Here is a 288,358-nt window from a genome sequence, read left to right on the forward strand (position 1 = left end):
TCACACAAATGCTAAGTGATATGAGACATTGAATAGTTATGGGTCTCATGAATTTATGACTGGTGTAGAGCATTATGATTAGAGGTGTAAATCAGGTCATGCTAGGCTAGCATGACACAACTCTCATGTAGTCCGTTTAAAGTGTGGGCCAGGCTGTATTGGCCCATGAGCCAAACTGAGTCGTGCTTCCCTCCCCTAGGATACTTCGGGGGGTCGGCCCAGCATGGCCCACGGCCCGAGCTTGTGCGGGCTTGGGCCATGTTGGGCTTATGTTGGGCTGGGTCGTGCCACGGGCTTGGCCCAGGTGGGTTGCAGGCCGTGTAGTGGGCCTAGCCTATGTCAGGCTGGGCTACTGGCCAGACATTGGGCTTAGGCTGAACTAGGCCAAACTTTTCTTTTTTTTTTTGATATTTTGATTGTTTTATTTATTTTTTGCTAAAATACTTCACTTTCCTTAATTCAGTAATAGTAATCCTTTGAGCTTTGGGAACAAGTTGGAAAAATAAAAAACCTAACAAAGAAATGAAAAATACTTAAATACTTAAGAAAATGCAAAATGGACAACAAATTGAAAAAATAGGAATTTTATTTCTTGAATTTGAATAATGGATGAATGAAATAAAGAAAATGGAATAAAATATAAAAAATATAATACAATTATAAATAAAAAATAAAAAACTACATTGTTGAAAAAATAAGAACTAATATAAATAAAATTGAAAAAAATACACTAATTTTAAAAATTTGAAAAAAATACAATAATTGAAATAATGAAGTATCGAGTATACAAAAGAATAAAAAATATTGACTCCATTTTTCTTCAAGTTCCACCTCCACCTGCATCTCCATCTAATTATCTCCTTGATTGTCATCATCTACTTCAGGTGATGTATATCTTCAGACTTTCATCATTCATACAGCTTCTCTTATCGTCCAACACCCTAGTACCTGCACTAAAATAACACTCTGATGGAAGTATAGACATCGAAGGGGTTAGTATATCACATGTCATAGCGGAAAGGACTGAATAGTTTTTTTCATGCCCTTTCTCCCAGGCTAAAACATCAAAATTATCACATCCCTCGTTGTCACGGGAATCAATTAAAGTAGAAACACTTGCTTGTAAATAAAAATTAAGTTTAGTAGATTTATGCCTTTTATATATGTAGTAGATACAGAATTTTGTCTCCACTTTTGAAAATGGAACTAGCACCTATACAAGATTTCTTATGCCCACCCACTTGAGATTCTTATAAATTATACATTTCAAATAATAAATTATTAACTTCTTCTATTTTATTTCTGATGAAGGAAGATTTGGCCCGACTTCACAGTTATGCGACACGTGGCAGAAACAATAGCTTGGCAAAAGGGCCAAGCCTAAGGCGTGAACAAGGGGACACCAGCGGACCGAACTCCCTACGGGGGGCCCGAACTCACCCTTGGCCCAAAACCAGAGTAATCCGAACTAGCCAACCTTGTAACAGCTCGAGATATACCTCGCCGAACCGACTGACCTTGTAACAGCTCGAGATATACCTCGCCGAACTGGCCAACCTTGTAACAGCTCGGGATACACCTCGCTGAACTGACCAACCTTATAGATACCTCCGAACTCAAGACTTCGCCTCACTCACCACTCCGCATCACCTTCTAGGCACCAAAAAACCAAACAAGTCGTACCATGCCTGACACTGAGGAAGTTCATGCCCGAGGGCACCGCACCTGACTGACTTGGGATCTGACGCTTGGCGGCCTCACTCTAAACGGCCACCTGCGACCGCCACTGACACCGCCATCTCCAGTTAGAGAGACAGTTAGGCAGTGGCGGTTCTGTCCCAACAGAAAGGACGACGGCCGAATTGACAAGCGCAAGGGAAATCATACCCGACCTGACAAGGGCCTCAGAGCGAGTGCGCGAAGTGATTATAAGAGCCCCCTGCCCCCAACGAAGAAGGTATGCAAATTTTGCGCTATCTGGTATTATCTTGCTTTTGAAGGATTCTAACTTGAGCTTCGAAGCCGCTACACCGGGTTCCCCCCCGGAGCTTCCTCATCTCCTCCGTTTTAGGTTCCCTGCTACCCCGTTCAGAAGCAAGGTCGTTGACAGCTAAGACCGGCCGGATCACGCTCCATCAATTGGCGCCGTCTGTGGGATCGCTTCAAAAAGCCTCCCTTCAAACTTCCATAACCCCTTTTCTTCAAAAAACCCAACACTCATGGCCTCCTCCAGCAACGCCGGACGTGGCACAGAGACAAACACCACCGGGGAACAACTTCAAGTCCCCATGGTGTGCGTTGGACAGTTCACCATCCCCCTTTCGGTGGATGGGATCCCCAGCTTGAACGCGCCACAAGCAGTGGCGCCCGTAAACCTTCCTACCACAAGCATCCCCTTTCCTCTCCCCATTGAGACAACCTTTATTGAACCGACTACCGTCCCCCTGGCAGCCAGCCAAAACTGGTTGGACGACCTGATGCAGTGCATGCGGGCAATGCAAGCCCAAATGCAACAGTTCCAGCAGCATCAGCTTCACCAGCACCAAGTACTGCACAACATCTCCTAGTATCACTATCAACAGCAGTTCCCCCAACTGCCACTGAACCAACCACTACTTTCATCTCGCCACCCCGCTCCGAGGCCGGTCAAGGCCTCCCCGCAGGATGGGCGCCCCCACCAGGCGAAGGCCTCCCGGCCCCAAAACCTTCCTAACAGCCAGGCCTCGTCCCCAGGCCGAAGAGAGAAAAATATCATCTCTACCTCGCAACTCGCAGGCGGGTCAGGAACCTCGCCCGTGAGGTCGGCACCCCGGCGCTCCAAGCCTGAGTTTCCGCTCATGGAAAACTGATTCGGCGCCCTCGCGACAGACTACCAGCATTCTGGGCCCATCGAGCTCGGTAACACGAAGGCCAGTAGCGCTAGTACAAGGCCCACTTAAGAACGAAGGCGCCGGTGAAGTTGCTGAACCGCCACCCGTGCCTTGTCAGAACTCAGAGGCAAAGAGATGGGCTCGGACGAGGTAGGAGCTTCCCCGATTCTCTCGGTTCCTTCCCCCCCCCCCCTCGCATCAGAATTCCTGGTGGTTCCCTTACCCAGAAATTTCAAGCTCCCACCTCTAGACAAGTACGGCGGGTCTTTCGACCCCAACGACCACGTTGACGCCTTTCAGTCCCAAATGCACCTTGCCAGGGCCAGCGAATCGTGCATGTGCGTGGCCTTTACCACCACCCTCAGGGGGGTAGCCCGCACTTGGTACAGGAACCTGGCCCCCGGGTCGATAAAGTGCTGGGCCTAGTTTGTGTAGGTCTTCACCGCACACTTTGTCACCAGCCAACGGTGCCCCAGAACAGAGGAAAGCATCTTCGGAGTAGCCCAAAGAGAAGGAGAATCCATCCGGGGCTACATCAAGTGATTCAACGAAGCATGCTTGCAAATACCGCGGTTGGACCCCGCAATGCAGCTCGCAACGGCCAAAAGAGGGGTGATGCACAAAGAATTAAAATGGCACATGGTGGCTAACCAGCCCGCAACCGTGGCCGAATTCCTCAAGCTCGCGGATAAGTTCATGAGGACAGAGGAAGAAATCAACCAATGAACCAAAGGCGGGAATGAGAAAAGAAAGCGGGAAGGCGAGCTCTCCAACCCGGTTGACAGAAAAAACCCAGCCCGGGAGCCGAAGCCGAACCAGTCGTTCCGAGATCCCCTAGCAGTTTGGACGGACTACACGCCGTTAAACACAAGGCGGACCGAGATCTTAATGACGATCAAAGATGCCCCGTACGTGAAGTGGCCACCTCGCCTAAAGGGAAATCCGAACGAGAGAAATAAGAATTTGTATTGTAGTTTCCATAGAGACCATGGTCATAGTACCGAGCAGTGTAATAACCTCTGGGATGAGATAGAGGGGTTCATCCATCGCGGATACATGAGAAACTTTGTACAACACAACAATAATAACAATAAGGCAGGTCGGCAAGGGGAGCATGAAAAGGATGCCCCCGAGCCTAGCAGCAGACCTGCCGAACCATTGCAGCGACAGCCTCCGGAAGAGAGGCCAGTTCGGGGAACCATCCATGTAATTGTGGGAGGTTCGGTGGTAGCGGGGTGTACCTCGGCAGCGGCCTGGACTTCAGTTCGCGAAGTGGCCCTTGAAGAACGAAACCCCCCAAAGAGACCAAAGACCGAAGAACCAATCTTCTTCACGAAGGACGACGCGCGAGGAGTCCGCTACCCCCATGATGACGCACTTGTCATTAAACTAAGGATCAGCAACTTCGATGTCAGACACGTACTCGTAGATTCGGGCAGCTCAGCGGACATCCTCTTTAAATCAGCATTTGACCAGCTACAGTTACAGAGGAGCGAGCTGAAGCCCGCGAACACTCCCTTGGTGGGTTTCAGCGGAGAGGAAGTCAGGCCCTCGAAAAAATAACAGTACCTGTGGAAGTCGACACATGGCCTTGTGCGGTCAGACTCAGCCATGATTTCCTGGTGGTCGCGACCCCCTCCCCATACAATGCCATAATAGGGCGGCCGATCACGCATATCCTACGGGCGGTGGTCTCCACCTACTATTTGGCCATGAAGTTCCCTACGGACTTTGGTGTGGGGGTAGCGCGGGGTGACCAGCTCGAGTCCCGCAAGTGTTATGTCGCCGCCCTGAAGGGAAAAACCAAGGTGGCTGACGACCTCGAACTGGAGCGGCCTGCGGAGCAAGGTGAGGAATGAGCTTCGCCCACGGAGGAAATGGTCGCAATCCCCACTTCGGCTACGGACCCAGCTCGCACACTCAGATCAGAGCTTCTGTCGAGGAACCCTTACGAACCGAACTGTCAGACCCGTTAGACAGAAGAAACGCAACTTAGCCCCAAAATGCTGGAGGGCGGTCGACGAGGAGGTCGAGAAGCTCCTCGCAGCAAACTTCATAAGGGAAGTCCATTACCCGAGCTGGGTGGCCAACCCAGTGTTGGTAAAAAAGGTAAACGGCAAGTGGCGCATGTGCGTCGACTACACTGACCTGAACCGAGCTTGCCTGAAAGATTGCTTCCCCCTCCCCAAAATTGACTGCCTAGTGGACGCGACCTCGAGAAATGAGTTGCTAAGCTTCCTGGACGCCTACTCGGGATACAACCAAGTCCGGATGGACCCATCCGATGAGGAAAAAACCAGCTTCATAACCGAGTTCGGCCTATATTGCTACAAGGTCATGCCCTTCGGACTAAAAAATGCCAGGGCGACTTTCCAAAGACTTGTAAATAGGCTGTTTCGGCCCCTGATTGGCACGAAGATAGAGTGCTATGTAGACGACATGGTCGTCAAGACTCAGTTTTAACAAGAATTATTACAAGACTTAGATTCTGTCTTCCAAATCCTACATCGGTTTAGCATGAAATTGAACCCCAACAAATGTGTCTTCGACGTCACCTCGGGCAAATTCCTAGGGTACATTGTCAATCGGTGCGGTATTGAGGCCAACCCGGACAAGATAAAAGCCATTCTAGATATGAGACCACCTCGGAAAGTAAAAGAGGTTCAGAGGCTAAACGGCCGCATAGCCGCTCTAAGCCGCTTCATGTCCAAATCGACAGACCGCTGCCTACCTTTCTTCAAAGGAATCAAAGGCATAGGGTTCGAGTGGACCCAGGACTGCCAGCTCGCGTTCGACGAGCTAAAAGGTTACCTCGCTAGTGTGCCAACCTTAGCCCGGCCCGAGGAGGGCGAGGTCTTAGAACTGTACCTCTCAGCAAGCGACAAGGTGGTCAGTTCAGTACTAATAAAAGAAACAGACCGGGTCCAGCGACCCATCTATTATGTTAGTAAAATTTTGCAGGGAGTAGAGACAAGGTACCCGCAGATAGAAAAGCTAGCATACGCCCTAGTGACAGTAGCTCGAAAACTCCGTCCATACTTCCAGGCTCACGCCATCATTGTCCTGACTAACAAACCTCTGAGACAAGTTTTACTCAAACCCGAGGTTTTCGGTCGACTGACAAAATGGGCCATCGGACTTAGCGAGTACGACCTCCAGTACAAACCAAGAACCGCTATTAAGGCCCAAGCTTTGGCAGATTTTATCGCCGAGTGCACTTTCATCCACGAAGCCCCACAGGTCGAGCCCGAGGTCCCCAGTTCGGGCGAACCCGGAGCTCCCGAGTCAATAGAGTCCGAACCCCGTGAAGTAGCAGCTAGTGTGGCATCTCTCCTGGTCAGGCGAAACGCGAACTGGGATGAGGAGCCCTGGATCCGTCACGTGGATGGTTCCTCGAACCGGCAAGGTAGCGGAGCTGGAATAGTCTTATGCGGCCCGGGCGGCACAAAATTAGAATATGCACTACGCTTTGAGTTTGCGGCATCCAACAATGAGGCAGAGTACAAAGCACTGATAGCTGGGCTGGACCTAGCGCAAAAGGTAAAGACAAAACACTTGGTCATCTGTAGCGATTCCCAGCTCGTGGTCAACCAAGTTACAGGCGAGTATGAAGCACACGAGCTCTCCATGATCGCATATTTGGCCAAAGTAAAAGAAGCCTTGTTCAACTTCCAATCACATTTCATCAGGCAAATCCCGAGGTCAGAGAACACTGAGGCCGACGCCCTGTCCCGGTTAGCCAGCACAAGTCACAACGACATGAGAACTGTTTACATAGAGGACTTACCTCGGCCTAGTATTCTTGGGGGGACAGAGGAGGTCGCTCCCGTCTTGGAAGTAGAGCCGAGCTGGATCGACCCACTCACGAGCTTCTTGATAGACGAAACCCTCCCTGCAGAACGCAATGCGGCCAAGAGGGTGCAGCGCCAGGCAGCCAAATACATCATAATAGACGAACGGTTATACCGACGGTCGTACACGCTACCCTACTTGTGTTGCCTGCGACCTACCGAAGCCGAGTTCGTACTCCGCGACACTCATGAAGGCCTGTGCGGCGGACACTTGGGGGGCAGAGCACTCACCCAAAAAGCACTTCGACAAGGATACTACTGGCCAACGATGAAGGCAGAAGCTGTCGAGCTTGTCAGAAAATGCGACAAGTGTCAGAAGCACGCCAATATCTACCATCAACCTGCCTCCGACCTCAAATACCTTGCCAGCCCGTGGCCCTTTGCACAATGGGGCATCGACCTCCTGGGGCCATTCCCACCAGCAACTGGTGGAAGAAAATTCCTAGTTGTTGCAATAGATTACTTTATGAAGTGGATAGAAGCCGAACCTCTGGCAACTGTTACGACCCAAAACATTCAGAACTTCTTTTGGAAGAACATAGTATGTCGCTTCGGGTTACCTCGGGTACTAATCTCCAACAATGGCAAGCAGTTCGAGGATATCAAGTTCCAAGAGTGGTGCCAGAACATGGGGATTCGACAAAACTTCACATCAGTCGCGCACCCGCAGGCAAACGGTCAGACGGAAGTAATGAATAGAGCCATCCTGCGTGGACTGAAAGCACGTCTGGATCGAGCTAAGGGATTGTGGGCCGAAGAGCTACCAAGTGTCTTATGGGCTCATCGAACTATAGAAAAAACCGCCACGGGAGAAACCCCCTTCAACCTCACCTACGGCACTGAAGCTTCCGAGTCGGCGACCTAGTCCTTCGTAAGATTATGATGCCCGAACCCGGCATAGGCAAACTTGGGCCAAACTGGGAAGGGCCCTAAAGTAAAAAGAGCGCTCGACAGGGTATACGAACTCGAAACCTTGGAAGACAAACAAGTACCTCGAGCGTGGAACATCGTGAACTTAAGGCGATACTACCTATAAACCGCCAAGCAAAGTGGACGAAATCAGGTCCTATGTGCCACGATGCAGAGCCAAGAAGAACCTCGGCGTAAACAAGCAAAGAAGTCGAGCATATTATTAGCTCGACAAAAAATCAGTTCGCTGCAAAAAGCCTTCGCGGCAAAACAGGTCACGGAAGTATAATAACCCGGGCAAGAAAGTGGCATATTCAGTTCGACAAAGAATCAGTTCGGGGAAAAGGAACACTTGGGCAAAAATATTATCTATTCCGTTGCAAGAAACATGAGTACATTGGCCATCAGAAGGCGCTTAAAAAAAAATTGTTGCATGCCCGGAGCTACTTCTTCGCCATTAGAAGGCACTTCAACAACACCTAAAGGCCCTGCCTCTTCTTCAGAGTCCGGCTCGCCATCGGCAGCATTGGCCATCTCCTGTGTTATACGTGAAGTGGCACTAACATCGAGGTCGGGGTACGTATTCCGGATCATCCACCTGCTCAGTTTGAACCCCCTCCTGTAAGAATCCACCATCAGATCGTCAAAACGCGGAGAGGCAATGTAGTCTTCAACGGCCTTCTTCTTGGCATCTTCAATGCCTTGGGAAAAAATCTGTGTTCTCTCCCTGATGTCCTCCTGAAGATATTTGACTTGATGTTGCAAATCCAACTTCAAGTCCGCCATATGCTTGACAACTACCCCCATGGCCTCGGCGTCACGCTAAGACCTTGCCTGTCTGGTCATCACGATGCGAGCAGCCTCTTTGGCAGCATAAGCGGCTGCCTCAGTAGCCTGGAAAGCTTCTTCAGCAGCATGAGCAGCAGCCTCAGCAGCTCGTGCCTGTCGCGAGCTCCTCTCTACTTGGGCCACTAAGGCATGAATTGAAGAATTCACCTACCAAAAGAAACAAGTGAGCAATAACAGCAAAAGTGATAGGAAATGAAAAAGGCAGATGAAATCTAACTTACCACCATAGCATGTGTTACGGCGCGGCAGGCGACCTGATTCAAGGGAAGATCGGTCCACGCCGCGATCTCCTCAGGAAAAGTAGCCTCCCTACTCTTCTGAAGAGCGTAGTTCGGCGTCAACATGCTCCTGAACTCCCCTTGAGCTCCCGAACCCAAGGGCCCAGCCCGCGTATGAGCGGACCCAGAGTGAGCAGGAGCACTTGAGTACGCAGGAGTGCTCGTATGAGTGGTCTCAGCATAAGGCGCCCCGACAGTTTCATGCATCGGTGGAGTCACCTCGGGCTCCCTGGGCAGATCCTCCAGCGTGTGGTCTGGAACTTGGGGCTCCTCATCCAGGGGCAGCTCGGTACGAGTTCGCTTGGCGACCCGCTTCCTCCTCTTCATACCTTGGAACAGACGCCCCCCACAAGTTCTCTCCGCGTCCATCACATTTGCAGAAACGAGTTCGACATCAGAAAAAATGAAAGAACAAAGCAAGCAAGAAACCGCATAGCTAGAAACCTACCCGAACTCAGACCGGCCGCAATAAGCTTGGCCTCCGTTAAGTAGTGATGGCACTTTAAACCTTGCTATGCCCATTTCCGGAGGCCCTTCACCATCTCTTTATCAAGAGTAACACCTGAATCAGGAGCGGCCTCACCCCACCCAGTCTGAAAGGGCCATCCTTGTGCACTTCGCACACCGAAGTAGTCCCGCTTCCACGCTGGGACCTTATTAGGAAGATCGTGCAGGAGCTTAAACCCTGGCGAGGAGAAAGGTAATACGCCCGTCTCCCCCCTGGAAGAGAACCCGCCTGTCTCTTGAGCATCAATATGGAGGAGAATATCTCTATGTCCAAGGGGAAATTCTGCTCGCAAAAAAGGGAAACTGTCCCCACTAGGTTCTGAATAGAGTTCAGATGAAGTTGGCCAATGGTGACACCGAAGTGGTTTATGACTTCGATGAGAGGGGGGTGGAAAGGAAGTCGCAACCCTGTAGTGAGCTGCTCTCAAAAAATCACGATTTCATCAGGACCGTGTTCCCAAGGAAAGCTACCCGAAGGAATAAAATATGTATACCCCCCAGGAAGGTTGTAAGACATAAGTATGGATTGAAGCCCCTCATGTGTCATGGTCGAGGGACCAAACCTGTCTAGCATCCGACCTCAGCGAGAGGTAGACGCCAAACTGCCCGAGGCGGCTCGGCCTACTGGTTCATAGTCCTCGAGTTCCACCTCAGGATCACTGAGGCAGTCGGGGGACTCGGCTCGGTTGGTAGAACCTACGTCGGCCCTACTTGAAGAGTCGTCTGAGCTATCAAAGCTAGACATTGAGGAAAAGGTGGATTCAGGAAGGTACTCATCGGAAGAAAGTTTTGCAGGCTCCGAAAATGGGAACAAGCCAAAGAACCTTGAAGGCTATGTAACCAGCCTTGACGCGAGCTGGAAAGAACTTAGACGCGAGCTGAAAAGTTGGACGCGAGCTCAGTAGACAAATCGTAGAAGTGACAAATCGACTGGGGTCCCCCACTATTTATAGCTACAGTAACCAAGAATCGACCATGCAGATCAAAGACGATCCAACGGCCCACGTTTTCGCTAACCGCACGTCCCATAAGGTCGAGACGTGATTGGCGCACATCTTTCCGAAAAGAGCGAAACGTCAGCGCACGCCTTCTTGAAACCGACGTCGCGCGGACACGCGTCTTTCCGAAACTGACCGCGCCGCACGTCTCCCTGACAGCTGCCCGCGCACGTACAACAGTGGTGCGCCTTTTTAAATGACCCGCTGTCACGTCCCAGCGGCGCGAATTTTTGAAATTTAAAGCGCGCGTTGTCACAAACATCAGCATTTATGAGTAGGCACGTTTCCAGCCTTCACGAAAACCGAAGATCCTGGGCAAAAGCAACTCGCACAGTCAAGATCCGAAGGACGGGGCAAATCCACCTACTACCTCGCGAAACTCCCCGCACCAGGGCAAGACCCTTGGTGCGAGGAGTGGGGGGCAATTGATGATGGAAGAAACAACAGCTCGGCAAAAGGGCCAAGCCTAAGGCGTGAACAAGGGGACACCAGCGGACCGAACTCCCTACGGGGGGCCCGAACTCACCCTTGGCCCAAAACCAGAGTAATCCGAACTGGCCAACCTTGTAACAGCTTGGGATATACCTCACCGAACTGGCCGACCTTGTAACAGCTCAGGATATACCTCGCCGAACTGGCCAACCTTGTAACAACTCGGGATACACCTCGCCGAACTAACCAACCCTATAGATACCTCCGAACTCAAGACTTCGCCTCACTCACCACTCCGCATCACCTTCTGGGCACCAAAAAACCAAACAAGTCGTACCATGCCTGACACTAAGGAAGTCCGTGCCCGAGGGCGCCGCACCTGACTGACTTGGGATCTGATGCTTGGCGGCCTCACTCTAAATGGCCACCTGCCACCGCCACTAACACCACCATCTCCGGTTAGAGAGACAATTAGGCAGTGACGGTACTGTCCCAGCAGAAAGGACGACAGTCGAATTGACAAGCACATGGGTAATCATACCCGACCTGACAAGGGCCTCGGAGCGAGTGCGCGAAGTGATTATAAGAGTCCTCTGCCCCCCAACAAAGAAGGTATGCAAATTTTGCGCTATCTGGTATTATCTTGCTTTAGAAGGATTCTAACTTGAGCTTCGGAACCGCTACACCGGGTTCCGCCCTGGAGCTTCCTCATCTCCTCCGTTTCTGGTTCCCTGCTACCCCGTTCAGAAGCAAGGTCGTTGACAGCTAAGACCGGCCGGATTGCTGTAACTTTCTAACTTCAATATTCATATTTTCACAATATGATTCAAGTAACTTTCTAAACCTTATTTCCTAATCTTAGGATCTAATATTGCAGTTAAGCAATAAAGGGGAGAAATTTTCTCCAAATATTTTTTAAATTTATTTTCCATTATTTCAATAATACTTTAAAATTGTGGATTTTTCCTATATCTTGCAAAACATTTACTAAGTATAAATAATTGATTAACTAAAAGACAATTAGTTAAGTAACAAACACCTGAAAATTCATTAGTTGCATCATAAAAAAATTGTAAAAAATCTTTTATACAAATTGTCATTTCCCAATCTTCCTCAAGTATAGGATCGGTGGCATTTTTGCATAATAAAAATTATTAAGAATTTGTTTGTAAGCAATACAACTTTCTAACATAGAATAGGTCGAATTTCATCTATATTGAACATCTAATACATAATATTTATATTTTAAACCATAACTTTGACATAAATATTTAAATTCTTGTTTTCTTGCTCCAAAACTTTTAATATATGTTATACAATTTCTAATTTTAGAAATATGACGAGAAATAATATTTAAATAATCGTGAATACATAAATTTAAAATGTGGCATACACATCTAATATGAAATAATTTACCATCTAAAAATGGTTTTAATTGAGACTTTAAAATATTTATTGTTGAATCATTATTACTAGATAACATTATCAAAACTAATAGAAAAAAAGTTTATTTTCAATTCCATAAATATGTAAAGTATTTAAGCAATAATTGCACTAGTATGTGGCCATTCAAGCCTAGTAAAACATAAAATTCTTTTATGTAAAAGCTATTTTTCATCAATAAAATGGCCGATAATCCAAATATAACTTGTGTTAAATCTAGATGTCCAAATATCAGAATTAATTGCAATTTTAGAATTAAGATTTGATAACATAGAAATTAATTTTGTTTATATGAAAAAAAAAATTAAGCATATGTTCTAATAGTATTTCTACAAACTTTTTTAAATTGTGGATTTATAGATCTACTTAAAAATTTTCAAGTTTAGTATAAAAATGGATGTTCAACATGCACAATATATTTTGCTAATTCTTGCCTCATTTTTTCTTGGGAATATTTAAAGTACCAAAAATCTCACTTCCTATTTGTGCTTGTGATGTTTCTTTCCCTTGTTCTTTTTCATCAAATGGTGTTTGAAGTGTCTATCTAAGTGGCCAATACCACCATTACTATTATAGCTAAAGTCACTCCTCCATTTTTGACAAATGACTATCTTTCCCTTCCCCTCAACCTCCTCTATTTTAAATATTGTCCAAACCGGGCTAATCAACTTAGTGTTATCTTTTTTCTTTCCCCTACCTCTAGTAGCAGTACTAGGGGTAAGAACATCGGCAATATCAACAACATCCATCTCGGTGTTAACACTATCATATTGTGACTGAACATCGGCATTGCCGACATTGACTACATTAGGGAATTGGTGTTGAGTGCGAGAGGAGGTGCCGACCACTTCTTTTAATTATAAAAAATAAAATTTAATTTAATTGCATTTACCTGGATTGTCGGTTTGGAATTTCAATGGTTGAAGCCTCCAATTCTCCCAAATTGCTAGCTTGAGATACTCGAATAAGCCTTCTTCTCGTTGAAACTTGAATCAAATTGAAAATTGGAAAGCAGAGAGGATATGAGAGTATGATATATGAGAAGAGATTGAGAATTGTCAGGTTGTCTTTATTTCCTCTTTTATTTTGGACTTTATTTGTTTGCCAATTGCCAAACTAAACTCACTTTCTATTAGGTTTTTGTTTGTTTGTTTTATCAGTTTCTTTGTAAAAAGTGTCTTGGTAACCAAACTTTTCGAAGTGATAAAGTGATATTTCATTAGCTAAGAAAGGGTCAAATCAAGGAAAATAATGATGTCTAGTTGTCTATTAATTAGCTGAGCTCAAATTTTGCAGTTTGGAGGTGGCATGAACTCTCCATTGTATATACTACAGCGTTTTCAAGCCGTTGTTTACCTAGACGATTGAAACATTCGACCCAGTAACCATACAAACAAGCAAGAATTACATTTTACCCTTAATTCGTTCTTTAGCTAAAAACTATTAACTTGGTCAGCGGTTAATTTGATCCAAATAAAGGTTTTTGACCATTTTTATTTTAATTATTTGTTTTAAATTGAAACGGGCTATCTGTTCAAATTGGCCGATCGAATCATTGACCCAAAAAATGGTGATTAAAGCGGTTCTGGTTTCAAGTCAGTTTTTAAAACATTAATATATGGATATATCTTATAAAGCAGACACATGTCTTAGTTTCAATGTAAGTTATAAAAGTTACATCCAATCATCCAAATACTATACATTTAATACTTATACTAGTTATACTAGGCCATAACTGAGGTGGAGTGAAAGTTAAACAGCCCATAACACAACCATCAAGTATGCACCTCCCTTTGCTACAACCATTTTTCGCTCCACCAGACATTGACCTGCCCAACAGACTGATTCATCAAAAATAATGTTGGTTTACTACCTCACCACCTGTGTTATTGTTGGTTTTTTTTGGTACCACTGATGTTACCTGAAACATTGTAGGTAAATGATAAATATAAATCGGCATACAACTGTTATTAAGGCTGTTTAATGTAGGACCGAATCTAATAGATACATCAAAATAAACACATTAAATGAACATTTGATAAATATTTTGACATCTGTCATAAGTGGGTATTAATCTTTTTCATGAGATGAGGGTATGGGACTGATCATTGATGCTTACGGTCGAAATGTCGATTTGACATTTATTGCTTCACAGTGTAAAATATTATATGATATGACAATACATCTCTGTCACCAATCTGTATTAATGCACCCAAAGTTCAATTAAAATAAAACAAAATGCGGTGATGTTTATATAAAACTAGCTAGCTTGTACATCCGACTGAGTAGATTTCTTGTATATGAATGAAATCCATTAACTGTGCATCCTTTGCATATTATTCAAAGTATAGGACAGTCCTCTTAGAGAATTGCAAGGGCCCAATTAAAAATTAATGTTAAATTTTTTGCTCATGTAATAATTTTCAGACCACCCTGTAAAAGCAAGAACAAGTCAAAAAAAAAAAAAAGTTTTGTGCATATAATTGGATAAGGGGCTAAATTGCGGGTTGAAGATACTTATCACAAATAAAAGTGCACGAGATCCACATTTCTCTGTTTTGGTTTTTGGATTTTCACACCTCATGAGTTTGTTTCTTTTTGTACGATAGTGGGGAAATCTGGCACAATACAAGAGGAATGGTACTATAGCATATGTGGCATAAAGCAAGCATTTATCTTTCTTTTAGGGAAAGTGCCAATTACCCAAATTTTTATTTTGGGACAATCACCCCCTCCACCTTGGTCATGGTTCCCGATCATTTCACAGACAGCCGAAGCTTCAAGCAGCTTTCTAGTCTTGTGGACATGAATGTACTCCAATTCCTTTAGACCCACTACTAATGCACCTACCAATGCACCTCACAAGCCATGCCAACAATTTGGCCTACCACAAGTTCGTCAGACCCAACTGTTGCACCTAACTCAGCCACTACCCAGACGACAAGATTCGGCGGCACATCGGTGGTCTTAGCTGTGACATGATCAATAGGGTTCACGTTAAATGTCAAATCGACCAAACCAGCCTAACCCTACCCAAGTTGGTCAATTTCAGTTTGTATGAAAAAATAAACCGAAAACTCATATCGGTTTCAGTTTTCATGTATGAAAACCAAAGCCAAATCGAAACGAACGGATCCTATATTTTTAAGTAATTATTAATTATCCCTACCCTATATATTAAATGTTGATATATTTTATTTGTGTTTTGTTTGAACTTTAAAAAAATAGGTTATTTATGATAAAAACTAAAAACATAAAACCAAAACAAAGGCCAGGGAAAGCATTGCATCCCTGGCCAGAACAGCTATGGCTTCCCCAAAAGCCTTATGGTTGTTGGGCTTGCCTCATCTCAGATCACTGTTGTCCATGCAAGGGAGGTCATCGTGTATGAGTGACATGGTATGAATCATCTCAATTGCACACGCCACGGGAAGAGATAGAGATTCATCCCCTCCCACTAACTCACAGGATGTGATGCCAGGATGGGGCAGATGTGCTTCCCACCAATCAGCAATGAATACCTCATGGCCTCATGTATCTTGAGAGGATGTCTCAGAGGAACAACCTCCTCCATAGCCTTGTTAACCCTTTTAGCCTTTGTGGCCATGTAACACCGAGCCTGAGTGGTTCAGTGGCATGCTTGGACCATCAAGATGGCAGCTCCCAAATAGAGGAGAATTGCTGACAAAATTCCAATATATATATATATATATATATATATATATATATATATATATATATATATATATATATATATATTTTAGGTTATGGTGAGTGGAAAATAGCTAAAGTCCAGTTAAGAACCGTTTTTATATCTAGCAGTGTGTTGTGCTAAAAAGCCAAGTCTATAAAAAATGGTTTTCTAATAGAACCATCCAACTACAGAGCTGTTGGTATTGTCCATTATCCTATTCCTATGAGATAAGCCATAAGAGTCTCAAGCTCAACTCTCAAGAGTAAGTGAGTTGTAACAAATATATAGACTCGGGACTCGGCAACGTCAGGGGACTCAGGGCCAGCTAAAAGCGGCCAAGCCCAACTCCGGAAGTCCGAAGTCCAAACCAAAATAAAGCTAGAAAATAGCAATTAGCAAAAGCTCATACCAATACAAATCTTCTTCGAGTCCTACAGTCGTCTAGTATTGCAAGAAGAACGCACTTAGATCAGGTGTTGATTGTTTTTACTTTTTCTTTTTTCTACCTCCATGGCTCCACTCAATTGATCCATTCTACGAATATTTGTTGCTTCTCTTTTCTTGGTTTTAGACTAGGAGTTTGGGATACTGTCGATAGTTAGCGACTCACTCGCTTCTCGTTGTTGCCATCGGTGGTACCGTTGTGAGGGTGACCGGGGAGCTGGTGGTGGTTGTTTATGTCATCGTCGCAGTTGGAAGGAGGGTGGTACTGGTAGTTCATCCGAGCCATCCCTCAACTGCGTACAGAGAGCTTTGGCTCTATTTCATTTTCTTGAGAAAGAAGATGATGAATAATGTCTAAGGGTAAATTTGACATTTTCAAAAGTCTTAAATTGGACACGAGGTCATGTGATATACATAATTGATGGTCCATTAATGGTAGGTACTAGATTGTTGCAAAATGAAAGTTCGGGTACTAGATTGTCACGTTTTAAAATTCGAGTACTAAATTGGCACTTGGCCTAAAGTATAGGGTACCTATTGAGAATTTTCCCTTTCTTTTATAGTACCATTTTGTACTAGGCATGGCTCCCGTACTCAGCATGGGGCCACTAATATGAACTATTTTAAATTTTCAAAATTTTAAATCATTTATATTAAAAGTTTAGGTTATGTTTTTCATTTATTATTTTGATATATTTTTATTTGATTTAAGAGACTTACCATATTTTATCTAGTACTTCACCCTATGATGGGGCAGTCACACATATGTATAATTTTGGTTTCTACTCTTATTTTTTTGTTTTTATAGTAATGCTATTTTATTTGAGTTTTTTTTAGAAGATTTTATTTAAGTTTCACTATTTGTCTAATAATTATATTTACATTTGAAATTCAAATAAAACTAACTATTGAAATTGTAGACTGTAGACTAAAGCCGTTGTAGGCAGAAGTGATTGTAAATAACCATTTCTACATTTTTCTACATTTTTTAGGAATGAATGAGAATGGGAGCTTCCCACTTCCCATGTATTTCTAAAGAACTATTATTGAATGTATGACACCTGTCTTAGAGTGCCACATGTCTGAATTCAAAACTTTAAATATAGTTAAAAGAAATTTATGTATATGAGGAGTGGGTTTTCTTTTTGAAAACGTGAACAACTAATTTTTGAGATGCTTTTTCTAGAAAATTGAGGTTGCCACTTAAGTGATTAGCGGGGGGCTATGGTCCGAAGACCTTTAATATATATATATTAGATGTATCATCTATGAGAGGATATCAACAATTTTCAAAGATCAGACGACTTGATTTCCTTTTTTGGGTATGACATATTACAGATTAAAGGGTTAAGGGTTGGGGATAGGGGTGTTCACGGGTCGGGTTGGGTCAGTTTATTGGGGTTTTTCCAACTGACCCGACCTGGTCGAGTTACCTGAGGTGGAAACTAAAATTGACCCACTGATAGGCCAAACCTACCTAGTCGGTTTGAGTCGGGTTGGATTGGTTTGGGTCGGTTTCGGTTTTGCTTCTGTACAAAAGGATACCTAATTGAATTCTAATTGTAATTGCCTAATGGGTTGCCTATTTGGTGTAAAGGACTATAGAAAGTTTGAAACTAGGATAGATTGCCTATTCTAATTGTAATTGCCTAATGGGCCTTCTAGTTCTAGTAGAAAACTAGTTATAGTTAAGTAGGAAATTACTCAAACTAGGAACTACTAAACTAGTAAAAGACTAGTTCGGTTCGGGTCGGGTTGGTTTTGATTTTCACACAAAAAAACCAAAACCGACTTGATATATCGGTTTATATATTTGCCCAACCCGAAACCAACTGGTACTGATGAAAACCCAGCTGAATCGGATTGGGTCAGTCCGGATTGGTTGGTTTGATCGGGTTGGGCATTCTTATGAACAACCATAATTAGGGACAGATCAGGGTGCAAGTGAAGTGCACTAATCCATGGTTCAAAGTAGTGACACATATTTTACCAAAAAAAGGTAGTGACATATTCGATGCTCATTTTTTAGTGTCAAACATATTTTTAGGATAATACTATTAAAAAACTAAACTTATCCGTATTTCACATTTTGGTGGGTTTAAAATCCATTTGCATAATAGGATATATACATATAACCGATAATAGCGATATTTTGAACTTTGCACTAACCTTATCACAAAGAGTTTAGCGTTATATCTCACACATGAAAACTACCTTTACCAACAATTCAAGAATGTGAAAGTTGACAAACAAACACTTCATGCCAATTATGCCGAGAAAGCATGTGCTGTGACCATGGTGGCAGCATTCTGTTGGGACACAACATGGTTAGGTTAGTGATGGAATTAAATTCCAAACATCACTTGAAATGTTTCGGGTATGGCTTAAACGGTGTCATTCTCATGTAGGCGTTTGTCCTAAATTGCTATTTGATAGGCTTGTATATCTAATAAACATTTGTATTGGTTTATGTGTAAATTAATTGTTGGGAGAAGTTTTATTTTAACATTTTCTTCAATACAAAAGTGTTTATTTACTGTTTTGATTACGTGGTGCCTAATTGTCTACAAATACTAGAAAAAACATTTATCAACCATTTTTTTTCACTTTTGAAAACAAATTAAGTACAAATGTTTATTTAATAAATGGAAGCCATATCAAATACCCCCTTAATATCCATTGGGTTCCCATGTTTTATTATGTATTGGGTTGCAAGGGAATGCTGTTACTACGGTTGCAAGATATGCAAGTCAATTATGCCAATCAAGAAGGAACGTGTACCTGTGGAATAGAGGCATGTGAGTTTTAGGAATGATTCCAAACTTAGTTTGATAACAAACCAAAAAGAATGTGCCTTAAAACAAAAGGTAAATTGCTTAAATCTCCCTTGAAGTTTCTGGTTGTTGTCGAAACCTCCTCTGAAGTTTAGTAATTGTAATTACCTCATTTGAAATTTTTGACATTGTTGTAAGTAGATCCCCTTTGTTAGAATTATCTAAAAATAGGCATGAAAGCGTCCAAAATACCCATGTAGTTACTTTTGGTTAAAATGTTTATTTTTCACATTTTCTATTCATATTAATTGCTAGCCCAAGCCCTTCCATTTTTTTTTCTGAAATTGATTTATTTTTCAAAATTTCCCTTCATAAAAACCACTCAAATGTAAAGATGTAACTTTAAATTATCTATTATTTTGTTGCTTATAAAGTTTGTATTGTTTTTTTCTGTAGAAACCAGCTTCAATAGTAATTATATGGGTATTTTGGACATTTTAGTGCCTCTTATTAGAAAGTTCTGACAGCCTGTTTCATACCTATACTGAAAATGGTCTATAGCACTGGTAATAAACAAAACCAATGCTGTTTTAGAAAACAGCTTATGTGGCAGTACCGCTTCCAAAAAAAAAAAAAAACAAAAAGAGAAAATGATGTTTACAACTCAAACATGCCCAGCACCGATGCGTAACATCTACTACTTTTTTCTGTTTTGTTTTATTTCAAATTTTAAAGAGTAATGAAAGGGCAAAAACATCTTTTGATGAATTCTGTTAAATATAAACATAAATATATATATATATATACTGACCATTAGGTTTGAATGTTAGAATGTTTGGCGTGCAATGAAAAGAGAGTTGCAACTAGTATTAGAGACAACATTTCTCCCACCTAGCCCAATTAATTTGGGCCCCCAATAGAGAATTAGTCCCATACTTCCACTTCCCATTTGATTGGTGTCGTTTGTGGGCCATCACCAATCATAGAGGCCTTTCGGACAAATTACATTGGAAGCCTGGCCCACCCGATTATTTTATAAGTCACAATCTTTGGAAGAAATATCACCTTTCATGCTTAAATTATATAAAATTTGCTTATTATCCTATAATTTTGTCGCTATTTATATGGAGATGTAATTGTAACTTGTAAGCCAAGTTCACGTCCTATAAACCAACAAGTTCCCACCTAGCCCAATTAATTATTTGGGCCCCCAATAGAGAATTAGTCTCATACTTCTTGTTCCTAGTTGGTGGGTTTTTCGGATAAATTATGTTGGATACACGGCCCACCCAATTATTTTATAAGTTACAATCTTTGCAAGAAAATATCATTTTTCTTATTTTAAATTATAAGGAAATTGTCTAAAATTCATCCTGACTTTTCAGCATTTCTCTTAAACTTACTATAACTTTTTAAAACCTCCAAAAGTCTCATATCAATGAATTTTTTCTAAAACTCACCATCTATTAAAGGACGTTAGTGTTCATTGACATAAGTTGTCCACATCAGCATAAATACAATTTTATAATCAAGCTGCCCCTGAATGAGGATTCAGCCTTATTAAAGATATTTTTATGACTAAAATGCCCTTATGTGCCCGATTGCCTTGTACATTTAATGTAAAGCATCAGAAATTGCAGAAAAAACTTGGGAAATAATAAAATAATTAAATAAAAATACAAAAGTAAAACTGTAAAAAACATTAAAAATTGCACACAAGTCACAAATATATTTCAGCCAAAAATAAAAAATGCATAAAATGATTAAAAAATAAAAAAGATGTATTTCAACTAAAAAGGAAAAACATTGTAGAAAATAGGTACAGAAAATAAAAATTCACAAATATATTTCAACCAAAAAAACCAGAAAGTACAGAAAAATACATAAAATTATAAAAAACTAATTAAAAAATTATATGTTTCAACCAAAAACATACAAACAATAATTGTAGAAAATCATACCAATTTCCAAAACTAAAAAATCTAAAAGCAATATTTACAAAAATTACAAAAAATCATACCAATTTCAAAAAAATGGAAATTTCAAAGAACAATAAAAATTCAAAAATTGAAAATTGAAAATTCAAAATTCAAAAATATATATTTCGGTCAGGTTTCAACTAAAAACAAAATTAAAAAAAAAACGAAATTTTGATAAAAATATTTCAAAATTGCAGAGGACATAGAAGTTGCCTCCATTAATTAGTGCTGGCCATTCTTTGTGACCCTATAGACTAGCACAGGACAGTGCTGAAAAACCATAATCTTTGTCGGAAAGGTCTCTTTATCAAACGTCTTCCTTGTCGTCTTGTTGAGTCTCACATGGAGGGTTTTGGTTGTTGAATCTCTGTCATTGCTTTAATGTGGCTTCTCCTTGTCGTCTTCTCTACCATTGGACCAAATCTCAAGGTAAGTTCCTTGACAGAGAGAAAGGAGGCGGGGTTTTGAAGAGAAAGAGGATGACAACGCAGAGAAGAGGAGGTTTCCAAGAGGAAGAGGAATGAAGCAGACAAATAGAGAAGGGTCTCTGACCGCATGGACACTACCCCCTGGAACAATTAAGGGGCTCTAACCGCGGGCAATCATCACAGTGGGACGCGATTGAACTTCTCAAGCGAGGAACCGGGTAGCAGGGAATGGAGCAGACTAGCATAGAGAAAGAGATAGTCAAGGAACCCAATGCTACTAAACAATGACGAAGACGGCGCCATAAAGGCAACATTTCGGTCAGGATGGACTATTCTCAGTTCTTGATGCCACAGTTCCGGCCATGTTCCGGCCATGCCACGTCGCTGTAGTGGATCCGGACCCCTTCACAATTTCAGAATTTCTCTCAGAACGCTTCCATACGGAGAAAGAACAAGGAATTATAAATTTGTGGCAACTTTCTTCAGTGTACGCCGTCAACAGGTAACCAAAATCCAGAACTCTTTTACATGTTTTGTAACTTTTTCATTTATTCACGTCTTCTCGTCTCTTGCCGCTTAGTTGTCTTTGTTCTTTCCTTATCCTTCCTCTTCTGTTATGTTGGTATTTATTTACTTTGCACATGTCTAAAAAGTCATGATGAGTTTTAGAACAGTGTAAATTATAAAGGCCCCCTTATACTATGGGGTCAATGACAAAATCTCCTTATACTTTTCTTTTGTGACAAAGACCCCCTTTGGCCATTAAGTCAGATGACTAAACTTTTTCTATTTTCCTCTTCTTGCCCTTTTTTATCTTAAAACCTATTTAACCTATTTTTTTCCTTATTTTTGAGTTTCACTTCACATACCATGATTCCTCCTGATTGAAGCTGCCTGGACTAAAGACGGATTCCTCTCTCCTCCTCTGTTTTTTTTTTTTTTTTTTTTTTTTTTTATCACAAGAAGAGCACAACAAGAGAAAAACAATTGAAAAATAGGGAAAGAGTCCAAGCAGCTTCAGGTCAAGGCCATAATCATGGTATGTGAAGTGAAACTCAAAAAGAAGGAAAACAATAAGTTAAATAGGTTTTAAGAGAAAAAGAAAATAAAAAAAAAAGTTTAATGAACTATTTTGATAATTTAAAGCTTTTAGACATCTGATTTAACGACTAAGGGGGGTCTTTTTGTCTAATGACTAAAGTTCAAGGTGTCTTTCTCTCAAAAAAAAAAAAGTACGGGGAGACTTTATCTCTGACCCCATACTACAAGGGGTCTGTGTAACTTACGCTTTAGATAATTTCCTTAAATTATATAAAGTCAAAGCCCTTACGTGACAAATAAAAAATGTGTCAGCTATCTTCCCAAGCCTGCCTCTGATTGTCCGATAGACTAGTCCCATACCACCGAGCTCGTAAAAGGTCAAAACTTTGTCCGTAAAAACCATCTCTGGCTGATAGCTTCCTGTGCATGTGCTCCACACGTTATCATGGTGTAGGCTAAAGGAATTAGTGGCGAGCAAGAAAAACCGAAAAACACATCAAAATTGAACTAAGAATCCGGTTAATTTAACTGATGGGTTTGATTTCGATTTAGTTTTTTTAAAAACTTGAAGGTATTGATTTAGTTATGATTATATACATATATTTTATATATATTATATATAATTTATATTTTCTATATATTATAAATTAATAAATATGTATTATATCTAAATATATTTATAATATATAATATATTATTTATGGTGATTTGGGATGCATTTTATAGAGTGAATGATAAATTAGGTGGTGTGGATTCATTCACACTACACTAGCTAACACACCACACCACACTACCTAGGAAGGTGATATTCATTTATTAGGTGGATAAATAACTTTTTCACATAAAGGGAAAGTTGCCAACATTTGAATGGAAAAAAAAAATGTCCTTTTTAATAATGGACTTTTATGGCTAAAATGGTTATTGTCTTATTTACCCAAGAAATAAAAGAACATGGATAAATGCATTTACCTGGATAAGTATTTCCCATAAAAAACTTATCTAGATAATTGCATTTACCTAGGTAAATAACTTACCAAAAAACAAACGGGGCTTAAAGACAATTTTTAACAGTTGTCAAAATATTTATGAAGTGCTCGATGAGTGTGCTTCCTATGTTGTGCCTATTGGATCTCATCTCGGTAATGGAGCCCCAAAAAATGATCATTCGGTAATCATATATAATTTATCATTAGGACACCTCTATTCAGTCTTATTTTCTTTTCCAAACTAGTAGTGCCCCGTACGATCCATGGAATTTTGTCAAATGAAGTGAAGCAAAAGAAGCTATGACACATAATTGGGTCAAGGTGTTCAAAGTCCGATCTAACCATTATTTTTACAGCAGAGGTAAGTAATGATGTTTAGTTTCTCATTAGGACACCTCCATTCAGCCTTATTTTCTTTTCTGAACTAGCAGGGCCCGTATCAAGGTTTTTAAAGGTTGGTCGGATAGGGAACCATTTTAGGTTCGATTTGCAGGTTGAACGATCTGACTGTCTAGTCCGAATGGAAAACCCATTTTGACAAAATTTTAAAAAATAAAAAAAAAAATGGTTGAAAACCATTGTCTGGGTCAATAGTTTGATGGTTCGGTCGTTCGAGTCAATGATTCATTAATAAATTAATGATTTTTGGCTAAAAAGCAATTTTAAGATAAAACAGTCCCATTTTTCCAGTGTAAACCGGTTTTGAAAACACTGCCCCGTATAATATGCATAAATGAAGTTGAAGCAAAAGGAAGTAAGGAACTATACATGTAATTGAGATAATTTAACAATTGATATGGCATTAGATAGAATAAAACGAGATTGATGTAACCGTTGGGATAAGTTTGGATGATGATGAGTAATGTATTGCTTTAGTTGAAGCCGAGAGTTGAGACCAACTTATTACCTTTACAAAATTTATTTATTAGGTTAGATAAAAACAATGAAGTACATTACTCCAGGGATGCCTTGTCACATTCTATTTGTCTGAATTTACCTTCGCTCCTTAAATTTGGCACAGAAGTAGTGTCCATGAGGTCCAATTTCGTCCTCACAGAATTTGTTTTCATACTGGTGTTGAGAAGACGGTATGAGAATAGATTTTGTGAAGACGAAATCCAGATTCTTATAAAGCTTTCAAATAACAAACAAGTTGAGGGAGAAATAAAAAAAAAAAAGAACTTTATTCCTATTTGAATTCCAGTTGGGTGATGTCAAATGAATCATTAATTTAAAATAAAATTACTTTTTTATGTGTATATGTATTTGTGTAAATACATATTTTATCAATAAATAATATATAATTGTGTTTTATGTATGGTATATGTATTATTTTATATTTAATTTATATTTTTAAAAATTATTATTTGAAGCTAATAAAGTTTTTCTTTTTTACGAAAATAATAGGATAAGGTGCCTATGAAACCTTGGGATACAAATCTTAAAAAATTATCCAAAATAAAAAAATATTACCTCAATCAAACATCGAAGTGCAAAATTATAGTCTTCGAAAGTTTGTACATACTTTGAGTTTACAACCCACAACCCGGTGACCAGCTTGAATGGATCGATGGTTAAACCACCCAAATTAAACAGTTTCTGACCAAGTCAACATTTTCTAATTAAATGACAGATTTCAACATTACCAGACCTAAAATTATGACCAATTCAAACGGTTCAACTAACTGCTTCAACAACAGGTCGAAAATGTATTAATACACCTTCTATCATCAATTCACAATTCATTTCAACCAACGGTGTAAGGGCACAAAGTACTAACCTTATATGATAAGACACTCTTGCTTTAACTTTTATGCATGAAAATCTATGCAAGTATGGCATTATATATTGTCCTTTGTATATCTGTATCTATACTGCCTGTATAAAAAGTGCAAATGCTTTCGGACTTTTTTGAGTTTTTGTTTTTTTGGTAACTGAACTTTTTGTTGGATACAAGTTTTTTAAAACCGGGTGGGACAAGGAACTGTTTTGGGACCTGTTCTTGATTGATGGTTCGGTGGTTCAACCACCTAAGTCAGTAGATCATTGACCAAATCAATAGTTTTTAACCAAAAAGCAATTTTAGGGTGAAACAGAACGGATTACCCAATGGACTCCCAATTTTTCAGGTCTAACTGTCTCATCTGGTTCAGTTTTGAAAACCATGGTTGGATATATGAATTCCTTTCCGTCTTGTTAGTACTATTTAGCTCAATTTGAAAAGAGTATAAATACAAATTTGTAGAATACAAAACCTTATATTTTATTAGGGAATACAGCATTTCAAAATGTATTTATTACAACGTTAAAGATAATAAAATCTTGTTAGAATTTATATCAGTTCTCTTCTCTTAAAATTGCCAGAAAAGTGAAGGCATTAATATACAACTGGAATATTTCTTTCCGGAAAATTTATGCCCATTTTAAACATAGCCTCATGCACAACTTTGGGTTGAGTAAGTTGCCTAGCTGAACTGCTTTTAAAAGGTGGGCTTGACCAGGCTTAGCACCTATTATAAAGGGCATAGCTTGGGCTTGGGCCCTCCACCTTGGCCTACAATTTTAAATGTATTTTGTATACTATATATAATATTTTTGTATTATATAAAATATGTAATACTACACCAAGTATCAATTACCTATTTTTGTTGCATGGATTCTCGCAAGATACATAAATTATTATTATTATTATTATTATTATTATTATTGTAAGGATGTATAATTAAGGATAAAGATATAAAAATTAACATTAAGTTATTAAATTTAACTTTTATGACCTAAACTAAAATTGGGCTAAATATCCACTTCATAATAGTATTGAAGATGGATTATTGTCATATCATGTAAATTTAACACTTTTTTTTCTTCATGAGGCTACACAAAGAGGGGTAGCCCATCCCCTGAACAACCCATAATCCACAAACCCTAGTGCAGGCAAGATTCTATCCCAAATCTTTGCTACAACCATTAAGAGGCGTTATCAATCAGCCAGTTGGCACCTTGCCTAAATTCACCACATTCAATGCTTGTACACATTTACTAGTATTGTTGAAAGGCTTGATTGTCTATACATGTGGGTCAGTAGGTGTGTGTTTGTGAAGTTTAGGTTCCAAATGATGGTGAATACATAATCGTAAAGAGGTGTAATCTTCTATTTAGTATAGATTTTTTTTTTTTTGTAATAAAATTATCTATAATTTATAATGTTCTACTACAATGTCACCATTTGAGTATAGTTTTGGATAGGGCTGTAATTGGATCGGACTTGGATAGGATGCAACAAAATCTACATCCGATTTGATTACTGAATCTACATCTACATCTGATCTGAAATTCGATTGGATTTAAAGACTTATATTTGAATTCAAATCCTAACAGACTCGGATCAGATATGGATTTAATCCAATTCTGCTATAAAATTTCTAAAATACCAAAAAAATAAAAAGTACATTTATTTTTCAACTTCTATATATAATAAATTAAGATAAATATAACATACTAAATTTATTATACATATAAATTCATATATAATATAATATATAGAATATATTTTTACAATTTTAAATATAATTATATAAAATTTATATATAAAAATTAATAAATATTATAAGATTTTCAGGTATCATTCACAGGCCTAGTTTTGGACCATGGCCAGATATTTTTAGGGTTTCACCACTCGTTAATACTTGATCTCCTTTTGCTGAATTTGTTTGTAGCATGGATGAAAAACAACGCGCTCTCGATAAAATTGAAACATCTCAGGAAGAAAATCCTCCTATCCTTCTATGTTGAACCAAACAAACCTTAACTAATTAAAAAAAAAGGCAAAGTTTTATGGAAGGGTGTCTAATTGTTGTATAGCCATATAGGAAAGCGTCTGCGCTGTGTTCAGCTGGATTGGCCTATTCATGCCTAATAGGGCTTGGGCGACCAGACGGTCCAGCCCGGCCAAGCTGAAGTATTGCTCCTACATCCTTGTAGGAGCAAGCCCATTCTGATCTTTCTCTAGTGGGCCCTTGGAAAGATGCTGGACCAAGCCCATTGATACATTCTTCACATGGGCCAAAATCTCTCTCTTCCTATATGAATATGATACACACAGGAATCTCGGAACTCGGAAGCTCCCTCCGCGGATCAACGCAAGATGGTTCACCTTCATCATCTCCTCACGCTCGGCAGCGGCCGCAGCACCACCGTGGCTCCCAAAGGGCTCATCCTCTCCTCCCATATTCCGCTAAACCATCGATTCAAATTTCTTGCCTTCTCTCGCCCTCCCTGTTCGGCAAAATTCCCCAGAAATAATGATATGGTTCTTCTTTCCACCGCTCGGTGTCGGCACATTTGCAAGATGAACGGCTCAGGTACTTCCTCTCACTCTCTTCTGTCTTTGATTTGAAGCTTAGTTTGTTCTGGTATATTGGGTTTGATCAGAATGAAGAAGATTTGTTCTGTAGAAGTTGAATTATCATGTGAAAGAATGAACTGGGTATTATTAGGTCTTGCATTGGTTGAGGAACTCGAATCTCCCAAATGAGTTATCTTTAGGGTTAAAAGTTTAAACCACAAAAGAGAATTTAATTGAGCGTCAAAAAAAGCTTCTACGATGATGGGGATTTCTTGTTGGAAGTTGCCAAATTAGTCCATTTGAATGAGTTAGTACTTAGTAGAGTACTACAATAGCCCCAATATGTTCCTGTTTAGCCCATTCTGAGGAATCACTAATGGCTTAATTTTGAGATTCTGCAAGTTTGTCTTTGTTTGTTTGAGGTCAAAAGGTGTAATTTTATCGTCCAAGTTAAAAGAAACGGTGATGCTTTTATTAGATATGATATCGGAGCTGGAATTAGGGAGGCCTGAGGAGAAACGGAAACGGGAAAAGCGTGTTAATGGGATATTCTGGATCCTACTTCTTAACCTTGGGATTTTTGCAGCAGATCACTGGCTTCAGGTAAATATGTTGCGTAATTGTGTTAAGCTCTTTAAGTTTTACATATCAACAAGGCCTTGGTTTGGAAGTAATTGGAGGGATCTTTTCTCTTCTGTTGATTTCTTCTGGTTTTATTCCTTCTATGTGAATTTGGTATCATTAATGTAGTGGGGGAAGAATGAAGTGCAACGCTAGCAATAATGTCTTCATTTGAAGTTTTAATAAGTTTATAGTTGTGTAATGTGGGACCTTGAGTCAGTAATTCTCTCAAATATGAATGTTAGAGCTAGAAGGACTATTATTTCCATAGAGAAGTGTATGATGATCAAATGAACATATAGAAGATGCCAAGTACTAGTTGTAAAAGGAAAACTGATGCAAGTCAAGGTTTTGCAGATTCGGGGGATTAAAGCATTGTACTTCTACCACAATGGACCTGAATGGTACCAGTTTGTGACATCAACGTTTTGCCATGCTAATTGGTGAGATGGAGGATCTTAGTTATATAATTAAAAGTTCATGATCTGTAATCATGTGTGCTATCACAGAATGACTTTATCCTCATAAAATTTTGACTGTAGGATTTATACTCTTGCAAATAAATCTTGACAGGAACCATCTTTCTAGCAACCTATTCTTTTTGTACATTTTTGGTAAGGCTTCCATTTTTTCATTTTGTTTCGTGGAAGTTTATTGACAGGCATTTGATTTTAGTATATAATATTTACAATATTTTCATTGTGTTCTATTCTTTCTCCTACAGGGAAGCTTATTGAGGAGGAGGAAGGAAACTTTGCATTATGGATTTCTTATATTCTAACAGGTGCTGGAGCAAACCTTGTTTCCTGGTTAGTTCTTCCAAGAAATGCAGTTTCAATTGGAGCCTCTGGTGCAGTTTTTGGACTCTTTGCTATTAGTGTCCTTGTCAAGGTTGGTCAATTCTTACTACCGAAAAACATAATCAGGAGAAAGGACTAAAGATTTACTTTTTAACTACCTACAATATTTCTTACAGATATCCTGGGACTGGAGGAAGATCCTTGAAGTGCTTATACTGGGCCAATTTGTTATAGAGAAGGTGAAGAATACAATTCCTATTAGAAATTAATAATTCAATATTGCAAGGGATAAAAACATGCTTTAGGGTGTAATTGCCTTCTGACTTGCACATTACCTACAATGTGAAATGGTGGAAAATTACATGCATCTTTGATATGCAAGAAAAACATTCAAAAAGCCAAACTTCATTTTCCATTCTTTCATTCCTTGGTGTGGATTGAATAGTTAAAAGACTTTCATCAATACTGAATTTGAATTTGACCAATTTAAATTGATATCAGGCCTCAAAACAATATGAAAAATCATTTGCCAAGCAACTAAGTTGAAGTTTTTTTTTTTTTTTTCCTTTCTTTTGTGTGTGCATGCAAAATTTAAATAGAAATTTCAACCATATCTAACAAACTTACTCTTTTGGAAATATGGTTAATGGTTTCAAGGATACGAAAACAATCTTCTTAGTATTAGCCATCCTCAAAATAATTTTGGTCCTCCAGGATTTTGTTTCCGCTGAACTAAAAAAAACTCAAGTATCATTGAGCCATGCTTGACCCATAGGTGACTGACTAAACCTGATTAACTTGCCCTCCACTGTTGCTTTTGGCCTTCAGTTTGGGCCTGGATCAGGATTTACTTTTCATTCTTCTCATGCCAAATTATCAACTTAAATTGAATTGCAAGATTTGAGGATTGAGCATCTGGATTCATGTCATGCAGAACCATACCAGCTACAACCTGTACAGAAAATTGGGTTCGTGTTTATTGAGAAATTTATTTCAGTTCTCTTATATCCTTCGGGTCCTATATCATCATCACCATCAATCTAAGCCTTATCCCAACTATATGGGGCTGGCTACATGAATCCTGTTTTGCCATTACTACTTCAAACCATGCCATTTTTTGTCTGCCCCTGGCCCTTCTAGTCCCTTTGGGTTCTATATGTTGGATTGCAGTATTGTTAACTTAAAATTATTGCTTCTAATCTATGTTGATCAACTTTTTCTATTGTCATCAATGGTAATTAGGTGATGGAAGCAGCACAAGCTTCAACTGGAATGTCAGGCAGTTTTAGCGGGGGTTACATGCAGAATGTCAACCACATTGCTCATCTTTCTGGTGCTCTGGTTGGTGTAGCTTTGGTGTGGCTCCTCAGCAGGGTTCCTTCTCAACCTCCTGATCAAAAAGTACCACATTTGAATGGAAGAACAGACAAAAAAACATGATAAATGGGTCATAGCTTTGCCAACCAAGGGAGCATACTAGATTTTATTGTACAAACTCTCAGTTTGCTATATTTTTTGTTGTTAACGTGTAAGGCTTGAAGAAATTCTGAAGCTGGTGTGTAGAAATTACACCAGGAAGAAATTGAGAAGAAAAACCCTTGTAAATTACAGTCCATATTTAGCATATTTGCACGACATTACTTCTGATTTGAAGGATCAATTGATTATAGTACTTGATGTTAGAATAGCAATTTTTGTTATCTTGGAAATCTGACGATGTGCCATTGTCCCATTAATGAATCGCTATCACTTAGTGTAGCTCTAGTTTCATTCAGTGCCCATAAAGGCAGCACCTTACAGTTGTGAAAGTGAATCAAAAGATCTAGCCATCCCAATTAAGTTTTATGGACAAATTCATCAACCTTCATTTTGAGTCCATCTCTCTCATCCGGCTGTGCATCTAGCATCCATCTATGTTCCACTGAAAAACAAAAATCCCCCAAAATGCTACTTTGACCTTTTAAAAATTAAAATCAATCAGCACCAGGAAGGTCGGGAAAGTTAGGAGGTTCTAAAGATTCTAACATGAAAAATGATAAGATTACTCCCTCGTGGATTTTTGGCCTTGTGGCAGTAAACATTTGGAAGGTCAAATCAAAATTTGGAGAAACTCTGTAAACGTGCAATGTGTAAAATAGCACTTTGTTTAGCTTCAAAATGAAGAACATTTGGAGAACCCAAAGTTCTTACCAAGTTAACAATTGAAGGTGGCCTATAATCTGAATACACATACCTAACCTGGCTTCAGATCATTCTGGACAAAAGGGTTTCAATGTCAACACCTGTCAGGTTGTCCAAAGCCTCAACCCAATATAGGGTTCACTTCAGATTGGGATTCATTCAATTATTTATGTCTAGATCATGGGGCTCAGTTGAGCATGGACCAAGGACCATCTCCCTTGAGATCCTACCTCTAAACATTTATTTAAACCCCAGACGAAGGGCCTATTTGGTGCGTTTTTTTTTGGAAAGATCTTCTGGTAATTCTGACAAGCAAAAAATGCATTGAGCTTTTGCATGAAGATTTGAGCAGTCTGAAATACATTTGACAGATGTTCGTCTTTCCGTGTGAGATTAAAATGTAAAAGATGCAAGAACCTTCATTTGGAATTTTCCGAAATCATCTCAAAATGGGCTTCTTGTGTCTTTTCGACGTTCCGTCTTTTGATGATTAGATTTTCTGCATATCAAACGGAAATAAATCAAAAATCCATCTTCGCAGCTTGTAAACAACCGAAATAACGCACAGAAAGACACACCAAACGGGCCCAAAGATTCAAGCTAATTTTGGCAATCAAAAACAATTTATATGGAGCATCCTAATTGTGCATTCCCCTATTACAAAAAGTGAAACAAATGGGCTCTGTTGGACCAGTTCTGTCCCAACTGTTTTCCCTTTTCTACGAAACAAGGCAGCTTTGGCTACATCAGCTCCAGAATTTGACTCTCTCTAGTTTCTATATTCATGCCTTATCTTTTTGTTTGTCAAACTTCCTGAATTTCAAATTATTGTACGATAATATGGTTAATAGTTAATACGATGAAACCAACTCGCTATATTTTTCTTCTAAAAAAATGACAAGTCCCTATATCTCCACCCACCATACCAACTACACCAAAAGTAGAAAAATCTAGCCCAGCCCACATACTGAAACCCATTACTCCCCACCTTTTTTTCCTGATCTCGTAAGATATTTTCGTCCATAGATGTAAGCAATTCAGTTTGTCGTCAAAAAATCTACGAGCAAAAAAGGGCTGGAATTGGGAACATCTCACAATGAATAGAAACCTAATATCAGCGCCCATAATATCCTACAGAACATCTCCCAATGACAAATATGGGAGATGACGAGACATCATCGAAAAATGTTCTCAATACAAGATCGAGATGTGCTGTGGTGTAAGGACAGATTTTGACAAAACCCGAATTGAGATGCAAACGATAAGGCAGTGGTGTTTAAAGAAGCAATTGAGGGCTCTGATCATGGGCATATTGTGTTGGATTTTTTCCCCAACAAGTGGAAAGATTATAGACCTTTTCGCTTTGAAGCCATTTGGGTCTCTTATCCTGAGTGTAAAGAAGTTGTGCAAGAGGCTTGCGTGATGGTTGACAGTGAGAGATCTCCAACTAGCCTTGGCAGTTCTCTCAGTGATTGTCGGAAAAAGTTGAAATCCTGGAACAAAAATAACTTCAGTAACCTCAGGATTAGAATTTAGAAGTTAAAAGTTTGAAATTAAAGAGATTCAAAAGCTTCCCAATGCTTGGTGACTCAAAAAAGAGAGGCTGATCTATATAGAGAGCTTAATGCAAAGTTAGAGAGAGAGAGAGAGAGAGAGATTGTATGGCGCAAAAGTCCCAAATTACCTGGCTTAAAGAAGGCAGAACACCAAGTTTTTCCACCATTCAGTGATCCTTAAGCGCAAAAAAGATCAGAATTCTACGGTTAAAGGAGGAAAATTCAAATAACGGAGGCTATCCAAAATTATTTTACATGTCTATTCACACCAGAGAACGCTGAGGTGATTGGGAGTTTAGATGTTGCAAACCATTCCCCCATCATAGCTGACTTGGACAGACCTTTATCTCAACTACTCAAGACCCCTAGGCCTAAGGGCTTCCTGCACTGTTTTATCAAAAGTACTGGAGTGTGGTGGGTAACAAAGTGATGGAAACAATTCAACACTGGTTCAATACAGATATCATACCAAGTAGTTCAAATTTCACCAGCATTGTTTTAATTCCAAAATGTAAACAACCTAAATCAATGACCCATTTCAGACCCATAAGCTTAACAAATGCCACATACAGGATTCTAGCCAAGTGTTTGGTTAATCGGTTAAAAGAAGTGTTACCAAACTTGGTGGATTAGTCTTAATGTGCTTTTGTTAAAAGCCGTTTTATCTTTGACAACATGTTTGGTTCATGAGGCTTTTCACTATCTACATTAAGAAAAAAAAAGAGGTGGCCCTTCTTAATGCAAGTTTTGGAGAAATTTGGGTTTAGTTACCACCGGAGAAGCCTTTTGTATAGCTTCCCGTCTTTAGTACAATATACCATCGAATTCGATGTGAATGGAATTCAAAAGGGTCGGGTTAAACCTTCTAAATCTAGGAATACCCTTGCATACCTGGAAATCCATCTTTCCTAATCCAATCAGTTAAGCCTCTAAATTGCACTCTGGAAACTGTTCAAGAGCTCATAATGGATGGCCCAAGAAGTTGGAATGTTCGGCTACTTGGAGAGTTGTTCTCAAATGATGAAGTTCAAAAAGTTTCTGCAATTCCCCTGAGCCTCCTTGATCAAGAGGATAAGTTGATATGGAATTTCACAGATACAGGGGAGTACTTTGTGAAGTCAGCTTATCACTTGGCAAGGAAGATAGAGTTAGTTTCTCAAAGACCCCCCATGGCTACTCATCAAGGAGTTTGGAAAAAAAAAATGGTCTCTGGCTGTTACGATTCAGTCATTTATTTGGAGAGTGAAACCCAAAGCTCTGTGTATCGACAGGCATATCAAAGCTTAAACACACGGAAATATATATATTTTTTAGTTTATTTTTTTTTTCAAAATTTAGTTTTTGAGGAATTAAAAATGTATTTTTTTTATTGAAAAAGAGTGGAGTCCTAAAATACCTGAAAATAAATATATCGGAACCCAAAAGATACGATATGATACACCCAATATAAAGCATACATAAGAGAAACAGATAGATAGATTGGTTATGAAGTATCACACCTTCCAAAGGACTAAGGGTGAAAATGGGTTGGGTCATGATCTGAAATCCAACCCTATCTATCCCCTTGTTAGTTTTCAATATATATGTATATATTTAACCCATGATTGATTACTAATTTTACCTTACCGGTTGATAGGTAGTAAGTTTTCTGGTATAATGCCTTTCTCACATTATAATCGAACCCATCTATAAATGCATACAGTCAGAGTGTCAGACTAAGCTCAGGTTGAGATAGGGCCGGACCAGGCTCGGATCAGGTTTGGCCTACCTAAGGGTTAGACTCGGGTCTAAAAAAACTTGAAGTTTTGAACCAAGCCCAGCCCGGACTCGAGTTAGACCCGCCCAATTTGCACTATACCACTATCCTTGCGCTAATGGGGGGCATCATATGCCCACCAACCCATTTATATCTAGTCATCAAAAAATTAAAAAAATAAACCCATTTGTATCTAGAAACAATTTTATATAATTTTAAATTACTTCTAATTGCTTTTATATATTGTTTCTATATGGAAAGTTGGATTATTATAATTATACACTGGACGTGGGTGACACTTCAGACGTGGGTGAGTGCCGTGTGTGGGCCAGGTGGGTTTGCACTTTGCATGTAATTCCTTCACTGGACGGACCGTGCAGCAAACCCATCTTCCCGACCCTGTTTGCAGACGTCAATGGAGATGATGAGTGCAGCAATGGTCCTCCTCAATCCTCATTGTAACTCTAGTATACTCAATAGGATATACATGATGGGGTTGGGGAGAATAGTCGGTAACCAGACCTCGCGTCAAGCCGAGATCATAAAGAGGGCGCCATGGACACCAACTTTCTCTCTGCATCTTTCATTCAATAAACCCAGGATCATTCTGCCCCATATCTTCATTTTTCTTCTCTCTCTGTATATAAATGTATTAAATGCTCAAATTCATTCGTCTTGCGAGTTGCATATGATGTCGAGGTTATGGAAATGGTACCAGAAATGCTTGGCTGTTCATCCAGTGAAGACCCAGATCGTCAGCTCGGGATTCCTGTGGGGAGTTGGAGACGTTGCCGCCACGACGGTCACTCACTCTGCAAAGGAAAAATATCGTCAGAACTCTGTAAGTACCTCCAATCGGACCTTAGAATTATTCCCGTTTTCATTTAATTTGGGGTTTATCACTTTATTGTATTGGCTGTAGTTCATGGTTTTAGGTAATGGGTTCCTGTCATTATTTCGCTAATCGAGATGCCTTTATATAATACTAATTTTGTTTTCGAGTCCTTAGACGAGAGCTAGTTGTTTTCATTTTCTTCATTAGCCATAAAGAACTGCTCTGTTGGAATGAAATTGATCCTGTCAAGTTGTCAAGGTTTAGTGCCTGATATCTTGTATCTGACCTGCAGCTTAAATATTGAACAATGGAACCAGTGTTTCTTCTAATTGTGGTGATATTCTTTTCTACGAGTAAGATTAGTGACTCTTGACAGTGTGGATATTCAAGGTGCATATTCTTGCATCTAGTTCTTGAATCTATTTCTGACTGGAGTTATGTGTGATTATCTGTCTTAGAACTGACACACAGAGAGAATGCGTCTTTTGCCTCATACATCTGCATGGATAAACTGATCTAGACTACCTAATTACCTATTAGGGGGCATTGGTTTCTAGAGTTGAATAGAAGAGAAAACATACTGTACAATACAATCAATGAAAGGGAATGAACTGGATTCTATCAAGGAAAGGTTCAATAATCTTCCCAAAAAGAAACATTTCCACCTATGATGTATTGTTTGATGGCATGGCCGAGTGGTAAGGCAGGGGATATCAAACCCCCCTTTTCCCAGTTGAAATCCAGGTGTAGCAGTTTTTTTCCCGTAATTTTAGCCATGTTTGTTTCTGCCAACACAAAAATGCCCAAGAACTGCTGGAAAAGCATTAGCATTAAATTTTCTCTGGTTTTAGGTTGTGCATTTGCTTTGGTATACATGCCTCCAACGTTGGTGGCTTGCATCTTGTTATAATATTTGCTTTATAAGCAGGATGCAGACGAAGAATTCAAAATCAACTGGAGAAGAGTAGTAATCACAAGCATGTTTGGGTTTGGATTTGTTGGACCAATTGGCCATTTCTGGTTAGTGTCTACCTTTTGCCCTTTCTTTTTTACCTTTTCCATACATTCATTCAAAATGCAATTCTGAAGCAATGACCCATAGTGTTTGTAACTAGGGAAGCTCCTTTAATATCAAGTTTCTAAATAATGGAGAAGTACTTCTTTGGGCTGTATGTGCCCCTTTTCTATTATATGAATCTTCAACAAATCATCCTATTTTCTCACCCATTTGAAGCATAAAAATAACGACAATCATGGAATATAGACTATCCACGTAACATTGTCACAAGGAAAACATCTAGAATGAAAAATACAGTGCTTGTCTGATAAGTAGATTGCCTCAGAATATAATCGTTTTATAGCTCATTACATATAATAATCAGAAGAAAGAACATCTGCTCAAAAGGCATTCTTTTTCATTGTTTTTGTTTGCATTTCTTTTAGGTATGAGGGTTTGGACAGATTCATCAGGATGAGACTTCATCTACAATCAAAATCAGGGCGGTCTGTTGCCACAAAAGTTGCACTGGATGCAATAATTTTTGGACCCTTGGACTTGTTTGTGTTTTTCACTTATATGGGTTTCTCGACTGGCAAGAGCGTTGCTGAGGTGAAGGAAGATGTGAAGAGGGATTTCCTTCCGGCCTTGGTTTTGGAGGGAGGAGTGTGGCCACTCCTACAGGTTGCTAACTTCCGCTTTGTTCCAGTGAGATACCAACTCCTCTATGTGAACGTATTCTGTTTGTTGGACAGTACTTTTCTGTCATGGATTGAACAACAAGAAGATGCTCCATGGAAACAGTGGTTCACGTCTTTTCTAGCTTTGGAGGAACGAGAAAGCTAGTCTTTGCTCATTTTTTATGAGCCCATCGACCCTTGTGATTTTGAATGCAAAATAAATGTTAAGATATTAATGCAAAGTTAAATGAAGACCCTAAAGAAGACTAAAATGTCAACACAGTAAAATTGGAATTCTGGGAATTGATTCTAACTGCTTTGAAGCTATTATATTCTGGAGTCGGGACCTGCTTTTTTTTTTTTTTTCTTTTTATGTACAGAAAGGCATTTCTGCAACAAACACAGCTTAGCTGCACTCGGAACGTACCTAAATGCCAACAGGGAATTTATTTCTAGGGCAAACAACTACAGCTTCAGCATTTATAAACATGGGTTACTGAAATGCTTTTTTTTTTTTTTTTCTTTTTATGTACAGAAAGGCATTTCTGCAACAAACACAGCTTAGCTGCACTCGGAACGTACCTAAATGCCAACAGGGAATTTATTTCTAGGGCAAACAACTACAGCTTCAGCATTTATAAACATGGGTTACTGAAATGCTTTTTTTTTTTTTTTTCTTTTTATGTACAGAAAGGCATTTCTGCAACAAACACAGCTTAGCTGCACTCGGAACGTACCTAAATGCCAACAGGGAATTTATTTCTAGGGCAAACAACTACAGCTTCAGCATTTATAAACATGGGTTACTGAAATAAATATTTCATGTGGTTCTTATAACTGCAACAATTTAAAAGGGTAAGCATACCAACTCATTGTGGCTCAGTTGGTATGATCTCTGACTCGTTGTAGAAGAGACGGACATGGAATCACAGAGTTGGGTGTTAAGGGGATGAGCCGATGGGTTACCTTCCGTTGTATATCTCCATGAAGCAGAAGAAAAAAAGGGGTAAACTCTGAAAACCCTCATAAACCATGTAGGTATCCTTCACTACCTCAACCAGGTAAATTTTCAATTCCCCCCAAACTTTCACAACTGGCATAGAAAATGACCATATTACCACCAAGTTTGGCACATGTGGCGGTTGGGAGGAGATATCCTTTTTCCTCTTCATTGTGGCCCCATCTCTCTCTTCTTCAGAGAAGAAACACTTACGGATCAACACTGACTCAGGCTCTCGTGTCCTCTTCGAGAAATTCTGTTTTTACCCACACCGGCCACATTACTCATTATTGTGACAGTCAATGATGTCTCCTACACCTTCTCTCCGTCCCAATCTGACTCATTCTTGGTTTGGCTTCTTCCTCTTGGAAGAGGCTCTCATTCAAGTCCTAGAAGTCGAGAAAAATCTTAAGGTGCCGGTCTTAGATAGTCAAAAGATGTAATAAGATTTTAGAATCTTTAAATATCTTGACTGTTTGATAAGTATCCTAATCTACAATGATTTTAAGCTATTAAATGAAATATTTTAAGTTCAGAAAGACAAAACTTCATTTGAAGTTTTCATTTTAGACTTTTCATGAGCTTTTTAGGGCATACGTCTTTCTGACTTTTTGTCTTTCATGAAAGACCAAAATTTAATTCACGGAGCTTCGAAAAACCAAACGACCATGTGAAAAGACTTTGTCAAATGCTCAATTAATTTCTAAATCCTTGATACTCACTACATGATCTCCCTCTTCAGGTTCAAAGATCTCTTGGCACCTTCAACAATTCGAACCAAAGTCAGGTATAACCTTGACAATGGTGTTGAAAACTACTCCCCAGAGGCCAGATCCAATTCCCTCTATTTCTTATTCTCCGTATCCTACTTAGCATTCATAATTGGATTTTGCTACACGAACAAGCTCTCAGTTTACTAAACCCATCTCTTGATTACCAGTTTGCTCCTCATGAATGCCATTTTTTGGTAAAGCCGGGAGGAACTACACAATACGGGGTAGCTCGGCCCCACAAATCTCTCCAACAAATAGCAGCTAAAGACCAGCGAAAATTATCATTACAAAAGGAAAGAGGAGAATCCAGATAAGAAGGAGCTTCTCTCACCGCCCTGTCCACAGCTTGGTTAGCTTCTCGGTGAATGTGATGATACACCATTTTGCGACTCAGCAGCTCACGAACCTTCCAGCATTCTTCCACGTTGGTCCTTACTCCTTAGTCTCCATGGCACATCAGTCTTCAACTTGACGCACGAAATGACAAGAAAAGAATCCCCTTTGATTAAAATTGGATGATCCATTTAATTCAAAACCACTTTATAGGCTTTCCAAGCAACCCAAGCTTCCGCGACGTTGATGGTAGTATTACCAATGAAATATGCTTTCACCTCCAATGTTTTCCCATGGGCATCACACGCTATAGAACATCCTCGTGCATTGAATTTGAGTTATTCCGCTGAGGATAAGCACTAGGTCAAGGCCACTTGTACCCCTTGGTTGGGTTTTTTTTTTTTTCCATCTGTTTTAGTTTCTCAGGGTTGTGCTGCTTTTCATTGTCATCGTCCTGGCATGGGATGGTTGGTCTTGAAGCAATTCTTACTTGAAAGTGAAAAAGAAGGTTTTGATGATTGTGATCCCACTTCAAGTTCAAGTGGATTTGTTGGCGCATCTGCTATTGCCCAAATGCCTAACCCCGTTTACATCTCCATTTCCTGAACAACAGTTTTTCAAAATTTGTGCTCTGGATTGTGGCTACACTTTCTTTTGATGTTGTGTTCTGATTGAAGAACTGTTAGTCTCTAATATTATGATTCAGGCTTTCTTTTTCTTTCTCTGTTGTTTTCTTTTTCTTTGGTTTCTGTCTCTATTTCTTTAGGTGTCAGTTGTTTTGTCTATAGTTTTTTGTTTGTTGATGTTTGTATCATGGGGTTGGTTTACTCTAATGAAGCCAACGGAAAGATGTTTAAAAGGGTAATGTGGGTGTTCACAAATTTCAGAAGGCCACATATACGTGCATATGATACTTTTCGTCAATTTTCTGAATGGAAGGCTAACGTAGAAAGTTATTCGATACACAAGAAAGTTAGGAATTGGGGTCTGCTCTTCACACTGGTCTCACAGGCATATCTCATTGTATATTGAGAACATTTCCGATAAATAATAGCATACATTGAAGCTTTTTGTTAATTCAGGTGGTAAAGTGACATGCTCCCATGGATCAAGCCTCAGGGGGTTGTTTATAGCTTCGGAAGAACTGAAATAAATTCTCATGTGGATCTTATAACTGCTAAAATTTAGAATTAATCTGTTGATAATCCGACAAGTGGGACCAAAACCACATGCCCTTAAATATTAAGTCGAGGGAAACAATATTAATGAGAATCTAAGTTAAATGCGTTGAGTTGGGATTAAGGCTGAGTTCAATACTTCAGTTGAAATGGATAATCTGTTAAATATTAGCCCAAATTGAATCATACCAACCAAAGTTTAGAAAAGCGACATGTATCAGCCTATATCGGCCGATATGTATCGTATTGAGAGTTTTCCGATACACCCCTACAGAGGGTGTATTGAAGTTTTGACCGGTTCAAGGAATGGATGGATCTTAACCGACCCTCTGAACTGGATTTAAAAAAAACTAAAAAAAAAAACAATCAATACTGCCCGATATGCCGGTAGCGACGTATCGGACATATTGACATTTTGAACCTTGATACCTACCCATGCGACTTCATAGGTCACGTATCATTCGAATTTGTTAAATCTTTCAGCACTGCACTGGCGCTCTATCCTTTCATTTGTAAGTTTAGAACCTTCAATTAAGTCGCACAAATGTAATGCCGAAGCCAAATAGGGGCTCCAAGCGACACTCATACAGTCATGAGCACCCTTATCAGTGACATGGTGTAATCAGGTATTTAACCAACCTATAACGTGAGAGCCCCCATAACATACAACATAATCATTAATCAATCATATTACTGTATAAAGGATTCGGCCAGCCCCATGGGCCATGGCAATGCATTACCACGTTTAAACCTTAGGATCCGATTGATTTTGTAGACAACATTATCTAGGGAAGATCCATCACCCACCAATCAATGTTTAGTTGGTAATATACATTTCATAGAAGAATATATTAATATTATATAAGAAGGCTCATCCAATCGGGTAGTGAATGGAGATGTGGAAAAGTGAAAAGTAAAAGGAAACAGAGACCAAAATAAATACATATACTTAGAGAAAAAGCATTTCGACACGAGAATTTTAAATTACCTTTATAAATAAAATTACACAAACCCATGGGTGCGCTTTGAATTAGGAATGACCACTTATCTTTTCAAGCAATACCAGCTTCAGCTTCAGTCAAGAGGGCATCCTTCTCAGCCAACAAGTAGTCACAGAGTTCCAAGAGCTGATCTGCAAGAGGAGGAATACCAGGATTGCGCCCCTCGTTGTACTTATGAGCATTGTAGTTTATTTGCCACACATCATGCCTGAAGTCATCCCTTTTCTTGTACTCCATCCTCCTCACCTTCTCCCTAATGGTGGAGAGATCCATTGGATTCTCGATGATGTCAAGGTAGTCAGGAGCTTCTTTCTTGGATACTGGTTTTAGGAACAGATAGGATACATCAATTTGACCTTTAAGGGCCTCTACAATGCTCTCCAAGATGTTTGCCAACCCAACCTGTGTGCAAGCACAACTTATCAGATGCATATTGCAAGATATCAGTAATAATAGATGGGTTAATGATATAATTTGTTCACATCTTTTGGATGTGAAATCAGGGAAGTTGATGAAAATTGGGGTTCATGACATAAATTGTTGTGCAAAAGGCAGAGAATCATGTTTAAGTTTTAGATTCACCATTTATACAATTTCCTACAACTTAGAATAAGTGATGAAAAGGAAAGTTTACCTCCCCTCCTCTACGATGCTTTGTTTGTGGGGCATATTCGGCGGCATACCTCCCCAACTCAACCACAGGCCACCTCTTGGCAGCACGGTCCCTCTCTGGCATTCTTCGATCACTTCTACTTGATCTATGCTCCTCTAAATATTCATTCCTCATCTCTGTTTTTTCCTTCTTTTTCTTCTTCTTTGCTTTCTGTCTTTCCTGTTCTTCGATCTCCCTTTGCCTGGCTTCTTCATGTCTTCTAATCTCAGCTAACCTTCGTTCTTCCTGCATCTTCTTCTTTTTCTCATAAAGCTTCCTTGTTTTCTCCTCTCTCAACCTGTCTGCATATCTCCTCTTTTCCTCCTCTTCCCACAATCTTCTCTCTTCTGCAGCTTTTCTCCTTGATGCCTCTTCAGCCATTTGCTTTCTCTCCTCTCTATGTTTCTCAAAACTTGACAACTCAATCATCCTTTTTGTCTTTCGACGTTCTTCACCCAGTCCAGAGCTAGCTTCCCGTTTGACCTGGTCCACATTAGCAACTGTCTTTGATTGCTTAATTATGATTTTCTTGCGAAGTTGATCTCTATCTGCCTCTGTTGGTGGATGTATCACAATGGATGGCTTCTGAGGTTCCACCTGGATATCTTCATTTTTCATCTTGTTGGAAATTTTTATCTTACTTATCTTTGTAATAAGTTTAGTCCCAGTTTCAGCATCAGAAGTGAAAGGTTTCTCAGAACTCTGCATAATCCCAGGTAGTGCTTTCTCAGAAGATTTGTCAACAGGACCACATTTGAGCTTCAGTGAGGGGAATTTTGCTTTTAATCTCAATTTATCAGCATTTTCCAAGGTTGCTACAGTAGCAACCCTTGACACGGTCTTTTGTTTTAGTTTCTTCACTGATGCTTTTTGCTGGGTCTGGGAAGAAGGATCAAGAATGGTAGATTTTCCTGATACTTTTTCCAGGCTTGTGTTATCAACCTGTATTTCCAAGTCTTCTCCATACCTAGGGCAGTTCTTGTTGGTCCTCATGTGCCCTGACTGGTACATCAAAAGGTAAACAATCACTATTGTAAGTTAAAAACCATTCTTCATTATTTTATGGCAATGCAAAAGAATGCACCTCAATCACATACCTGACCACATACTCCGCATACAAAACTTTCTCTTACTGGTTTGGCTGTATGTTTCTTTTCCTTAATAACCTGGATATAAAATTAACATGTGAGGAATCTGACCACATCTTACAACCTGGATATAAAATGTGGGAAACTTATAACTTGAATATTTTCTTAACAGCAAGTTCTACAACATTTATAAGGTATATTTTTGCATGTGCTTGTACATCATTCATACATGGGCGCATGCATGTCATGTAGTTCACACAGTATATCCAGACAAACTACTTCAACCTGTGACTTGACACTCATGTAAAAAAAAAAGCTGTTATATTTTCCTTGAGTGATGTTCTGCAGACAAAAAGCATTGGCAATGACTTTGCCAGAGCAGTTAGCTGAAGACAAAGTGTAGATCCTAAGAAACAATCAAAATTTGGATGCCAATAGCATCTGTGCTACTTGATATTTTCTCTGCCTGCAAATTTGATGAAACAATGAAATTACTATTACAAACATTAATTTTTTCATCTTTTCATGAAATGTAACATAATTATCATCTTTAAACCTGATGATATAAAACAGATGGAAGTAGTTTAGTAGTGAACTAAAAATTATGTGCACAGGATTCAGGAGAAAACATAACTGGTGTTTTTGGTGTTGGTTGCATACGTGCAAAAATTCTGTTTTGATACAAAATCTGTGAAAGAGAGAAAGAAAGAAAGGAAAATAAGATTTGTGCAGAGAAGAGATGAGGAGAGAAGTTGAAGAGAATGGGGAGAAGCCAAAAGTTAGATCTGTCTGCTCCTTTCATTAGCTTACATACTCATAAATAAAACTGAATACAAAGACAAGTATGCCCTTAGTAAGTCGGCTACTTGTAAAAACTAAGTAGCACTCTTAAGTTTAAACATAAACTAATGGGCCTTGGGCCCAATAACTCTCTAACTACGCTTTATAAACAAAAACAAATGCTATCAGCCCGAAACTCAACTCTCCCTCAAGTTGGGAATAGATGTCACACATTCCCAACTTGCGTGGATCATGCTCCAGCTTGTTTCTTGCAACATCTTTTGTAAGAACGTCAGCAAGCTGCAAGTCAAATGCAACATAGGGTAAGCACACTTCTTCGGGTGTCACCCTTTCCCTTATAAAGTGTCTATCCATTTCTATATGCTCCATCCTATCATGCTGAACTGGGTTATGGGCAATGTTAATTGCTGCTTGATTGCCACATTATAATATCATGGTTTCTTTGGCCTCAACTCCAATCTCCCCTAACATGTATCGGACCTAGAGGAGCTCTGAAACACCATGTGCCATGGCTCTATATTTAACTTCCATACTTGACCTTGCTACAACTGATTGCTTCTTACTCTTCCATGACACTAGATTACCTCCAACAAGAGTGCAAACTCCTGATATAGATCTCCTATCATCTAAGCACCTTGCCTAATTAGCATCTGTGTAAGCCTTTAACTTCAAATGTCTATGGTCAGCAAACAACATGTCTCTACCTGGGTGTCCCTTCAAATAGGAAAGTGTCCTGTCAATGGGCATGCATGTATTGACTCACCACACTCACTGCATAAGAAATATCTGGCCATGTCATACATAAGTATAGCAACCGGCCCACCAATCTTTGATACCTTCTAACATCCTTCACTAGCTCACCTTCTGAAGCATTTATCCTGTGGTTCTTATCAATAGGTATATTGGCTATTCATGCCCCAAGCTTTCCTAGCTCTTGTAGTAAGTCCAAATCATACTTCCTCCGTGAGATGAAAATCCCATGCTTGGACCTTGCCACCTCAATACCCTAAAAATACTCAATTCCCCAAGATTTTTAATCTCAAACTCTTTGTGTAGGTTCTTCTTCAAGGTATTAATCTCACTCAGATCATTTCTTGTGTCTACAATGTCATCCACATGCACTATTAGTACTGACACCAATCATCCCCTCCTTTTCACAAACAAAGTATGATCAAATTGAGTTTGAGTATAGCCAAATACAACCAAATCACTTCTAAACCTGTCAAACCAAGCTCTGGGTGATGGATTCAAACCATATAAAGATTTCTTTATCAACATACTTTTCCTTTTGCCACATCACTGTAAAAGCCAACCGGTAGATCCATGTACACCTCCTCTTGCAAGTGTCCATTAAGAAAAGCATTCTTCACATTAAGGTGGAAGAGAGGCTAAGAGTATGTAGCTGCTAGTGATGGGAGAATCCGGATTGAACTCATTTGCCACTAGTGCAAAAGTCTCCAAGTAATCTATGCCATAAGTTTGAGTATACCCTTTTACAACCCGCTCTTCCTTGTACCTTTCTATACTTCCATCTACCTTGTACTTCACTGTATAAACCCATGTATATCCAGCTGTCTCTTTGCCATCAGGTAAATCCATAATCTCCCATGTCTGGTTTTTAATCAATGCTTTCATTTCCTCCTACATAGCTGTCTTCCACTCAGGTTTGGAGAGAGCCTCACTAATACTCCTGGGTATAGACACAGAGTCAAGGGAGGAAAGATAGTGTGAGATGCAATGAGCAATACGCTTCTTATTCCCTTTTTGGAGTGCAATAGGGAGATCTAGGTCATATGCAATGGTGTTAGGAGTAGGGGTAATAGTATCAATAGGAACTAAACCATCAAAGGAAACAAGAGTTTATAATCTAGAGAGGTTATATTGGTCATATGTTCTTAGGCTCATGAGTTTATAATCTAGAGAGGTTCCCCCTTACCTGTAGTGGATGCGTAATTTGCAGAGGCATGTGAACTACTTGTATGTGCAAACGAAGTAGAATGACTACCTCCTGATCTATCTGCACCTTGCTGTCCACCAAATAATGAGTTGGAACTGGCTATATCTCTGACCCAAAAACTACCCATATCTCTCCAATTCGGCCCTCAATGTAGTTGCTGCAACAGGCTTTAGAGAAGCTGTGGTAGGTGGTCCTAATAAATCACTAGTCACTTTCATATTCACATTTCCCTTCTTGTTTTTGTGCTAACTCGGTATAAGGTGTGGGTAAATCTTCCAACAAGTATCTCTAGTATGTTTAGGTTTCTTACAGTAGTCACAAATCAGGTCCTTCTTGTCCTTCTTCGGTTCATGTCCACTCTTATCCCTACTCAACTTAGGCTTCACTGTGCTAACCATAGCTAACTACTTAAGGCCTAGGTTTCTCATCATCACATTCCGCTTACTCTCTTCTCCAGATACAAAGGCATACAAGTTACACTATCTTGGGAAAGAATATGTTGTTGTACAATGTCATATTCAGGGTTAAGTCCTGCTAGAAACTTAAATACTCTATTCTTCTTTACCAACTTCTGATAAGTTGCTGCATCTTTGCTACTTTCCCAAACCACAGTCTCCAAATGATCTATCTCCTGCCATAAGGCTTTGAGGGATGAAAAACAAATTACAACAAACTTATCTCCCTGCCTAGTAGCAATCACCTGGTAGGCTCTAGCAATATTCTCACTGTGGATAAGTTTTTGCTACTCCATCTTAAATCTCCTTAGCTATGTTATCTCATAGAAAGTTCTTACTTATATGGCGTAACATGAAATTGCACACCCAGATCATCACCATGTAGTTCTCCTATACTCACCGAGAGTAGTTAGTCTTAGGTTTCTTCCCCTCACTAGTGACAAACCCAAATTTTACATAAGCTCCAATAGCCATCTTTGTAGATTGTGACCATTCTAAGTAGTTTGTACCATCCAACTTGATTGTAGTGATGGTCCCAACCCTAAAGAGGTCACCAACACCTCTACCTAATTCTATTTCACCTACAGATTTATTTTCAACTCCACAACCCTCCATAACTCCTACAACAGATTAGGAGACCAACTTGAGATGAAAAGAAAGTTTTATCTCCTTTAGAAACCTCAAACACCTTACTTGTACCCTAGAAACCCCTCCCACCAAAGATTCCCTTCTCCGTGGGAGCAGGAGAAGGAAGAGAAGAGGCTACCGCTCCCTCCAGAGGCCTCCAAAAAGATTGGGACTTGAACCACCCTCTTTAGAAAACATCTAGAAACCCTAAAAAGCTAGAGTGTCACTTCCTAGGTCAAAATTTAGAGTCCTACTAAATTAAAATTCTTCCCCTTTCTCCAATTCTTCCTAATTTTCGAGATAAACCCTAGACTTGCTACAAGGGATTGAAGATCCACTAAAAAATCCAAAAACCGGGCTTACCTGAAGTTCTCGATTAGCTCTTTACCTCATCATGCAGCCATCCGATCTAGGGCTGCATGATGAAACAACTCAAAAAATACCTAAACTTGCTCTGATACCAAGTAGAAAAGTGCAAAAGTTCTGTTTTGATATAAAATCTGTGAAAGAGAGAAAGAAAGAAAGAAGGAAAGAAAGAAAAATAAGGTTTGTGCAAAGAAGAGAAGAGGAGGGAAGTTGAAGAGAATGGGGAGAAGCCAAAAGTTAGACCTGGCCACCCCTTTCATTAGCTTATATACTCATAAATAAAACTGAATACAAAGACAAGTATACTTTTAGCTACTTGTAAAAACTAAGTAAACACTCTAAATTTAAACATAAACTAATGGGCCTTGAGCCAATAACTCTCTAAATATGCTTTGTAAATAAAAACAAATGTTATCAGCCAAAAACTCAACACCAATTAAATTTGCATACATATTGAATTGGATTAGTGTCCTTATAGTTTGGAATTAACTGACTAAAAAGATAAAAACACCAAGATGGGGCTAGCTATAGAAGGCGATGTCATGAGCTCACCTTAATTCCGTCTCCTGCTACTTTAGCTTTCCTTTTCAGTACACCATTCTTCCCATTTCCTTTCTTTGATTTCATCTTTTCAACCTTCATCCAGAAAAATGAAGAAACATTTTGTTATGTTATTTGATGGTTTATCCACTAAAACCAAGTATGATCTCTATATTGTGAAACAAGGCATGTAACAAGTAGGACGCAAGCAGAATAGAGAAGCAATTGAGGATAAAGTCCATCAAGGAGGCTGAGTGACTCACTATTACCTCCATTGGCCCACGAATGATGTTCTCCTTGGATATAAATGATCCATCAGATTGGACTGTACGAATTATCTGCTTGGCCCCACAACTTTTTTTGGTTTGATTTGCATTTTCAGAAGTAAAAACTAATTGAGAGCCCAAACCTCCTTCTTGCCATGTTGCTTTTGTCTTTTTCTTCTTCCTTCGCTCAGCTTCATCATCTGCAAATGATTTTTCATAATTGTTCATCATGGTGTTCCAAAGACCATTTCTTCTATAATTTATCTTAACGTCAACATTAATCAAGTAGTTATTCCATTGGTAAAAAAACATGTCCATACTGTTCTTAAATACTGACTTGGCATTTATGCTTTACTTTTTTTTTTCAAAAATAATCTCAATTCTATTTGGCATATATTCATAATTACAAGCAATTTGGCATATAAATTTCAATTGACATGTGCAAACTAATAGAAATTTCTAAGATGGTTTGGTTATGTGCATGGAAAACCATCAACAGCACTCGTAAGAATAAGTGACCTGTTACAATTTGAAGGAGCTAGAAGGACAAGGGGTAGACCAAAAAGAACATGGGTAGAATTAGTCCCTTGTCCTTATAGTAGAAATATAGAATAAGTGATTTGTAACTGATTGCTTTTCCTTATGGGTTCTGTAGGTGGTCTTCTATGCACATGACCTAACCATCTATTATTTGTATCCACATCTCCCCAAAATTCCTTATTCTTCTCTCAAAACAACTCATTGGAGCCTTGTTCCACTCCCCACCAAAGAGGAAAAAAATAATAAAAGAAACTAACAAGGCTTCAATTACACAATCTACTAGCTAATTCAATTATTTAAATACCAAAATAATCGTTCTCTAAATAATCATAATTGCTTTATCTCGAGGGGTTGGAGATGGGAAAAGGTTTAAGCAAAAGAGGAAGAACTGTGTGGGATATAGTATCAACATCTGTGTTCTGGGTATTGTGGCAACTGGCGAGAGAGGAATGCTAGGAACTTCCAAAAGAGCAATTCAGTAGATTCAGTGGTTTAAAAGATAGTTGGAAAGCTACATTCATGTCTGGCATCTAATAGACTACTTAAAGGAAGAAACTATAGCTCACATTTTGTCTTGATAATCTTTGTAAACGGGCAGGGAATATCTGTATAGGGATGTCAGTATTAGGGTTTTGTATATATTCCTAATGTACAGCCTCTAGTTGTACATGGTTATTTTGATTAATGAAATTCTATTCTTTACCTTTTCTCAAAAATAATTATTTTACCTTAAAATAAGTTATGTAAAATTAAAAACCAAAGTAATGTATGTATGTAGGAAAAAAGATTTTTTTTTGATAGGTAATTGTAGGAAAAAGATACTGCCAAAGCATGTTTTGTTTAATGCAACAGGAAGTTCACCTGTTTAAGTCTTCTAATATAAAATGTTGTTTTACATGCAAATCACATGGCATTACTAAGGCATTATTTTGGCAGTAGCATTTCCCTGTATCGAATATCAAATAAACACTTGCTTGATATAATAATTCAATATATATACATATAACATGTAATAATAAAAGATTACATATTTTTATTTCAAATTCAATATTCAGTTAAAACAAAAATGCAAAAACATAGTTATAGAAAAGATCCTCTTAAATAGTATTGTGTAATTCATTGTAAATATTTGTTTTCTTGTTATTTTCTGCTTATTTATCAGCTGCATTTTCTTCACAAAATTCAGTGTCACAACCAAAATGTTCTCATGAATTGGCAAACAAATTTCTAAAGTCATCTTTAGAGAGTGATTAGGAACTGAAATCAACCATACCATCCATGAGCATCCTACACAACTCTGCTGCTTCTGCAGCTTCATCTTCAATTTCCTCCTCTGCCTGAGCCTGCGATGGGCGTCTTCTCATTTTAAGTCCTCTAACACCATCTTCTTTATCATGGTTGGGTTCATAATTACTTTCCTCCCCTTCTTCACACTCTTCAGCATCCAGCAAATTTTCAAGGTCACCAGCAAAGGAATCCAGGTCACTATTTGCTTCAGAGTCACTCTCGTTTTCATCACCATCAGCAGCTGAAAGACTCTGAATTTGGCGATCCCAAATTTCCTGGCATTTTTCTCTTGTCTGCTGCTGAAATTGAAGAAATGACATTCGCTGTCCACGTGCATACTTGCTGATGGTTGTTGGATCAACCTTAACCCCTGATGCAGCCTGCTCACTTGAAAGTTTGCGTATCATAGCTATTCGATGCCACCTTGTTTTTTTTGCAATCTGTTCTTCAGGAACATTGAACTTAAGGAGAACCTAGAAATTTAGAACATCAAGGGGTTAGGGTTAGTGAAGAGAGAAAAGGTACATCTTCTTAGAAATGCTAGAGATGCTACTTTGCATATAGATGTATCATTTAAAGAAAATGTAGCTGATCTGGATACATAGATTTAGATGTACTTTGCATATAGATGTATTATTTTCTGTTTAACCCTTTCTAAAGGTGTTTTAGCGATTTGACATGAATTAAGAATATATAAATATAATCCAAACAGAGGATAGCCAACGGTTAGACTTCCTCAACATTTATTCAAGCCTTTTTCTCTTGTTTGCCTAGAATCAGTCTAGATGCACCGATCTAAGAGATCAAAGAGAATTTCCTAAAAATTCAAAAGCAGAAGAGCACAATAAAAAGGAGAAAATAAAGATAAAACACTTGGACCAAATAAATCAACCTAGGAAGCTAGTACACACACATGCATAGGGAGAGAAGTGATTTTACCCCATTTCCTATTCACCTATACCAAATGTGTGCTTCATACAACAGAATTTCCCACATTTACATTGCAGTGTAATATAATCAAGCTTGAATTAAAGGTCAGTTAACCCAAATATAATGACTCTTTAACCTACATATGATGAAAAATAAACTCAATAAGGTTTCTAAATAGGTCTTGAATAACCTAAATATGTCTTAGGGTCCATTTGATAATGGATGAAGTGATTGAACTAAATGACATTGCTGTCTGTCAATAGACAAGATAATTAATAATAAAATATATGTATCATTAAATCCAAGTTCAGTTCCAGTCATTAAGGAGCTCATAACCTTCTTAATAACTTATTCACTAAAAGACAAAGCATCAAAAAACAAAAATAAAAAAGCAAAGCAATAAGCTATTCAGCTGTTACCAAACAACCCCTTAGTCTAGTAAGTATTTAAAAACAGAAAAAAAACTTGAAAGATTACAGGAAACTTATCTAAAAGGTAGTATTTCGATTTCAGAAGAAATATAACCCAATAAAAATCCTGATTTTAGAGAAGAAAATAAAGAATGAAGAAGATGTTCAGGAGAAAGAGAAAGAAAGAGGAAGAAAAGAGAGGAGAGGAGAGCTGAACCATGTCCCTCTCTCTATCCCTCAATCAATTTATATATGCTGAATATTAGAAGATGCAAAATTATAAAAATCAGAAATCTGTTGGTGGAAGGAGATTCTAGGCTGACAGTTACCTGGTTGCAGGAGGAAGATTCTAGTCTGTGGAAGTTCTCAAATTGAAAAAAGAAAATCAACCAGATTACTTGAAACATGCAAGTTCAGGTTTAGTGGAACAAGAGGTATGCCAATTCTCTGGCAGACTCTTTGGCCAAACAATTGGTGGGAAGAGCAAATCTTTTTTGGGCTGTGTTGTAATCTGACCATTAATGTTGGGGAGGGTTAAGTGTTTTTAGCCCTCCCTTCAAATTGTATCTTTCTATAATATTTTTTCTTAATAAAAGTTACTGTAGTATTGATAAAAAAAAAAAGATGCAGAATTATATGGGTGCCCCTAATTAGGTGGCTGACTCAAAGAACATAAGAAACATTAAGTATTGTGGCCCATAAAGAAGGCCCACTACAGTTGAAACAAAAACTACTGAATAGATAAACAAAACTAAGGCTCATTCAGCCCAACCTCTCTACATTCCCCTCAAGCTGAGCATAGATGTCAATCATTCTCAACTTGCTTACATAGTGTTGGAGCTTTGCCTTAGGAACCTCCTCTGAGGCTACTCTCTATCATATGAAGTGTCTATCTACCTCAATGTGCTTAGTTCTGTCATGCTGAACTAGGTTATGAGCAATGTTAATGACAGCCCCACGGGCCATAGCCCTATGCTCTGCCTCATTTGAAGATTGAGCAACCACAAATTGCTTTTGACTACTTCAGGAGAGGTACAATAACCCGATGTGGATTTTCTATCATCTATACTACCATGGGCCATAGCCCTATGCTCAGCCCCATGGGCCATGGTACAATAACCCGATGTGGATTTTCTATCATCTATACTACATGCCCAATCAACATCTGCATAGGCCTCTAACTTCATATGACCATGCTTAGCAAAGAGCAAAGAGTATAATCTTCTCAAGAGTTCCTTTAAGATGAAATAACACCCATTCTACAGAAGCCACATGTATCTTACAAGGCATGCATAAATTGACTAATCACACTCACAGCATAAGAAATGTCTGAAACACTCCCCTATTAGTCAAGAGCTCTCCATCATTAACTGAGAGCCTATGAATCACATCAATAGGAGTGGAGACAGGTTTGGCACCAAGCTTCCCAGTCTCAAAGAGAAGATCCAACACATACTTTTGCTAGGAGATGAAAACCCCTCCATTAGATCTGCCAACCTCAATAACCAAGAAATACCGCAACTCCCCAAATCTTTAATCTCAAACTTAGAGTTACGAAAGCATTTGAGATTATGAATTTCTTGTGTACCACTACATGTAACAACAATGTCATCCACATATACAATGGGGAAGATGACCTGAGAAGCTTTCCTCTTCAGAAACAAAGTATGGTCAAACTAAGTTTGTGCATAACCAAGTTGAATAAGAGTTAGTACGAAATCTATCAAACAAAGCACAAGGGGAAAGTCCATAAAGATATTTCTTCAATTTACATACCTTACCTTGCATCGCCTTACCATACATTCCAATATACACCTCTTCAGTCAAATCACCATTCAAGAAGGAATTCTTGACATCAAATTGACGAAGGGGCCAGTTATAGCTCACTGCTAAAAACAAAACACTCACAGATGTACACTCACAGATGTCATCTTAGCCACCAGAGAGGAAGTCTCTATATAATCAATCCCATACACCTAAGTATAGCCTTTGGAAACAAGGTGGGTTTTATACCTCTCAGTCCAAACATCAGCATGATACTTTATAGTGTAAACTCACTTACAACCAATAGGCTCCTTCCTAGCAAGTAAATCTACAATGTCCCAAGTATTGTTCTTATGAAGTGCTTCCATCTTAGTCCTCATAGCATCCCTCCATTCTAGCTTAGACAAGGCTACTAGTACATTCTTAAGAACATGTTGGGCTGAAATGGAAGCTAGGAAGGAGTAGTAGGAATGGGATAACAAACTGTAAGAGGTGCATTTGGAAATACAGTGAGCCAGTACATTTCCTTTTACCTTTTCTTATTGCAATGGGTAGGTCAAGATTTGGGAATGAAGGCATTGGTGATGGTTGTATAGGACCTATCCTCTCTTCAGTTTCTAGAAGAGTTAGAGACTCACCCGGAGATGGGGGAACAAGCTATGCATGTCTTAGCCTTTGTTGTTGGTACCATCTTTGAAGAATAGGAGGTATAGTGAACAGAGGACTAGGAGGAGGTGGAGGAGCAGGGATGGGGGAGCTAGGAGACTCAACTAAAGGGGCCGAAGGAGTTGATGAAGAGCTAACACAAATTTTAATGGAAGTTGGTAAGGGTAGGGGAGAAACAACAAATCAATATAGGGCCCCCTCAAAAGGATGGCTATAAAAGGGAACAAGCTCTGCAAAAGTGACATCCATGGAAACAAATCAGATGCCACTACTAGGATCAAATGCATTTCCTGGCTTTGGGTTCAAACTTATGTTTTTGGGAACTAGGAACTTGAACATAACAAGTGCATCCAAAAGCATGCAAGGGAATGGAGAAAACATCATGGTCTGGAGAAAGGACACTGAAGGGAGAATTAAACCTTAAAACCCTGGAAGGCATATGATTAATAAGATAAGTAAGTATCATCACTATGCCAGCCCAAAATCTTATAGGCACATGGGAAGCAAAAAAGAATACTTCTAGCAATTCCCACATTGTGTCAATTCTTTCTCTCTACTACTCCATTTTGCTCGAAGTGTAAGCACAAGAGCTTTGGTGAACAACTCCAAACTTTTCGAAGTAAGATGTGAGATCCTTCTCAAAATATTCCTTAGCATTGTCCGATTGGAACATTTTGATTCAGGTGTTAAACTGGATAAGCACAAATTCATGAAATTGTTGAACAAGCTTGGGTACTTCAACATGAAAATGCATAAGGTAAAGCCAAGTATAGCGGGAAAAAACATCAATGAACAAAATAAAATATTTATAGCCTCCCATGCAAGTTAAATGTTAAAGCCCCCATACATTAGAGTGAACAATGTTAAATGGGAAAGTGAATATTTTATTACTTGCAAGATAAAAGTTTCTACAATGCTTTGAAAACTCATAGGACTCAAAATGTAGATTCGATAAACTAACTCCTTTAAACAATGTTGGAAACAAAAGCTTTAATGAAGAAAAAGAAAGATGACCCAAACGATAATGACATAATATGACACGACTAACTCTAACACTATAAATCCAAAAGCTGTACTTAGCTCTGCTCAGGCATGTCTAATAGATATATCCCATTCACCTCATAGTCGCTCCCAATCACCTACTAAGATTTCATGTCCTAAAAAACATAATAAGAGGGGAAAAAGATTACACTACAGTTCAGAGATTTAGTCAAATTACAAAAGGAAAGTAGATTAGTATTAAGTTTTGGCACATGAATACAAAAGTCAAAGTAAGGGAGTCTAAGGTTCTGATGTCTCCCTTTCTTGAGATGGAGGCAAGAGAGCCATAAGCAAGGGATATTTTGTCGCGGCCAAGTAAAAGTTGGTAAGTAGTGAATAAAATGGAAACACTAGTTATATGGTCAAAAGCACCAAAATTTGTTATCCAGGGAATCCTACAATTACCTGAGGTAAAAGCATGGTTCGTAGTAGCACGAAATCTATGTGAGCATGGGTAGAAGTGGAGCCATTACTCGGTGAAGCAGAAGCTAAAGAGGTAGATTCTAAATGACTGATAAAAGGCAATGTTTTAAAAACCAACCCGGAGGCCGACCCACTTTTGCCTCCGGGTCGTGGGTCACCGGTTTGACCATTTGGGTACAACAAGTCAGACTGTTCCATGTAACCACTATAGCGGGTCGTGTGTGTGTGTGCAAATATGTATGATAGTGTATAATTATGTTTTACATATTACATATTTATTATTTTATTTTTAATTTATCTTTTTTAATTTTTTATTTATAAAAATATTAAAATTTGTGATTTTAGGTAAAAAAAGGGGAGTTTTTGTGAAAATAGCAGGGCAAGGTGCCTAGATACATATCTCGAAAAGTTACCCAAAATAAGAAAAAATATCATCCCAATCAAACATCAGAGTGCAAAGTTATGGCCTTAGAATGTTTGCACATACATTAAGTGTGCAACCTACGACCCTGTAACTAGGTTGAATAGGTGAACGGTTGAACCGCCTGGTAGGGGTGCTCACAGTTTGGTTAACCGAACCAAATCGTGAGGTTATTTTTTGAACCGAACCTACCTGATTGGCTTTTTGAATATTCGAACCGAAACCGAACCGATGCAACCGGTTAACCGGTGGATCGATTAACCGCGGTTCAATTTTTTGGTTTTTCGGTTTTTTATGCATTCAAAATAAAAAAAAAAGAGAGAAAGGCTGTCGATCGATCTAGGATTTTTTCCCATTGGGGAAGAAGAAGAGAGATGAGAGAGAACTGAGATATGAGAAATTGAGAACTCGGAGGCTGTCAGTCAGAGCACGGAGGCCGTCGGTCAGAGACTTGGAGGCCATTGGTTAGTCTGGGGAAGAAGAAGAATAGAGAGATGAGAGACTGAGAACTGAGAGTGAGAGAGAAAGGGAAAGGCGTTTAATCTGAGAGAGAGAACTGAGAGATGAGAGATTGAGAAATCGAAGGTCGTCGCTCGTTAGTCGGAGCCCAGAGGTCGTTGATCGGAGACTCGGAGGCCGTCGGTCGGTTTGGGGAAGAAGAAGACTAGAGAGATGAGAGGTTGAGAACTGAGAGTAAGAGAGAAAGGAAAAGTCGTTTAGCCGTTTAAGTTAATTTGATTCAAAGAGAGGAAATCATGAAAAGCTATCGAACTGTCAGATTGCATGGGGATGCACGTCACGAGCGGATACGTGTCGCTCTAGATCTGCAAGTCTGCAACAGGAAATATAATATATAAATCATGAAAATTGAAAAGCTGAATCACCAAAAAGAGAAAACGACAAAAGACTGTACTTAAAAGTTAAAAGAGAAAATATAATATATAATATATTATACGACAGAGGACTGTACTTAAAAATAAAATATATAATATTATAATATATAATATATTATAATATATTAGAAATATATTATGGGGTACATCTTTTGTTCACCCCCATTGAACTGTCTCCAAATCAATTTCCAACCATAAAGACGACTTCAACATTGAGAAATACATTGCTAAGGGCTTTTCCTCATGTCTCAAATTATTCACATCACTCTTTAATTTATAAGCCCTAGCAACAGTCAACTTCTATGAGGTCTCTTTAACACTATCCCATACCTCATTAGTAGTGTCTACCCATAGGTAGTATTGACATATATGATGTTGCATAGAATTCACTAACCAGCTTACAACTGTGTAAGTTTCCTACATCCACTTCTCATTGGTAGGATCGTCTTAGGTTTTGCCTTACTCCCAATGATGTACCCCCATTTTCCTCTATTACAGACATGGCTTTTTATTGATTGAGACCATGCTTAGTTCCATCTAGCTTCACAATAGTCATTGCCCAGAGTCTCCGAAGACCCCCCTGGCTAAATCTGGAGTTTGTAGGATATTTTGTCTCAACTCCAGTTTGCTCTACTGATTAAATGGAAATGAACAAAAATAAAAATAAGATACTACTAATCAAAAAACACTAACCCGAAGCCAAACTTGCTTCTCTGTAGCCAAAAACTATGGTTTCACAATACCCAACAAAATGGGAGAAAGAGAGAACTTATAGCCACTCCTACCAATGACTTTGGAAGCTTCTCCAACCAAAGTCGATCTCCAAATAGGTCTCCTTTAAGCTCCAAGCACCAGCTTCAAGCTATCTCTGGACCCCTTAATCTACTTTCTACAATCATCTAGGGTTTTTGGGAAAAATCTCCAAGGAACCTGTCTTGGGCTTCAATTTGAATCTTAAATCTTCTCTAGGAATATCCCCAAACTGGGCAACACCAATTTTCTATTGATTAGTAACTTAATTCTCCATACACAGTGTATTTAAAAAGAGAAAAGCAGGAAGTAGGAGCCTACTCTAATGCCAAGAAAAAAATATAATCCGGCAATAATACTGATTTTAGATAAGAAAATAAATAAGAAAAAGAAGGAAGAAGATGTTCTGGAGAAAGAGAAAGAAAGAGGAAAAAAAGAGAGGAAAGGAGAGCTGAATTGTGTCTGTCCCTCTATCCCTGAATCAATTTATATATGCTGAATATTAAAAGGTGCAGAATTACATGGGTGCCCCTCGTTAGGTGGCTGACCAAAAGATTGTAAAGAAACATCAAGTATTATGGCCCATAAAGAAGGCCCACTACAGATGAAATAAAAACTACTGAATAGATAAACAAAACTAAGGCTCATTCAGCCCAACCTCTCTATAATTTCCAATCTTAACCAAGGATAGTGCAGTTAACACTTTGCACTAATTTTCATAGTTTCTGAAGTTAAGATTACCAAGTACAGATTATAACAAGCCTCATGTTACATTGCTTAATATTTTACCAGATGAGAACAAGAAAGTTTCTTTATACCGTTTATTCTATGTTATTTTCATTGAAACATAGTGTCTTATAATCATGTCATAGAAATCCAAGTAGATATATGATTAGCAGTTTGGTTCTTTATATAAGTACAAAAACAAAAGGAAAACAAATGCTTCATCTTTGATGGAGCACTCTTTATTTAACAATAATAGAAATGAATAGACAAGGCCATTGGATATCCAAAAGCCCTTTTAGAAATAGTAGCTGGGCAAAAGTTGAATAGCAGAGGACATAGTGGACACAATTCCCTATTGGAGGAAATTTTTGTGAAGATTTTAGTCAACATTCCCTTATTGTAAGTGAAAATTTAAAAATGCCAACTACCAAATTCTTATGCAAAGGAATGATAAATTAGAGAATCAAGTCCAATTAAAATGACTCAAATTGAATGACTGATATAAATATTAAGATTCAAAAATAGAATCTTAAGATATTTCTTTTTCAGCATAAGATTCATACATAAGATTGGAATTGAAACCCATGGGATTCAAGAATTGTGAATTTTAATGTAAACCATAAGATTTTGCCAACTAGGTCCAACATTGGGTGATGGCCAGGTCCAACATTGAGTAATGGCTTTAAGATATTGACAATATCATGTAGAACTTACATTGAAACCATTCCAGAAATCCTTCATATGAATGAGCATACCTCACAAGCTGCCTCCATGCTCAACCTGCGAAGATCAGAATCTGTTCCAGTGGCAGTTGAACCTCCTCTAGCAGCAGTTACCTTTTTCTTTACTATAGCACTTGATACAGGTGCTTTGGGAGTAACTCGAACATAACTAAAACCTAAGCCCCGACCAGATGGATCACCAACACCAGTAATTTCAAGGCGCTCAATATTTTCTCGATCCTGCAAACAAAGTAAATGATACATGAAGACTTGAATACAACTTAAACACTGACCTTGAAGAACCATCAGCAACTGCTTCAATCTATAATCTTCTATATATACCAAGTCATTGATATAACGAACAAGCCACAGGAAAATTTTGAAACAAGCACTGGTTATACCTCACCTCAATAACATGACAAATCAGGAATTGCTTTGTTCATTGCATCAGCTGATTATAATATTCTACGAAGACAACTGCAATGACACTACACCATTACCTGCTCTAATGGTAAATCCTGGGCTGACAAGTGTGAGAATACAGGTTCAAGTCTGAGAGTGACCACTTTATGCAAAAGAATGCAAAAATGCTAGGACTATATCCAGTCCACCCCTCCCAAGACCCCAGATAGCTGGGACCAACATTAGCTAATGACCTTTTTTATCACAACTATATGACAACCACCTTGATATCAAAGGCATTTTCTGTTCTGAAGCAAATTGTATATCTTCATTCTACAGCCCTCTGGAGCATAAAGGATGAATCTTTTTTTTTTTAATTTTTTATAAGAGTATAATTGTATTAAAAGAGGGAGGGCTTCCCTCAAGTGACTCAATTTAGTTGAATGAACCTTAAGCTGATCCCTATTATCTACTAGGTATAATGAAAAATGACTCAAAATATCTTTTGGAAGCAATTTACATTGCAGCAGAAATTCTTTCATATTGATGCTTGCTTATTTATCTGATTCTTTACTTTGTTTACCTGGCTCTATAAAATTAGTTTTATGGTCTCTTGTGAGGGTTTCTTGTATATTGTAGGTATGACAATGGTTTTTTGGAGTATGTTCATAGAATTGTATTGGTTAAGATTGCCTGGGTTGCTGCAAGGTGCCAACCAGCTGGTTGGTAAGGTCTCCTACTGGTTATAGCGGAGACTTGGGATCGAATCCCACCTGCACCTGGGTTGGGGGGGGTTATGGGTTGGGGATTGGCTACCCCCCATTGTGTAGCCCTTCAAAAGAAATAAAAAAAAAAAAAAGATTGCCCAGGTTGCCTTTATCAATTTACCTATCTCTTTGAAATTGACTTTCAGACATTCAGTGTGTTGGACTACTGTGCTAATCAAAGAAACCTAGTAATCAAGATATATCAGAATTCATTCAGGATTGCTCTTTTCTTTATAATAAAGATAAATTTGATTAAACAAAAAAAGAGGGCACAAAAAACATGATAAGAAATCACCCAAAACAAAAACAAACAATAACACCTCTCACTTACAAATCCTCCCCAATTCATCTCTCAGCATCCAAGAAAAGGCCATCTACAATAGGGGCAATACAGAACCTATACCAATAATCCAATGCACAACCAGCCTCAACCCTAATTCCTATTAAACCAACCACAACACATCAGTACAACACCAGCTCCAAAACATCAGACCTCATCCAAGTCATCATCAGTCTAAGAAAGTGAGTGATCGGCATCTCCACGATTTTTTTTTTCAACTCGACCTCCAATTCACTCCACGATTTTTTTTTTCTTTTCTTCTTTTCCTATAACAAAAATAAGGGTTCAGCCCCTATATTTTTTGAATTTTCTTTTCCTTCTTTTTATTCTTATGAATATGTTGATTTTCTATACTTTAACATGATCTCTATACTTTTCTTATGAAAATTATGAATAATTATTAAGGAAATATGATTATGGTACCTAGGGAACTGCCCTAGGATCTATGTTTTCTACATAAAAAAAATCCATCGTCTAGGCGATAAGGCGCCCTCCTATCGCCTAGCCTTGCCTTGGCGCCTTGAAAACTATGGGAGACATCTTATGCTTCACCCTCTCCTTCCACAAATTCTAAATGGTTCTACTACAACTTCACCCTCCTTACCACCACATTAGGTCAGCTACATGAATCCTGTTTTGCCATTTAACTCTTTAAAAGGCTTTGTTAAACTTTAAGTCCTCAAATAGTTTCTTAAATGTCCTTTTCGGTCCAACCCCTAGCTTATCCCAAACCATCCTAGGTTAAATGTGTTGGTTCAATTGGTTTAGTGTTTATGTTAGTCTTATTTATGTTTTAAGTTCTTGAGCTTATTATGGGCCTTAGTTATTGGGCCTAAACTTGTTTTATTCTTTTTATGTCTAGGTGTCCCATCACTAATCAGGGGCATTCTAGTCCTTTCTTGTAACATTACAGTTGAAAAACAGTCCGCTTGATGTATGGAACTGATTGAGATTAGATGCAAACCAGAAAATAAACAAACATGAGAGGAAGAAGAGAGAGAGAGCTGCGGCAATGAGGGTTAGAGAGTGAGAGGTTCGAACTTAACCTCCCTTTAACACTCTAAACATTTTATTAAGAAGTTAATCTTTGAAATATTACAGAGAGGCCCTTGAGTGGGCAAGAAAATAAAAAAAAACAGAACATTACAGAGTATGGGCCCAGAATAAGGCCCATTACAGAGGGAAACATAACATAACATGAAATGACAGTCTATGGGCCATTCGGCCCATCTCCTCTACAATTACATTGTGAATACTTATATAAGATTCTACGGCCAGCTGAAGAGACTAAGCCACCATTCTCAGATCTCCTTTTTTCTTCTTCTTCTTCTTCTTCGGCTACTATTCTCCAGCAAACATGGTATCAGAGCACTAATCGGTCTGACTGGATACAGCCGCCTCTTTTCTCCACTTCTCTATTCCTTCTTTTTTCTCTCTCCTATCTCGGCCACTGTGAAGAAACCCTAGGGCTGACTGTAGAACACAACAAGGTTTGTATCTAGGGTTTCTCTTGGTTGTAGGGCCTAAGGGGAGTTTGTTCCAGAAGCTGATGCCCTACTAGAAATCCTGCAGCAGGTAGTAGCCATTCAGCTGCTAAGAGAGATCTGTGTGGAACAGATCTAGGTGGAAGGACTGAGTTAGACAGTCCTAGTACAGATCGTAAGGGTGGTCACAGTCTAGGTTCGACCACCAGAGGTGCCAAAGAGGTATTGCCCTTGGCTACAGCTACGACAACAGAAGTCAAAGCCCAGCCCAGAAGTGTTCAATACAGTACAAGGGTGGATTGTTCTTGGTTTCAGAACTGTTACAGAGGTGCTTCAGACCTGTTACAGGGGGTTCTCAGACTTGTAACAACTTCGGTAAGTCTGAAATCGTGTTCTTTGTACTGAGATTTCAATTGTGACCACTGTAAGAGGAAGGAGATGTCTTCAATATCAGGAGAAGTGTCTTCTAAGGATAATAGAACTGGTGGGAGGTCTTCTAATTTGGAAAACCCAAATCTGCACAACTTGCAGATCACTAATGTATTGTTGGACGAATATAACTTCAGAGAATGGTCTGTTTCAGCCATGCTCTTCATTACTTCCCGGGAACATACGGGTTATTTAGATGGACAGAAGCAGGAACCTACAGAGGGTGGTGTGGAGTACGCAATATGGCATAAGGAAAATGCTACTGTTATGTCCTGGCTGCTTGCTTCGATGACTCCAAGAGTGGCCAGGAATGTTCAACACTTTCCCACTGCTGCTAAGATTTGGGAAAAAGTGTCTAAAGCTTATGGACAGAGAAAGAACAATGCAAGAATCTATAGGCTAAGCCAAGACATTGCTGCATTGAAACAAGGAGATATGACAGTTACAACTTATTTTGCAACCCTAGAAGGACTATGGGAAGAACTTGATCATCATCTTATTCTTGAATAAGATAGAGCCTTTAAGTTCTTGGCTGGCTTAGACCCAATGTATGAGAGCATAAGGTCTCAAATTTTGGGAAGGGATGAAATGCCAGATTTACACCATGTCTACCATCTAGCAAGGAATGAAGAGGTTAGGAGGAAAGAGATGCAAGTTGACACTCAAATACAGCCTGTTGAACATTCAGCCTTAATTTCTTCAAACCAAAAAGGGAGCAAGCATTTGGACAAGAGGCATCTTAAGTGTACTCATTGTGGAGGTGGAAGACATGTAAAAGATACTTGTTGGGTTCTTTATCCTCATCTGAAACCAGCTGTGTTAAGGAAAGACAAGAAGCCTTAGAGGAATCAAACAGCAAGTGGGAACTTTGTTACTAGTCACAGTGGTGAGAGCCCGAAGAACACATCTATAGTTACACTTCCTCCCATGGGACAGACTGCTAATTCCCACACATCCGGGTCCTTGGATTTCATTGCTAATGAGGTAGAGGTCCTTAGCTGGGCCTTAACCCGTCTAAGGACTAATTCCCTTGCTTCCACCTCTCTTGCCAGATTAGGTATTGTCTCTGCTTCTAGTAATGGAATTCAAGTTCCTTTTGATTTGGTCCATTCTGATGTTTGGGGCCCTTCACCTCTTGTTTCTGGAGATGGATTTCGTTACTTTATCAGCTTTATTGATCACTATTCACGATGCACATGGATCTACTTGTTAAAAGGACGTGATGAAGTGCCACGGATAACCATGGCATTTTGTAAAATGATTGAAAATCAATTCGACAAGAAGATTAAGCAATTCCGTTCAGACAATGCAGCTGAATATTTTGAAAGTTCCTTGAACCTGTTCATGGAGGATGCAAGAGTGCTACACCAATCATCTTGTGCTAGTACCCCTCAATAGAATGAGGTTGCTGAGCGTAAAAATAGACACTTATTGGAGACAACTCGAGCTTTACTATTTCAGCACAAGGTTCCCAAGCACTATTGGTCTCAAGAAGTCCTTATCGCATCATATCTGATAAATCAGATGCTATCTAAGGTGTTGGGTATGAAAACTCCTTTCTTTGTTCTTTGCCCTAATCTTCCAGACTTTCCTCTTCCACCTAGAGTCTTTGGCTATGTATGTTTTATTCATGTAAAGGATTCAAAGAAGACCAAGTTGGATCCTAGAGCTACGAAAGGAATCTTTCTAGGGTACTCTCCTACACAAAAGGGTTACAAGTGTTATGATCCAGTTACCAAGAAGAAATACATCACAAAGGATGTGGTATTTTTTGAATCTCAATCCTATTTTCATTCTTCCTAGAATCCTCTTCAGGGGAGACTAGTGGGATGGAAGAGGATTCTTCTTCTCCCTCTTTTTTGTGCCTCTTTCAACCTCGGGCCTTCCATCTTCTCCTCCTGATCCTCCTAGTTGTAGCACCCCAGGTGAATCTAGTGAGGCTCCCGTTGAACCTGTTATCACTCTTGATGCTGCGGATGTAACTGGGGACACTAATAGGCAACAAAAAGATATGAGAATCACCTACAACAGAAGAAAAAAAGACCCTCCAACTCATGGCAGAAACCAACCAGACTCCGATCAATTTGTCTCAACAACTCCAGGTAATCTTATCACTCATACTTCTGATTTGGATCTCCCTATTGCTCTTCGTAAGCCTACTCGTTCTTGTACTATCCGACACCCTATTGCTGAATATGTTTCTTATTCACGTTTATCTCCTCGTTATTATTCCTTTGTGTCTGCTCTCTCTTCCGTGCATGTCCCTACTAGGTACTCAGAGGTAGTGTCTGACCCAAGATGGAGAGAGGCTATGAATGAAGAAATGAAAGCCTAATGAAAGCCAGGACTTGGGAATTAGTGGATCTACCAGAAGGGAAGAGCATTGTGGGATGCAAGTGGGTGTTCACTGTGAAGCATAAGGAGGACAGGTCGATTGAAAGATACAAGGCCAGACTAGTGGCAAAAGGGTTTACTCAAAAGGAAGGGATTGACTACAAAGAGACTTTTGCTCCAGTTGCAAAGCTTAACACACTTCGGGTTCTATTGTCATTAGCTGCAAACTTCTCATGGGAGCTATATTAGTTGGACGTAAAGAACGCTTTCCTAAATGGCGATCTACATGAAGAGGTATTCATGAATCCTCCACTAGGTTATGGTTTTGATGGGAAAGTGTGTAGACTGAGGAAAGCATTATATGGTCTTAAGCAGTCCCCTCGAGCTTGGTTTGAGAAGCTCTGTGGGGCCATGAAGAAAGTGGAATACACTCAAAGTGGTGCAGATCATACTTTGTTCATAAGGAAACAGGATAGTAGACTTACGACACTCATCGTCTATGTGGATGATATGGTGATTACAAGAAATGATCTAGAAGAGATAAAACGATTGAAGGAGTTCTTGGCATCTGAGTTTGAGATCAAAGACTTGGGCCATTAGAGATACTTCCTTGGAATTGAAGTTGCTAGGTCACATGAGGGCATTTATATATGTCAACGGAAGTACGTCCTTGATCTTCTAGAGGAGACAGGTATGATGGGGAGTAGACCAGTAGATACTCCAATAGAACAGAATCATTGTCTACAGGAATCAGTTGGAGAGGACTACCTTGATAAAGAGAGATACCAAAACTGGTAGGGAAATTGATATATCTGTCTCTCACTCGACCAGATATTGCTTATGCCGTACATGTTGTCAGCCAATTCAAGCACTCTCCAAAGATTCCTCATATGAGAGCAGCGGAAAGGATTCTTAGGTATTTGAAGACTTGCCCAAGAAAAGGAATTTTGTTCATAAAACACAATAAAATTGAAATTGTAGCGTATACTGATGCAGATTGGGCTGGTTCTGTTGGAGACAGGAAGTCTACTTCTTGGTATTGCACGTTCGTTGGAGGGAATTTGGTTACATGGTGAAGTAAAAAGCAGAATGTGGTTGCTAGATCAAGTGCAGAGGCTGAATATCAAGTTATGGCTCATGGTGTTGCTGAACTGTTGTGGCTTAGGACCCTTCTTAGTGAGCTCGGGATAAGGGTCGAGTGTCCTCTCAGGCTGTATTGTGACAAGAAGGCTGCCATCAACATTGCAAATAACCCAATGCAACATGATAGTACGAAGCATATTGAGATTGATCGACACTTCGTTAGAGAAAGGATAGTCTCAGGGGAACTCTGCATTCCTTATACTCCTTCCGAGATGCAGATTGCAGATGTGCTAACAAAAGGACTAGCTTCAATGAAATTCTTAGACTTACTTGGCAAGCTAAACATGACTGACATCCATGCTTAGCTTGAAGGGGAGTGTTGGTTCAATTGGTTTAGTATTTATGTTAGTCTTATTTATGTTTTAAGTTCTCGAGCTTATTATGGGCCTTAGTTATTGGGCCTAAACTTGTTTTATTCTTTTTATGTCTAGGTGTCCCATCACTAATCAGGGACATTCTAGTCCTTTCATGTAACATTACATTGTGAATACTTATATAAGATTCTAGGACTAGCTGAAGTGACTAAGCCTCCATTCTCATATCTCCTTTTTTTTTCTTCTTCTTCTTCTTCTTCTTCTTCGGCTACTGTTCTCCAGCAAACAAAATGCACTTTAAACATTGTAATATTTTCAATAAAGCATATGCATTTAATTCCTGTTTAATTCTGATGTTATTGTTGAGCAAGAACTAGAGAAGAGAGGAGAGGAGAGGGGAGGAGAGGAGAATAGAGGGAGAGAAGAGAGGAGACTCGAGTAGACTGAGAGCCCTCCTTAACTCAGTGGGCGAGAGTTAGTATTTTTATTTATATTGGCCCAGTCGTACAATATAAAGACAAGAGAAAATTACAATAGTACCCTTGCGGTACTAAACCTGAGAACATAAACAACTGTTAACACTCCCCCTCAAGTTGGAGCATAGATATCAATCATGCCCAACTTGTCACACAGATCATGATGTCTGGAATGATTTAGACCCTTTGTAAAGATGTCTGCAAGTTGGTTCTCAGAATTGACATAGGGAGTACACACTTCGCCTGTGATGACTTTCTCTCTGATAAAATGCTTGTCAACTTCAATGTGTTTTGTTTTATCATGTAGCACCGGATTGGCAACAATGTTTATAGCTGCTTTGTTATCACAGAATAAAGACATAGGTTTGTCCACTAAGAAGCCCAACTCACTCAACAAATTCTTTATCCACATGCCTTCAGCTACCCCGTGGGCCATAGCACGATATTTAGCTTCAGCACTGGATCTAGCCACTACATTTTGCTTTTTACTCCTCCATGTAACAAGGTTCCCTCCTATAAATGTTCAGTAGCCACTGGTAGACTTTCTGTCACTTTGGGATCCATCCCAATCTGCATCTGTATAAACCTCAACTTTTAAATGTCCGTGCTTTTGAAATAACAAACTAGCACCCGAATACTTCTTTAGATATCGGAGGATTCTCTTTGCTGCTTCAAGATGAGAGGACCTAGGAGCATGCATGAACTGACTGAGGACACCAACAGCATATGCAATGTCTGGGCGAGTCATAGAAAGGTATAACAACATCCCTACAAGCCTCTGAAACTGTTTTACATCCTTGAGAGGTTCACCTCGACTGTCACCTAATTTATGGTTGGGGTCAATGGGAGAGTCAACTGGCTTCACCCCCATCTTCCCTGTGTCTTGAAGTAAATCTAGGACATATTTCCTTTGAGAGATGAAGATGCCCTTCTTTGATCGGGCAACTTCAATTCCGAGGAAGTATCTGGCAGGTCCTAGATCCTTCATTTCAAACTGAGTGGCAAGAAAGAACTTCAACCTCTGAATTTCATCCCCCCAGTCACTAGTAACAATTATGTCATCTACATATACAATTAAGGCAGCAATTTTACCTTCTCCTCTTTTCACAAACAGTGTGTGATCTAATTGACATTGCTTGTATCCTTTCTACTGAACTGCCACATGGAATTTGTTGAACCAAGCTCTTGGTGATTGTTTCAGCCCGTATAAAGACTTCTTCAACTTGCACACTTTCTGTTCATTGCCTTGAGCCAGAAACTCAGGGGGTTGAATCATGTAAACTTCCTCTTCAAGGTCACTATTCAGGAAAGCATTCTTGATGTCAAGCTGATGTAAATGCCGGTCCAAATTAGCAGTAAGGGAGAAAATGACTCTAATGGAGTTCATCTTGGCAACAGGAGCAAAAGTTTCAGCATAATCAACTCCGTACACTTGAGTAAACCCCTTTGCCACTAAGCAAGCTTTGTACCTCTCCACTGTTCCATCAGCCCTATGTTTGACAATGAACACCCATTTACATCCAACTGGAACCTTTCCCTTAGGAAGATCAACAAGATCCCATGTGCCATTCTTATGAAGGGCATTAATTTCTTCTTTCATGGCATTTGTCCATTTAGGAATTGAAAGAGCTTCTGCCACATTCTTAGAGATAGGAACATTGTCAATGGAAGTAAGAAAAGCACGGAATGAGGGTGAAATGTTCTCATAGGAAACAAAGTTGGAAATGGAATGTTTATTGGTGCACAATCTAACACCCTTCCTGTGAGCAATAGGACGGTCAATGTCATTAGCAGCAGAGGGATCATTTTCAATAGATTCAAAGACATCATTGGGAGCCAAAATACCTGAGTGAGTATGATCCTCCCCCGAGGAGTCTGGTGGCACTGGAGGTACAACTTCCGGATTTTCCACAGCTCTTGAATTTGGTTGGCCTTTGCAACGACGAGAAAAAACGCGAAAAGGCGAAGGATCAGGAAGAGAAGGGGAAGAAGGATTAGGAAGAGAAGACTGAGCCAATGGCGAAGAATTAGGAAGAGGAGGAAGCTGAACCAATTTCTCCTCATGTCTACACTCCCCCTGAGGAGAAACAGGAAAGAAAGGCTCATCTTCAAAGAAAGAAATATCCATGGAGACATAGAATTTCCGAGAAACTGGATCAAAACAACGGTATCCCTTCTCAGTAAAGGAGTAACCAAGAAGTATGCAAGAGATAGCACGGGAATTCAATTTCCCACAGGTGGGAGACAGATTTTGGACAAAACACTGACAACCAAAGACATGAGGAGGAATAGAAAGAAGGGGAGCCTTAGGAAAGAGAATTTGATGTGGGGCTTTGTACTCTAACCAACGAGAGTGCATACGATTTATAAGGTAAGCGGAACAAAGAACAACTTCAAGCCAAAAACGTTTGGGGACATTCATATGAAGTAGTAAACCCTGAGCCACTTCAAGGAGATGTCGGTTCTTCCGTTCGGCCACACCATTTTGTTGTGGCATACAGGCACAAGAGCTACGGTAAAGAGAACCACACGAAGCAAAAAATTCAGTGAGGTCACTATGAAAAAATTCTTTGGCATTATCTAATTGAAAATTTTGAATTTCAGCCTGAAATTGAGTAATGACCATCCACTGGAAATTTTGAATGATTTTTTGTACTTCCTCCCTGGTTCGCATCGGGTATACCCAAGTATATCTAGAATAATCATCAACTAGGGTAATGAAATACTTGTAGCACTCTCAGATGGTAAGGTAACAGGGCCCCATACATCAGAATGAACAATGTGAAAAGAAGATTCAGATTTACTATTTCTTTGAAGAAACTGAGTTCTACAATGTTTACTTAACTGACACGTTTGACAAGAAAAATCAGAAACATGCATTGACTTAAACAGTTATGGGAATACAACTTTCAAAGACTGAAAAGACAAATGACCTAGACGACAATGCCATAAATAGACTCTCTTCTTGCAAGACTGACTCATAGACTCTGTAACATGAAAACCAGCCTTATTCTCCAGCATGTAAAGTCCATCAACCATACGTCCCCTACCAATCGCCCTTCCCGAGGCCAGATCCTAAATCACACAATGAGAAGGGAAAAAGGTCAGTGAGCAATTCAAGGAATTAGTAACACCACTAACAGAGAACACATTAATGGGAAATTTTGGAACATGAAGGACATCAGAAAGGGTAAGACCAAGAGGAAGAGATAGGGTTCCTTGACCAGGTATGGAAGTATATGATCCATTAGCTAGTCTCACCTTGTCTCTTCCAGAATGAAGGTGATAGGTTTGAAAGTAAGAGGACGTACCAGTCATGTGTTTTGACGCTCCAGAATCAATGATCCATGGAGAGTCAAGGGTGTGAGAAGTAACATGGAAAGCTGTGGCAGGGTTACCTGATGTAGATGCAAATGAGGTTGAGGGAGGAGCATCCATCTGACGAAGTGCTCTACCATAGAGCTCTAAATGGTCACGGAAGGAATTTATGATATCCTCCCTCAGGTCACACTCTGGTAATGGTCCAACTCTTTCCAGACAGAGGTCAAGTCAGAGTAATATGCAGATAAAGGCCTCTCCCCCTGTCTACAAGTGGATGTTGTTGCCTGCAGTTGATAAATTTTGGCATAATGTCGCAGTTCTGAATAAGTAGATTTTGATTGTTCCCATATCTCATTTGTAGTTTCAGCCCACATGAAGTTTTTTCTTATTTGTGGTTGCATGGAGATCAAGAGCCACGACATAACCATACTATTCTCCTGAGCCCATCTATCATATTCAACATTCCTAGAGGGTGGTTCTTTGATTCTTCCATTTATATAGCCTATTTTCTCCCTTGCAGTGATGTATAATTTGATCCCTCTTGACCACTCTAGGTAATTTAAACCATCAAGAGGGACAACAACCATAGGAAAGGATAGGTCACCCCCATCCATTCCATTCAGCATTGAGGAAACTCCAGATGTGGCTGAATCTTCACTACTCATGATATCGGGATTAAAAAAAAAGGAACCAGATGAATACTGCCGTTCAAGGCTATTGCTGAAAACAGGTCCTTCTGACCTACGGTTTCACTGGGAATAAAGGCTGAACCCTATTGATGCAACACTGGAACAGGTTTGTACGACCTACAATCCTTTTAGGAAACCAAAAAAAAAAAAAAAAACTGCAGTTGCAGTACATCACCAGGTCTGAATGACCTACAAATGAACCGAAGTCATATGACCTCCCAACAGAATGAAAAAGATGGTGGAGTTCACCACACAATCGGCAGGCCTGATAGCCAAACAGTCACTGAGATTAACAGGGTAGTTTAACAGTCAATCAATAAGATCAATACAACATCAGCTTCAGGGCATCAACAGTCCATCATAGGGTTGAAGGAATAAAAAAAAAACCAGTTGAACACAACAGCTTGTTAAGGAATACAGTCAATCAACTGTTCATCAATCGGCTGAACATTCAATCAATAACCAGTCAATCAGTAGGGCAGCCGAATGGTAGATGACCAGTACCTCTTTTAACTTTAGAAGATAGCTTCTCTGTAAGCTAGAACTCCCTCTACGAACCTCAAGAGATAGCCTCTCTATAGTCAAACAGACGGTGGATGCAACTTCTGGGCTGGAAGATGAAAGGTCTCTATGACTTCTGGGTCAAACTGAGTACACCAGATTAGTAGTTCGATGGAGCCAGCTCTGGAAGATGAAAGGTCTCTACGACTTCTGGGTCGAACTGAGTACTCCAGATTAGTAGTTCGATGGAGCCAGCTCTGGGAGATGTAGAGTCTCTATAACTTCTGGACTAGAAGATGAAGAAGACCATCTGCTCGACGTTGAACAACAGGTTTGCTTGACACCAACCCTTCAGGCCTGGATGACTTGCTCTGATACCATGTTGAGCAAGAACTAGAGAAAAGAGGAGAGGAGAGGAGAGGAGAATAGAGAGGGAGAGAAGAGAGGAGACTCGAGTGGACTGAGAGCCCTCCTTAACTCAGTGGGCGAGAGTTATTATTATTATTTATACTGGCCCATTCGTACAACATAAAGACGAGAAAATTACAACAGTACCCTTGCGGTACTAAACCTGAGAACATAAACAACTATTAACAGTTACCTTTTGCATAAAAAGAACCATTAAATACTCTTCTTATCTTATTATGATTTATGGAGAAGCCCACCCCTGTGAGTTCTTCTGTGAAGTGCTATGCTATTAGGGCTTCAAATGGATCAAAATGAGTCGGATATAGATAGAACCAAATTTGATTACATTATATCTGTATTCAAATCGAATCTTATCCATCGGATTTATGTTGAATTCAAATCAAATTTGGATTGCAATCAGATATTGAATAGTATAAATAAATTAAACTAAAAATGTTCAAAATATTAAATAAAATAAACTGAAAAAGACTTTGATATTAGATTTTGTGAAAAAATTAATTGAAAATTACTTCTATGGAACTTGAACCTATGAAAATTTAGTAAAAAAACAACATTCAAATCAACTTTACTAATGATACAATGTAAATTTCAAGTATATATGAACACATATATTTAAATCGAACCGAATCAGATTACATCGGAGATGGGGGTGGATCCATATTTGATTCATTTATAAACAGACTGAATTCAGATCACCCTTAGTGGGATCAAATTCAGACAATCAGATATCATTCACAGCCTTATATGCTAATGACCTTCCAGTGGCATCAATCCTAGGCACCACCTCAGAAATGGAAAATTGTAATTATTAGAAATTAACTAAGCCTAAAAGGTCCTTGTAGGGATTTACATAAATCAAAAAGTGGTATATGTGATACTGGAGATGGGCAAGATATCCTTCTATCATGCTGGTCTCCATTTCATGTACTTACCTCCAATTTCCTTCTAATTTTATGCGTTATAGTTATTTTCTTTTTTGGTTCCACTTTTCTATGCCATATATAACCATAGATTGGTAAATCATCCAAGGAATATATCAAATTAGCTTAATCTTAGGAAAAACTGTTGCATAGAATAGATTTCGCTTCAGAAGAACAGGCTCTAGAAAGTATTTCAAATAAGTATGGTTCAGTAAATTCAAGTGGATATTTCTTAATCTAAGAGGCATCTATAAGAATCATCTTTTACCAATAAAAAAGATCCCACTTTTGGATAATACTATCATGAAACATGCGCATTTCCCCTGATCAGCACGAAATTGAAAAGCGAACCTACTTGACATACTTAATGGCAATAAGTAAAGAGGATAAGCTTGTTCACCACTGGTCACATATTGCTTGACTTTCACTCCACAGGCATCAGAAATTAAGCATCACTTTCAGGGAAAATATACAAAGTCAATTTTACCTGACTTGTACAGGCAACGAAATTGCTAGTCAGATTCCAAGGAGTTATCTGAAGTTCTCTCTCAATATGTGATGCGGCAGCTAGAGCAATAGCTTCATCTGGGAGCTGGTTCATTGCAGAAGACAGTCCAGTAGGGTGTGTCAACCTACTAATTCCTAAACGTTTGAGCCTGCGAAGACCAGCTAGCATGCTTTCATAGGTGCAAACCTGAGAATAGAAAATGAGTAAGAAGTCACACCACAATAAAAAAAAACTCCAAATCTACATGTAAACTGTTGGAGCTTTATTATCCTGGGCCAATTTTACAACATTAGGAATGTAATAGCCACTATAATTTGCACCAAAAGAATGATAAAGCAAGCTATAAAAATAGTCCAAGAAAAAACTCCCCCAATATTTTCAACCACTATACTCATAGTAAATATGATACCCGGAGAAGATTTAGAAAGAAGAGGAGAGATTTCCACTTGGTATTTATTGATTTAAAAAAAAGCATATGATATGTTCCCTAGAGAAGTCATCTGTTGTGCACTTTGGGAAAGAAGGGGCTTCAAATAGATATGTTAATATCATAAAAAATATACATTAAGGAACAAAAACTAGTGTGCTAACTCAGAAGGTGATATAGGAGAGTTTCCAATCATAATGGACTTATATCATGGGTAAGCACTTAGTTTAGAGGTAGTAACAATGGTAGTTCAGTTGAGATTGATGATCAGGAGGAACCCCAAACTAACCACTTCCAATATCTTGGATCAAATAATGAATGATCCATAATGTGTGAGAAACTAGAGGTTAGAACAAGATGGTTAAAGTAGATAGGTGACGTACCACGTGACTGGAATATACCTTGATACTAGAAATATTGCCTTGTAAATTTCTGGAAACCAATTATCCAATCATTCCCTCTATTATCTTGGGTTATCTTTCAAGTGAATGACCAAGTATTTCACTGGTGAGGACTCAAATGCTAGAAAATTCATATATAATGGATTTTGCTAGTAAGAAGTTAGAGACCATCATCCCAATTATTCCTCCGTTTGGATCATTGGCTAAAGAAAAATCTTGTTTTTCAATAAGACATGCAAAATATGGTAGAGTTCTATGGCAATGCACAAGAGGACAGCAATGATGTGGAGTGTTTGGTGTGAAAGAAACTATAGAATTTTTAGCATGAACATAATGAATCAAAATCATAAAAGGGGTGACTCATTGGATCATGACTAGGGACGAGTTCAAATGAAATCTCAATGGATATAACATTTTTCATAATAAATGAAAATTTTATTAAAAGATAAGACAAGAAAAGGTAGAAAAATGTGGGCTTTGCAGCCAAAGACAATAAAAAAATACAAGTAAAACTAGCCCCCCCCCCCCCCCCCCCCCCCAACGAACAAGAAACCTAAAATAAAGAGTGCTGATCCACCTTAAATCTCCACAACCACTTCCCAAGGAGATCATATTCCTTTCAGCTATATGACCCCATTCCTAACCTCCTTCAGCCTTAGGCTTGCACACTATGCCCCAGTTCACCAAGTGATCTATTTTCTCTCCTCCCCCATCCCATAGAAAGTCCAACTGGAACTTTTAAATTCAGTTTCTCAGCTTGGCTGAAACTTTGAAGACTAAAAGATAGTAGGTAGGGAGATTCAAGAGGGTGGCCTTAATAAGTGTCAGTGTTCCCCTTTAGAAATAATAGTTTTCCTTCCAAGTCTCTGACCTCTTCTTGTAGAGAAAATAAAGGGTAGTATTGTAATTATACTGTATTTTATTATTCTTTCTTGTACTGTAATAGGCATGTACATTAGTGTACAGCTCTTTTATTTTCTCCGTAAGGACAATCTTGTCCATTCACTTAAGTTTAATATAAATACATCTTTTCTGGGTTGGTTCAATCAGATTGATCAATCCTAACAGATCTGAACTTGTGTTTCTCTTCTAGCTCTTTCATCTTCTCATGAACTGACACTTCTCACAAGTCATAACACCTAGGTCCCAGAATCCGGCTACCTTCAGATTTCTTCCTAGTGGAAAACCTAGGTACTTGATTGGCCAGGGTTCAATCCTGCACCCCAAAACCTCTTGAAGTTCAGCCATCACAAAGGGGTTGGAATTGATCCAAATGAAGCTTTTTTTTTTTTTTGTTGATAAATAAATTGATCCAATGATGTTGCTCTTCTCAAGATATGTTCTCAACCCTGGCACTGCCTCAAAGCACTTCAAGATCATCTTAAGATTGCAAAGGTACTACTTATATCCTCTAAGAACAAAATGGTGTCATCAGCATGCTGGAGGTGAGAAATGTAGGTGCCATCTCGGCCAATCCTGAATAAGATCACCTTACGCATAAAGGTATCAAGAATGTTTGCTACCAAGGTAAAGAGTAGGGGTGAAAGGGGACACCCTAGTATCAATCCTCCAGAAGATTTGAAGAAACCTTTAGGGGATCTGTTTATGAAGGATGAAGAACCAAGCCGTTTGAGTGCACCCCTTCATCCACCTAATCCAAGTCTCTCTGAAACCCTTCAACTCTAAGATCCTCCAAAGGCAATTCCAATCCACCCCATCATAAGCCTTCTCCAAGTCAATTTTACATACCACACCTAATTGACCAATAGTCTTTGATATCATGGGATCTTTTTTTTTAATGAACTTAGTGAAGGTAGAAGTTGTGCCTTTATCAATATTTTCTGACCTGTAGAAATCATCAAGCATCTCAAGGAGGCCCCTTTAATGGTCTCCAAACATTCAGGATAAAAGGCAAAGGAGAAACCATCAGGGCCCAGGGCATTGTCTTCATCTATGGAGAATACTACTTCTTTAGTTTCAACTTCACTAAATTCCCTCTCCAGCCAGCATTTATTCTCATTTGAGAGAGTGAATCCATCCCAATTAATTAAGCCAGGTGACCACACCCAATCCTTACAGTAGCATTCTTCAATTTAGTCTATTCCTGATTAATAATTTCTCAATCTCCTATTTAGTCTATTCCTGATTAATAATTTCTCAATTTCCTGTTTTCAGTTTAGAGATGTGGTTTCTCCTTCCCCTCCCGCCACCTAACTTATGAAAGGAAATAAGTATTTTCATCAATCTTCCTAATCTCTGTCTCCAATACATTGCTTCAATATGCACCACACTTTCCCAATCAACCTGCACCTTATTTCTTCTCTCCATTTCTTCCTAATCAAACTGTCCACTTGCCTCCTTGCTATCCATCACAGATAGTTCTTTTTTTTAACTGTAAAGTGAAGTAATTCATTAAAATCAAAAAGTCAAAATATAATAGAGCCCCTGTACAAAGAGGGGATTGTACAGAGGAAGTACCATATGCCCAATCAGTCAAACCCCCTGTAGAGGAGATGGGCCGAATGACCCATAGGCTGTCATTCTATGTTATGTTTATGTTTTCCTCTGCTACAAATAAGGATTTTCACTGATTGTGACCATGCCAAGTAGTTGGTCCCATCAAATTTAACTGTAGTTACAGCCAACATAGAATCGGCTGGGGTTCCCAAAGTCTGTCCATATTCAGCAGCACTCTTGCTTTCAAGGTCTGAGAAGTCCATCATGAAAAGGTTCCAATTAGGGTTTTAATAAGTTTCTCAAAGTGCAGGGATTCTTGATGAACTTGGTTTGAGCTGAATCGGCAACACCACATAGCTCACAAAATCAGTTCAGTCTTGACAACCGTGACAGCCAAACTCGGTGGCAGCTCTTTCTAGAAGAAGAAATACTATTTCAGCCTTCAAGGGGCAACCAGCAGACCTCCAAACACAAAGTATCCCAGGTCCCCAACAACCGTTGTCCCAAAGAGAAGAAATAACAGTCTACAGTCCTTAAGAGGCCTTTTAACAAACACTCTGTGTGCAGTAGTTAACACCCTATGGGGGTTTGTTTCTGGGAGCAAGAAAGCTCCCCCAGAGGATGATCCATCTTATGAGAGATGGATGCAAGAGAACTACACAGTGATTGGGTGCTACACAGTGATTGGGTGGCTTGTGAATTCAATGCAGCCACATATTAGTCAACATTATCTTTGGATGAACTCGGCCTCTACACCCCCAAAACAAAAGAGAAAACTATAAACTTCTAACAAAAAGAAAATCAAGATAAAAAAAAGAACAAGCATGTCTGTTTTTGTATAGTGGGTGATTTTCCAACAAGAGTGTGCCATCCTCAAGATCCTGTTAAGAACCTCTTCTTGTGAAGACTGTGTCCCTTGAAAATTCTACTATTTCTTTCACTCCACACTGCCCAGAAAACTACTGAGGGGAGAGTAGTCGAACAAGACTACAATCTGTTCTAGGTTTTAATGAGAAAACAAATAAAGATTGAAGAGAAGAAGAAGAGGAGAAGAAGAGGAGAGGAGAAGATGAACTCAAAGAGAGAATTCAGAAAAGAGAGAGAGTGACTAGCAATAGCGGCCCCACTCTTATAATTTATATTCATCTTCAAATAACTGTAAAAGGACTGAATTACCCTTATTGCTTACATGGCAAAATAATAAAGAAAAAAACTGATAAAATAAGGCTGAAATAAACTATCAACTAACAAATTGAAATAACTAACAAAACTAACTATCTACTACTGTCATGCAAACACAATGGGGACCACATCAATGGGGTCCACATCAGTGTTCTCTACACTCCCCTTCAAGTTGGGAATAGATATTTGTCATTCCCAACTTGCATAGGTCAGCCTCTAACTTCTTCCTTGAAACAGCCTTGGTGAGAAGATCTGCAAGCTACATGTTGGAAGCGATATACGGAAGACATACTTCTTGAGATGCAACCCTTTCTCGGATAAAATGTCGGTCTACTTCAATATGCTTAGTTCTTCCGTGTTGTACCGGATTATGAGCTATATTAATAGCAGCTTGATTATTATAGTACAACATTAAGGGCTTCTCATAAGCAATACCAAACTCCTCAAATAGTGATCTCAACCATAGAATTTCAGCCACACCATTTGCCATGGACCTATATTCAGCTTCAGCACTGGAACGAGAAACAACATTTTGTTTCTTACTCTTCCAAGAGACAAGACTACCTCCTACAAAAGCACAATATTCAGAGGTAGATCTTCTATCATCAACACACCCTGCCCAATCAGCATCTGTGTAAACTTCTATTTTCATGTGATCATTATTCCTGAATAAAACACCTCTGCCTGGGCACATCTTCAAATATGCCAATATCCTCCCAACTGCAAGTAGGTGAGTAGTTCTAGGAGAGTGTATATACTGACTAACAACACTAACTACATAACCGATGTCCGGTCGTGTGAAACAAAGATAGAGAAGTTTTCCATCTAACCATTGGAACATAGCTTTATCTTCAAGAGGCTCTCCACCCTTTGCACTGATCTTGTGGTTCTGTTCAATAGGTGTGTCAACAGGCTTAACAACCAACTTTCTATTTTCTTCCAACAAGTCAAGAACATACTTTCTTTGAGAAACAAAAATCCCATGCTTGGACCTAGCTACCTCAATACCCAAAAAGTATCGTAGCTCTCCTAGACCTTTTACCACAAACTCTTGATGGAGTTGCTTAAGAGACTTAATCTCACTGTTATCATTCCCTATCACTACAATATCATCCACATATACAGCAAGCAAGGTTAAGGAAGAATCCACTTTCTTAATAAACAAGGTGTGGTCTAATTGGGCCAGCACATAACGGAACTTTTCAAGGGCTTGTCTGAATCTATCAAACCAAGCTCTGGGGGACTGTTTTAGTCCATACAAGGCATTGTTCATCCGGCAAGCCTTCTTTCCTGTTTCTGCACCATAAAATCCAGGAGGCAACTACAGGTAAGTCTCCATTGAGGAAGGAATTTTTAACATCCATCTGAAACAAAGCCCAAGCGTAATTGGCTGTAAGAGATAATAAAACTCTGATAGTGGTCATCTTTGCTACTGGTGCAAAAGTCTCCAAGTAGTCAATACCATATGTTTGAGTAAATCCCTTTGCAACTAATCGGGCCTTATACCTTTCAATGGAACCATCAACATTATGTTTCACAGTAAACACCCATCTACATCCAACCGGTTTCTTCCCTTTGGGCTGATCAACTATCTCCCAGGTATTGTTTCTGATAAGGGTATCCATTTCTACCTTCATTGCATCCTTCCACTCAGGAACTAACAAGGCTTCCTACACTATTCTAGGAATGAGAATATTAGCAATTGATGCAAGAAAGGACTTGTAAGAGGGGGATAGATGATCATAGGACAAGAACTGGGAAATGCAGTAGGTTGTGGATGTGGTGCAATGGTGTTTTCCTTTACGGACTACAATGGGGAGGTTAAGGTCATCCAATGAAGGTGAGGGCTCATAAATGGAAGATATCTCATCTATAATATCTGATAAAGGAACTGTGGTACCTAGATCTGGATCCGCAAAAGGAATTGGGGCTAGCCTGGACTGCTAATGACCAAACTCAACCTGCCTCCATCGTCTGTGATAGACTCTCAAATCCCAACACCTCTGACAACCCTCCCCATTACATCCCTCTTCACTCAATGGGATAGGTAAAGGAACTTCTGATGAATTAATCCCAACCTCACTACTCTCCCCCTGAAGAGAAATCCAAGGATAATAGGGTACATCCTCAAAGAAAGTGACATCCATAGAGACAAATCTTCTCCTAGAAGTGGGTTCATAGTAGCAATATCCCTTTTGAGTTTGTGCATAACCAAGAAAAATACATTTTGTGGCCTTAGGATGAAATTTGGAACAATGAGGGCCAAGAATCCGAAGAAAGCAAGTAACACCAAAGGTTTTGAGGGGAATGGTAAACAACTCTTTATTAGGATATAGAAGGGTAAATGGAGGTTACATGTCAAGAATCCGTGAAAGAATTCGATTGATGAGATATACTGCTGTAAGAATAGCATCTCCCTAGAAATGTATAGGCACATTGGAGTTAAACATAATGCTTCTGGCCACCTCCTGTGTTTATTCTCTCTCAACAACACCATTCTGTTGTGGTGTATGAGAACAAGTACTCTAATGGATAATCCCATGATCAAACAAATAAGAGGCTAATGGTTTTGCAAAATATTCTTTCGCATTGTCGGATCTAAAAATTTTGATTTTGACCCTAAATTGCATTAAAATCATCTTATGAAAGTGAAGGGGATGAGAGATCCATCACATGGACGCCCAAAGATTGCGGAATGAGGGGCGAATTTCAATTTTTTTTTTCTCTCTTCAACTGGGAATCACATTCCCTATTTAGAAAATCATATTTTCAAGGATAAATCTTGAACCTTAAACTGAACCAGATCTAAACCAAAAGGAATGGGAGAGAATAATACCTGATACGGAGAAGTAATATCTCCCAACGAAGGTGTTCACGCCCAAGGAAGGATCCAAAGACTGCTCCCACTGAAGATGGCGCAGTGCAGGATGGAGCAGAATCAACAGTGTTCTTCCCCAAGAACTCTGTCCTTCGCAAGAAACAGTAGAATGGAACGTGAGCACAGCTTCCTTTTCAATCCTTTCTCAAAGAACTGATGTCAAGATCCAATCTTGACTTCTCCCACAGCTGGAGATCGAACTGGCAAACAGGGCGACAAGAGCAGGAAGGCGGCAATAGAGTATTCGCAGGTTGCAGAATTCTCTCTTCTTGATTTCAGCACTAAAGAGGATCTGATGTGTTTCTTGTTCTCTCTCTCAAGGCGGCCGCCCCCTCCTTCTTTTCGTTAACTTAAAAGATCAGCTCCTAATCCCATTAGGAGGTGCTTATCCAAATCATATTTGGATCAGCCTTCTCTTTTAGTGATAAGGATAAACCTTTATCTTATCTGCAGATTAGATTAGCTTTATCCTAATCCCATTAGGAGGTTTCTATATCTGAATCACATTCAGATCTGGACTCTCTGAGTGGATAGGATTAAGACCCTATCCTATCTGCTAATCCATCTCAGAATTCGCCCCTTTAATTAACTAAATAAATAGCCCAGCTCGAAATGGGCTTTAGGCCCATTAAGCTTATGCGCTCACTCAACCTTCCTAACTGCTGCCCAGCTGGGCTTCCTTGTATGGCGTGGGACCCAAGCATTGATCTACACATCAGCCACATGGGTTCAGCCCAGCCTTTGTTACAAGGCCTGGTCGAATACATTGTTAAAGACAGTGCACCCCCTGAAACCCATCAAATGGGCTCTATGGGCCCAACACTTACCCTAAGTGGTCCCTGGGCCAAGCCACCTTGTAACACCCAGGGACTGTGGGCAGATGCAAGATTAGCCCATCAGGTATTATCCTCAATGGTCTTGCACTTAACCTCTCAGCCCTTAATGATCATACACTGCCCGACAAGAGAGGACCTCTCCCTCGGCTACAAGGAACAGTGTTGCACTCTCCACTTATATGGATCCCGGGAATTAAAACCCTTTTGCAAACATTTTAGAAACCATAATGTATATACTTTTATATCTCATATAAAATATACTTTGCTAAACAAATTTCAACGGTTGAAATCAGTTGCTGGCAATCTTGGTTTCCAACAGTGAGAGTGCATCCCCGATCATTACCTTTGTCCGACAAAGGGGCTGATCCTGTCACTATGATCACCCACTCAGATGAATTCTCGGATTGTCCCAACATACCCAGGTTTTGACCCCCGCTAAGGATTTCACTGATTGGTACATCAAAGACAGCCCGATCCGACACCTAGTGCAGTATCATAATCGAGTCTAGGGGTCGGGTGTAACTTTCCAGTTTTGCCCATCAACTCCAAGGTCCAGGGCAATACTAGAAATCTGGTCCAGTTCAAAGATTCAATTAATCCCACACTGTATGTGCATAGGGTCTCACCCCGGTAGCTGAGACAAGCCACCCCAACCGACTTGGTGGCACCACAGTGCCAGCCTTGTCAGGATAGGTCTCCCCAGACCGACCCACTGGCTGTGAACATTCTAAACTAACACGAGTCTCAATAAGTGTCCAGTTTAAGGGTATTACACAGAAACATACCAAGGGAACATGAATCAAATATGCACTTTTATTCATTTACAATAAACTCATAAAGTACATCAATTTTGATTAAAGCTAAGGGCATACAAAACTGTCTAACAGAAAGATCCGGGTCAATGCTGGAACCTGATCTCGAGAACACATAAGGTAAGCCCAAGAAAAACAGGTATAATCATCAACAAACAACAAGAAATATCTGTACCCCCCCATAGCAGTGATATGATAAGGTCCCCAGACATCGGTATGCACAATTTCAAAAGGAATATTACTTCTTTTATTACTCAATGAATAGGTTGTTCTACAATGCTTTGCAAGCTCACAATTTTCACGTCTTAAACTGGATATTTGGACAAACTCAAACAAATTAGGAAACAAACTCTTCAAAGACCAAAAAGATAAATGACCCAACTGATTATGCCAAAGCATAACCTGATCAACAGATTGAGAAATAAAAGACCTCCTAGCTTCACTATCTTCCCCATGAGAGCTCCCTCCAAACAAATAGATTCCATTCGTCTCACGGCTAGTCCCAATCACCTTCATTGTCTCAAAATCCTGAAAAACACATCGATCAAGGAAAAAATCACTAAACAATTCTGGTTTTTAGTAATGCTACTAAATAAAAGCAAATTAGTACTAAGCTTAGGAACATGCAAAACTAAAGACAAGGAAATGACATTAGACAACTTGATGTATCCCTTACCAGAAATGGGAACAATGAAACCATCAACAATGGACACTGTCTCTGCTAGAAGATAAGTGGTAGGTAGTAAACAGTGAGGGCAAACCAGTCATATGATTAGATGCACCTGAGTCTATTACCCAACAATGTTCAGTGTTACTTGGAGCTGAAGCACGATAAGCTTAGGCCTGAGTACCTAAATGAGCAAAAGTTGAGGTGGAAGGAATTGATGGCGTCTAAGGTGATGGAGCTGAATTACCAACTTCACTTTCCAAATGAGTTAGAGCAGTCCGGACAACAGCTAGGTGTCTAGTGGTGTGCCTCTTGTGCCTGATTAGGTTACACAATCAGTATTAACAACCATGTTAGCATAACCCTTTTTGTTCCTGGGTTTTGTTGGAACTAGATGAGGATGCAGATTTCAACAGGTGTCTTTAGTATGTTTAGGTTTCTTGCAATGTTCACATACTAGGTCCCTCTTGTCACATACTGCTGCCAAGGCTGACTCGAAGGGCTGGTGTTGCAACATAACCTTTCTCCTAGTCTCTTCACTACGCATTAAGGAATAGACTTGTGATATGGTCACACTGTTTCTTGTTAGTAGTTGTTGTCTCTCAATATCATATTTAGAATTCAAACCAGCTAAGAACTGAAAAACCCTATTAGTTTCAACCTGCTTTTTGCAAGTTTGTGCATCCTTCTGGCTTTCCCACACAATTGTTTCTAGGTGGTCAATTTCATGCCACAAGGATTTCAAGGTTGAGAAGTAAACCGAGACCTGTTTCTCTCCTTGCTTAAGATTATTAACCTCACATTTCAGCTCATAATCCCTAGCAACATTAAGGGGTTGGGAGTAGGTCTCTTTCATGACATCCCATATTTCCTTAGTTGTTTTTGCCCATAAATAGTTTCGGGTGATATGTGGCTGCATAGAGTTACATAACCATGTCATCACCAAATAGTTCTCCTGAACCCATTTGGCATAAGTTAGGTCCTCCTTAGTTGGTTCTTTCACATCCCCCAACAAATAGTTCAGTTTTCCTCTACCCCCAATGGCCATCATGGCTGATTGGGCCCATTCTAAGTAGTTTGATCTATCAAACTTAACAGTTGTGATCTGAAAGGTGTTCTCAGACATGTTGCCAGAACCACCAGCCCCAAAAACACCTTCCCCTTGGTTCTTAAACTCCATTCTTGGTGAAGAGTTAATTAAAAAACACTTTTTTAATCACTGTAAATAGGAGAAATATACCCAGAAACTGATAACAGCTGACCTAGGAGGATGACTTAGATTCAACAACTATCCAGAAACGATGAACAGCTCTACTGGATCTTCCAGAGAGAAAAAACAAACTCAGCTTGAATGAAGCAAGTCCAACTACTACTCCGGAATCAAAAACAGACCTGGATTTTAGGGTTTTCTCTTAAAACCCTAAAAAACAGGTGAAAAGAGGAGATTTTCCAGTTGTACCTCTGAATAAACAAAGATGATATTTTTTAATATTGATTTGAAGGAAAATGACTTCATGAAAAAATTCTGGCCGCCACCTTCTAACTGATGCAAAACCCTAATCTTGAGGATTCGAACCTTCTTTTGATTCTTCCTGATCACTGGAACTCTCCAAGGCTCTACAATCTCCTTAGTAGCAGGCACACACTACCAGTAACCTCCAAGAATCAGCCGATTCACTTTTTCTGCTGAAAACTTCCAAACCTAGGTTCTCATGTAGTCGGCCTGATTAGACTAGCATAAGAACTCCTAGGTTGGCTCTAATACCAAGTAGTCAAACAAGACTACAATCTGTCCTAGGTTTTAATGAGAAAACAAATAAAGATTGAAGAGAAGAAGAAGAGAAGAGAAGAGGAGGAGAGGAGAAGAAGAACTCAAAGAGAGAATTCAGAAAAGAGAGAGAGAGTGACTAGCAATAGTCACCCCACTCTTATAATTTATATTCGAGTAACTGTAAAAGGGCTGAATTACCCTTATTACTTACATGGAAAAATAATAAATGAAAAAAATTAATAACATAAGGCTGAAATAAACTACCAACTTACAAACTGAAATAACTAACATAACTAACTGTCTACTACTGTCATACAAACACAGTGGGGACCACATCAGTGTTCTCTACAGGGAGGATGATCCACGCTACCTTTGCAACCCTGCTTAAGCCTCCTAAAAACCAAGCCCCTATGAATCCCTTCACATCAGATGGAAACACAATTTAACCTCAAACAAGTCCAGCAGTCTTACCCAAACCCAGTAAGTGAAGTCACAATGTAACAACAAATGGCTAGAAGACTCCACAGCTGAATTACATAATGTGCAAGTCATATCCACCACCTCTAAACCTCTTTTGGCTAAATTTTCCTTAGTTAGGATCTTGTCCAACACTTTAGCCTAGACAAAAAAAAAAGCCAGTTTAGAAGATACAACTCTGGTCCAGATCCTGTCAATTGTCACTTGGAAAGGGAGAGGTATCCTCGCTTGACAAGCAATTAAAGAAGGATTTCACAGAGAAAGAACCCGATTTCTCAAAGAGTCATTTCCTTTTGTCCTTCTATACTCCAGTTTTCTTTGAATCATAAGGAATCTGAAGCAAACTAACCAAAGGAAACACCTCCCAGTCATTTAAATTCCTCCTGAATTGAGGGTTCCAAGTATACTGTCCATTTTGCCTTTGCAAACAATCAGCCACTATCGCATCCTTGTTTACTGCAACCTCAAACAGATGAGGATATAAGGCCACTAGAGGGTCATTCCAACATCAGTACCCTTCCCTATGGCCATTGCCTACTTAATGTTTTATGTCCTTTAAGAACTGAGGATGAATTCTCTAAAGTGCCTTCCAAATTGAACACCCATAGGAAGATCTTACTCCTGCTGTCTCCCACTCCCTGGTACTGGACCAAACTTGGATAGAATTAACCTTCTCCACAAACTATCCGTATGCTCATTAACATCTTTCACTGATCTGATCCCTAGACCCCCATTAGTCCTGGAACTGCATATTTTCTTCCAGTTCTACCGTACCATTGTATAGAAGGAGGGACGGGCTGGTGTGAAGATCAACACTCTCCACACCTCTCTGGAGCAAATAGGGATGGGCCCTTACCTTCATGTTACTGAGTTTCTGATCTTTGTCCTCATAGAAGAGAGAGTTCAAGCCCACAAGGTTGCCGTCAAGTTTAGAAGAATCCGCATTATCTATTCTATACCAATCTGAATGAGTGTGGACCTCCCCCTCCTCCAAGTCAAAAGGGAACAAAAGAGTAGGGGGAAATAGATAACCAATCTTCCTCCCTGAGCCACACATAGAGTGCTCACCAAAATCCCCAGAGGATACAAAAGCATTGGGGGGATCATCAAGATAGTTCTGCTCCAGAAGCTATAAGCCTAGAAAATCCTTGTGCTTCAAGATCATTAGATTCGACAGTCGGAGGACTCAATTGCTACTTTCATGGGCTTCAGACTTGAGTGGCTGGCCTTAGTCCCAATGCGGTCTCGAGCTTTTGGACCAATTGGGAAAGTTGTTGCGGGACTTAACAGTGTGGATCTCGGCCCATTTATGCTATGTCTTACTATTTCTTGTTGGGCTATACTTCTGTTATTAAGTGTTAATGGGCTTGGGCCTTTTATTTTAAGTTACAATACCTCTTACCAATGGGGGGTAAAGTTGTAATCTTATGTTTTTTTAATGTTGCCCTAATATAAATCAGTTTGAAGGGCTGGGTAGAGTGCTGCCGCCCTATTCTAAATCCCTTTGTGAATCAGATTAAAAACATGGTATCAGAGCTTTAAGCCGATCTCATCCTGCTCGCCTATCTTCTTCTTCACCTCACCTTTCTTCTTAAGTTTTCTCTTTTATAGTTGGATTAACAAGTAGGAGTTCTACTGCTGATCGTGGTTAGCTGAAGTTGTTAGGGTTTTGTCCTTGGAAAAACTCCAAGGAGACCCAGAATAGTTGCTAATATGTAGGTAGGGCAAGAAACTATGGAGTAGTCGTAATGGACTACCAGAAAGACCTATTTAGCAGGTCTAGCCGCTGGACTGCCAGTAGTATCAATCCAGGAGATTAGTATACGGTCCAGCCAAGCTTGTTAGCGAAGTTTGAGTAAAGGGAAGTGCTGTTAGACCCATTCTACTTGCTAAATATCAGATTTGAGTAAGTTCATAATGTCTTCCAGCACGAGTGAGGTATCTTCTGGAGGTTCTAGGACAGTTGACAATGTCATTCATCTTGGAAACCCTATGGTACAAATTACTAATGTGAAACTAGATGAATACAACTATAGGGAATGGGCCATTTCAAGATGGTCCATAGTGAGCCATGGACTACAACACTACATTGATGGGAAGATTAAGGAGCCAAAGGAAGATGAACCAAGTTAATAGGACCTGGTGTAGGGAAAATTCAAGTGTGATATCATGGTTGATGATTTCTATGACTCCCAAAATTGTGAGGCTTGTTCAGCATTATACAACCCACAAGATTTGGGAGAAGCTATACAACACTTATGGTCAAAAGAAAAATATAGCAAGGATTTGTAGGCTAAATCAAGACATCCTTAGTTTGACTCAAGGGGACATGACTGTTGCAACCTATTTTGCTACACTAGAAGGCTGATGGGAAGAGCTTGATCGCCATTCAATCCTTGAGTGGGGCGACACCAATGACAAAGAAAGCCATGACAAACAAATTGAAGAAGGAAGAATATTCAAGTTTCTAGCTGGTTTAGACCACTCATATGAAAGCATTAGAGCTCAAACTTTAGGGAGAGATGAACTTCCAGATTTGCATCATGTGTTTTACCTGATCAGAAATGAGGAGATGAGGAACCTAGTGAGCAGTCTGCACTTGTTTCCAGCAGCTCTAAGGGTGGAAAAGGGGCTGATAAAAAGAACATGAGGCTCAAATAAACTACCAACTAACAAACTGAAATAACTAACAAAACTAACTGTCTACAACTTTCATACAAACACAATGGGGACCACATCAATGGGGTCCACATCAGTGTTCTCTACACTCCCCCTCAAGTTGGGAATAGATATCTGTCATTCCCAACTTACATAGGTCTGCCTCTAACATTTTTCTTGAAACTGCCTCGGAGATAAGATCTACAAGCTGCATGTCGGAGGTGATATACGGAAGACATACTTCTCTGATAAAATGTCTATCCACTTCAATATGTTTAGTTCTTCTGTCGTGCTGTACTGGATTATGGGCTATACTAATAATAGCCTGATTATCACAGTACAACATTAAGGGCTTCTCATAAGCAATACCCAACTCCTCAAATAGAGATTTAAACTATAGAATTTCAGCTACACCATTTGCCATGGAACTATATTCAGCTTCAGCACTAGAACAAGAAACAACACTTTGTTTCTTACTCCTCCAAGAGACAAGATTACCTCCTACAAAGGCACAATATCCAGAGGTAGATCTTCTATCATCAACACACCCAACCCAATCAGCATTTGCGTAAGCTTCTATCTTCATGTGATCATTATTCTTGAATAAAACACCTCTACCTGGGCACCTCTTTAGATATGCCAATATCCTCTCAACTGCAAGTAGGTGAGTGGTTCTAGGAGAGTGCATATACTGACTAACAACACTGACTGCATAGCTGATGTCCGGTCATGTGAGACAAAGATAGAGAAGTTTTCCAACTAACTATTGGAATATAACTTTACCTTCAAGAGGCTCTCCACCCTCTGCACTTATCTTGTGATTCTGTTCAGTAGGTGTGTCAGCAGGCTTAATACCCAACTTTCTAGTTTCTTTCAACAAGTCAAGAACATACTTTCTTTGAGAAGCAAAAATCCCATGCTTGGACCTAGTTACCTCAATACCCAAAAAGTATCGTAGATCTCCCAAATCTTTTACCTCAAACTCTTGATGAAGGAGTTGTTTAAGAGACTCAATCTCATAGTTATCACTCCCTGTTACTACAATATCATCCACATATACAACAAGCAAGGTTAAGGAAGAATCAACTTACTTAATGAACAAGGTATGGTCTAACTAGGCCTGCACATAACCAAATTTCTCAAGGGCTTGTCTGAACCTATCAAACCAAGCTCTAGGGGACCGTTTTAGTCCATACAATGCTTTATTCATCCGGCAAACCTTTTTTCCTCTTTGTGTATCGTAAAATCTAGGAGGCAACTGCATGAAAACTTCTTCCTGCAAATCTCCGTTGAGAAAGGCATTTTTAACATCCATCTAGAACAAGGGCCAAGAGTAATTGGCTGCAAGAGATAACAAGACTTTGGTAGTGGTCATCTTTGCAACTAGTGCAAAAGTCTCCAACTAGTCAATACCATATGTTTGAGTAAATCCCTTTGCAACCAATCGGGCCTTATACCTTTCAATGGAACCATCAACGTTATGTTTCACAGTAAACACCCATCTACATCCAATTGGTTTCTTCCCTTTGGGCTGATCAACTATCTCCCAGGTTTGGTTTCTAATAAGGGCATCCATTTTTACCATCATTGCATCCTTCCACTCAAGAACTAACAAGGCTTCCTGCACTGTTTTGGGAATGAGAATATCAACAATGGGTGCAAGAAAGGACTTGTAAGAGGGGGACAAATGATGGTAGGACAAGAACTGGGAAATGTAGTGAGTTGTGAATGTGGTGCAACAGTATTTGCCTTTACGGACTGCAATGGGGAGGTCAAGGTCATCCAATGAAGGTGAGGGCTCAACAATGGAAGGTGAGAGGTCAACAATGGAAGGTATCTCATCCATAATATCTGATAAAGGAACTTTGGTACCTGGATCTAGATCCTTACAAGGAACTGGGGCTGGCCTGGACTGCTGATGACCAAAATCAACCTACCTCCACCGTCTGTGACATTGTTGTCAAGGCGAGGCCTAGGCGACATGGTGCCCTTTGAGGCTTGCCTCACCTAATCGCCTAGCAGTTTTCTACTTCCTATTATAAATACTTTTTTATTCATTCTTTTTTGAGATTATAATTATAAAATAGACATTATTAAACTAAAATAATCATTTTGTATGTTTATATACTAATTTCTTTTTATTATTTTCTTATTTATTAGGGTTTAATCAACACAAACATTGCTAAATGCTGTATTGAACCCTCAAAGACTTAAAAACCTGAACCAATAAGGAAGAACTAACAATTTTATCTAATCAACACATTTCCTCTTTCATATATTCTTCTTCTACTACTTCTTCTTCTTCTACTACTACTACCACTACCAATACTTTTTATTTTCTTCTTTTCCTATAACAAAAATAAGGGTTCAACCCCTATATTTTTTGAATTTTATATTCCTTCTTCCTTTTATTCTCATGAATATGTTGATTTTCTATACTTTAATATGAAATTTATACTTTTCTTATGAAAATCATGAATAATTATTAAAGAAATATGGTTTTGGTACCTAGGGAACTACCCTAGGATCTATGTTTTTAACATAAAAAATCCATCGCCTAGGCGACGCCTAGGCGCCTGCCTAGGTGACTAGGCGACAAGGCGCCCCCCAGTCGCCTAGCCTCACATTGGTGCCTTGAAAACTATGGTCTGTGATAGACTCCCAAATCCCGACACCTCTGACAACCCTCCCCATTACATCCCTCTTCACTCAATGGGATAGGTAATTGACTACTCTCCCCATGAGGAGAAGCCCTAGGATAATAGGGTACATCCTCAAAGAAAGTGACATCCATAGAGACAAATCTCCTCCCAGAAGTGAGTTTATAGCAGCAATATCCCTTTTGAGTTTGTGCATAACCAAGGAAAATACATTTTGAGGCCTTAGGATCAAATTTAGAACGATGAGGGCCAAGAATCTGAAGAAAGCAGGTAACACCAAAAGTTTTGAGGGGAATGGTAAACAACTCTTTATTAGGATATAGAAGGGTAAATGGAGGTTACATGTTAAGAATCCGTGAAAGAATTCGATTGATGAGATATACTGCTGTAAGAATAGCATCTCCCTAGAAACGTATAGGCACATTGGAGTTAAACATAATGCTTCTGGCCACCTCCAATAAGTGTATTCTTTCTCCCAGCAACCCCATTCTGCTGTGGTGTATGAGGACAAGTACTCTGATGGATCATCCCATGGTCAAGCAAATAAGAGGCTGATGGTTTGCAAAATATTCTTTCGCATTAATAAAGATAAAAATTATAGGGAGGTCCCTGAGAATAGGAAAAATTAAAGAAAGACCCCTACACCTAAAAAACATAACAAAAAACACCTTACAACATTCACGAATCAGAATACAAACAATTGTTAAATTATAGGGATTTGTTGGTGAAAGGAGACTCTGGATGGTTGTGCAATGTAATGCTAGAATTGAGAGCTCAATTCAATGGACTCAAAGGGAAGCAAATAGTATGGAAGATTTTCTAACAAAGCACAGAGCGGATAGGGAGAAATTGTATGGGGGAGCTACTTTTGGGGATTTTGGATCCACTGGATTATACATTTAAAATAGAGGTGCAAGAAAACAGTGGGTTTTTGGAACCATTAGAGTTGCATGGCACTTTTTCCAATGTTCTTTAATCATCAAAAAGAAAGGATATTATGTCATTCAACTCAATTTAGCATTAATCCCAACTATTTGGGATTGGTTTCCTATAGCAATGTAATGTAAAAAAAAAAAAAGGGAAAAAAACAAAAAAGGGTTAAGAATCTTAAATATGTCATATGTCACAAATAAACAGTTAGGCTAAATAAATTGCATATATGCTCAAAAAAAAAGAAAAACTTTCTTGAGAAAAGGCGTCTGAAGGTGTGAGACGTGACTTCCAGGAATAAGCCTTTATGCCTTGCCCTGAGGCAAGCCTAAGACACCATTGGAAGAAATATGGAAACTATGGAAGCATTAGCTTTTATTAAGCATTATGAAGATGTTAAAAATGTTTCATACATTTCAACTTCACAACATAATATCAGACCTTCCCACAGTTATAGTTAAATCTCCTACATAAACAAGAAGCAAAAGGACAACAAAATAAAACAGAACTTACACTTTCTGGAGTAACCATCCTTCTGATTTCTTCCTCCAAAGGAATGCGGAAATTGCGTTTCATAACCCAAAACAATTGTCCATTTGATTTCCTCTGTTGTGTTGCATGCCCCCATCATATTTCCAGATCAATGGAGATGAAAAGGTCAATAGATATTAAAACAGAACTCAGAGACAGAAGTGAACAAAAAAATATATGGAATGACTCAAACCTGAGTAGAGCAAATTGCAGAAGATATTGGAAATTTATTATGCCAGCTTTGAATGTAGAAGGGAACCCTGGACCTAAATTCAAACCTAACCTAAAACATGTTTGGGTCTTCAAGAAAATGTGCAAATTATAGAGGTTCTTTTGTTTAAAAAACATATTGGACCAATCTGAAACCAATTTTGAGATTACCAAGTAAAACCTGACCCAAATTTAAACTGAATCAGCATTAACCAAGCAAAACCTGAAAAATGGTTGAGTTCAGTTGGGCAGTGTAGCAAGAAATCACAACAATAATCATAATGCAAGACTACCTGCAAATCAGCACAGTGCTTCAACCTCTTCCGAAGAAAAGGTTCTGACAGGTTAGGAAACTGTGCAGACAATTCATCTGCTCGGATGCAAGGAAGCAAGCCACGATTTTCATTGGCATGGAATTCACGGTAAATACAAACTAACAGCCTGTTCCCAATATATGTCTGAAGGCCTTTTGATCCCGGAGAAATTACTTCCATGTGAGGCTCCTGAGTAGAATGTGAGCAAATTGTGAAGATGTAAACAAATTAAAGGATGAGTTATGCCATCTTAATCATTGTTTATGCATAAAATCAGCATATGTTAAATACCAAGACTTCTTTTCAGAAAATGAAATCTTAGGTGATAAAACTGGATGACTCAACTAGTCAATTTACATAACAGTGAAGGATCAAAGTCATCAAACCATGTTTGTCTAAAATGTACAACCTTAAGATTATTATAATACCAAAATAGTGCAAGGTTTTCTGGAAACTCAAGATTCAAATGAGAATAAGAAAACCAGAAATAACTCATTACAAAATATAAGCAATATCAATTAAAATTTAAAGCAAATCACACAATATTTAATTAAATCTAAATTTAGAAAGAAAATTGTAGAGAACACTGATGTGGGCCCCACTGCAGTGGTCCTCACTGTGTTCGTAGGACAGCAATGTAGTTATTTGTTTCAGTTATAGTAGTGTCAGTTTGAGTCAGTTTGTTAATTCAGTTGTTATTTATTTCAGTTTTTATTTACTTTATTTATTATGTAAGTACCAAGGACAGATGTGTCCTTTCCATTATGTACTAAACATAAACTAAAAATATTAAGAGAGTGGCGGCGGCAGATCTGTTAGAATTTGTCCCTCCTTTCAACAACTTGTGTTCTCTTGCTTCTCTTCTATTCTCTCTCCTTTCTCTCACTTTCTTTTCTGTTTTGCAAACCTAAAACCTTTTAGGATTCAAGACTGATTACAGTCTTGATCTTCTACTTGGTATCAGAGCCTATCTAGGGCTTCTCATGTGTCTAGTCCAGCCGACCACATGAGGACTAGCTAGGGCTGGAAGCTTTGAAGAAGTTTTTCGGTGGCTGAATCTTGGAGATTACCAGGAGAGGTTCGCAACAGTTGAAGACTTGCCGCGGCTTGCAGAGAGTTGGTAATCAGGAAGAGGCAGTGAAGGTTAAGGTTCAGGTAACCCTAGAAGACAGTAAACCGAAGACAGGTAATCAGTAAGTAAGTTTTTTTTACTGAATTTCAGAGACTGCAACCAGCCGAGATAGGTTGGACCTATCTAGAAAGAGGGGCCGAACTGTGTTCAAGTTTGTTCTAGGGTTTGGCTTGCCGAACTGTGGTTAAGTTTGTTTCTAGGGTTTGACTGTTGGGTTGAACTCTCCTCTTCAAAGGTGATTAGTTTTTAGGGTTTTGTTAGCGTAGGGGTATTTCTGTCTTTATACCTTGATTGATGTTGCAGATCTGTAATGTTGTGTTGAAACATGTGCTCTTAACTTAAGTAAGGGCACATAGGTCTTTTCAGTTATGTTTTAATAATAATATAAATACTTACTGGCCGATTGGGAGAAGTTATGTTAACTCTTCCAGTGAAAGAATGGTAGGATCCATCTAATGGACGCCATAAAGGTTGCGGAATGGGTGGGCGAATTTAAAAAAATTTCCTACCTTCTCCCAACTGGGAATCATATTCCCTAAATTTAGAATACAATATTCAAGGATCCTACTTGAACCATAATCAAACCAGATCTGTACCAAAAGATAAATGGGAGGAATATACCTGATCCGGAGAAGCAGTATCTCCCCAAGTTGGTGTTCACGCCCAAAGAATGCTCCAAGATCCGTTCCTGCTGAAGATGACACAGCTATGAATGGAACAGAACCAGCAGGGTGCGTCCTACACACTGGATCCTTCACAAGAATCCTCTGGAAACACTAAACACTGAATCCTTTTAGTCTTTGTTGCAAGACTAATGTCAAGAACAGATTTCTTGACTTTCTTCTTCTGCAAAGATCTAATCTTGCAAAACCAGATGGCGGCGGCAGGAGGAGAAATCTAAAGGCGAAAAGGCTGAACTGCCTTTTTTTCTTTTTCTGGAGTATGAAATGAGATCCTATCTCAATTCGCAGGAGATATCCTATATCTCTTCAAGGTGGTTCGAAATCTGATATTTCTCTTTCTTGGTTAGGGTTTCTCCTCCTTTCTTCTTGATTAAGAAACCTCCTAATTAGGAGTTATCCCAATCCAAATCAGTATTTGGATAGGGGATAATCTTAATCCTATCTGCAGATAAAGTTAGCTTACTCCTGATCTTATCAGGAGGTTACCATATTCAAATCTAATTTAAATTTGGTCTCCAAGAGTGGATAAGGCTAAAGGCCCAATCCTTTTACTAACATTAATCTCAGATTCGCCTCAAAGATGGGTGATCATATCAGCCCACCTCGAATTGGGCTTCTAGCCCATTAAGTGTTCAGTGTCTAATTACTTTCCAATCTGCTGCCCAGTTGGGCTTCTTTGTATGGTGTGGGACCCAAGCATTGATCTACACACCAGCCACATGGGTTCGGCCCAGCCTTTAATACAAGGCCTAGCCGAATTCACTGAAAAACTCAATGAACCCCTTGAGTCCATCATATGGACCCTATGGGCCCAACACTTACATTAAGTGGTCCCTGGGCCAAGCCATCTTATAAAAACCCAGGGACTGTGGGCAGGTGCAAGATTAGCCCATCAGGTATTATCCTCAATGGTCTTACACTTAACCTCTCAGCCCTTAATGATCAAGCACTGCCCGACAAGAGAGGACCTCTCCCTCGACTGCAAGGAACAGTGCCGCACTCTCCTCTCACATGGATCCCGGGAATTAAAACCATTTGCAAACAATTTGAAACCGTACATATATATATAAATATATTAATTTTGCAAAACAAAATTCCAACGATTGAAATCAACTGCCGGCAGTTTGGTTTCCATCAGAGAGAGTGCATTCCCGATCATTACCCTTTCTCCAACAAAGTGGCTGATTCTGTCACTATGATCACCCACTCAGATGAATTCTCAAACTGCCCCAACATACCCAAATTTTGATCCCCGCTAAGGATCTCACTGATTGGCATATCAAAGGCAGTTTGATCCAACACCTAGTGAAGTGTCATAATCGAGTCTAGGGGTCAGGTGTAAATTTCCAGTTTTGCCCATCTATCTCCATGGTCCAGGGAAATACTGGAAATCTGGTCCGGTTCAAGGATTCAAGTAATCCCATACTGCATGTGCCTCGGGTCTTACCCTGATGGCTGAGACAGCCCATCCCAACACTTGGTGGCACACCAGCATCAGCCTTGGCAGGATAAATCTCCCCAGATTTATCCAACGGTTGTGAACATTTAAAACTAACATGAATCTCTATAAATGTCCAGTTTTAGGGTTTTACACAGAATTAAACCAAACAACATGAATCAAACATGCACTTTATTTATTTCCACTAAATAACAAAAGTACATCAAATCAGATTGAAGCTAAGGGCATACAAAAACTGTCTAATAGCTCCCACTTGCACTTAGGTCCAATCTGGTACAAGCCGGAGTCCCATACTTTCCACGTGTTTCTCAAACACCTTCTGTGTTAGTGGCTTAGTCAATGGGTCTGCCACATTATCCGTTGATGCTACCTTTTGAATCAGGACGTCCCCTCTACCAACGATCTCCCGCAGTACATGGTACTTTCTCTCGATGTGCTTTGACTTCGAGTGAGCCCGAGGCTCTTTAGCCTGGGCGATCGCTCCATTGTTGTCACACAACGGGATGGGAGATGTGCTGGATGGAATCGCTCCCAATTCGTGTATGAACTTCTTCATCCACACGGCTTCCTTGGCAGCTTCACTTGCGACAATGTACTCGGCCTCGGTTGTGGAGTCTGCAATGGACCCCTGTTTGCTGCTTTTCCAGCAAACAGCACACGATCCTATCGTGAAAACAAGACCCAGATGTAGACTTTCTATCATCTGGATCCGACTGGAAATCGGCATCGGTATACCCTAGAACTTGCAGTGAACTACCATCGAATACCAGACAAAACTCTTTTGTCCTTCGAAGGTATTTGAGTATGTTCTTCACAGCAGTCCAATGCTCCTGCCCTGGGTTTGCCTGGAATCTGCTTACCACACTCACCGCCTGAGCAATGTCAGGGCGAGTACACAGCATGGCATACATGATGCTCCCTACGGCTGAGACATAGGGAACGTCTCTCATGCTCTCAATCTCCTCAGAAGTCTTGGGAGACATCTTCTTGGAGAGAGTGACTCCGTGCCTGAAAGGAACGTTTCCTTTCTTGGAGTTCTCCATGCTGTACCTCTTGACAATTTTGTCAATATAAGCAGCCTGGGATAATCCAATTATCCGCTTCGATCTATCTCTATAGAGTCGAAGACCCGGTATGTATGAAGCTTCTCTAAGATCTTTCATGGAGAACTGCTGTGATAGCCATACCTTGACCGAAGTCAACATTCCTACATCATTCCCAATGAGTAGGATATCGTCCACGTACAACACCAAAAAGGTGATCTTATCCCCACTGGACTTCCTGTAAACACAGGGCTCATCCGGATTCTGCTCAAAGTCAAACGTTTTGACTGCAGAATCAAAACGGATGTTCCAACTCCTAGAAGCCTGCTTAAGTCCATATATGGATCTATTAAGTTTACATACCATGTGTTCCTGACCAGCAGCAATGAAGCCTTGCGGCTGCTGCATGTAGATATCTTCACTAAGATCTCCATTCAGGAACGCGGTTTTGACATCCATTTGCCAAATCTCGTAGTCATGGTACGCTGCTACAGCTAGCAGGATCCTAATGGATTTAAGCATGGCCACGGGCGAAAAGGTTTCCTCATAGTCGATGCCTTCTTTCTGAGTATACCCTTTCGCCACCAAACGAGCTTTAAAGGTCTCAATCCTGCCATCGGGGCCCTTCTTCCTCTTGTAGATCCATTTGCAACCAATTGCTTTTACCCCGAAGGGCGGATCCACTAGAGTCCAGACTCCATTGGTCTCCATTGAGTCCATTTCAGCTCTCATGGCCTCCACCCACTTCTGGGAGTCTATGTCTAACATAGCTTCCGCGTAAGTCACGGGATCCTCTTCACTAGTCAAGGTTTCCACCAGGTAACTTTCCTGGTCATAACCATATCGGACTGGTGGTCTGGATACCCGGGTGGTTCTTCTAGGTTGGTCATTACCTGGAAGTTGTGGGACATCTCCCACTGCTCCTGAGCTCTCCTCATCAAGAACTATTTCCTGACGATGGGTGTCCAGGATGTAATCGGATTCTAAGAATTGGGCGTTTCGACTGCAGAACACTTTCTGCTCACTCGGGTCATAGAATAGATAACCCACCGAATCCTTTGAGTACCCTATAAACAGGCAACGACTGGATTTAGATTCCAACTTGTCCGCACTTGTTATTTTAACGTGTGCAGGACAACCCCAAATCTTCAAGTGTCTTACACTTGGCTTCCTTCTGGTCCAAAGTTCATATGGAGTTTTCGGAACTGATTTGGTTGGAACCCGATTCAGCACGTAGATAGCAGTCTCTAATGCGTATCCCCAAAAGGATGTGGGTAATTGTAAGCGTACGAGAAGTGACCGGACCATGTCCAACAAGGTCCTATTCCTCCTCTCTAAAACACCGTTGAGTTGAGGTGTAGCAGGAGGAGTTAATTGTGACACTATCCCATTAGCCTTTAAGTAGTCCCTGAATTCGTCAGAGAGATACTCGCCACCTCGATCTGATCGAAGGGCCTTAATTTCTCTCCCTAACTGTTTCTCGACTTCCTGTCTGAACTCTTTGAACTTTTCAAATGATTCAGACTTATGTCTCATTAGGTACACGTAACCATATCGTGAAAAATCATCTGTAAAGGTGATGAAGTACACGTGTTGATTCCGTGTCCTAACACTCAGGGGACCACATACATCAGTATGTATCAGGTCAAGTGTGCCTTCAGATCTTTCAGGCTTACCATCAAATGGCCGCTTAGACATCTTACCTTGAAGGCAAGGTTCACAAGTGGGAAGATTTTCTACGGTTAGAAAATCCAAAGGACCATCCTTTACCAGCCTTGTGATTCGGTCAATACCGATATGGCCAAGTCGGTAATGCCAGAGGCACGTGGGACTTACTGTATCACGATTCCTTTTCTTGGGATTTTCGACCGACGTAGTTTCGGTTAAGTTAGTTTCCAGAGAAGGATGTAGAACATAGAGACCGTTCTCTAGTTCCCCGCATGCGATGAATTTATTATTCCGTTTAACAGTAATCATATTACTAAAATAAACAGTATATCCATCAGCACACAGTTTTGAAACAGAAATTAAATTTCTTCTCAAGTTCTGTACATAAAGACAATCTTTAAGTACAAGTATTCCTTCTTTAAAAACTAATTCTACGGTTCCTATTACCGTCGCTGCAACACTTGCAGTTGTTCCCAAGAATAGTGTCACTTCACCTTCACTCAACCTTCTGCTAACTTTGAACCCCTGCAGTGAGTTACACGCATGAGTTGAAGCCCCGGAGTCAACACACCAGGACACAGAAGTAACTAACATGTTAGTTTCTATGACACAAGTTTCGATGTTACCTTTCTTAGATTCCAGGTAGGCAGGACAATTCCTCTTCCAGTGGCCGGTCTACTTGCAGAAGTGACGGACATCAGATGCCTTGTTCTTCTTCTGCTTCTTAGGTTTGGCAGCCTTCTTCTGAGGCTTCTTTGCCTTTCTCTTTTTCTTGCCCGATTTGTTAGCTTCAGCAAGCATAACCACAGACTCATCCTTCATGAGTAGATCCTCGGCTCTCTGCAACATATTGCTAAGTTCCTGGACGCTGACATTCAGCTTATTCATATTGTAGTTCATTGTGAACGCATTGAAGGAAGAGGGCAAAGAATTGAGGATGGCATCCACTTGCGTGCCAAGATCTAGCCCGGATCCAAGAGCTTCAAGTTCGTTAATGTATCCCATCATCCGAAGACAATGGTCATGAACTTTCTGCCCTTTGGTCATCTGCGCGGTCATGAACAATTTCAGGACCTTCTGTCGAGTAGAACGGTTCTGCTCTTCATACATTGTTCTTAGAATGTCCAATATGTCCTTGGCTAGTTCGATCTGATCGAACTGCCTCTGTATTGAGTTGTCTAATGAGGCAATGACAAAGCAGTGGGCTAGGGAGTTCTTATCCTCCCACTCTTGGTAGTCCCTCCCACGGGCCTCAGAAGCCCTATCACCCGGACGTTCCGGGGTAGGATTTTTCACCACCTTGTCTAACTTTTCGAAAGTTAGGACCAGCATAAGATTTTTGTACCAGTCGGCATAGTTTGGGCCCTTAAGCTTGTTATCGTCTAGAAGCTTTGCAAATTGACCGTTTGCCATTTTCTGATAAAATAGCAAAATCATTAGTCCACAACCTTAGTTTGATTCATGTTACCTACATAGATATGGCTTTTAATCTATGTTCCATTCCCATTTGTTCATCTCTGAGATTTCCCTCCTTTCTCAGTGACGGAGACGACGAAATGTCTCTGGAAATGTGGGAAATCACATGGGGTGCGTGAAGCCAACTGTTTCAGCTGCATAACCTCACCACCTTTCTGTGACGAATCATATCCACTCATCAAATGAGTTTCCCTTTGGACTCTGTCAGACAAGGTTCAGAGCCGTTTTCAGGTAAACCTTTCTGTCCAGTGAGTGCACACCCATCATATTCAGGTTCCGCCAAGGTACCGTGAGAGAGTTCCCATTTTCTGGTGAAACCCCTCCCACATCGGTCTATGATGCCCCTATCATCTTATGAAACACTCTAATAGATCCAACAGCAAATGGATAGCCCATTTTTATGGTGCGTTTCCTCATTACTGAAGGACCCATCATTGTGCTAATGACGGAAGGCCTTTTGAGAGTCCATCATATGGGTCTCCCTATCACATGCATTCATATTTGCTGGAGGGAACAAAATTACGCCCTAGTTTTAATTTAGGTCAAACCAGAGTGGCTCCCACTGACTTTCATAAAGTCAGATTTCTGGTGGGCCTTAATCGGCTAGGGGTTCCGTACGCATCCCTTTTCAGGGTTATGGGGCCCACCAAGCAAAGAGGGGTCATCCAATGACCTTGAAGGACACCATGGCAATGATGTGCATTCAGCCATGGTGTGCGCAAGAGCCACTAACGAGTCTTCATGGGTCAAGTACTTATGGCCCATGGTCGCAGCACATCAAACATCCAAACATCACATGTAAAGGAGGAATTGATCCAATCAATTAACTGTTGTAAAGCCCATTGAATAGCCCTTTTAAAATCTAAGTCATTAACATTTAATGACTACTAGGTGTATGGGCTGAATCGCAGATAGCAGTTCAGCCCACACAGCTTATCTCACAGTAATGGGCCTTTTGCAGTTTTAACCCTTTAAAACTGGGCTTTACAGGTGGGCCAAATTAATCCCTGTAATTGAACATCAGATTTGGAACAGCAAGTGTGAGAAATACAGACTGAAAAACAGTCCCTATCGAACCCCAGATTCGGTCCAAACAGTTTTGGTCCAATCTAGTCCGAGAGGATCCAAAACTGATTTTCAATTCAAGAATTAATTCATGAAAGATCTGAAATTAATAATTTTGATTTCAAACAATCACAAATCAAACCATGGACGGTTCGCACCACCTGCAAAACAGAGGTTAATCACAACGGGTGCAGTTTCACAAACTGCAAATCGCAGAAAGCGATTTCTCCAACTGCAAATCTCCAGCGCCTTCTTCTTCTTCCTTCTTCTTTAATTGCATTCTTGATCAAATCCTATACATTCAGTCTAAAAATAAAAAAAAATTTACAAACCGAATTAAATAAATAGAAAGAAAAAGGGTGCACAGACTATCTGCGCCAAATCTGCACTGCGATCTCCAGGTTCGAACAGTCCATTAAATCAAAATAAATAAAGAACAATTCTAAATAAATTTTGGATTTAATAAAAATTAATTTCAGATCAATCGCCCTTAACAAGAAACAGTTTCTTAAAATAAAGAAAACAATCTGCGCAAATCTTGAAAGAACACCTTCTATCCATCTGCGCAGGGTCAAATCTGATTTTCTTTTGGTTCAAGATTCGAACCTGTGGCTCTGATACCACTGAAAGAATGGTAGGATCCATCTAATGGACGCCATAAAGGTTGCGGAATGGGTGGGCGAATTTCAAAAAATTTCCTACCTTCTCCCAACTGGGAATCATATTCCCTAAATTTAGAATACAATATTCAAGGATCCTACTTGAACCATAATCAAACCAGATCTGTACCAAAAGATAAATGGGAGGAATATACCTGATCCGGAGAAGCAGTATCTCCCAAAGTTGGTGTTCACGCCCAAAGAATGCTCCAAGATCCGTTCCTACTGAAGATGACACAGCTGTGGATGGAACAGAACCAGCAGGGTGCGTCCTACACACTGGATCCTTCACAAGAATCCTCTAGAAACACTAAACACTGAATCCTTTTAGTCTTTGTTGCAAGACTAATGTCAAGAACAGATTTCTTGACTTTCTTCTTCTGCAAAGATCTAATCTTGCAAAACCAGATGGCGGCGGCAGGAGGAGAAATCTAAAGGCGAAAAGGCTGAACTGCCTTTTTTTCTTTTTCTGGAGTATGAAATGAGATCCTATCTCAATTCGCAAGAGATATCCTATATCTCTTCAAGGTGGTTCGAAATCTGATATTTCTCTTTCTTGGTTAGGGTTTCTCCTCCTTTCTTCTTGATTAAGAAACCTCCTAATTAGGAGTTATCCCAATCCAAATCAGTATTTGGATAGGGGATAATCTTAATCCTATCTACAGATAAAGTTAGCTTACTCCTGATCTTATCAGGAGGTTACCAGATTCAAATCTAATTTGAATTTGGTCTCCAATAGTGGATAAGGCTAAAGGCCCAATCCTTTTAATAACATTAATCTCAGATTCGCCCCAAGGATGGGTGATCATATCAGCCCACCTCAAAATGGGCTTCTGGCCCATTAAGTGTTCAGTGTCTAATTACTTTCCAATCTGCTGCCCAGTTGGGCTTCTTTGTATGGCGTGGGACCCAAGCATTGATCTACACACCAACTACATGGGTTCGGCCCAGCCGAATTCACTGAAAAACTCAATGAACCCCTTGAGTCCATCATATGGACCCTATGGGCCCAACACTTACATTAAGTGGTCCCTGGGCCAAGCCATCTTATAAAAACCCAGGGACTGTGGGCAGGTGCAAGATTAGCCCATCAGGTATTATCCTCAATGGTCTTACACTTAACCTCTCAGCCCTTAATGATCAAGCACTGCCCAACAAGAGAGGACCTCTCCCTCGGCTGCAAGGAACAGTGCCGCACTCTCCTCTCACATGGATCCCGGGAATTAAAACCATTTGCAAACAATTTGAAACCGTACATATATATATAAATATATTAATTTTGGAAAACAAAATTCCAACGATTGAAATCAACTGCCGGCAGTTTGGTTTCCATCAGAGAGAGTGCATTCCCGATCATTACCCTTTGTCCGACAAAGTGGTTGATTCTGTCACTATGATCACCCACTCAGATGAATTCTCAAACTACCCCATCATACCCAGGTTTTGATCCCCGCTAAGGATCTCACTGATTGGCATATCAAAGGCAGTTTGATCCAACACCTAGTGAAGTGTCATAATCGAGTCTAGGGGTCAGGTGTAAATTTCCAGTTTTGCCCATCTATCTCCATGGTCCAGGGAAATACTGGAAATCTGGTCCGGTTCAAGGATTCAAGTAATCCCATACTGCATGTGCCTCGGGTTTTACCCTGATGGCTGAGACAGCCCATCCCAACACTTGGTGGCACACCAGCATCAGCCTTGGCAGGATAAATCTCCCCAGATTTATCCAATGGCTGTGAACATTTAAAACTAACATGAATCTCTATAAATGTCCAATTTTAGGGTTTTACACAGAATTAAACCAAACAACATGAATCAAACATGCACTTTATTTATTTCCACTAAATAACAAAAGTACATCAAATCAGATTGAAGCTAAGGGCATACAAAAACTATCTAACATCCAGTTCGAACCAGAATTCTCTCTTCTCTCACTCTCTTTCTCTCTTTCTCTATCACTCTTTCTTCTTCTACATAACTGAACTCAGTCAGGCCGAACTCTAAGGCAGACCTGAATTCTAACATGGTATGAGAGCAGGTTAAATCTGCCTAGATTTCTGCTTGCCTAGAGTTCATTCTCTGCGCACCCTATCTAGGGTTTTCTTCATTTTTTCTGTGTTCGATTGGAGATAAGGGAAAGGGCTGAAAAGTAGTGATCGCCCTCTTCCCTTGGGGGTCTCTATGCCTCCAATCAGGTCGTATGTGGCCGGTTGCTGTGATTTCTGAGATCGCCCTCTCCTAGTAGAGGAAGAATAGAGGGACGAACTGTGTGTGGCTGTTGTGTGTGAAGCGGCTGTTGTGTGTGGACTGCTCTCCTGCCTGCATGGATGTTACTTCAGCGATAAGGTAAGAGATTTCAGTTCTTGATATCAGTTATGGATTAAATAGGAGGCGTGTATCAGATCATTTGCTAGTGTTTCGGCCAGTAAGTGCTAGGGTTTATGCTGGTTTCTTTGTGCATGTTGAAGGAAGAGATATGATCATATAGTGGTGAGATTTCAGGTAGTTGTAGGAGCAGGGTTTGTGGTGTAAAGAGCACACATTCCAGCAACAATTAGTGCTGCAATCAGTGTGACAGGTGTGACCTAGTGGTGTGTAGTGTGCAGATCTCAGTGATAATAGAATTCAGCAAGTGTGCAAAATTGGTGATAACATAATGGGAGACAGTAATGATTATAAACCTAGTGTGATGGTGCCTACAGACTACCTGAATGTTCAGATGACCTCCATTAAGTTAAATGGAGAGAATTATGTGCCTTGGGCTAAATCCGTTGAAGTTTTTCTAAAGGCAAAGAAGAAGGCAAAACATATCAGAGAGGAGAAACCCTCCTCTGACTCTCACGAGTATGAAGATTGGGAGCAAGAGGACGCTCAGATCATCACATGGTTGTGGAACAGTATGGAACCCAGGATTAGTGTGAACTTCATGTTCCTTGATACTGCCAAAGACGTGTGAGACCATGCGAAAAAATTGTATTCGGGGCAGGACAATACAACCAAAGTTTATCAGCTTTATCAAGAGTACTTTAATCTGCAACAGGGCAATCAGAGTCTTGAGGAGTACTATGCCAACATGAGGAACATACGTAATGAGTTGAATGTCTATCATCCTCTCACTTTTGATGTTAAGATTCAACAACAGCAGAGAGAGCAGCTTGATGTGACTAGATTTTTGGCGGGACTAAAGTCTGAATATGAATTAGTACAGGCTCAGATATTAGGGGGATCAGCTCTTCCGTCCCTAGAAGAGGTATTTGCTCGACTTCGGAGGATTTCTATCGGATCTACTGAGAACTCTAATATCTCAAATAGATCTACCTTTGCTGCATCGAGAGGCCGTGGTGGAGCTCGGGGAGCTCAGTCTGGCCGTGGTGTTGGTAGTGGTTCTGCATATGGCCGAAGTGGCAATGGTGGGTCTACTTATAATCGTGGTGGTGGTCGTACTGGGAGCAGAGATTCAGGGGGAGCCCATGGTAGAGGACGTAGCTCAGGCACGAGGAAGTGCACTCATCGTGGTATGGGTGGACATACCATCAACTATTGTTATGATTTACATGGTCCTCCCTCAACCTAGGCCAATCATGCCGCGACCGATGACTCAAGTTCCAGCTTTAAATAGGAGAATCATTCATCTGACTATTTGCCTCCTACATCCACAGATGGTCCCATGAAGGAGATGGTGAGTGTTCCCCGTGATGAATATGAGAGGTTTATCCAATCATAGCAGAACACGGCAACCTTTGCTCACTCAGGTATGGCTTGTCTGGCATCTACACCCATTCCCTGGATCATTGACTCTGGAGCCTCCGATCACATGACTGGAACTTCAGGTGTGTTTTCCTCCTCATCTCATTGCTCAACATCACAATCTGTCACCCTTGCTAATGGTTCCACATCCTCAATTTGTGGTGTTGGTAATGTTGACCTAGATCCTGTATCCCTCTCATCAGTTCTGTATGTTCCTAAATTGCCTTTTAACCTTATGTCTGTTAGTAAGCTGACCAAATCACTTAACTGCTCGAGTGGGGGAAAACTTGAAATAGAAGGGTACTCTGATGCTGATTGGGCCGGTTCTATGTCTGATAGGCAATCCACTACAGCCTATTGCACGTTTCTGGGAGGTAACTTGCTGACATGGAAAAGTAAGAAGCAAACGGTTGTGGCAAGAAGCAATGCAGAGGCAGAATATAGGGCTATGGCGCATACTGCTTGTGAATTAGTGTGGCTAAGGAACCTTCTATCGGAAGTAGGGTACAACATTAACACTCCAATGAAGCTCTATTGTGATAATCAGGCTGCAGTTCATATCTCCTCTAATCCGGTGTTTCATGAGAGAACCAAGCACATTGAGGTTGACTGTCACTTTGTGAGGGAGAAGGTGCTGAATGGAGAGCTAGACACTACACATGTTAATACAGGAAATCAGTGGGCTGACTTATTTACAAAAGGCTTGAGTCGGGGAAGAGTGGACTACATATGTAACAAGCTGGGAGTATACGATATATACTCACCAACTTGAGGGGGAGTGTTAGCGTAGGGGTATTTCTGTCTTTATACCTTGATTGATGTTGCTGATCTGTAATGTTGTGTTGAAACATGTGCTCTTAAGTAATGGCACATTGGTCTTTTCAGTTATGTTTTTATAATAATATAAATACTTACTGGCCGACTGGGAGAAGTTATGTTAACTCTTCCAGTTCAAACCAGAATTCTCTCTTATCTCTTTCTCTCTTTCTCTATCACTCTTTCTTCTTCTACATAACTGAACTCAGTCAGGCCGAACTCTAAGGCAGACCTGAATTCTAACAGGTTTCATATTGCCCTACGACAAGTCCCACTTGTGCGGACTGCTTGGAGAGTGCAGCTGAGCACTTACTTCAAACCTACAGTTGAAACCCTATTTTTTCTCTCGCAACAGTGGGCCCCACAATAGTGATTTCAGAAAATAGCATCTCAGATTGATAGGCTGCCTGGTAATGTGCATGCCAATTGATTTCAGATCAGATTTGAGTTGATTTCTTGCATATACTGTGATAGGCGATTGATTTCAGATCAGATTTGGGGTGGTTTCAGATCGGATCAGATCAGATTTCAGATCAGATCAGATTTGTGTTGGTTTCGGATCAGGTTTCAGACTTGCTTGACTCTGCTTTCTGGTATAATTGCTCTAACAATTTGTAGCCACTGAATCTTGATAAAAAATGGAGTTTAAGGGTCAGGGAGAAAGTAGTTTTGGAAACCACAGTTATGGTAATGTATCTGAAACCGGGTTGCAGATTACAACTATGAGATTTGATGGGTCAAATTATTTGGAGTGGGCGCAATCAGCCATGATGGCTATTGGAGGAAGGGGAAAACTGGGTTACCTCTTGGGAGATGTGAAAGAACCGTCCAAGGAGGACCCGACATACACCAAGTGGGTTCAAGAGAACTATTTAGTTATGGCATGGATGTGTAATTCTATGAAGCCACATATCAGCCGAAATTACTTGTGGGCAAAGACAGCCAAAGAGATATGGGATGTTATGAAAGAAACCTATTCCCAACCCCTTAATGTTGCCAGAGCCTATGAACTGAAGTGTGAGGTGAACAACCTTAAACAAGGAGAGAAGCCAGTTTCTGTCTACTTCTCTACCTTGAAATCCATGTGGCATGAGATTGACCATCTAGAGACCCTTGAGTGGGAGAGTCCCAAAGATGCATAGACTCACAAAAAGCAAGTCGAGACGAATAGGGTATTTGAGTTTCTGGCTGGTTTGAATTCAGAATATGACATTGTGCGACAACAGATACTGACAAGAGATAGTGTGACCCTTTCTCAAGCATACTCCCTGGTGCATAGTGAAGAGACCAGGAGGAAAGTTATGATGCAGCCTCAACCCTCTTTCCCAGCCTTGACAGCTATTAAACCCAAGCCAGGGGGTGACTCAGAAAGGGGCCGGAAGAAGGAAGATAAACGGGATCTGATATGTAAACACTAAAAGAAACCCAAGCACACAAAAGATACTTGTTGGAAGCTACATCCTCACTTGGTCCTAGCAAAACTAAGAAATAAGAAGGGTAATGCTCATATGGCAGTGAACACTGATTCAACATACTCATCAGGCACATCCCTGGAGACTTTAGCTGCTGTTCGGGCTGCCCTCATACAGTTGGAAAAGGAAGTTGGGAGTTCAGCTCAGCCATCTCAGTCACCATCAGCTCCTGCCACATCTGCATTTGCACATTCAGGTACTCGAGCCTCAGTTTACCATGCTTCAGCTCCAGGTAATACTGATCACTGCTGGGTAACAGATTCAGGTGCATCTGACCATATGACTACCTTGCCATCTTTGTTCACTTCTTATCACTTGTCCTCTGGCCGAGATAGAGTATCCATTGCTGATGGCTCTCTTGTTCCCATTTCGGGCAAGGGGGACATCAAGCTATCGGATACTATCTCTTTATCTTCTATCTTGCATGTTCCTAAGCTTGATACTAACCTACTTTCAGTTAGTAGTATTACCAAACACATGAACTATTCAGTAACATTTTTCCCTGACCGATGTGTTTTTCAGGATTTGGAGACGAGGAAGGTGATTGGGACTGGCCGTGAGACGAACGGGATCTATCTGCTTGGAGAGAGTTCTCGTCGGGAGTAGTCAGTGAATAAGAAGTCTTTTGTTTCCCAGTCTGAGAGTTCGGTTGCTTTGGCATAACCGATTAGGTCATTTGTCTTTTAAGTCTTTGAAGAGTCTGTTTCCTTCTTTATTTGAGTTTGTTGAGTTATCAAAGTTGAGGTCTGAGAGTTGTGAGTTTGCCAAACATTGTAGAACCTCTTATTCTTTAAGTAATAAAAGGAGTAATTCCTCTTTTGATATTGTGCATACCGATGTTTGGGGGCCATATCATATCTCTTCTATGGGTGGGTACAAATATTTTCTACTGTTTGTTGATGACCATATCCGCTTTTCTTGGGTCTATCTTATGCGTTCTCGGGATGAGGTTCCTGCTCTGACCCAAAACTTCCATCAGATGGTTCTCACTCAGTTTGGGACCAAAATGAAAGTCCTTAGATCTGATAATGCAAAGGAATACATTGCTCAGCCATTGACCTCCTACCTTCTTAGCCATGGAGTTATTCACCAGAGCACTTGCCCTTATACACCACAGCAGAACGGCGTTGCCGAAAGGAAGAGTAGGCATATCTTGGAGGTGGCTAGAAGCACTATGTTTACCTCCAATGTACCTATTCGCTTCTAGGGTCATGCTATCTTCACGGTAGTTTATCTCATTAATCGAGTTCCTTCTCGGGTCCTTGATATGAGAACCCCCTTTTCCCTTCTATACCCAGACGAGGAGTTGTTCATTGTTCCCCTTAAAACCTTTGGTTGTACCTGTTTCGTTCAGCTTCTCGGGCCTCATCATTCCAAATTTGAACCTAAGGCCTCCAAATGCATTTTCCTTGGTTATGCACAAACTCAAAAGGGTTATTGCTGCTATGATCCGGTTTCAGGGAAACGGTTTGTCTCCATGGATGTCACCTTCTTTTGAGGAGACACCCTATTATCCTAGGGTTTCTCCTTAGGGGGAGAGTAGTGAGAGTGGGGCTGAGTGGGGCTGTTTTGAGTTTCTTTCCTCAGGGGGAGAGCAGTGAGAGTGGAAGTGGGGCTGGTAGAGATGGGGCTGTTCCTTTACCTATTCCACTAGGTAATGAAGGTTGTAGTGGTGAGGGTGGTCAGAGGGAGCCGGAGTTGAGAGTCTGTCACAGGCGATGCAGGTAGGTTGATCCTAGACTTCGGTAGTCACGGCCAGCTCCAGTTCCTTCTACGCCTTCAGATCCAGAGCCTACTGAGATACCTCGCACTGTTGCCACTTCCCCTCCTATGGATGACCTTGATCTCCCTATTGCCATTCGCAAAGGGAAACGACATTGCACCACTTCTACAACTCACAGCATCTCACAGTTCTTATCCTATGATCGTCTATCACCATGTTACCAGTCCTATCTCAATTCCATTGCCGATGTCCCTATTCCAAGAACAGTGCAAGAAGCCTTATCAGTTCCAGAATGGAAAGATGCAATGCAAGTCGAAATGGATGCCCTGTTGAAGAATAATACTTGGGCACTGGTTGACCCACCAAAAGGAAAGAAACCGGTGGGATGCAGATGGGTGTTCACTGTGAAGCATAATGCTGATGGCTCTATTGAAAGGTACAAAGCCCGACTGGTTGCAAAGGGGTTCACTCAGACTTATGGTATAGACTACTTGGAGACCTTTGCCCCAGTAGCCAAGATGACCACCATTCGAGTTTTGTTATCCCTTGCAGCAAATCATTCTTGGCCCCTGTTTCAGATGGATGTTAAAAATGCCTTTTTGAATGGAGACTTACAAGAAGAGGTTTACATGCAGTTGCCTCCTGGATTCTATGATACAGAGACAGGGAAGAAGTTTTTCCGACTAAACAAGGCATTGTATGGTTTCAAGCAGTCACCTAGAGCCTGGTTTGATAGGTTCAGATTAGCCCTTGGAAGGTTTGGTTATGTACAGGCCCAATCAGATCATACACTATTCATCAAGAGGGTGGAGTCCTCTCTGACACTACTAGCAGTATATGTTGATGATATTGTGGTGACAGGAAATGACAGTCATGAGATTGAGTCCCTCAAACAGCTCCTTCATCAAGAGTTTGAAGTGAAAGATCTTGGTGCACTACGGTACTTTTTGGGTATTGAGGTTGCTAGATCCAAGCAGGGGATTTTTATCTCTCAGAGAATATATGTTCTAGATCTGTTGGCGGAAATTGGAAAGTTGGGTGTTAAGCCAGCCGATACACCCATCGAACAAAATCACAAGATTTGTGCAGAGGGTGGGGAGCCTCTTGAAGACAAAGTTATATTCCAACAGTTGGTTGGAAAGCTTCTATATCTCTGCCTCACTCGGCCGGATATCAGCTATGTAGTTAGTGTTGTTAGCCAGTACATGCACTCCCCTAGAACTTCTCATCTTCTTGCGGCAGAGAGAATATTAGCATACTTGAAGAGATGCCCGAGTAGAGGTATATTGCTCAAGAACAATAATAACATGAGGGTGGAAGTCTATACAGATGCCAATTGGGCTGGAAGTGTTGATGACAGAAAGTCTACCTCTGGATATTGTGCCCCAGTGGGAGGTAACCCTGTCTCTTGGAGGAGGAGTAAGAAGCAAAGTGTTGTTTCCCGCTCCAGTGCTGAAGCGGAATACAGGTCAATGGCTAATGGAGTGGCTGAAATCTTATGGCTGAGGTCACTACTTGAAGAGTTGGGTATTTACTATGAAAAGCCCTTAATGCTATATTGTGATAATCAGGCAGCTATTAATATAGCCCACAACCCAGTGCAGCATGACAGAACTAAACATATCGAAGTTGATTGACATTTTGTGCGAGAAAGGGTCACATCACAAGAAGTGTCTTCCGTACATCACATCTAATATGCAGCTCGTAGATATCCTCACCAAGGCTGTACCAAGGAAGAAGTTAGAGACAGACCTATCCAAGTTGGGCATGATAGATATTTACTCCCAACTTGAGGGGGAGTGTAGAGAACACTGATGTGGGCCCCACTGCAGTGGTCCCCACTGTGTTCGTAGGACAGCAGTGTGGTTATTTGTTTCAGTTATAGTAGTGTCAGTTTGAGTCAGTTTGTTAATTCAGTTGTTATTTATTTCAGTTTTTATTTACTTTATTTATTATGAAGTACCAAGGACAGATGTGTCCTTTCCATTATGTACTAAACATAACCTATAAATATTAAGAGAGTGGCGGCAGCAGATCTATTAGAATCTGTCCCTCCTTTCAACAACTTGTGTTCTCTTGCTTCTCTTCCATTCTCTCTCCTTTCTCTCACTTTCTTTTCTGTTTTGCAAACCTAAAACCTTTTAGGATTCAAGACTGATTACAGTCTTGATCTTCTACTAAAATCATAATATCAAAGTGTACCTAGTAAACAAGCATGGACACAAGGACTTGATGTACTAGTTTCTTTTATTTTTCTCAAATAAACAAGATTATGATAGAAATAATCAAGGAAACAAAAATAATAGTATATTCATGTGATAAAAATGTCTATTTATAAATAACCTAACCAAATTAACCAACCTGTTGTCCAACAACATCTATTCTGTCAATACGTCTAAGGGAAAGTTTTCCCTTTGCAGAACGAACTAATAAATAGTCAGTTGATGCCAATTTGTGGGGAAAGAAGGGTGCTCTATACAAGTTCGTTTCAAGAGAAGACTGGCTACAACCAGGTGTGATATCTCCAAGGAAAGGTGATCTATTAGTAGGATCAAGAGTAAGGACATTTCCCAGGCTGTTGTCTCCACTGTGCAATGAGGAGGCAGTTTGGCCACCGGACACTGATTTTTGATAATAAGTGCACAGTCTTGCACCCATCCCAACATTACCTAGAAGTGAAGGTCTTTCTTCACAATACCTGCAAATATCAGAAAACAATACTGAGAATAAACAATTAATAACTTTAGGAGCAACAGAAGTAGATGAATTCACTAAAGTTTCTCATCACTAACTAAAAATAGTAAATAATAATAAAAGAGAAAGGTTAAGTTGTTATTTTCCAAGTTTAAGGATTTAAGAGTGTAAACTAAGAAGCTGAACTCTAAGTAGTAAAGAAGAGGATGAACTTCTTAGAAGCAGAGAATGTCAAATTGAGTTAGCAGTCGACCAGGTCTTTATTTAAATATAAGTGAAGTACAAAGTACAATAAAATTACTGGTATACCCCTGATTAGTAATGGGATAACCAGAATACTTAAAACATAAACAGGATTAGGCCCATTGCCAGACATTGTCAGACATTGCCTATGCAGTGCTGGAAAATTAAAGCCCGAGCTGTTTCCATTAGGTGCCTGTTCTTGCGCTCAGCAACTCCATTTTGCTGAGGGGTGTAAACACATGATGACTGATGTAACATGCCTTCGTCTTCCATGAATGAGTTCAAGGATCTTTCAAAGTATTCAGCTGCATTGTCTGAACGGAATTGTTTAATCTTCTTCCCGAATTGTGTTTCAATCATCTTGCAAAACATCATAGTTATCCGTGGAACTTCTTCACGTCCTTTTGACAGATAAATCCAAGTGCACCGAGAATAATGGTCAATAAAACTGATAAAATAACGGAAGCCATCAATGGAAACAATGGGTGAAGGACCCCAAACATCAGAATGGACCAAATCAAAAGAGGCTTGTATTTCATTACTAGAAATCGGATACATTGATCTGCACTGTTTTGACATTTGACACACATCACAAACTAAATTTTGACTCGGAATTCCCTTAAATAAATCGGGAAACAACATAGCTAAAGAAGAAAAGGACAAGTGACCTAGCCTAGCATGCCACAAGTGCAGCCTAGCTCTTGACTCCACACTTTCTGGACTAGTAGTAGCAAAAGCTTGCAGTGCTGAGCTGACATCCACATCAAAATAGTAGAGGCCATCATACTCACGACCACTCCCAATCGTTCTCCTCATCAATCTGTCCTGGAAGACACATTGAGAGGGAAAAAAAGTTATACTGCAGTTCAAGTTTCTTGTAAGCTTTGAAACAGACAACAGATTTGATTTAAGACTAGGAACATGTAAGACTGATTTAAGAGAGAGATCCTTGCTTAGGTCAACCACTCCCTTTCCCGAGATGGTGGAGAGTGACCCATCAGCTACTCTCATCTTATCCTGGCCAGACAACAAATGATATGAGGAGAATAATGAGGACATGTGTGTCATATGGTCAGTGGCCCCTGAGTCAATCACCCAAGAGCTAGAATTAATGGAACTAGTTGCACTAATGCAGAGGCTGTACCTGATTTTACAAGAGAGGTGGAAGCTAAAGGATTGTTCTTCAGACAGGCTAATGCCCGGCTGAGAATCTCTACCTCACTAGCTGTAAAGCCCACGGTACTTGGTCCAACAGAATTAGCAACCTGCTTTGTGGTGGAGAAAGACACTAGCTGAGTACTCTGTGAGATGTCACTACTGCTGTTGGTGGCAAGATTCCCACTTGCCGTATGGCCCTTATGTTGCCTTTTGTCCTTTCTCAGAGCAGCTGGCTTCAGATGAGGGTACAATACCCAACATTTCTCCTTTGTGTGTTTCTCACCACCACAATGGGTACACTTGAGGGTCTTCTTGTCTGAAAATCTGTTTCCCTTAGTGGAGACTAAAGCTGAATGTTCTCCAGATAGTTCTGTTGCTTGTGCCTGGGAATCAACTTGCATCTCCTTTCTCTGCTCAGATGAGGGTACAATACCCAACATTTCTCCTTTGTGTGTTTCTCACCACCACAATGGGTACACTTGAGGGTCTTCTTGTCTGAAAATCTGTTTCCCTTAGTGGAGACTAAAGCTGAATGTTCTCCAGATAGTTCTGTTGCTTGTGCCTGGTAATCAACTTGCATCTCCTTTCTCCTTACTTCTTCATTCCTCACCAGATAGTAAATATGATGAATTTCAGGTAATTCGTCTCTCCCTAGAATCTGTGACCTTACACCTTCATATATAGGGTCTAAGCCTGCCAGGAACTTAAAGGCTCTGCCCTCCTCAATCTGCTTGTCATGCCTCTCCTTATCCTTTGTATTTTCCCAATCTAATATCAAGTGATGGTCAAGCTCTTCCAAGAGGCCTTCAAGTGTTGCAAAGTATGTTGCCACAGACATGTCTCCTTGCCTTAGGGCTGCAACGTCTTGGTTCAGCCTGTAGATTCTGGCATTGTTCTTCTTTTGGCCATATGTCTTAGATACTTTCTCCCAGATTTTTGCGGCTGTAGGGAAGTGATGAACAGTTTTGGCCACCCGAGGAATCATGGAGGCCAGCAACCAAGACATGACTGTGGCATTTTCCTTGCGCCACACACTGTATTCAGGGCTGCTGATTTCTGGTTCCTTTTTGTCTCCATCCAAATAGCCTGTGAGGTCACGAGAGGTAATGAACAGTCTTGCTGAGACTGACCATTCTCTAAAGTTATACTCATCCAATAGCACACTTGTAATCTGCAAGCTATGCAGATTAGGGTTCTCCTCCAGGTTTGAGGACCTTGTAACAGATCTGTTATCTCTAGAAGAAACTTCATCAGAAAGTGATGACATCCTAACTTCGGTCGAAGAGTTTGTTCACAGTGCTGTAGGTAGTTCTGGTTAGGGTTGGCCGAAGTGGTCACAGGGTTCACAGTGCTGGTAGCACACCGAATAGGTTTCACTTAAGACTAAACCAGTTCGGGTACAGTAGCAAATGAAGGTCTGTAACTGAACCAGTTCACTGAGCTGAAGTAGTGCTGATACCAGAAGAAGGGCTGATAACCGACCTGGAAATGATCTGTAACTGAAGTCGCCACAGTTCTGTAAAGGTCTTGCTGATGCACCGAAGCTGCAACTGTAGAGGAGGCTATGCCTTTACCACTGTTCTGCACAAATCTGGCTGAAGCACCAAAGTTGTAACTGTAGAGGAAGCCCTCCCCCTTTTGGCTAGTGCTAGGACTGCTGGAATCAGTCTCAACTAGGTCTGTCTTGTACAGACCTCTCTTAGTAGCCAAATAGCTACTACTTGCTAAAAAAAAAAACTAGTAGGACATCTACTTCTGGGTCTTACTTCCCTTGGGTCCTACAACCAAGAGAAACCCTAGGTTCGAACTTGCTGAGTTCCCTTACACTCCTAGGTCTTCACTGCAGCAACCCAGAAAGAAAGGAGAAGATGAAAGAAGGCAGCAAGAGAAGATAGTGCACCGGTTGAAACCAGGAAGGAGCTAATGCTCTGATACCATGTAAACTAAGAAGCTGAACTCGAAGTAGTAAAGAAGAGGATGAACTTCTTAGAAGCAGAGAATGTCGAACTGAGTTAGCAGTCGACCAGGCCTTTATTTAAATATAAGTGAAGTACAAAGTACAATAAAATTACTGGTATACCCCTGATTAGTAATGGGACAACCAGAATACTTAAAACATAAACAGGATTAGGCCCATTAGCAAAGGCCCAGTTACAAAATAAAATTAACATAAGAATGGACTAATAGGAGACCCTATCAGCCGAACACACTCTAGCATTCTAACAAAGAGATAGAAAACCACTCAAAGCTTTTGGTGAGCAGATTAGTGTGCTGGAAGATGAAAGTTGTATTGGGGGCAGCAGAAGATTTTGCAGAAAAGAAAGGAATCCCCTAAAATACCTAGCACCCACTGTTCAACCCTGAAATGATTAATTCCCACAGAAAGACCAAGCACCCTGGGCAGCAATAGAGAAAATAAAACAAAGAACCATGCCCGCAACACTAGACAAATGAAACACCAAGGCTTCCATCCAGCCCCCTCCCAAAGACTTGTCAAATGATGCATCTAGAGGATGTGGTGAGAGAACAAATAGTAAGATGGTTATTGGTCATTATTTTGTCAAAGGCACTTATCTTTTCAGTTTTTTGGTATGGAAGGGGGCTTGATATCTGGGACCAAGATTGGTAATGGTCTTTCTTAAGAGGACCTTGATAGAGCAGAATAACAGGGACAGGATTCATGTAGATGATCCCATATAGTTGGGGTTAAGGATGAGTTGAATTGTGAGGAAGGGGGGATCCAGACCACTGGGGAAGATCTTTTCTGAATCTTTCCATTGTTTCTATCTCCTTTTATCTCTCTTCTTTCTTTGGGTTCCTTTCTGTTCGTTATATAGTTTTCCACATACAGTTATTCATCTTAATAATCACATTCCCGCTATGAAAAAAGAAAGAAAAATCTAAACGTTTTTGCTACAGAACTGATCTGTATTGGTTTCATCCCTAGAATAGCAGAGAATAATAGCAGGAGAGAGAGAGAAGAAGAAGAAGAAGAAGAAGAAGGAGGAGGAGGAGGAGAGAAAACTGGTTCAAACCAGAGAAGGATCCTCTCTCTAGTCGGCTAGGTATTATCTATATGTTTCTGATTAAAAAACACAAAGACACTTATGCCCCTAATTAAGTATGGGGCTTAGTACTTAGAACATAAAAGGCATTACACCACATTCTTAATATAAAATGAAATGACCAAACTACCCCTGTATAGCCGACTCTAACACTCCCCCTCAAGCTGGTGAATATATATCATATAGTCCCAGCTTGATACAAATGAAATCCACTCTTCCCCAACTGAACCCCTTGGTGACAATCAACCCCTTCTTTGCCCATTGACTTCTCTTGTGTTTACATTTGCAATACTTATTACTCCAGTAAGCACCTTTCCTCTCACAAAGTGACAATCAACTTCTATATGCTTTGTTCTCATGGAAAACTGGATTAGATGAAATGTAGACTGCAGCTTGGTCGTCACAATCCATGGGGTTATCAATTGTATACCCCCATCTCTTGTAAGAGATTTCTTCAACCAAACTAGCTCACATGTAGTGTGTGTCATGGCTCAATATTGAGCCTCCGCACTGCTTCTTGCTACCACGGTCTATTCCTTGCTCTTCCATGTCACCAAATTGCCTCAAAGAAAGATATAGTACCCTGTATGGACCTCCAATCGGTTAGAACCAGCCCAATCAGCATCTGTGCAGCCCTCTATCTCAAGACTTCCTCTACTCTTATATAACAAGCCACAACCTGGAGCTCCCTTCAAGTACCAGACAATCTTCAAAATTGCATCTCAATGTGGAACCCAAGGATTCTGCATAAACTGACTTACTACACTAACTGCCTGTAATACCTTCTAGGGTCCTCAAACTCCTCACCTGCATCACTACTCAACTTAACATTCAGTTCCCTGGGTATTTCAGCTGGTTTGGCATCCAACAAACATGTCTTCTCCAACAAATCAAGGACATACTTCCTTTGGCATAGATTAATACCATGCTTAGGCCAGGCTATCTCTATCCCCAAGAAATATTTTAACTTACCAAGGTCCTTTGCTTGGAAGTGATCATGCAGAAATGTCTTCAACCTATCAATTCCCAACCTATCACTGCCAGTAATAATGATGTCATCTACATATACCACCAACAAAATCTTCCTGGCACACAAACCATAGCTAAATACTGAATGATTAACCTGAAATTGTCTCATGCCAAATTCATTCACCACTTCATTTAATCTAACAAACCATGGATTATTTAAGTCCATAAATAGTCTTCTTGAGTCTGCACACCTTACCATCCTCCCCCAAAACAACAAACTCTGGTAGATGCTCCATATAAACCTCCTCAAAAAGATCATCACGTAAAAAGGCATTCTAGATGTCGAGCTGGAATAGAGGCCAATCGTGTACATAGTAGGTAGGGAAATCAAAACACGGGCTGAGCCAATCTTTGCAATAGGAGAGAAGCTCTCTATGTGGTCAATGCCATATAATTGTGAATACCCTCTTTTAACCAAATGAGCCTTCAACCACTCTACACTACCATCTAGTAAATACTTGACAGTGTATACCTACTTACAACCTACAACATGCTTGCCAGGAGAGAGAGTAGTGAGATCGCACGTTTGATTATTGAGCTAGAGCAAAGTATTCTTCTTCCATTGTTTGGCGCCACCCTAGAGAGGTAAGATCTTCCTGGACATTCTTAGGAACAGAAACAAAAGATAGTAGAGAAATATATTATCAAGGGACGCAAAAAGGTGCGATATAGAAACATAATTGGAAATGGAATGAAGAGTGCAATTGTGTTTACCTCTTCACAAGGCAATTGGAAAGTCAAGGTCGGAGAGAAGGGGTGAGCCTAGTGTTGAAACAACTGTCAGATTTATCAACGGTGAAGAAACTAGAGGAACCAGTACATGTCGACACGTATACACTTGCTAGATAAGTGGTCGTTCAACAAGAGGCTGCACTGGAGGCGGTGACTAGGACACAACTAGAACAAGAGGAATGGGGTCCTCAACAAGAACTGAAAGTGGAGGTGGAGAAGGAGAGACATCAGACCCAAAGAAGAATGGAACAAACTCTAAGAACTTAACATCGGGACAAACAAAAGAACATCAAGGACTAGGATTATAACACTTATACCCTTTATTGGTTCTAGAATAGTCAAGAAAAACACACTTAGTAGCTCGTGCATCTAATTTGTCCATTCCAGGACCAAGATTATGAACAAAACACACATCCAAAAACCCTAGGAGTGAGAGGGAAAGGAGACAAAGTGGGAAGCAAAACGGAGAAGGGAGAATGAACTTCAAGGATAGACATGGGCATACGATTAATGAGGAAGCAAGATGTATGAACAACATCACTCATAAAAGTTTGGGTAAATTCATATGGTGCAAAAGGGACTGAGCAGTTTCTAAGAGACGGCGGTTCTTTCTTTTAGCCACCCCATTTTTCTAAGGGGTGTAAGTACATGAAGTTTAATGGATAATGTCATGTTCCAAATATTGCTGAAAGGGTGTATAAAAATATTTTTTGCCATTATTAAAACGAAAAATCTTAATGTGCATACCAAATTAAGTGCGAATTTCAGCATGAAACTTTTGGAAAATAGAAAACAATTCACCCCTTTCTTTCATAAGATAAAGCCATATCATCTTTGAATAATCATCAACAAAATTTACAAAATATTTGTAACCATTGTACGACACTTTTATTTGGACCCCAAATGTCTGAATGGACCAAAGAACTAAAAGGAATTAAAATGAACATGATGGTGTTTCCCATACTGACATGACTCACATTCCAAAGTAGAAAGACAACTCAACGACAGAACAAGTAACTTAAGTGTCGTAAGGGACGGACAACCAAGCTTGTAATGCCACTAGAGAGGAAAAAGAGACAACTAAAGAGTTGTTGATGAATCACCACCATCAAAGTAATACAATCCACCAAGCTTCATGCCCTTCACCAATCTTCATCTCCATCTTGAGATCTTTTTTTTTTTTTATCAACAAAAATGAGAATTTTATTCAAATAAGAGAAATAAAACAATTACAACAGATAAGACAAAGACATTTCATTAGAGAATTTTTACAATAAAGCCCAAAAAAGTTGTTGCCTTTGAACTCCTATTTAGCTAGAGAATCAACCATTCCATTTGCGGTTCTCCTAACCCATGTACACGACATATTAATTTCCATTGCTATGGTTACTATCTCCCTTAACTGATGTCCATAGTACTAAGGAACATCTTCTATCTATGGTATTGGGAATGTTTGGATGCCAAACAAGCCATACCTAAGTGGGCAAGGGTAGTTGTATTCTATTGAGATGTAGCCTAAAGGAACCGCTCATGCTCATCACGTGAAACATTCATCATCTCTTTCCAAGAGACATCTATAGATGTAGAAGGTGTCTGGTCAGCTTGATGAATTTCGTCTCTCGTACCACCACCACTAACGATTGCATGATTGGCCCAGGTAGAGGGCGCCCATGTAGATCATAACAAAAATTAGTAGTATATCCCTCCATTCCATAGTGTGTACATTTCCTCACACCATTACCATGTTCTCCCCCTGGATCTCGACCTACAATACACCCACCAGCACGATTGAACATGGGACCACTACTACCACCACAACCTAACTAAATTCCCCGAGCTCCTCCTCTACCACCACGACCTCCACCTCTAGTTACTGCAAAAGTAGACCTATCAAACACGATAGAGTGCTTTGGAAGTCCAACAGAAATCCTCCAAAGACGATCAAACACTTCCTCTAAAGAGGGAAGGGCAAATCCACCTAGTAGTTGTGCTCTCACTAGTTCATATTAAGCCTTCAACCCTACTAAAATCTGGTTACATGAAGTTTCTCTCTCTGTTGTTGCTGAATTTTGACATTAGATGTGAGGGGATGATAAACATTCAACTCATTCCGAAGATTCTTCATGCTAGCATAATACTCCTCAAGACTCTAATTACCTTGTTGCAGATTAAAGTACTCTTGGTAAAGCTGATATACTCTAGTAGTGTTATCTTGTCTGGAGTAAAGCTTCTTTGCATGGTCCCAAATCTCCTTTGTTGTATATAAGAACATAAAATTCACACTAATCTTAGGTTCCATGCTATTCCACAACCATGTCATAATTTGTGCATCCTCTAGTTCCCACTCACTGTAACCCTATGAATCATCTGAGGTTTTTTCCTTTCTCACATGCTTCACCTTCTTCTTCGCCCTAAGAAAGACATCTACAGATTTAGACCAAGGCACATAATTCTCACTATTCAGTTTAGAGGTCATCCGCACACCAAGGTAATCAAGGGGAATCATAACACTAGATTTGTGTTCATTGCCGTCTCCCATAGCTGCAAAAAAAACAAACTTACTAGTACTTCACACCACCTCACTTGCTAGCCACCACACTACACACTAATGGTTGGTTATTACTGAAAACATATGTTGTCACAATTTTAAGCCCTAATTGTCACTACAGTCCTACTCTTTCAGCACCACAAAAACACCTGAATGCATCAAAAACACATAACACTAGGTCTGTAACTGATCATTAATTGTTTCACACTGTATTACCCATATAACCCACTTCACCACAAATCAGTCCTCTTCAATCCATCGATTAAAGGGTTTCTACAAACCACATGAAGCGAACACTACACAACCAACTGGAGGCATGAAAACCTCCAAAAAGGAAAAAAAAAACAACTCATTTTCAACCTTTCTGTGAATCTCCAAGTAACCAATGAGATTCCTGCAGAGATCTAGGGCAAAGGGCAATCCAGAAAATTCTGGGTTGACCTGAACTGATTACAGTGGCTCTGATACCATGTTACAGAACTGATGTGTACTGGTTTCAACCCTAGAGCAGAGAATAATAGCAGAAGAGAGAGAGAGAGAGAAAGAGAGAAGGAGAGAACTGGTTTGAACTAGAGAAGGATCCTTTCTCTAGTCGGCCAGGTATTATTTACATGTTTCTGATTAAAGGACAGAAAGACACTTATGCCCCTAATTAAGTATGGGGCATAGTACTTAAACCAGAACATAAAAGACATTACACCACACACTTAATATAAAATGAAATGATCAAACTACCCCTGTATAGCCAACCCAAACAGTTTTCACTGATACCACAAGACTTTTACGAAAGGAAATAGAGAAAGAAGATTTATCTCCTCTATATATCATGGATTTACAATACTAGCAAATTCTTTATGTACAAATGAAGGGACATATATACAAGAATATTTAAAGATTACTTACTCCATCAGGGAGACATGCCCATCTTTCACAGACAGATCCGACTTCTTAAATGCCCCCGGAGGACGCAAAGACTTATTTTCACCAGGGATCTTTTGTGCCCTTGGCCACAAATGTATTTTTGTACGCACAAGATGCAGCACTGAATTTGGTCTAACATTTTCCATGGCAAGAGATTTAGCATCTTCAAGCTCCTTTCCAGAATAAAATATTTTAACTTTTTCTGATGGTTTAAAATCTGTGCAGGAAGAATTACAAAGTTGCTATTAATATAGAAAAAATCTCAAATAACAAAAGAAGAAATGTAAAAAGGAAATTTGGAGACCAATTGGGATTCCAAACAAGTAGCAATCAGAAAAAAACAATCAACAAATAACAAGTATGTGAGAAAATACTAGCCTAGCTTTTTTGAGGCTTTTGCTTTAACAGAAGAGACGGTCTCCTCTGCATCCACATGGAGTTTACACCCCTTCCCTCCCAAGCTTTTCAATATAATTTTCATAGGCCCTTTTGTAGCTAGTGGTCCTTGTTCCTTTGCTGCAACTTCATTGTCATGGGGATACCATAATGCCTTAGGTCTATGAAAATTTGCAATATCTTTACTGCAAAACAGAACAAATCAGACACTCTCAGCCCACAAAGAACATAACAGAAGTAGACAAATATTCAAGGGGCTAGATAAATGTGACTATGAAGAATATAGTCCAAAAGTGCACAATCTCCTATGATTAGAGCATGATGAATATGCATAAGCAATAAAGAAATTTAAAGGGTTATCTTTTTTTTCCTATTTCCAATAAAATTTTCTTTGTTATTCATGAGAGAGAGAATAACACAATAAGAAATGAAAAGAGGGAATTGAAAATGACCATGATAATCTGGACATAGAAAACAAGATAATTAGTAAGCATAATGCTGTAACAAAGAAGCTAGTTAATATATGATTTTGATACCTAGATATAGCAAGGGCATGGCTAAACAAGGTGGAGAATACAAAATTTACATTACAATTTAAGTACTTGATACATCATGGCTTCCATGTATAAGCATCCAGGTACCAAAGATGTTACGAAAAACCCAAGAAAATAGATTTGAATGGCACCCAACCTGAAAGTAAAGGTAGAGATAAAGAGAAACAAGTGCAGAGAACACACACAGATTTACGTGGTTCGGCTAATAGCCTACGTCCACGGGTGAAGGAGGAACAAAAGTCCACTATGAAGTTGGCAACGGAGAAGAAATACAGAGTTGTGCCCTCACAGAAAAACCCTAAGCCCCAAATACACACAATGTCTCACATGTCTCTCACAAGACTAAGACTCTGCATACAAGAGAGAAAACCCCCCGAAAATACATAACTCTCCGTATTCGGTTCAGACCTATAAGATGAATATGGATCAGGTCCATACCGCCATTTGTGGTGGGCTGCGGGCTTACACATCCACCACAAACCACTATCAAAATTTGCCTTCGGGTTTTTCTAAAATTAATTCGGAGTGGATTCATCAAGCGGGTCGCCACAGAGAATTCAAGGCACAAACATAACAAAAGATTTTAAGTATTTCAGTTGAAACTCACTAGAAACTATAAGAGAAAGAAGCAATATGATAATCATCTAGAAAAATAGACAGTAAACAAAATTTACATTGACAAAATCGGACACTGCAGCAACTTCATGGCTTGATAAACGTGAACCATTCTAGAATCCTGAAAAGAAGCCTAGGGATGGCTTATTGAAGAAGAATCAAGTTGCAGACATGATCCTCAACTAGTCTTGATTTTATATTAAGTCCCACTGTCATAATAAGTAGGGAAATGAGAATAGGTTATATTCTAGGAAGATGATTGGTGTCACTTAAGTATGTTGTATGAAGTAATGGCCAATTGGCCAAAATTGCATAGATTGTACACAACAAGGGTAATTGTGAGCTGTGGTGTGTGATCATAAAGGGCTTTTCTGAAATTGAAGTTTACCAATATATTATATGTCACTCTTTCCTCTCCCAATGAAGATAGCTAAGAAGATTGAAAAGATCCAAAGGGATTTCTTTTGTCAGGGTTGTCAAGACTCAGGAGAGAACAAATTTCACACAATTAACTGGGATCAAGCCTGCCTTCCCCCAGAAGGGGTGGTCTTGACAATAAAAGAATAAAAGATGTCAATGTGGCCTTATGCAAGAAGTGGATTTGGAGAGTATCAAGTGGTGAATCACTAAATTGCTACTAAATATAGAGTATTGTTGAACAAAAGAAGAAGAAGAAGAAGAAGAAAGGAAGGAAGAAGAAGAAGGAGAAGAGAAGAGGCTGCAGACTTAAGGCCTCAAAAGCACTGCTTCATGCGAGTGAAGCATTTGTATTTATACTATACTGGCCATACAACACAAGAGGTCTACAAAATTACAAAAATACCCCTACGGGCACTAAACCTGTGTACAGTACATACAATACATCTGTCAACACTCCCCCTCAAGTTGGGGCATAGATATCAATCATGCCCAACTTGTCATAGAGATCTTGGTGTCTGGAATGGTTTAGCCCTTTTGTAAAGATGTTTGCTAGTTGGTCTTCAGAGCTGATGTATGGAGTGCATACTCCGCCTGTGATGATTTTCTCTCTGATAAAGTGCTTGCCAACTTCAATATGCTTTGTTCTATCATGTACTACCGGGTTAGCAGCGATACTTATAGCTGCCTTGTTGTCACAGAGCAGAGCCATGGGTTTGTCCACTGGAAAACCCAACTCTCCCAATAGATTCTTTATCCACATACCTTCGGCTACTCCATGTGCCATTGCACGGTACTCAGCTTCAGCACTGGATCTAGCTACCACGATTTGCTTCTTACTCCTCCAAGTAACAAGGTTCCCTCCTACAAAGGTGCAGTAACCACTAGTAGACCTTCTATCACTTTGAGATCCAGCCTAATCCACATCTGTGTAAATTTCAACTCTCAAATGTCCATGTTTCTGGAATAATAAGCCAGTACCCAGGGACTTCTTAAGATACCACAGTATTCTCTCCGCTGCTTCAAGATGAGTGGACCTAGGTGCATGCATGAACTGGCTAAGGACACCAACAGCATATGCCATGTCTGGACGAGTCATAGAGAGGTACAACAATCTCCCTACAAGCCTCTAAAATTGCTTCACATCCTTAAGAGGTTCACCTTGGCTGTCACTTAACTTATGGTTGGGGTAAATGGGAGAGTCAGCTAGCTTAACCCCAATCTTTCCAGTGTCCTTAAGCAAGTCTAGGGCATATTTCCTTTGGGAGATGAAGATACCCTTTTTTGATCGGGCAACCTCAATTCCAAGGAAGTATTTGGCAGGTCCTAGATCTTCCACTTCGAACTGAGTGGCAAGGAAACCCTTCAAACTTTGAATTTCATCCTTCCAGTCACCAGTAACAATTATGTCATCCACATATTACTATTAGGGCAGCCATTTTACCTTCTCCCCTTTTTACAAACAGTGTGTGATCTGGCTGACATTGCTTGTATCCCCTCTGCTGAACTGTAGTATGAAATCTGTTGAACCAAGCTCTTGGTGATTGCTTCAGCCCATATAAAGACTTCTTTAACTTACACACTTTCTATTCATTTCCTTGAGCCAAAAAACTAGGGGGTTGAACCATATAAACTTCCTCTTCAAAGTCACCATTCAAGAAGGCATTCTTGATGTCGAGCTGATGTAGATCCCAATTCAGATTGGCAGCAAGAGAGAAAAGTACACTAATATAGTTCATTTTGGCAACAGGGGCAAAGGTTTATGCATAATCAACTCCATATACTTGAGTAAAACCCTTTGCCACTAAACGAGCTTTATACCTCTCCACGGTTCCATCAGCCCCATGCTTAATAGTGAACACCCATTTACATCCAACTGGATCCTTTCCCTTAGGGAGATCAACAAGTTCCCGCGTGCCATTCTTGTGAAGAGTGTAGGTTTTCAAGACTACTATTCAGTCTTGACCACTAAGAGATTTCAGGTTCGATGAGAAGAGAAAGTAAAGAAGAAGTAGTAAAAAGAGTGGTGAAAGAGCAGTAGAACACAGATTTTGAGGAGAACAAAATGTCAACATTCTGCCGCCGCCACTTTAAGTTAATATATATAGGTTATGCTAGTTACATGAAAGGGCATATCTGCCCTTGGTGTCTACATCATAACTGCTAACAAATAACAAACAATATAAAACTGAAACTAGAAATAACAGAATAGCAAAATAACCACAGCTGTGACTAGATACATTCTACCCTACGAACAGAGTGGGACCACAGCTGTGGGGCCCACATCAATGTTCTCTACACTCCCCCTCAAGTTGGGAGTATATGCTCATCATTCCCAACTTGGATAGATCCGCCTCTAGCTTCCTTCTTGATACGGCTTTAGTGAGGATGTCTGCTAGTTGCATACTGGATGTGATGTAAGGGAGGCATACTTCTTGAGATGAGACCCTCTCTCGCACAAAATGGCGGTAAACTTCAATGTGTTTGGTTTTGTCATGCTGTACAGGATTATGTGCTATATTAATGGCGACTTTATCACAGTACAACATTAGGGGCTTCTCATACTCAATACCCAACTCCTCAAGTAGAGATCTTAGCCATAGGATTTCAGCCACTCCATTGGCCATGGGCCTGTATTCTACTTCAGCACTTAACCGGGAGACAACACTTTGTTTTTTACTTCTCCAGGAGACAAGGTTTCCTCCCACAAGGGCACAATATCCTGAGGTAGACCTTCTGTCATCAACACTCCCAGCCCAATTTGCATCAGTATAGACCTCCACCTTCATGTGATTGTTGTTCTTGAAAAGTATACCCCTACCTGGGCATCTCTTCAAGTAGGCTAAAATTCTTTCTGCCGCAAGAAGATGTGTGGTTCTAGGAGAATGCATGTACTAACTGACAACACTAACAGCATAAGTAATATCTGGTCGAGTGAGGCAAAGATATAGGAGATTTCCTACTAGTTGTTGGAACATAAGTTTGTCTTCAAGAAGCTCCCCACTCTCGGCACTATTCCTGTGATTCTATTCAATTGGTGTATCTGCAGGCTTGACACTAATTTTACAGTTTCTACCAATAGGTCTAGGACATATTTCCTCTTAGATATAAAGATCCCCTGTTTGGATCTAGCAACCTCAATACCCAAAAAATACCGGAGTACACCAAGGTCCTTCACCTCAAATTCTTGGTGAAGAAGCTGTTTAAGAGACTCAAATCTCATGGCTATCATTCCCTGTGACCACAATATCATCAACATATACGGCCAGTAGTGTCAAAGAGGACTCCACCCTCTTGATGAATAGGGTATGATCTGACTAGGCCTGTACATATCCAAACTTCACAAGTGCTAGTCTGAATCTATCGAACCAAGCCCTAGGTGACTGTTTCAAACCATACAAAGCCTTGTTGAGCCGGCAGACCTTCTTACCTATTTCTACATCATAGAATCCAGGAGGCAATCGAATGTAAACTTCTTCCTGTAGATCTCCATTCAGAAAGACATTTTTCACGTCCATTTGGTATAAAGGCCAAGTGTGACTTGCTGCAAGGGACAATAAAACTCGAATAGTAGTCATCTTGGCTACCGGTGCAAATGTCTCCAAGTAATCTATGCCATAAGTCTATGTAAACCCTCTTGCAACTAACCGAGCTTTATACCTCTCAATAGATCCATCTGCATTATGCTTCACCGTAAATACCCATCTGCATCCAACTGGTTTCTTTCCTTTTGGCAAATCAACTACCTCCCAGGTGTTGTTTTTCAATAGGGCATCCATCTCAACTTGCATTGCATCTTTCCATTCAGGGACGGATAGGGCTTCTTGCACTGTTCTTGGAATAGGGACATTGGAAATGGAGCTAAGGTAGGACCTATAGGTAGGAGATAGGCGATCATAGGATAAAAAATGGGAAATACAGTGGGTTGTGGATGTGGTACAATGTTGTTTCCCTTTACAGACTGCAATTGGAAGGTCAAGATCATCTGTAGGGGAAGTCTCTGTGGGCTCTGGGACTGAAGTATCTGGACCTGGAGCTGCAGATGAGATTGGAGCTGGTCTGGACTGTTGATGATCAGGATCAACCTGCTTACACCGCCTATGATAAACCCTCAACAACTCTTGATCCCTCTTACCACCCTCACCATTGCAGCTTTCCCTCAATTCCTGATCCCTCTGACCACCCTCACCATTGCGGCTCTCATCACCCAATGGAATAGGTAAAGGAACGGCCCCACTCTCACTGCTCTCCCCCTGAAGACAAGAACTCAAACCCCCACTCTCACCACTCTCCCCCTGAGGGGCAACCCGAGGATAATAGGGTGTCCCCTCAAAGAAAGTGACATCCATGGAGACAAACTTCCTCTTGGAGAGAGGATCATAACAGCAATAACCCTTTTGAGTTTGTGCATAACCAAGGAAGATGCATTTGGAGGCTTTGGGTTCGAACTTGGAGGGATGGGGTCCAAGAAGCTGAACAAAGCAAGTGCAACCGAATGTCTTAAGGGGAATAGAAAACAAGTCCTCACGTGGGTGTAGAAGCGAAAAAGGAGATCGCATATCAAGGACCCTGGAAGGGACCCAATTAATAATGTATACTGTCGTGAGGATAGCATCCCCCCAGAAGCGAATAGAGACATTGGAAGTAAACATGAGGCTTCTAGCCACTTCCAAAATGTGCCTATTCTTCCTCTCGGCAACTCCATTCTACTGAGGTGTATGAGGGCAAGAGCTCTGGTGGATAACCCCATGATGAAGAAGATAAGATGTCAATGATTTAACAAAGTATTCCGTTGTGCTATCAGATCTGAGAACTTTGATCTTGGCATCAAACTGAGTTAGGATCATTTGGTGAAAATTTTGGGTCAGGGAAGGTACCTCATCTCGTGAACGCATGAGATAAACCCAAGAAAAACGGGTATGGTCATCAACAAATAACAAAAAGTATCTGTACCCACCCATGGAAGGGATATGATAAGTCCCCCAAACGTCAGTATGCACAATATCAAAAGAATTATCACTCCTTTTATTACTCAATAAATAAGGCTTTCTACAATGCCTAGCAAACTCACAACTTTCACACTGTAGCTGAGACAACTCAATAGACTCAAATAAAGTAGGAAACAAACTCTGTAAAGATCAAAAAGACAAATGACCTAATCGGTTATGCCAAAGCATAACCGGACTCACACTCTGAGAAACAAAAGACAACTTCTCTACTGACTCTCCCTGATGGAACCGCTCCCCGAGCAAATAGATCCCATTCGTCTCATGGCCAGTCCCAATCACCTTCTGTGTCTCCAAGTCCTAAAAACACACCGGTCAGGGAAGAAGGTTACTGAGCAATTCATATGCTCTGATACCATGTAGAGAACATTGATGTGGGATCCACAGCTGTGGTCTCACTCTGTCCGTAGATCTCTAACTCCCTTAGAACTCTGAGAACAACTTTTAAAAAACCGATATGCTAGGGAAAGGGTTTTAAAGTCCTGAAAGGAAGCAATTCAGTCGCACAGTCCAAACTATATAGATGAGCTTGTAGTAGGGTTTTAATCAGTCCTGAAAGGAAGCAATTCAGTCGCACAATCCAAACTGTATAGATGAGCTTGCAGTAGGGTTAATAAGAAACCCTAGAATCTGATCGGACCTACCAATAAACTTAAGAGTAGCTCTAGGTAGATCACAGGGTTCAGTCAAACACTAGGGCTTGCCGCAGATAACTTTCAAACCCTAGAGTAGAGAGAAACAGTTCGGCTAGGGTTTGCTGTAAAACCCTAGTGAATCGAAGAGAGAAAGAACTAGAATGGTTCGGCCTTCCCCTCCAGATAGGTCCAACCTATCTTCTCTGATAGAACTCTTAAAAAGTAAACTTACAAGGAAAAATAGTTCGTTGCCTTCTGGGGTTACCTGAACCCTAGTCTTCTCTGATTCTTCCTGACCACCAACACTCTGCAACCCTAGCAAGTTTCCAACAATTGCTAGCACCTCTGGCGATCTCCAAGAATCAGTCTGCGAACTCCTCCTTTTCAGCTTTCAGTCCTAGGGAATTCTCATGTGGTCGGCTGGTATTAGACTCACATGAAAAACCCTAACTTGGCTCTGATACCATGTAGGTTTTCAAGACAGCTATTCAGTCTTGACCACTAAGAGATTTCAGGTTCAATGAGAAGAGAAAGTGAAGAAGAAGTAGAAGAAAGAGTGGGGAAAGAGCAGTAGAACACAAATTTTGAGAAGAACAGAATGTTAATATTCTGCCGCCACCACTTTAAGTTAATATATATATATATATGTTATGCTAGTTACATGAAAGGACATATCTGCCCTTGGTGTTTACATCATAACTGCTAACAAATAAAAAACAATATAAAACTAAAACTAGAAATAACAGAATAGCAAAATAACCACAGCTGTGACTAGATACATTCTACCCTACAGACAGAGTGGGACCACAGCTGTGGGGCCCACATCAATGTTCTCTACAAAGAGCATCAATTTCTTCCTTCATGGCATTTGTCCATTCTGGTACTGAGAGAGCTTCTGCCACATTCTTGAGAATAGGGATACTGTCAATGGAGGTAAGGAAGGCACGAAATGAAGGTGAGATATTCTCATAGGAAACAAAGTTGGAAATGGGGTGTTTAGTGGTGCACAACCTAACAACTTTCATGTGGGCAATAGGAAGGTCAAGATCATTAGCAATAGGGAAGTCAGGACCATCATTGGGAGTCAAGTTACCTGAGTGAGTATGATCTTCCCCCGAGGAATTTGATGGCACTTGAGGTATAGCTTTTGGATTCTCCACAGCTCTTGAACCTGGTTGGCCTTTACGATGACGAGAAAAAACACGGAAAGGTGGAGGATCAGAAGGAGAAGGGGATGGAGGAGAAGGATTAGGATTAGAAAAAGGAGGAAGTTAAACCAGTTTCTCCTCATGTCTACACTCCCCCTGAGGAGAAACAAGAAAGAAGGGCTCATCTTCAAAGAAGGTAACATCCATGGAGACACAGAATCTCTGAGAAACAGGATCAAAGCAACGATACCCTTTCTGAGAGAATGAGTAGCCAAGAAATATGCACGGGATAGCACGAGAGTCCAATTTCCCTCGGGTGGGAGAAAGGTTTTGGACAAAGCACCGACAACCAAAAACACAAGGAGGGATAGAAAGAAGAGGGGCCTTAGGAAAGAGAAGCTGATGTGGGGCTTTGTACTCTAACCAACAAGACAGCATTCGGTTAATGAGGCATGTAGAACAAAGGACAGCCTCAAGCCAAAATCGTTTGGGAACATTCATGTGGAGTAGTAGACCACGTGCCACTTCAAGGAGGTGTCGGTTCTTCCGTACAGCCACACCATTTTGTTGTGGCGTGCGGGCACAAGAGCTCCGATGAAGTGAGCCATGTGAAGCAAAGAACTCCGTGAGGTCACTATGAAAAAACTCTTTTGCTCGGTCTGAAATTGGGTGAAGACCATCCGCTGAAAATCTTGGATAATTTTTGGTACTTCCTCACGGGTTCGCATTGGATATACCCAAGTGTATCTGGAATAATTGTCAATGAAGGTAATGAAGTACTTGTAGCCACTCTCAGAAGGTAAAGTAACAGGGTCCCACACATCAGAATGCACAATGTGAAAAGGAAACTCAGATTTATTCTTTGAGGAAATTGAGTTCTACAATGCTTGCTTAACTGACACGTTTGACAGGAAAAATTAGAAACAGACACTGACTTACACAGTTCTGGGAAAACAACTTTCAAGGACTCAAAGGACAAATGACCCAGACGACAATGCCACAAATATATTTTACTCTTTCTGAACTGACTCAGACTTTGTAACATGAAGGCCAACCGTATTCTCCAGCATGTAGAGTCCATCAACCATACGTTCCCTACCAATCGTCCTCCCCGAGGCCAGATCCTGAATCACACAATAGGAAGGGAAAAAAGTCACAAAACAGTTTAAGGAATTTGTAACACTACTAACTGAGAACAAATTCATAGGGAATTTTGGAACATGAAGAACATCAGAAAGAGTAAGGCCGAGGGGAAGAGAGAGAGTTCCTTGACCAGCTATGGAAGTGTATGATCCATCAGCTAGTCTCACTTTATCTCTTCCAGAAAGAGGGTGATAAGTTTGAAAGTAAGAGGACATACCAGTCATGTGTTTTGACGCTCCAGAATCAATGATCCATGGAGAGTCAAGGTTATGAGAAGCAACATGGAAAGCTGTGGCAGGATTACCTGATGTGGATGCAAAAGAGGTGGTGGGAGGAGCATCCACATGGCGAATTGCTCTACCATAAAGCTCCAAATGGTCACGAAAGGAGTTTACAATATCCTCCCTTGGGTCAGATCCAGAGTAGCAATGTTGGCCATGTGGTGTTTAAGTCACAATAGAAGTGGAGGGCTGATTCTCTCAAGTAACCATGTTGGCCATGTGATGTTTCTTGGTACCTTGTTGCCCAAGCCTTCTAGTTACATCTGAGCCTTGCTTCTTAGGTAGATCCTGAGCCCACTTTGGCCATGTGATGATCCATCAGCTAGTCTCACTTTATCTCTTCCAGAAAGAGGGTGATAAGTTTGAAAGTAAGAGGACATACCAGTCATGTGTTTCGACGCCCCAGAATCAATGATCCATGGAGAGTCAAGGTTGTGAGAAGCAACATGGAAAGCTGTGGTAGGATTACCTGATGTGGATGCAAAAGAGGTGGTGGGAGGAGTATCCACATGGCGAATTGCTCTACCATAAAGCTCCAAATGATCACGGAAGGAGTTTACAATATCCTCCCTTGGGTCAGATCCAGAGTAGCTATGTTGGCCATGTGGTGTTTGAGTCACAGTAGAAGTGGAGGGCTGATTCTCTCGAGTAACCATGTTGGCCATGTGATGTTTCTTGGTACCTTGTTGCCCAGGCCTTCTAATTACATCTGAGCCTTGCTTCTTAGGTAGATCCTGAGCCCACTTTGGTTTCCCATGGAGATCCCAACAAGTATCTTTGGTGGGTCAGGGCTTCTGACAATTAGTGCACCACAATTTTTCCTTATCTTCTGCTTTCTTCTGGAGATCCCCTCTCTTGGAAGAAGGTCCACCACTAGTAAAGGTACCCCCCTTTGCCACCAACACAATTGCATCCCCACCGGTGTTGTTCATCAAGTTTCTCCTACACTCTTCAAACTGGACAAGAGCATAGACCTCCTAAATTGAAGGAAGATCCTTAGAACTTAGAATTTGTACTCTGATGGATTCATGGATAGGATTGAGACCATGTAAAAAAGCAAACACTCTTTGCTGTGAGACAAGTTTCTTATACAATTTTGCATCTTCATCACACTTCCAATCAATATTCTGGTAATGGTCCAACTCCTTCCAAACAGTGGTCAAGTCAGAGTAATAAACTAATAAACTTCTCTCCCCCTGTTGACAAGTAGATGAGGCTGCTTGCAGTTGATAAATCTTGGCATAGTGTCAAAGTTAAGAATATGTGGATTTTGCCTGTTCCCAGATCTCATTTGCAGTTTCAACCCACATGAAGTTCTTCCTTATTTGCGGTTGCATGGAGATCAAAAGCCATGGCATAACCATACTATTCTCCTGATCCCATCTATCATGTTCTGCAGTTCCAGAAGGTGGTTCTTTGATTCTTCCATTTATGTAGCCTATTTTTCCCCTTGCAGTTATGTATAACTTGATCCCTCTTGACCACTCTAGGTAATTTAACCCATCAAGAGGAACAACAGCCATTAGGAAGGATAGGTCATTGCTCCCACTCATTCCATTCAACACTGTGGAGATTCCGAATGTAGCTAAATCTTCACTATTCATGATTCTAGGTTTAGAAGTACACAAAACCAAAGGCACACTGCCTTACAGAGCTGCTACAGTCCACAACTAGGCACTTGCAGATTTTCGGTTTCACAGAGAACCAAGCACAAACACCGCAGCTGCAATACTAGTTTGTATGACCTACACTTTGTAGGAGTCCACAGAACAATATACGAACACTGCACTTGCAGTGTAACCAGGTCTGAATGACCTAAAGTTTTACAAATTTCATGAAGCTCTCTCCGTAGGAACAGCAATACAAGTGGTGGTTCACCACACCTAATCGGCTGATATCCACTTTCCAGGGCAGCCGAACAGTCACTTAGGGTTTAGGGTTCATCAACAGTCACTTAGAGAGCTAAATAGAGCAACACACAATCGAAGGAGGAAAAAAAAAACAGTCGAATAGTCCCTACTCAGATTTTAGGACATTAACAGTCCATTGAAATAGTGCAAGAAGAGAACCATAAACAGAGAAACTTCAGTTCAGTACCTAGGTCACCCGAACTGTGAATAGGTAGTACACTCATGGACTCAATCTTCTCTGCAGGCCAGAACCCTTCTTCATACATCTGGGATGGTTTTCTACAGTCTTCATAGCCGAGCAACTCCAGTCACCAGCACCTGGGCTGGAGGATAAAGAAGAAAAAACTTGTAGCAGAACCCTTTTCTGCGCTGGGAAGTTGAACAGTCAACTTTCTTGTAGTAGAACCCTACTCGGCAGTGGAGACTAACCGCAGCACTAGAGAATGCTTCCTCTTCCTTGTCTTCGAGCATCAGGACTGTAGCTTCTACGCAGCAGTGGAGAGAGACCTCAGCTGGTTGTTTTCTAGGCCTGGTCGGTTCTGCTCTGATACCATGTTGAGCAGAAGAAGAAGAAGAAGAAGAAGAAGAAGAAGAAGAAAGGAAGGAAGAAGGAGAAGAGAAGAGGCTGCAGACTTAAGGCCTCAAAAGCACTGCTTCATGCGAGTGAAGCATTTGTATTTATACTATACTGGCCGTACAACACAAGTGGTTTACAAAATTACAAAAATACCCCTGCGGGCACTAAACCTGTGTACAATACATACAATACATCTGTCAACAATGTTGTATGAAGTAATGGCCAATTGGCCAAAATTGCATAGATTGTACACAACAAGGGTAATTGTGAGCTGTGGTGTGTGATCATAAAGGGCTTTTCTGAAATTGAAGTTTACCAATATATTATATGTCACTCTTTCCTCTCCCAATGAAGATAACTAAGATTGAAAAGATCCAAAGGGATTTCTTTTGTCAGGGTCGTCTGGACTCAGGGGAGAACAAAGTTCACACAGTTAACTGGGATCAAGCCTGCCTTCCCCCAGAAGGTGGGGTCTTGACAATAAAAGAATAAAAGATTTCAATGTGGCCTTACGCAAGAAGTGGATTTGGAGAGTATCAAGTGGTGAATCACTAAATTGCTACTAAATATAGAGTATCAAGTGGTGATTGGATTTCAAGAGATCCATTTACTTCCTATGGCAGCTCAGTGTCAAAATAGATCATGAAAGCCTATAATGTGTTTTCAAAAGGAATCTCCTTTAAGTTGGGCAGTGGTGGTAGATTGAAGTTCTGGCATGACAAATAGTGTACTGACAAACCGTTAGAGGAAGCCTTTCTTCAGTTATATATGCTAGTGATTGATAAAAATGCTTCTGTGGCTAAATCCTAGTTGATAGGTGGGAGTGTGACTTGGTCAACAAGTATCTTCAAGAACCCCTACAATTTAGAGAGGGATAGATTGCTGGAGTTGTTTTAGATTCTGAGAGGGGAAAGCCATGGGACTTTTAACATCATGTGGCCAAGAAGATCAGAGATTTAGGGTGTGCTGGTGGCCTCTAAAGTTGGTTTTTTGTTGTAGTCTGCAACTTTAGAGAGATGCTTAACAAAAGAAAACCAGAAGGGCCTCCAGCTAGGGGATCACTCTTGTATGAAGTAGTCGATCAAGACTACAATCTGTCTTGAACTTAAAAGAAAAAAGATGAAGAAATTGAAGAGAAGAAGAACAGAGGAGAGAAGAGAAGAGAAAAGCACACGAAGAGAACTTGGAAAAGAGAGAGGGTTGATCTTAACATCAGCTGACCTACTCTTAATATTTAAATATGTTGACTAATTGTAAAAGGGCTGAATTGCCCTCATTGCTTACATGGTAAATAAACTAATAATAAAGCTAAAATAACAAACTGAAATAACTACCAACTAACACTGTCATAACTAACAGAAATAATGTTGCCATACGAACACAGTGGAGACCACATCAGTGGGGTCCACATCAGTGTTCTCTACACTCCCCCTAAAGTTGGGAATAGATATTTGTCATTCCCAACTTGCATAGTCTGCCTCTAACTTCTTCCTTGGAACAGCCTTGGTGGGAAGATCTGCGAGCTACATGTTGGAGGTGATATACAGAAGACACTTCTTGAGATGAAACCCTTTCTCTAACAAAATGTCTGTCTACTTCAATATGCTTAGTTCTGTCATGTTGTACCAGATTATGAGCTATATTAATAGCAGCCTGATTATCTACATTGAGGGCTTCTCATAAGCAATACCCAACTCCTCAAATAATGACTTCAGCCACACTATTAGCCATGGATCTATATTCAACTTCAGCACTAGAACAAGAAACAACACTTTGTTTTTTACTCCTCCAAGAGGCAAGGTTACCTCCTACAAAAACACAATATCCAGAGATAGACCTTCTATCATCAACACTCCCAACCCAATCAGCATCTATATAAACCTCTACCTGTGCACCTCTTCAAATATGCTAATATCCTCTCAACTGCAAGGAGGTGAGTGGTTCTAGGAGAGTGCATATACTAACAAACAACGCTGACTGCATAACTAATGTCTGGTCGTGTGAGACAAAGATAGAGGAGTTTTCCAACTAATCGTTGGAACATATCTTTATCTTCAAGTGGCTCTCCACTCTCTGCACTGATCTTGTGATTCTGTTCAATAGGTGTATCTGCAGGCTTAACGCTCAACTTTCCAATTTCTTTCAATAGATCTAGAACATACTTACTTTGAGAAACAAAAATCCCATGTTTAGATCTAGCTACCTCAATACCCAAGAAGTATCGTAGCTCTCTCAGATCTTTCACCTCAAAATCTTGATGAAGGAGTTGTTTAAGAGACCCAATCTCACTATTATCTTTCCCTGTCACTACAATATCATCAACATATACAGCAAGCAAAGTCAAGGAAGAATCCACTCTCTTAATGAACAATGTATGGTCTGACTGAGCTTGTACATAGCCGAAATTTTCAAGGGCTTGTCTAAATCTATCAAACCAAGCTCTAGGGGACTGCTTTAGTCCATACAAGGCTTTATTCAACCGGCAAACCTTCTTTCCTATTTCTGCATCATAAAACCCAAAAGGTAACTGCATGTAGACTTCTTCCTGTAAGTCTCCATTGAGGAAGGCATTTTTAGCATCCATCTGGAACAAGGGCCAAGAGTAACAGGCAACAAGGGATAATAAAACTCTAATAGTGGTCATCTTTGCTACTGGAGCAAAGTCTCCAAATAATCTATACCATAAGTCTGAGTAAATCCTTTGCAACTAACTGGGCCTTATACATTTCAATGGAACCATCAGCATTATGTTTCACAGTAAATACCCATCTACATCCAACTGGTTTCTTCCCTTTATGTTGGTCAACTAGCTCCGAACTAATATTCCTCAAAAGAGCATCCATTTCAACCTTCATTGCATCTTTCCACTCAGGAACTGACAAGGCTTCCTGCACTGTTCTAGGGATAGGAATATCAGCAATGGATGTGAGAAAGGACCTATAAGAGGGGGACAGATGATCATAGGACAAGAATTGGGAAATGTAGTGAGATGTGGATGTGGTGCAACGTCGTTTGCCTTTACGGACTGCAATGGGGAGGTCAAGGTCATCCAAAGGAGGTAAGGGTGCAACAGCGGAAGGTATCACAATGGGACCTAGATTTGATAAAGGGACTGTGGAACCAGGATTTGGATCCGCAAAAGGAACTGGGGTTGGCCTTGATTGTTGATGACCGAAATCAACCTGCCTCCACCGCCTATGAAAGACTCTCAAATCCTAACACCTCTAACAACCCTCCCCATTACATCCCTCATCACTCAATGGAACAGGTAAAGGAACTTATGAGTTAACCCCAATCTCTCTACTCTTCCCTGAGGAGAAACCCTAGGATAATAGGGTACATCCTCAAAGAAAGTAACATCAGTAGAAGATCAAGACTGTAATCAGTATTGAATCCTAAAAGGTTTTAGGTTTGTAAAACAGAAAAGAAGATGAGAGAAAAGGGAGAGAATAGAAGAAAAACAAGAGAACACAAGTTGTTGAAAGGAGGGATAGATTCTGACAGATCTGTCGCCGCCACTCTCTTAATATTTATAGGTATATGTTTAGTACATGATGAAAGGACACATCTGCCCTTGGTACTTACATAATAAAGAAAGTAAATAAAACTGAAATAAATAACAGCTGAATTAGCAAACTGACTCAAACTGAAACAAATATTGTTGTCCTACGAACACAGTGGGGACCACTGCAGTGGGGCCCACATCAGTGTTCTCTACACTCCCCCTCAAGTTGGGAGTAGATATCTATCATGCCCAACTTGGATAGGTCTGTCTCTAACTTCTTCCTTGGTACAGCCTTGGTGAGGATGTCCGCGAGCTGCATATTGCATTTGATGTACGGAAGACACACTTCTTGTGATATAACTCTTTCTCGCACAAAATGTCGATCAACTTCGATATGTTTAGTTCTGTCATGCTGCACTGGGTTGTGGGCTATATTAATACCTACCTGATTATCACAATACAACATTAAGGGCTTTTCATAGTCAATACCCAACTCTTCAAGTAGTGACCTCAGCCATAAGATTTCAACCACTCCATTAGCCATTGACCTGTATTCCGCTTCAGCACTGGAGCGGGAAACAACACTCTGCTTCTTACTCCTCCAAGAGACAAGGTTATCTCCCACAAGGGCACAATATCCAGAGGTAGATCTTCTGTCATCAACACTTCTAGCCCAATCGGCATCTATATAGACTTCCACCCTCACGTGATTATTGTTCTTGAGTAATATACCTCTACCCGGGCATCTCTTCAAGTATGCTAATATTCGTTCTGCCGCAAGAAGATGAGAAGTTCTAGGGGAGTGCATGTACTGGCTGACAACACTAACTGCATAGCTGATATCCGACCGAGTGAGACAGAGATATAGAAGCTTTCCAACCAACCGTTGGAACATGACTTTGACCTCAAGAGGGTCCCCACCCTCTGCACTAATCTTGTGATTTTGTTCGATGGGTGTATCGGCCGGCTTAACACCCAGCTTTCCAGTTTCCGCCAACAGATCTACAACATATTTTCTCTGAGATAAAAATCCCTTGCTTGGGTCTAGCAACCTCAATACCCAAAAAATACCGTAGTGCACCAAGATCTTTTACCTCAAACTCTTGATGAAGGAGCTGCTTGAGAGACTCAATCTCATGACTGTCATTTCCTGTCACCACAATATCATCACATATACTGCTAGTAGTGTCAGAGAGGACTCCATCCTTTTGATGAATAGTGTATGATCTGGCTGGGCCTGTACATAACCAAACCTTCCAAGGGCTAATCTGAACCATACAATGCCTTGTTCAGTCTGCAAACCTTCTTACCTGTCTCTGTATCATAGAATCCAGGAGGCAACTGCATGTAAACCTCTTCTTGTAAGTCTCCATTCAGAAAGGCATTTTTAAGATCCATCTGAAACAGGGGCCAAGAATGATTTGCTGCAAGGGATAACAAAACTCGAATGGTGGTCATCTTGTTTACTAGGGCAAAGGTCTCCAAGTAGTCTATACCATAAGTCTGAGTGAATCCCTTCGCAACCAGTCGGGCTTTGTACCTTTCAATAGAGCCATCAGCATTATGCTTCACAGTGAATACCCATCTACATCCCACCAGTTTCTTTCCTTTTGGTGGTTCAACCAGTGTCCAGGTATTATTCTTCAACAGGGCATCCATTTCAACTTGCGTTGCATCTTTCCATTCTGGAACCGATAAGGCTTCTTGCACTGTTCTTGGAATAGGGACATCAGCAATGGAAGTGAGATAGGACGGTAAGATGGTGATAGACGATCATAAGATAGGAAATGTGAGATGCTGTGAGCTGTAGAAGTGGTGCAATGTCGTTTCCCTTTGCGAATGGCAATAGGGAGATCAAGGTCATCCACAGGAGGGGAAGTGGCAACAGCGAGAGATATCTCAGTAGTCTCTGGATCTGGAGCCACAGAAGGAACTGGATCTAGCCGGGACTGCCGAAGACTAGGATCAACCTGCCTGCATCGCCTGTGATACTCTCAACTCCGACTCCCTCTGACCACCCTCACCACTACAACCTTCATTACCCAGTGGAATAGGTAAAGGAATAGCCCCACTTCCACTCTCACTGTTCAAAACAGCCCCACTTCCACTCTCACTACTCTCCCCCTGAGGAAAGAAACTCAAAACAGCCCCACTTTTACTGCTCTCCCCCTAAGGAGAAACCCTAGGATAATAGGGTGTCTCCTCAAAGAAGGTGACATCCATAGAGACAAACCATTTCCCTGAAACCGGATCATAGCAGCAATAACCCTTTTAAGTTGGTGCATAACCAAGGAAAATGCATTTGGAGGCCTTAGGGTCAAACTTGGAATGATGAGGCCCGAGAAGCTGGACGAAACAGGTACAACCAAAGCATAACCGAACTCACAAACTGAGAAACAAAAGATTTCTTATCCACTAGCTCTTCCCGTCGGGTACTCTCTACAAGCAGATAGATCTCGTTCGTCTCACGGCCAGTTCCAATCACCTTCCTCGTCTCCAAGTCCCGAAAAACACATCAGTCAGGGAAAAAGGTTATTGAACAGTTCATGTGTTTGGTAATACTACTAACTGAAAGGACGTTGGTATCAAGCTTAGGAACATGCAAAACAGAAGATTAAGAGATAGTGTCCGATAACTTGATGTCCCCCTTGCCCGAAATGGGAACAAGAGAGCCATCAGCAATGGATACTCTATCTCTGTCAGAGGACAAGTGATAAGAAATAAACAAAGATGGCAAACTAGTCATATGGTCAGATGCACTTGAATCTATTACCCAACAGTGACCAGTATTACCTGGAGATGAAGCATGGTAAGCTGAGGCTCGAGTACCTGAATGTGCAAATGCAGATGTAGCAGGAGCTGATGGGGACTGGGATGGCTGAGCTGAACTTCCAACTTCCTTTTCCAACTGTATGAGGGCAGCCCGAACAGCAGCTAAAGTCTCCAGGGACGTACCTGATGAGGATGTTTAATCAGTGTTCACTGCCATATGAGCATTACCCTTCTTATTTCTCAGTTTTGCTGGGACCAAGTGAGGATGTAGCTTCCAACAAGTATCTTTTGTGTGCTTGGGTTTCTTGCAATGTTCACATACCAGATCCCGTTTATCTTCCTTCTTCTGGTCCCTTTCTGAGTCACCCCCTGGCGTGGGTTTAATAGCTGTCAAGGCTGGGAAAGAAGGCTGAGGCTGCATCATAACTTTCCTCCTGGTCTCTTCACTATGCACCAAGGAGTATGCTTGAGAAAGGGTCACACTATCTCTTGTCAATATCTGTTGTCGCACAATGTCATAATCTGAATTCAAACCAGCCAGAAATTCAAATACCCTATTCGTCTCAACTTGTTTTCTGTGAGTCTGTGCATCTTTGGGACTCTCCCACTCAAGGGTCTCCAGATGGTCAATCTCATGCCACAAGGATTTCAAGGTAGAGACGTAGACAGAAACTGGCTTCTCTCCTTGTTTAAGGTTGTTCACCTCACACTTCAGTTCATAGGCTCTGGCAACATTAAGGGGCTGGGAATAGGTTTCTTTCACAACATCCCATATTTCTTTGGCTGTCTTTGCCCAAAGTAATTTCGGCTGATATGTGGCTGCATGGAATTACACAGCCATGCCATAACTAAATAGTTCTCTTGAACCCACTTGGTGTATATTGGGTCCACCTTGGAAGGTTCTTTCACATCTCCCAAGAGGTAACCCAGTTTTCCCCTTCCTCCAATAGCCACCATGGCTGAGTGTGACCACTCCAAATAATTTGACCCATCAAATCTCATAGTTGTAATCTGAAACCCGGTTTCAGATACATTACCATAACTGTGGTTTCCAAAACTACTATCTCCCTGACCCTTGAACTCCATCTTTGATAAAGATTCAGTGGCTACAAACTGTTAGGGCAATTATACCAGAAAACAGAGTCAAGGAAGTAAGTCTGAAAGCTGATCCAAAACTGATCTGATCTGAAATTGATCTGATCCGATTAGAAATACCAACACAAAACCGATGTGATCTGAAACAGGTCTGATCCGATCAGGAATACCAACACAAAACTGATCTGAAATCAATCGCCTATCAATCTGTGATGCTGTTCTCTGAAACCACTACTGTGGGGCCCACTACTGTGAGAGCAAAAATAGGGTTTCAATTGTAGGTTTGAAGAAAATTAGTGATCTGAAATCACTAAAGTGCTCAGCTGCACTCTCCAAGCAATCCACACCAGTGGGACTTGTCGTAGGGTACTGTGAAACCCTAAAAACTAATCCCCTTTGAAGAGGAGGGTTCGGCCCAACAAACAAACCCTAGACACAAACTTAATCACAGTTCGGCAAGCCAAACCCTAGAGCAAACTTGAACACAGTTCGGCCCCTCTTTCTAGATAGGTCCAAACTATCTCGGCTGATTGCAATCTCTAAAAATCAGTAAAGAAACAAACTTACTTACTAATTACCTGCCTTCGGTGTACTGTCTTCTAGGGTTACCTGAACCCTAACCTTCGCTGCCTCTTCCTGATTACCAACTCTCTGCAGGCTGCGGCAAGTCTTCAACTGCTGCGAACCTCTCCTGGTAATCTCCAAGATTCAGCCGCCGAAAAACTTCTTCAAGGCTTCCAGCCCTAGCTAGTTCTCATGTGATCGGCTGGACTAGATACACATGAGAAGCCCTAGATAGGCTCTGATACCAAGTAGAAGATCAAGACTGTAATCAGTCTTGAATTCTAAAAGGTTTTAGGTTTGTAAAACAGAAAAGAAGATGAGAGAAAAGGGAGAGAATAGAAGAGAAGCAAGAGAACACAAGTTGCTGAAAGGAGGGACATATTCTGACAGATCTGCCGCCGCCACTCTCTTAATATTTATAGGTTTGTGTTTAGTACATGATGAAAGGACACATCTGCCCTTGGTACTTACATAATAAAGAAAGTAAATAAAACTAAAATAAATAACAGCTGAATTAGCAAACTGACTCAAACTGACACTACTATAACTGAAACAAATATTGTTGTCCTACGAACACAATGGGGACCACTGCAGTGGGGCCCACATCAATGTTCTCTACAACATCCATAGAGACAAATCTCCTCCTAGAAGTAGGTTCATAGCAGCAATAACCCTTTTGAGTTTGTGCATAACCAAGAAAAATACATTTGGAGACCTTAGGATCAAATTTGGAATAATGAGGTCCAAGAATCTAAACAAAGCAAGTACAACCAAAGGTTTTAAGGGGAACAATAAACAATTCTTTATCGGGGTACAGAAGGGTAAATGGAGGTTTCATGTCAAGAACCTGTGAAGCAACTCGATTAATGAGATACACTGTTGTAAGAATAGCATCTCCCCATAAACGAATAGGCACATTGGAGATAAACACAATGCTTCTAGCCACCTCCAATATGTGCCTATTCTTCCTCTCAGCAACCCCATTCTGCTATGGTGTATAAAGACAAGTACTCTAGTGGATAATCCCATGATCAAGCAAATAAGAGGCTAATGGGTTGGCAAAGTATTCTTTTGCATTATCGGATCTAAAGATTTTGATTTTGACCCCAATTTGGGTTAAAATCATCTGATGAAAGATCTGGGTCAAAGCAGGAACCTCATCTCGAGAATGCATAAGGTAAACCCAAGAAAAACGGGTAGTCATCAACAAACAACAAGAAATATCTGTATCCCCCCATAGCAGTGATGTTATACGGGCCCCAAACATCAATATGCACAATATCAAAAGAATTACTACTTCTTTTATTACTCAATGAATAAGATGTTCTACAATGCTTTGCAAGCTCACAACTCTCACATCTCAAACTAGACATCTGAATAGACTCAAACAAATTAGGAAACAAACTCTTCAAAGACCGAAAGGATAAATGACCCAACCGATTATGCCAAAACATAACTTGACTAACAGACTGAGAAACAAAAGACTTCCTATCTTCACTATCTTCCCAATGATAACTCTCTCCAAACAAATAGATCCCATTCATCTCACGGCCAGTCCCAATCACCTTCCTTGCTCCAAGTCCTGAAAAACACATCGGTCAGGGAAATAAGTTAAATGAACAATTCTCATATTTTGAAATGCTAGCAACTGAAAGCAAGTTAGTATTAAGCTTAGGAATATGCATAACTGAAGATAAGGAAATGGTATTAGACAACTTGATGTTGCCCTTGCCAGAAATAGGAACGAAGGAACCATCAGCAATGGACACTTTATCTCTGCGAGAAGATAAGTGATAGGTAGTGAACAGTAATGGCAATCCAGTCATATGGTCAGATGCACCTGAGTCTATTACCCAACAATGTTCAGTGTTACCTGGAGCTGAAGCATGATAAGCTAAGGCCCGAGTACCTGAATAAGCAAAAGCTAATGTGGAAGGAGCTTATGGCAGTTGAGATGATTGAGCTGAATTGCCAACTTCCTTTTACAACTAAGTCAGGGCAGCCTGGACAACAGCTAGGGTGTCTAGAGGTGTGCCTTTTGTGCTGGATGAGGGTGCACAATCAGTATTAACAGCCATACTAGCATTGCACCTTTTGTTCCTGAGTTTTGCTAGAAATAGATGAGCATGCAACTTCCAAAAGGTGTATTTAGTATGCTTAGGTTTCTTGCAATGTTCACACACTAGGCTTGAGATAGGGTCACATTGTCCCTTGTTAGCAGTTGTTGTCTCACAATATCATAATCAGGATTCAGACCAGCTAGGAACTCAAAAACCCTATTAGTTTCAACTCGCTTTCTACGAATTTGTGCATCCTTCTGACTTTTCCACTCAAGTGTTTCTAGGTGGTCAATTTCATGCCACAAGGATTTCAAGGTAGAGAAGTAAACTGAGACTGGTTTCTCTCCTTGCTTAAGGTTGCTAACCTCACACTTCAATTCATAAGCCCTAGCAACATTAAGCGGTTGGGAGTAGGTCTCTTTCATGACATTCCAGATTTCATTAGCTGTTTTTGCCCACAAATAGTTCTGGATAATATGTGGCTGCATAGAATTGTATAGCCATGTCATAACCAAATAGTTCTCCTGAACCCATTTGGTATAAGTTTGGTCCTCCTTAGTTGGTTATTTCACATAGATGAAAAACAGCCCTAGAAGTATGGGACTGTACAAGGAAACCAAAAAGAACAAACAAGAGAAGATTAGAGAAGCTAAGAGAGAGAGAGAGAGTTGCGGCAAGAAGGGTTAGAGGATGAGAGGTTCGAACTGAACCTCCCTCTAACACTCTAATACACTTTTATTAAGTAAATCTTTGAGTAATTACAAGAGAGGCTCTTGGTTGGACAAGAAATTACAAAAAAAAAACAAAGCATAGAAGAGTATGGGCCCAGAATAAGGCCCATTACAGAGAAGAACATAAATATAACATAGATTAATAGCCTATGGGCCCATCTTCACTACACTCCCCCTCAAGCTGAGCATAGATGTTAATCATGCCTAGCTTGCCAGTGTCATGCTAAAGCCTTGCCTTGGGAATAACCTTGGTGAGAAAATCTACCAATTGTCCTTTAGAAGTAATGAATGGAAGACACTTCACCCGAAGAGACTCTTTCTCGAATAAAGTGTCTATCAACCTCAATATGTTTAATTCTATCATGTTGTACGGGGTTATAGGCAATGTTGATGGCAGCCTGATTATCACAATACAGCATCATTGGCTTGTCATAATCAATCCCAAGTTCTTCCATCAATGACCTTAGCCACAACAATTCAGAGACTCCATGTGCCATGGCCCTATATTCTACTTCTGTTGAGGATCGGGCCACAACTGATTGTTACTTGCTCCTCCAAGAGACAACATTACCAGCCACCAGACTGCAATACCCTGAAGTAGATCTTCTGTCATCAATATTTCCAGCCCAGTCAGCATCAGTATAGGCTTCAAGTTTCAGATGTCCATGCTTGGTAAACCGAATCCCTTTTCCTGGAGAGCCTTTCAAATAACACAAAAATTATTCTACAACTGCCATATGAGTATCTTGAGGAGCATGCATGAACTGGCTAATACAACTGACAGCATATGCAATATCGAGTCATGCATAGGTACAGGAGCTTCACAAGAAGTCTCTAAAAGACCCCTTTATCTTCCAACAATGTTCCATCTGAAGCAGAAAGTTTGTGACTCATATCAATAGGAGTTGCAGCTGGTCTAACACCCATCTTCCCAATTTCAAAGAGCAAGTCAAGGACATACTTCCTTTGGGAAATAAGAATCCCATCCTTGGATCTAGTAACTTCTATGCCAAGGAAGTATCTCAAGTCCCCCAAATCCTTAATATCAAATTTTGTACGAAGGAAAGACTAAAGAGCACGAATTCCCGAGGCATCATCACTAGTCACAACAATGTCATCAACATAAACAATGAGATATACTGCTAGACATCCACTTCTCTTCACAAAAAGAGTATGATCTGACTGTGTCTGAGTATAGCCGAATTTAACAAGTGTTATTCTAAATTTCTCAAACCATGCTCTAGGAGACTGTTTGAGGCCATAAAGAGATTTCTTCAATTTGCATACCTTTCCTTGCATATCACTTCCATACATTCCTGGAGGGAGAGACATATAGACCTCCTCATGTAAGTCACCATTCAGAAACGCATTCTTTACATCCAACTGATAAAGGGGCCAATCAAAGTGAGCTGCCAAAGATAAGAGAACCCTCACAGATGTCATCTTAGCAACAGGAGCAAAGGTCTCCAGGTAATCAATCCCATACGTTTGTGTGTAGCCTTTGGCAACCAGTCTGGCCTTGTACCTCTCAATAATCCCATCAACCCGGTATTTAATGGTAAAGACCCACTTGCAACCAATCGGATCCTTCCCTACAGGCAAATCCACCACTTCCCAAGTATCATTTTTGTGTAGGGCAACCATTTCAGATTCAATGGCATCTCTCAATTTTGGAATCTCAAGAGCTTTTAACACAGACCTAGGAATAGGATTAGAAGCAACTGAAGAGAGATAGGCAAAGTATGAAGGACAAAGTAGATCATAAAAAAGGTGTTTGGAAATGCAGTGTGCAGTACACTTCTGTTTTCCTTTCCCAACAGCAATGGAAACATAAAGATCCGGAAAAGATGGTTCCAAAGAGGTTGAAACAGCACCTGTTGTCTCATTTGTGATTGGAAGTGTATGAGGCTCATCTGTTGTAAGGGAAACAACCTGCTCATTCCTGGACCTTTGCCTTTGATACACCTTGGGGTTGTGGGTAGGACGGGGAGGTAAAGAGATAGGAGCACTAGGACAAGGAGAATGAAGTGACTGATCCTCCCTTGATTGATTTGGTGAGGACACAAGCTCATCAAGAGACTCAATTGGGACAGGGATATGAAGGGAAAACACTTGTGACAAACTCTCCCCCTGTTGACAATGTCCTTCCTGAGATGACCCATAAAAAGGAGAAATTTCATCAAAGGTAACATCCATTGAGACATACCGAATGCCAGTCTTTGGATCAAAACAACAGTAACCCTTTTGTGTGAGGGAATAACCAAGGAATATGCATTTGTGGGCTTCTGGTTCAAACTTATGTCTCTGGGCACTTGGAATGTGAACATAACAGATGCAGCCAAACACACGAAGAGGAATAAGGAAGAGATCCTTATCTGGATGAAGAAGACTGAAGGGGGATTTAAACCCTAAAACCCTAGATGGCATAAGGTTTATGAGATAGGTAGTAGTGAGAACAACATCACCCCAAAATCTTGTGGGAACATGTGAGGCAAACAAAAGGCTCCTTGCAACTTCAACAATATGCCTATTATTTCTTTCAGCAACTCCATTTTGTTCAGGGGTTCTAACACAAGAACTTTGATGAATAACTCCCATGTCAGAGAGATACAAGGATAAACTCTTCTCAAAATACTATTCTGCATAGTCATATCTGAAAATCTTAATTCTGGTATCAAACTGAGTTAAAACAAATTCATGAAATTGCCTCACAAGTCTTGAAACTTCATCACGAGATTTCATTAGGTATATCCAAGTTAATCTAGAAAAATCATCAATAAACAGGATGAAATATCTGTAGCCCCTCATAGAAGATAAGTGGTAAGGCCCCCACACATCAGAGTGCACAACATTAAAAGGAAAAGAGGATATTTTATTGCTCAATGGGTAATTGTTTCTACAATGCTTTGATAACTAACACGACTCACAATTAAGACTAGACACACTGATTCCCTTAAGCAGTTCAGGAAATAGATGACTTAAAGCAGAAAAAGGCAAATGACCCAAACGACAATGACTCAACATGATTCGACTGACAGACTCTGATGAGGTAGAACCAAAGGCAGCATTCTTAGGATGATCAAGGCATTGTCTAGGAGTGTCAAGCAAGTATATTCCATTCGCTTCATGGCCACTCCCAATCACCTTCCGAGACTTCAGATCCTGAAAAACACAATGAGAAAGAAAAAATGTTACACAACAATTCAATGACTTGGTTAAGCTATTTATAGATAACAAATTGGTATTTAATCTAGGTACATGAAGGGTGGAAGATAGGAGTAAGGAGTCCGTAGCCTTAACAGTTCCCTTGCTAGAAATAGAGGCAAGAGAGCCATCAACTAAGGTGATTTTGTCATGACCAGTAAGTAAATCATATGAAACAAACAAAATGGAAAGGTTGGTCATGTGATCATAAGCACCTGAGTCTATGATCCAAGGGGTCTTAGGATTACCTGAGGTGGTTGCATGGTTAGTAGAAGCTCTTATACCTGAGTGAGCAAATGTAGTGGTTGTTGAACTTCCTGAAGGGTTGGATGATGAAGTCACTCCTTCAAGATGACTGATCATCTTTCCAAACTTTTCATACTCAACTTTCATGGTTGCCAACTGTGCACAGGCAGACTCAACTTCAGCATATGTACCCGTGGCTGCATTTGCACTCACTGTCTTCCTACTATCATTTTTCTTCTGGAATCGAACAGGAACAAGCCCGGGATGTAATTTCCAGCGCTTGTCCTTGGTGTTCTTCGGCTTCTTGCAATATTCACAGACAACCTCCTTCTTTCCAGTGCCACTGGGAGTCCCTATAACTCCTTTGGGTTTAAACCCCATATTTGCTGCAAATGCATCAGTGCCAACTCCTTGAACCTGTACCTGTTTTCTGCTTTCTTCACTACTAACTAAAACATATGCTTGTGATAATGAGACTTTCCTTGGACAGAATATTTTGTTTTGTGATGTCATATTCAGGGTTTAGCCCAGTTAGGAACTCAAAAACCTTGTTCCTTTCAATTAATTCCCCATAGGTTTCTGCATCATTGAGAGTATCCCATGTCACAGCCTCTATCAGATCAATTTCTTGCCACAGAGATTTCAAGGTTGAGAAATATGCCGCAAGGGATTTCTCCCCCTGTCTTAGATTCTTCACATCACTCCTTAGTTTATTGGCTCTGGCTACATTCAGTTTCTGGGAGTAGGTTTTTGCAACACTATCCCAGATTTCCTTAGCTGAGTTCATCCAGAGATAATGTTGACTAATCTGTGACTACATTGAATTCACGAGCCACCCAATCACGGTGTAATTCCCTTGCACCCATTTCTCATAAGAGGGATCATCCTCTGGGGGAGCTTTCTTGCTTCCAAAGATAAACCCCCACTTTCCTTTACTACAAATATAAATTTTCACAAATTGTGACCATGCCAAATAGTTGGTTCCATCCAGTTTAACTGTGGTTACAGCCAACAAAGAATCAGTTTGGGTTCCCAAAGTATGTCCATATTCAGCAGTACTCTTGCTCTCAATATCTGAGAAGTCCATCATATAAAAGCTTCAATTAGGGTTTCGATAAGCCTCCACTAGTGTACTGATTGTTGATGAACTCAGATTGAGTTGAATCGGCAACAAACACAGCAACTCACAAACTCAGTTCAGACCTGACAGCCGTGAGAACCAAGTTCGGTGGTAGCTCTTTCAAGAAGAAGAAGGCATGATTCAGCCTTCAAGAGACAACCAGCAGACGTCCAAACACTATGTATCCGGTTGGAGTTCCTTTCTAGTTAGGGATTCTAGGTTCCCAACAATAATTGCCCCAAAGAGAGCAAAATACAATCCACAATACTTAAGAGGCCTTTTTACAAACACTACGTATGCAGCAGTCAACACCCCACTGTTAACTAGTAGGAATCACTTCAATAGCACTCCGTATAGGTCCAAGAAGTAACTGAACTGAAGTAGAGACCCGTACCACTGAGTCTAAACAAGATTCGACCACTTGGCAGTCCAACAAGATAAGAAATTAACCCAGAAATCTCTGAGTTAAATTAGGCCAGCAACAGCCAAACAACAAAGCAGATATAGAGGGGTTTCAAGTACTTTAACAGCTCCCCAAATCATAAAAAATAACCCAGTAATAACTGAAGCAACTTACAGTTGAATGAATCTCTGATTTGAGCTTAAAATCAGGCCGAACAATCCTTCTCTCTGATTCTTCCTAGTCACCAAACTATTCTCCAAGCGAATAAAGTCTTGGGCACCCTCCAATGACCTCCAAGAATCAGGCAAATGAGTCTAAACTTCCAGTCCTAGAACACCCTCATGCAGTCGGCTGGACTATAACCACATGAGAGCCACACCAAGCTCAGGCCTGCTCTAATACCAAGATGAAAAACAGCCCTAGAGGTATGGGACTGTGCAAGGAAACCAGAAAGAACAAACAAGAGAAGATTAGAGAAACTAAGAGAGTGAGAAAGCTGTGGCAAGGAAGGTTAGAGGATGAGAGGTTCGAACTGAACCTCCCTCTAACACTCTAATACACTTTTATTAAGTTAATATTTGAGTAATTACAAGAGAGGCCCTTGGTTCGACAAGAAATTACAAAAAAACAGATAATAGAAGAGTATGGGCCCAGAATAAGGCCCATTACAGAGAAGAACATAAATATAACATAGAATAACAGCCTATGGGTCTCTACACACATCTCCCAACAAATAGCTCAGTTTTCCTCTACTCCCAATAGCCATCATGGCCGATTGAGCCCATTCTAAGTAGTTTGATCCATCAAACTTCACAGTTGTAATCTGAAAGGCATTCTCAAACATGTTACCAGAATTGCTAGTCCCAAAAACACCTTCCCCCTGATTCTTGAACTCCATTCTTGATCAAGAATTAATAAAAAAACCTTTTTTTAACTATTGTAATAGGAAAAACAGCACCCAAACAACTGATAACAGCCGGCCTAGGTCTTCCAAAGAACATAGAAAACAAAATTCCGAATGAAACCAGTTCAAAATCTGATCTGAAACCAACAACAGTTCTGAATTTTAGGGTTTTCTCTCAAAACCCTAAAGAAAAAACATAGAAAAACACAGATTTTCCAGCCGCACCTCTCAGAATAAACCAAGATGGTTTTTTTCAAAGCTATTCTCAAGGAAAAAGCTTACTTTATGAAAAAATCTCTGGTCGCCACCTTCTGTCTGATGCAAAACCCAAATCTTGAGGATCCGAAGCCCTTTCTGATTCTTCCTAACTACTGGAACTCTCCCAGCCTTCTACAATCTTCTTAGTAGCAGCCGCACACTACCAGTAACCTCTAAGAATCAGTCGATCCTCCTTCTTTGTTGAAAAACTTCTAAACCTAGGAGATTCTCATGTAGTCAATCTAATTAGACTAACATAAGAGCTCCTAGGTCAGCTCTAATACCAAGTAGTCGATCAAGACTACAATCTGTCTTGAATTTAAAAGAAAAAAGATGAAGAAATTGAAGAGAAGAAGAATAGAGGAGAGAAGAGAAGAGAAGAAGCACACAAAGAGATCTTGGAAAAGAGAGAAGGTTGATGTTAACATCAGCCGACCCACTCTTAATATTTATATATGTTGACTAATTGTAAAAGGGATGAATTGCCCTTATTGCTTACATGGCAAATAAACTAATAATAAAGCTGAAATAACTACCAACTAACACTGTCATAACTAACAAAAATAATGCTGCCATATGAACACAGTGGGGACCACATCAGTGTTCTCTACATGTGAAGTGTAGGCAGTAAACGGAGAGTGATGCTCATCTGTTTATCCATTGCAATATTTTTTTTGAAGGATAAAAAAGAAAATTTCATTAAACTGAAAAAAGGCAGTACATACTCACAAATAATGGTTGTCAAGTTAACAAACCAACTACATATCAGAAATCAAACTGAAAATGAATCACTATTACAAGGATGCAAATCAAGAGTGCTCCATAAATTCTCTAAAAGATTAGTCTTATGATTGCAATATGACCAAGAGGCTAAGATTGCATTTTATCAGAGCTGTTAATCTAAGCTGGGTTCACCTAAATCTTTGAAAGAGCTGCTGCTGACCTGATCACTTCAGGGGCTGAGCAGAAGAGGACAGCTAGTTTGGCACTGGTACCAGCAGCTGTCTCATGGACTCTATGGTCTGAAAGAAATAGGAGAATCAACAACACAGCAGGTCTAAAAAGGAGCTAATCAGTTTATCAAATGGTATATTGAGGTCCTGGGCTTCTGTTAGTAGCAGCTGTCTCATGGACTCTATGGTCTGAAAGAAATAGGAGAATCAACAACACAGCAGGTCTAAAAAGGAGCTAATCAGTTTATCAATTGGTATATTGAGGTCCTAGGCTTCTGTTTCTAAGGAGTTCTCCCATTAGCCAACTATGCAGCTTCTCAAGTTTGTCGATTGTGGGGTCTTTGATTGTAATTTGACATGGATGTAAAACTTTCATGGGTTAAACAAAGTGCCAACTCTTTTGCTGATGGTTTAGCTAAACAAGGGGTGAAAAGGGATTCTCATTTTTGGGCTCGTTTGTAATTGTTACATGTTTTTTTGGTAGTTTTCTCTTTGTGTGAGATAAGAGAGCTTATCTCCCCTTTTCTGACTCTCTCTTTAATCATAGTTTAATGAAATTGTTATTTGTTATTGATAAAAAAAAAAAAAAAACTGGTTGTGTATCTTTGGGGTTTCCACCTGGCTGTAGGGTGGGTCGCTGAAGATCTGTCATACTGTTTGCCTTTTTGCTTCTAAATAACTTTTACTTTACCTACTTCCAAAATAAATGTACACAAGGGTAATGCACCAAATGAATGTTTTGAAAATATACACGAGTCCCTGAAGACCTGCCGTACTGTTTGCCTTTTTGCTTCTGAATAACTTTTACTTTACCTACTTCCAAAATGTAGAGAGACTGGGCCGAATGGGCCCCAGTACTTGTTGTTTATTAAGTAATGTCTTGTTTATGTTTTATTTGTTAATGGGCCTTTTTTCATGATGGGCCTGTTAACTTCTTTTTTGTTTCTTTTAAGTGATTGATGAGCTGACCACCCACTTAAGGGCAGATATGTAACTGAACTCAGTTAAGCTAGATTAAATAAAAGATTAGTGAGAGAGGAGAGAAAATCATCTAACTCTCTCCTCCTTTCTCTTCTTTTTCTGCTGTAATCACCTTTTTTTTCTTTCTTTTACTGCTGTAATTAGAATTTAATCATCAGATTTGAAGGACAGATTTACATCTCAAAAAATGTACACACAAGGGTAATGCACCAAATGAATATTTTGAAAACCAAAAAGGAACAATTATTTTTTAATGAAAACATCATTCCAATAGAAAACTTATATTTGATAGATTTATGATAATTGGAAGTACATCCAGAGTTTGAGGATGCTGACAAAGGAATGTCTAGTTCAGATTTTTTATCAACTTTGGAAAATCTGTTGATGTTCTAGACAAAGGAATGTCTAGTTCAGATAATTGGAAGTACATCCAGAGTTTCCCATCTTTGAATATGTTGCCTCTTCACCTTAACCTTATAATCCTTGTCATTATTACTAGTACTAGTATTCTCCCACTTAGCTCATTATAACAGTAGGGCTACAAAATGTCTTCAACTGGTAAGATTTGGTGAAATCCAATTATAACTACAGTTAAGGCGCTTACAAAATGTTAATCCAGAGACTCCTTAAGTGATGTCTTGGTAAAGGTCCAATCCTAGGGTTGCTAGAAGGAGCAACATACCCCTTCCTTTGTATTTCTGTTGGCTGTTATGGTTTCATTTGTATTTGTATTGGTGCCATTGCCACCTCATGCCTTGGTGCTGGCCCAAAGTTCATTTTTCTTCTGGATAAATTTACTTGCATATTCACCTTTTATCGGGCTTACAGCCCAAATTAGGAGCAGAATAGATCAAAAAGAATGTGCAAACACCATTACACGTTATGTATGTTTGTATCTGAACATGTTTGTGTGTGGGTGTGAGTTTAGATTTATCATACACATATAATAAATAACTAAATATATTCTAGGGTGTATATGACATTATAAATATGTAATATACATAGAGATGTACATTATCATAAATACACAGTGTACACATACATGAAGTCATCCATAGGAACCTAGGAGTAGCCCAAATAGGTGATAAAATGAGAGAAAGTTGACTAAGACGGTTTGATCACATGCATAGAAGGCCATCAACAGTAGGAGTGGTCATTCTTGGCCCAGTCCGCAAATTTCTGGGGTGGGCCTAGGTTTCATATATGTAAAATATTATACATAATATTTAATATTATAATATATTATATGAAAATATATTTTGTTTTATATTAAATGTTTATCATTATTTTATATAAAACATAGAACTTTTAACATGTAAATAAATGTTCATAAGTAGACACATGTCTACACATGTGCCAACACACGAGTCAACTCAAGTATGAGAATTGTCCTAGGCAAAGCCTTCATTCTCAATCATAAGCAATGTGGGACTTGGGAAAACACTCAATGGTAACCCTCACTATTGAGCATTGTTCCAAGCCCCACATTGTTCAAGAATGGGAATGAAGGCCCTTGCCTTTATCTATAAAAGGATAGGCAAGCCAAGCCAAACTAAGTCTAGGAATTAAATGAGGCTGATTCCTTATTTTTTGTGCAATAGGCAACCAAAGCTTAGCTAAGCCCAACTTTGCTTGGACTTGTGCAATATTTTCTTTCATGTATTAATATACTATTTAATTTAAAATTTTCTAAACAATTAAATTTTTTCATTAGACCCAAAAAGCTCATAAGCCTGGCCCTAGGCTGAAGCCCTTATAAATGGTGCTAAACCCAGCACATGATCACCCCTAAGCAACAGCACTAGTTAGAAGAAGTAATTTGTTACAAGCAAGGTTCAAAGTATTGATACGGTTCGGGCGTATCGTATCGTAACTTTTGGTCTCAATACACCTATTTACAGGTGTTTCGAGACCACATTTATTAAAAATCACTTAAAAAACATCTCCTGAAATCAAATTTTGAAAAAAAAAAACTCAAAAAAAATAATTAAGCGGTGAGTTTTTAGTACCAATACACTCCTGCCAATACACGGGTGTATCGATACTTTGAACCTTGGTTACAAGTTGAAGGGGCTAAAAGGGCTATGGGTAGACCAAAAAGGACAGGTAGAAGTAGTAAGAAATTATTTAAGCACTAATAATTTGACAATGGATATAACATTAAATAGAACAGATTGGCAAAACAGGATTCATGTAGCCAAGCCATATAGTCAGGATATGATGATGATGATGATGATGACACATATACATGAGTGTGTAAATTATATAATATCAGGCAGGTTGGGCTTGGGCTACCCCAAGGACTAAACCAAGCCCAACACAAGTTCAGGTCAGGCCCAAGCACAAGCCCAAAACCTGAAAACTCATACCTAACTAGTGCAAAAGCTTGGGTTGGGGTGGGCTCACCCAAGTTAGGGCCCCATTTACAATTTACAACTTGGAAAACCTGTTGGATATTGTCAATTATTTGTTTCCAGCAATGACATCTAAAACATGAAAGCCAGTTTAGATGCATTTATACTCATATAAGAAAGTTTTCATCCTACTTCATTTTGAAATACATAAAACTGAACAAGTTTTTTTTGTTGAAAGGTAAACAGTGAAAAAAGAAGTTATCTTTCCACAACATTCACCAAAATAAAGGTAGGTTATTACTTGTTTCAATATTGTGCAAGTGTCGCTTAGTTAAAAAATGCAAAAACATAAACATATAAACAAAAAAAAAAAACCCATGGAAAGGTAAGGAATAGAGTTGAATCTTACTTGCTCAACTTTGGTTTCATTGTCTGCAACTTCAGGGCAAGTATTGAATGCATGACCTTGATCCCATGAGCTGCACGTTTTTTAGAATGTGATTTTAATTGCTGAGGGGTTTTCCTGTTTGAATAATACTTGTCATTAGAAATATTGAACTGGCCAGCAGATGGCCCCCCTTGACCAGGTAGATCAAATGAATCCCCACCACTTGACTTCACAGACCAAGTAACTATCATAGCCCCAGCATGAAAGCAAAGATGTCCACCTTCCTTGTTATCTAAAATTTCAAAAAGCATCTGCTCATCTTGAAGATCAAGAATTAGTTTTGGTTTTGATATGGACTCCTTTGGTTCCCAGATAATATTGTCTAACCAAGAACCCTCCAACATCTCCCTATTCTGCAAGGTAAGTCTTCCCAAGCGTTTAATTATGTCAAGTTGGCGAAATTCTCCATTATTGCTCTCTTTTCTTACTCCCGAGTAATTTGAGCTGTCCACTTTCACACGAGATTCTAACCTCAATAACTGAGGATGATTTTTTTTATCTGTGAATGGATGGTTTGTCTGCTCTGAAAATTCTGTTGAACCAAAGGGCTCCACTGACACAGGAAAGTTATGCAAGAAAAGATTATGTTCCTTCTCATCAGGCTCTATCTGTTGCTGCAATACCACGTTTTGTGGCCTAGCCTCCAATTCTATTTCAGCAGTGTAAAATGTCTCAGAGCCTAGTCCAGACATTATACAACTCTCTGAGGAGTCATAACTCTTGGTGGGTGAATTGTCCCAAATAATTCCATCTTCCCAATCTTGTTGATCAAGAGGGTAAAATTTAGGATAGGATGGCGATTTCTGTCCAGCATAAAGATCTAAAGATCTGTCCTCTTTCATTGGCTCAGCACTAAGACACAAGTCTTTCCTTTGTACATCAACCTGTGTAGCTCTAATATCAACCCCTTGCCAGCTACCAAAAATTGCTGATTCTGTATCACCATCCATTGCCAGTGCATTATCATCTTGAGTAAGACTTCCATGTTTCATGGCAACTAAGACAGGGGAAGAACCCTTTAAGAAAGCTTCTTCATCCTCTTCAACAATATCAGAAGTATCCATGGCTTTATACCTCTCTGAGATCATATGAACAGTTAAAGAAATTACATAAACCCAAAAAAGGAATCAGGATAATACAAATCAAATGATATAGCCAACAAAGTGACAGTGTAACTCTTAAAGCATAAAGTGAACTCTCTCATCAAAACCATCAATACCAAGCAGAAATGAGTAGGAATTCTACTCTAAAGCTTGATAGACTAAACTCAGATAAGAATAGATGTAGCTAGAAGGTTACTTGGTCTTGAAATATAAAGCCCCCACCATGTCATTTCTTTATTTCTCAAAATATTTTCACATTAAATCATGGAAACATAGTTATCAAGGTGCTGCCTAGGTTTTGTGAGGTTTACCTACTGTAACCTATAGCAATATACCTACCTGCAGCAAGGAAATGGACTAAGCTAGTATATAATCAAGTAAATAGGGGTGTGTTAGCTACAATATATCATAACTATTTTAAGACCTGAATGGAAATAAGGTGGTTTGACATTTTTTGACGCAAGACTTTAAGGTTTTAGGCATCAACTGCCTAATAGCAGGAACTGCAACTGAATGCCAATTTAGGTTCCAAACTTCTGGAGAAGCAGAGCCTTCAGGATGTATGTATTTATTTTTCTTAGCAAATGGCATATGCAACTATCTCAATGGTATATATATATATTGATGAATGAATGATGATTTTATTAGGAAGAGTAAGAAAGTATACAATCACCCTAAGAGGAGGAACGAGATGTTACCTACTCCTAGGAATGAGATCAAACCAAACTCTTAGCAGAATACAGTTATAAGGTAGCCCAATACAAAGAAACCCAAGAAGCCCCTTGTTTAGCCAAAGAATCTGCCAATGGATCTGATCTGGTAACCCACTGAAATCTGACTAACATATTCTTGTAAGCCATTTAACTTTTTAAGAAGATCCCTGTAGCCCCATATAACTGTTTCCGGATCTGACAACCAACCCATTACCACGTTAGAGTCTCCCTCAACTATCAAATTTCCCACTCCAATTTGGTTTGCAATCTGTACTCCTTGTACAGCAGCGGGTATCTCACCCTTGTAGAGTCATCAATTCCCATTGAATCTGAAAATAAGGACAGAATGTTGCTATCCTTATCCCTCAAGATCCCTCCTACACTTGAAGGTCCTGGATTGCCTTGACTACTCAGTTGCAGAACACACTTGTAATAATTCAGAAAATTCAGAAAAGAAAAGAAAAGAAAGAAAGAAAGAGAAGTTTCAACAGAAGTTTGTGGAAGAAGATGAGAGAAGAGAAGGGAAGAGAGAAGAGAAGAGTTTGATACCTCTCTCCAGCCCCCAAAAGATATCTTTTATTTCTTTAATTCTAATCTGAGTACAGTTCCATGAATGCCCTTAATAGGGCGGCCAAAAATAATAAAAAACAAAAAACAGGCCCATAACTAAGGCCCACTGCTTAAAAGAACATAAGCATAAACATAACTTAAATAAAGAAAGGAACTAAGGCTCATTCGGCCCATTCTCACTACACTCCCCCTTAAGTTGAGCATAGATGTCAATCATACCAAGCTTGCTTACATAATATTGCAGCTTTACTTTTAAAACTCCCTTAGTCGAAAAAAAAAAAAAAAAAAAACTGCTAGTTGCTCTTCTGATGTAATGAAAAGAAGGTACACCTCCCCTAAGACCACTCTTGCCCATATGAAGTGTTTGTCTACTTCAATGCGCTTAGTTCTATCGTGCTGAAAATCGGGTTGTGGGCATTAATAGCAATCTGGTTATCACAATATAACATCAGAGGCTTATCACACAAGATACCCATCTCATCAAGGAGATATCTAAGCAAAAACAACTCAGAAACTCCATGGGCCATAGCCCTAATCTCTGCTTCAGCTGAAGATCTAGTAACCACTAACTACTTTTTACTTCTCTAGGTGTAGAGAACACTGATGTGGGCCCCACAGCAGTGGTCCCCACTGTGTTCGCAGGACAGCATGTGTAATTATTTGTTTCAGTCGTAGTAGTGTCAGTTGGGGTCAGTTTGTTATTTCAATTGTTATTTATTTCAGTTTTTTATTTACTTTATTTGTCATGTAAGTACTAAGGGCATATCTGTCCTTTTCTCTATGTATTGAACATAACCTATAAATACTAAGAGAGTGGCGGCAGCAGATGCGTTAGAATCTGTCCCTCCTTTCAAACCCTTGTGTTCTCTTGTTTCTCTTCTCTTCCTCCTCCTTCCTCTCACTTTTCTTCTACTTTTCTTAACCTAAAATCTATTAGGGTTCAAGACTGATTGCAGTCTTGATCTTCTACTTGGTATCAAAGCCTATCTAGGGCTTCTCATGTGTGTCTAGTCCAGCCGACCACATGAGAACCAGCTAGGGCTGGAAGCTTATGAAGAAGTATTCGTCGGCTGATTCTTGGAGATTACCAGGAGAGTTTCGTAGCTGTTGAGGACTTGCCGCGGCTTGCAGAGAGTTGGTAATCAGGAAGAAGAAGCGAAGGCTAGGGTTCAGGTAACCCTGGAAGGCAGTGAACAGCATTCTTTGAGTAAGTTTTTATTTAGTTTCCAGAGACTACTATCAGTCGAGATAGGTTGGACCTATCTAGAAGGAGAGGCCGAACTGCTTTAAGGTTTCTCTCTAATCTAGGGTTTGACTGTTGGGCCAAACCCTCTTTATCTTCTTGGAAAGTGATTTTTTAGGGTTTTCTCTCAGAGGTGATCAGTTTTAGGGTTTCACATTGACCCTACGACAGGTCCTAACTGTATGGACTGCTTGGAAAGTGCAGTTGAGCACTTATTTCAGACCTACGATTAAAACCCTAATTCTGCTCCAGCATCTCAGATTGCTCTCTAAGCTGGTTTCAGACCTATTTTTGGCTTCGAGCTCTCTAGAAAAAAAAAACATGACAGATTGCTTGGTACTGTGATTGCCGATTGATTTCAGATCAGATTTGTATTGGTTTCATGCATATACTGTGATTGCTGATTTGTTTCAGATCAGACCTGCACTAGTTCAAGCATATACCGTGATTACAGATTGGTTTCAGATCAGACCTGCATTGATTCCATACAGTTTTCTGAATGTGATTGACTGTCCAAGTGCTGTTTTCTGGTGTAGTGGCTCCAACAGTTTGTAGCTACGGATTCTTGACCAAAGATGGAGTTTAAAAATCATGGAGAAATTAGTTTTGGGAACAACAGTTATGGTAGTGTATCTGAAACTGGGTTTCAGATTACAACTGTGAGATTTGATGGGTCAAATTACTTGAAATGGGCTCAATCAGCCATGATGGTTATTGGAGGAAGGGGAAAACTGGGTTACCTCTTGGGATATGTGAAAGAACCTTCCAAGGAGGACCCAATGTACACCAAGTGGGTTCAAGAAAACTATTTAGTTATGGCATGGCTGTGTAATTCCATGTAGCCACATATCAGCCGAAATTACTTGTGGACAAAGACAGCCAAGGAGATATGGGATGTTGAAAAAGAAACATATTCCCAACCCCTTAATGTTGCCAGAGCTTATGAACTAAAGTGTGAGGTGAACAGTCTTAAACAAGGAAGGAAGCCAATTTCTGTCTACTTCTCTACCTTGAAATCCTTGTGTCATGAGATTGACCATCTAGAGACCCTTGAGTGGGAGAGTCCCAAAGATGCACAGACTCACAGAAAGCAAGTCGAGACAAATAGAGTGTTTGAGTTCCTGGCTGGCTTGAATTCAGAATATGACATTGTGCGGCAACAGATACTGACCAGAGATAGTGTGACCCTCTCTCAAGCGTACTCCTTGGTGCATAGTGAAGAGACCAGGAGGAAAGTCATGATGCAACCTCAGCCCCCTTCCCCAGCCCTGACAATTGTTAAACCTAAGTCAGGGGGTGATCCAGAAAGGGACCGGAAGAAGGAAGATAAACGGGACCTGATATGTGAACATTGCAAGAAACCCAAGCACACAAAAGATACTTGTTGGAAGCTACATCCTCTTTTGGTCCCAGCAAAACTAAGAAATAAGAAGGGTAATGCTCATGTGGCTGTGAACACTGATTCAGCATCCTCATCAGGCACAAAAGGCACATCCCTAGAGACCTTAGCCGCGGTTCGGGCTGCCCCCATACAATTGGAAAAGGAAGTTGGGAGTTCAGCTCAGCCATCTCAGTCACCATCAGCTCCTACCACATCTGCATTTGCACATTCAGGTACTCGAGCCTCAGCTTACCATGCTTAAGCTCCAGGTAATACTGACCACTGTTGGGTAATAGATTCAGGTGCATCCGACCATATGACTAGCTTGCCATCTTTGTTCAATACTTATCACTTGTCCTCTAGCCGAGATAAGAGTATCCATTGTTGATGGCTCTCTTGTTCCCATTTCGGGCAAGGGTGACATCAAGTTATCGGATACTATCTCCTTATCTTCTGTCTTGCATGTTCCTAAGCTTGATACTAACCTGTGCTTTTCAGTAGTATTACCAAACATATGAACTATTCAGTAACTTTTTCCCTAACCGATGTGTTTTTCAGGACTTGGAGACGAGGAAAGTGATTGGAACTAGCAGTGAGACGAATGGGATCTATTTGCTTGGAGAGAGTTCTCGTCGGGAGGAACCAGTGGATAAGAAGTCCTTTGTTTCTCAGTCTGAGAGTCCGGTTATGCTTTGGCATAATCGATTAGGTCATTTGTCTTTCATGTCCTTGAAAAGTCTGTTTCCTACTTTATTTGAGTCTGTTGAGTTATCAAAGTTGAGGTGTAAGAGTTGTGAGTTTGCCAAACATTGTAGAACTTCTTATTCTTTGAGTAATAAAAGGAGTAATTCTTCTTTTGATATTGTACATAATGATGTTTGGGGGCCATATCACATCTCTTCTATGGGTGGGTATAGATATTTTCTATTGTTTGTTGATGACCATACCCGATTTTCTTGGGTCTATCTTATGCGTTCTCGGGATGAGGTTCCTACTATGACCCAAAACTTCCATCAGATGATTCTCACTCAGTTTGGGGCCAAAATCAAAGTCCTTAGATCTGATAATGCAAAGGAATACTTTGCTAAGCCATTGACCTCTTACCTCCTCGGCCAAGGAGTTATTCACTAGAGCACTTGCCCTCATACACCACAGAAGAACGGAGTTGCCGAAAGGAAGAATAGGCACATCTTGGAGGTGGCTAGAAGCATTATGTTTACCTCCAATGTACCTATTCACTTCTAGGGTGATGCTATCCTCACGGCAGTATATCTCATTAATCGGGTTCCTTCCCGGGTTCTTGATATGAAAATCCCTTTTTCCCTTCTATACCCAGACGAGTTGTTCATTGTTCCCCTTAAAACCTTTGGTTGTCCCTGTTTCGTTCAGCTTCTCGGGTCTCATCATTCCAAGTTTGAACCTAAGGCCTCCAAATGCATTTTCTTTGCTTATGCACAAACTCAAAAGGGTTATTGTTGCTATGATCATGTTTCAAGGAAAAGGTTTGTCTCCATGGATGTCACCTTCTTTGAGGAGACACCCTATTATCCTAGGGTTTCTCCTCAGGGGGAGAGCAGTGAGAGTGGGATTTTGAGTCTCTTTCCTCAAGGGGAGCACAGTGGGAGTGGGGTTGTTCCTTTACCTATTCCACTGGGTGATGAAGGTTGTAGTGGTGAGGGTGGTCAGAGGGATCAGGAGTTGAGAGTCTATCACAAGCGATGCAGGCAGGTTGATCCTAGTCATCGGCAGTCCAGGCCAGCTCCAGTTCCTTCTACGACTCCAAATCCAGGTATTACAGTCCCAGAGCCCACTAAGACACCTTCCACTATTGCCACTTCCCCTCCTGTGGATGACCTTGATCTCCCTATTGCTGTCCGCAAAGGGAAACGGCATTGCACCACATCTACAGTTCACTGCATCTCACAATTCTTATCCTATGATCGCCTATCTCCCTCTTACCGGTCCTATCTCACTTCCATTGCCAATGTCCCTATTCTAAGAACAGTGCAAGAAGCCTTATCAGTTCCAAAATGGAAAGATGCAATGCAAGTCGAAATGGATGCCCTGTTGAAGAATAATACTTGGGCACTGGTTGACCTACCCAAAGGAAAGAAACCGGGATGTAGATGGGTATTCACTGTGAAGCATAATGTTGATGGCTCTATTGAAAGGTACAAAGCCTGGCTGGCCGCAAAAGGGTTCACCCAAACTTATGGTATAGACTACTTGGCGACCTTTGCCCCAGTAGCCAAGATGACCACCATTCGAGTTCTGTTATCCCTTGCAGCAAATCATTCTTGACCCCTATTCCAAATGGAAGTTAAAAATGCTTTTCTGAATGGAGACTTACAGGAAGAGGTCTACATGCAGTTGCCTCCTGGATTCTATGATACAGAGACAGGTAAGAAGGTTTGCCGACTGAACAAGGCATTGTATGGTTTGAAACAGTCACCTAGAGCCTGGTTTGATAGGTTCAGACTAGCCCTTGGAAAGTTCGGTTGTGTACAGGCCCAGTCAAATCATACAATGTTCATCAAGAGGGTGGTGTCCTCTCTGACACTACTTGCAGTATATGTTGATGATATTGTGGTCACAGGAAATGATAACCATGAGATTGAGTCCCTCAAACAGCTCCTTCATCAAGAGTTTGAGATGAAAGGTCTTGGTGCACTACGGTATTTTTTGGGTATTGAGGTTACTAGATCTAAACAAGAGATTTTTATCTCTCAGAGAAAATATGTTCTAGATCTGTTGGCGGAAACTGGAAAGTTAGGTGTTAAGCCTGTTGATGCACCCATTGAACAGAATCACAAGATTAGTGTAGAGGGCGGAGAGCCTCTTGAAGACAAAGTTATGTTCCAACGGTTGGTTGGAAAGCTCCTATATCTTTGACTCACTCGGCCAGATATCAGTTATGCAGTTAGTGTTGTCAGATAGTACATGCATTCCCCTAGAACTTCTCATCTCCTTGCGACAGAGAGAATATTAGCAAACTTGAAGAGATGCTCGGGTAGAGGTATACTGCTCAAGAACAATAATCACATGAAGGTGGAGGTCTATACAGATGCCGATTGGGCTGGGAGTGCTGATGACAGGAGGTCTACCTCTGGATATTGTGCCCTTGTGGGAGGTAACCATGTCTCTTGGAGGAGTAAGAAGCAGAGCATTGTTTCCCGCTCTAGTGCTGAAGCGGAATACAGGTCAATGGCTAACGGAGCGGCTGAAATCTTATGGTTGAGATCACTACTTGGAGAGTTGGGTATTGACTATGAAAGCCCTTGATGTTGTATTGTGATAATCAGGCAACTATTAATATAGCCCGCAACCCAGTGCAGCATGACAGAACTAAGCATATCGAAGTTAATCGACATTTTGTGCGAGAGAGGGTCGGATCACAAGAAGTGTCTCCCGTATATCACATATAATATGCAGCTCGTGGATATCCTCACCAAGGTTGTACCAAGGAAGAAGTTAGAGGCAGACCTATCCAAGTTTGGAATGATAAATATCTACTCCCAACTTGAGGGGGAGTGTAGAGAACACTGATGTGGGCCCCACAGCAGTGGTCCCCACTGTGTTCGCAGGACAGCATGTGTAATTATTTGTTTCAATCATAGTAGTGTCAGTTGGGGTTAGTTTGTTATTTCAATTGTTATTTATTTCAGTTTTTTATTTACTTTATTTGTCATGTAAGTACTAAGGGAAGATCTGTCATTTTCTCTATGTACTGAACATAACCTATAAATACTAAGAGAGTGGCGGCGGCAGATGTGTTAGAATCTATCCCTCCTTTCAAACCCTTGTGTTCTCCTGTTTCTCTTCTCTTCCTCCTCCTTCCTCTCACTTTTCTTCTACTTTTCTTAACCTAAAATCTATTAGGGTTTAAGACTGATTGCAGTCTTGATCTTCTACTCTAGGAAACAATATTACTAGCTACCATAGCACAACAGCCTGATGTGAACCTCATGTCATCTATATTACCTGCCCAATCAACATCTGTATATGCTTCTACCTTCATATGACCATGTTTAGCAAATAGTATGCCCTTCACGGGAAACCATATATGTGTCTCTAGGGCATGCATGAACTGGCTAATTACACTCATAGCATATGAAATGTTTGGACGAGTCATACATAGGTAAAGAAATTTCCCCAATAATCCCTAAAGCACTCCCCTATCAGCTAAAAGTTCTCCATCGTCAACTAAGAGTTTATGATTCACATCAGTAGGGGTGGAGAAAGGTTTAGCACCAAGTTTCTCAATATCAATGAGAAGATCCAACACATACTTCCGCTGAGTAATGAAAATACCTTCTTTGGATCTAGCAACTTCAATGCCTAGAAAATACCTCAACTCCCCCAAGTCTTTGATCTCAAATTCAGAACTAATGAAAATACCTTCTTGAGATCATTAACTTCTTGTGTACCACTGCCAGTAACAACAATACCATCCAATATAAACAATAAGAAATGTAACTAGATTATTTCTCCTCTTAACAAAGAGGGTATGATTTGATTGAGTTTGAGTGTATCCAAACTGAATAAGAACAGCCCTAAACCTATCATACCAAGCACGTGGAGATTGTTTCAAGCCATAAAATGACTTCTTCAATTTGCACACAAATGTAAATCAGTTATTTAATATTAAGATTAAACTTAGTGATTAGCAGAATAAAACAGGTCTGAATAACTATACAAGAGAAGAAGATGACGAAGAGAAGAGGTAAGAGAAGAAGGAGTCGAATCATTCTACATTCTCCTCTACCCTATTTTATTAAGATCTAAAAATTTGATGATGACAAGAATGCCCTTAAGTGGGTGGCTAGCTTGGCAATTACATAAAGAAAATAAAACAATAATAAATAACAGGCCCATTAAGTGTGGCCCATCAACAAAAAATAAAAGATATTACAAGAGATGTTGTTAGGGCCCATTCGGCCCAGTCTCTTTACACTCCCCCTCAAGCTGAGCATAGATGTCAATCATGCTCAGCTTGCTTATATAGTGTGTCAATTTCCCCCTTGGAACTCCCTTGGTCAAGATATCAGCCAGTTGGTCTTCTGATGTGATGAATGGTAAACAAACTTCTCCTGAAGAAACTCTTTCCCTTATGAAATGCCTGTCAACCTCAATGTGCTTAATTCTGTCATGTTGAACAGGATTATGTGCAATGTTGATAGCAGCTTGGCTGTCACAATAGAGCATCATTGGTTTCTCGTAGTCCACCCCCAATTCCTCTAGAAGGGATAGTAGCCATAGTAATTCTGACACACCATGAGCCATTGCCCTGTATTCTACTTCAGCTAAGGATCTAGCAACTACCAATTGTTTCTTACTCCTCCAAGACACAATATTCCCAGCAACCAAAGCAAAATAACCAGAGGTGGACCTTCTGTCATCAATACATCCTGCCCAATCTGCATCAGTAAAGGCTTCCAGCTTCATGTGACCATGCTTAGCAAATAGAATACCTTTCCCCGGAGTACCTTTCAAGTAGCACAGAACCCTTTCCATAGCAGCTAGATGAGTATCTCTGGGAGAATGCATAAACTAACTAATAACACTGACTGCATAGGAAATATCTAGCCGAGCCATGCAAAGGTATAACAGCTTCCCAAGCAGTCTCTGAAACACTCCCTTAACAAACAAAAGTTCACCATCTGTGGCAGAAAGCTTATGATTAGGATCAATGGGAGTGGAGATGGGTTTAGCTCCAAGTTTACCAGTTTCAACAAGAAGATCAAGGAAATATTTGCGCTGAGATATGAATATACCATCCTTAGATCGAGCAACTTCAATGCCCAGGAAATACCGAAGATCTCCCAAATCTTTGATTTCAAATTCAGAGTTGAGAAATGCTTTTAGTTTACTGGCCTCTTCAATGTCATTACCCGTGACCACAATATCATCAACATAAACAATCGAGAAGGTCACCAGAGAGTCATTTCTCTTCAAGAACAGTGTATGATCAGATTGTGTTTGAATGTAGCCAAAAGAGACAAGAGCAGCCCGAAATCTCTCAAACCAAGCCCGAGGAGATTGTTTGAGACCATAAATAGATTTTTGTAGTTTACACACCTTGCCTTTCATTTCTTTCCCATACACTCCTGGAGGTAGAGACATATAGACCTCTTCATGTAGTTCTCCATTCAAGAAGGCATTTTTAACATCGAACCGGTGTAGGGGCCAGTCAAAAGTAGCTGCTAGAGAAAGTAAAACCCTGACTGAAGTCATCTTAGCTACAGGAGCAAATGTCTCAAGATAGTCAATGCCATACATTTGGGTGTAAACCTTAGCAACCAACCGAGCCTTAAACCTCTCAACAGAGCCATCAGAATGATATTCAATAGTAAACACCCATTTACAACCCACTGGTTCCTTCCCTTCCGACAAGTCCACAATATCCCAGGTATGATTCTTATGCAATGCATCAAGTTCGGTCATCATAGCTTCCCTCCATTCATCTTGAGATAAAGCTTCCGGTACAAACCTAGGTATCACATGGGAAGAAACAGAGGCAAGAAAAGAGAAGTAGGAAGGGGAGAGAAGGTTGTAAGATAAGTGTTTGGAGATACAATGGGTTGTACACTTCCGCTTGCCCTTGCAAAGAGCAATAGGAAGGTCAAGGTCTAGAACAGTCTAAGATGGGTCAGTAGAGGGCTGACCTGTTTCCTCAGGAATGATGGGAGTGGCAAGATGCTCTTCTGAAGGAGTGGAAACAACTTGCACATGTCTGAATCTCTGCCTTTGGTACCACCTCTGGAGAGCAGGAATAGAAGCAAGAGGAGGAGTAGGGACATCAGGGGTAGGTCCAGTGGAAGAGGTGGACACCCCATGATCAAACTCACAAGGGATGGGAAGAGGAACAGCTGGAGACATAGCAAAGTACTCATCAGATTTCTCCCCCTCAGGAGGAATACTAAAGAAGGGAGTCAACTCTGCAAAGGTGACATCCCAAGATACAAAGCGGGTGCCACGAACTGGATCAAAATAGCAATAACCCTTCTGTGTGGAAGCATATCCCAGAAACACGCACTTATAAGCCTTAGTTTCAAACTTGTGTCTTTGGTGACTATGAATATGCACATAGTAAGTACACCCAAACACACAGAGAGGAAGAGAAAAGAGATCCTCATCCGGGAGGAGATGACTAAAAGGGGTTTTAAAGCCAAGGACCCGGGAGGGCATACGGTTGATTAGAAAGGTAGCAGTAAGAACAACATCTCCCCAAAACTTTATAGGAACATGGGATGCAAATAAGAGGGATCTGGCAACCTCAACCACATGCCTGTTCTTTCTTTCCGCCACCCCGTTTTGTTGTGGAGTGTAGGAACAAGAACTTTGATGAATAACCCCAAAAGTTTCAAGATAGGTAGAGAGGGTTCTCTCAAAATACTCCTTATCATTGTCAGAGCGGAATATTTTGATACGGGTATTAAACTGGGTGAGGATGAGTTCATGAAAATTTTTCACAATAGTTGGTACTTCATCCCTGGATTTCATGAGATAAATCCAAATGTAACGTGAATAATCATCAATAAAAAGGATAAAGTAACTGTAACCCCCCATGGTTGGCAAGTGATATGGCCCCCACACATCAGAGTGAACAATATGGAAAGGAGAAAATGATCTTTTATTGCTAATTGAATAGGAATGTCTAAAATGCTTTTCCAACTAACATGATTCACAATGAAGACTCGATAAAGACACTCCTTTAAACATATCTTGGAACAGATGACTCAAAGCAGAAAAGGACAAGTGACCAAACCGAAAATGACAATAAAATTTTGTTAACAAACTCTGACACGACTGACTCTAAAGCAACTCCATGAGGTGGTCCCAAAGCTTGATCTGGTGTGTCCAACAAGTATATTCTGTTCGCCTCATGGCCACTCCCAATCATCCTCCGAGACTGCAGGTCCTAAAAAACACAATGAGTGGGAAAGAAAGTTATGTTGCAATTCATTGACTTTGTTAAGCTACTAACAGATAAGAGGTTTGTGTTAAGCCTAGGGACATGAAGAACAGAAGATAAGAACAGGGTGTCAGAGGTCTTTATATCACCTTTACCAGAGATGGGGGCAACAGACCCATCGGCAAGGGATATTTTCTCTTTCCCAGAGAGGAAGTGATATGAGCAAAACAGGTTAGATAGGCTGGTCATATGGTTTGATGCACTGGAATCAATAATCCAAGGGATTTTATGATTACCTGAAGCTGAAGCATGATTCGCAGAAGCACAAGTACCTAAGTGAGCAAAAGCCGATGAGGATGATGTACTGTTGGAAGGGTGAGTTGAAGAAACTGTAGCTTCCAGGTAATTTAGGAGCCTCCCATACTTCTCAACATCCAGCTTCATTGCAGCCAACTACTCAATAGTTGATTTTTCTTCGCTTTCCTTACTTCCCCCTTCAGGCACTGTAGCAGCATTAGCAGTCTTGGATTTTCCCACCTGACTGCCCTTCTTAGGGTTATTATTGTTCTTAAACCCATCAGGAAGAAGTTCAGGATGAAGCTTCCAGCAGGTGTCCTTTGTATGTCGTGGTTTCTTGCAATATTCACACATCTGCTCTCTTTTCTCAGAAGGGCCCTTCGGTTTCATTCCCGCAAGTGCAAAATGTTCTGTAGATGGACTCTGCAACTGCACCTGCCACCTACTCTCCTCACTACTTATCATAGCATATGCTTGTGAAAGAGTAACGTCATCCCTGGCCAAAATGTTCTATCTGATAATATCAAACTCAGGGTTGAGTCCAGTGAGAAACTCAAACACCCTATTTCTCTCCACTAGATTTCTATACATTTCAGCATCCTTTTTACTCTCCCACACCACTGTCTCCATAACATCAATTTCCTGCCATAGGGATTTTAGTATAGAGTAGTAGATTGCCACACTCTTCTCCCCTTGTCTCAGGTTCTTCACATCACTTTCCAATTGAATAGGTCTCAGTTACACTGTCCCATATCTCCTTAGCCAAAGACATCCAGAGATAGTGCTGGCTTATATGGGGTTGCATAGAGTTGACTAACCATCCTATAACAGTATAGTTCTCTTGCATCCATCTTTCAAATTCAGGGTCTGTCTCTTCGGGTTTCACCTTGCTGCCTGTGAGATACCCGAGTTTTCCTCTACTACAAACATAGATTTTTATAAACTGTGCCCAAGCAAGATAGTTCGTCCCATCTAGCTTAATTGTGGTAACACCAGTCAAAACGGAATCTACTGAAGTAGGTCCAGAAACTGGCACCTGCTTGAACTCACTTCCGTATGCCTCCATTAATCAAACAGAAATCAAAGAACAGAAAATTTTGACTATGTAAACTTACTTGAAGTCAAACCGGAACTTGGGTGCTTGAAAAACTAGGGTTTTGCACCGTCCAGCAGATGGGAGGAAGAGAGAAGACACTGTCGCACCCACCGCCCTCCTTTAGCAGTCACAAGACACCTTCCAAGCACAGAGCGCCATACTGAGGCTTCACCTTTCCTGGTAACCTCGAAAATCTCTAGTCGGCTAGGGTTTTGGGCATCAGCAAAGCAGCATCACTTCTTGGCAAAATCTGGCCAGCACTAAACTCTCCAAACCCTTCTACCAACTAGGCAAGTAATTCTCTATACTATAGAGAGCCTATCTCTCCATACACTCTCTTGATTTTAGAGTGTACAGGAACAAAGAAAAAACAAGAGGAACTGAACCTGCTCTGATACCAAGATGTAAATCAGTCCTCTAATATCAAGATTAAATTTAGTGATTAGCAAAATAGAATACATCTGAATAACTGTATAAGAGAGGAAGATGGCAAAGAGAAGAGGTAAGAGAAGAAGTCGAATTAATCACCCTTCTCCTCTAACCCTATTTTATTAATCTCTAAAAAATTGATGCTGACAAGTATACCCTTAAGTGGGCGGCCAGCTTGGCAGTTACATAAAGAAAATAAAATAAGAATAAATAACAGGCCCATTAAGTGAGGCCCATCAACATAAAATAAAAGATAAAATAAGGGATATCACACAAAAGGTTGTTAGGGCCCATTCGGCCCAGTCTCTTTACATCCTAGAGCCTGGTTTAGAGTAGTTGATCAAGACTACAATCAGTCTTGAATCCAAAAGTAAAAAGGTTTTCAGATGAAGAAAAGAAGAAGAAGAAAGAAGGAGAAAAGAAGCAGAAGTACACAAGGGTTTTAGAAAGGAGAGAGAGGGACAGAATAATGAATCTACCGCCCTACTCTTAATATTTATATGTTTACTAATTGTAGAAAAAGGCAGAATTGCCCTTAATGCTTACATGGCAAATAAACTGATAATAAGCTGAAATAGCAAGATGTCTGAAATAACTACAAACTAACACTGACATAACTAACAAAGAGTACATGCTGTGTTGTCAGATGAACACAGTGGGGACCACAGTCATGGGGCCCACATCAATGTTCTCTACACTCCCCCTCAAGTTCGGAATAGATATTTGTCATTCCCAACTTGCATAGGTCTGCCTCTAACTTCTTCCTTGGAACAGCCTTGGTGAAACCCTTTCTTTGACAAAATGTCGATCAACTTGGATATGCTTAGTTCTGTCATGTTGTACCAGATTGTGAGCTATATTAATAGCAGCCTGATTATCGCAATATAGCATCTAGGGCTTCTCATAATCAATACCCAACTCTTCAAGTAATGACTTCAGCCATAGGATTTCAGCCACTCTATTAGCCATCAATCTATATCCAGCTTCAGCACTAGAGCGAGAAACAACACTTTGTTTCTTACTCCTCCAAGAGACAAGGTTACCTCCTACAAAGGCACAATATCCAGAGGTAGACCTCCTGTCATCAGCACTCCCAGCCCAATCAACATCTGTATAGACCTTTATCTTCATGTTATCATTACTCTTGAATAATATACCTCTACCTGGACATCTCCTCAAGTATATACTAATATTCTCTCAACTACAAGGAGGTCAGTAGTTCTAGGAGAATGCATAACTAATGCCTGGTTGGGTGAGACAAAGATATAGGAGTTCTCCAACCAACCGTTGGAACATAGCTTTGTCTACAAGAGGCTCTCCACCCTCTGCACTGATCTTGTGATTCTGTTCAATGGGTGTATCTACAGGCTTGAAACCCAACTTTCCAATTTCTGCTAACAGATCTAGAACATACTTCCTTTGAGAAATAAAGATCCCATGTTTAGATCTAGCAACCTCAATACCCAAGAAGTATCATAGTGCACCCAGATCTTTCACCTCAAACTCTTGATGAAGGAGTTGTTTGAGGGACTTAAATCTCACTATTATCATTCCCTGTCACCACAATATCATCCACATATACAGCAAGCAAGGTTAAAGAAGAGTCCACTCTTTTAATGAACAATGTTTGGTCTAACTGGGCCTGTACATAGCCGAATTTTCCAAGGGCTTGTCTGAATCTATCAAACCAAGCTCTGGGGGACTGCTTTAGTCCATACAAGGCTTTATTCAGCCGGCAAACCTTCTTACCTGTCTCTGCATCATAAAATCCAGGGGGTAATTGCATGTAGACTTCTTCCTGTAAGTCTCCATTTAGAAAGGCATTTTTAGCATCCATCTGGAACAAGGCCAAGAATAACTCGCTGCAAGGGCTAACAGAACTCAAAAAGTGGTCAACTTTGCCACTGGGGCAAAAGTCTCCAAATAGTCTATACCATAAGTCTGAGTAAATCCTTTTGCAACTAGTCGGGCTTTATACCTTTCAATGGAACCATCAGCATTATGTTTCACGATAAATACCCATCTACATTAAACTGGTTTCTTTCCTTTGGGTTGATCAACTAACTCCCAAGTATTATTCCTCAGATGGGCATCCATTTCAACCTTCATTGCATATTTCCACTCAGGAACTAACAAGGCTTCCTCCACTGTTCTGGGGATAGGAATATCAGCAATGGAAGTGAGAAAGGACCAGTAAGAGGGAGACAGGTGATCATAGGACAAAAACTGGGAAATGTAATGAGTTGTGGATGTGGTGCAACGTCGTTTCCCTTTATGGACTGCAATGTCAAGGTCATCCGAAGAAAGTGAAGTAGCAATAGTGGAAGGTATCTCAATGGGACCTGGATCTGATAAGGGAACTGTAGTACCTGGATCTGGATCCACAGAAGAAACTGGGCTGGCCTGGACTACTGATGACCGAAATCAACCTGCCTCCACCGCCTGTGATAGACTTTCAACTCCTGACACCTCTGACAACCCTCCCCATTACAGCCCTCATCACTCAATGGAATGGGTAAAGGAACTTCAGATGAGTTAACCCCACTCTCACTACTCTCCCCCTGAGGAAAAAAACTCTCATTCTCACTACTCTCCCCCTGAGGAGAAACCCTAGGGTAATAGCATACCTCCTCAAAGAAAGTAACATCCATCGAGACAAATCTCCTCTCGGAAGTCAGTTCATAGCAGCAATAACCCTTTTGAGTTTGTGCATAATTGAGAAAAATGCATTTGGAGGCCTTAGGGTCAAATTTGGAGTAATAAGGTCCAAGAATCTAAACAAAGCAGGTGCAACCAAAGGTTTTAAGGGGAACAGTAAATAACTCTTCATCTGGGTATAGAAGGGTAAACGGAGGCTTCATGTCAAGAACTCGTGAAGGAATCCGATTAATGAGATACACTGCTGTGAGAATAGCATCGCCCCAGAAATGGATAGGCACATTGGAGGTAAACATAATGCTTCTAGCCACCTCCAAAATGTGCCTATTCTTCCTCTCGGTAACCCCATTCTGCTGTGGTGTATAAGGACAAGTGCTCTGGTGAATAATCCCATGATCAAGTAGATAAGAGGCCAACGGCTTGGCAAAGTATTCTTTCGCATTATCAGATCTAAGGATTTTGATTTTGACCCTGAATTGGGTTAAAATCATCTGATGAAAGGTTTGGGTCAGAGCAGGAACCTCATCTCGAGAACGTACAAGGTAAACCCAAGAAAAACGGGTATAGTCATCAACAAACAACAGGAAATATTTGTACCCCCCCCCCCATAGAAGGGATGTGATACGGGCCCCAAACATCGGTGTGCACAACATCAAAAGAATTACTACTTCTTTTATTACTCAAGGAATAAGATATCTACAATGCTTTGCAAGCTCACAACTCTCACATCTCAAATTTGACATCTGAACTGACTCAAACAAATTAGGAAACAGACTCTTCAAAGACCGAAATGATAAATGACCTAACCGATTGTGCCAAAGCATAACCGGACTGACAGACTGAGAAACAAAAGACTTCTTATCTTCATGATCTTTCCAATGAGAACTCTCTCAAAGTAGATAGATCCCATTCATCTCACGACCAGTCCCAATCACCTTCCTTGTCTCCAAGTACTGAAAAACACATCAGTCAGGGAAGAAGGTTACTGAATAGTTCTAATGTTTTGAAATACTACTGACTGAAAACAAATTAGTATCAAGCTTAGGAACATGCAGAACTGAAAATAAGGAAATGGTATTAGACAACTTGATGTCTCCCTTGCTAGAAATGGGAACAAAGGAACCATCAGCAATGGACACTTTATCTCTACCAGAAGATAAGTGATAGATAGTGAACAGTGATGGCAAGCTAGTCATATGGTCAGATGCACCTGAGTCTATTACCCAACAATGTTCAGTGTTACCTAGAGCTGAAGCATGGTAAGCTGAGGCACGAGTACCTGAATGAGCAAAGGTTGATGTGGCAGGAGCTGATGATGACTGAGATGACTGAGCTGAATTCCCAACCTCCTTTTCCAACTGTATTAGAGCAGCCCAAACAGCAACTAAGGTGTCTAGGGGCGTGCCTTTTGTGCCCGATGAGGATGCAGAATATTAACAACCATATGAGCATTACCCCTTTTGTTCCTCAATTTTGCTGGGACTAGATGAGGGTGCAGCTTCCAACATGTGTCTTTAGTATGCTTGGGTTTCTTGCAATGTTCACACACTAGATCCCGCTTATCTTCCTTCTTCATATCCCTTTCTGTATCACCCCCAGACTTAGGTTTAACTGCTGCCAAGGCTGGTGGGAAGGGTTGAAGCTACATCATAACCTTTCTCCTAGTCTCTTCACTATGCACCAAGGAGCAGGCTTGAGATAAGGTCACACTGTCCCTTGTTAGTATCTGTTGTCTCACAATATCATAATCAGAATTCAGACCAGCTAGGAATTCAAACACCCTATTAGTCTCAACATGCTTTCTATGAGTCTGTGCATCTTTCTGACTTTCCCACTCAAGTGTTTCCAAACGGTCAATTTCACGCCACAGAGATTTAAGAGTAGAGAAGTAAACAGAGACTGGTTTCTCTCCTTGCTTGAGGTTATTAACCTCACACTTCAATTCATAGGCTCTAGCAACATTAAGGGGTTGGGAATAAGTCTCTTTCATGACATCCCAGATCTCCTTGGCTGTTTTTGCCCACAAATAGTTCCGGCTGATATATGGCTGCATAGGGTTGCACAGCCATGTCATAACCAAGTAGTTCTCCTGAACCCACTTGGTATACATTAGGTCCTCCTTGGATGGTTCTTTCACATCTCCCAATAGGTAGCTAAGTTTTCCTCTTCCTCCAATAGCCATCATGGCCGATTGGGCCCATTCTAAATAGTTGGATCCATCAAACCTCACAGTTGTAATCTGAAATGCAATCTCAGACATATTACCATAATTGCTAGTCCCAAAAACACCTTCCCCTTGATTCTTGAACTCCATTCTTGGTTAAGAATCAGAAATCAACAACCGTTAGAGCTATTGTAATAGAAAACAACACTTAAACAACTGATCACAGTCAGCCTAAGTCTTCCACAAACAAGGGAAACAGAATTCTGTATTAACTCAGTTCAGATCTGATCTGAAACCAATCAACAGTTCATAATGTAAGCAGTCCAATTCTTCATAAAGGTTCTCACCCCCCAGAATAGGCTTTGAAGCCGAAACAAGTCTAGAACTCACTTAGAAAACAAACAATCTGGAATGCTGAAACAGATTTAGGGTTTGATCATAGGGTTAAGGAAATCCTTGTGAGAACAGAAACAGTGCTCAGCTGCACCTTCCAAATAGGTTCACAGTCAAATCTGGCCGTAGGGTTAAGGACAAACCCTAAAAAATCAGAGAACGCTGATCGCTTCTGAGAAAATAAAGGAGAGCTCAGCCGCTCCTCCTAGATAAGTCCAACCTATCTTTGACTGATGACGATCTCAAGGAAAGATAAAAACTTACCTAGAAAACTCTGATCGCCACCTTCAATCTTGGCCTGAACCCAAATATCGATCTTTTTAACCTTCTCAAATTCTTCCTAATTACCAAAACACTCTCCAAGCCTCTTCAAACCTTCAGACAGCTGCTAAACCCTTCTGGTAACCTCCAAGAATCAGCCACGAATAGTTATTTCTAAGCTTCCAGCCCTAGGCAATTCTCATGTGGTCGGCTGGACTAGACACACATGAGAAACCCTATATTGGCTCTGATACCAAGTAGTCGATCAAGACTACAATCAGTCTTGAATCCAAAAGTAAAAAGGTTTTCAAATGAAGAAAAGAAGAAGAAGAAGAAAGAAGGAGAAAAGAAGCAGAAGTACACAAGGGTTTTAGAAAGGAGAGAGAGGGACAGAATAATGAATCTGCCGCCCTACTCTTAATATTTATATGTTTACTAATTGTAGAAAAAGGCAGAATTGCCCTTAATGCTTACATGGCAAATAAACTAATAATAAGCTGAAATAGTAAGCTGTCTGAAATAACTACCAACAAACACTGACATAACTAACAAAGAGTACATGCTGTGCTGTCATACGAACACAGTGGGGACCACATCCATGGGGCCCACATCAGTGTTCTCTACATTTAGCAGGTTCCAACAGGCGGTTCAGCAGGTGTATTTCAAACAATGTCAGTCTTTGTTAAGAGGAATCATGGACAGGTTGCAGTACTAATAGTATATGTAGAACTGTAGATGACATTATCATCACATGCAACTAGGAACTAAGATGCAAAAGCTAATAGTTTTTAGCAACCCAAATTGAAGTGAAAGATCTAGGACTCCTACAGTATTTCCTTGGAATTGAAGTTGCCTGCTCACAAAAGGGTATCTTTGTTTCTCAAAGAAAATATATCCTAGATCTCTTGAAGGACACCGGTAAACTAGGGGCAAAGCCAATTGATACCCCTATTGATGCTAATCACAAAGTAGGCGATTGCAATGGAGAACCTTTGAAGGATGTGAAATAGTTTCAAAGGCTAGCAAGAAGACTGTTGTATCTCTCTATGACATGCCCTAAAATTGTTTATGCTTTGGGGGTTCTAAGCCATCTTATGCATTTCCCTAAAGTACCACACTTGGAGGCTGTTGAGAGGGTCCTCAAAAACTTGAAGTATCCTAGAACTAGTTTGTTGTTCAAGAAGCACAACAGCATGAAGGTGGAGGTTTATACAAATGCAGACTGGGCAAGTTTTGTGGATGATAGAAAATCCAGCAGTGGGTACTGTACCTTGGGTGGGAACCTGGTGACATGGAGGAGAAAAAACAGAATGTAGTTGCATGGTCAAGTGCTGAGGCAGTGTATAGAGCTATGGCACATGGGGTGGCTGAAGTACTGTGGACAAGAACTTGTCAAGAGAGAGGGGGTTTAACGCTCACAGCCCTAGAAGGGAGAAGCCTGAGAAGGGGGAAGTCTACACTTATTAGTTCAAAATAACAACTTGCTGATGTTCTCACAAAAAGACTTCCATTGTCTGCGACACAATTAACTTTGAGACAAGTTGTCATGATTGACATACGCAGCCCAACTTGAGGAGTGCTGTTAGTTTTGTTGTCACAGTGCTGTTAGTGAGCTGTTAGAAAGTCGTCCCGTGTTAATTTTATGTTATTTTTCATTAGACTGCCAGTTGGGGGTATAGATGTGATTTCATCATTTTTATTTTGTCTCTATTATAAATAAAGAAGAGGGTGCTGCCAACCTATCTTTTGGCTTTCGATCCTTTCCCTTCCCCTCTCCCCTCCCTCTTCTCTTTTCTCTTTCTTCTCTATTCTCCACTGATTCTCCTAGTGAAAACAGTAACTATCTCAATGGTATAATATTAATGAACTTAAGTGATTTGTGTTACGGAAGTAAAAAGAGTCGGCAATGTGTGACATGGTACAGAAGTATTGGTTACATTACTGCATAAAAGATACAACTCTTCTTTGAAGTCCAAACCATCAGGTACCTTTTTAATTTTTACTATGAACCATGGTTTGGAAAAATAAATTAAAAAAAAAAAAAAAGAACCTTGAGTAACAGCTTAAATTGAAGATTAAACAGGTATTTCCCACTATCAGGTCATGGGCACTTACAACAAGGTAAGAGGTGCAAGGACCAAAATCAGTGATTTAAAAGGCGTGCCTAGGCACAAAGGTGAGGCACAGTTTAGGGTATGCACCTCACCTATGTCTTAGGAGGAACACTTTCAAAAGGCGTGCGCCTTCCGAAAACTCCATATTTTCTAATATTGCTCATTCATTCATCCTAATAAAAGATATTTTTAAAAGACAATTCAAGTTCTAAAACCTTTTTTAAAGGGATTAAGGATTTAAGACCCTGATATGGACTTCTTTGGGCATGCCTCGAGGTCTTGGTACAAAGGTAGCTCATAGAATCAAGAATGCATAATGTTTGACATCACATTAGCTATTTGAAGTAATGCAATTGGGAAAAAATAAGGAGATTAAGAGTTGACATGCTTGAATATTTTTATATGTTATGCCTGATTTTATTTTAAATTTAAATTATAAATATGTTTTACATGTTATGTTTATGTATTTTAACTTGAGATAATAGGTTGTTTAAGCATTTATTTTAAAATTTAAGTTTATATTTTTAATTAATAATATGTTTAACATTTTTAATATTTTGCTTTTTGAATTTTTTTGATATTTTGCCTTGCTTCAAAAGGGGCACCCCTGCCTTGCACCTCCGGCACAAAATAGCCCTTGAGCTTTTTTGCACCTTATGCTTTTAAAACACTGACCAAAATCAATAATGCTGCCAACCCCCTCCCCCCCCCCTCCCTTGAAACTCTCTCATTTCGATTGACAAACAGAGGGGGTCCTCTTCCCATTCTCTAGAGAATACAGGATAAATAGGGCTTCTGTCACCTTCATTTGCCTGTTGCTATTTTAGGCATTAGAACAGAGGCTTTGCCCCAATAATTGATTGCATGCCAAAATCTTGTGCATGTAGAAAAATTGATGTTCAGTGCTTTTTTTCAAGTTTTTTGAATTATTGCATGCTTAAGTATGTTAAATATTGTTTATTTTACTAGTTAGGATTTATAGGAAACTATTATTGCTTATAATAAGTGGAAGCATAAATCTTGCCAACATATAACATACACTGTATGTAATAGATCTTATTTCTACTTGAAAACCACCAACTAGTTGACAAGGCCCTACCCTGTTGCCTAGTCTTGCCTAGCTCCCTTTATATCCATGCATGACATTTTGAAACCATTAATTTCTGAATAGCAACTGCTAGAATATTACCACTTACCTTTAGGAACCCAATATCTATGGTCCCTCCTCTCCTCTTTCTTTAAAGGTTCATGAAAGCCAAAAATTTCAGAGAACCTTAATACCACCATTCCATCTTCAATACATAAAATAGGAAGTGACGTCACAGTTTTGGCGTTTAATGAGTTCTGCATGTTGTCAGGTCCATCCTAGAAGATCACATGCAACAAAACAAGTACAGAAAGAAATAAATAGAACAAGAAAATGAGAAAATTAAACTCAAAGAAAAAATGGTATCACAATTAACTACAGTATTCATTGCTAAACTAATGCAAGCAAATGACAATCAAATGTAGTTTCTAGTCTAATTAAAGACTTTTCTGATCCACTCCCCAGTCCCTCTAGCACCATCCAAATGTTCCTTGCTTATGACCACCAATATATGGATTTTTATTCATATATTTTTTGAGAAGATAAATTTTCATGGCTTTTTAGACTCACTGAAACCGTAAGAAGATTCAACTTCCTATGTTAGAATGACAGAAAAAAGTATTTCTAATTTGATTTTCTTAACTCCCAAATTAATGATCATCCTCCTGGAAATCATGATTTGGACCATTTATGCAGTTATCCTCTATATTAATTCCAAAAGGGGCCATTACCCAGTGTAATAGTAAAATCTCAGGCTGGCCAGCATGAGAACCAGGTTCGAGTCTGAGGATATGATTTTGTGCAAAATGTGCCAAAAGTTAAGACCATAACCAGTCTACCCCTCCCAAGACCACAGATAGCTAGGACCATGGTTCAAAGTATTGATACACCTCTCTGTATCAGCACTTTGAACCATGTGCATTTTATTTTTTTTAGTTTTTTCATATTTCAGTTTTAAGACTATTTTATATATATTATTTAATAAAAAAGGTTTCTGAAAACACCTGTAAACAGGTGTATCAGGCACCTAAAGATACAACACGATACGCCCAATATGGGGTGTATCATATAAATACCTTGAACCTTAGCTGGGACCAACATTGGGTAATGGCTTTTTTATTCTCTGCAAACAGAGGAGCTGTTCTTTGATTAGAAAACAAACCATATAGGTGGAAGTAAGAGTGGAGGTTGGAGGTTCATTATGTCATTCTAATGTATCAGGGGAGAAATAGGTCCATGAGATATTTCTTACTTCTGTCAGTGGAGGAAAACCAAACCATGACAGACTGTGCAAATCATTTACACTACAAACGAGCCCAATGCAAGTGATCCTATTCACCCTTTGTGTGTGTAGTTAGTCACTATATTTGTGTCTTCTTTACTCTTTTTTTATCAGCTTCTTGATTCTTTCATCTTGATAAAGGGTTGTTTACCGAGCATGAATGAAGAGTTCCCTTAGTGTTCAAAAGCGGTTTTCCGAGTGAATTATATGGTTCTTTTGGTGTTTCTTTTTCTGAGATTTTTTGTTCTAGGTATTGGAAGATGAAGTTTATGAAGTTGCGATCAAAGCAGGATGCATTTCAGGCGGATGGAAATTGTATCAGAGTGTGAACTTTCCAGAATCGTCACCAGACCTCCATGAAAACCTCAACCACAACTTGTAAACCACATCACCTTAACACATAGCCCTGCTTCAAACCTTACCCACTCTGTGAAAGCCACAATACTTTAACCAGTAGCTCTGTTTTAAACCTTACCCACATCTTGTCCCTTCAAATTGAATCCAAATGTTTTTCCTTTCACCATGTAACCTTAGCCAGTGAGGAACTGCTCAAGATAACTGAGCTGGGCAGGGGTTGCACTTACCTCACAAGATACAGCCTAGATTGGTTTGTCCATTTTCTGGATCTGGCATCTGAGGATGATGGTGACCATAAATGGAGCAAATACAGGGATAATGAGAGATTGTATTTCACAGAGATTAGAGAAAAATATGAAAGGAGCACATGCGATCTTGTTGGAATTTTTTGGTAAAGGCCAAAGCAAATCCATCATTATTCCCAACAGAAATCAAGGAGAAGGATGGAAAGCTTCCAGTTCCCAAGTTGAAATGGAGCTGACTTCTGGAACAGGTATTGTGGAGAGTCGTAAGATGGAACCTGTAAAGCCCCAGACAAAGGAGGGCAGGGAAGTGATTAACACATACAAGGACAAATTAATTGTCACACCAGAAGTGTTAGTGGTAAAAAACATTCAATCAAAGATGTCGATGAGGGTAGAAAGCTTGGAGGATGGTTAAAGTATCTGGAAGGAAGCCTTGGTGTGTGAGGTTAAAGGAAGACCGAGATGGACTCAACTTGTGATATTCAAACCGTCTCAGATGCTCTATGTTTTACCTTTCAACAATCATGAAGCAGTCCTATTTTTTTATTGGCAAATGAAATTTATTTTATTAGAAGAGATAAAATTAACACATTCAGATGAAAAGACTGCCAACCCAAGAACACAAGCAAGTTTACAATGAAGCCTAAAAAAGTTGCTGTGTTGCTGTCTTATGATCCCTTGCTTAGCAGGAGAATCAGCCATCCTATTTGCAGTCCTTCTCATAGCGGTGCAAATGGATCAGATCATGATCCTATTCAAATTCAAATCCAATCCAATTTTTCTGGGTTAGTAGAAAAGCTGATAGTTGCTTTTTAATATAAACTTGGTGAAGAAAAGAAGAAGATGATGAAAGGTTTCAGCTAGAAAGAAAGAAAGAGAAGAAGAAGAGAATGAGAGGTAGCCAAAAAGAATTACTTCTGGCCGCCCCTTTCCTTTGATTTATATACTTTATAAAAAGAATATACAAATACAAGAATACCCTTAGTAGGTCGGCTACTAGTAAGTAGCTGAAAAGGCATAAACTAACATAAACTGATGGGCCTAAGGCCCAATAACTTCCTAACTAAATAAAGTTAATAAAATAAAACAAAGCCGGGCCTAATAACTTAACATTGGCCCAATCACTCAACAGGGTTCAGATATCCCCCTATCAGATTTTGGATCAGACCGAATAATAGGATGTGATTAAAAAATCTGATCGAATTCGGATCACCTACTATACATACACGCACACACATATAAGTTAGTTATTTATAATATTTATAAATATGTTTATATTGCATTTTTGTATTTTTTATATTATTTTTTATAAAAAAGACATATACATTTGATAAAAATAGCTGAAAAAAATGCTTGTATTTTTTGTTTTTATTTATATAGACTGTTATGTTTTTTTCTTTTAATAATTTGTTAAGTTTTACAGAAATTCAATCGGATCAGATCAAATTTAGATATCTGTAGAGGAGATGGGCCGAATGGCCCATAGACTGTTATTTCATGTTATGTTTATGTTTCCCTCTGTAATGGGCCCTATTCTGGGCCCATACTCTGTAATGTTCTGTTTCTGTAATTTCTTGCCCACTCAAGGGCCTCTCTGTAATATTTCAAAGATTAACTTAATAAAATGTTTACAGTGTTGGAGGGAGGTTTAGTTCGAACCTCTCACTCTCTAACTCTCATTGCCGCCAGCTCTCTCTCTCTCTCTCAACTTCTTAATCTTCTCTTGTTCATTTTTCTGGTTTTGCATCTAATCTCAAGCAGTCCTATACTTCAAGAGGATTGTTTTCAACTTGGTCTCAGAGCGGGCCAGAGCTTGGCGTGACCCTCATGTGGTTCTAGTCCAGCCAACTGCATGAGGATGTTCTAAGGCTAGAAGTTTAAAGTCATTCACCTGGTTCTTGGAGGTCATTGGAGGGTGCCCAAATCTCTACACACTTGGAGAATAGTTCGGTGACCAGGAAGAATCAGAGAGCAAGGTGTTCGGCCTGATTTGAAATCAGAGAGAAAGGTATTCGGCCTGGTTTGAAGTTCAAATCAGAGATTCACTTACTGTAAGTTATCTTAGTTATTGCTAGGTTATTTTCGTTGCTTGGGAGGGCTGTTAAAGTATTTGAAACCCTCCTCCATTCTGCCCTACTGTTCGGCTGTTGCTGGACTGATTCAACTTAGAGATTTCTGGGTGTTTTGAAGTGTAATTCGGATGTTGTTGGACTGTCAAGTTGCTGAAACTGATTTGGACTCGGTGGTACTAGTCCAAAAATTCTGTCCAGCCTTTGTTTTGGACCTATACAAAACATTATTGAAGTGGTTCCTACTAGTTAACAGTAGGGTGTTAACTACTGCACACAAAGTGTTTGTCAAAAGGCCTCTTAAGGACTGTGGACTGTTATTTCTTCTCTTTGGGCCAACGGTTGTTGGGGACCTGAAATACTTTGTGTTTGGAGGTCTGCTGGTTGTCCCTTGAAGGCTGAAATAGTAATTATTACTATAGAAAGTGTCGTCACCAATCTGGACTGTCACGGTTATCAAGACTGAACTGTTTTTTGTGAGCTGGTCGTTGTTGCCAATTCAGCTCAAACTAAGTTCATCAAGATTCCCTGTACCTTGGAAAACTTATTAAAACCCTAACTGAAGTCTTTGCATGATGGATTCCTCGGACCTTGAAAGCAAGAATGCTGCTGAATATGGACAGACTTTGGGAACCCCAGCCGATTCTATGTTGGCTGTAACTACAGTTAAACTTGATGGGACAACTACTTGGCATGGTCACAATCAGTGAAAATCCATATTTGTAGCAGAGGAAAATGGGGGTTTATTTCTAGGAGCAAGAAAGCCCCCCCAGAGAAAGATGGATGCAAGAGAACTACATAGTGATTGGGTGGCTTGTGAATTCAATGCAGCCACAGATTAGTCAACACTATCTTTGGATGAACTCGACTAAGGAAATCTGGGATAGTGTCTACTCCCAAAAACTGAATGTTGCCAGAGCCTGTAAACTGAGGAGTGATGTGAAGAATCTAAGGCAGGGGGAGAAATCACTTGCAGCATACTTCTCAACCCTGAAATATCTATGGCAAGAGATTGATCTGATAGAGGTTGTGACATGAAAAACCCCCAATGATGCTGAAACATACAGGAAATTAGTTGAAAGGAACAGGGTCTTTGATTTCCTAACAGGGCTGAATCCTGAACATGACATCACAAAGCAGAACATTTTGTCCAAGAAAAGTGTTTCATTGTCACAAGCATATGCTTTGGTCAGCAGTGAAGAGAGTAGAAGGAAAGTACAGGTTCAAGGAGTCAACACCAATGATCATTTTGCAAATATGGGGGTTAAACCCAAAGGGATTATAGGAGCTCCCAGTGGCACAGGAAAGAAGGAGGTGGTCTGTGAATATTGCAAGAAGCCGAAACACACTAAGGACAAGTGCTGGAAATTGCATCCGAGTCTTGTCCCTATCCGATTCCAGAAGAAAAATGATAGTAGAAAGACAGGAAGTGCACATGCAACCACAGGTACAGATACAGAGGTTGACTGTCTGTGCACAGCTGACAGCCATGAAAGCTGAGTTTGAGAAGTTTGGAAAGATGATCAGCTAGCTTGAAGGTGTAACTTCATCATCCAACCCTTCTGGAAGTTCAGCCACCACCGCATTTGCTCACTCAGGTATAAGAGCTTCTGCTAACCATGCATCCACCTCAGGTAATCCCAAGACCCCTTAGATCATAGATTCAGGTGCTTCTGATCACATGACCAAACTTTCCACTCTGTTTCTTTCGTATGATTTGCTTCCTGGTCGTGACAAAATCACCGTAGCTAATGGTTCTCTTGCCTCTATTTCTGGCAAGTGAACTGTCAAGCCTACAGACTCCTTACTCCTATCTTCCACTCTTCATATACCTAAATTGAATACCAATTTATTATCTATTAGTAACTTGACCAAGTCATTGAATTGTCTTGTAACATTTTTTCCTTCTCAGTGTGTGTTTCAGGAGGTGGAATCTCAGAAGGTGATTGGGAGTGGCCATGAAGCGAATGGAATATATTTGCTCGACACTCCTGGCCAATGCCTTGATCATCCCAAGAATGTTGCCTTTGGTCCTACTTCTTCAGAGTCTGATAGTCAAATTATGTTGAGTCATTGTCGTTTTGGTCATTTACCTTTTTCTGCTTTGAGTCATTTACTTCTCGAATTGTTTAAGAAAGTCAGTGTGTCCAGTCTCAAATGTGAGTCATGTCAGTTGTCGAAGCATTGTAGAAACAATTACCCTGTAAGAAATAAAAGAGCTTCTTTTCCTATTCATATTGTGCACTCTGATGTGTGGGGGCCTTACCACTTATCTTCTATGGGGAGCTATAGATATTTCATTTTGTTTATTGATGACTTTTCTAGATTCATTTGGATATACTTAATGAAATCCCGTGATGAAGTCCCAAGACTGGTGAGGCAATTTCATGAGCTTGTTTTAACCCAATTTGATACCAGAATCAAAGTTTTCAGATCTGACAATGCAAAAGAGTACTTTGAGAAGAGCTTATCCTTGTATCTCTCTGACATGGGGGTTATTCATCAAAGCTCTTGTGTTAGAACCCCTGAACAAAATGGAGTTGCTGAAAGGAAAAATAGACATATTGTTGAAGTTGCAAAAAGCCTTTTGTTTGCCTCACATGTTCCTACAAGATTTTGGGGTGATGTTCTTACTGCTACCTATCTTATAAACTGTATGCCATCCAGGGTTTTAGGGTTTAAATCCCCTTTCAGTCTTCTTCATCCAGACAAGGATCTTTTTCTTATTCCTCTTCATGTGTTTGGTTGTACTTATTATGTTCACATTCCAAGTGCCCAGAGGCATAAGTTTGAACCAAAAGCCCACAAGTGCAACTTCCTTGGTTATTCCCCCACACAAAAGGGTTATTGTTGTTTTGATCCAAAGACTAGCACTCGACATGTCTCTATGGATGTTACCTTTGACGAGCTTTCTCCTTTTTATGGTTCCTCTCAGGAAGGACATTATCCACAGGGGGAGAGTTTGTCACAAGTATTTGCTCTTCCTCTTCCTGTCCCAGTTGAGTCACTTGACAAGCCTATATCCTCACAAAATGAATCAAAGGAGGATCAGCCACTTCATTCATCTTGCCCTAGTGCTCCTATTTCTTTACCTCCTCGTCCTACCCATAATCCTAAGGTGTATCAAAGGCAAAGATCCAGGAATGAGCAAGTTGTTTCCCTTACAACAGATGAGGCTCATACACTCCCAATCACAGATGAGATAACAGGTACTGCTTCAGCCCCTTTGGAACCATCATTCCCGGATCTTGATGTCCCCATTGCTGTTAGGAAAGGAAAGCAGAAGTGCACTGCACACTGCATTTCCAAACACCTTTCCTATGATCTACATTCTCCTTCATACTTTGCTTACCTCTCTTCAGTTGCTTCTAACCCCATTCCTAGGTCTGTGTCAGAAGCTATTGGGATTCCAGAATGGAGAGATGCCATGAAGTCTGAAATGGATGCTCTACACAAGAATGATACTTGGGAGGTGGTGGATTTGCCTGAAGGGAAGGATCCAGTTGGGTGCAAGTGGGTCTTTACCATTAAATACAGGGTTGATGGGACTATTGAGAGGTACAAGGCCAAACTTGTTGCAAAAGGCTACACACAGACATATGGGATTGACCACCTGGAGAACTTTTCCCCTGTTGCCAAAATGACATCTGTGAGGGTTCTTTTATCTTTGACAGCTCACTTTGATTGGCCTTTTTATCAGTTAGATGTAAAGAATGCATTTCTGAATGATGACTTACATGAGGAGGTCTATATGTGTCTCCCTCCAGGAATGTATGGGAAAGATATGCAAGAAAAGGCATGCAAATTGAAGAAATCACTTTATGGCTTTAAAGAATCTCCTAGAGCCTAGTTTGAGAGATTTAGAGTTGCACTTGTTAAATTCGGCTATGTTCAGACACAGTCAGATCATACTCTCTTTGTGAAGAAAAGTGGATCTCCAGCAATGTATCTCATTGTGTATGTTGATGACATTATAGTGACTGGTGATGATGCCTCAGGCACTTGGGCCCTTAAGTCTTTCCTCCGTACAGAATTTGAGATTAAGGATCTAGGGGAGTTGAGATACTTCCTTGGCATAGAAGTTGCTAGATCCAATGATGGGATTCTTATTTCAGAAAGGAAATATGTCCTTGATTTGTTGTCTGAAACGGGAAAAATGGGTGCTAGACCAGCTGCAACTCCCATTGATATGAGTCACAAACTTTCAGCTTCGAATGGAACATTGTTGGAAGACAAAGGGGTCTTTCAGAGACCTCTTGGGAAGCATCTGTACCTGTGCATGACTAGGCCAGATATTACATATGCTGTCAATTGTATTAGTCAGTTCATGCATGCTCCTAGAAATACTCATATGGCAGCAGCAGAACGGATTTTGTGCTATCTGAAAGGTTCTCTAGGAAAAGAAATTCTATTCACCAAGCATGGTCATCTGAAACTTGAAGCCTATACTAATGCTGATTGGGCTGGAAATATTGATGATAGAAGATCTACTTCAAGGTATTGCAGTTTGGTGGCTGGTAATGTTGTCTCTTGGAGGAGTAAGAAACAGTCAGTTGTGGCCCGATCCTCCGCAGAAGCAGAGTATAGAACCATGGCACATGGAGTTTCGGAATTGTTGTGGCTAAGGTCCTGAATGGAAGAAATTGGGATTGATCATGACAAACCCATGATGTTGTACTGTGATAATCAAGCTGCCATCAACATTGCTCACAACCCAGTACAACATGATAGAACAAAACATATTGAGGCTAATAGATACTTTATTCGAGAAAGAGTCTCTCTTCTGGTGAAATGTGTCTTCCATTCATTACTTCGGAAGGACAACTGGAAGATTTCCTCACCAAGGGTATTTCCAAGACAAGGCTTCAAAATGACACTGGCAAGCTGGGCATGATTAACATCTATGCTCAGCTTGAGGGGGAGTATAGAGGAGATGGGCCGAATGGCCCATAGACTGTTATTTCATGTTATGTTTATGTTACCCCCTGTAATGGGCCCTATTTTGGGCCCATACTCTGTAATGTTCTTTTTCTGTAATTTCTTGCCCACTCAAGGGCCTCTCTGTAATATTTCAAAGATTAACTTAATAAAATGTTTAGAGTATTAGAGGGAGGTTTAGCTCGAACCTCTCACTCTCTAACTCTCATTGCCGCCAGCTCTCTCTCTCTCTCAACTTCTTAATCTTCTCTTATTCATTTTTCTGGTTTTGCATCTAATCTCAAGCAGTCCTATACTTCAAGAGGACTGTTCTATATCCAACATCCTTAACAGATTTGAATTCAAATTGACCTTTGTGAGATCCGATCAGATCATTGGATTGGATTCAAATATACCCTATTCGAATCCAATCCGATATGTTTGCATCCCTAACTTCTCACCCACTTGAATTCAGCATCCAAGCAGCCCTAATTATGTGGAGCTTCAAGAGAAGGGAGATATGGTTTAAAAAAAAATGGAACTCGATAACTGGAGTAGTAAGGAAAATAGGACTCGATAACTGGAGTAGCAAGGAAGTAGGGATCAGTTATTTGGGTTACTGGTTACCTTTTCATTTGTGGAACTCGATAACATTGGAAATTAGTTGGAACCCATGTGGTTGTTTCGTTGGTGTTGCAAGGGAAACTGGAACCCTTAATAATCTTCAAGCAGCAGCAATTCTTGTTCAAGCTAAAGATAGGTAGAAGATCCCTCACATGGTTTAACTGATTCGGGGAGTACAACATTCAAATCAGGGTTGAAATACTAGATGTAAAGGAATGAAGCTCACACCTTAGGTCACCGGTGCTGATGATGATGACAGAAAATGTACAAGGCCAAAAGCAGGAGTGGTCAACATTGATACCTGCACTAAGCAAACAGGTGATCAGCACAGCTGAGTTGCAAAAGAAGTTTCTGAGAGAATGCAACAAGAAATACCAAAGATGGGAAGATTTCTAATGGGGAAGAGGAGAACAATAAAATTACCAGATCAGTATGAGATAGGTTAATGTTTCCCATTCAGGGGGAACTGAGGAATCTGACAAAGCTCAAGGTAGGAGTGATAACCAAATGAAGAAATTTTCAGCCAAGGAGAAAGATATGTGGAGAACGAAAGAAGATTGAAGATTGCCACTTAAGTTATTAGTTGTGGAGTGAAATTCCTATATTGGCCCTAATGCAGACCAGGTTGGAGAAAAGTCTCAAATGAATGGACCGCTTGAACGATAGCCAACCCATGTGAAGGGAATCCTTGAGCTTGTGGAGAAGGTATCTAGGTTGAAGGTCAATTGTTCTGTTTCTACTGTAGCTACAGTAGTCCGAACCAGTAAGGAGAAGAAGAAAGAGAAGGAGAAGAAGAAGAAGATGAAAGAATTGTCGAACCTGATAGCTAAACCCTATCAGTCGACCTCTTAATAGTGATTAGGCTTCTAATTAAATGTACAAGGACTAAACTGCCCCTACTTAAGTATGGGACAGAGAACCTCTAATAAGACTGCCACATAAGCTCATAACTTAACCAAGGTGAGTTAACTAATCTACCCTTATTTGGCTAACTCTAACAGTCCCCCTCAAGCTGGAGAATATGTCATATAATCCCAGCTTGTTACATATATAGTTCACTCTCCCTGAGCTTAAGGCTTTTGTAAACAAATCAGCCCACTGATCACCTAAGCTTACATGTTCTGTGCTTATCTCTCCAATAAGAACCTTCTCCCTCACAAAGTGGCAATCAATCTCTATGTGCTTTGTTCTCTCATGAAAAACAGGGTTGGATGAGATATGGAGCACAGCTTGATTGTCACAGTACAACTTCATAGGTTTATCCATGTGGAACACGATTTCTTGTAGGAGATTCCTCAACCACACTAATTCACATGTAGTGTGTGCCATGGCTCTGTACTCGGCTTCAGCACTGCTTCTAGCCACAACCGTCTGCTTTTTACTCTTCCACGTCACAAGATTTCCTCCAAGAAATGTGCAGTAACCTATAATAGATCTTCTATCAAACACAGAGCCCGCCCAATCTGCATCCGTGTACCCAACTACTTCAAGTTTTCCTTCTAGTTTATACAATAGCCCACGGCCCGGAGCTCCCTTCAAATATCTTACAATTCTAAGAACTGCATCCCAGAGAGATATACGAGGGTTCTGCATAAATTGGCTCACCACACTAACTGCAAAGGAGATGTCTGGTCTCGAGATAGTCAAATAGTTCAGCTTCCCCACTAGTCGTCTATACCTTCCAGGATCATCAAATATTTCCTCTGTATCACTGCTCAACTTAACATTTGGTTCCATAGGAGTCTCAGCCGGTTTTGCACCTAACAGTCTTTTTTTGTCCAATAGATCGAGAACATATTTTCTTTGGCACGAATTTACACCTTGTCTTGATCTAACAACTTCTATACCCAAGAAATACTTCAATGTCTCAAGGTCTTTTGTTTGAAAATGATTTTGCAGAAAGACCTTGAGTTTGTTGATCCCCAATTTGTCACTGCCAGTTATGACAATATCATCCACATAGACCACTAATAAAATATTTCCAGCTTCTGAGTCACAGTTGAACATTGAGTGATCAACCTGGCATTGTTTCATTCCAAAATTCTTCACCAATTCACTAAACTTCCTGAACCAAGCACGAGGCGATTGTTTCAACCCATAAATTGCCTTTTTCAGTCTACACGCCTTACCAGCCTCCCCCTGAGCAACAAACCCAAGTGGTTGCTCCATATATACCTCCTCTATAAGGTCACCATGAAGGAAGGCATTTTTTATGTCAAGTTGAAATAAGGGCCAATCATACATAACTGTCAGGAAAATTAACACACGGACAGAGCTAATCCTAGCCATTGGAGAGAAAGTCTCCATATAGTCCACTCCATACAACTGTGAATACCCTTTAGCAACAAGTCTGGCTTTCAGACGCTCCACACTACCATCTGGCAAGTATTTAACAGTATACACCCATTTACAACCCACAACATGCTTACCAGGAGGAAGAGTAGTGAGCTCCCACGTGTGAGTATGCTGAAGAGCAGAGAGTTCCTCCTCCATTGCCTGCCTCCACCCAGGTGAACTAAGAGCCTCTTGGACATTGTTAGGTATGGAAATAGATGACAATAGTGAAACAAACTGGCGATGTGAGACGGAAAGGTGAGATATTGAAACAAAATTGGAAATGGGATGGAGAGTAGAACTACGTTTACCTTTCCGTAAGGCAATGGGTAGGTCAAGTCCTGAAGGTTCAACAACAGGAGCAACGACAGGATCCGCGAACAAGGTAGAAGCTGGAGGAGGGGCCGGTGTCATTCGACGTGTATACACTTGCCGAATTGGTGGTCGTTCAGTAGGGGTCTGCACTGGATGAGGTGACGAGTCAACTCCAACAGGAACACCCGAAACGGGATCACTGACCAGAAGAGGAAGAGGAAGTAAAGGTGGAGACGAAGATGATTCAATTCCTGAGAATAAGGGAACAGAGACATAGCACTTCCAAGTAATGGGATTGTAACACTTGTACCCTTTTTAAGTCCGAGAGTAGCCAAGAAAGACACACTTAATGGAGCGTGCATCCAACTTGTCTATTCCAGGACTCAGATTGTGAACAAAGCACACACAGCCAAAGATACAAGGTGTTAATGGAAAGGGAGACAAGGTGGGGAACAAAATAAAGAAGGGAGACTGACCATGAAGAATAAAGGAGGGCATCCGATTAATGAGGAAACACGCAGTAAGTACAGCATCACTCCAAAACCGTTTAGGAACACTCATATGATGAAGAATAGACCGAGCTGTTTCAAGGAGATGACGGTTCTTCCGTTCAGCCACCCCATTTTGTTGAGGAGTGGATGCACATGAGGTTTGATGAATGATGCCATGCCATTCTTTGATTGGAACACCAAATTGTGTACGTATTTCAGCATGGAATTTTTGAAAAATGGAAAATAATTCATTCATTTCTTTCATTAAATAAATCCATGTCATTCTTGAACAATCATCAATAAAAGTGACAAAATACTTGTAACCATTATAAGACTCTATTTTGATCGGGCCCCAAACATCTGAATGAACCAAAGCAAAAGGACTCAACATACGACTTTCAACTATGACGATGTTTCCCAAACTGACACGACTCACACTGTAACACTGACAAATGACTCAAAGACAAAACTAGTATCTTGAGTGCCTTGAGAGAAGGATGTCCCAGTCGACAATGCCATTGTAGAGGAGTGAGTGAAGTCTGAAGTGCAACTGACGATCCACCACCGTCAAGGTAATACAATCCACCAGCTTCATGCCCCCCACCAATCTTCTTCCCCGTCCTGAGATCCTGAAAAACACAAGAGGAAGGGAAAAAAGTAACAGAGCAGTTAAGAGTCTTGGTTAATTTACTAACAGACATAAGATTGAATGGAAACTTAGGGACATATAGAACAGACGATAAAGAAAGAGAAGCCATGTCAACATTGCCAACACCACAGATGGGAGAGGAGGAACCATTGGCAAGGGTAACAGTTTGAGATGTGGAAGTTTCAGAGAGAGAAGAGAACACACCCGAAGTCTCGGTCATGTGATCAAAGGCTCCAGAGTCAATAATCCAAGGAGAGGTTTTAAATGACAAGCAAGCTATACCTGAGTGGGCAAGAGTAGCAGTAGTGTGCTGTGAAGTGGACTGAAGGAACCGCTCATACTCATCACGCGATACACTCACCATCTCCCTTCCGGAAACAGATGTAGATGTGGAAGGAGTTAGGTCTGCCTATTGATTATCACTGACATCAACCCCACCAGCAACAACATGATTGGCCCATTTAGAGGGAGGGCGGCCATGAAGATCATAATAGAAAATTACGAAATGTCCTTCCCTGCCACAGTGGGTACACTTCCTTGTAGAGCTGCCTTTTTCTTTGCCACGGCCTCCCCCTGAGTCACGACCACCACCACGGCCAAATATGGAACCACCACTACCTCCTCGAGAGGCATGTCCTCCCCCTTTCGTACCACGTCCACCTCCTCTGGCTGTCACAAAAGTTGATCTATCAGACTATGTGGGATTCTCTGTCTGTCCCAAAGAAATCTTGCGAAGCCGAGCAAACATTTCCTCAAGTGTAGGAAGGGTAGAGCCCCCCAATATTTGGGCCCTAACTGGTTCATACTCTAATTTCAACCCCACTAAGAACCTTGTGACATCTAGTTGTTCCCTCTGTTGTTGCTGAACCTTAACATCTGGAGTGAGAGGATGATAGACATTGAGTTCATTTCTGAGGTTCTTCATACTGGCATAGTACTCTTCTAGGGTTTTATTTCCTTGTTGCAGACCAAAGTACTCCTGATAGAGCTGATATACCCATGTAGTATTATCTTGCCCAGAATACAGCTTCTTGGCATGTTCCCATATGTCCTTAGTTGTATCTAAGAACAAGAAATTGGCACTTATTTTGGGTTCCATACTGTTCCATAGCCATGTCATGATTTGAGCATCCTCCTGTTTCCAATCATCAAACCCTGGAGAGTCAGTCGGTGGTTTATCTTCTTTCACATGCTTCACTTTTCTCTTTGCCTTGAGAAAAACTTCCACCGACTTGGCCCATGGAACATAGTTCTCACCATTCAGTTTAATTGAGGTCATCTGTACACCTAGATAGTCAGAGGAAACCACCACACTAGGTTTCTGATCACTACAGCCATCTCCGATTGCTGCCATGATACTCTTTCAATGCTGCCTCTAATCTGAATTCCCAATCACCAACTAAGTGCTACTATCAAGAGTTTGATGTTCCAGAACCTACAGCAGTCCCTAAACACAATGATAGATACACATGCCTTTGTTCTTATCCACACCACTACTGATTTCACAAAAAAAACACAAACTACACCGACATTAATTCAGCACTTACTAACCACATGCAAGCTCTCTTACAACTACTCAACAGAGTTTGTGCATCACAAGCACCCCCACACAGCCATAGTTGTCACACACAATAAAGACCTGCTTTAACGCTTTTAAAAGGGCACCACAAGACCAACAAAAACTCAACTAGTACCATTGCGCTACACCTTGCACCATTCGGCCCCCTACAGTAGCAGCCCTTACACCATTTGGTCACTGTAAACACAGCCTGTTCTTGGAATTTTTCCAAGAACCAAGGCAACAACCAACCTAGTTCTCTAGGTTCTGATCAGTCCTCTCAAGTTCTTGAAGATTTTCAACCCAGAAATACCAACAGCACACAGAGGAGAGATAACCAACCTTCGTTTGAGAGCTTCAGCCAACCATTCACTGCTGAAGTTGTTTTCTTAGGAAAGGAGGTTCTGTGCACCAGAAAAAAGAAGAGCTGTGATGTTTCAGGCCTGGGACGAACCACTTATCTCCATTGACAGCCCAGAGAAGAAAAGGAGAGAACTGAAGCACGAACTGAAGTTGTCACGAACTGAAACAGGTCACGAACTGAAGTTGTCACGCTCTGATACCATGTTTCTACTGTAGCTGCAGTAGTCCGAACCAGTAAGGAGAAGAAGAAAGAGAAGGAGAAGAAGAAGAAGATGAAAGAACTGTCGAACCTGATAACTAAACCCTATCAGTCGACCTCTTAATAGTGATTAGGCTTCTAATTAAATGTACAAGGACTAAACTGCCCCTACTTAGTATGGGACAGAGAACCTCTAATAAGACTGCCACATAAGCTCATAACTTAACCAAGGTGAGTTGACTAATCTACCCTTATTCGGCTAACTCTAATAGTTCTAAAAGGGACTTAGTGTGGATTCATTTAGAGCAGAGGGAGCTAAGGAAGAGTCCAGCCATTTTAGGGTGTAATAATAAAGAGTTGGCTCATCAAATATCATGGGTTACCTGTAGGAGGCTCTCCACAAGATCTAGGCTTTCGGGAAGATGTCATAGAAAGGTTTACAAAAAAATTGGTGGCTTGGAAGAAATTATATTTCTATGGGAGGCAGGTTGCCTCTTATAAAATCTACTTTCTATAACCTCCTGGTTTGGGAAGTGACTTTTGAGATTTCCCATTGTGATCAATTCTTTGTGGCATTTGGTAATCAAAATCATTCATGGGATATGCTCCAATGGGTGGGAGTGAAATTTTGGGAAGACATATGGTGGGGTGAGTGAGTGGCACTACCCTCTCTTGTGCTTACCCTCGCTTGTATAGCCTATTCTTGCATAAAAATAAAACTGTTTCTGATATGGCCACCCTTGAAAATGACAACATCTCTTGGAATTTGAGATTTAGGAGATGTTCAAATATTGGGAGCCAAATGACCTGTTAGATTTCTTGCAAAATCTGAATCCTGTTTTCATTTGTTTTTCTGGACAGGATGAGAGAATTTGGATTCCATGCCCTTCTAGTTCTTTCTTCATTTCTTCCTGTGAATAAACCCTAGTTGTTTCTAGGTCAAAGTAGAGAAGAAGAAAGAAGAAAGAAAAGTGAAAGAAGGAGAGGAGAAAACTATTCGGCCAGACTAGAAGAGAGGATGTACAAACGTACCTCTCCTAGCCGACCCACTTGACTTTTATTCATGAAAAACTTGAGTTACAAGAAAGACAATTTGTCCCTCATAGAAGATGGGACACATAACTTAAACGCAGATACAATAGACATTTCACATTCAATAAGATACACTAGAATGACCAAAATACCCCTGACTCGAGCATTCTAACACTCCCCCTCAAGCTAGAGAGTATATATCATATAGTCCCAACTTGTTACAAATGTAATCTATTCTTCCCCGAGACAATCCTTTTGTGAAGATATCTACCCACTGATTTCCTGAGCTCACATGAGATGTAGTTATTACCCCACTTATCACTTTATCTCTCACAAAGTGACAATCCACCTCAATATGTTTAGTTCTTTCATGGAAGACAGGATTGGATGAGATGTGAACAGCAGCTTGGTTATCACATTATAGTTTCATGGGTTTGACAATTGAGAAACCCATCTCCTGTAGTAGGTTCTTCAGCCATACTATTTCACATGTGGTATGGGCCATAGCCCTGTACTCTGCTTCCGCACTACTTCTTGCCACCACAGTTTGCTTCTTGCTCTTCCAAGTTACAAGATTGCCACCCAAGAAGGTACAATACCCTGTGGTTGACCTCCTGTCTGATATAGAGCCAGCCCAATCAGCATCTGTGTACCCTACTATCTCAAGAGGTCCTCCTTTTTGGTATAACAAACCACAACTTGGAGCACCCTTTAGGTACCTAACAATTCTCAGAACAGCTTCCCAGTGAGGAACCCGAGGATGTTGCATAAACTGACTCACAACACTCACAGCAAATGATATATCTGGTCGGGTAATGGTCAGGTAGTTCAACTTTCCCACCAACCTTCTATATCTTCCAAGATCATCAAACTCTTCACCTACATTCACACTTAACTTGGCATTGAGTTCCAAAGGAGTCCCTACTGGTTTAGCACCTAACAACCCTGTTTCTTCAAGTAGATCAAGAACATATTTCCTCTGACATAGGTTGATCCCCTGTTTTGACCTCGCAACTTCTATTCCTAAGAAATACTTTAGCTTCCGCAGATCTTTCGTATTGAAGTGGTCCTGTAAGAATTTTTTCAGCCTGTCAATTCCATTGTTGTCACTTCCAGTTATGACAATATCATTCACATACACGACTAGCAAGATTTTTCCATCTTTCGAGTTATAGCTAAACACAGAATGATCAACCTGACACTGTTTCATCCCAAAGGCCTTCACCGCTTCACTGAACCTGCCGAACCATGCATGAGGAGATTGTTTCAGTCCATAGATTGCCTTTTTGAGCCTGCACACCTTACCATCCTCCCCCTTAGCAACAAACCCTGGTGGTTGCTCCATATACACCTCCTCAACAAGATCACCATGTAGGAAGGCATTTTTTATGTCAAGTTGTAGGAGAGGCCAATCATACATAGTAGCCAATGAGATCAACACCCGAACTGAACCAATTTTAGCCACAGGAGAGAATGTCTCCATATAGTCCACACCATATAACTGAGAATAGCCCTTGGCCACTAACCATGCCTTCAATCGTTCCACACTACCATCAGGAAGATGCTTCATTGTATAGACCCATCTACACCCAACAGTGTGCTTACCAGGAGGAAGGGTGATGAGTACCCACGTATGATTATGTTGTAGAGCAGAGAGTTCTTCTTCCATGGCTTGTCGCCACCGTGGAGAGGCAAGGGCTTCCTGTACAGTCTTGGGAATGGGAACCGATGAGAGTAATGATAGAAACTTGCAATAGTAAGCAGAAAGGTGAGTAGTGGAAACATAGTCTGAAATGGGATGAGAAGTACAAGTACGTTTACCTTTCCACAAAGCAATAGGGAGATGAAGATCTGAAGGAAAAGGAGCAGTAGCAGGATCTGTCGACGGGTGCTGAAGTGGAGGAGGAGCCGGAGCACTTTTGCGAGTATACACTTGAGTAATTGGCGGCCTCTCTGTAGTAACCGGCATATGATGTGCATCTGCAGTAGGAGTGGGAGCTACGGGAAGGGGCTCCACAACCGGAATAGGAAGAGGAACCATAGAGGGAGAAGAAGAGACCCCGGCATTGGAGAAAAAAAGAACTGATTCAAAGAAGGTGACATCCGGGCACACAAACGATTTATGAAACTTAGGGTTATAACACTTGTACCCTTTCTGAGTCCTTGAGTAGCAAAGAAAAATACACTTCGTAGCCCGAGCATCTACCTTGTCTACTCCAGGCCCCAAGTGCTGAACAAAACAAACACAACCAAAGACTCTTGGGGTGAGAGAAAAGGGAGACAAAGTGGGGAACAACGCGGAGAAAGGGGATTGACTTCCAAGGATTGACATGGGCATCCAATTTATCAAAAAACAGGATGTAAAAACAGCATCACGCCAAAAGTGCTTTGGGACATGCATATTGATCATCAAGGACCGAGCAGTTTCAAGAAGTTGTCTATTTTTCCGTTCAACTACACCGTTTTGTTGTGGGGTGTAGGCACAAGAAGTTTGATGAATTATTCCATGATGTTCTAGGTATTGCTGAAATGATGAGGAGTTGTATTCTTTGGCATTATCAGAGCGAAATATTTTCATATTAACACCAAACTAAGTGCGTATTTCAGCATGAAATTTCTGAAAAATAAAGAACAATTCACTACGGTCTTTCATAAGATAGATCCATTTCATCCTTGAAAAGTCATCAACAAAGATTGCAAAATACTTAAACCCATTATATGACACCACTTTAACTGGACCCCATACATCAGAATGAACTAAAGCAAAAGGACTTGAGACACGACTATCAATTCTTGGACTAAATGAGACTCGATGATGTTTTCCCAACTGACATGACTCACAATCTAATGATGAAAGATGACTTAAGGAAGGAACTAGGAGCTTCAAAGCCTTGAGAGAGGGATGACCAAGTCTGCAGTGCCATTGGAGAGGAGTAAGAGACGACTGAAAAGCCACTAGAAGGCCACCACCATCAAGGTAATACAAACCACCGGCTTCATGCCCTCCACCAATCTTCGTCCCCGTCTTTAGATCCTAAAACACACAAGAAGAAGGATAGAAGGTTACAGAACAATTAAGGGACTTGGTTAATCTACTAACAGACATAAGGTTAAAAGGGAACTTATGAACATATAAAACAGATGCTAAAGACAATGAAGAGAGATTAACATCACCAACACCACAAATAGAGGATGTAGAACCATTAGCAAGTGTAACTGTCTGAGATGTGGAGGTGTGAGAAAGGGAAGAAAATACATCAGGAGTCCCAGACATATGATCCGAGGCGCCAGAATCAATGATCTAGGGTGAGGCTTTGGAAGCTAAACAAGTCATACCTGAATGGGCAAGTGTAGTTGTGTTCTACTGAGATGTTTGAAGGAACTGCTCATATATTCCCGTGGTACACTCACCATTTCCTGCCCGGAAGCACAAGTGGGTGTGGAGGGGGTTGGTGCAATTTGCTGGCTTTCAGTAATTGTGCTACTACTCTTAAATGTAACATGGTTAGCCCAAGTGTTAAGTGGACCACGCAAATCATAGCAGAAATTAATTGTGTGCCCCTCTAAGCCACAATGTGTACATTTTCTCTGAGCATTACCCCTTCCTTTTCCACGGCCTCCCCCTGACTCACGACCTCCAGTCCAGCCACTGGCCCGGTTAAACATGTGTCCACCACGGCTACTTGGAGGGCCACTGCTGCCACCACCACTTCTACTTCCACGACTACTCCCTTTAGTCACTACCAAACCAGATCTATCAGAGAAGGAAGAATGTTCCACTGGTTCAATGGATGTCCTCTTAAGACGGGCAAAAACTTCTTCAAGTGAGGGGAGAGTTGATCCCCCCAATATCTGTGCTCTGACAGGCTCATACTCAGCCTTCAAGCCCACAAGAAACCTAGTCACATCAAGTTGTTCACGTTGCTATTGTTGGATCTGGACATCTGATGTGAGAGGGTGATACACATTTAGCTCATTGCGGATATTTCTCAAACTTGCATAATACTCTTCTAAGCTTTGACTTCCTTGCTTCAAATTGAAGTACTCTTGGTATAACTGATATACCCTAGTTGTGTTGTCTTGTCCAGAGTACAACTTTTTAGCATGATTCCAGATCTCTTTGGCTGTATCTAGGAACATGAAGTTCACACTAATCATTGGTTCCATGTTGTTCCAAAGCCATGTCATTATCTGTGCATCATCTTGTTCCCAATCACTGAACCCAGGAGAATCAGAGGAAGGTTTCTCTTCCCTCACATGTTTTACTTTCCTCTTGGCCTTCAAGAAAACCTCCACAGATTTTGCCCATGGTATATAGTTCTCACCACTCAACTTGATGAATGTCATTTGAACACTTAGATAATCTGAAGAGAGCATGATGCCTGTTTTGTTGTCATTCCCAACTACAGTTGAAGCCATCTCAATTATGTCTCCTCTGAATATACACCACAATCTCACACTTGTCACAAGACTTATCTCACTTACAATACCACCAATCCACTTTCTTCAACTGCACATTACACACTACACTCTAAAGCTGAAATCATTCAGTCAACACATCAAACACTTGGACTGCACACTACAGGATCATTTACCACCAACACACCACTACTGAAATTACTCAGTCATTTCATCGAACACTTGTTCTGCAAACTGCAGAACTGATTACACACAAGGTCTAGGGGTTCACTTTTAAGCATTTAAAAACATAGATATGCCAGCCACCACAACACAATCAACACCACACCACTGCTGTCGTGGACATCAGCAGTCTACCACTCTTCTTTCAGCACACATGTGAGCAAGAAAACACAAAAAAAAACATGACTGATATGTGTATCAGTTTCACCTAGCACCACAACAACTAACTTTCGATGCACACAAAAAAAAATCAGCATTCACAGTCCATTTCTGAACACACGACAGCAGTGTCCATACCTGTATACGACCAGCCCTCTCTAGTATACCACTTCAACGACTACCACAGCACCGGCCAGAGGCATTCTCACCTCTAGGCCCTCAAAACGACAACTCCTTTTCAGCCCTTTATCGAGTCTTCAATCAGATCAACTATAGGATGAAGAAACCTACTGTGAAGATGGCGGTGAACCCAGGAAGAAGACAGCAGCAAGAAAAAAAATGAACACCAGACCTTAATGCTCTGATACCATGTGAATAAACCCTAGTTGTTTCTAGGTCAAAGTAGAGAAGAAGAAGGAAGAAAGAAAAGAGAAAGAAGAAGAAGGAGAGGAGAAAAGTATTCAGCCAGACTAGAAGAGAGGATGTACAAACTTACCTCTCCTAGCCAACCCACTTGACTTTTATTCATGAAAAACTTGAGTTACAAGAAAGACAATTTTGTCCCTCATAGAAGATGGGACACAACTAAAACTCAGATACAATAGACATTTCACTTTCAATAAGATACATTAGAATGACCAAAATACCCCTGACTCGAGCATTCTAACACTTCGTTTTTTCAGATTGCTTGATACTGCCCAATCCCAGCCTCTCACTTCCTCTTTTCCTTCAAAGACCAATTTGATAAGTCCCTCCCCTCCGTAGGTTTCTGTTGGGAAGCTGCTCTCCAAATCCTTAACACTTGTGATAGACTCCAAAGGAAGAGCAAATCATGGTGTTTATCTCCACATGTGAGTGTTCTAAGTCTCCAAAATGTGAAATCTCAAGCCATATCTTTCTACCTTGTCATTATACTAGCCAGATTTGGAATTATTTTTTTTAATTTGTTTAGGAAGTCTTGGGCTTCTCCCCAAAATGCCATAGAGTTATTCTCACAAGATCTGTTCAGCTGTTACACTAGAAGAATGAAACTGTTGAACCATTGTATTAGGGCAGCAATTCTGTGGTGCATCTGGGGGAAAAGAAATGCATCAGTGTTTGATAATAAGGAGGTAGGGGTGGGAGTCTTGACTGATCTGATCAAGGTAAAGGTGGCCCATTGATTGATAGCATGAGGAATTAAGAGACAATAAAATGGATGATTTGTTAAGGATGGCAATTCAATGTTGGTATCCTAATGGGCAGACCAAGGAGATTAATCGCTTGGCAGCCACCACTAGCAAGCAGTCTCAAGCTCCATCTTGAAGGCTGCTGCTTGGGTAACCTGGGTGATTCAGGGGTTGGTCGTCTGGTAAGGGATGAAACTGGCTTGATGAAGATAAGCTTCTGTGGTGAAATTGGTGCTGGTATCTTTTCAAGGGCCAAATCATTAGCAGTAAAACAAGGACTTAAACTGCTGGCACGATAGAATTGGAAGGGGGTGATCATTGAAGGTGACTGTAAAGTTGTTATCCCATGTCTTAACTCTGATGCAGAACCAGCTTGGATGTTCGGAGTACTGGTTAGGGAGGCCAAAACCTGGGAGAAACCTGAACTGCTTGTTCAGGTGGATCCCTAGATCAGCTAACTCCTGAGCAGATAGTTTAGCTCGAGCTTGGGTCAACTCTCAAGGGGTTCTATGGAGATTGCCTGGGCCAGGGATCCATTTATATCCTGAATAGAATCTTGTATAGTTTTATGTAATCAGCTATTTTGCTACCTTTGTACTGTCCCTGCTGTCTATTCTGCATAGATGGGGGTTTTCTTCTCTGCTGCGAATACAATGCTGTTATTTATCGAAAATAAAATAAAATAAAGGTTGTTAACCCTTGACCTTATGAATTCTTCTAAATAGAAAAACAAATATATAAAAAAAATCCACAAGGAAGAACAAGACACCATTTTCCATGAAAGAAACAATCTATAATATAGGGATCAGTTCCTTAAATAAAAAGAAATATTTACAGATCTATCAAACCAACCTCCTGGAAATCCTCAAAATCAACGGCCAGAGTCCCAACTTCAAAATGTTCAATAGAAGCCATATTATTCTCAGGTGATTTCTCTTCATCGCAAATTAATTCAATATGCTCATTTTGCTCATCTAAAACAACAATAAAAGTCATCAGATTTGTGATGAAACTCCAAGAATTTTAAGCAATAGCAATTTCATTGAGTGAAACACAAATATAGATGAAGCTCCAAGAAATACATCTGGATAAAAAAAAATCACTATTATCAAAGAAATTCAGCAATAAATGCACAATATAAGAAAGAATAAATTTACCACCAACATAATTTTTTTTTTGCACATAAGAGGATATTTCATTAACCAAAGTAGAAGTTTCAAACAATGGGGAAAAAAAGAAAGTGGCCCAAATATTTCAGGTAGCCTCTTCATTTTGAATATCCAGCCCTCTTATAGATGATAAATGGATAAAAAGAGGACTAGCTTCCATTATTTTTTTCATAAGTATCAGAAAACTTTATTAAAAAAAGAAAATACTGAATACAAGGTGTTAAGATAACACCCTCCAAACCCAACAACAACAACTCCTACTAACTGCCTAGAACAGAAAACAGGGAGAGAAAACAGGATACGAAACCACTCTTGGCATCAACTGCATCACCAACAAAGCAATTACTAGGCTCAGGTAAATATTCCACCTCACCAAACTCTTCTAGGCCTCCTTCCTCATCCCAAATTTCTCCTCCTAATGCTTCAGAAGCCTTTCTCAAGTTTTCTTCCTTCCTCTTCCTCTCTATTAACTTAGAAAAAAAAAAAAAACTTTAAAATTTGATGAAAGAAAAAGAAAGAAAATCACAGTAGAAATGTTCAGTTGATAGAGAAAATATATAAGAAAAGAAGAAGAGAAAAGATGAAAAAAAGGTTTTCAAGAGAGAGAGTATCGAACTTAACTCTCTCACTATCGACCCAAGTATTAGCTTCTAAAAGATGACAGAAATTACAATAATTCCCTTAAGAAGATATTTGAACAAATAGACTAACAACAAAGGTATATAAGGACAAAACTGCCCCTATCAACTAGACTTTAACACTACCCCTCAAGCTGGAGCATAAATATCATAAAGCTCCAGCTTGTTACAAATGTAATCCATTCAAGTGTGGCTTAAGCTTTGGGTGAGCAGATCAGCTAGTTGATCCTCTGATCTCACATATGGTGTAACCACGGTACCATGTGTCACCTTTTCCCTCACAAAATGACAATCAACTTCAATATGCCTACTTCTTTCATGGAAGACTGGGTTTGAAGCAATCTGAGTGGCAGCTTGGTTATCACAAAATAACTCGATTGGCTTGTCAATAGGAATGTCTATCTCTTGGAGGAGATGTTTCAACCAAACTAATTCACAAGTGGTGTGTGCAATTGCTCTATACTCTGCTTCAGCACTACTACTGGAAACAACACTTTGCTTCTTGCTTCTCCAAGTAATAAGATTCCCACAAAAGAATGTACAATATCCTGAAGTAGACTTCCTGTCCATTAAGGAATACCCTTCAAAAGACAATTCTCCCCCTTTCTTATACAGTAGACCACATCCCAAAGCACCACAGATACCTCAACACTCTCTCTACACCTTACCAATGGGAAGTACTGGACTTGTGTGTGTGTTTTTCTTTTTTTTTCTTTTTTCTTTTTTGAGGAAAGATTAACCAAATTTCATTAAAAGAAGCAAAGAGTGCATGGGCAGATGTACTACACAGGGAAAAACCCTAAGAAGCGTACAAGGGGGGAAGCCTATTGCTATACAGATTTTCTAATCCTGCTCCTAATCCATCTGCAATGTGATTCAGCTCCCTCGGGATCCAAAGCAAGTTTGCATTTAAATATTCCAAGGAATCTCTTGCCTCTGCCAGATAATGACTCAACCTCCAAGGACCCCCCACCTTGTCCTTCAACCATTTAATGGCATTTTCTGAATCTCCTACAATAGATAAATTCTGAATACCCAAGCTTTTTACTATTCTGATTCCAGTGAGAGCAGCCATCACTTCAACCTTAGTTGAGTCAGCATAGCCCATTGGGCCACTGAAGACCCAGCATATACTACCCAATTCATCCCTCAAGATACCCCCAATTCCAGCTAAGCCAGGATTGCCTGTAGCACTTCCATCGAAGTTTAAAGTCATCCCTCCTTCATTAAATAGTACAGGCTGTCTCTGGGTGGTTTGAGGGAAGTTTGGAAGGAGCAGAATTGTTTGAATTTCTTTTAAGGTCATCGATTGAGAGGCCTTGGAACAGCTCTGAATTAGCAGCCCAGAGATTACAGAGAAAAGAAATATCTGATATTAACTCTTCAAGGGATCTGATCTTGTTATCAAATAAGCACTTGTTTCTTTCCTTTTCTTTCCTCCCAAACTCCCCACATAACTGCATGTAACGCCGTTTGACAGTAGACTTTGCCTCTTTTGCTCAGGCCTGTATGGATAAACTAACACAACGCACACACTGAAGGAACTAACAGGACATACTTCCATTGATAGGGAAATTCCCCACTTTGAGTATGCAACTTCAATACCCAAAAAAAAATATTTTAAGAAGCCTAGATCCTTTAATTTGAAAATGTTGCTGCAAGAATTGCTTTAATTCAATAATTCATTGTGCATCACTACCTGTGAGGATCATCAACTTACACAGCCAAAACTATCCTCCCAGATGAAGTGCTTCTGCTAAACACCGAGTGATCAATGCTACACTACTTCAAGCCAAACTCATGTACCACACTACTAAATTGGCCAAACCAAGCCCTTGGTGATTGTTTCAATCCATAGATAGCTTCCGCAATTTACACACTTTTCCAACCTCCCCCTGAGCAACATAACCAAGAGGTTGCTCCATATATACTTCCTCATGGAGGTCACCATTTAGGAGTGCATTATTCACATCAAATTGAAAGATGAGCCAGTCATAATTAACAGCTAATGAAATAACCACCCATTTTGGCAATAGGGGAAAAGGTTTCTGAGTAACCAACACCATATGTCTCAGTATATCCCTGCCACTAGTCATGCCTCAAACTTCTCAACACTACCATCATGTCAATGCCTGACCATATACACCCATCAATAACCGACTACTTGATTTCTAGGAGGCAAGGAGATAAGATCTCATGTATGGTTGGACTAAAGAGCATGAAGTTCTTCATCCATCGTTGTCTTACAATCCGGTGAGGCAAGAGCTTCCTGGACAGAGTTGGGAATGGAAACAGAAGACAAGAGAGACACAAACTTTTGATGTGCAGGAAATAAGTGATTAAAGGAGAACCCTGATTGTGTTGAGCTTTGCTACCGGGGCAAAGGTTTCCTTGTAGTCGATTCCTTCCTTTTGTGTATATCCCTTTGCCACAAGTTTGACATTGTATCTTTCAATTGACCCATCTTCCCTGTGCTTTACTATGAATACCCACTTGCACCCAACAGTGCCTTTCCCTTCTGGCAGGTCCACCAATTACCATGTTCTTGCTTTCATTAGGACTTTCATCTCTTCATTCATGGCTTCTTTCCATCTTGGATCAGATACCACCTCTGAATATCTGGAAGGGACACATACCGAGGAAAGAGCAGACACAAAGGAATGATAGGTAGGTGATAAATGTGAGTAAGAGACATAATCAACTATGGAATGCCGAGTGGTGCAAGAACGAACAGGCTTACGGAGAGCAATGGGAAGATCCAAATCTGAATTGAGAGAGTCAGAATTACCTTGGATTGCAGAGACAGATTGATCTGAGTCCAACTAGTTGCAATCATGAGGTTGAGGGCCCTTCTTCCTTCTACTGTATGTAAGTATCTCTTTCTCTTGCCTGTTGGGATCATCAGGAGCATCAGTTGAAGCTGGAGATGTAACTGGCACAGTGGGAGTCTCACTAGGTCGACCCAAAATGTTACAGCTAGGAGTAGTGGAAGGTGATGAAAGAGGAAGAAAAAAAAAGGGAGAATGAGAATCCTCTTCCATCCAAATCTGAAAAAAGAAGGGAGAATCAGAGATCTTTCAAAGTATTCAGCTGCATTGTCTGAACGGAATTGTTTAATCTTCTTCCCGAATTGTGTTTCAATCATCTTGCAAAACATCATAGTTATCCGTGGAACTTCTTCACATCCTTTTAACAGATAAATCCAAGTGCACCGAGAATAATGGTCAATAAAACGGATAAAATAACGGAAGCCATCAATGGAGACAATGGGTGAAGGACCCCAAACATCAGAATGGACCAAATCAAAAGAGGCTTGTATTTCATTACTAGAAATTGGATACATTGATCTGCACTGTTTTGACATTTGACACACATCACAAACTAAACTTTGACTCGGAATGCCCTTACATAAATCAGGAAGCAACATTGCTAAAGAAGAAAAAGACAAATGACCTAGCTTAGCATGCCACAAGTGCAGCCTAGCTCTTGACTCCACACTTTCTGGACTAGTAGTAGCAGAAGCTTGTAGTGCTGAACTGACATCTGCATCAAAATAGTAGAGGCCCTCATACTCATGACCACTCTCAATCGTTCTCCTCGTCAATCTGTCCTGGAAAACACAATGAGAGGGAAAAAAAGTTATACTGCAGTTCAAATTTCTTGTAAGCTTTGAAACAGACAACAAATTTGATGTAAGACTAGGAACATGTAAGACTGATTTAAGAGAGAGATCCTTGCTTAGGTCAACCACTCCCTTTCCCGAGATGGTGGAGAGGGACCCATCAGCTACTCTCATCTTATCCTGGCCATACAATAAATGATATGAGGAGAATAATGAGGACATATGTGTCATATGGTCAGTGGCTCCTGAGTCAATCACCCAAGAGCTAGAACTAATGGAACTAGTTGCATTAAATGTAGAGGTTGTACCTGATTTGGCAAGAGAGGTGGAAGCTAAAGGATTGTTCTTCAGACGGGCAAATGCCCAGATGAGAACCTCTACCTCACTAGTTGTAAAGCCCAAGGTACTTGGTCCAAAGGAATCAACAACCTGCTTTGTGGTGGAAGAGGACACTGGCTGACTACTCGAAGAGATGTCACTACTGTTGTTGGTGGCAAGATTCCCACTTGTTGTGTGGCCCTTATGTTGCCTTTTTTCCTTTCTCAGAGCAGTTGGCTTCAGATGAGGGTACAAGACCCAACATTTCTCCTTTGTGTGTTTCTCACCACCACAATGGGTACACTTGTCTGAAAATCTGCTTCCCTTAGTGGATACTAAGGCTGAATGTTCTCCGAATAGTTCTGTTGCTTGTGTCTGGGAGTCAACCTGCATCTTCTTTCTCCATACTTCTTCATTCCTAACCAGGTAGTAAACATGATGAAGCTTAGGTAATTCATCTCTCCCTAGAATTTTGTGACCTTACACCTTCATATATAGGGTTTAAGCCTGCTAGGAACTTGAAGGCTCTGCCCTCCTCAATCTGCTTGTCATGCCTCTCCTTATCCCTGGCATTTTCCCAATCCAAAATCATGTGATGGTCAAGCTCTTCCGAGAGACCTTCTAGTGTTGCAAAGTATGTTGCCACAGACATGTCTCCTTGCCTTAGGGCTGCAATGTCTTGGTTCAGCCTGTAGATTCTAGCATTTTTCTTCTTTTGGCCATATGTCTTAGATACTTTCTCCCAGATTTTGGTGGCTGTAGGAAAAAGATGAACAGTTCTGGCCACCCAAGGAGTCATGGAGGCCAGCAACCAAGACATAACTGTGGCATTTTCCTTGTGCCACACAGTGCATTCAAGGCTGCTGATTTCTGGTTCCTTTTTATCTCCATCCAAATAGCCTGTGAGTTCACGAGAGGTAATGAACAATCTTGCTGAGACAGACCACTCTCTAAAGTTATACTCATCCAATAGCACACTTGTGATCTGCAAGCTATGCAGATTAGGGTTCTCCAGGTTTGAGGACCTTATAACAGGTCTGTTATCTTTAGAAGAAACTTCACCGGATAGTGATGACATCCTAACTTCGGTCAAGGAATTGTTCACAACACTGTTGGGTGGTTCTGGTTAGGGTTGGCCGAAGTAGTCACAGAGTTCAAAGTGCTGATAGCACACCAGATAGGCTTCACTTGGACTAAACCAGTTCGGGTACAGCAGCAAGGAAAAAAAAAACTGTAACTGAACCAGTTCACAAAGATGGAGTAGGGCTAGTAACCGACCTGAAAATGATCTGTAACTGAAGTCGCCACAGTTCTGTAAAGGTCTTTCTGAACTAGTTCTGATGCAGGTTCTGATTAGCCGAAGTAACCTCAACAGGTCCTGACAGCTCGCAACACATTTTCAGACTTGCCGAGACTGTCACAGTTCTGATGTAGTTCTGTTACAGCAGCAAAAGGTGTTATGGGCAGGTAACCAACCTGTGCTATGCAGACTGCACTTGAACTTCGAGTACTGCAACTGTAAAGGGAGTTCCCCTCCTTACAGACAACACTAGGACTGCTGAAATCAGTCCTCAACTAGGTCTGTCCTATACAGACCTCTTCTTAGCAGCCAAATAGCTGCTAACTACTAGAAACTAGTAGGACTCCAGCTTCAGGGTCTTACCTCCCTTGCGCCCTACAACCAAGGGAAACCCTAGGTCGAACCTTGTGTTGTTCTCCTTCAACCCTAGGGTTTCACAGCAGCAACCCAGATAAAAAAAAAAAAAAAGTGAAATACAGCAAGAAAGAGGAGATGGCGTTGGCAGTAACCAGGAAGGTGCTCAATGCTCTGATACCATGAAAGCTGAACCACTGTAGTCGAAGTAGCAGAAAAGAGGAGAAGAAGAAGAGATGCTGAAACTGTCGAACTGTACTTGCAATCGACCATGCCTTTATTTATATATAAGTGAAGTACAAAGTACAAGAATTTACTGGGATACCCCTGATTAGTGATGGGACACCCAGAAGACTTAAGACATAAACAAGATTAGACCCATTAGCAAGGCCCAGTTACAAGATAAGTTTAACATAAGAATGGGCTAATAGGAATTCTTATCAGCTGAACACACTCAAGCCTTGTAACATATCATTCTAACAAGAGGCAACGGTGAAAGAGTACCATGGCAGCAATGGGAGATGGGTGTAATGATCAGAAACCTAGTGTGGTGGTTCCCTCTAACTACCTAGGTGTACAGATGACCTCGATTAAACTGAATGGGGAGAACTATGTTCGATGGGCCAAATCAGTGGAAGTTTTTCTCAAGGCAAAGAGGAAAGTGAAGCATGTAAAAGATGATAAACCACCGGCTGACTCTCCAGGGTTTGATGATTGGGAACAAGAGGATGCTCAAATCATGGCTTGGCCATGGAATAGTATGGAACCCAAAATTAGTGCCAACTTCATGCTCCTAAATACGGCTAAGGATATATGGGAACATGCTAAGAAGCTATATTCTGGACAAGATAATACAACAAGGAATGAACTCAAGATAATACAACTAGAAGAGTATTATGCCTGCATGAAGAATATAAGGAATGAGCTCTACCCTTCCTACACTTAAGGAAGTATTCTCACGGCTTCGTAGGATTTCTTTGGGACAGACAGAGAATCCCACACAGTCTGATAGATCAGCACTTGTGATAGCTAGAGGAAGTGGACGTGGTACAAGAGGGGGAGGACATGCCTCCCGAGGAGGCCGTGACAGTTCCATGTTTGGCCGGGGTGGTGGTCGTGACTCAGGGGGAAGTCGTGGTAGAGGGAAGAGTAACTCTACAAGGAAGTGTACTCATTGTGGCAAGGAAGGACACACGGTGAATTTCTGCTATGATCTACATGGCCCTCCCTCTAAATGAGCTGATCATGTTGTAGCTGGTGAGGTTGATATCAGTGATAGTAAACAAGCAGACCTAACTCCTCCCACATCTACATCTACTTCTGAGAGGGAGATGGTGAGTGTACCGCGCGATGAGTATGAACGGTTCCTTCAAACCACTTCACAGCATACCACTGCTACTCTTGCCCACTCAGGTATTGCTTGCATGTCATCTAAAACCTCTCCCTGGATTATTGACTCTGGAGCCTCTGATCACATGACCGAGACTCCAGGTGTGTTCTCCTCTCTTTCTAAAACTTCCACATCACAAACTGTTACACTTGCCAATGGGTCTTCATCTCCCATCTATGGTGTTGGTAATGTTGACATGGCTTCTCTGTCTTTATCATCTGTTTTATATGTACCTAAGTTTCCATTCAATCTTATGTCTGTTAGTAAAATAACCAAGGCTCTTAACTATTCTGTTACCTTTTTTCCTTCCACTTGTGTTTTTCAGGATCTCACGACAGGGAAGAAGATTGGTGGGGGGCATGAAGCTGGTGGATTGTACTATCTTGACGGCGGTGGATCTTCAATTGCTCTTCAGACTTCACTTACTCCCCTACAGTGGCATTGCCGAGTGGGACATCCTTCTCTCAAGGCTCTCAAGATATTAGTTCTGTCTTTGAGTCATTTGTCAGTTTTGCAATGTGAGTCATGTCAGTTTGGGAAACATCATCGTGTTTCCTTCAGTCCTAAAGTTGAGAGTCGTATGTTGAGTCCTTTTTCTTTGGTTCATTCAGATGTTTGGGGCCCAATCAAAATAGAGTCTTATAATGGGTACAAGTATTTTGTCTCTTTTATCGATGATTGTTCAAGAATGACATGGATTTACTTAATGAAAGAAATGAGTGAATTATTTTCCATTTATCAAAAATTCCATGCCGAAATACGTACACAATTTGGTGTTCCAATCAAAGTTCTCCATTCAGATAATGGTCGTGAATACTTTCCTACTTCATTTCAACAGTATTTAGAATAGCATGGCATTATCCATCATACCTCATGTGCATTCACTCTTCAACAAAATGGGGTGGCTGAACGAAAGAATTGTCAGCTCCTTGAAACTGCTCGGTCTTTTCTTCATCATATGAATGTTCCTAATCGGTTTTGGAGTGATGTTGTACTCACTGCATGTTTCCTCATTAATCGGATGCCCTCTTTCATTCTTCATGGTCAGTCCCCCTTCTCTATCTTGTTCCCCACTTTATCTTCATTTCCATTAACTCCTCATGTCTTTGGTTGTGTGTGCTTTGTCCACAATCTAAGTCCTAGAATAGACAAGCTAGATGCACGCTCCATTAAATGTGTCTTTCTTGGCTACTCTCAGACTCAAAAAGGATACAAGTGTTATAATCCCATTACTCGAAAGTGCTATGTCTGCCCTGATGTCACCTTTTTTGAGTTTGTCCCCTTCTTCTCAAGACCTAAAGCACCTCCGTCTCCACCCTTACTTCCTCTTCCTCTTCCTGTCAGTGATCCAATTCCAAATGCTACTGTTGGAGTAGACTCATCACCTCATCAAGTGCAGATCACCACTGAATGACCACCGATCGGGCAAGTGTATACACGTCGAACGACACCGGCCCCTCCTCCAGCTTCTACCTCATTTGCGGATCCTATCATGGCTCCTATTGCTAAACCCTCAGACCTTGACCTACCCATTGCCTTACGAAAAGGTAAACGCAGCTCTACCCTCCATCCCATTTCCAATTTTGTTTCATTATCTCGTCTTTCCACCTCACATCGTCAGTTTGTTTCACTTTTTTCATCTATTTCCATACCTAACAATGTCCAAGAAGCTCTTAGTTCACCTGGGTGGTGGCAGGCAATGGAGGAGGAACCTTCAGCTCTTCAACATACTCAAACGTCGGAACTCTCTACTCTCCCACCTAGTAAGCACGTTGTGGGCTGTAAATGGGTGTCTACTGTGAAATACTTGCCAAATGGTAGTGTGGAGCGTCTGAAGGCCAGACTTGTTGCTAAAGGTTACTCACAGTTGTATGGAGTGGACTACATGGAGATATTCTCTCCGGTGGCTAAGATTGGCTCTGTTCGAGTGCTAATTTCCCTGGCAGTTATGTATGATTGGCCTTTGTTTCAGCTGACATAAAAAACGCCTTCCTTCGTGGTGACCTTGTAGAGAGGTATATATGGAGCAACCACCTGGGTTTGTTGCTCAGGGGGAGGATGGTAATGTGCAGATTGAATAAGGCAATTTATGGGTTGAAACAATCGCCGCATGCTTGGTTCGGGAAGTTTAGTGAGGTGGTGAAGAGTTTTGGAATGAAGCAATGCCAGGTTGATCACTCTGTGTCCAGCTATGACTCAGAAGCTGGGAATATTTTATTAGTGGTCTATATGGATGATAGTCATTACTGGCAGTGACAAATTGGGGATTGGCAAACTAAAGGTATTTCTACAAAATCATTTTCAAACAAAAGACTTTGGAACATTGAAGTATTTCTTGGGAATAGAAGTTACCAAGTCGAAACAAGGTGTAAATCTGTGCCAAAGAAAATATGTTCCTGATCTACTGGAAGAAACATGACTATTAGGTGCAAAACCGGCTGAGACCCCTATGGAACCAAATGTTAAGTTGAACAGTGATACAGGAGAAGTATTTGAAGATCCTGGAAGGTATTGACGACTAGTGGGGAAGCTGAACTATCTGACTATCACGAGACCCGACATCTCCTTTGCAGTCAATGTGGTGAGCCAATTCATGTAGAACCCTTGTATACCTCACTGGGATGCAGTTCTTAGAATTGTAAGATATCTGAAGGGAGGTCCAGGCTGTGGACTATTGTATAAACCAGGAGGAAAACTTGAAGTAGTTGGGTATACAGATGCAAACTGGGCAAGCTCAATGAATGATAGAATATCTACTACAGGCTATTGCACATTTCTTGGAGGAAATCCCGTGACGTGGAAGAGTAAAAAGCAGACAGTTGTGGCCAGAAGCAGTGTTGAAGCCGAGTATAGGGCCATGGCACACACTAGCTGTGAATTAGTGTGGTTGAGGAATCTCCTACAAGAAATTGGGTTCCACATGGATAAACCTATGAGATTGTACTGTGACAATCAAGCTGCACTCCATATCTCATCCAACCATGTTTGTCATGAGAGAACAAAGCACATAGAGGTTGATTGCCACTTTGTGAGGGAGAAGGTTCTTGCTGGAGAGATAAGCACAAAACATGTGGGCACGAATGATCAGTGGGCAGATTTGTTTACAAAAGCTCTAAGCTTAGAGAAAGTGAACTATCTATGTAACAAGCTAGGATTATATGACATATATTCTCCAGCTTGAGGGGGAGTGTTAAAGTGAGCTGAATAAGGGTAGTTTAGTCATCTTATCTTTGTTAAGTTGTTTGCTTATGTGGCAGTCTTATTAGAGACACTCTGTCCCAACTTAAGTATGGGCAGTTTAGTCTTTGTAAATGTGATTAGAGACTAATAACTATTAAGAGGTCGACTGATAGGGTTTACCTATCAGATTCGACAGTCCATTCTTTTCTTTCTTCTTCTTCTCTTCTTCTCCCTCTTCTTCTTCGTCCTCTTGTTCGTTCGGGTTACTGTAGCAGCAGTCCAAACAAGTCCCCTTCCACCTCCACATTGTGGAAACCGAATTGCTAAGCAAATTTTAGCCCATGGAGTAATCCACACATCTTTGCTTTCAATGCATTACCATCTATTAATGGCCCTAAATACAATGCTAAGATCTTTCCTTCCGAGTCCTTGAAAACCCCTCCCAAAACCAAATGCTAGACCCACTCCCCACCCTCCAAGAATAATGAGGAACCACTCCAAAGAATTTGATTCATAGCTCCAATCCTTCTAAACTCATTTGGATTATTGTGTTACTTTTTCCAACAAATCAATCAAGAAGTCAACTTTCCAATTGGTTCCATGACGAACCAGACCACTTGATCAAGTTCACCCACAACATCAATCCTTGTTTACCACTTTGTCATCCTGTCCCAAGTTAAACAGGGCGGAATCATCAAGCCTAACCTCCTTCAATTCAGCCAACTTGTTTCCACAAATCAGAGTCTTTGCATATCCATCATTCAAATAAAGAATACAACTTTCTTCCTCCCACTTAGCTCAACTAAAAGTAAACTGGGAAAACAATGTCGCATTGACTGTATAGAGCAAAGATGTCACTTAATCATGATGGTAAACACAGTCATCCTATATGTCATTCTAATTTTCAACATTTTTATGAGCCTAAAAAAAGACAAATGTAGAAAAGATCAGCACTATAGAAACTGATCACTCAAGTGAGGATTGAAGGAAACTTGACTGTGACATTATGATAAATTTTATAGCTATCAGCTCAGTACAATATCCAGTGAGTAAACCATCATTTTTTTCCTTCTTTTGTTTATTGGGGGATTCAAAAAAAAACCGAGGAAAGCTCATTCTGCACTCGATTTTCAATTCTGTTAATAATTCACCAAAGACATCTGGACAAATAACAACTATAGTGGGACAAATATGAACCATTAACTAGTACCAGATCAAATTATTAATTTCAGCAAAGATTGGTAATAATAAAAAGCAAATAAAAACAATTAAATTACATGGATACAACAAATATAATAAGAATGATAATCAGGTAAAACCTTGTGAAACAATTTGGGCTTCGGAGTTTTCATCCACCACCACCTCTTCCTTTTCAATATCTTCATATTCATCATAATTTTCATCATCAAAAACAGTAGCTTTATGCTCCAAAGTAGCAATTGAAACTTCAGCCGAGAAATAGTCCTTTTTAGGCAGCAAATGATCTTCCTCAGTTGTGGCTTGAATCTCAGGCCCCTCATATTCCTCCTCAATGTCTTCATAATCAACAGCATCTTCAGCTTTTTCATCATAATCTATTGGCAGAAAAAATGAATTAACACTGGATCAGTATAGACATATTTAGAAGCATCACAAATAAAATATCACTTACCAAAAAAAAGCATCACAAATAAAATATTACTTATCAAAAAAAAAGCATCACACATAAAATATTACTTATTAAAAAAAGAATCACAAATATTACCATAAGTTCAAAACTACTGTAAAACAAGAGAGTGAGAATTGTATAAAATTACCATAATTTAGATCTTAAAGAGAACAAATTTTCTAGATGCATTTGCATTAACAGTCTAAGGTCTATATGATCTTTTATATTGTCTAACCCTTGTATAAAGAATAAAAGAAAAGAAAATAAAGATGAATAGAGAAACAAGAGATGTGTAAATGTAGAGAAATGGCAGAGAAAGAAAGCTGTTTTACAGAGAAAACTCAGGTAGGCATGCAGCCCACTTCTTCTCATGTCTCAATAATACATAAAATGGCTGTTATACCCCAGATCATAACAAGAAAAAGACACAAATAAATAAATAATAATAAGAGAAGGCATACATTTCAACAGTTTACTACTTGAAAACCAATTCAATTGTATCCTTCTCCAATGCTATTGTACATGTACAAGTAAACCTATGTGTGTTGAAGTGACTGGAACATCAAGACAAACCCAATTTTAAAGTTTCATCTTACTTTCAACTCTGACAGCATATAGTTGAAATGACCCAAAAGCTATCAAACAAATTATACATATAAAATCACTCAAAGGAATGCATGGCAATTAGAAAGACAAAAAAAAGGCAGACCAATGCACAAGGTTCCCACCAATGTGGGGTCTGAAGAGGGACAGATGTACGCAACCTTACCCCTACACATACAGAGAAGTTGTTTCCAAGATTTGAACCCTGTCACCCAGGTCGCAATGGAGCAACCCAACCATTGCGTCAAGGCCCACCCTTGATCAAGGTTCAAAGTATCGGAAACGGAAGGTGTATCGGAAAGACAATTTTAAGAGGCATACCGGAATATGCATAGATACAGACGAAAAATTAAGATAGGCATAAATATGCTAGGACAAATAAATCATAAAAACTATATTACTAACAAAAGCTACAAGTTTTATATGATTGCAAATAAGTCATTTAAATGTAAAAATCCATAATTTAATGGTTTATGACCCTGTTTGATTTTACTTCTAAAAAGTACTTCTTTTAGCAAGTACTTATTTTAAGAGTTGGGACCACACATTAAGTGGTTATTAAGCGCTTTTATGTGTTTCGTAAAAAAGTGGGAAAGTACTTTTTGTTAAAAGAAGCACTTCTTAAAAATGTGACCTGAAGCTGGATTTTTTTCAGCACTTCTTCGAGAAGTACTTCTTCCAATAGAATGGGGCAAACTAGTCCCTAGTATTTTTTTAATACCCAAAATACCCCCGCACGAGGGTTTTACCTCCCTCTCCTATCATTTGAACATAGCAAACCAGGTAGCAATGCACCTAGTTACAGGTCCATCGGCGATGATCAACGGTGAGGAAAAATAGTCGGCGGACCTGTCGTTTTGCCATTTTCTTACATTTTGTGAAGTTTTCCATCATATTAAGCCATTTTCTTGGGTTTTTTTAAACTTGAAACTCCCTTGTTTGACGTGTTCGCAGATCTGCAATTTGGAAGAGTTTAACGGCGATAATCTCACCATCCATCCACCGGTGAAAAGGAGGTTAGTTCGCCCAACTCCTCCCCTCCATGTTTGGTTTTTATTTGGTTTTTTTGTATGATTATTTGTCGGATTCGAAAATATTTTGGTTTCATATGAGAAATCCGAATTTTTTTGTTAAAAATCATGCAAAACAATTGCTGAAGTTTGATGAATATTTGGTTGCATTTTGATGTTTAAATATTTGTGATGTTTTATTTTTTTAACTTCTAATTAATTTTTCGTTAAATCCGAAATATTTGCTTGGGTTTTTTTTTTTGCATTGTCTATGTGATAGATTTCTATGCATGAATAGATTTTTATTTATCAATATTGTTCATTATTTGTTATTATTAGTTATTATTATTATTTATGATATAATTAATATTATTTATTGTAATCAATATTGTTGTTGTTGTATTATTATTATTATTATTATTATTATTATTATTATTATTATTATTATTATTAATTGGGTCCACATGGCGCTTCACGTGGGGGTCCACGTGGGCTCTCAGTTGCCATGATGTTGCATTTTTTCATTGAAATGTATAGTATAATATGTGAAAAGCATTGTATATATGTACGAGTGAAGTGAGGGCTAAAATTGTCATTTGTTAATATAAGCCCTTATGGGGAAAGTAGCTTACCAAACATCCTCACCCCAATAAGTGCTTAAAAACATAATAAGTGATTTGGCAAGTGAATCACCAAACAGCCTTCAATTGATGCAACAAGTACTTCTTTTAACAACCACTTAATCATCAAACAGGGCCTGTGTATGAGATATCAGTATACAATTAGTAACCATTGAAATATGATGGAATATCTAAAATGTGAAAAAAATTAGAAAAACTAAAATGTCAATGTGTACACATCAATTTTTCAAATAACCAATATAAATGTGAATGTGTATACATCAATTTATCTCAATATTTATTAGTATATAAATTTTTATAACAAATTTGTAGAGGGACTAGGTCGAATGGGCCCTAATATTTCTTTTATGTTTAAGTAATGTCATATCTGTTTTATGTGTTAATCCCCATTAACACATAAAACAGATATCACATTACTTAAACATAAAAGAAATATTAGGGCCCATTCGGCCTAGTCTCTCTACATAATTCTAGATGTATTAATAAACATCCACTAAGAAAAGAGAAATTTTACTTAAAAACAAAAATGCATACAACCATAACAAACAAATGGGTGTGGCTTGGTGGTGAACTTATGGTCATTAAAATCTAGTGACCAAGGTTCAAATCTTGTTATTGCTAAACTTTGTAGTTTTTACTAATAAAACGAAATTAATGAGAGAGATGATCATTAAATAATGGAATTAATGAGAGAATTCGAATTAGGCGCTAAAATCCAAACTTAAGTTTAAAAGTGAGGAGTAATTTGTTTTTTTATCAATAACAAAGGATTTCATTAATTAATAAAGTGTACAAAGGAAGGAGACAACTTCTCTTATCTCCCCCAAACAAGATAAAACAGAAAATATATATATATATATATATATATATATACATTTGAGCCCAAAACAAGTTCTCCCTATTCACCCCTTGTTTTGCTAGCCCATTAGAAAGGGAGTTAGCACATCTCTTAACCCAAACCACTTTAACTTCCATGTCTTTTGTCAGCCATTGGAATTTGTTCTTTTCAATGTTGTACATCCACAAACCATTTTTATCTAATTTCAGCCATTCTACCACCAGCTTGGAGTCTCCTCCGATGATCAACTTCCTCAACTTCAAGTCCTTGGCTCTTTGAACACCTTCTATAGCCGCCAAAATCTCAGCTCTAAGAGAATTATCCTCTTCAATTGGGCCTGAGAACAAGGCAACTATAATCCTATTCTTATCCCCTAAAACACCCCCAATACCCAAAGGCCCTGGGTTGCCAATATTATTCCCATCAAAATTCATTTTGTAAACTAGGTTTTTCATGTAAGCCTGATCTGGTCGGCTACATGAGAAGCCATTAGATCAAGACCTCTGCAGAATAGGATTATCAATCTTGGATTGAATGAAAGAGAAATTAGACTTAAATATAGGAGTAATTAACGAAAATAGTGAGAGGGGATTCGGAATTAAATATAGATTAGCGAAATTAATGAAAGAAGGGCACCCAAAACAAATCAAGTGTATCGAGCTGTATCGGATTGTTTCGGGCCCAAATCAGCCAATATAGAGCCGAAACAGCCCAATACAGGTTCATATTGGTGCGATACATACGAAAAGAAACATAACGACTGATTTCTACATGTTCTGTGTACCGGGCTCTTGTCAAAACGATAAGTATCAGCCAATACAGCCCGATACATTGCGAAATTTTAAACATTACCCTCAATTAGAAAGATAAAAATTAAAAAAAAAAGGATGATTAAAGACCTCAATTTAGAAATATTGAAAGCCCATGGTATGTAAGCAAAAGGATTCAAGGGGAAAAAGAGAATGCTTAGATTAAGATCAAAGTCTAAGAACAGATTTTTCACCCTACTGAAATGATAATTACTTGAATTAAACAGAGTCATATTCAGAATATTGATATCTAATTCTACTCAGCTTCCTTCTTATCTCTTCAATATGATGCAAGTCATAAAATGTAATAAGCATAAAAGTTTAACCAATATCAATATGTTGTAAATGGGATCAATGGATAAACATTCACTTGATACCAAATCATCAGTTTCAGAGTCAATTAAACCATAAAACTTGAGATCATTCTTTCTGGCAATATAATGTCACCTTGCTCAGAACCATCAGCTGGTGTTTGCAGTAATTTTATTGACAACTACATGTTAAACAAATTCATTAGTGTCAATGCATAAAAGATTGCAATGGAAAGAACACAAAAAAACAAAATTGATTGGCCCCTCTGACATAGACTGATCTCTTAAAAAATCCAGGAGATATAACAACAAGATTGGAATCACCATACATCAATATCCATTAGTGATGGACCCAATTTGTCGGCCAGTGTAGAAAGATGTTCCTTTGCATCCTGAAAAACATTGTATGTCAAGCATCAATTAAAGGGTTTAACAATTGGCTTTGTGAAGAAAGATTACGGGATGTAGTGATCAAACATGAAAAAGAAAAATTAGAGAAGGTATCAAGGGAAATTATATAAATACATAAATAAACACAAAATAGAACAAGAAATGTGACCATGAACACAGCTACAGTGTCAAGAAAGAAGAAAAGAAACCTTCTATAGTTATCAAAAAAGATAAAACATCACAGCAGCTAAGCTATGGTATATGCAAGATGATGAAGAGAAAACTTCTCATCTGACCAACCAGTAGTCTTTTATAGTTCCTCTTAGCTGCAATCCTGAAAACCTCGTTGAAAATAAAGAAAGAATGTAATGAGATAATACAGTAGACAAAGATCTGCTTGCATCTATACAGGACATGGAGTTGGCATCTATATTAGCACTTTCAGTATATGCATGCATAAGGATGTCAATAACTAATATCTCTAATCCAGTCAACAATAACTTGGTAAATATGTTATTTGAATCACTCTCCATTGTTCACAGAGCTCAACCAAATATGCCAATAACTAATATCTCTAATCCAATCAACATTGACTTGCTAATAACTTGGTAAATATGTTACTTGAATCACTCTCCATTGTTCATGGAGCGCAACCAAGTATTGCAAAATTTATTAGCCTTTCTAACTACAACCTCTCCACATATTTAAAGGTTTAATCTCCAATTCCCCATATGCCAAGACAAACAAAAATTTCCCATCTCCTAAAACTGCAAGCAGCATGGAAAAGATCACGCCTAAAGGCATGAATGAAAAATCAAAGACAATCTTAAGATTTCCACATTCTGAAATTTCACTTATCCAAAGTTTGGTTCATAAGAATTGTAACATTTTTGCAAATAATGTGAATGATTTGACATCTTACAGGAGAAGATAATACAAGATCCAACTTGAATAGGGGAGAATCCAGCATTTTTACAGAAAATATCACTAGAACATTAATTTCAAGATATCATTGATACTCCAGCACAACCAGACATAGAAGTTCCCATGTATCAATGAAGCACAGAGAAAGTTGTCCTGTCATTTTAGTAGCTTTAGTGAAAAATAGACCTCAGATGCAAAAAAAACACCCAAAAACTTTGCTTCTTTTTTCTAAAAGTGTAAAACCATTTCACATTCTACTTTTTGAATCTAAATCTCCTTTATAACTCCCATCAATCTCGTCTTCCATCAGCTTAATCGCTAATTTTGGGAGGAACTGGAAAAGAAAAATACCTAAGCATGCCCCTTGGAAATAAATGCATCTCTAGCACTGTCTGAGAGCCCATCCTTGAGTGTTTCCAGAATAGGCTCTCCCCCTGGAAAGACAAGTATCTAAAAAAGGGGACAAACTCACACTCCTATTAAAAGCACATTATCTAGCTTGCCCACATTATCTAGGTGACAAGGTGCTCTTGAAGGCTCGCCTCGCCTAATCGTCAAGCAGCTTTAGACAATGTATTATAAAATACTTTTATATTCTTGATTTTTTTTGAGATTATAATTATAAAATAGACATTATTAAACTAAAATATCCATTTTGTGTGTTTATATACTAATTACATTTTAATATTTTCTTATTTGTTAGGGTTTAATCAACACAGACACTGCTAAATGCTGTATCAGACCCTGACTGACTAAGGGTCCACACTCTAGAATCTGAACCACCCTCCCCCAAAAATACTGAACTCAACAGAAGAAGCAAAGCTGAGACATTGGAAATTATTCACTTAGATTTCTAATGAAGCCAAGATTCCAACTCAAGTTTGAAAGGGATGAGGAACAACTGATAAAATCACAAATAGATTTACCTTTGAAACTAGAGAGCTCAAAGAGAAAGGAAAAACCTCCGAAAAAGGGGTTTACCCTACCCAAATATCCTCCCAAAATCTAATTTTCTGACCCAAAGCTAAATCATACCTTATGTGATTGAGGAACACAGGAAGATTGCCATGGATAGCCTTCCAAGGAGCAGCCAGAGTAGCTCTATGTAAGCAGCCCGCATCCCAACCGTTGTTTGACAGCCCATGGATACTTGAAATAACTCTAGTCCACAACCTCTCATTTTCTTTAACAAATCTCCAAAGCCATTTACTCAACAAGGGTGACAGATTGTGATGTTGAGCAATGAGATAAGGAGGAAAACACACCTGGAGTTCCAGTCATGTGATCGGAGGCTCCAGAGTCGATGATCCGGGGATCGGGTCTAGATGCCAGACAAGCCATACCTGAGTGAGCAAAAGTCGTCATGTTCTGCTGTGATTGGATAAACCTCTCATATTCATCATGGGAAACACTCACCATCTCCTTCATGGGACCATCTGTGGATGTAGGAGGCAACTGGCCAGATGAATGATTCTCCTGTCTAAAGCTGGAACTTGAGTCACCGGTCGCGGCATGATTGGCCCAGGTTGAGGGAGGACCATGTAGATCATAACAATAGTTGATAGTATGTCCATCCATACCACGATGAGTGCACTTCCTCGGGCCTGAGCTACGTCCTCTACCACGGGCTCCCCCTGAATCTCTGCTCCCACTACGACCACCACCACGATTACGAGTAGACCCACCATTGCCACTTTGGCCATATGCAGAACCACTACCACCACCACGGCCAGACTGAGCTCCCCGAGCTCCACCTCTACCACCACGGCCTCTCAATACAGCAAAGGCAGATCTATCTGAGATATTAGAGTTCTCAGTAGATCCGATAGAAATCCTCCGAAGTCAAGCAAAAACCTCTTCTAGAGACGGAAGAGCTGATCCCCCTAATATCTGAGCCCGTACTGGTTCATATTCAGACTTTAGTCCCATCAAAAATCTAGTCACATCAAGCTGCTCTCTCTGTTGTTGCTGAATCTTGACATCATAAGTGAGAGGATGATAGACATTCAACTCATTACGTATGTTCCTCATGTTGGCATAGTACTCCTCAAGACTCTGATTGCCCTGTTGCAGGTTAAAGTACTCTTGATAAAGCTGATAAACTCTGGTTGTATTGTCCTGCCCCGAATACAATTTCTTCGCATGGTCCCACACATCTTTGGCAGTATCAAGGAACATGAAGTTCACGCTAATCCTGGGTTCCATACTGTTCCACAACCATGTGATGATCTAAGCGTCCTCTTGCTCCCAGTCTTCATACTCGTGAGAGTCAGAGGAGGGTTTCTCCTCTCTGATGTGTTTTACCTTCTTCTTTGCCTTCAGAAAGACTTCAACGGATTTAGCCCAAGGCACATAATTCTCTCCATTTAACTTAATGGAGGTCATCTGAACGTTCAGGTAGTCTATAGGCACCATCACACTAGGTTTATAATCATTATTGTCTCCCATTATGTTATCACCAATTCTGCACACTTGCTGAATTCTATTATCACTGAGATCTACACACTACACACCACTAGGTCACACCTGTCACACTGATTGCAGCACTAATTGTTGCTGGAATGTGTACTCTTTACACCACAAACCCTAGATCACACATTTCACACTGATTTCAGCACTTGTTGCTGAAAAGTGTGCTCACACCACAAACCCTACTCCTACAACTACCTGAAATCTCACCACTATATGATCATATCTCTTCCTTCAAAATGCACAAAGAAACCAGCATAAACCCTAGCTCTTACTGGCCGAAACCCTAGCAAACACACCTCCTATTTAATCCATAACAGATATCATGCACTGAAATCTCTTACCTTATCGCTGAAGTAACACCCATGCGAGCAGGAGAGCAGTCCACACACAACAGCCACACACAACAGCCACTGCCCACACAGTTCGGGCGATCACTAGGAGAGGGCGATCTCAGAAATCACAACAACCGACCACATACGACCTGACTGGAGGCATAGAGACCCCCAAGGAAAGAGGGCGATCACTCCTTTTCAGCCCTTTCCCTTATCTCCAATCGAAAAAAAAAAAAAAAAAGAGGAAAACCCTAGATAGGGTGCACAGAGAATGAACCCTAGGCAAGCAGAAATCTAGGCAGATTTAACCTGGCTCTGATACCATGTTACAATTCAGGTCTGCCTTAGAGTTCGGCCTGACTGAGTTCAGTTATGATGAAGAAGAAAAAGTGATAAGGAAAGAGAGAAAGAGAGAAAGAGAGAAGATAGAATTCTGGTTCGAACTGAAAGAATCAACCTAACTTCTCCCAGTCGGCCAGTAAGTATTTATATTATTATTAAAACATGACTGAAAAGACCTATGTGCCCTTACTTAAGTTAAGAGCACATGTTTCAACACAACATTACAGATCAGCAACATCAATCAAGGTATAAAGACAGAAATACCCCTACACTAACATTTTCAACGATGATGATGATGATTAGACTCCTATTGGAGTTGTTGCTTGAAAAATCACAGTTTCTAAAAAAACAAAATAAGAAATTGACAATGGAAATATGAGATACGCTAATTTTGTCATCTTTTCCCTGTTCTTTATCAATAACAAAGAAAAAATAAAGGAACCAATATAAACAAACTGCTAAATTAGCTTCTAATACTTTGTACATGACTAGACCTATCTCAAGGGTCTATTAGCTTCTCATACAAAAGATCGAAGTCAAAAAATGTATGAGTTTTTGTGAACAGAAAGACACAAACAAATCATCTCAATGACAAGTCTGAGCACCTCTTCAACTGGCTATTGCCTCTTCTTGAATATTCTGCTATTCATTTCCCCACAAGTGGCCCAAAATCTGGCTAATGGGGCAACTCTCCGTATAGCATAATCTTGGCTGTTAAGGTTCCACAGTTTCCAGCAACTCAAGAGTTCCCTAACCAAAGATGGAAATCACCAAGACTCTGGATAGGGTTGATCATTTCTGCCCAGGCCCTAAAATCCTAGAGCTAGACAGCCCAACCTAGGCCAGAAGAGATAATATATATATACATATATATTATAGGTATGTATGTATGTACACTTTGAATAGAGTTTATGTATATATATACCAAGACACTCTGAATAGAGAAAGCAACTGTTTTGAAGGGTCTCACAATGTTGGTGTAAAATTTTTGAGCATAATATGCTGATGGGGTCTACTTCTTGTACATCTTAGGAGCTCGTTTTGCTTGGACCACAAAGCCTTCAGAGTATTTTTATAATTTTTTATCAGAAAATTATAGAATTTATATTATAAGAACCATCTACAGCATTTACTGTACCAAAACAAAAGCTTTTCTATGTTTTATCAGATTTCCAGATGCCAAAAAACTGAAAAAAAAAATGGCAACCCATACCGATTACATATACACCATTCCTTCTTCAAAGCAATCAATGCAAATAGCAAGTTGCCCAAGCCATATGTTTATTAAGCACCAATTTCCAGATAGTTCTTACTTATTAATGGTAAATAAAATCATTTTCAGTAACACGTATGAGATTGCTTCAATGAAATGTTGGATTTAGATTACCTGATACTAAAATTAGTTCTACAATCTACAATTGCAAATTACACACTACAATTATTGGATGCACAGAAAGTAAAAACTTCCTTAAGGGAGGCTCACCTCATCAAGATAATCTGCATCAAGATCACCTGAATCATCAACATTTCCAAACATAAATCCCAAGAGTCGGCTCCCTCCACCAGACTCCTCATAATCATCCTCATCATCTGCCAAGTCAGAACTTTAGAACCAAACAAACAAAAGTAATGCCATGCTATAACCCGTAAATGATATATAAGCAGAAGTTTCAAGTCCAAAACTTAAAAGGAGCAACTTATTTTCAAGGTACCTGCATTCAGGGGAACGTTTACATATCAATAAATAAGTGATTTATGCATCATGCATGTCTATAAATGTCTGTTAAATATAAATGCAAGTCTAAGAACTTAACACAAGAAATCCAATTTCCAAGTATGACATGAGGCAAGGTGACTTTAATCAAAAGCATATTTCTTATCCATTTTCTCAGTTCCTTCTGGTGTGGCTGACAAAAATGAGGAGAAAATGAGGAATTTCCTTTGGGCTGGATGGAAGGACTCAAACAAGCATCACTTAGTTAACTGGGAGCAGGTGTGCAAACCTTTAAACCAGGGAGGACTAGGAATTAGGAAGGTTAAGGCTTTCAACACTGCATTGCTGGGCAGATGGTTCTGGAGGTTTTCTATTGAGCCAAATAGCCTATGGAGAAAAGCTACTGAGGAGAAATATGGCTTGAGAAGCAATGGGTAGGATGCAATAGATCCCAATCTTTCTTATGGGTGTGCAGTGTGGAAAGGCATTTGCAGAGCTTTTGGTAAGTTTACTGAAAGTTTAAAACTTAAAGTGGGAGATGGGAGGAGGTTGCGCTTTTGGATGGACCCTTGGTGTGGGGACAGTGCTCTAAAAGATGTCTCCCCAGCCCTCTTTTCTGCAGCTGTAGACAAGTCAGCTGTAGTTTTGTGGTGGAAAATAATATGATTATTTAGGCACCTTCCCTTAGGAGAGGTTTCAATGATTGGGACTTGGATCAGATGGCCCAACTTTTCGAAATACTTCAAAATCAGCAGCTGAATTTGCAAGGACAAGATACAAGGTGCTAGAAATGGACAAGTTCTGGAGAGTTCTCTGTCAAGTCCTTCTATTTGGGCCTTGTAGGAGAGGCAAGAGAGTCCTTCCCAAGCAAATTAATATGGAAAGCAGCAGGCCCTTCTAATGTAAAATTCTTCTTGTGCGTGGTTGTTTTGGATGAATGCTTGACTAAGGCCATGTTGATGAAGAAGGGGTTTAATAATTTGCTATGTGTTATCTGCAATCGAGAAGTGGAGACATCGAGCCACCTATTTCTGCACTGCAGCTTCAATGCTTCAACATGGAACTACATTATTAATGCTATAAACTTGAAATGGTGTGCTCCAGGGTCAGTGAAAGACCTGTTAAAAGGATGGCCAATCCAGGGTATGTCTAAAAAGGGGAAGGTATGCCGGTCCTCAATTCTGGCAGCTGTCTTTCGGGCCATCTGGCTGGAAAGAAACTGCACAATTTTTGAGCAGAAGTTGGTTTCAAAAGCAGTGGTAATCAATGCAGCAGTAGGTTTCTTAAAGGTCTGGTTGTCTATCCATAATATATTCAGAAATGAAAACTTTTCTTCTTCTTTTTTGAGGATGGACTTTTTTGGAGGTTCCAGTGGTTTGTTATGTACAGTTACTCATTGTACAAAGGACCTTGTTTTGATATTTATACAGCTTACTATACTTAACCTTTCTCCCCAAAAAAAGGCAGAACTCTCCCAAGATCAACTTCTTTCATCATCAGCTTGAGGATTAGACTTTCTACATTGAAATTCCTTCTAAAAGTTCGGCCCCAAATTACTCTACTATTCACCAAATCAAAGTAGCCTTCAACCACAGCTTCCTTATCTTGGGAAATATCAAAAAGAGAAGAAAGCCTTTCACACAAAGAAAAATCCCCGCGTCATTTATCAAGCCAGAATTTGATATGATTGCCTTTCACATCCAAAAAAGAATTTTAAGCTGCCTCAAAGTAGTCATTGTTTTATGCTGTTGTCCCACATATCTGCAATACAGTTGCCAATTCATCATATTGTAATACCATCTCATGTACTCGGTACTCCACATAGTGCCGATAATCTTCACTAGGGAATACGTCAGTTCCAGTAATATTTCATGTTAGTACCCATGGAAATGGAAATATGCAGTAGAAATATTAGGAGGAAATAATGTCAACACCCAAAGAACACATCTCCAACTTAAAATTGCATGATAACTTTGTACAATTACTCAACCTCTCCAGTGGCAAAAACATTAGCCTCTTTACTTCACTTGAGATGTCTTCTTTATCCTCTTGTTGGAACTGACCCCAAATAAGCCGCGCTTTTTTTATCAGAAACGGTAACTTTCATCAGACAGATTAAGAGAATACACTGTCACCACCCAGTTAAGGGTGTTTACCCCAAGAAAAGTACTTTCTGATTACAGAACAGCCCAAAACAAGTTTTCCCTGAAAGTTCCTTGCTTTGCAAGGGTGTCGGCTAGTCCATTCGCTGACCTCCTTGTCCACTTGAACAGTGCCCCAACCTCCCTTGCTAAGCAGTTTATTTCCCTCATGAATTGTGGATGTACCCAAGCCCCCAAGTTATGTGACTGCAACCACCCATTAATAGTTTAGAGTCCCCTTCTACTTCAAACTGGTGTAAGCCCCATTGTTTAGCCAGCCTTAGACCTTGTAGCAAGACCATAATCTCTGCTCTCAAAGAGTGTCCATCACCTATCAGACCTGAATACAGTGCAACCAGTCTGCCCTCCCTGTCTCTGAAGGCTCCTCCCACCCAGAGGGACCCGGGTTTCCTAAGGATCTCCCATCGAAGTTCAGCTTCACCCATTGATGTGCAGGAGGGATCCATTGCTCCTTTAACACAGACCTCAATGAAGAAGAGTTTGCCACAGTGTACCATCCTCTAAACAAATCATCAGCTGAATAATCTTTAAATAAAGGGGATGCTTTAAGCCAATGAATGACCTTGGTAGATATGCAGCCAATGATTTGCTCCTTAGATCTCTCAGAACCCTGGAAGATCCTATTGTTTCTTTCTTCCCAGATTGACCACAAAACAGCTGCTCTTGTTGCTCTCCACATTGCTCCCTGAAGAAATAAGTCACAAGTGTGGGTTTCCATACCCACACTCAAGCTCTAGTGTGTGTGGTTCCATACCCACACCTAGTTTCCTAATTGTTTTTATTTTTTCTTTTAAGATTGGGCCGGCTGGCCTTTTCATGTTTATCTATATTATATTTTGTCTTACTAGGATTAGGACTTAAGTATTTCTGTCCTATTATTGTAAGGAATTAAAGGTTATAAATAAGAAAGAATTTGGGGCAGCAGATATCAATCACCGAACCCCTTTCTTCTCTCTTCTCCTCTCTTCTTCTCTTCTTCTTCTCCTCTACTCTTCTTTTCTCTTCTTCTCTTTTCTGAATTACAGTAGAACAGAAATCTACTTGCTTTATTCAAGTTGGTATCAGAGCCTTGGAGGCGAAAGAAACTAGGTTTTTCATGTAAGCCTGATCTGGTCGGCTACATGAGAAGCCATTAGATCAAGACCTCTGCAGAAGTTTCCTGGTCTTGGAGGCTACTGGAGTGCTGAAGACTGTCCAAGAAAGATTCTTGGAGAATTACCCGGTGACCAGGAAGAATCAGAGATCAGGCTCGATCAAGGTTAGGGTTTCAAACCTAAGAAGACAATCAGAATTCTTTTTGTGAGAAAGAATTCAGATTCAATAAGAGTTCTTTTTCTGAAGTGGACAATCAGAGTTCCTTTTCTGAAGTGGACAATCAGGGTTTCAAACCAAGGAGTTCTTTTTCCTGAGAAAGGTACAACCTTTAAGCTAATTCGACCTTAGATAGAAGTTATCAAGAATTCTTTTTACAGCAGCATAATAAATCTGAGAATATCTTGTTGTTTTGAGAATAACTTGCTGTCGACTCCTTGGCATTAAACCCTTCGATCCCTTTTTTGAGGAATCAGGATTTGTTCTTTACTGATATTAATCCAGGGCTCTGATTTTACTAAAGTTACAGTTTTGAGAGAAAAATGTCAACTGAAATTAAGTGAACCAGCCAAGGAGGATATTTTTTGTGATCATTGCAAGAAGCCCAAACACACTAGGGAGACATGTTGGAAGTTGCATCCGCACCTAATGCCAACTAGACTCAGAAACAAGAAGAGAAGTGCTAGTACAACAACTAATACTGATAATACATCCTCTTCCAGCACAAGGACCACATCCTTTGATGCCTTGGCAGCTGTTCGAGCTGCACTGACACAGTTAGAAAAGGAAGCTGGTATTTTTGGATCTTCAGCTACTACACCAGCTCAGTCTACTTCAGCCCTTGCTCATACAGTTACAAGAGCTACTGCATGTCTTGCTTCTGTCCCAGGTAATACTAGACCTTCTTGGATAATAGATTCAGGCGCTTCAAACCATATGACCAGCATATCTACTTCATTCAGCACCTATTGTTTATCCTCTGGGAGAGACAAAGTTTCCATTGTTGATGGCTCTCTTGTAGACATCAGATTGTCAGATACCATCACCCTATCCTCAGTTTTGCATGTTCCCAAGTTTAGTGCTAACTTACTTTCAGTTAGTAGTATTACTAAAAGTCAAAACTGTTCGGTAACATTTTTCCCTGATCGATGTATTTTTCAGGATCTGGAAACGAAAAAGGTGATTGGGACTGGCGGTGAGATGAATGGAGTCTACCTACTTTATCATTCACAGGGGGAGCAGAGAGAAATAGGGAAATTGTTTGTTTCACAGTCTTATAGTAAGATTATACTTTGGCACAATCTCTTAGGTCATTTATCTTTTGGGCCTTTGAAGATTCTTTTTCCAAACTTGTTTGAGTCAGTAGAAGTGTCTGAGTTAAAATGTGAAAGTTGTGAGCTTGCAAAACACAGTAGATCATCTTATCCTTTAAGTAATAAAAGAAGCAACTTCCTTTTGAAATTATGCATACCGATGTTTGGGGGCCATATCATACTCCCACCATGGGAGGGTACATATATTTCTTATTATTTGTTGATGATTATACCCGCTTTTCATGGGTCTACCTTATTCCCATACACTTCTGGGGGGATGCAATACGTACAGCTATATACCTCATTAACAGGGTTCCTTCACGGGTCCAAAACATGCAAACCCCGTTCAGTCTTATATATCCAGATAAGAACCTATTCACTATTCCACTCAAAACTTTTGGGTGTACTTGTTTTGTTCAAATCCTTGGACCTCATCGCTCCAAGTTTGATCCCAAAACCACCAAGTGTATTTTCCTTGGGTATGCACAAAATCAAAAGGGATATTATTGTTATGAGCCTGTTTCAGGGAAGCGCTTTGTGTCCATGGATGTCACCTTCTTCGAGGATATGCCTTACTATCATAAGGCTTCTCCTCAGGGGGAGAATAGTGAGGAAGGGATATCAATTTCAGCCCCAAAAGTTCCTTTACCTGTCCCAATTACTGAGGGGGGAGTTGTGAAGAAGGTTGTCAAAAATGCAGAGAATTAAGAGTGTATCATAGAAAGTGGTGCAGGTAGGTTGACTCTCGTACTCAACAGCAATCCAGGCAAGTTCCAACATCTTCTACAGCCCCAGATCCAAACATTACTACTCCCACTGTTGATCCCACTATTACAGATGCTCAGCCTCCATCGACAGATGACCTTGATCTTCCAATTGCTATTAAAGGAAAGTGTCATTGCACCTCATCCACTGCCTATTGCATCTCCAAGTTCCTTTCCTATAACTGTCTCTCAGAATCCTACAGATCATACTTGGCATCTATTTTTACTATACTTATAACCAGAAAAGTGCAAGAAGCCCTTTTGATACCTGAATGGAATAAAGCAATGCATGTAGAGATGGATGCTCTTGTCAAGAACAACACATGGGAACTAGTTAACCAACCTGAAGGGAAGAAACTTGTTGGATGCAGATGGGTGTTTACTGTGAAATATAATGTTGATGATACTATAGAGAAGTATAAAGCCAGAACGGTTGCAAAGGGATTCACACAAATTTATGGCATAGACTATACAGAAACCTTTGCACTTATTGCAAAAATGAACACTATCAGAATTCTTCTATCCATTGCTGCAAACTACTCCTGGCCACTATTTCAGCTAAATGTTATGCCTTTCTCAACAGAGACTTGCAAGAGGAAGTTTACATGGAGTTACCCCCTGGATTTTATAGTACAGAAGAAGGAAAGAAAGTTTACCTTTTGAAGAAGGCCTTGTACGGGCTGAAACAATCTCCAAGAGCTTGGTTTGATAGGTTCAAACTGGCTTTGGACAAATTCGAATAAATACAGGCTCAGTCAAATCACACTCTCTTCTTTAAGAAGGCAGGTCATTCCCTGACTCTACTTGCAGTCTATGTAGATGACATTGTGATAACAAGAAGTGACACTAGTGAAATTGAAACCCTTAAACAGCACCTTCACAAGGAATTTAAAGTAAAAGACCTAGGGAAATTACACTATTTCCTAGGAATTGAGGTAGCTCAATCTAAGCATGGCATTTTCATCTCTCAAAGGAAGTATGTTCTAGACTTATTGGAAGAAACTGGAAAGTTAGGAGTCAAGACTCATTGATGACAAGGCTATGTATCAAAGGCTGGTTGGGAAACTTCTTTATCTCTACCTAACTCGGCCAGAAATTTCTTATGCTGTTAGTATTGTCAGTCAATACATGCATTTTCCCAGGACCACCCACCTCCTTGCAGTAGAAAGGATTCTTGCCTACTTAAAGAGATGTCTAGGGAGAGGTATACTCTTCAAGAATAATGGTCATATGAAACTATAAGTGTATACAGATGTGGATTGGGCTGCTAGATGTGTTGATGGCAGGAGATCTACCTCTGGATATTGTGCATTTGTGGGGGAAAACCTTGTTTCCTGGAGAAGCAAGAAACGGAATGTTGTTGCTTGCTCTAGTGCAGAAGCAGAATACAGATCCATGACCAATGGTGTCGCAGAAGTGTTACGGCTGAAATCCTTGCTTAATGAGTTGAAGACTGATTATGAGAAGCCTCTAATGCTATATTGTGATAATCAAGCTGCAATTAATATTGCCCACAACCCAATACAGCATGACAGGACTAAGCATATCGAGGTTGACAGACATTTTAGCCGAGTGCGAGTTGCATCTCAAGAAATATGCCTTCCTTATATTGCCTCAGACATGTAGTTAGTTGATCTCTTCACCAAAGCAGTCACAAAAATCAAATTGGAGACAGATTTACGCAAGTTGAGCATGACAAATATCTACTCCCAACTTGAGGGGGAGCGAAGAAATAAGTCACGAGTGTGGGGTACCATACCCGCACCTAGTTTCCTAATTGTTTTTATTTTTTCTTTTAAGATTGGGCCGGCTGGCCTTTTCATGTTTATCTTATTATATTGTCTTACTAGGATTAGGACTTAAGTATTTCTGTCCTATTATTGTAAGGAATTAAAGGTTATAAATAAGAAAGAATTTGGGGCGGCAGATATCAATCACCGAACCCCTTTTTTCTCTCTTCTCCTCTCTTCTCTTCTTCTTCTCCTCTACTCTTCTTTTCTCTTCTTCTCTTTTCTGAATTACCGTAGAACAGAAATCTACTTGCTTTATTCAAGTCTCCCCAAATAAGTCGCGCTTCAATCTGGTGAAAAATTGAAACTAAAACAGTCCAATTATTTTTCCGGCTTCTGAATCTTCTTAATGCATTAGTAATATTCTCAAGAGCCATCAAATCCTTTATTATTGATCCTTTCTAACTCTAAGACAACGTTCTTCTCAAAGATTTTTTATGTTCCCACCTCACTACCCTTGTTAAAATCATCCCCTTCAACTTCAGATGGCCTCCCACTGTCTTGCACATTACTATTTCTTGCAATAACACCAATCTCAACAGGAATCAATTTGTCTTTCTGCCTAACCTTCAAAGGTGACAATAAGTCACATGAGAGAAAAAAGAAAACTTGTTCGTCCAACAACCCCCCCACCCAACTACCAAAAGAAAACATTCCTCCAAAGTCTCTTCATTTTCACCTCTAAAAACCATATCAGCCCCTTTTGACTCCCACCAATTATCTTCCGCTGAAGACCTTGCATGTGTGGGTCTCAGAAGGAACAAATAGATTTTTTATCTGTAACTCTTGGGATTTATCCATAAAGAAAAGAGAGTAAGTACAGAAGTCTGAATGCATAACAAATTCAGTTTCTACATCAAGAATGGAGCTAGCTTATTGCTGCTCCCCTTCTCCCCGATCAATGGTTACTCAAACAAATTCAGTTTTGAAATCGAGTAGAATTTTTTATTGATAAACAAAAATAGGTGGATTGAAATGAAATGATGACATTGTGGTTTCTCTTTACATTAAAATTACAAAATTTGCCATCTAAAATTAGAAATCTCCAAATCACTAATTGTAAGTACATGTTGTTCACCATGATTGTGATGGCAATGAAGGCACCAAATTAGAACCATAGAAACACCCATGGCGACACACAAGCCAACAAGGATCCGCGACGAGTTCATAACTTGTCACGAACCTGCTATGAGCTCAAAGCCACCACAAACCTGCGATGAGCACGAAGCCACCACAAACAGGCGATGGACGAAAATACCATAAACCAAAGTTGCTTATAACAGTACATCCAATAAGATTAAGTCGAACACATCAGACTAGTCCTGACGCCACCCATGCCACGCCAATTTAGGAGACCCACAAAAGGAAGTAGCACAAGTGTATCATGAGAATCCTCGAACAAAAGGAAACTTCGTCCTAGAAAGATCTCATGAGACATGTGGCGTACCCCTAGCAGTGTCCCCCTAACAACCAACACCGTATTGAAGATCCCCTTTCCAAATAGGAGTCAAATCCTTTTGGCTCCTTCCCTTTAGGACCTCAGGATCTCCCCTTATAAAAGGGGTGTGTGAATCATAACAAACACAACTCTGTCAATAAAAGTTTGTAGCCTACTCTTTGCTCCTAGCCTTCCTTTGTCCTTCAAGGAGACCGCCACACTTAGCCTTAGAATCAACCTTTTCCTTGTCCCAAAAGAACAACCCAACGACCACAAGAATGCCAACCCAGAAGTCGGGGATCAGATTGGTCAAGAATCCACTGAACAGGTTGATATTGAAATCCTGGCCAATAAGGTGTACGACTTTGAAACTCATTTCAATCGATTGGAGCAGATGCAGACCTAAATGAGAAACACCCTGCAACTACTTTTACAAAAGATGACAGCAGTTGAATATTCTCCATTCACACCCGCTGGCCCTTCTGTGTCCGCCCCTGCCAACCGCCCAGGAAACTTGAACCTCGGAATGACTAAGCATCCCCCATGGCCAACCATGCGCCTGCAGCAGACACAACACAAAGAACACACTTCTCCGTCGTTGAATGGTCCCACGAGATAATACAACGACGAAGATGCCCATCAATCTAATCGAGATAAAGGAATATGTCCAGGGCTTGATGGAAGAGAACCACAACAAAACCCAATCCATGCTCGTGCTCCAAAAGCCACCCTCCAACAGACCTCCCCAAAAACCAAAACACACACAAAGTCACAAACCACTGGGAACCAAATATACCTCACCAATACACAGGGGGGATAAAACCACCACCCCCAATTACACAAGTGTTCACAATGTTTCCCGACTGAAAGCACTTCTGCCAAAAGACAAGGGGGTTGAGAACCAAACTATAGCCAAAAATGTCTTCTAACAAAATGCTTCCTATCGAGAAACAGGGGGCTGAATACACAAAAATCAATTTCAACAAACATGAACTCCAAATAACAGACCCCAAGAGTCAAAATAACCGGGAGCATGCACTCAATGCCAAAACCCAAAGAGATAACCAACAACCATCCGAAAATGAGCTCAAAGCAACTTTTCCCCCACACATCGACCACGATAGTCCAAACAATACTAGGATGCATCAACCATAGAAATACTTATTGGTAAGAATATTCTTACCAATAAACAAGGGGGCTAATCCACCAAATCAAAACATATCACCACAATGTACCATTTCCAAAAACAGGGACGCTCACACAGCCCAACCAAGTGAGTACATGTTCCTTGCCAGGAAGCCTCATGTCGAAAGTCGTGGGGGCTACAAAACCAGAAACAACGACACCCATGACTTTTCACAGAAGCCTTCCGGCCAAGAAACAAGAGGCCCAATGATGCAAGAGATAAGCCAGACCTCAAAGTGAAAGCAGACCAATCGCATGAATACTAGAAGACCCCAAACTCACAATTGCATCCTCCCAAAACCCCCTAATTCGAAACAAATTCCTCACCCCACTATAGCCTTTCAAAATGCACCAACGAAACAAATGCTTATTGATAATCTTACTCTTACCAATAAACAGGGGGGCTACTTGTAAATGCATGTTGTTCACCATGACTGTGATGGCAATGAAGGCACCAAACTAGAACCACAGAAAAACCCATTGCGACAAACAAACCAACGAGGACCCGCGACGAGTTCATAACTCATCACGAGCCTGCGATGAGATCAAAGCCACCACGAACATGCTATGAGCTCAAAGCCACCACAGACCGGTGATGGACGAAAATATCATCAACCAAAGTTGCTCATAACAAGGCATCCAGTAAGATTAAGCAAGGCACGTCAGACTAGTCCTAACACCACCCACGTCACGCCAATAATAGGAGATCTGCGAAAGGAAGTAGCACATGTGTATTATAAGAATCCTTAGATGAAAGGAAGCTTCATCCTGAAAAGATCTCATGAGAGATATGGCGAACCCCTAGCAATGTCCCCCCTAACAACCGACACCATATCGAAAATTCCCTTCCCAAATAGGAGTCATATCCTTTTGGCTCCTTCCTTTCGGACCTCGGTATCTCCCCTTGTAAAAGAGGTGTGTAAATCATAACAAACACGACTTTGTCAGTAGAAGCTTGTAGCCTACCCTTTGCTCCTAGCCTTCCTTCGTCCATCAAGGAGACCACCACACTTAGCCTTACCACACCACTAACACTAATAAAATATTGTAATTGAGTAACTTCAAGTTTATTCGAGAGTGAACTTGTTTACAACTTCATAACAACCTGAAGTGAAATAGTTTGGATTCAAATGCTATGTATGGCTACACGACCTCCTAACACTAACAATAAATTAGTTTCCTTATTTATTTATAAGTCCCTTGGAACAGTAACTTTCTGCACCAACAAACAAAAACTAGAGAGGGCTATGATGCACATTTTTTTGTCAATTGTGGTGCACGATATGAACATATTATTATTTTACAATTCAAACAGTTAACTAACCTTCGTCACGGGTATCATGTGATGTGTTGCCCGACATTTCCCTCATGTTGTACTTACAGCTTCACACTAAGCAAAAGGAGGAAAAAGAGAAACATTTCTGTCATTTAGCACCAATTGATGATCAATGAAAAAAAAAATAGAAAAGCAACTGACAATTCTTTCAAGTACCAAAAAACAAAGTTAGAATTATACCGGAGCAAAATGAATTAATATCAACACTCTGACATTTTTTCTTACAATGAACTTAAAATGTCATAATACTAGACCCCACATAAATTGAGACCTAGAATCCCCCCTCCCTCCAACACATGTTACAATAAATCAAATCAAACAAATTCCAAATGTTGGAGCATATATACATATATTTTCAAGATGAAGAAACCCTTGATAAGAACGAACTAACCGTAAACCTCAAAACTAAATAATTTAATAAGTTGAAAAAAAAACCATACCCAATCCCTATTGTACAGTACTAATATGTTCCAAGATCGTAAAAACATGGGTGAAAAAAAAAGCAAGAACACGCAACGAAGAAGCTGTCCACCAAACCTCATTAAAAAAAAAAAAAAGGAAGAATGGTGAGCTTGTTGTTCCAATTGCCCCTTGATACGAGTCCGGATCTCCTACAAATCCTTCCTGAAAAGCTTCCTGTACATCAAATCAGAGAGTGCCATGTCAGCACTCTCTCATGCTTAAATTTCACATGTGCGAGTGGGAGTAACAGATGTTTCAAACGTCCTCCCTGTTTTTAATATATTAAAATTTTAAAACAAATAAAAAATATGGGTTAGGGTTTCTTTTTCCTATTTCGTTCAAATAAAAAAACAAGAATTTACAGAGCTTTCTTTTTCATCTTCCTAGTCATTTAGAAAACTGCCCAAGCTTCCCCTCTCCAGGTACTCGTACACTACAAACACAAACCCCGTGTTTAAGCAGAATCCATGCATCTTTATAATGTTTCGATATCGAATTTCTGTTAGAGCTCGTATCTCAGACTCAAAATTCTTCTTCCAGTCATCACCTTGAGATGTATTTTCATCAGACGTGGATGAATGAAGACGCTTTACAGAAACAACATCTCCACCGGGAAGCTTTGCTTTATATACACTCCCTTGTCCTCCCTTCCCTATACAGTATGTTTCATTGAAATTTTCAGTGGCCATTACTATATCTTTGAAAGCTAATTTCCCGTCGTAGTTCCATACTGAAATTGAATTTTTGCCCACTAAACCATGGACTTCTTCTTCATCATCAGCATAATGGCGGATGAAAATTCCAAACATAATCAACAGAATTATGATAACGACAGCGACAGGTATGGTTATCGACAATTAAAATCGAGGTCAATTAAATACCTTACCTCGATTGTTGATTCCGGTTGGTAATCAGTCAGAGAGTCGTCTCAGCTCTGTAAATTCTTGTTTTCTATTTGAACGAAATAGGAAAAAGAAACACTAATCCATTTTTTTATTTGTTTTAATTTTTAATATATTAAAAACAGGGAGGACGTTAGAAACGTACAGGAAGCTCTTCAGGAAGGATTGTGCAGGTGATCACACCGTCGTTTCTGTCCGTGAAAAACTAATAGACGACATACATCGAAAGGAGACGGGATCCGGATCCTCTGGTATCACTCTAGGAAATCAATCCCTAGTATCACCCCTCAAAGTTTGCCACGTCGCCTTTAAGCGTGGCAGACTCCTTGTATGTGTGAGACACTAACCGGCGTTACTTTTCAGTGACCGGCATCGCTAAAAATCGCAGCTTCCCCTTCTCTGGTGACTTCTGTTTCCCTCGTACTCCTCTTCTTTGCCTAGCCACCGTCGGCACTCTGCAGTGCTATCATCTCAACTAACTTCTTCGGTGACGTCCCCTCCGCCTCGACCAGCAAGTGGAGCTGTGGAGGTTGAATCGATGACCTGTAGCTATTGAACGTGGGCAGCATTAGCCATTAACCATCTCCTATAAATAGGACGTGTACAAAGAGCTACGGTCCGAATCATCGGCGTTTGAAGTCGAATGATTTTTCTCTTCGATTCCAACCCAAACTCGACACGTAAAAGTGATTACTCTTTTTTTATTTTTGGGTAATAGTAAAAGTGATTACTCGTGTACCGTAGGGATGCAATTTGAACGGGTTGTCCGACTCCGATCTGATCCAACCTGAGTTTTGCACGGGTTGGGCCTGAGTCAGAAATGGACTTGGGTTGAGGCCTCAGATAGCCGGAGCCCAGCCCAACTCAACCTAGCCCTATCCAACCCGATACACCCAAGAAATACATAAATTGTTAAATACATGCATTTTGTCTATATAAAAATTTTATCTAACTATGTAAACATGCATCTATAAAATATGTATAAGAACTTTTAAAATTTGTATATTTTTCAATCAATTCTACTCTTAAGCTATGTTTGGTTTGAAGGAAAAAAGGTGGGGAAACCTATATAAGATTTATAAAAATTTCCTTACCGCTTTTTCTTCTTTTCCTTATTTTTTCCTTCAAACCAAACACAGCCTTAAGCCATAAAGCCGAGATAGTTATATAAAAATATGTTCATAAATTATTTCAAATCAAACCAATCCACCCAAACAAGACTAAGTTTGGCCTAACCCAACCCAAGTTATGTTAGGTTGAACCTAGATCGATAAACTCAGTTTGACCTTGGGTTGGACCAAGCTCGATCTAAATGTTTGCACTTTTAGGGTTGGGCTTAGGTTAACCCTCAACTTAGACCAACCCACCCAAGTTGCACCCCTAGTTTATCGGCTAATCAGTTAAAATATAAAAAATTGAAATCTTGTCTCTCCTTCTCTCAAGATAATGAAATCCTTATTTTCAACAACACTATTGCCTCCATACGCACCAACATTCCACCATAGCTGAAAAACTTGAATGTTGGCTTGGATGGTAGTGGCCCAAAGCATGGCTATCATAAAGAGAGAGCTGCATGGGGTAGTGTTGCCCCATTTCTTTGATTAGTAACGAAGGGGAGAATAGGAGAAATAGAGGACGAAGAAAAAAGAAAAGGAATGGCCAATGGCAATAGAATAAGAAAATGATGAAGAACGTAGTAGGGAAGGATAAAAACAAGAGAATAAACGAAAGAAAGAACATGGAGAGGAATAAAACTATGAACAAAACAAGGAAATAACGAAACACAAAGACTGATGGCAACTAACTGGCCAAAGGTAGAGAAGAGAAATGGTGTGTGGAAGAGGAAAAGAGGAGGAATAAAAGAAATGAAAGAACATAAGAAATGAGTGAGGATATGAAGGGGAACATAAGAGGAAGAATACTCTACTTACCCTAAAAGCCTTGCCTATCAAGTTTCATCTTAATGCTCCTCCATTTAACCCTTGATCAAAGCAAGATTCCTTTTCAGCTATTTTCATTGTTTAGGAATCATGATCTCGTAAATCCGCTAGATGCAAACCTCTTTAGACCCATTTGACCCCTTGAAAATCCCACTCTACCAAATTTCATCTAAAACCTCCATTCATAGCTTCAAAACCAAATAAGATTCTATTTTACAAGTTATCGTTGGCATACACAATTTCCTTGCTGTATAGTGGTAACACAATAACCTGTTCAGAAGTAATCTTGGCCACTCAAATCTGCCAACCCTTAGATGAGAATATTCCATTCTTACGACTTTTACAAGAATATCCTTGAAAACCTCAAAATATCCAAAATACCCCCTTACCCTCCCTTCTTCTTAAAATACCCCCAAATTCACTTCATTTGGACCATTTTGACCCTGAAAACCCACAAAAAGACCTAAAAGATGCCCCCAGATACCCCCAAATTCACCTCACTTTGGCCACCTTTCCTCTTACTTGGACTATTAATGGCTCTCAACCGTTATAATAAGTGATTTTTTTTCAGATCATTAATACACTACCTTAGAACAATTTTTAGATTACAAAACATTATTGAATATTCAGATTCTGTTTGTGGCTAAGTTGTTAACCTTAGGAGTGAATTAAAAGAATAAGAAATATTTTTTTGTGTGTGTATGGTATAGGAACCGTTAATGCCTTTCAACTGTTGTATGGAATGGGCTCAATTTCCACTCTCACGTAAAAATTGACTAGTACCTTTTTCTTCTTTATTTTTGGTAGTTAATCTCAACATGTTTCTGGCCCATACTCTTGTATATAATGTTTCATCATAATTTGTTTTTTTTATTGATGTTAAAATATGAACTCCACTAATCTGCCATTTACCCTCTTCATCATCATCATCATCAGAGTGGCATCCACATTGAAAAGAGATAAGGGTGCCTAACCCCTTCTCTCTCTTCCCAACTTAACTTGATAGTCATTTCCTCGGCATTGGAGTCATTACAAGTAAAAAAAAAATCCTGTACTACAATCAAAAGCTTTGTGTACATTCTAAAAGCATGGGCATCCAACCACACATTAATGCATTATGAACATCTCCCACATGAATTTAACACCTGACCTCACATTGGGAGCGTATGTGCCTACAAATTTAGGCAGAGTTAATTTGTGAGTGCTTATTAGCGCTTATGAACATTTGACGAAAATGCACTTATTTTAAAATAGGAGTAGCATAGGTATTTTCAAAACGACATGGCAGGCCAAGACAGGCAAAAAAAAGGAAATAAATGCTTGAAAATAAGCCCAAATTTGAAGGCCTTTTAAATAAGTGCTTATTATTATCAATAACAATAAATTATTCAAGCTTATTTTTCAAACACAAATAAGTGCTTATTGGTGTTATCCCAACCCAAAATAAGTGTTTATTTAAATAAGCATTTATTCATTTATTTTTAAGCACACCCAAACTCTGCTTTAGAGCCCCTGTGCTTTTGTTGAAGGACTCCGGTCTTCACACAAGGCCAATGTCTATAGATTCAGGACCCTTGTGATTTTATGAAAGGCTTGGCATACAAAATTGTCAGCCTTATTTTCTTCAGAAATTTTGACAACAAGCATTAATCTCTCTCTCTCTTGTGCCCCCAAGCATTGAAAAAGCAAATAAAGGACAACTTAGTGTCAGATATGCCTGAACTATAACCCATAGTCCTACAACCAAGTTTGCTTCCCTGAACACATGCATGCAAGTAAGTCTGTAAATGGATCCAATTCAAATCAAATCATGTTAGATTTGAATTCAAAATCAATTATAAAAAACAATAGGAGGAAGAATAGGTCTAACATCATTGCAGCTCCTTGTCCCTACTCCTCTCTCTTCTTGGCTGCCACGTGCTTCCACACTGGGCATCCAAGAGGAGCAACCTCTCTCTAGTTGCACCTTCCCACTTGAAACCCCATTTAATCACTTAGGTTCTTTGCCACTCACTACACACAACTAGTGGCAAAGAGGGGCAAAATGTAAGTTGCGAACCCCCTTTTTTTATTTCTTTTATCTTTGACTCCAGTGGGCCCCACTTTCATCTTCCCCCGTTTTGTCTCACCCTCTTCGCCTTTCTTCTCTCTCTTTCTCTCCGTCACTCCCTCTCCTCCCCCTTAGTATTCATCCCTTTCATTCTCCCTCTATTTATCACCGTATCTCCTCTGTTTTTTTTCTTTCCTATTTTAATTCCCGTCTTACTTACCATTCTTGCTCCCAAAATCTCTCTCATCTTCCCCTTTCCTTTTCTTGCTTTCCTCTCCCCAACGTCTCTTGACAACCCTCTTAAAATCCCTGAAATCAGCCCTGGAAAAAAAAAAAGGCATCTGCTTCTTCAAGGTCCTCACCAGCATTCAGCGTCCAAGTTCGGATTAATCAAGTTTCATCAACCTCTCTACTGTTCTCTCACTCCATTGGGGCAACCAACACCTCAACCGATCAATCAGCTTCACAACCCACCATCTTCCCCAAGTCAACCAAGACGCTCAAACATGAGACGTATCTAGACGTGACGCCAATGCACCTTGGCAACGCTTCCAGTCACACCATTTTATGAAGGAATTAAAAAGAAAAAACAAGAGACTATTCATTTGGCTGTGTCGAACTGCAATCAAGGGAAGTCCTGAAACCTCTTGTCTATCTAGCTTTTCTTTTCTTTTTGCTATATATATATATGGCTTTATATGTTCATACTAGAGTAGCGTAGCAGAATTGGTTGATTCATATTTGCAATATTCGTCAAAAAATAGGACTAGGTCATTTCTATATTAGGAGAATCTGATTCAAATCATTAAAATACTTAGGTCTGGATTAGGAGTTAATATTGTTGAAATTTTGCTATTCTTTCTCCACGTATCATTGACCATACATTTGTTGGTTGGAATTCAGATTTATACAAGAATTTATTGTATAAATATGAATTCCTGTATAAATTATTTGTTCGTCACTTTTGTTTACCTTATTCCATCATCCCCTCGTAATTACGGTAGCGGCATACAATTGTCATATTAACTCTTTACCTCATTGTTTGGTTTATTTAGCCTCATTTGATTCTTTCCCAAGCATCTTTTTTTTTTATTAGTATTGCATCCTTTTACTCCCTGTCTTAAAGTTTCACTGCTGAACCATCAGGTTGCTTCAGCTATTACTTGTAAGCTAGCTCCATCATATTTTAAGTTCACAGTCCCCCCCCCCCTAGTTTTGCTATTGCTTGTAAATATCTCTCTACTGTAATTTTGCTTTGTATACTTTTAATCTCTAGTTCATGCTATTACTATTTATTTGTTCGTTTGTTTATTTGTAGTTCTTTCTGTTTTGTGTGATTTCAAAAACATAAGGATTATGCCAATTATGGGCCTTGTTTTATACTCAGAATTCATTTCTAATTTTATCTAGCAGTAGGTGATGAGGAGGAGACTGGAAGGTTTTATCATTTCTTTATTTTTTTCTAAATATTCTAGGTAGTTATGCTCATGAGCTCTAGGCCTCGCCAAGGACTATTGTTCCGTCTTAACTTAACTACTCGGTCCCACCAATCCATGAGAGATTCATGAATTATAGGGGTTGGGATTTCATTGTCTAAGGTAGATCATATTTGCTTTACTTCCACAGGGTAAAGGAAAAGATGGTAATGTCATCCTCCTCGTCACAGAAAGGACAACTTGAATGAGCTCCCACTCCCCAAATTTTTTCAATCTAGCCTTTGTAAGAATCCTTCCTCTCAAAGCCGAGTACATAAAGTATTGGATTTTTTTGGGGCAGCTCGATTTCCAGTCCCACATAAACTTTAGCCTTGCCACTGAATCATCTTGAATCGAGGAGGCCTCCGCTTGCCGGCTGATTTAATTGTACAAGTCCCTTTATTATTTGGTTTCCATATCACGATGTAGGGGTGGAATCAAACCGAGCCAAGCCGAATAGTATGAGGCTTGAGCTCGGCTATATATATTCGAGCCGTCTTACGAGCCTCATGAGCCGATTTCTAATAGGCTCAAGATCGAGCTCGGTTGAAACGAGCCAAACTGAGTTTTTCACGAACTGAGCTCAAGTAGCTCGTGAAAAACTCGGCTCGTTGCCACTCCTATCACGATGTCATCCTCATCATTACTTGGGATAGGAATCACCCTTATTTTTCCCATAGACCCGGATAGAATTTTTCCAAAAATTTGTCCTTATCCAACGATTTTGTATTACTAATAAACTAGCGGAGAGCCCCTACTATAGAAAATAAATAGTTTTATTCAAGGGTTGTAACTTGTAAGATTGAAAGTCATTACAAAAAGAAAAATAATATATTCTTTTAAATAAAAGAAAAATAAATAATTTTCATTAAAATAAAAATTTAAATTTCTTAAAAAATAAAACATATACAACCTTTCTTTGCTAAGACCAGGCCCTATCACTCTATCAGGTCCCACATAACCCCTCTATTTGACACAAGGCCCTACATAACCCTCCCTCCCTCCCTCTTCCCCCCCCCCCCTCCCCTTTCATTTTGTTCCACATGTTGTCCAACCAAAATGAAGATAGTCTTAGTTGAATACATTAGCTATTTAGTAGGCTATATAACTAATAATAACACTCCATTATAGCAATAAAATACATGAGACCCACAACCTAAAATTAAATAAATAAAGTAATTAAATAGTCAGTTTAATACATTAGCTATTTAGTAGGCTATGTAACTAATAATATCGCTCCATTATAGCAATAAAATACATGAGACCCACAGCCTAAAATTAAATAAATAAAGTAATTAATTTTATGTGATTGAATTATGTTAAATTGATTTAGATAATTGAATTATGTCAAATAAATTAAATTCATTTAATGTATTTTTTTAAATATTTTGTTAATTAATTTTAGATATAATAATTGTTTTTTAAACTCATTAAATACATTAATTTAATCTAAGTAATTAAGTTAATTATATTAAAAAACTTAATTATATCAAGTGGTTGTTAGGAGACGGGACATATCTTTCAACTATTTGAAATTAAAGCTCATTGGTTCAATAGTTTCAACAAAAACGGTTCTTGTTAGGTTTGTATAGTCTACCTTTGACAAAGATAGAGATGGGTTGAGAAAACTATCCTTTTAGGTAAGGTAATGATTCACATAGGACCCATCTCATATGTTAATATTCTATGTGTTTTTTTTTTTTTTTTTAAATATTGGGTAGGTTCGGCTGATAATTGTATCTTTCTAGTTTTTATTTGTCATTTTAAATCTCTCTCTCTCTTTCTCTTCCCATTATGACATTTTGTACCGCATAAGTGCATAACCCCTTTCTTTCTCTCTCTAATGACATTGGGCTCCACCGGGTCCCACACAATCCTCTCTCTCTCTAACACTAGGCCCCATCAAGTTCCACACAATCCCTCTCTTTAACACCTGGCCCCATCAGGTCCACACGACCCCTATCTCTTTAACATCAGGCCTCATAAGTCCCACACAACTCCCTTTTCTCTCTCCCCTAACACCAAGCCCCACCAAGTCCCACACACCCCTTTCTTTCTCTCTTGGCACTAGGCTCCAACGATTCATTGTGTCCCACATACCCCCCATGGCTCGCTTCCTCTTTATCTCTTTCTACCCCCTCCCCATTTTGATCCATGTGTAATATAAATTAATTAATTGATCCAAGTAAACTTGATTAAATTAAATATACTTTAACAAAAATAAAATATAGAAAATAATAAAAAGATATCAAAGTCAAGCTACTAGTAATATTAGAAAGAATATTAAAAAATATAATTTAATTAATTGATTTAAGTCCACTTTGATTAAATTAAAAATATTTAACAATGACAAAAATAGAAAAACAAAAAAAATCACATCTTCTATTGTTCACATTAAACAATAATAAAAACCATAAAAGATATTTTAAGGATGTTAGTATAATGTTAAAAATAAAGGAAATAATAAAAAAGTATAAGAACAAAATAATATAGTTGTAAAATTAATATAATCACATCTTCCTCTTTGCTGAAATGACTTGTGTTGAGGATTTTTTTTTGGCTATGACCTGTGCCGAAGTTTTTTTAACCACCACTTATGATGAAGTTAAGTGAAATTAATTAATATAATTAACTTGCTGTAATTTAAGGTTTAAATTATATTGACATAATTGATAAAAGAGAAAAAAGACTTAAATCATAACACAAAAATTAAAGCAGTCATAGTAAAAAATAAAAAACAAATTCCACGCATATAAATGAAATAAAATTATAAAATATGTACACAAAAATTAGAGCAAAAACCCAATGGTTGATGGGTTTTTACACCTCACATGGTTAAAGACCTATTTAAATTAAAAAGCAAAAAACCATTGGTCGACGGGATTAGTTGATGGGTTTTTACGCAAAAACCATTGGTTGATGGGATTAGTTAATAGGTTTTTACACCTCACATGGTTAAAGACCTGTCTAAATTAAAGCAAAAAACCATTAGTCAATGGGATTAGTTGATGGGTTTTTACCCCTCATATGGTTAAAGACATGTCGCCCAATGGTTAAGTACATCAATATAAACGCATAACAATCGGCCCTAATAGTCTACGACCTCTTACTTTTAGGTTATATGTATAGATTCATTGACCATTTGGTTATACACTTCATGGTCAGTATTTAAGTCATTGGTAAAGGGGAATTGCCAACCCATATTCATTCCTAGAAATATAATCAATTTGTCTTTTTCTAGGGGTGTTCACAATTCAGTTAATCGAACCATGGGGTATATTTTATAACCAAATTGGTAGTACCGGTTTTTGGAAAACCAGTAACTGAAACCTATTGATTAATCATCGGTTTGGTTGATTGATTTTTCAGTTTTGAAAAAATAAATACAAAATATACATAATATACATAAATATATATAAAAATATATGTATATCGGTCGGTTTGGTCAACCACTGATTTTCTATATTGGTTAACCAAAACCGAACAGATATCTTGAGTTTTTTAAAAACACTAAATTGAAAACCGAACCAACCGCTTCAGTTAACCTATTTTTCGATTCAGTTTGAATCAATTTTTTTGGTCAATTCGATTTTTCAGTTTTTTTTCTCACCCCTACCATTTTCTAATATCCATCATATTCCTTTTTTTAGGACATCCCTATTCTTTACTTTACGTAATAATAGCGCTTTTACAGGACCTGAGTACTCGCACAACAAATGTTCTTTCCTTCTGTAATCCCTTTATATCCATACTATATTCCTATCGTAACAAACCCAATAGCTCTCTCCACCATTCGATAAACTTCCTTTCTTATTTGTGTGCATAATGCAAACACAAAAATACAGATTGGGGTTGGGTTTTTATGTACAAATGTGCCAATCTCGTTTTGGTAGGCAGACTGGCAGAGTGCAGTGGCTGAAAACATCTCCAAGTCGGCTTTAGTTATAATCTATCATTGTTGTATTATGTTTTAGATCTGATTCTTTTTTTTTTTTTTCAAATACGATTTTCGTATCTGCTCATAAATCAAAATAGATCCATTAGCAAATTAGAGCATGGCAGATCCGTTCACACATGAGATGTTGAATTGGTGAATGCTATGGAGTGCAAATTTATTGCTAGAAAACGTAAAAGTGCATTAGTCAAAAAGTAGACACAAATGGAAGGGTCAGGGTGTCAATGGACCGGATTTGGGTTGGACTTCATCCAAATCAAAATCCATTTGGATTGATTGGATGGACCAATATGACATATTGGACTGGACCTGATCCATCCATAATGAATTTATATTGGATTGAGCCAATATATAGTCCATTGATAGAAGATAAGAATATGGGTGTCAATGGACCAGATTTGAGTTGAAACCATTCTAAATTAACATGAATTTGAACAAATTGAACAATCTCTAGACCGGTCCGAAATGATCCAAAATATTCATTGGACTGGATTGGACCAGGTCCATTTGTAATGGACTCACACTGGACTAAACCGGATTTGACCAAATCCAGTCCAATTGACACCCCTACAGAAGGGTGTGGGAAGGAAACCAATTAATGGTGGAAGAGAGTAGTGTAGCCACCAGGCCCACCAAAACTTTGTTATGAAGCAAATCCCTTGAACTTGAACTTTTCGATTCCATCAATCAACTTCAGAAATATCCCTTTAGGCTGAGTTTGGAAGGAGTATAAATGCAAATATGTAGAGTGCAATACCTTATATTTTGTATTATTTTGTATGTATTTACATTTACCCATTTTTCGGTTCATGAATGCAAATACGGTTCACATTTTAAACCGTTTTTACATTCATCTTGTTTGTTTGAAATCGGTGCAAAATGTGGGCCCAACATTAAATACTCTAACTATCTTATGCTATAATGCCTTAACTTTGGTCAAGAAGTTAATTATCAAAATAACACAAAATTTTATCCAAAAAACATATACAGTAATGTTATCTTCTCAGAGTACAAAATTAAGTGTCATAAAATACATTTTTGGTCTAATAATCATTACCTTTTTACGTATCAAACAAACACAAACCGGGTACATTCTAAAACCCAAAACTACCATTATATTATTTTATGAGGTGATTTTACTGATTCTTTTTAATCATAATTCTCACATGTTTATCTCACCATTCTTTCTAACAAAACTCATCCTAGGAATGCCTTGAGAAAGATTCATGCTTTAGAATGTTTATTTTCATCATCCTCATACTTGGGTATTGTTTGTTCATAAAATCTTGAATGTGCAGTTTAGTAATGTTACTTTTACTATAGTACCCGTCAATTGTATCAAGGGACAAAGTGATGAAATCTAAAACAATTGATTAAATGTTTGTCAAATCCAGATTTAATCATCACTATACCTGTTCATGGGCCAAACCAGGCCGGGTTTAATTCTTCACTAACAAAAAATGTTCAGGCCTGAGTCTGAACCCCGTCCAACTATCAGGCTTAGATCTTAAGCCCAAGCCCGAGCCTTATATAAAGCCCAAAGCCTAGTATGCACATAAAATGTCCTATTTATGGTGTAATTTAATAAATTAACATTGTATTAAATTGGTAATAATTTAATGCATTAGCATATGCTTTTATTATATATGATAGTATTGGATTGAACTAGGGCTTAATTGAACTTATTTGAGAAAGCCCAAGCCTGACCTAAAAAATAATTGAACCTGGTATTTAAAATGCAAGCCTAAACAGATAGACCTGAAATTTTGTCTAAATCCAAAAAATAACGGGTCAGGCTGGACTAGCGCATGAACAGTTATATTCGTCGTAGAGCTTAACCTTACTTACAGCAGGAACATTTCAATACTTGTGAAGATGTTTTCAATGCACGTTTGCAAGTGGTGTGAATTTACAAATAAAACTAAGTTCAACTGTTCAAGGGGGCAAAGTGCTACTATCCGCTAAATACGGGTTGCCTGTATGTAATTTGTCTTTTATTGACGGGTGGTAAAATAAACAGCAGGATTCCAACCGGAAGACCCGATCCCGATGGATTCTCCCCTGGATCGTGTCATCTAAAATCTGAAACCAACAATCAAGAGCCATTCTTGATCTTCGACGGTCCGCATTATTCCTATGTCAACAGAGCGGTGCACGTAATCGTGATCATCACCCATGTTTTAAAAATCAGACGATTGTTATTTCTGTAGTGTTGGAGTTCGGATCAGCTGTTAATACACGCTCCCAACAAAACTCCAATCAACCATTGCAGCCGTACATTTAGAATATATCCCGATTAATGATACCTAATGTGCGGATGTATTAGTGTATTGGGACGTTTGTTGATAGTAGATCCGAACTCAATCCGTACCTATAGGCCTTTTAAGAGTCCGGATCTCTTGACCACTGCATCCGGTGTAACTTGTAAGCTTACAAATAGACCTCTTTCTCGCGGGTGTCGTCAATCTAGAACCTCTAGAGACTACTCTCCCACCGGAAACCTAGACAGAGGAAGAAGAGGCAGCGAGCGTGCGAAACCCGAACATCAAAACCGGCAAAATTCTCTGCCTCCAATGTTGGAGCTTTCCCGCCAAATTCATCGAAACTCAGAACAGACCGTACCGAAGTCATGACCGCTCCTCGGGCATCCTCCTCCTCCTCCTCCTCCTTCTCGTCGTCACTGAATCGTTCCCTTGTAATTGCCATATTTTCGATCATCCTCATCTACTTTCGACATTCGCTTCAACCTTACATTGATCGAACCGTGAGCTCCCAGACAACAGAGGAAACCCTAACCCTCATCCAAGCGAAAGCAAGATCCGGCGAGAGCGTCAGAATCAAAGAAGAAGCTGCAAGATCCGACGAGAACGTTCGAGTCGAAGAAGAAACTCCTAGGAGGAATTACATTGTGGGGTTTCTTGAATACAAAAGAGCTGAAGAGCATAGGAATTACCTCGAAGAGAATATCCAATTGAGAGGGTGGAGATGGATCGAGAGAAGGAATCCGGCTGCCGCGTTCCCGACCGATTTCGGCCTCGTGTCTATCGAGGACTCTGTTCGAGAAGCTGTGGTCAAGGAATTTGGGAAATTAAGTCTCGTGAAGGATGTTTCGGTTGATTTTAGCTATACTCGGAGCTTGTCTGCGAAGAAGTTGGACGGAACTGGAGCTTTTGTGGATGGGAAGAAGCGTCCGGGAAAGATATTTACTTGTATGTCATTCGGCGAGGGAGAAAATTATACGGCTCTCAGTAATTCTGCAATAAGCTGGAAGCGCAGTCTCATGATGCAGGTTATGTTCTTAGATGGGTGAATATTACCAGTATCAATATGATTTTTCTCTATCATTATCTCCGCCTCTTTATTCTGGCGATCTTTTGGAAAATTAAATTGGAATGGAGGTTTTATGTTGCATTCTTACATGGTTCTTGACTTTGTCGCAGAGATCCCAGGTTACATCATTGTTTGGAGCAGAGACACTCTGGACAAAAGGTTATACGGGTGCTAAAGTCAAAATGGCGATATTTGATACTGGGATTCGAGCAAACCACCCACACTTTCGTAACATAAAGGTGTGCCTATTCTTTTGACATTTTACCACTGTGACTTATTGTGCTGTCTGTTATCCTGGTTATTCCTGTTATACTTTTTAAACATTCTTTTGCTGGACTTATGAAACCATTTCTTGTTGGGCTATCATATTTCCAATCATTTCCTTGCTTTGGCATTGTAACTTAGTTCTATTATACTTTCGAAATGAACCTGCAGTTAAAATTCATTGTAATTGGGACTTTGGGAGCATGTTTACAGGAAAGAACCAACTGGACAAATGAAGATACTCTTAACGACAACCTTGGACATGGGACATTTGTTGCGGGAGTTATTGCTGGTGAAGATGCAGAATGCCTAGGATTTGCACCTGACACAGAGATTTATGCTTTCCGTGTGTTTACTGATGCCCAGGTAACGCACATTGTTCTTTCAGAAATAATTTGAATAATCTTAATGAGTTGGTGCTTTCTCCTTTATTATTCATGGAGGGATATCTATTTGAATCTCATCAAACTTTCATCCTAGGTTAGAGTCTTACTAGCAACAACTCACATGGATTTTGCACCATGAGGAGTATGGCTACTTAAGCTGCTTATCAAAATATAAAGACGTGTTGCCATTGGCATTGGAGAGTTATTCTTGAACTCAATCTCTTATTAAATTGTGAAGAGCCTTTATGGCTCTTTTTTAAAGTAACATTAACTCAAGAAAGAACTTAATGGAGAAAAAAAAAGAAGGAAAATCCCAACTTCCTGAGCACTATAACTGGGACCATTATGAACACCAGGTGCTGGTAAACTAAGGAGCTGCTGCTGGGCTGAGTTGGGTAATGCCGAAATCAGTTAAGGAGTTGCTGTGCTGCTGGAATGTTCAAGGTCTGACCGTCTCAAGAAGAAAGGAAAGATTGTGTGGAAAGCTATTCCTGCTGCTGTCCTTTGGTCCATCTGGGCTGAAAGAAACAATAGGATTTTCTGTAGCAAAGCGGAGAACTCAGATGGTGTTATTCACTTTGCTGTTAGCAAACTAATTTCTTGGGTCTCTGTGAATGCTGGGTTCAAGAATCTGAATGTATCTAAGTTGTTAAGAACACACTCCATTTGGAGTCTGTAATCTGTAATCTGATCAGCTTTCCCGGCCAAGCCTAGTGTGGCTTGGGAGCTGATGTAATATCTGTGCGATGTTTTTAATAAAGCTTTACCTTTCAATATATATATATATATATATATTAACAGTGCTGATCTACTAAACTGCAGTAACTTAGTGATTTAGCTATATCACACAAGTAGGCGCAGTGGTCAGCTTTTAATGCCTGACTGTGGCCTTCATTTAGCAAAGCAGGCCACAACCATTCTATTTCCCTTTACTGGGGATTCTTGAGAAACTATTATTTCCGAAGCTAATGCTGATATTTTGTCATTAGTTCCATTGAACCAGAGTTAGGCAGATAATTGGTTGGGTAGTAGGACATATGAGATTTGCTGCATTTCTTACCTAAACAACTGTAGATGATTTGCTTACAGTGACTGCGTTGTATTCATTTTTGTATAGATACTGTTTGTATACCAGATCTTCTTTTATTATTTTGAGTTTTAGATATTATAGTCTTTTGTCAAGATTATGAGAAGTTTTTGTTCAGTTTATTGCAGGTATCTTACACGTCATGGTTCCTTGATGCGTTCAACTATGCTATTGCAACCAATATGGATGTACTGAATTTGAGTATAGGTGGGCCTGATTATTTGGATCTTCCATTTGTTGAAAAGGTAATTCCCTCCAGCTGATGTTGTATCTTAAATGTCAATGGATGTATGTGTGAATAAGTTAGCATTCATTATTACTAGATATAACACGTATACACTAAAAGAATTGGTACTATGCTCCGCCCTTTTGAGAAAAAAAGAAAACATTATTAAAAAACATGAAAGAAAAAATCTCAAATGTTAATGCTAATGTTAAATGTGGCTTGGAAAATAGTCATTATTTACCCTGAAATCTAAACTGATGACATTAAACACTTGCATGTATTTTAAGTTGTTTTCCAGGTCTGGGAACTGACAGCAAATAATATTATTATGGTTTCGGCTATTGGCAACGATGGACCACTGTATGGGACCCTAAACAACCCAGCAGATCAAAGTGATGTTATTGGTGTTGGTGGCATTGATTATAATGATCACATAGCTTCATTTTCCTCACGTGGCATGAGTACTTGGGAGATTCCTCATGGGTAAGGAATCTTCTTTTTCTTTTACGTGTTGCCTTTTCCCTTCTCTCACAATTATCTTAGTTAGATTTATTACTACTTCTCAATGGTTTCGGTTGGTAAATGTTTAGATTCTTGGACTATGAGCATATTCCTTTTTATTTAAACTGCATTCAATCAATAATTTCTGGTATGTCTTGTTCTCTCTGTAACAGCATTTCTTGTTCTCTTGAATCATAAGATAAATATTCATTGAAGATCAAAATCATCCATATTTTTCTCTGTATTTCAATTGAGGTCTATATTTTTCAGCCATTGCATCTTCTCATTGTCCATGTCTACCAATCCAAGAACCCATACACATCCTTTATCCTGCAAGAATATTGGCCTCTTTTTTGGAAAAACTTGCTGAAGCAATAGTATATGAAACATGTAAAATGAAGGTAAAGGTATAATTACCAAAAAAAAGGCAATAAAGGTGTAAGTTTGTATGTAATGTTTCCATGTTTTAGAGACCATTGGCCTCTTTTCTGGAAAAACTTGCTGAAGCAATAGTATATGAAACATGTACAATGAAGGTAAAGGTATAATTACCAAAAAAAAGGCAATAAAGGTGTAAGTTTGTATGTAATGTTTCCATGTTTTAGAGACCATTGGAGTCTTCCCTTCTTCAACATCCATTATTTAAGTTAATCTTTCCAAATTTCTTTTGGATGATTAACTCCTAATCTGAATCTGATTTTTGTTTTGGCTCAAGTAATTTAATGCCGTTACACCATACATGATTTATTGGTGTTGTTACTCATCTGTCTATTTCTTTTCTTGGTGTTCCCTGCATCAATGATTCCCTTTTTTTCTGGCTCTGACAGACGGTTTTAACCATGTTTAACTTTTGGTAACAGCTATGGTCGCGTGAAGCCAGACATTGTTGCATATGGCCGGGATATCATGGGATCCAAGATAAGCACAGGTTGTAAAAGCCTTTCAGGCACCAGTGTGGCAAGTCCAGTGGTTGCTGGTGTGGTCTGCCTGCTTGTTAGTGTCATCCCCGAGAGCAGCCGAAAAGACATTCTAAATCCAGCAAGCATGAAACAAGCACTGGTGGAGGGAGCAGCAAAGCTTTCTGGTCCAAATATGTATGAGCAAGGTGCAGGTAGAGTTGACCTGTGAGTTTTCTAACTTATGAAGACATCTCCTTTCATTGTTCATTTTCTTTCTTGAAAATGAAGTCCTTGACTGATTCTCTTAATATTTGTCAGCTTGGAGTCGTATGAAATCCTGATAAACTATCAACCTCGGGCAAGCATCTTCCCTAGTGTTCTTGACTATACAGACTGTCCTTACTCCTGGCCCTTTTGCCGCCAGCCACTCTATGCAGGTGCCATGCCTGTAATCTTCAATGCCACCATTTTGAATGGGATGGGTGTAATTGGCTATGTAGAAGCCCCGCCCTCATGGCATCCTTCAGATGAAGTGGGCAATCTGCTAAATATTCACTTTACCTACTCAGAAGTCATCTGGCCTTGGACCGGTTATCTGGCACTCCACATGCAAATCAGGGAAGAAGGTGCTCAGTTTTCAGGAATAATTGAAGGCAATGTTACTGTTACTGTATACAGTCCACCACCTCACGGAGAAAAAAACCCAAGGCGAACTACTTGTGTGCTTCAGTTGAAGCTAAAAGTGGTCCCAACTCCTCCAAGATCAAATAGGATTCTGTGGGATCAGTTTCACAGCATCAAATACCCACCTGGTTATATCCCAAGAGATTCTTTGGATGTTCGTAATGACATTCTTGACTGGCATGGAGACCACCTGCACACAAACTTCCACATTATGTTCAACATGCTGAGAGATGCTGGGTATTACGTGGAGACACTTGGCTCGCCCCTCACATGCTTTGATGCCCAGCAGTATGGGACACTTATGATGGTGGACCTTGAGGATGAATACTTTGAAGAAGAAGTGGAGAAGCTGAGGGATGATGTTATCAATAATGGTTTAGGACTGGCTGTGTTTGCTGAGTGGTACAATGTTGACACGATGGTGAAAATGAGATTTTTTGATGATAACACACGAAGCTGGTGGACTCCAGTTACTGGGGGTGCAAATATCCCAGCATTGAATGATCTTTTGGAACCATTTGGCATTGCTTTTGGAGATAAGATTCTGAATGGTGACTTTTCTCTCAATGGTGAGCAGAGCCGCTATGCATCTGGAACAGATATAGTGAAATTTCCTGCAGGTGGTTACGTTCACAGTTTCCCCTTCTTGGATAGTTCAGAGAGTGGTGCCACTCAGAACATATTACAGGCTTCTGGCATGACAAAGGTGAATAGATATATTTTGTTCGGTTAATCTTCTTATTAATTTTAAATTCTAAAAGATTATTCTTTCTCTGATGAAAGAAATGGCCCTTTAAGAGCAAAAACTGAATATCACCACTTAAGTAAAGCAGTTGGAAGATTTTGATGATGCACTAAAATTTCGCTCTGAAACATTTGCCATCAAGTTAATGGTTCTATCTGCCCAACAGCATATGGTAAATTTGTTTGTTTTCCCTAGTTGGGTTTCAAGCCCTGTTTGTTTTTTGGAAAGCTATTTACCTGGGTAAGTGTTATCTGGGAAATACTTACCCAGGTAAGTGAACTTACCTGTGTTCGTTTGCTTCTCAGGTAAAGTTTTCCCGACATGTTTTGTCAACCTTTCCCCCAGGTGGGAAAGTTATTTACCCACCTGGGAGATGGGTATACCTATTTTTCCATGTTCCCTACATGAATGTGAAAAACAAACATGGAAAAAGCGGTCAATGGGAACCACAACCCCATTGCCCGATTTTCCTCCCCTTCAGAATCCAAAAAACGAAGGCCTCAATCCTATGACATCTCTACTATGTATCTACTGATGTATACATGTTATTAGGACCAATGGTGGCTTGAATTCTAAATTTCCAATTTGTAAATTGAGAACCCCTGTAATGCATCTGGAGTTGTTTCTGCATCTCTATCAAGCAAAAAAAAGTGGCATCTGCATTTCTTTTCCAATATTTTTCTTGGGTTATACAAGACAAATCTCTAATATCTATCAGTAAATGCAGGAAGATTCCTCCATTTTGGGACTTGTGGACATGGGCAGGGGTCGTATTGCAGTTTATGGTGATTCTAACTGTCTGGACAGTAGTCACATGGTGACCAACTGCTATTGGCTCCTGAGAAAAATATTGGATTTCACTAGCATGAATATCAAAGATCCTGTGCTTTTCTCAGATTCAGCCAGAAAGGATGTTCCACTGTACGAGGATGATAAGCAATTACCATCTCGCAGAACTGATGTCAACTTCTCTACTTATTCTGCTGTTAAAGGCAAAGAATTAATCTGCAGGAGCGACTCCAGATTTGAAGTATGGGGAACAAAGGGCTATGGTTTACAGGTAAGTGGGAGGAACAGAAGATTGCCTGGATATCCTACCATGAATTTAGGGGGAGGTTTGAATTCAACCATGAGCTTCACTTCAGACCAGACCAAATTGCATGGGAAGAAGGATGAACACTCTTCTGCCAGCACTGTTGGAAACCTATATGGCAAAGGGATAGATTTCTTGGGTTTGCTCAGCAGAGAGGAGGTATGGAGTTCGAAATGTGGTCACAAGCATATTTTTTTTACTTTTGTCAACAATTTCTATAGGTTATTTAGCCTGCCTTGGGTTCATGCAATGCTACATGTGGCTGAAATTTTATCCTTTTGTCTGGTATGTGTTTTAGCCTGACACTCCACTGATAGCTGCAAGTCAATGGATGGTACCAGCTATTGTCGCTATTTCTGGTGAGTAGACTACTAAAACGCCTACAAATTTCTGGAATCTTATGCTTGATGTACTAATTTCAGGCCAACTGTTTTTTAGGTCTCCTGTTGCTTCTGAGCTTTTGGCGAATTCGCCAAAAGCGAAGGCGAAGGAGGAAAGGATCGAGCTCCGTCTCTGGACGTTCCATGAATGTTTAATTCCAATCTTTTTGTGGGATAGAATGGCTAGATGGTATTGGCTAGTTCTTTCACCATTCAACCTAGAGGTTTCTGCGGCAGCTCTGCCCAAGAAATTGATTTTGTACTGCTATAGCCCTGTAGCTCATCTTTTTGAGTTGTGATGCAATGGCATAGATTTTTCTCGAAGTAATGAAGTCATCAATCCTGATCCCACCTGCAACAGAAAAGTGAACTGCCAATCAGAAGCTAACAAAAAAGAACTTTTCACCAAATTCCTGGAGGACGCCAACGTCATTATTTCTGCTGCCCTGCAATTCTAAAAGCATGCAGGTTTCAACATGTATCGCCAGAAGCTCCAACAGAACAGGAAAACATTCACCGCTCCTGATTAAAAAGGGAAGCAGAAAAGAGCCACCCAACAGGGATTTACATGTATACCATCCTTGCTAATTGAGCTATTATCAGCTTAATTCTTCATTGCATTATAAATACGAGAATTTTTTTCCTTTTATAATAGCACAGCTTTTGTTCTCTCTCTCTCTCTCCCCCTCTCCAATCCCAGGTTTTTGCCACAGTCATTCACGGGCTGGGCTTTGGGCCTGAAGTTACACTTTGTCGGGCACAGGTTTCGGGCTGGGCCATTCAAATATTGGCAAGGGCCAAGCCCGAGCCTGGCCCATGAACAGGTCTGCTAGACCACCAGCAGGCTGCGGCGCTAAGCTGATACTTTTGTTCCCTTTTATCAACGGGCCTTGGTCTTTGAGGTTACGGATATATGGCATATTATTAAATTCTCTTTAATATCATTACACAGTTTTCTGGTATAAAAATCACAAGATTTTAACCTGGATATGTATGTTGAAAGACAACAAATTCACCGCTACTGACTACACTACACTCTAATCGTTGAAACAACAAATTTACCAATTGTGTCATGGTTCACACTTCATGTAAATCATTAAACTATGTATTATATGACTTATTTTCATTGAAAACTTATACCTAGTGTTATTGATATAATCTTTAGAAATTATTTGAGTTTTTCTATGCTGCACCGGTGGCTGAAGTGCTTGTGGTCTCAGAAAATTATCTATGATCAGTTGTTAATATGTTAGTTCATTTTGATCGCTTGTGACGTATGTAAATGGGCAATGTAAAGGGAGTAGGGATATATATATTTTGATGGTCCTCAAGGTCAGGGTAATATGTGTGTTCAGAATCTATCTTATTTTCCAAAAAAAAAAAGGAAGAAACTGTCTTAATAAAATTAGCTTTTCTCTTAAAAAAATGCACTCAATGTGTGCTATGATTAGAGGTGTATGGCATGGCCCGTGGGTGGCCTGCACAAAGTGTGGGCTGTGTTGTGCCGGCCCGCAGGTCGTTATGGGCTGTGCTGCCTTCCCCGGTGAAAATTTTGGGGGTCGTGCCGTGTTGGCCTATGGGCTAAGCCTTAGGTTAAGTTGGGCCGTGCATCGGGCCAAAGTTATTTATTTAAAAAAAATTGACAAAAACTTAAAATTTTAATTTTATATGAATTTTATGTATACAATTACTTATATATACAATAATTAAATAAATTAGTATAATAAAATAAAAAATTATTTATTTTATTAATATATTATATATTATAATATAATTATAATATTATATAAATATATATAATATATATAAATAATATGTGGGTTGTGCCGCGAGCCATGCTGGGCCGGATTACGGATTGGACCGTGCCGTGCCAGCTTGTAAACCTAAAACCTCAGGCCGATACAACCCACATGATCATGTCAGGCTGGCATGGCCGACGAACCAACGTGCCAAGCCAGTCAAGTCCGTGCCGGGCCGCGGGAAGCACGGCCCGAGTTACACCTTTAGCTACGATGCGTAAAGTCATCATTTCAACCACCACCTTTGCATTTTTTTGATACTTGTGATGATCGGCAATCATTCGATTGTTCCCCACGATATGTAAGCTCAACAGCCTAAATGACTCGTTGACTAGTTCAAACCTGTTGCCGATTGTATAAGCCCATGCACGTTTTTTCTCTTTCTTTTCTAGGTAAATGGTTGAACAACGCTATGAGAGTGAACAGGGGGCAGCCCCAAGGTTCAAAATATCGATAGCGAACTAAGTCACACCCAAGGTTTAAAGTATTGGAAACCCAAGGTGTATCAGAAAGATAATTTTAATAGATATATTAGGATACACTTTGGATATGTATGGATACGAATGAAAAATCAAGAGATGCATAAATATGGTAAAAAATTCAAATAAATCTTAAAAAATATATTACTAACTATATTTACAAATTTTATATGATTGTAAATAAGTCATTTAAATGTAACAAATCACAATTTAATGGTTTATATAAAGTGTGACATATCGAGACACAATTAGTAACCATTGAAAAAATGATGGAATAACTAAAACGTAAAAAAAAAAAAAACTAAAACATGAATGTCAATTTACAAAAACCAATATAATTAATCTTAATATTTATTAGTATATAAATTTTAATAATTAATTCTAACATTTATTAATAAAAACTTGTCACTCATTAAGAAAAGTGAATTTACTTAAAATAAAAAATACATATAATCATAGCAAGCAAATATGTGTGGCTCATAGGCGAACTTGTGGTTGTTAAAACTTAAAATCAAGTGCCCAAGGTTTGAATCTTGTTATAGCTAAAATTTGAGTTTTTTACACTAACAAAATGAAATTAAAGGAATGAGAGAATTTGAATTAGGCGCTAAACTTCAAATTTAAATTTAAATTTGCCTTGGAGTAATTGGCTAATTAATGAAAGAGAAATTAAACTTAAATAAACGACATTAATGAGAGCTTCGATATTAAATATGGATTGATGAATAACGATACAGATCCGAACTAGATCAGACTGTTTCGGGCCCATATCGGCCAATACAGATCCAAAACAGTTCGATATGTACGAAAAGAAACGAAACGAATGATTTATACACGTTCCACATATCGAGTTCTTGTCGGAACAATACATATTAGTTGATACAGACCGATACGTTGTGACATTTTGAACCTTGGTCACACCCCGATATGACTCCTATGGGGCATATCGTATTGAAGTTTTGAACCTTGGGCAACCCTTCCCAAAACCCTAACCCCAACCCCTCCAAGGCTCCCGCCTTGGTGAAGTCTTGACAAGTTTTTATTTTTTTAATAAAAATAGTAATAGAAACAATACAGCAAGCTAATTGGCACTTATTAGTTTGAAAAGAATTCATTTTAGAAAAAAAACGTTTTGGTTCATTTTAGAAAAAAAAAAACGTTTTCGTTCATAGCAATATTTTCTCATTCTACTTTTTTTTACTCATTCTGTTTATTTTAGAATTTCATATTGAATAAGAATAAGAAATAATGAAACATCCAACAGGGTTATTCTCACAGGAACACCGGTTAAGCATTTACATTGCATGGGGCACGTGGTGAAAATAGAGATAAAAGTGCAAAATATAAAATTATTCATTTAAGTTTTATGACCTGCACAAGTATCCGCTTTCTGCTAAATTTTGGTAGCTGGATGTGGACTTGGTTGGTAGTATAGTAAGTCTGATAAACCAAGGTGCTCGTAGGCTCCTAGCGTCATTGCACTGCCAATCTGCCTACATTAAATCCTTCATCAGAGCCTCTGATGATTAACCAGCCAACAGAAGGAGATCCTGGTCGTGAGACCTGTCGACGTGAAGATAGCTTATACTCTCTTCTTTTCTTTTTCTTTTTTCTTTTTTGTTTTCCTTTAATTTAAAAATAACGGAAGAGATTGAAGTCGGGAGTCGGGACATGTACCTTCACATAAAAGGGCAAAAAATAAAATGCACAACACATTACGGACTAGTTTAGGCGCCAAATAGAAGTCTTAAATCTTATTACAACAAATTGGATTTCCAGTGAAAGGCATAAACGTTCATGTGCGCGAGTTTAAAGAGAAAGGGACATGAAATGGATACACACCAGATAACACTTGCTTTCCTCTCTTTTCAGTTTTCTAACACTTTGTATTATACAATATCTAGAAGTATAGAACCTTTTGACACCTTCCCTGAATTATTACTGCCTAATGAATGGGGAAGGAAGAAGCAGTAGCTCTTCCATCCCGAAACAAACCCTCCTTACCCTATCGCTATTTGCCTAGCATTCGCAGCCAGATGATCTTTGCTGGTTTCCACCCGCCACATCAATTGTGTCAGGAAGATATCTTCATCAATCAACAAACAAATGTCAGTAATATCTCCTAGAACAGCTAGAGACAGACCAAAAAGAAAATGGGTTAAGTAATAAGAAATGATTTAAGCGCTACTAAATTTAACAATAATATGATACAGGATAGAACGAAATGGCCAAACAGGATTCATGCAGCAGACCCCATATAGTTGGTACTAAAGCTTAAGATGATGATGATATTTGGGAGGAGGGGGAGGGTTCAAGTGAACTTCAGCAAGAAGGAAATAACTTCAAAATTCATAAACCAAGAATATTTCAGTAATACTCACATTTCTTCTTCAGGTTCATTCTTCAGAGCATTCTTTGCTATACATTGAAAGGCAGCTTCGACATTAATACCTTCTTTTGCAGAAGTCTCAAAGTAGGGAATGTTCCCTTTGGAGGCACACCATGCCTTTGCCTTCTTCTCAGATACCTGAAATTGTAGAATAAATTAGTACATAACTCACGACTAAAAAGAGAAAAGTAGCATGAATAACTGCAGAAAAAATAATCAGGAATTTATGATGAATTAACTCGGATATATTTTGGGTTCAAGGACAAGCAAGCTTACCACTCGACTGTTTCCACCATCAACATCTATCTTGTTCCCCAACACAACAAATGGAAAGTTCTCAGGGTCTGACGGGCTGGCCTGCATTATCATGAGGAATATCTATTCAGTCCTGAGTTCCCTGAAACCCATAGTCCTCTATTTGTAAATGAGTTCCAACAGTAATTACCTGGATCAGAAATTCTTCCCGCCAATTGTTAAGGTTGTCAAATGACTTCATCACATTCACGTCATACACAAGAACACAGCAGTCTGCACCACGATAGAAAGCCACACCCAGGCTTTGGAACCTCTCCTGCCCTGCTGTGTCCCATATCTATATGAACAATCCCAACAGGCATCAAAACTAAAGAAGGAAAGTGGGCTCAACAGAAAAATATCATGATAGATTTTCCCCCACTTAATTCCCCTTCCAAACCCCATCCAAAACACCAACAGCAATAGTCCTAAGGTTGTGTTTGGTCTGAAAGAAAATAAGAGGGAAACAGAGACTTAAGGGATTTTTTTGACAAGTGATAAGTGGAATTTCATTATATTAAGAAGAAACTATCAATGGATACAACATGGAATTCCAAGAGGCACGAGCTGCAGCCTCCAAAAGAAAACAAAATTACAATTGAGCCCAAAATAAGTTGTCCCTAAACACCCCTTGCCTAGCTAGATAATCTGCCAGCCCATTAGCTGATCTCCTCTCCCACTTAACTCACTGTTATGTTTGAGGTTAACCACTTAAATCTTCTTTATCAACCCCTAAAGGGACCAAGCTACAGTCTCCGGCTCCTTCAGCCACCCAGTTACCAGTTTAGAATCACCTTCTATCAGCAGGTTCCCAAAGTTCAGTTCTCTAGCAAGCTGTGCTCCTTGTAAAACTGCTTGAACCTCTGTATTAACCGCAACCCCAAATTTGGGCTGTGTTTGAAAGCGGTGTAAATGTACTTTTACACTGGTTGGTTTAAAAGTTTTAAATGCGAACTGGTATTATTGAAGTAAACTTTTACATCATTTTTATCGAAGTTACATTTTCGGTGTTTAATTACACTCCATCCAAACTGCTACAAAACTGTTACACCACAAACAAATGCAGCCTTAAGGTAAAGTTCTTAAGAATGAAAAGGTTTCCTCAAGAACATTTCCTCAACTTTCTAATTCCCTCTTACTTGGTGTTTTCATTGTCATTTCAAAGTTGTCAAACAATTGGACCAAAATTTATAATTCTGGAACCTGCTTTCCACAATATCATGATTCATGACTACATGTGGCAAATTCCTTCATGGCAGCAATATAACAAAGTGTAACCACTGATATCTAATGGTTAGTCTAGAAAAGGGTTAAGATACACCATAGATATTTTCAAGTTTTAAACAAACAAAAAAAAAAAATATTGAGGCTTGATGTTTACAAGTTAAATAAGAAAGTCATTTCTTTTTTTCTCAAAAAGTCCTTGTTGGAAGATTTCAGTAATTATGTATTATATTATGTGCTATTTTAGGTAATTGAGAGATTTGTGAGCTGTACAAATATTTTTAGAAATCAGTTGTATTTTTTCCTTTATTTAGGGAGATTTGTTACCTAGTTTGTATCCTAGAGAGAGCTATAAATTTTGATGTACAGAAGCATAAAAAATCATCCCATTCTTATTATCTTTCTGTCTCTTCTTTAGTCCTCTTGAGGCTTACTGTTTACAAGTTATCTCCCTTTGTTCCATGTCCTTTTCCCTAAACATCCCAAGTTCCCAACAATATAGCACCACTTCAGCACTTATCACCTCACACTTGTTTTCTTTGTAGGGCAAGTTGTGAAACTATAGCCAACTTATTAATCTCCTGCCCTTTTGTATCCAGCATTTAGTGGTTTTTCTATTCTCTGTTTGGCTGCAGGTGGACTCTTGCAGGGGCAGTGGCCAATCTTTTCACCTCAACTTTCTTTTCCCCATCAAGGAAGAGAGGGGAAATCCAGACCTTGGGAAGAAAGGAATTCCAGCATATTAAAGGAAAAAAAAGTAAAGAAGCCTTAAGAGATTAACTTGGATGAAAACTATACACTTCATTGGCAAGAATTTGGCAACCTCCAAGCTACAACAACATCAAGCTAAATTTTTTATGGGTATAGTATGGGAAACTGCAGAAACTCAGGAGCTTAGGGAGGGGGATTAGAGATTAGGAAGCAGCCATCTTGACTTTGTATTCAGGAGCTGTAGGCTATGGTGATTCAATTTAAGCTGAATTAATGCCAGTGCTACAAGGCTTGAGATTAGCTAAACCTCTTTGGTATAGAGGTATAATGGTAGAAGGAGACTCTTACACATCTGTGGGTTCTGGGTTGGTTAAGAAAGAATAGAATAGGGTCACAGAAATACAGGTACATTGTGAGGGAAATAGAGAAGCTTGCAGCGGAGCTGAGAACAGTTTTCGGTTTATAATTTAGTTCCAAAATCTGCCAATGGATTGGCAGAAGATATCAATTGGAAAGCCAAGAGCATTGGGCTTATTGGACCCAGCCAACCCTGGATTACCAAGAGAGAAGATATCAAATTTCAATTCCATTTCATTTTTATTTGGATGGCATTGTTCCATGTAAGAAAATTTTTAGGTCTCTTAAACTCCACTAAATGGCCTCCCTCCTTCCCAACCTTTCAGTGTATGTTGGGGAAAAACAACCAGGGATACATGTTGCGGTAACAAAGCTTTAAGGAACTCTCCTAATTCAACCCAAGTCCCTTTCATATGACAAAATCAAGGAAAAACTAGCAAAGAAAGGGGTGAATAGAGATTTTGGCAGCTTTGCAAGGTGCACAAAGAGCTAAAGAGTTGAACATTAGTAAACTGATAAAGGAAGGAGACTCCAAACTGGTGGTGGGTTGGTTGAAGGAGGACGAGAATAGACTCTGGGCATACAGTAATGAAAAGAAAAAATTCAAGTGGATGACACAGGACATTGAAGTGGATGTGTTTCGGGTCAAAAGAAGTGACAATTCCTTTGCTAATGGGTTAGCTAAACAAGGAGTGGATACGGTGTCTTTGTAGTTTGTTCTGGGCTCAATTGTAAAATCTTTTCTGGTTTATTTTCTGTGTTTGTTGGGAGAGTTAAGAGAGCTTACCTCTCCCCTTTGTACCTTTCTTCCTTATTAATGAAATTTACCCCTTATTGATTAAAAAAGGGGTGAATAGGGATCAGCTATTTTGGGGACATTTTCATAAAGACATATGAAAATAACTAGGGACCAGACAGAAACTTTGTAGGATGCTCGGCATGCTTGCAAATACTCGTTTTTCTTTATATTTAACAAAATTCTAACAGTTACCAATCAAATAAGACAAAATCAAGGAAAAAGATGGTGTGGTTATAGGGTGTGGCTGGGAATCATTAAAAACTTGATGTGACTCAAGATTTGGAGGACAGGAAGCAAGGAGTGACATAAGCAAGACAAAAAATTTAAACCATTTCTTCCCCTTAGGGTTTTTCTATCCTTAAAGGGAGTGATGGACCAAAAAATATTGCAAAGTTGTTGCTAAAAAAACTATATGGAGTCCTCACTTTAGCCAAATTAAGGAAAATCACCTTGTTTTAGATTTTCTTTGCAACCAGACATAGTATTAGGTTATCAAATAGATAAGCCTTTTTCTAAGAACTTTCGTGCTTCAGCAGCAAAAAAAAAAAAAAAGCTTTGACATTTGGTAACACGTGTTTTTTAGAGCAAAATACAGAAAGCAAAAGACACTTGTGCAACAAAAAAGCACAAAGTAATCCAGCATCATTTTGTGCTTTTGCTTCACACTTTGTCCAAATATGCTTTTCACAAAATGCATAAGGTGCAAATATAGATACGCCCCATGGCAAGATATATGATTATATGCCAAATTTGATGTCCAAAAATACATGAGATGTGGCAAAATATATGCCATGTGGAAAATTTTGTCATACATGACAAAATATATGATGTGTTGCAAACTTTGTGACACATGGCTAAATTTATGCCATGTGGAAAATTGTGACATATAAAAGTGTCATGTAGCAAAAATAACATGGAAAAACATATGCCACATGGAAAATTTGTGGCACATGGCAAAATATATGCCATGTGGAAAATTTGTGACACATGCCAAAATATATGCCCCAATTTTGATGTCCTTAAATGTGGAAAAATATGTCGCATGGCACAACTAGGGGTCATGTGACATTTTTATATTATAAAGTTCAACAAATAACAAGTTGGAACAAGGAATTTATCATGTCACATGTGGTAAAGCAACATGGTGAAACCAAATACTTATTTATGCTTTTTATTTCAAAAGCTTGTTTTGAAAACAATGTTTACCAAACTGCAAAAGCACACAGTAAAAGCACGAAATATTTTGTGCTCCAAAAAACACAAAAGCAAAAAAGCTTATCCAAGCATAGCCTTAGTTTCATCAAGCAAGTCTACAGATCGGTGAAGGCAAACATAATTTGTCAAGCAAGTCTTTCATAGCATTCCTAAGGAAATTTTATATTTTGGTATCCTTCTAAATTCTATGTATATTCTTGTCTTACCAACATCTACAAGGAATAATTTCTATTGCTTGTCGACAGAAAGAGAACCTTTTCTTTTCTAAATAGAAGAAGATGGAAAATATTTTAAGGGTTATAGCACTTTCTTGTCCATGCTATTTCAAGTTGAGCTTTGATAGCCATCCACTCTACTGGGAATGTTTAATAACGTAACTAAGTCATTAGGGAGAGACTGATGACACAGTCCAAACTACAGGTCTATAAATGTAATTGAATAAATAAACCACTACTCCATTACTTTTGGAGATCCCTTTCTATTCTATCCCACCGTAGGCATTCTGTATAAAGTTACATGTTTCTTGTTAATTACATAATTGTTACCATTTTTTGTTCACGGGAATATTTGATGATGAATTGTTTAGTTATAAGAAAACATTTCAAATTATGGTGCATTTGAACTTTCGAAACTGGTATATTCCAAAATAGCCCATAAAGAGGATAAAATCCCTTATGAGGCAACAACTTCTCAATTTCTTACCCATTAATCAGTCAATAACAGAAGGAAGCAATGAGCTGCTAGAAAGACATATAGCATTGCACTGAAACACAGTCTATTGGGGAAAAACAAATGAATGTATTATTTGTGAGATCAAGAGGTTAGCATCTAAGTCATATCCATGTTCTCATCCTATAGTTAAAGCTTCGGACTAGGGGGGCATTTCATAATACCTGAATAGACTAAACTGAATGGCTTATTCCTTTGTCATTTAGTTAACAAGTCATTAAATAGGAGAGAATACTTAATTGCTGCATGGCATGCTTGGGTGATTCAGAGATAGCTCTAAGGTTGGAGAGAATTATGAGAGACTTCCTTTGGGTGGGCTGGAAGGACTCTAAAAAGATCCACTTGGTCAACTGGGACCAGATTTGCAAGCCTATTAAAGACAGTGGTATGGGAATCAGAAAACTGAAACCCTTCAATCTGGTCCTTCTTGGTAAATGGTTCTGGAGATTCTTAAAGGAGCCCAACGAGCTTTGGAAGTAAGTTATAACACAGAAATATGGTATTCACGCAAACGGGTGGGATGCAGCTGAATCTACCCTCTCATATGGGTGTAGAGTGTGGAAGGGGATCTATAAGGCTTATCATCTTTTTATGAAGGGAATTAAGTGTATGGTTGCGAATGGTGCAAGGCTGAATTTTTGGCATGACAACTGGTGCTCAGAGTATCCTTTGTAAGATTGTACCCAGATTTATTTCTCTTGGCAAATGATAAAGATGTCAAGGTAGCTGAGTGTTGTAGTGTCAGGTGACTCTCTTGTCTGGACCCCCTCCTTCCGGAGGGGCTTTAACAATTGGGAGATCCCGCAGGTGGAAGAGCTGCTGGAAAAGCTGCAAGGTATAAGGTTAAACCCCCTTGCCTCAGATCAGCGACGTTAGCGTTGGTCCAAATCTGAATTGTTCTCAGTGAAGTCCCTTTTCTCTAGTATGGAACCGGCTAATCCAGACTATTTTCCCAGTTTTCTAGTTTGGGGTGGCTTGGCCCCCTCTAAAGCATGGTTTCAAATGTCGCTAATGTCGGTCCAAATAACCAAAAAAAATGCAGTTTTTCCTATTATGTCAACAGGATGTCAACTAATTTCGACAAGATGTCGACTAATGTACATTAATAATATTTCCATTAATAATTTCTATTTAATATTTCAAACAAAATATTTATAAAAAAGAATTAACATAATTTTATACTAAATCATAATTTATTATATATTTAGTACTAAAAATCATAATAAATTCATTAAGTTTTATAAGAAATCAGAATTTATCATAATCTCAATACTACAAAAAAGGAGAATCAGTTTATTAAATTTATAATAAAACATAATGTATTATAACTTTAATATTTAAAAAATCAGAATAAATGTATTTCTATTTACTAGTGTGAAATAAATGTATTAGAATTTATAATAAATCAGAATTAAAAATAAGAAAAGAAAATATCAGATAACCTTGTAAAAACATCAAAATGCATAATAAATTAGTAAATTGTCATTTACTAATTTGTTATTGATCTTAGTTTCTTAGCTTTATATAATGGTTGGGAATAAGATAATAGTCTATAAATATGTATTCATGCTTCTTTTATCATTTTATAAAATATCTTTGCATATTTCCACATATTTCATAATATTTCCACAATGTCTCTAATTTTTACAATATTTCCCCTCGACATTTTCGACATATGTCCTATATTTTGGTAAGCGACATTTCCATCGACATTGACATTTTAAACCTTGCTCTAAAGTGGAGTTTTTTATTTGGGTGACGGTTGGAGATAAGTGCTTGACAAAGACTATGTTGATTCAAAAAGGGGTGGTGCTTCCAGACGCCTCGTGTGTTCTATGTGGTAAGGGAGAAGAGACTTCCAGTCACCTGTTTCTTCACTGCGACTTCTCTTCAAGAATCTGGAGTCACTTTGTTAAGGCCATTCACCTTTCTTTTTATATGCCTAATTCTATCAAGTCTCTTCTTGAGAGTTGGAAAGTTGAAGGTCTAAGCAAAAAAGGTAGGATAGTGTGGAATGTAATTCCTTTGGCAGTCTTGTGTAAGGGTGTCAATGGACCAGTTTTGGATTGGACCCTGTCCAATCCAAAATCAATTTGGACGGACCAATAAGACATTGGATTGGACCAATCCGGTCCAAAATATTTATTAGATTGGATTGGACCTGGTCCGTCCATAACAAATTTATATTGGATTGGGTTGTATTAAGCCAATATCTGGTCCATTGATATAAGATAAGAATATACGTGTCAATGGGCCGGGTTTGGGTCGAAACCAATCTAAATCAAAATGAATTTGAACAGATTGGACGGTCCAGACATTGAATTGGACCAGTCCAAATTGGTCCAAAACATTCACTGGATTGGATTGGACCTGGTCCATTTATAATGGACTCACATTGGACTGGATCGGATTGGATCAAATCCAGTCCAATTGACACCCCTAGTCCTGTGGTCCATTTGGAGGGAGAGAAATAGGAGGATCTTTGATAAAAAGCATATCTGAGTAGAAAAGGTGATTAATTCAGTTGTAGATGAGTTGAGAGGGTGGCTGAGCTCAAATACGCTGTTCAAAAGAGATGTTTCTAGTGCTGATGTAGTGCTTAATTTTTTGAGGTTTCCTAAGGTGTTTCTCTTGCACAGCCTTTGTGCACTGAACCCTTCCTATATCTTTCGTTGTGTTTTCCTTAATAAAATCTTACTTTACCTCTTCAAAAAAATAATGTTTGGGTGATTCAGAAATAAAGGAGCTTACTCCCTACTTAATGACTCGTTCACAAAAAGACAGAGCTATAAGCCATTTACTTTAGCTAATTCAACTATTATCAAACAGAGCTACATATATCGGCATCTTACACATGGAGACGGACCAAATAATGAATCTGGAAATATCTTAACCTATTGTTTACATTAGTAGTTCATGTTTTCTCTTAAAATCCCTCTTAAATCTATTAACAAAAAAAAAGACCAGAAATTCACCTTAGCATTCAGGAGGTAATTAATACCAATAAGCAAGAAACAAGTTGAAGCCCATAAAACATTTATTACGGATTTCCAGTAGTAATCAAGGTCAAACTAAACAAATAAATGCCAATTCAAATTATATATAGAAAAATAAAAACATGGTTTAAGATCGTTACTCACCTGTAATGTGAACAATCTATCTTCAAATTGGACTTCTTTAGTCAGAAAATCAGCTCCAATTGTTGCCTTGTACTGGTTACTGAACTTACGGTTCACATATCTAAACAGAATTTAAGGATGCACAACCACCATCCATACTGAGGTATAAATGCAATCATTAAGAGAAAACAGCTATTATTTGCAGAGATGGAAAGATAGGGACAGGGGGGTGGGGGGGGGGGGTGAGAGAGCAAGATCAAAGCTTTCAAGGATACTGATTCATTAGAGATGTCTTCCCGACCCTATCAAGATTAAGCAGACGCAATGAATAAAAGAAAAAAAAAAAAAAAAAACGGAATAGGAAGATCTACTGTCCACATAGTCGAATTATATAAATGAAACCAATAAGATAACAAAAGATAGTCAAGGTTCATCAATTAGAAAGTTTCAGAAACCAAGAATTCGAACGGTTTCCGATGAAACGAATCCTTTTAGGAATTATAAGAAAGCTCACCCGCTGTCACCGAGGATTATGACCTTGAGAAGCATCCGCCTTCTAGACGCCATGGCTTCAAAGCTCCGAATTCTCTGTAAAAGATCAAATTTTGCAGGGCTTTGTCCTCTGAAAGAAAATCAAACCCTAGTAGTTTTCGAAGTCGCCCGAGAGATCTCTCAGAAGTCTAAATTTTAGCGGAGAAAAATAGTTCTTCATCCAACCAAGAATTACACGATAATCATTTTAGAGACAGCGAGGAACTGCGATGACATTGATATACCAAAATTGCCACTGGAGTTCGCTTTAAATTACTATTGACACCAAAGGCGAACATCTTAGAGCCCGGCTTCAGTCAGTGCAAGATCTTAAGAAGATTTGAGCTCTTCTTTCTTAAGATCTATCTATCACCCGACGTACGTTATAAGGGCTATAGTCCTGTACTAAAGTGTCGTTTTTATGCTGTTGATGTCACCAGTCCATCCTTCTATGATGGATCCCAAGTTGATTATCATATTTGCTAGCACCAGAGATTAGATCGAAACATCTGAAAGTAGTGGGGCCCAGCTATGGGTGATTTAGATTGTCCTTGCATGTGCACCACGCGTTTATGTATAACAATTAGTCTAATGGCACGTGCATTTGCATGTACAAAGACAAATGAATTGTGAGTTGTAGTGCAGTATACATTTTTTTATACTTTTTTTTCTGCTTTTAATTTTAGAGTCCTATTCAGGAGGTGATGGTTTTAAGTTAGGGATGATAATTTCTATTCTCGTTATGGGAGGTTTAAAAAAAATAATTTTAATTTTTTTTTGTAAAGGATAATTGATAGTTTATGGGTTTTTTGTTTTTTAATGAAATAATTGAAATTTTTATGTTTTGTTTATGCTATTTTATTTGTTTATTATAAATATATAATAGGAAATAATGAAAAATTAAATGTGAGGATAGGGTCAGGGAGAATTATGTGTGGGGAGGGGTTGGATTCTGAAAACCCAACCTATTACGAGTTTTGGGGAGGGTACAAGGAGGCTGATAGGATCAATAATTTAGAGAACCCTCCCTAAACCCACCCCATTATTGCCATCCTATTTTAAGTAATGCAAACAAATTGAATCGAATTAGGATATAAAAAGTAAGTTTGAGATATCCGAATTCAATTCAAATCTGACTAATATGGAAACTCTAGTATTCGAATTCGATTGATTAAATAGTCGGATATTCAATTAGAATTTGATTTGATTCTATCGCATACATCCTTCCACTTTTTATAATAATAAGTAAAACATAAACGTAAAAAAAAATAAAAAATAAAAGCTTATTTTCATATTCTGACCTACTGTAGGCTATAGAGACTGGAAAATCTTGTTGCTCTGTGTTCAATGACTATAGCCTATAGGACAGGATAGCAATCACAAAGTTTGTCGAAGAAGAGAATGATAGTTTTATTGTTGAATGAATCATTTATATGATAACAATCACAAAGTTCTAATCAAGACCCATGGGACACATAGGCTTTATTTATTAGAAAAATTGAAGATCGAACTCTATGACATTTCCAATCAAATGGTGTCTATCTAAGTTCAATTCAAGTATTATTTTTTGGGGTTATGTTTGATCACAATCTAAGTTGTGCTTTAGTGAGAGTGGTTAATTTCTTATTCTCTAGATAAAATTGTATTATGTTTTTTTTTTTGTATCTTAATGCTAATTTTTATTGCTCTATTATTAATTTTGTATTATTTTTAGGTAAAACTATAAAAATCCTCTTATAACAATTCTATAAACCACCTTTGTGTTTTGACCCTAACAAAGGTGTCCCCTATAATTTTGAGAAAAAAAGTGCAACTACCTCCTTTCTCTTGACTCTTCAGTAACAAAGACATTAAAGTTACCAAAATACCCCTATCATTGTTAATGCATTATCATACATAAGGTTTCAACTTTAATCTATTTTGCTAAACAACTTTCAAAGAATAATTCTCGTTACTCTCCTTGGACAAATGTAAAAAGGTTTTAAGTAAAGTAAAATTAATGTGTACATCAACATTTTTTATTTGGAATGTTGACTAAAGGAAGATATTTACACCTTTTTCTTTTAAATAATAAGAGAGGTTTTTGTTAAGGTCAAAAAACTGGGGAGTTTCATAGGATTGTCAGAAAACCCAATGAGCTTTTTATAATTTTCCTTATTTTTAAATGAAATTTAAATTAATTTTGAAATAATTAAACAATGTCTAAAACTAATATTTTTTATTATTTTTTGAAATTAGTAAAAATTGAATTTATTTAAGTATATTAAGTTTTTATTAAATTTAAATTCCTTATAAAATTTAATTAACTATATAAATTTTCATTATTTTAGTGGAACTTAAGTTGGTTTTAAATTAATAGTTTAATTATAAAACTAATAATTGTTAGATAATTTTGTATTAGTTTTATATTAATTTTAAATTGATATTCGTTATGGAATATAAATGGATTATAATTTAGTACAATAATATATATATATATATATATATATTGAATTTTATGCAATTAAATAGAGTAATGGAAACGATAGAGAATTAATGGCATGAGTTATTGAAGGAGAGAGCTAATGACATTATTAATAAGGAGAGATTATTAAAAGAGTTAGAGAGAGAGAGAAAGAGAGAGAGAGAGAGAATAATGTTTTAATGAGGAGTATTAAAATTCTTAAAGATGATTGATCACTTGAGTTATTTTGTTAAACTTTAAAATTTAAAAATTCAAAAATAACACAAAAAAGATAGGTAGCTTCAGAATAAACAATAGAATGGGAAATTGCCTACTTAACATATTGCATTTTAATATATAGATATAGATATTTGGCAATCATTTATTGATAAATTGGTCATTTATAGAGGTATAACATGGTTAAAACTAATCATACATGATGATTAAAATGATTGATCATGATTGCATGGGACTGTGTACAACTGTCATAACTCATAACCGTTAGCGGTTCCTTTCCATATAACGACTTAGGTTGCCCTCATGGCCATGCCATCGGTCAGGATGGCTGCTGTGTCTTTGGTGTTGGCTCCAGGAAATTTAGCACATAAAATCCCTCTCCCTCTCCTATCCTTATCTTCAAGGCTAACGTTTGGGAACTGCTTGCAGAGCTCTCCCCAGTGTCCCAATAAGTTATATTAATTGGTGTTTTCTTCCAGTGAACAGTGTTTTTAAACCGGTTACCGGTTGCCTAAAATCGTTTTTTGGCCAAAAGCTATTGATTTGGTCAATAAACCACTGACCCGAATGATCGGATAATTGAAAGGATACAAACCCAACTCCGAACGCAAGGTGTTGTTTGTTTCAATTTGACATATTAAGGTTCCTCCAGCCCCAAGTGTTATTATTTCGGATTTGGTTGATGTATTTTTGTAATTGGATCGAATTCAGATGTTACAATCTATATTCCATTAATAATATAAATTTTATATTATTATAGTTAAAATTATAAAATATATTCTCTATATTATATTATATTATATATGAATTTATATATAATAAATTTAACATGTTATATTTATATAATTTATTATATATAAAAGTAAAAAATAAATATTTTTTTTTTATTTTTTTGGTATTTTAGAAAATTTATATTAGAATCGGATTAAATCAAAATCCAATCCGAATCCATTAAAATTCGAATGTAAGTTCTCAGTAATCAGATCGAATGCGAATTTTGCTGCATTCTATCCAAATTCAATCCAATTACAGCCCTAACTCTACCTTGTTTATTGGTTTTTGCAAGTTTTAGAGTCATCACCTTTGAAGTTGGTACCACATAAACCCTATTGTCGTTGGGACCATTCGAATAAGCTTCGTGACTTCTTTCATAACATGACTCAGAAGACCATCACCCTGACTTTCAAGCAAACTGGATTAGACCAAATTGTTGGACCGATTGACCCAAGAACCAATCAGAGATTCGGGTCTGATTTTGAACCCCAAAACCGTCTAACCCAAACTTGGACCATTTGACCCAAGAAGCGGTGGCCAAAGTGGTTTCGTTTTCAGTCCGATTTTCAAAACCCTGCTTTCAAGCGATAAATTTGTAATAGAAGTTAATGCATTATTCAATGTAAGTGACGTGACTTTATAACGCTGGGCTTGTTACTGAAAAGAGCCAAGATGTGTAATGAGCAATCCAGCCTAATGGAAATGGCACAAAGGTGTCATTGATTCAAACGGTTGGACCGTTCAGCCTGGGAATCGTACAAGTAATTAGTTTCGTTTTATTCTAAATACGGTCTCTGACAAAAAACGTTGAATTGGTCAACAACCCATTGATTCAAGTGATCAAACTGTTGATCCATTTGACCATTCAACGATTTTAACCGATTTTAAATTTTAATTATTTTTTATTTTTTAATTTATTTTGTCAGAGCTGATTATCTATTTGGACCGGACGATTGAACCATCAACCTAGAAACCAGTGGCTAAAACGGTTTTGATTCTGAATCATTTTTTAAAACATTGGTCGAAACAATTTCGTAGCCCTATATTGGCAACGGATAGGATTCGATGTGGACATGATCTATATGAGAATTGATAAAAACCTCGTTGCATCCGCTCATTCACTATAAATTCGGGGTCCCAAATGGTTCCTTGTATCCTCTTCCATATTGACAAGCTTGATCTCCGCATGGTATGAATGTATGATAAGAGATCTTGGAAAGTTGATCTGTTGGTTGTTCATTGGTTAGGTCTACGTTGATGATGAACCATTGCTGTAAATAGCTAAGATCAGAGTCTAGATCTGCTACTTATAGAGCGCTCCTCACAGAAACCTCACAATGCCTTTCAACCACATGCGTGGAACATCTTTTATACTTTGTTGTTTATTCATAGGGTGATGTTCCCAATGCATGATGGAATAGAGCTAGGTCGGTGTGAGGTGAGACGGGATCTGCTCCTCACACTTGGGCGCCTCACATGCACATCCACTGTGCATTGGGAACATCTCCCATGAATAATAACTTAAAAGTATGGGAGATGTTCCCAATGCATGGTAGGATGTGCATGTGAGGTGCGTGTGAGGCGTCCTTTGTGAGGAGCAGATTCAGTCTCGTGTGAGGTGTGCTATGTGAGTAGCAAATTCCTATTTCTAAAATCATTCGTTGACTGTCATGCTCCCTCTACCTTCGACATCAAATTTGTGGGTGAGAGCCAAGAAGTGGCTCCTAGTTCACCAAAAAGCACTCCTAAAGCGGATATTTTGATTCAGTTGATGAAGCGTTTGTTTGGCATCGATGTTGTTGCTCCAGAAAATGGTGACACATCAGTGCCATGTCGGAAAAAATGGTGTTTCAGGAAACGTCTGTTTGTTTGGAATCATTTTTCCATAAAAAATTATGCTCCAAGCCACACCTTGGACATCGAGAAGGCATGGATTGGAGCAATGCCGAATTTGACGTTTTTTCATATTAGAGATCGTTGCTATCAACAAAGACGTGATGTGACAATGACATGGACTTTCTATAATGGGTACTAGTAATGAAAACAGATATAAAGCACTGGTATCAAATAGAAAGTGTTATTGTTGCTTTAAAAAAGGTCCTAGATTCATATCATTTGTACCACTAATGATTTTAATTTCAACTTGCCTAGGAAGTTTTGGGCTTGGGCTTTGGTTAATTTTAGATCAAACACAGCCTGGATAGGTCCAATTTCTAAGTTGGGCCTAGACCAGCCAATGATCAAAATATTGATACGCTCAATACCAACATATGGGTATTGTGTATATTGATATGATCAATACTCTACTACTTTTATTTGTTTTATTTTATTGCATTTGAGGGATGTATTCATGTGTATATTGATGTATCCCTACTTCTCCTTGGTCACTGATATGGGATGTATGTATTGATATTTTGATCTTTGGGTCCAATCCAGTTTTATATATTATTTTATAATATAACACCTATAATATATATTATTATGTATAGGCTAGAAAGGTAGCGATGGTCGGTCTCTAAGTTTGAAAATTGGCTTGGGTTGATAGTTAGAGAAATTGGTTTTGGTGGAAGAAGAGAAGTTTGGAAACGGTTGTGGTCCTTGTGGAAATCTCCACTTTGGGAAATCAGTCTTATATACTTTATTTCTCTTATATAAACAAAGAATTTTCTGTAATATTTCATTTGTTAATTGTCAGCCATTGGTCTGTAGCCAATGCTGTATTTGTGACTTGTCACCCTTCTCTTATTTGGCCCCGATCATTGCCCGGTTCAGTTTCGACCCAGGTTGCACTGGGTTATTCCTACAATCCTAGAATATGACATATAATATGAAATATTATACATTTAACATTTTATGAATTCAGGCCGGGCCCTATCAGATGTGCAAAGCTCAGCATGGGCCGAGCCCTGCCAGCCCATCATCAACCCTTAGTCCGACTATGGTTTTATGATACCTGAAAAAATGATGTCCGATAAGCTAGTATGATATAAATATTTAAATATTTTATCAACTATAAAACAGATTAATAAGTCATTAAGTATAATTAGTCTAGCCATTATCAAATGGCCCCACTCAATTTCAAAGTAATCCACGCATTTTTGTAGGGGGCTTGCGTCTAAACGTAAAACACATTAAGAAGCAGCTAAGCTAAGTAGGTTGCTCGCTTTCCCACCTGGAGAGCACTAGATTGTCAGAGGTTTGGAAAAGCTTACGATATTTTTTTTTTCTTATGTTAAGTAAAGCCTGGGAAGAATGGTTGAAAGTGACTTGGACCTGACCAATCCCTCAGGTTGGGAAAAGAGAAGCTAATCTGGTTGGTATTAATATGCTACTATGGATATTGGATACATCAAATATGACATGGAATCGTGAGAGTAAGGGTACAAAGCTCTGGGCCCTTCCTTCCATGACCTGTTCGTTTTTGGAAATTTTTTTAGGGGGAAAGTTGATCAATGAAATTTTGGTTCTCAATGATCAAGTTACCTAGATAAGTAACTTCTCAAAAAGAGTGTCGCCTACAAATAATCAAGACCAAGTATCATAGTCATGAAAGTGAAAGAGGACCAAAATAACTTGGTCCGTTTGGTGTGTTTTTTCACATGGGCTGTTGGCTTTTTAAAAACCCAACAACCCATGTTTTGGTCTTTTCTGTTTGGTCGGAAATAAGATCTAACTGTCAAAAGCTGCAGCCTCGAGAAGACGCAAGAAACTCATTTTGGACTATTTTTGGGAAACTCCAAATGGAGCTTTTCACATTTTTTTTTTTATCAATTCATCTTCACACGGAAAATTGCACATTAACCAAACGATTTTCAAGCTGCTAAGACCTTGATACAAAAGCTCACATTGTCTTTTGACAATCAAAACTTCCAGAAAACACTTGCCAAACAACCACTAGCACTATGCACATGTTCTGGCTAAAAATAAATTGGACAAATTGCAGACAAGTCTCTCCAACTTGAAAAAGACAATTTGAACACGGCTTAAGCATTCTGTCAGTTGCTCTCCAACATAACTTCAACCCAACCTTCAGTTACTTCAGTTCTAGGTTTCTTATAATTCGGTTGACAAAATGAATGTACATATGATGACGTTCAAAACAGTCAAAAGAATTGACCCAGTTTGCTCTCCATTATTTTGTAGTATAAGCACTAAAAGAATTAATACAATCACAACCAAAAGATAATTTCCAAAAGAGAAAAGAAAATAATTATGTACGTTATCTCATTTGGACAAAGGTTGTTTGCCATCCTCACAAGTAAATTCTGTTAAGGTGGGAACTGGGAAAGAAGGATCTTTTTACAGGCAAGTTGAGCATGGGATTTCAAGATCTTCCACTGAAACCTCAACTGTCTTTCTTCATCCTCCCCATCTCCATCTCTCGGGTTGTTTGCTCACCACTTGATCCAGATGGATGCAAGCCATACTCGCTAGTTGGTTCACTATACTCACTGCTGCCATATTCCTGGCTACTCAACACTATCTTCCTGAATTTCTTCATATCCTCCTTGTACTGCATTGTGTCATAATCTGTGCTCCCATGGGAACTGTAGACTGTGCTATGTCCAGGTCTGATGCCTTCATTCAGATCAGCCAGAGAACCATCTCCTTCCAAGGCTCGGACCATCTGCTTGGTTTAAAATCAAGGTTATTTGTTAGAAAGCCATGGTACAGACGACAGATGGGGAATATGGCATAAATGATAAACCCAAAATCTAAGAGTTCCCAGACTTATAAAAGAGGCAGAGCTGGTTCAATTATATACAAGTCTCTGGTTTGGTCTAGTCAAGAAGCTGATTTGATCATCAAGATAAGACCCAAGCTCCAAAAACAAACCTAAACAATTATTTTGATTCAGCTACCTGGCTCATGCGTGCTCGGCGCTTTGCAGAATGACGTACACAAGCAGCAGCACAAGCAATCATCCGTGCCATCTCATTGTAGTCATAACTTTTCTGCAAGCGTGGATCAACAAGAGGGTCATAGTTGCCATCTTCCAAAGCCTGCGTGAGCAAAGGCCTTGCCTGTAATGCCAAAACAGCCAAAGTTATGTTAATTTCATGGCAAGTTTTGTAACCAGCAACACCCCTCGATTTGCAAAAATATTAGAAAAACATCGACAAATGTTAAAGTGTTTGTAAGAGACGTATTACTTTTAAGGCTTGAAAAAGACACCCAAAAAAAAAAAAAGAAAACCATATGGGTGATGCAAGAAAATACTTACCCAATCTACCAAGGAATCCTCCATGATGGTTTGAGTTGTATCAACAGGACGACGTCCGGTAATCAACTCCAGCAGCATGACTCCAAAAGAGAAAACATCTGATTTATCTGTGAGTTTACCACTCGAAGCATATTCTGGGGCTAGATACCTGTTGGAAATGAGTATGTTAGTCCAGAGAGTTCTGAATCCTCTACAGGAACCAAATGATAGTGGGCTATTCACAATAAACCACATTAGCCTGATATGTGGGACCCATGTATACGGAGCTGACATGATGGACCATGACTGGCTTAATAAAACTGACTTAGAGAGAGAGAGAGAGAGAGAGAGAGAGAGAGAGAGAGAGAGAGATCAGTGCAGGCGCGATGGGATCTACTCACAACAAAAACTGTCCCAAAGACAATCCCAACTTGATCTGTATCTACACATCTCACCATGAGACCGGGACTCACCATGCATGCGATGTGCGGATAAGATTATGTTGGAATGTGTTGGTACAGTTTTTTATTATGAGCAGATCCAGTCCCAGTGCAGGCATGGTGAGCATTTACTAAGCAATCACAATCAGATGGACTGAGTTCCAACCCCAAAAATAAACCAGCATAACTGCACTCTTCTTTGGTCTGGACTTGTATTAGGCCTCAAATAGTCAAATCAATCAGACTACTAGCATGGATGACAGATTAATGAAAAATCAATGAAAATGCATGAAAGAGAAAAAAAGAAAAAGAAAAATTGGAAGGCCTGCCCTAAACCAGCCAATTTTTTATAAATGTTCTTGCAACTATGAACATGAAATAGGTAAATAGGAGACTAACTAATAGAGCTTTAACCTTTCATGAAGAGACAATAAAGCAAAACAAGAGGTCCAATTAATGCAAAGGCCTATAGACCAGCAGTTGTGGAGACCAAACCAGAACAATAAAGTCAAGATATCCAGGAAAATGCAAGTAAAATCAGGATCATATCAAGTGTGATTGCTTCCTTTCCAAATCATTCAACTCAACTCAACTAAGCCCTTTATTTGGTAGAACAGATCAACTAAACCTTGTTGCAACTATACGGGGTTGTCTACATGAATCCTTTCAAGATTATTAACTTTCGGTAATTGAATCTGAGACTTTAGATTGGATCTTACCCAAAAGTTCCCATTACTCGGGTGGAGACATGAGTGTTGGCATCAGAGGAAAATTTTGCAAGCCCAAAATCTGCAACCTGATCAAAAACTAGATTTTATTGACTAAATGATGATTACGAAAATTAAAAAGTTGGAAAACATAAAAAATGGAGTTTTCCAACTTCTTCCTAATATAGTCAAGGAAGTGTGTGCTTTTTATGAAAGGAACATGTCTATTTCTTTTTTTAAATTCCCATGAAATTCCAAAATGACAAGTTGACAAATAAGAAATGGAATCCAAATAAAATAACCAAATGCAAGTTTTGACATGTGAAAAGAGTTACTTTACAAGCATCTTGTTGAAAAATAAAAATTGCAAAAACAAGCATGCAAATTAAAGAACCTATAATAATCTTCTGCATAAATTCTAAAAAGATAGCCAGTGTCAAACACTAACAAAATCGATAACATGTTCCTACCTTTGCCTCAAATTTAAAATCGAGAAGAATATTGGCTGCCTTGATATCACGATGGATAATCTTAGGATGACCTGCAACAGGAAATATTTTCAACAAGTACAAAAAAAGCACTGCAAAATCAACACCTTATAAATCAGAATAAGGTTTCTGATAAGAAGACAATATAAGAAAACTCACAGTCCTCATGCAGATATGCAAGTCCTTTTGCAGAGCCTAGAGCAATTTTTAATCTAGTGGGCCAGTCCATAGTTGGTCGCCCCTTTCCTGCAAAAAGTTATTTTCTATGGTCAGATATCATCTAACAAGCACAGGACTCACAACAGAATAAAATAGAAAACAAATTTCAGACATGAAGCATCAATGAATAATGAGGTCTAAAGAGAAAGCTGTCATTAACAAGGTTCATATACAAATGCACAAGAAATATATAATATTCATGGTTCTTTCAGCATGCCATGATTGGCATGTTGGTACCATACATCCTTTAAACAAAAGCAACAATTAGGGCAAGAATAAGCCAAAACCTACCATGCAAGTGGAATTCTAAGGTGTAGTTTGGAACAAATTCATAGACTAGCATCCTTTGTGATCCAGTCATGCAATATCCAACCAATGAAACAAGATGCTTGTGATGTACTCGGCTAATAATCTCAACTTCTGCTTGAAATTCACGCTCCCCCTGCCCACTTCCAGCTTTAAGCTGTTTAACTGCAACTTCTTTCCCATTTGGAAGGACTCCTCTATGGACATATCCAAATCCACCTTGCCCTAGTAAGTTTGCATTTGAGAAGCCATCTGTAGCCATTGCTAATTGTTCATATGTGAATGTGCTCTTTGAGATGCCCAAGGCAATGCCAGGGGGTGGTGGTGGTGGTAGAGGGTTCTCAGACCCTGAATAGTTGGATCCAGACCCTCCACTACTGCTTGTAAATGGAGGTGGAGATGGCGACTGTGGTGGACGTGATGCAACAGCTGGTGGAGGCGTAGGCTTTGGTAGCACTGTGACAACGCGGTCCCCTGGTGGGGGAGGAGGAGCATTATGTTGCCATTGTTGAGGCTGTCCACCATAAAGTTCATCTGAATATATTGACAACAGGAAAATGAGTTAGCCTGTGTAGTAGTTTAAACTTGAAAAACAGGTGACCATAAGGATAGAGATGACATTTCAGGAAACAGTTTGCACAAATCAATATTTTCAGGCCTGAACATAACTACTACAGGAAGCAGTTTGAGAGGATTCCTTAACAGGTGACTATAAGGATAGACACTTTTTAGAGACTTCATATTTCAGTTGTTGCAGTGATAGAAGGAACTACTGCATTATTCATATACTGAGATGAAAAACAACAAACTAAAGAAAATGTAATTTTTTATTTGAAAAAGTATCTAAAGAAAATGTAAATTGATGCAGAAATAGGAATTCTTGCTGGAATGGTACCTCTGCTGTCTAGCAGTTTGTTTTCTTTGGGTGGAATAACACTATCTTGCATTTCTTGATAAATAAATAAGGTTGGTAGCATCAAAGTGGACTAATGTGATGTAGGTCTAATGGATAGAGTTGAAGAACACCAACTCAGATAAGCATCTACACAAGTCAATAAGGAATTCAGGCTAACTGGCATTTAAGAACCTAGCACAGAACAGACTAAGCTTCACTTGATTTCTTGTTTTTTCATTGTTTTAACATAATTACTTAAAGATAGGAAAGTAACCTGGCCAGCAGTTTTTGGTCTGAAAAACATCTACTCTCTAATTATTAGCAGGGAAACACGTTTTAGCCTTTTTCTTTCCCATGAATACTTAAGCTCCAATGATATTAAATTTGAAATTAACAGATTTTACAGAAGAAAGAAACCTATAATGTACTGAACAGAAAATGTAAAGCATGCTATTGACTCCTACTTTTAAGAGATTCAAGTTCCTATCTGTAGCAATAAACTCCAAGTCCAAACTTGGAATTTTTACACTGCAGAATGATCTTACTGTTCTTGACATAAAGGGAAGAAACGCCTGCATTTGTTATAAGTATGTGATATGCAGTGGAATTTTCTCTTTTAAAAAGAAACTTTAAGCACAAAACAACTTCAAATTTCTTGCAATTGCAATAAGATCAATGTGGTATTGCAATTGCAATAAGATCAAATGTTATAAGTATGTGACAGTACAGTTGTTGGTGCCACATGCTCTAATGGAAAATTTCAGACAGTTGTGGTATGCTTGAAGAAAATCTAAGCTTCAAAATCACCAGTTTATCCAATAAAAGAATACATATTCACCAAATTGTATCCTGGAGATACCAGTCAAAAGAGAGTATAAATTATGGTTAAAATTGGTAATAATTAGATATCCAGATAAGATCATAAAAATAATAAAAACAGAGTCCGAAATTCATCTTTCTAAAAATTTCAATCTAGGAATTATACTCATAAGCTTCATTTGCTGTAGGTTGTTTATGATAAATCGAACTTCGACAAATAGATCAAACGGCAATAACTGTGCTCGGTGAAGGAAAAGAGTAATTGCAAAACTAAACTAACTGAAGTAGAATATTTAAATCCTGTGATATCAAAATTAGACAACAATAGCACGAGACGGGAGAAAAACTCGACCTTTGGGCCCCGTCGGGGGTGGGACGTAGTAGTCCACCGGGGCCGGGCTATGATCTCTCCTCCGTTTTTTCTTGCATACGATGAAGAGTAAGCTCAACACGACAAGCAAAGCGACCCCACCAATCGCAATTCCAACGACGACCCCGGTCGAGACACTACTACTACTACTAGACGATGACGATGTATCTGGAGAAGGCGTTGTAGAAGACGGAGGCGACGGCGAACTCCTGGACACCGGCGGCGGAGGAGAGGGGGTTGACGGAGGTGACGGGGTTGATGGAGTCGATGGGGTCGCCGTTGTCGGGGTTGACGGGGTGCTCGGTGTGGATGAAGAGGGTGGAGAGGCACTAGGTGTTGCTGGAGTAGGCGGAGAGGCGCTGGGTGTCGCTGGAGACGGCGGAGAGGCGCTAGGTGTCGCTGGAGAAGGCGTGCTGGGTGTCGCTGGAGAAGGCGTACTGGGTGTCGCTGGAGAAGGTGTACTGGGTGTCGCTGGAGAAGGTGTACTGGGTGTTGGCGTCGCCGGGGTGGGGGGAGGGGGGGACGAAACTACCGGGGGCGGTGGAGAGGCCACAGGAGTTACCGGAGTGGTCGGAGAGGTAGAGTTAGGAGGCGGTGAAGAGGGGGAAGGAGTTACCGGAGTCACGGGGGTAGAATTAGTAGGCGGTGTTGAGGGGGAAGGAGATACTGGAGTAACCGGAGAGGTGGAATTCGAGGGTGGCGGCGCTCCCGATGGCGTCGACGGCGGGGATGTTGGAGCCGGAGCCGCTACAGGAGGAGACGATGCCATTGCCGGATGTTGGTCGAACTAGCGAACTTCAGTCTAAAGATTATTTCTCCGAGAAGAAACAACCCTTGATTCTTGGCAGCTGGTGCTTATTTTTTTCCGGCAGTGCGCGTGAGAAAAACCCGGCGCTTTATCACCGGGATTCTTGTTTTAATAAACTCTCTCTCTCTTCTGCGCGCGAAGTAATACAACTTTAGAAAGAAAATAGATAATTTCTAAAAACCGGAACTAAAAATAAGAAATTAATAGGGAATCAGGAACTACGTTTACCATCTGATCAGCACCATTGGGCCATTGTCAGGAACAGATTGGCTATCATACAATTATACGCTGAAATGTGGAAGTGGAACCCCGTTAATGACGGATATTCTCTTACATTTGTGAATCGACGGTCTAGGATACTCATGGTTTTTTATATTACTCTGAACATTTTCTACTAAAAACAAACTTTGTAACGTAAATGAGAGCGTGATATTGCGCCGAGAGAGAGAGAGAGAGAGAGAGAGAGAGTTTCAGATTTGAAAATATAGAAATCGTTTTCAGTTTTCACATGGTTGTCAAAGAGAAAAGAATGCTTGCATGGCGTGACATGGGCTCAGCGGGACCCAGCATGTGAGTTGTTGGACTTGGACCAGATTATGTCAAGAGCATCATCAAGCAGGTGATTACGGAAGAATTAAGAGAGAAGAAAATGATTGAATGGGCCCTACACACGGACCCAGTCGGGCACATGGTGGTCCCCACCTACAAATCTCTTTCCTTCGATACTTTAATCCTAAAATTTTATCTCTAATCGTATGCTGTCGGCCCTATAAATATAATAATTAGTTTAATTAAGCATGTTTATTAGTTTATTATCAGAAGATAATAATAATAATGAGGCCATGAGGGTCTTGTCACTTGTGGTCTTGTTTGGGCTGAAGAAACCAACCTCCCTCAACTGACTTCCTTGTGGGTTTCCACTTTCCGCTCGAACCTTCCATCCTGGACTCATTCGGCCCAACCGTTCCAGCCCAAATTCTGTTTTTTCACCATTAACCTCGGGCCTTGATTTATGATTTTTGTTAGAGTCCTTTGGGGGAACTTCTGCGCGTCATGTTACAGAAAGTTGAGTTTTTTTTTTGGCTCAGATAAGTCCTTTTTTTTTCCTTCTACTTTTCGAATTTTTACCAAGTGAAAATATGGCTTGATGACTTTCTGGCACTTATTTTTTATTTTTCATTTTTTTGTGAAGATATGAATTTGGTGAAAACGATGGGCGGAGAATAAAATGAGCAATGGGATAGAAAGAAGGTAGAAAGTAGAATCCCCTCTCAACCTGAATCTCTCATTTTCACACTTTATATTCTGAGATATGGAGAAGGAATAGCATCCAAACATGAAAGGGAATAAAAGGATATGTTGCGTATAGGCCGGGCATATTTCCCTGCAGCCCGGCCCAATCAGCCCATTGCCAATTGATACTATTGGCCTATTGGGCTGGGTCCCTTGGCACTGGTAATGCTTCACAGTTAACACAAACTGTCACGATGATTTGTGCAAAGCTTGCTTACAGTTTGTCACTCTAATATTCATTGATTGGAAACCCAGGATTTTATTACTCGACTCAGTACTATATAACATTGACCCAGCCGAGTTGGGTAGTAGTCAAAACCTGGTTTTTCATGCCGTGTTCATAATCAGAATTCAGAACTAGGGAGATCAATGCCTTTTCTAAAAGCTTTTTGTAGGTCTTGCTGTTGATAAAGATTTAAATATTGATACTGAGAATGTGGCACTGAGTTTGTCTCCATTAACTTCAGACATTCCTGTTGGTTATTCAATCCCTTTAGGCATATGTTTTATTGGCATAAAACCCCATCTGATTCCAATGAATCTACTTGTTTGATTATAAGGGCCCAATCACCACAACTCTTCCTTCTCAAGTTCTCATAAAAAAACTAGACTCGATTGATGAGTTGTTGCTTGTTGGGTGTCACATGCAGAGGAATTGGACTGAGTTGGGTGGGTGCCCACTTGATTACATTGGGCCCAGGTGTAGGGATGGATAGCTGTTAAACTAAAACAAACTTGAAAAAGAAAATGGGCCTTTGTTTCTACTTTACTCAAAATGATTCATTACCAGATCAGAAATTACCTGTTATAGCTGGAAGCCTGGAACAAACCAGCAGCAGTTATAGAATTCAATGTGTTGAGCTTGGTATTTGGCTCATTCAAGTTCAAACATTCAATGCAGCAGCTCTACTGGGATTTTCTGACTTTTTATTTTCCTGTGATTAAATTAAGCTGTTAGCAGAAGTTGGGCTCATTCAAACAGTAAGTCAAAGTCTTCCTTTTTTGGGCCGGCCATTGATGCCCTCAAAATTATACAAATGGCATCATCCTGGTTAATTTATCTTGGAAACTTCCCTCAACTATTGACCACATTATTTTATCCCTAAGAACTTTTAGTTGTAGATTATTATATTTCAATGGTTGAGATCTTATGGTTAGTGCATCATCCTTTGATTACGATGGGTTGAGACATCAGGTGGGCATTTTTATGTGGGCCAAAATTTGTATGACAAGGATGGAGAAAGGACTATAGACCTTGTGCAGGCCATGAACAAATATAACCCTTCTTATAAGTTCATCACAATGCAACACAACTCATCATCCATTCAATGTGTTCTCTTTCCAATTATTTATCTGTAAGTTGTTGGCTTTGGTCCAAAGTTGATAAAAGTAAATGAAGGGGGGCATGTGATGAACTCAAATCAAAAGGCAAAAACTAGCTAAGAAAATACTGTAACCCACATTCAATCAGAAATATACAGGCTAGCAATTGGGTTGAGAGTTGAGACTTGAGAGAGATATCCAGCCAAAACCGGTTGCTGGTTGGGCACCATTAATAAATAATAACAGCTCTTTAGTCTTTATTAGCAGAGATATAATATTTAGTTAGAAGTTTGCTTCATTCAACTCAAATTATAAGACCATTGAAAGTAGCAGAGGTTCAAGCCTATCTATCTATTTCTATAATTTATTCCAAGAATGATCAAACCAGTAAGGCAAATTCTTTTATTTGGGCCCCATGATGTCTTTGCAGAAACAAACAGCCCCCAAATTGTTACAGCTGATTCATGGAGAATTCCAATTTGTATTATGAGTGCAAAAGGTGTTGGGTGTGAGGCTGAATCAGAAGATGATGCCTCAGAGCCAGCCGGACCAATTAAATGACATACTTTTAACCTGCCTGAATTAGTGAAACTGTGGCCTAGCTAGCCAGGAATCTGGTTGAGACCTGGGGCTGTGAATCCAGAGCTGACCCAACTAGGGGGTTGGTGGGTCAGGTCAAGATTGCTTGCCAGCTTACGATTACGACCACCCAGGTGATCGCTGGCTGCGGTGCTGCACAATGGCCCGACCTGACAACCGAAACTGGCTCCACAAGGGTCACAGGTTTCTTGGGAAATGGTGCAACGTGTGGCCCCACTGGCCCCATATGTATATGTGGATCTAAGCAGAGAGAGATGGGCCCCAGATGCACCATTAGAGGATGCAGAGCTGCATGTGGAGACTGCCATGCCAATTGGTGAATGAATTGTAAGGTCTCTCATCTTCTTTTCACTGCAAATTAAATGCAACGATTAAAACCATGTGCTGAAGAAGTTTTAAGTTTTGCATATTTGGAGAGAAATTCTTAATTCCCTGTGCATTTTTTTTTTATTTTTTAATGAGGAATATGCAATTATACAATGTTGACTTGCGGAGAAGCTCTCCTATATCCTATATTTGGACATGTCACGATGACGGTGTACCGTAGAGGTTGCGTGGTCGTTCCTTCTATTTGGCTGTATTCTTCTACTCTTCTTTTTCATTCCAAAGCATCCTGCACGGCTGCAGCCTAGTCTTTTTCCCTACATAGACATCAAGAAAAAAAAAAAAAGCATCCAAAGTTCTAAGAAGAGGAGTTCAGATCTGCGCCCCACAACGTCCACAGCATATTTCCGCTGTGTATTGGGAGCA

The 288,358-nt window shown here is 39.7% G+C and overlaps 7 protein-coding genes and 1 long non-coding RNA gene across 24 annotated transcripts; 4 read left to right on the forward strand and 4 right to left on the reverse strand.

Annotated features, from left to right (window-relative positions):
• Positions 1 to 21,372: 21,372 nt before the first annotated feature.
• Positions 21,373 to 30,940, forward strand: LOC148869153 (Rhomboid-related intramembrane serine protease family protein). 2 transcript variants are annotated; one of them, XM_088972968.1, is made up of 8 exons: positions 21,373 to 21,958; positions 27,353 to 27,844; positions 28,307 to 28,431; positions 28,807 to 28,892; positions 29,023 to 29,063; positions 29,174 to 29,340; positions 29,426 to 29,488; positions 30,492 to 30,940. In XM_088972968.1, exons 2-8 carry the CDS (start codon positions 27,628 to 27,630, stop codon positions 30,687 to 30,689), a joined length of 897 nt encoding a protein of 298 aa, XP_088829094.1. In that variant the 5' UTR covers positions 21,373 to 21,958; positions 27,353 to 27,627; the 3' UTR covers positions 30,690 to 30,940. The 2 variants fall into 2 exon arrangements, with proteins under 2 accessions (XP_088829094.1, XP_088829095.1); XM_088972969.1 differs by having other exon boundaries at positions 21,477 to 21,958; positions 27,345 to 27,844.
• A 4,065-nt stretch (positions 30,941 to 35,005) lies between these two features.
• On the forward strand, positions 35,006 to 37,584 carry LOC148869154 (uncharacterized). Its single transcript, XM_088974090.1, has 3 exons — positions 35,006 to 35,583; positions 36,506 to 36,597; positions 37,021 to 37,584. Exons 1-3 carry the CDS (start codon positions 35,158 to 35,160, stop codon positions 37,418 to 37,420), a joined length of 918 nt encoding a protein of 305 aa, XP_088830216.1. The 5' UTR covers positions 35,006 to 35,157; the 3' UTR covers positions 37,421 to 37,584.
• A 1,380-nt stretch (positions 37,585 to 38,964) lies between these two features.
• LOC148869155 (uncharacterized) lies at positions 38,965 to 40,080 on the forward strand. The gene is made up of 2 exons (XR_016108347.1): positions 38,965 to 39,041; positions 39,195 to 40,080. It is a non-coding gene; the product is annotated as an uncharacterized LOC148869155 (long non-coding RNA).
• A 1,274-nt stretch (positions 40,081 to 41,354) lies between these two features.
• On the reverse strand, positions 41,355 to 238,691 carry LOC148869156 (transcription initiation factor TFIID subunit 1-like). 16 transcript variants are annotated; one of them, XM_088973202.1, is made up of 25 exons: positions 238,168 to 238,593; positions 237,196 to 237,294; positions 236,647 to 236,712; positions 225,348 to 225,454; positions 219,734 to 219,796; positions 219,541 to 219,586; positions 214,864 to 215,118; positions 202,426 to 202,547; positions 179,279 to 179,447; positions 155,707 to 156,823; positions 121,844 to 122,046; positions 121,448 to 121,682; positions 111,437 to 111,773; positions 92,112 to 92,321; positions 91,802 to 91,891; positions 91,591 to 91,683; positions 82,317 to 82,442; positions 72,901 to 73,107; positions 58,898 to 59,104; positions 50,105 to 50,591; positions 48,289 to 48,491; positions 48,038 to 48,121; positions 43,289 to 43,357; positions 42,174 to 43,193; positions 41,355 to 41,941 (listed from the first exon to the last, which is right to left on the reverse strand). In XM_088973202.1, exons 3-25 carry the CDS (start codon positions 236,690 to 236,692, stop codon positions 41,591 to 41,593), a joined length of 5,847 nt encoding a protein of 1,948 aa, XP_088829328.1. In that variant the 5' UTR covers positions 236,693 to 236,712; positions 237,196 to 237,294; positions 238,168 to 238,593; the 3' UTR covers positions 41,355 to 41,590. The 16 variants fall into 16 exon arrangements, with proteins under 16 accessions (XP_088829328.1, XP_088829327.1, XP_088829331.1 ...); XM_088973201.1 differs by having other exon boundaries at positions 237,099 to 237,294; positions 238,168 to 238,301; XM_088973205.1 differs by lacking the exon at positions 238,168 to 238,593 and adding an exon at positions 238,007 to 238,148.
• On the reverse strand, positions 237,504 to 237,929 carry LOC148869157 (MDIS1-interacting receptor like kinase 2-like). Its single transcript, XM_088969898.1, has one exon. It carries the CDS (start codon positions 237,927 to 237,929, stop codon positions 237,504 to 237,506), a length of 426 nt encoding a protein of 141 aa, XP_088826024.1.
• Positions 238,692 to 249,856: 11,165 nt separating the features above from the next.
• LOC148869158 (subtilisin-like protease SBT6.1) lies at positions 249,857 to 257,708 on the forward strand. Its single transcript, XM_088973140.1, has 10 exons — positions 249,857 to 250,731; positions 250,883 to 251,011; positions 251,250 to 251,402; positions 252,638 to 252,754; positions 253,034 to 253,218; positions 254,097 to 254,360; positions 254,454 to 255,525; positions 256,292 to 256,816; positions 256,956 to 257,016; positions 257,096 to 257,708. The coding sequence occupies exons 1-10, from the start codon at positions 250,072 to 250,074 to the stop codon at positions 257,191 to 257,193; spliced, it is 3,264 nt and encodes a 1,087-aa protein (XP_088829266.1). The 5' UTR covers positions 249,857 to 250,071; the 3' UTR covers positions 257,194 to 257,708.
• A 3,333-nt stretch (positions 257,709 to 261,041) lies between these two features.
• Positions 261,042 to 271,151, reverse strand: LOC148869159 (ras-related protein Rab7). The gene is made up of 7 exons (XM_088971857.1): positions 270,667 to 271,151; positions 270,428 to 270,454; positions 270,174 to 270,273; positions 262,150 to 262,296; positions 261,981 to 262,061; positions 261,697 to 261,842; positions 261,042 to 261,401 (listed from the first exon to the last, which is right to left on the reverse strand). Exons 1-7 carry the CDS (start codon positions 270,717 to 270,719, stop codon positions 261,335 to 261,337), a joined length of 621 nt encoding a protein of 206 aa, XP_088827983.1. The 5' UTR covers positions 270,720 to 271,151; the 3' UTR covers positions 261,042 to 261,334.
• A 6,985-nt stretch (positions 271,152 to 278,136) lies between these two features.
• LOC148869160 (proline-rich receptor-like protein kinase PERK15) lies at positions 278,137 to 284,567 on the reverse strand. The gene is made up of 8 exons (XM_088967988.1): positions 283,567 to 284,567; positions 281,486 to 282,034; positions 281,135 to 281,221; positions 280,958 to 281,028; positions 280,500 to 280,576; positions 279,362 to 279,509; positions 279,000 to 279,161; positions 278,137 to 278,764 (listed from the first exon to the last, which is right to left on the reverse strand). The coding sequence occupies exons 1-8, from the start codon at positions 284,351 to 284,353 to the stop codon at positions 278,483 to 278,485; spliced, it is 2,163 nt and encodes a 720-aa protein (XP_088824114.1). The 5' UTR covers positions 284,354 to 284,567; the 3' UTR covers positions 278,137 to 278,482.
• Positions 284,568 to 288,358: the final 3,791 nt, after the last annotated feature.

The sequence above is a fragment of the Nelumbo lutea genome, chromosome 2, assembly GCF_056320005.1.
Source record: "Nelumbo lutea isolate HS-2025 chromosome 2, American lotus-T2T, whole genome shotgun sequence".
In the NCBI taxonomy this organism is placed as follows: Eukaryota; Viridiplantae; Streptophyta; class Magnoliopsida; order Proteales; family Nelumbonaceae; genus Nelumbo; species Nelumbo lutea.

Bases quoted from the DNA above. Each gene is read 5' to 3' on its own strand.
- LOC148869158 (XM_088973140.1), top strand. From the start codon at position 250,072: ATGACCGCTCCTCGGGCATCCTCCTCCTCCTCCTCCTCCTTCTCGTCG. The intron at 252,755-253,033 runs GTAATTCCCTCC...GTTGTTTTCCAG, and splicing joins ATCTTCCATTTGTTGAAAAG to GTCTGGGAACTGACAGCAAA. The intron at 256,817-256,955 runs GTATGGAGTTCG...TATGTGTTTTAG, and splicing joins GTTTGCTCAGCAGAGAGGAG to CCTGACACTCCACTGATAGC.
- LOC148869160 (XM_088967988.1), bottom strand. From the start codon at position 284,353: ATGGCATCGTCTCCTCCTGTAGCGGCTCCGGCTCCAACATCCCCGCCG. The intron at 281,222-281,485 runs GTAGGTTTTGGC...AACTTTTTGCAG, and splicing joins CTTAGAATTCCACTTGCATG to GAAAGGGGCGACCAACTATG. The intron at 279,510-280,499 runs GTAAGATCCAAT...CATTTCCAACAG, and splicing joins CGAGTAATGGGAACTTTTGG to GTATCTAGCCCCAGAATATG.
- LOC148869157 (XM_088969898.1), bottom strand. From the start codon at position 237,929: ATGTTTGGAATTTTCATCCGCCATTATGCTGATGATGAAGAAGAAGTC.
- LOC148869154 (XM_088974090.1), top strand. From the start codon at position 35,158: ATGGAGATGATGAGTGCAGCAATGGTCCTCCTCAATCCTCATTGTAAC. The intron at 35,584-36,505 runs GTAAGTACCTCC...CTTTATAAGCAG, and splicing joins AAAAATATCGTCAGAACTCT to GATGCAGACGAAGAATTCAA. The intron at 36,598-37,020 runs GTTAGTGTCTAC...CATTTCTTTTAG, and splicing joins GGACCAATTGGCCATTTCTG to GTATGAGGGTTTGGACAGAT.
- LOC148869159 (XM_088971857.1), bottom strand. From the start codon at position 270,719: ATGGCGTCTAGAAGGCGGATGCTTCTCAAGGTCATAATCCTCGGTGAC. The intron at 270,274-270,427 runs GTATCCTTGAAA...AATTCTGTTTAG, and splicing joins AAGACATCTCTAATGAATCA to ATATGTGAACCGTAAGTTCA. The intron at 262,297-270,173 runs GTGAGTAACGAT...TTGTTCATATAG, and splicing joins ATAGATTGTTCACATTACAG to ATATGGGACACAGCAGGGCA.
- LOC148869153 (XM_088972968.1), top strand. From the start codon at position 27,628: ATGGTTCACCTTCATCATCTCCTCACGCTCGGCAGCGGCCGCAGCACC. The intron at 28,432-28,806 runs GTAAATATGTTG...AAGGTTTTGCAG, and splicing joins CAGCAGATCACTGGCTTCAG to ATTCGGGGGATTAAAGCATT. The intron at 28,893-29,022 runs GTGAGATGGAGG...AAATCTTGACAG, and splicing joins ACGTTTTGCCATGCTAATTG to GAACCATCTTTCTAGCAACC.
- LOC148869156 (XM_088973200.1), bottom strand. From the start codon at position 236,692: ATGAGGGAAATGTCGGGCAACACATCACATGATACCCGTGACGAAG. The intron at 215,119-219,540 runs GTGACATTATAT...TTCTGCCAATAG, and splicing joins AGCTGATGGTTCTGAGCAAG to ATTATGATGAAAAAGCTGAA. The intron at 73,108-82,316 runs GTTATGCTTTGG...TTCTATTCTCAG, and splicing joins TTTCTCAATCTGTTGATCAG to GTTTGCACCTATGAAAGCAT.